Source organism: Columba livia, chromosome 4, assembly GCF_036013475.1.
Source record: "Columba livia isolate bColLiv1 breed racing homer chromosome 4, bColLiv1.pat.W.v2, whole genome shotgun sequence".
Taxonomy (NCBI): domain Eukaryota; kingdom Metazoa; phylum Chordata; class Aves; order Columbiformes; family Columbidae; genus Columba; species Columba livia.
The window spans coordinates 41,124,446-41,412,803 of record NC_088605.1 but is presented as its reverse complement, the minus strand read 5'-3'; the positions used below and the strand labels follow the sequence as shown (position 1 = coordinate 41,412,803).

At 36.1% G+C, this 288,358-nt stretch overlaps 1 protein-coding gene across 3 annotated transcripts; it reads right to left on the bottom strand.

The window, feature by feature from the left end:
• Window positions 1-60,079: 60,079 nt before the first annotated feature.
• On the bottom strand, window positions 60,080-254,125 carry SPOCK3 (SPARC (osteonectin), cwcv and kazal like domains proteoglycan 3). Of its 3 annotated transcripts, none has more exons than XM_065061384.1 (11): window positions 254,009-254,125; window positions 253,126-253,299; window positions 183,256-183,301; window positions 165,171-165,285; window positions 137,613-137,739; window positions 116,730-116,844; window positions 82,234-82,353; window positions 70,943-71,164; window positions 64,183-64,245; window positions 62,790-62,927; window positions 60,080-61,785 (listed from the first exon to the last, which is right to left on the bottom strand). In XM_065061384.1, exons 2-11 carry the CDS (start codon window positions 253,297-253,299, stop codon window positions 61,613-61,615), a joined length of 1,293 nt encoding a protein of 430 aa, XP_064917456.1. In that variant the 5' UTR covers window positions 254,009-254,125; the 3' UTR covers window positions 60,080-61,612. The 3 variants fall into 3 exon arrangements, with proteins under 3 accessions (XP_064917456.1, XP_064917454.1, XP_064917455.1); XM_065061382.1 differs by lacking the exon at window positions 254,009-254,125 and adding an exon at window positions 253,521-253,632; XM_065061383.1 differs by lacking the exon at window positions 254,009-254,125 and adding an exon at window positions 253,466-253,604.
• Between the last annotated feature and the right edge of the window lie 34,233 nt (window positions 254,126-288,358).

The following is a 288,358-nucleotide window of genomic DNA, read 5'->3' as shown; positions in this document are numbered from 1 at the left end:
AAAGTGGTGGTTGTAACAGAAAGATCAGACTAAAATTGCTGTTTGCTGGCGTATTTCTGAACAGCTAACCAGATGCAGGAGTCAGGGTGGGGGTGGCTATACCCCGTATCTTCTGCATCAACAGCAGGTTTGAAACACCTAGACAGCCAAAGCTGGTGGGACAGTTAAACCCCTCACTGACCCTGAGATGCTCATGCGTTCTTAGGCACTTGGCTGCTGTGCCTTGATCAAAATGAATGCCACATTTGGGATCAGGGAGTTTATTTCACCTTTTCCCCACCTTGGACAGGTAGGAACTGTGGGACCTGCAGCAGGATGGGAGAGATCTGCCCTCTGGCCTGTCTTTCCAGGGCTCTGGCACTGAAAGTGCTGCAGTGCCCTGTTCTGGGCCTGCAGCACCCCACAGCTTTGTCTTCTGCAGACTGAAATGTTTTAGATCAGCTCAAGATATTCAGTTCTGTACAGGGATGGCACATCACAGGTCACACAGGTTGAGACTGAACAGTGTGATGCATACGAAAACGGTCTGTCGTGCCTGCCACCCAGCCTTTAGGATATCCTGCAGTGCTAGCAGTACTAGTGTGGACAGGTAAAGCAAAGGAGAGAGGGACACACATACAATCTACCACAAACTTAAGAAATACTGCTCAGAGGGTTGAAACTCTTACTTCTGGGTACTTTATATACATTTTCATTTCCAGTTATTAATGTCAAGTAATTATTAACACCTATGAGAAACTTTTGCAAAACAAAACTCTTGAAAAATACTTCTTCAATCCCTTATCTTCATAGTGGAAAACATTTTAAACGTTGCTATCATGACCACATGGCCTGTAAACAGTAAATCCAGTTAACAGGAACATAGAACAGGTCAGAACACTGAAAAAAATGTTTACATATTTATCTCCAAACTCAGACCTAGCAGTAACTTCAGGTTCATCGCCTTATGAGGGCTACCAAGGGAAAAAGATCAAAAGACATCATAATTCAAACCCATATTAAGATACAGATGTAGTGGATTGACACAGTAAATTGTTTTTCTGTTATTCTCAGCCTATGGCCTCATAGTTCTCAATAATGATGGCTAGTGGGTAACTTCCAAGACTTTGTCCCAACAGCTTAAAATGCATGTATGTATGGCACTGAAGGACTCCACTTTCACCACAGTCTCCATAGTCTGCAAATCCTCTTCTTTATTCTTCCATTCTAGTCTGTCTCTGGTCACACTACGGTCACACCAACTCTGTCACATAGCTGGACCATTTCAGGTAAATCATACCAGAGCATGTACTTTTTCTTTTGATCAGATTTGTAATCTAGATTATTTTTTATTTTTTTTTTTAGTTTAAGTATAGAAGTATGAATTCCCTATTCAGCAGCTTCAGTCTTTTGCAGCCAGCTGATTTGCTTGTGGATTATACCAAGCCATTCAAACAAACATGCCTTTATGGTTTAAATGACTTTATGTGAATACTGCCAAGCAGATAAATGTGACACGTTTTTTCTGTGTTTGGACCTGTCCCTGTCACCTGTTTTATAAGTTTTTTTTTTAAACAATGAAGTTCACCTATTTATTTGTAATGTTGGGTGTTATTATTTGTATTTGGTTATCCAGAGTGACAAATACTGTTCTATCTTTACTACATGAGGCTATCTATGGGTATTTTGTAACAAAAAAAAAAGGTCCAGAGACAAATTATTTAGTCCCTACAGCTCTTGGAAGCTGGTCAGCCTTTGTCTGCAGAAAAATTAAAGGAAATGTATCTTGCTCTGAGTAATGAGCGAAAAGGGAAAGAATCTCTCTCTTTGAAGTAAAATGTTATCTAAACTATGGATCAGCCTCAGACAAGAGCGTGAATAGGAGTTTCAAGATGCAGCTTAGTAGAAATTTGATAGATTTCATGTCACTGGCTGAAAAATTTATTTTCTGCCAGCCAAAACAGTGTTTGTAAACTGTACTGTCTGGTGACTGATGATGCCAAGGGCACGCAATGAACACAGAGTAAGAGAAGAGATGAAAAGAAGCTTTGCTGGTATAATGAGGAAAAAAGGTCTTTCATCAACCTATCAGGGCTACTGCCCTGCAAGTTATAAATCACTGCCATCTGCCTCACAGCCTGGGATAAGCACAGCACAACAAATTCATTAAAATAAAGCATGTATAGTATTGTATGTATTTTTACATAGTGGCAGGTTTCCTGACATCTTTACAGAAATGCCTGTTTTGTTGGAGTTTATCCATGCAGATACAAACTAAGCAGTGTTCATGATATACATTAATATCTAAGCAACAATACATGAGAAGCACGCTTTATTTGATAGTGTAAATCAGTTTCAATACCATTTTGAACTAAGCGGTGGTTTTTCATTGCCTTTATGCCAGACGCAGAAGACAGGAGCACTCCACTGGGTCTCATTTCCTTTTGAATAATTTAAAATAAATGAAGACTGGTTTATGATTTGCTGCAGATTGAACCTATCAAACCAAGTTTAATAAGAAAGTTAGTGACTTCGATTGTCTGCTTTCCAATCAGGATATTATTAAAACAAGACTGTAAAAAGGGGTATGGACCTTCAACTTTTGACATTAAAGAAGAACTGGTCTTTGATGGGATTCATATCACAATTACTTTATAAGTATGTATTTGTATTTACATCCATTGATAAACGGGATTCCTTAATCACTGATGAAAATCAATGGCTTTTCATCCAAGACAACTAGATATCACTTTGTCTTTATGTAAGGCCACAGATATCTTGGGCCAGATCTTGTAGTCTAGTACAAGTAAAATTTGTATGGATTTCAGTACTACGTGTGATTTGCAGATTTGAACTATGTTACTATCAAGAAAAACACTTCACTGGATGTAAAAGTTTAGAGCACTAAAGAAAACTGAACTTAAGACTTCCAATTTTAGCAACAACCATTTAACCAAACCTACCTTTGTGGTAACCTGAACTTTTCAAAGATGTTCAGTTAGACCATTGTCACCAGAGGAATTTCCTTTAATCAAAAAAAATGCACATCATGAAGATTTGGTGGATTCTTCATCCACTTCTTTTAAAAATTACTGTTTGACCATATATTTATTAGTTTATCTAAATCTTTCTTAAAAGTAAATACAGTAGAAGATTGTCACGGAGGCACCCCGTAGGTTAATTTAAGGGACAACAAGGTCCAAAAACAACTTTTATTAAACCGGTGAGAAACAGGGTTTTAGCACTCCAAAAGTGACTTAAATAAAGGTTCGGATATCAGTTGAGGAAAATTATTGAGGCAGCAACTAATACAACAGGCGGTCCACAGTGTGCATGCACGTGGCTTCACCCAAAACAATACCGGAGCCGTCCCTGAGTCCCGGAGGAATACACACTTGCCTAAACATGGTGCAGGATTATTTTTAAAGAGACACACGCACTCGTAGTGAGTACGGGAAGCGTACACTCGCGATTGTGCGAGGGTAAATTTATAATACACCCGCAATCCTGCGAGAGTTATTTTACTTACATGTGCAAATGTGCACGGAATCCTACACTTGCGAAAATACACTCGCGATTGTGCGAGGGAGATGTGCCCACTCCTTCCATACTGAAGGAGGGAGGGGGAGAGAGGGGGCGTTGCATTCTGCCACAAAGATAAAGAATGTAAAATGTGGATTAAGTTTAAACATTTATTTCATCCTCTTTCTGCAATAAGATCCTTTAGATGGTACTTGTCAACTTTCCCTCCTATAAGTTCACACAACTCACAAAGTCACATTTTTCCATTATTATTCTGTTATTCTTCTATTTGTACCATCTGCATGTTCCATATCTATTACTTCAAAGCTACTGTAGATTTTCACCTCACTAGAGAGCTACATGAGGGTGTTAGAACCAACTATTCTTTTATCATTTTTGTTTTGCAACTCTTTCTTTAGAGAATACACAAACTTTTGCATATGTTTATTCATTCAGCACTGTAACACCTGCAAATGGGGTCACCATTTGTTAACCATTGCAGAAGCCTCATCAGCATCCAACATACATTATGCCAATGTTATCACTACATGAAGGAAAACCAAGTGATTGATCTCTTCATACCTATACTGAATGGAATTGCTGAGGGCTTTCTTGAACTGAAAAGTAAATCTGGTCTGTTAAAGCAATATCAAAACACCTACCCACTCTCATGAACAGATCACTTTTTATACTGTGAGTGAAATTTCAGAGGCAGCACTCAATTTTTTCTCGTAGTTTATTTCATGCATTCAGGACCCCATCTGTAGTTGAGATGAAATTTCAGGGGAAACTGTCTTGCCACTAATTTTTTTTTAGTTACAATAAAATTAGTATATATCCACCAAGTAAAATTAACTCATTTGGCAAAATTTCTCAAGCAACTATTCCTACCATGGTTTAATGCATGTATTATATTTACCATTTCTTATTTCATTTCAGGAAAGCTTTAAATACTGTTGTAACAACGTTTAGTTTCTCATGCAGCAGCTTTCTTGTGTGTATTTGTTTTAATCTGAAACAGAAAACACAAGAAACTCAGTGTGCAGTGTCATAAATCACTGACACTGATTAATAAAACTCAGCATTTTCTTCTGCCATAAGGCACTCATAGTAATATTTCAATTCAAATATAAATGTTTGACAATTTAATTATTGCTTTCATGAGAAAATGCATAACTAAATTGTTTATAATTGAGGAATTGAGAGAAAGTAGAAATTAGATTGTAAAAAATCTCCAACTGTAACCATAAAGCAATTGGCATACATATTATTACCTGTTGGTTTGGAATATATTGTGTCAATATTACCACATCTTATATCCTATACCACAGACATTCCTATAAAGTTTTAAAAAGCTCTGCTGACCCGCACTGAAACTTGCAATAATGTAGGCTTCAAGAACACACAAGACAGATACTAACTTACTAAATACTCTTCCCCCTTCCAGTGAACCCACCTCTGAATAAATGGCAGCAATAAACTGCAGCTTTAGTCCAGAAGTGCAATTATGTCATAACCAACTAAAATCCTAATGTGTCTAGTTGAAGTTTGTTGTACATAGAGCATAGAAGGATGCTCTATAGCTGAGCACAATAGAGAAGCATCAACTCATCCTTTTTCATACAAAAATGAAGTAATTTCAGATAGAAAGTTGCTTGTATGACTTTGTGATGACTACATAGAGCAGAGCTCAAAAATTCTTTTTGGTATAATGACACTAAATGGAAGTCCATAAGCCATGTCCTGTGATGGCTAAACTCACTGTTTGGATGGGGAGTGGGCAAAAGCAATGAACATATACATGGTGCAAGGGGAAGAGAGGAGAGAGAAGAGCATCCATTATCTGCAGGTTCTGAGAAAACTTAATTGCTTAATCACAGTCTCCAACATGCACAGTCAGTGTGCTAACTAGTAATAAGGTGGAGGAGAGGTGGCAATGGCTGAGTCTCTTTGAATTAACCAGATTCAACCTGGAGAGAAAGAGTTAATCTCAAAGGTAGTCAAAATACATGGTAAATTGCGAATGTGAGGAGACTTACATTGGCAGGCATCTCAATAGGCTGAAGTAAAATATTCTTAGAGCTTCTATGAGTTATAGATAATATCCAATGAAAAGATACTGTATGCAGCATAGGATATTTCTATATCACTCTCCTTCTACAAGGTAAAGATAACCATTGGTTAATACAAGGATAAGCATCTGCCAAGAGATGAGCAATCACAAATCGGTTGTAATCATTGCAGAGGAATAGACAATGCTTTCACACAGTTATGTAAAAAAACATTTGCTTCCTCAAGACTAGGGAAGGTTGGGAGCAAAATCAACTGGAAGGGAAAAAGTAAATAGAAAAATGTGAGTGAAGCTGAATACAAGCTATGTACCTGGGGATATCTAGATGGCTGATCTCATCAGCTGTAGTGCCACAACCAAGAATGGATAAGTGTAGCTGGAGCTCTTATGATTCAGTAACAAAGAACCAACTGCAGCAGTTAGAAATACAATAGGCATACATTATGAATTGAAAAGAATAAAAAGATGAAAATTAAAAGTACTTAAATATTCTAAAGCACAGTAAAATTGAAAAGGCATGGAAAAAAGTGATGAAAGGAACCTTTATAAAAGTACTGAGAACCAAAGAAACTTCAGTGGTGGCTTAGGATTTTTAGCAGGAGACAGTAATATCCTAATAATGACAGAGGGCACGATAAGCAGTACCAAGTGCTTGAAGTCAAAGTTATGGGATGATACCTGAAAACTATATAAACCTTCCCGACCATACACATTTTCTACTGTGAAATACTCATCCATGGCCCACAGCCAGGAGTGCCACACCTCCTTTTTTCTGAGCCTGAGGACAGCAGAGAGTTTGGGGTGAACTTTGCGGGTGAGCAGCAGCCCAAGGGAAGCCAGAGCCACCAGTAGCCCTGCACCTTGCTTCTGCCTGCATGGGCCACATGGCTCATCCCAGTGGTGAGATGGACCTTCCCTGCAACACAAGAGGTGCAATCCCGTGCCCAGGCAGAGGGCTCCCACCATCACACACAACCAATGGTGCATGAAAGGGTTTTGAGAATGGTCAGCTGTAGCTTGCTCCCTCCACAATCCTCTTTCCATGGCTGGAAAATAAGGAAGTGGCTGTCTGATAGAAAGAACATGAGGGATTGCTTTGCAGTAAATGGTTTTGAGGTTCACTGCATTTCTGGTGTACTTTTATAACAGGGAAAAAAAAAAAAAAAACACCTTAGACAGCATTCTCATTTTACATAGATACTGAAATATCTCACTAAAACCAATGGGTCTGTATTGGAGTATAGCTGCTGTGGGCAGAAAATCATATTAATAGCATGGAGATGTCTGCTCATAGAGGTGGCATTAGAAAAATCATATATTAATATAATAAATACATGAGACTGGAGAGCATATTTGAAATTCCTTGAAACTGGATAGACTGTTTTCTGCCTACATGAGTGGAATCTAAAGAGAGAAAGAGAGAGAGAGGAAGAGAGAAAGAGAGAGAGAGGAAGAGAAGGAAGAGAGGAAGAGAGGAAGAGAGGAAGAGAGGAAGAGAGGAAGGAAGGAAGGGAGGAAGGAAGGAAGGGAGGGAAGGAGGGAGGGAGGAAGATAATTTAAGTGAAAGTTAAGTACCTAACAACTAATATTAGACCAATGATATGATATAGATTGGAAGGTAAGTTTTTATGCAGTAGGGAAGAAAGAAAATTACTTTTCAAAAGTACTTCAAATATATTTTAAAATAAATTAATACAATTTTAAATCCTATCGAACTGTAGAGATTATTTTAAATTAATCTCTTAAAATCCACTTTTTAAAATCCTTCCAGATGTAATCCTTGGTTGAGATAAAAACCCAATTCCATTTTATTTTTTTTGGTTGTTTATTTTTCTGGTAAAACAGGCTATTCTATTTTAGATCACATGAGCTGCTGTTAGAGTCAATGAATAATGATATTTCTTATGCAGAAAGGGCTTAGTCAGTCCCCATCATCTATGGTTTATCCATGGGGATTAATCATTTATAATCAAATCCAGGTGGATTAATCATGCCCTGGATTGGAAGACTTGGCGCTGGCTCAGTGCAGAGCCAGTTCAGGTCAGCTCAGCTTCTTAGGGCAGGTGCAGTGCAATAAATGTGCTCCACTGTGTCCAGGCCACCTCGTGTACAAAAAAAGTTAATCACTTCTGTACTGTGTAGAACCTTAGCAAATCAAACCCAAAAACCCAAATAAGTGAAAGAAAATGCCTTAATCATTTTATTTATGAAAGTCTGAGAAAATGTTGCTTTGTAAAGAAAAATCATAAGCTAACATAAAGTATTTTGTAACCTGGATTGTCCAGTTCTTTGTAATAACCAAATTTATATAAAGTACATAAATTTTAAGGCATTCTTGATTGTGAGAAAAACAAACACACAAATGGAGATTTTGGAAACAAATGCTCCCTTATGAAGTTTCACAAACAAACTTGAAATCATTTATGTATTCAGACATGAAAGTGCACTTAGTACCTGTAATTGCAAATTTTACAATGATCTAATTAAAGAGCACATCCGTTATATATACCGTCTTGTTTGCAGTGAACAGACATAAATCAGCATAAGGAAAAGCAAGCAATCTGTTTCCTCTCCCCACCTGCTGACTCTTCAGTCAACAACTTGAGGAGAGGGCAGTCTCACAAGGCAGGGGAATGATAAATGATTTTACTTTCTATTTCTGCATGTTTGGACTAGCCTGACATTCTCATAGGTCCCTGTAGTTCTCCAAATAATACTGGAATCCATACTAATAAGGGTGGCACTGATACAATACATGGATAGATGTGCCCAATCACTGTTATCATCTAAACTGTATCTGGCATAATCTATTGTAATGGATGATTTGCTTTAGAGAAAAGGTCAAGATATATTTGGTTACAGAGATCTTAATCTCGCCTCTGGAAGAAAGACATCCTTACCTCTTCTGGGGGAGCAGCACGTTGCCTGTGCTTCAACATTCCAGGTATCTGCGTGTTGAGGGTGATGTGGTGATGTGGCTGCTCACAGACAGACACAGATGCTTTGTTCACCAGTGGAGCTGGTTAGATGCACATCAGCACTGGTCCTGAGGCTGTGAGAAAGCATTAGAGTGACCTGTGCCCATGTTAATGAGCCCTGTGCAAAAGCGGGGTATATGAAGTGGGGCACTTACTTCCAGAGTGGGGCAGTGCTGGGTCCAGACATCAAAGAGGCCAGGCAAAGACAACTATTCTGTCTGTTTACACCATCTGGAAAAAATGCATTCATCTCTACCTACTTTGCACCCAATTACTTTCAGAGTGAAATAGTTCTACAGACCACATCACACAGAATGAAATAATTATTTCTGATTGAACAAAGGGGCACTAGTTCTCATCCATTCAAAGTAATAGTAAAATAAACCAACCTAGACCAGAGGTGAAAAATTAATAAAGTGTCTTAGGGGTTTTTTTTACGTCCTCTGAAGCAAAGCTGCAAGTGAAAACAAACAGGTAAATGGGAGTGGAGGCGTGATGTATTGTAATAAAGATAAATGCCTTCTGAGAAATAAGAACCTGATGTATGAAGCATGGACCACTGGATGCTCTCAATTAAGACTACAGGTGACTACAGATCTTTCCCCTGTTCATCAGAATTTGTGCTTGTCTCTGCATGAAAAACAAGCAGAAAAAATTAAAGCTTTCCCACCATTGTAACTTCATTCTGATATAGCACAGTAGAGCTGTCATTTTACATGGAAAAAAGAAACTACGAGGAATACCACACACCACTTCTATAAACAAGTCAAGAGCAGGAAATCTAAGTGGTGATTTCAAACTCAAAGTGCTCAGTACACAAATACTATGTCAAAGCATTTTATAAAAAGTAAAACTAAATAAATAAATTTTGAAGTTAGAACCAATGAAATGTCATTCTCTTTCCTTCCATTTAAAAGGAAGATTATTCTTGACCTTTTGAGATACTTGAAGCATATTGCAAAGAAACGCTTAGTAGCTACAGCTTGTACAAAGCTAAGCAAGAATACAGCCACTCCAGTAGAATAAGTCCAATTTAATATATGTTCCTCAAGGACTTTCAGGGCCACTTGTCGCATATTCATTGGTGTCTTGCATTTAAAAAGTTATAAACAAAGTATTATTTTCTTAATAAAAAAAAAAGAAGTCTTCTACAGTGCAAGCAAAGAAACCAAGTTACTTGGTTGCAGATGAATTTCACAGTTCAAGAATAAGCTAAAAAATTGGCTTTGGCTGGTGTTTTCAGTAGTATTATAAGTGAGAAGTAATTGAGTAACATAAACAAGGGTGAATATTATACTGCATTATTTTTTAAAGCACATGTTTACTTAACCAAAGAAATGAGAAATTAGCTTATAGCCTTATTTGCTCTGGATTCTAGCTACATTAATTTTGAAAGGTGAGTTATCATACAAGAGCTCTGCAGTCACTAACATTCAGTTATAAAATTATCAGCAGTTATGCAGATAGGAAATAAATTTGCTCAGGTCAGACAGAAATGGAACACTGCTTTTTGTGAAGTTTGAGGGGTGGAGGGTGTGTCTGGTGTTTTGCTGTCCTTTTGTAGTTGAGCAAATAAAAATATAGGAGCAGGAAAAATTGTGAAAAGCAAAGTAAAAAGGTAAAGAGTAAACAGTATGAAGAGCAAAATGCAATAAGTAATAAGGGGAGATATATAATGAAATGTGCTGTAAAGAGAAATAAGAGAAAAAGGAGGGTATAAATTGGAAACAGATTGAGAGCTTAATTTTGTAAAATTTATGTGTTTACAAGAAAAACAGTAATTTATGCTTCATGTTAAGAAGAGATTTGACAATAACTTCAGTTAAAATTTAACATCAGAATCTTCATTTTTTAAGCAAAAGACTCTGTAAACTAAACTAAACTAAATGAATAAGATAGTGCTCTAAGGTGGTCCAAAATCATTACCTGTGCTCTTGCAGTACTTAAGCAGTAAGGTTCTTAACTTTGGGGTTCATCAAACTCAGTCAAGAACATTAACCAGTAGATTAGGGAAATGAAGCAAAATATATTGAAGCCACTGCTGTTAATTTTTCACCAGGCCTATCACACAGTCCTAGACTTTCATGATGTATAATACGTTTTACAATGTGGAAGATACTGTAAAAAATAAGAGAAAATTGAGTTGTTAATATCAAGGGCATAGATTAAGAAAATTCAGTTTTCCAGCTGATAAATTTGAGATTAACAGAAAAAGACTCAGTCCATGTGGCTCTAAAAAGCACTGAAGTCCTGAGAAATGTTGTTGCCAATGTGTTATTCAGTGAGATGATGCAGGATCTACAGCAGGAATGCATAAGGGGAAGTTGAGAAGAGTCCAGGCATGAAAGGCATTTAAGAAACATCATCTTTGCACAGACAGTGATTAATACGTCAACTGGACCCCCAAAGACAACAGCAACAGCTGTAGCCATAAACTTACTCCAAAACAGCTATACAAGCACTTAGAAGAAAAAGACTATTACAGGGTACAAATTCCAGACAGGTATTATTTGGTTGTTGTCAGAATATGTGATGTGTCACCAAACATGCATTTAACGTTCTCTGGGAATGAGTTTTCACCCCACTGCATGCAGCTCATAGCCATTATTCTGCTGTCTCACAGACATTTTGCACGTGCATATTCAGTGAAGTGGTGTGAAAGTTAGTTATTCCTCAGAGAATGAGATATACCGAAACCTTTATGGAAAAGGACATCTTACAGTGAAATTCATAGTGCATGAGGGAGGCTCAGAAAAAAACCCACAGCTTCCTAGTCTGGCTAAAACACTTGGGTCTCACCCACATCCCCCCCAACCTATAACAATATATTAATCTACAGAATTGAGATATTCCTTCCTTACCCTTATATTAGTACAATACATTGATTATATAGGTTGAACAGCTCTTTTTTTTTTTTTAATTAATCATATAGGTACCATTTTTATTAAATGAAAAGTGTGTCTGTATGTGTATGTACAGAAGTCTGCAGCAAAATTTTTGGTGGGTGCACATATAAGGGTGCACAGACATGTATTTTCACTTTTAAAATTAATTATATACATTAATTCAGGTATACATAATCTAAACCTGAGATTTAGCTTTGCAGTTCCCTATTGCCCTCTAAAGTCAGTTGTTAGACAAAAAGTTAAGCTGTTGCTACTTATGTCGCCCAGGGATAAGAAAATCAAGCTGCTGTATCCAAAAGGATGTACATCATCTAGCCCCAGCACACAGACTAAAGGGCTGAACACTGAAGTCTGCTGCAAGGAGAGCAAATGAAAAGCCCTGGAAAAAGACAGAGAATTGTCAGGCACAAAGAAGCCCAGAGAGGAAAGGGAATCTGGTGAACTGGCTAACTCAGTGTCCTTAGAAACATCCTGAAAACTGACCTGTATGATTATTTTTTCTTAAACAATGTTTTTGGAACACTTGTCTGATCTCATTTATTATCATAATTGTTTGCTTTGCAATAGCAGCAAACAAGAATCAAGAGTGTTTATTATTATACACTTCATGAATAATGAGAAGAAAGGTTCTTTTCCTGTGAAATAAGAGTTAAAATAATCTATGCAAGCAGAAGTCACCAGGGAGAAGTAAATGCATGGCATTAAAGTAACCAACCTGAAGTCCTCACACATTAGGACAGAAGGGCAGCTAGAAAGAGTGCCAAATTATTTAATCCTAGTGTTAAGAGTTTTTTCATGTAATAAAGATCATGTCATTATTATTTATCCATCAATACTGTTAATTATTTTTAATTCCTCTTGTTAAAATGGTTTCTGTAGTCTAAATAGAAACAGTAGTTCTTTTCATAGCGTGTATGTAACCAGTGTGCTATGTGTCAGGCAAGCTGGCAGGCTAGTGAGGAAAGAATAACAAGGAGGAACAAAGGTCATAGCAAAATCTCATTTGTGAAGAATATCCTGAAATACCATTGCAGCCACTACAGGTATATTGACGTTTGAAACAAAGAAACTGTTATGGAAATTTTTTCTTGTATGCCAGCCCATCTATACCGAATTTAACATCTATATTGTATGGAGACAAATCGCCTCACTGTGCATTAATCTCTTTTTACCACTATCCATTTCTCATAACCTCTGCCTATTTATCCTTGGATTCTGAATGTCCAGATCTTTTCCTGAATTTTTTACTGATTTTTTTGCAAGTGTCTGGGACATTGCAGATAATGACAAAGGAATAACAATTACTATTGAAACTAAATAATTTCCTGCCTTTCACTCTACTTTTGCAGGAACTGTAAGTTGAAGATGCTCCTGTTTTCATGGCAGAAATTCTCATGAAGTCAAGATCGAAAATAAAGAAGTAGGAGGACAATATATTTGTCATGCTTAAACACGTGTTTCCGTGGAACTACTCATACTGATGACTGTGACCTTTCCTGGTTAGTAACAGCTAAAAGCTTTTGCTTCCAATGTGTATCTAATGTCCATGGATTTTATTTACCTCTATCAAGTGGACTGGGTTTGTTAAGCACTTTCAAAGTCCCTAAAAATAATCTCACATTTAAACTAATTTAAATAATTGGGTGCCATCTGAAAAATTTTTATCATTTCCCTTTTTGTCCAGTGCTTCAAGGTTTTTACTAAATACATTAAGCCATGGCCTAATGTGAGTCTTGGAGGACTCTAACTATTATACAGCTTTGAAGATGACAGCTTGGTTTTCTGCAAAATGAGAAAAACTTATTTTTTACAATAACAGTATCTTAATTTCTGATCATTGTGAAACAGCCCTTACTGAAATCAAGTAAATGTCCTTATTGCACACAACTGATTGTACATAATCAATAGAAATGAAATCCCAAGTAACAATATTTATTGTTTTATTGATAATGTAGCCATTTTTATCAGTTACTAGATCAGTTTATATTTTACAGTCTATATTTCTGAAAATCTAATGCATCAATAATTCATAGCATGTGTGAATAAAGTTTTGCTTGGCTTAACATAACTGAGTTGCACGTTTTCTGTCTTCTGCTCAGGCATAGCTCTGTTTTTCAGTGAAAAAAAGAAAAAATGATGCAGAAATGCAATTATTACACTGCATTCTGTGCAGTCATTGTAGCCCTTGAAGTGTTAAGAAATAGAGTTTTCAGGACTACGGAACAAATGAAAAAATAGAAAATCAGAGATAGACTGCCCAAAGGTACAGTCCTGTTGAACAAGTGTAGACAGAAGCATTCTTCGTGCACTGTTCTCAGACGTTAAGATTTCTTACAATTTCTCTGTTGTCCTGCACTGATGAGCAAACTCTTTTTGCTCAATATAAAATTGCCCAAAATAATGGAGTGAAACTTCAGTTTAAGGGATATTTGATCCACATCTGTTTATACTGTGAAAGGGAACAATGCGGGAAGGAAGAGAGCAATAATTGACTCACAACACAGAGAAATGCAGGAAACAGTGAAAAACAAGAGAGAATGACTCTAAATGAAACCAAAGAACACAGAAAAGGAGAAAAACTAAATGGTAATGCCATTCTGAGGCAGCAAATCCATCCAGTTCATCCATGTCAGAAGAAGAAATGTTTCTCTAAGTCCAAATTCAAATTTCAGGACCATGTCCCAAAATATCCCAGCCTGTACAAGATTTAGGCTATTTACTAGCTTAACATATTTAAAAGTCAAAAGGCAACAACAAATACTAATGTCCGTTGTGCTGGTTTGACCCTAGACAGCAGCTATGCTGCCACCCAGTCTGACTTGTTCCCCTCACATGAGAAGAATCAGAAGAGCAAATCTCAAAACTGATGGGTTGAGGTAAAGACAGATTAATAGGTGAAGTAAAGCTGTGTATACAGGCAAAGTAAATGAGAGAACTCAATCACTGTTTCCCATTGGCAGGTAGATATCCAGCCACCTCCATGGCCTCAGAATACATCGTGGTTACTTGGGAAACAAACCTCATAACCATGAACCTCCTCCCTTCCTCCTCCTTTCCCTCAGCTATCACTGTTGAGCACAACACCATGTACTATGAAATATCACTTAATTGGGAAAAAGAGAAGAAAAAAAAAAAAGCAAAAACCAACTTTGACACTACACAGACACTGTTCAGCAATAGCTAAAACATGGATGTGTTATCAACACTGTTTTAATCACAAAACCAAAGCATGGGTTCGTTAGGGCTGCTGAAAGGGAAATTAACTCCATTCCAGGAGACTCAGAACATCCATAGATGAAGTACAGGCCAGATGCCAGTATTCTTGTGCCTAACAAACCACCAGTTCCATGAAGTCACCAGAGTCAATGAAAGAAATGCAAGTCATTTATGTATTCACTTTTGCATTGATTCAGACAGCAGATGCTGCAACTGTTTATCCAGTTAGTGGGCTGCTTAAGTACCTGAGTTTAGAAAACAGCAGCATTATGCTGGTTCAGAATAGTTGGCAGCTGTTCAATAGCCATGATCTTCTAATAATATAAGACCCTTGTAAAGGCTCAGAAGATGGGTATGATCTGAACCTATAAGCTTGAGCTGCAAGTGCAATATACCACTTCAATACAGTTTATGAAAATATTATATAAAAAAAAATGAAGAAGGTGACTTAAAAAAAAACAAACCACACAACACAAAGTAGTGTCCTATTTAATACAAAGCAGTGTCTCTGTGAACTATTGCCATCTGTAGTTTCATTATATCTACTGATGCAGTGTCAGAGCTAAAACTATAAAAACAGAAACAGTCCTCTGCTATTTATTAGTTTGGTCTCCTTTTCTAAGATGATATGTAGAAAAGATGTATAGTTTAACTGTGACTCATAGTCAGAGAGGTCATGGTTGGAATTACAGGTAATTATAATTTCTGAGAAACTCAACTCTGAGTTTGGACAAAGTGTCAAGGATTCTTGATTAGCGATCTACCACCTTTATAATGCTGTGGAAGGCAGAAGAAGTTAAGAGGACAGTCAAATCAACCTCCATTAATCTTGTGTGCTTAAGCTTACAGCTCCTATACAAATAGAATATTAAGATAAATGACTAAGAGTCAGTGTTCCGCCAGAAAAACAGTCTCAACCTCTTTTGTTGGCTTACAGCTTAGACAGTATTTTAAGGCATCTTAACTGTCTGTGCTATATTGTAAGTTTATGTCCCTCAAGCAGACAGCACTCTAATTATTCATACTTGTAGTGGACTTTTCTCCTCCTTAAGAGAAAGCTACTGCGAGATAAATTTTAAGCACAAAATCAGTAGTTTAAAATTGCCTTCAACTGCTGAGCTAACTGTGGAGGACTTCTTAGCCCCTCTACCTACATCCATGTGGAAACTCCAAGAAACTCTTTAGGTCAGTTTTCATGGCATATTATTTCCTCATTGTATTATCAGCTATGTTTCCATTAAGCTTGAGACAGGTACATCCACCTGCAGGAATCACAGTCTACCTCAGATATAATCAGATTTAAACCAAAAAGGAAGATATTGTCCATAATGTCTTTCTTAATTGGGGTCTCTTAGAAAACATCCAGATATTGGACCCGAAACTTGCTTTAAACTTAAGTCTTTAGCATCCTAAGTGCTTACAGGTCTTAGGGAACAGTACAAGGAAATATTTTAGATCCAGAAACACTGAATTCAAATCTGAATTTAAAGATAATTTGCATCTGCAAATACTCTCAAGAAAGGGAAGTGTGATTCACTTCTGAGGGCAAGGTTTTTGTGTACATCCTGTAATATTCTACGTGTTGGTTTCTTATGGACATCCCAATTCAGTTTTTGAACGCTCTCATGGTTATATATTTAGCCTTGCAAAATTAGTTTCTGAGATGTGATGGTATATGTAAATCTTTCACTGCTAAAGTAAATGATGCAGAAAACTGAAATGTGGGATCTGGGTTGAAACAGAGCAGCCAAACCAAGGAAAATAGTGCCTGGTCCCAGTGACATTTTCTGCTAGGGCATAAAAGTGATAATGAATAAAGACTTTTGCGTTAGAAATGTGAAAACCCTATCGTCTTTATTGATGAAGGGTACTATGAGATATAGAGGACTGAGGAGTCTGTGCCCTACTACTTGAACAACATGTAGGTATAGGTCATTCTCATACAGAATCTTCTTGTTCCAGGTGGAACTGATTTATAAGGAGCAGGAGATACCCTTTTCTTTAGGCATAGGGAATATTCATAAAAGTTTTCTTTTGGAATGTTAAAACTAACACATTAAAAGTGAAGCCTAAAAAATGGATTCAAAAATGTGTGTAATTGAGAAGCAAATTACCCAGCCTAATGCATCAGTTTGTGGAATTCACCAAGGGACAGCCGAAAGAGGAGGTAAAGAGGTCTCTGAGTTGCTCTGAACCTCTGTCATAATCTGTTCACAAAGCAAAACTGTGCTCACGCAAACAGGGTTGTCAGTGTGCAAATTTTGGTAAAAAAATCCACAAAACTGACTATGTGTAATAATTCTTAGCATTAGCCCACTGGTCACACTAGATGCCATTAATTCCTGTCACCTAATAACAAAGAAAAGAAGGATGTGTATGCAACATTGATCTTCCATATGCTAACTTTTGCCACTTTTGTGCTAAACCATGAAGAACATGTATAACCCTTTCTGATTTATTACACAGAAAGCTCTTATGCACATTTACATTCTAGAAAACAGAGAACAGGCTAATTAACCTCCTCGTAGCCTCTGAAGCACAAACCTATTTTTTAGCAAAAAAAAAAAAAAAATACTTCTGCATCTAATATTGATTATTGTTTACACAATGTAACTCACACTCTGGACGGAAGTGCATACAATTCATAATTCAGGATGAAAAAAGTCTGAGTTGTTTTGTCTGAAAAAGTAACTAGTCCCCAATTTAAGTGGTATTTGATCAAATTTGAAATTAAATCATTACATTTAAAGGCCAGATTCTCAGCAAGCACAAATGGAGGTAAGAAAAATTACACATTAGAAATGACTGATATTTTTTCTGTTTTGAAGGATGTTTTTGATATTTTTTTTCTTTACTACAATGTAATTATTTTAAGCAGTGTATATCACTGCAGTCATTGTCACAGCGTTATACTTATTACAAACATCAAGAACAATAATTCATCTTATTAATCATCTTTCTTGCTAACATAGTAAGGAGCTACAGTGCAACATGTTTAAGTACACAAAATATCATTTAATCAACTATATGAACTATATACACTGAATGGTACTGGATCCATCAGTATTACCATGTGGGGTTTTTTATTGTCTTTGTCACGGTTGTTTTAAGATACATGTTCTTCTAGTGTGCGTACTAGATAAATACCAAATTCACCTGGTATTCTTAACACTAGAAGTCATGCCACACACCATTTGGAAGGTAATTTTTCTCCTGACTCTTGCAGAAATCTTCAGGTTTCCTTAAGCAGCAAAAATTTCAGCCTATTTAATCATTCTCAGCTTCAGTAACCTCTATGAGCTCATAGTAGTTGCTATTTCTGATCATCAGTACTGTGTGGTACAAGAGGCCTACAAGATGTCAGGGACAGCTCAAGTTCATCATTATCACATTTTTTTGTCTGATGTGAACAAATTCTGAAAGCCATTATTATATTATGTGTGACCACTGTACAGTAACAGGGAAATCTTACATAATGGTTTTCCACAAAGTCATTTACAAGACTTTACAATCTTACATACTGTCAGCAGGTTAACATTTACCTTTTTATTTTGAAGGCCACTTCATGGCAGGTCGTAGTGTAGTTATTGACTTTGGTTGATCAAACACACCCTGGGGAAGACAGAGCTAAAAATACATAAATAAATAAATAAACATACAAACTTTATACATATATATATATATATATTTAAGAATCGACTGTCCTATTTTTACTGCAACTGTCAAACTTTGTACTTTTCAAAACAGTCACTCAGGACAGACACTTTGAACACTGTTAAAAGTAGGGACAGTTTATTTTCATCAGTTGGGTAGACTTTTCTAAACAGCAGGGGTGCTCTGCTGTTTCTTCTGTTCTAATACTTACATCAAGAAAATAACAGTTGTTTATGTCCTATATGATTCCAGTAGGTTCAAATTTAGTATATGTTTCTGAAGTGTGTGTCATTTTGTCATCACAGTTTCCAAAATCAAATTCTCCAGCTTGACTGATAAATTTTCATTGAATTTTGGGGTTTGGGGGTTTTTTTACAAAATATGTACATATAAGATGGTCAAATGTATGTTACTTGTGGAGATTAAAAATGAAAACATTTTGAAAATGTTTTCTCCAACAAGGACATATTATATATTATTACAGGATATCATATAAAATAAGTAATAAAACTATGTAAAGTTGCATTTTTTCTAACAGTAGAGAATAATTAAGCCATAAATACGTGTTTAGATTATATTAAGTGGCGTATTTTCCAGTTGATGCACAGGAAATTAGCTGTAAAAGTCCTATTAGTGTTAAGTGGAATCTGTATTACTAAATCTGTTTGCATCATTCTAAAGGTTTACCACTTAAGTTAGAAGTAGTCAGGAAATTCAGTGAGATGGAAATTGAACCTATCTCTCCATATAGATGTCAGAGTTAAAAAAAACTCAATATCTGACAATATTCATTGCATTGAAACATAATTTTTAACATCTGTTACATATGTGTTATTCCATCAGATGTAACATAACCTATCAATTTGAGGTAGCAGGTAGACTGCAGATTGAAGCAACATACCACCAGCCACATAATAAAAATCCTAGAACTAGCAGTTTCAGGATCCAAATCTGGTTGTTATCTCCATTTCTTTTCTTAGATAGGTTTATGCAACCAGACAGAGTGAATATATCACTTTCTGTTTGTCTGTTGCCCTGTCAGACATTATCACAAATTTTACAAAAATAGCATCTGTGTAGAAGAGAGATCATGTAACTGCCAAAAGTAGAACCAAATCATAAGCCTGTGCCAGAGGGCTTGCACAAGTCTGCAAGAGCAATTTTACCTTTCATCTACACCATGGAAAAACTCTTCACCTCCAAGCCTGTAGACAAGTCTCGACATTCAATCCAGAAATCAAATTTTAGGAACTCTTGCCATTTTTACTCAGAATTGTCTATCCGTTTCACACTTCATACCAAATTTGAGTACCATATATATGTGTGTAAATATATGTATATACGTACATGTGTAAAGTGTGGCATGCATACACAAAATAACCAGCTGACAGACTGATGCCACTGTAGTCACAGCTACATAGAAGATGCAAATTTACTTTGCCTCAGTGATTATAGTATTGGTTGTTTTTCTGTGGGAATATTTTATAAGAATAATTGTCATATTGTCATTAAAATAAGGAATTTTCTGTTTGAAAATTCTGATTTATCAGTACCAAAAGTCATTACTAAAAAGGCCAGCTTAAGTGCAATTGTTTTAAGAAAGATGTTTCTAGAACTCCTACACACTTGATTATCCAGTTAAACATTTTCAAACTGAAAAAAAACCTGTTTTTTTCATTCCAAATCCATATTTCTTTTAGAACAACTGTTTAACAATAAAGAAGAAAATATGCCAAAATATAAATTATTAATAAATACTTTAAAACACATTACTGATATTTTTTGTAGAATCACTGTTTCTACACTGTGAAATCAAAGGAAGACTCTTTGTTTGTACTTTTTATACATAAGAAATCATAGTTCAGGTGCAAATCACAGGTGCAAAGCTTGTTTATTGACTGTGATGAACTCATAATCATATCTTTCCTCCAATCCCAGTGTCAAGACAAATGAGTTACAGCATTTTGTCTTGACACCTACATGTTTTCCAGGTTTTATGTCCAAGTTTGTTTTTTAAAGGTCTTTTAATTTTTCTCTAATTAAACATTACAGTAAGTCCAGCCTGGTCTTGGATACATACAGGGATGGGGCATCCACAGCTTCTATGGGCAGCCTGTTTCAGTGCCTCACCACCCCCATGGTCAACAGTTTCTTCCTTATATCTAATCTAAATCTACCCTCTTCCAGTTTAAAGCCATTACCCCTTGTCCTATCACTACATGCCCTTGTAAAAAGTCCCTCTTCAGCTTTCTTGTGGAAGGCTCCTACAAATGACATTGTGAGCAACACCTTTCTTCAGCCTCTGAAAGAACTTCATAGAGAATAAGCTTGGATCATCCAGTTATATGGAGGTTTTATAAATACACTCTATGATATAAGCATGAGATTTCACAAGTATAGTTAATGGAGAATGGAAATAAATAAATACATATTAAACCAACGCAAACAAAAATCATGCAAGGTGAAGCACATCTTTTATTATTCATGCTCCTAATTGCTCTGTTATCTTGAAATGGGACATCAAAGAGATACAGGTCCCAAACATGACAAACCCAGTGTAATTATATGTTTCTACATACAACAGTCATGCAAATGAAGCTGAAAAGTTATTGTGCTTGTAAATAAAAGCTATTTTAAAAACAAGTTTTATCCCAATCCATCTTTCACAAAGTGCTATTTAAAACATATCAATCAAAGCAGTCACAGACATACAACAGTATATACAACACTAACAGCAGGAATAAACAGCCACAGCTCCCTTTAAGGGTTGCAAACCTAGTGAAAACACAAGTCTTATACAAAGGATTGTGTTCAAAATTCAGATTTTTGTTGTTAAAAAGACTTAACAGGCAGATCTATAATAAATTCCTAGTACAGAAACCTGCATTTAGTTCACTTAGGGGCTGTTAATTCTAAGCATAGAAGTCAACAGAAGCACAAGTAGATAAGCATTTACCATTATTATAATAATCATTGTTATTATTATTATTATTATTATTACTGTCTTCAAAAAATTTTGTAGGTTTGTGGGATGTACAACATATATTTTGAATAATATTTATATCTCTCTCTGGTTATTCAAGATTCTATCTATAAAAACTGAAGTTGAAGTAGCTAGCATTCCACAATGTTATGGAGTCTGCACAAGTCATTAATTCTGAACATCACGTTGCTATAGCTTCCTGTTGTGTTGAGGAGTAATGATCAGATGCTTCCTAGCACTACATAATTTGCTATTCAAATACCTTGATGTGTTTTTCCGCAGTCTAGAAATTGCAGTAATGAAGACACCTGGACCTGATTCCCATTTACTGGCACAGACGATCAAATTAAAAATAAATCTCAATGCCCCAAAAGACAGCTAGTGCAGGTCTCATGTTCTTCCTCCCTGGATGTACCCAGTCAGCTCTAAATGCTAACTATAAGCACCTCCCATGCCTCCCATGGCACAGCTACTCTAAGCTTCGTACCACGACCGTAATCGAGTCCTTTCTGATACACATTGATTAGTGCTGCTTGTCAGCATCTTTGATGGACATATCCTTAGAGAGAAATGCAAACATATGGCAAAAGCAGAGCTGGGGACTGGAATCGCCTGCAACTCAGCACTGCTTGGTTGCAAACTGCTGAACACCAGACCATTGAAAAACCTGCCCTGACACACTGACTCATAACACAGTGTGCCTGGGGATGCTGCTCTGCATTTCTTTCAAAATAAACAATCTTCATGTTATATTTAATTAGCAATTAAAAGGTGTATAATTTTGGTTTTTTTTTTTTTTACATACTGTGGGTTAAATTTGTCAGATGGGACTATCTTTTGGGAAAACAAGCAATGGTAATTTTAGCCCTTTATAGACAAGCATATATTTTGTCGCATGTAAATAGAGAAGACTTGAATCTGCTGATTAATATTGATGTTTACTTGTGAAAAGTCATAGCTTACATGGAGCATACATAAAATAGGCACACATTTCTGAGTTTGTTATCTTGCCATAAAATTCATTCTTTCTGGGTTCTGCAATATAGAGGAATTTCAAGCTTCAGGATTTGATGTACAACAACCTCTTAGAAGGTCTCCTGAGACATCTCCTATTGGAAAAATGTATCCTGTGATAAACTGCACACGACAATATTTCTCATTTCTTATGACAGTCTCTATTAATGTACAGTTTGTCTCCCTTTCAAGTAAAAAGTTTGTTAACCTATGAAAAAGTATTTTGCCATTTCTATTGTAGCATTTCAAGGGTTTTTAACAATACAAGCTTTTAAAAATATGATTTAGCTTCATGTTTCCATTATAAAATTGCTTAACAGACTGAAGAAAATATTTATTCTTGAATAACTATTCTACTTACAAACTTGCCATACAGTCTTCTTTATGAAGAATTATTCAAACAAGCCAGGTATACAAACTGCTGCAATAAATGTCACATATTTTTTTAAGAACAAGTTGAATAGTAAACACACTTCACTCTTTTTTAAAGCTAAGGGGAAGTTTACATTTAACAAGTAAATATGAAGCCTATAAAACTTTAGTTTTGAAAACTGATGGAGGATACGTTCCTGGACTTTACTTTGGGAGTTTAAAATTATGTATACTTTTAAAAATACAGTATACAATAAAACTAACACTAATATTTTTCTGCCCATAGCACATGTAGTGTGTGTCCAATCCCATAAATAGTGCCACATTGCTGGTGCTTTCTCATTCAAGAAAGCCTCGCCTGTGTGAGGCTGACTGGGAAAGATAGACTTTAAAATTGATGGCACGCTGTGAAAATGTTAGTTTGTATGTCATACATAGTGTTGTGCCAGTTGTGAATCCATTTTATTTTTGTGTGATTTTGGCAGCTGGGAAATGTTCTGTCTCAACAACACTAAAGACACAAGGCGCATGCTTTTATGTACATCATGGGGAGACAAGCACAAACCTTTCCATCCTGTCTTCTTTCATGTGTGCTTTATGCCACCTTCAATGAAGTAAATCTCAGTTGTAGCACAACCCTCTGTGATGTGGTAGAGGATAACCCCACTTCCAAACTCTGTTAAAAACGACAGAAATGAAAAAAAAAAAAAACCCAAATATTATTTTTCATTTTGAAAGCAAGCATGCACAAGCATTGTGGCTTGAAGGAAATCTTTCCACTCATAGTAAAGGACCATTTAGCTGAAGAAGATATTGGTCAGATTTCAGGTGGAAGCAACTTTATAACATGATCAATGGTATACTCAGTTTGAGAGTTCTAAGGATTCTGATTTTCAGAAACTTTAAAGTACCTGCTATTTCGGTGTCCTCAATACGTTTTAAAAACTATACCCACTTTAAAAAAATCAGTTTCATAATTGCTTCCAGCAAAAGAAAATTTTAAAAAATATAATCACCTTTAAAGTAAATTATTTACATTATTAAGTAAAATAGACATAAACAAGTGATTTTTCATTCAAGCAACTAATCTTTTTAAATTTATATTTTTAATGACGGTTTACGTCTGGCATTTTCCCTGTGAGGTTGTTCGGATCTATGAGAGCATTGTTTTCTTAAGGATCTCTCTCAGCCTTTACGTTTTCTGAGTTGCCTATATCAAAGTTCTTTTAAAGTTCTTTTAAATTTCTTTGCATGAAGTCTTTATCTTTCTTTTTTTTTTTTTTTTCCCCAACTTCCACGCCTTCAGAGTTGTCCAAATAGTTCTTTATTCCATATGTATCAATTTTATGACAAATTAAGAGAGGAGCATAAAAAGCCATATCTAGCCTATGTCTAGTCCCTGTCACCAACAGTACATCTCATTTCCATACCCATTGTGTATATCCTAGCTGTTTCTATGCTCAATATTAGAGTGGGAACCAGCCATACAACCTTCCTTCCTGCACACTTATTCCCATGCAGAAAACGTCCAGTCATGTCTCCCTGATGAAAGATATGATGTGCTCCAACAAGTGCTTCATATGCATTCTTCATATGTAGGATCCATATGTGGGATTCCTATGTTAGTTAAGCTGTAGCAAGCAGCAGAACATCAAAATACAAGTTAACTCAGGGATCTCCGTAATTCAGTTTTCTATTATCACATGTAACTGTATTATGTAGTCTTGCCATGATAATTTTGTCTTAGTTCTAAATATTATAAAATAATAAAGTATCTAAATACATACCCACAGAGGCCTAGCTGTTGGGAAACTTGGTGGGCAAGAAAAATGAAAAAAACCAAAAACAAAACAACAACAACAACCAAAACTAAAAAACAACAACAACTAAAAAAAACAAACAAAAAAACCCCACAAACAAACAAAAACCCCACATCAGAACAATTTTACTTTAAAACACAGGAAGATATTTGGTTTGTTAATGTGGTATAACATATTCATTTCTTGGACTAGAAGTACTTTAAGGGTCACGAGGATGTTTTGATATTATTTGAGAATTACTATTTAAGTGGTTTGTCACACTGAGAAATTTTGTAAAATACTTGTAAGATAACTAGGATCATAACAACATTGCAAGTATAAGTGTAACAGATATTTATTTGGGGACATAAAACATATTGTATTGGGAAATAGTCATTAATTAGATTATTTGACTTATACAAGGGCACTTTTAAGGAAGAGTTTTGAGCAGCTTTTTTTTTTTGCCCAAGATGTCACATTCTACATCTGTTAGTTGTCTTTTTTCTCCATATCAAAAGGATTGTGAGTATTCCAGAAAAAACAGATAGCTACCAAAAGTTTTCTTCTTTGATCCTAATGGGCAATGATGACATTTCCCTCATGGTTTTTGTTTGTCAGCCTTAGGTATTCAGTAATAGCTCATGGCTGAATTTAGTGAAGATATTACACTCCACCTAATATCAGTCTAATTTGATGGTCAACACCATTATATGTGAAATCATTGTTTGACTATGCACTGGTTTAAAGGAAAGGATGACAGTTTTAATTTTTGCTGCATACTAGTGGGCAGCAGAATGTAAGGACTGGGAAGAATAGGCACATGAGCATAATGGGGTTAGTTTTTCAAACACATTCAGCTCTGATGTGGAATAAACACATCTATTTGCATTAAATATTCACTGCTTTTGACACGTATCAGGAAGGAAAAACTGTCATATTATTTTACTGCTTGCCAAAAGAAAAAAAACAAACAACCTGTCACCTGACACATGGTGACTGAGAAGTTTCCTTTGGTGTAGTTATAGATGTTTCTATCGAACCACAATTATACTCTCTGACAGAGAAAACTATACCACTCCTCCCTGTACATGGGCTTTGAATCCTGTTTCTACAATGTATTCAGTCTTTCCAGTAACTAATTCTCGACAGAAAAAGTCAAACTGTAAAAATCAAACCAAGCTATTTTCTAGATTAGCTAACCATTTTATTTTCCAAAATTTTCAGAAAAATCACTTTTAATTAAAAAGATGCAAGTATTTTAACTAGCTTTGTAAATGAAAAGGACATGTCAGAGCCTTTTTAGACATCCTCTCTTTCCTCCTTTTTCACCCCTCCAACAGTGAGGGAGACTCACCCTGATATCAAAGACATAGGTTAATTCAGATCAGCAGATCAAAACAACATTACTACGGTTACCAGGGTAATAGGTCTGAGATCCCCAAGCTATGGCTCGGAGGCAGTAACTACCGTGCCCACAAGACCATGTCAGGTTGCTCGTACCTTCTGCTTTCCTTAACTATGTCATCTCTTAGGGTGACACGTAATGGCACAGCATCCTATTAGTGCAGAAAAGCTGGAGATCGCTGCTTGGGGCACCAGGTTTCATCTAAGTTACTGAAGCAGCAAAACCAGCAAAATGTTAATTCATCATTTTTCTATCACTCAGTAAATCTTGCAGCAGCAAGTTAAGGGCTGTGAAGTATTTGTTTTAATGTGTCTTGGAGAACATATTGATGTCTGGCCTTGTTACTATCACAGCTGAAAACTTTGTTGCTGCCAAAATAGAAACAAAAATATTAAGTCTCACTTGATTCCTGTACACATGCATTTCCAGCAGTTAGTATTGCATTAGTAATGCATTAAAAATTCTCCACAAGTATTACCAATTGCTGAAGTTGGTTAAATACTAAGCTTATCCTCATTAGAATGCCATTAAGGATGGAAGTGTCCCTTGATATGATTAGTGGAGTCACGTAGAAATTTGTGCTAAGCACATTTGATGGTGTTTACCTTTTCCTCCCTTTCTGAGGTGCTCATCTATTGAGTCAAAATAGCTTCACCTGGTCTCAGAAAGACGTAACCTCTGCAGTAGGGAGAATTGGGTACTGAACTGTCTGGTGCTTTACTGAAAGCACTTGTTAGCTTTTATTAAGCAAAGTTATCCTACTAATATGTCTGCAGATTTACTGTCTTATGTGGTGCCCATGGGAGGAAACAGTTCAATTAGTGAAAAGAAAGTGCTTCTCTGCCTTGATTTAACTCAGATCAAAGTGATTGTGCTGCTGCCAAAACCTAACCAATGGCCATGGTGACATGACCCTATGAACTATACAGTGAAGGTCATTGTGACATTGTTTCTTTTTCAATAATCAACTTTCATTTTAGATCACCTCTGCATTACTTCTTTCCTCATTATGATTTTCCAGGGTTTTCCAGGCTGGGTTTTAGCTTGCCATTATTTCAAGACTGCTTTTTTTTGTAGGTTGTCTTTTCTTATGCGTACTATTTTCTTCCTGCACTCTCAAGAGGTCTATTATGGCAAGAAAAATAGACTCCAAAATGTGTATTTCACATTGACAGCAAGGTACAGGTGGGGTTTCCAAAAATACTTCTCTGGTGAAGTCTTGCTGACTGTAGTAGCAGAAGGATTGACACTTTGCCCTTTAGAAAATTCTGCATCATTTTGACTGCCATTGCAAATCTGACTCCTTACTGTCACAACTGTAGAGGTGGGTCAGCCATGTTTGGGATGCTGCCCAGAGTCTATGGGTACACAAGTATGATTGCTAAAAGGGGACACCATCAGAAACAATCCTCTAATTACTGATAAACTCTTTCTTTAGCCAGCAGAGTTTATGCATTCACAGGCTGGTGTCTCCCACTCAGATGTGGCCACTTTCAACTGTTTTGTTTATGTTTACTCAGGACATGAGGAATCCTGAGTGTTTAGATTTTTAGTAGGATTTTAAAATGGATTTGTGAAAGGAAGAGCAAAGAAAGTATTGCAGCAATGGAATTACAAGCCAATATTCACATGCTGGTTATGGTTTTCAGAAAGGATTTTCTTTTGTCACTACACTGAAGATCATCATGGTTGATTCTCATTCTCCTTCAGAATAGCCTTAAAATTTTCCCAGTATTAGCAATAAGAAATGTTCAATATCAGTTAGCAAAGTTAAGAACCCAAAGATAATGATGGTAATCATAGCAGCTTAATCAATACTGAGGTTATTAACATTTTGCCTGTGTGTCAAACCTCCAAAACAATGTGAAATAATACAGAATTTAGGGATACTTTTTCCTTCATCTTGTGTGATAAAGCTTGCTGATATGTGGCCTCATTTTAGCAGGCAGACCTGATATTTCCTAAAGGCAAAATTAAATGGGTCAGAGAAAAATAATCTTGAAATAATTTGATGCCATGAGGACTTGGAATTATTGTTGAAGTTCAGGTCCTATCAATGACTAGAACAAGAAGCTGAAAGTTGGTCATTTTGGCAATATTCATGGCCTCCACTTGCCAGGATCTTGTCTGAATGTCAAAGAAAAGTTGTAGAAAAATAATAGAAAATCCAAAAACCTTCCATTTTTTTTCCCCATGTACCTCTTCCACCCCAAGAAATCCAGTAAAGAAAACTGCTGCTTTTCCTCTGTCTCAACTACATTTCAGGCACATTTTTACTGTGCATCCTCCTTTAAGAGTTCTTATAGTGCAGTGCTATCACCCATGTTGTTTGATACAGCTTTGAATTTACTAAGACAGCAACTTTCTAAGAAAGAAAAAAAAAAAATCTATTGAATGATTAAGACCAGATGGAATTTTTTCAGGTTTTTCAAACTTATCTTTTCTTTTGAACCATTCTGAGAAATGATTCTGCAAAACACTTTCACCTGCCTTCCCTTTGAGGTGTCCTACTTAATCGGTTTGTACTTCAGGATCTCTGTATCTCCAAGCCTCTTCTGGGCTTGGTATACATGCCAGTAGTGAAGTAAATGTCACCTATTCTGGGACTTCAAAAGTGTACAAATAAAATCTTTTCTCAACTGTCTGGTAAGAAAAGCTCGAGTTTAACAGTTTTAATCATTCAGTAAGTACATGCTTGAATGAAGATTAATGATTCTGTATAGAGCTGAAATAATAAGCTCAAACGCTAACACTTTATTTTTTGTTACACTAAGGATTTAATAGAACTATACAAAGTTTCAAATTAATGTATTTTCAGAATTAATGTTTAAAACACGCTGTATTTTACCCCTTATCCAAGGAGTTGTACACAGTGACAAGCAAGCTGACGCTGGCAGTGTGCCCTGCCAGAGACAGGTCACAGATACCTGGCTGTCCATCAGTCCTACCTTTTTAGGCTCCCGCAGTGCATCCCAGCCCAAGGGACCACATCTGTCTGCAGTTTGGACCACAGAGTGAAAAGAATCCTCTTGCTTAAGCTGGGTTTTCACAAAATCCCAAAATAGCTCTGAATCCCTGCCACAAACTCACTAGCAATCTTTTTACATTTCTCCTCCATAGAGTAAGCAGGATGGGTGATGGCAGTATGGGGCAGGGCACAATCACTGTGGATCCAGTGGTATCTCCATGAGGAGGAAGAATTTGTACTCAAAGTCAGAAAATTTAACTTTTGGAATTGAGCTACACACTAGGCTGCTGCCACAATATAACCATTAAAAAAAAAAAAAAAAAAAAAAAACCACAAAAAACCAAAGCAAACAAAAAAAACCCACACCCCCCAAAAATACACGAAACAAACCAAAAGGAACATAGGCTGCCCTGATTACTCCTGCTGACCACTGAGAGGGAAAGAGAGGAATAGGGTGAGAAAGAGGTGGGGAAGGGAAGAATCACAAAAAATGTAATCAAGCTTAGAATTGCAGTTGGATTAAAGTTGATTTTCCACCATATTCTCCAAGAAAACAGGAAGCTCTAAAAATATGGAACACTTCAGAACGAAGGAACTTGTCTGTCCACTGGATAGTACCAATAGCTTTGGGACCAACAGCACCAATAACACCAAGAGCTTTGTGGTATATGGTAGTCTTCAATAACGTGGCTTGTACACATGTTGTGGTCCATTCAGAAACCTGGTGCAGGCCCTTGAAGATATATTAAGCATCATCTCTTGCTTTATTATAACAGAGTGAAATATACTATTATATCTTTATCATAAAAAATGCCCTTTAGAAAACAGTGAAGAATTTTCTCAATCTACATACTTTTGGCTTACCTGATTGATTTAGTAAAAAAATCCTTTGCAGAAAATAAATCCGAACTTCTTCCCATTTCAAGTTGTGCTTGGATTTGACATTTATTTCACTTTCAAATATTTTAAATAAAAACATTTAATTTCTTTTAATCTCTTTTTTTTTTTTTTTTAATTTTTGTTGTGCCAAGCACATGTAGTGTTTTATGTTTGGTTTTTGGTTGGTTTTTTTTTTGGTTGGTTGGTTGTTTGGTTTGGTTTTGAGAAAAGAGACTAGAATTTTCTGTCAGTCACTCTGCTGTTATTGCTGCCATTTACAAAGGATAATGCATGTCTCAGCAGAAAATTGAGGATCAAAGTACTTTTAATTTATTAATTATTTTAAAAATTAGTTCAGCCAACTTATTTGTGTTTAAGCATGTTATAATCAAAGTGGCTGTGAACATACACAATGGAATAATTTATCATTATGAAAAAAAATCCCTGGTGTTTCCCTGCTTACATTATTAATGGTGAAATATTATTTCTCCTTCCCAACAATGAAGCCCCATCAGGAGGTAATCTTTTCCTCATGTAGCAGAGGCAATAAAAGGTGATCAGGTAAAGAATCTAGTAACAAAACAGGAAAAAGCGGCTTATACTATTATATATAAAATTGTTAGTGGGTTTTGTAGCCACAATAATGGGACTGAGAAAAAAATCTACAAATTAATTTAAATTAATGAGAATTAACCTTAGCATATTTACAAAGCTCTCCTGTTTTCGTGTACCGTCTACAGTATCTTAGAGTCAAAGGACATATCATGTAGAAACTGTTAACATTTCAGGGCCAGAGGAAAGAAACACAACGTGCTCACCACATCTGGAGAGAAACAGGGAGAACAGAGAAACAGAAGCAGCTACCAGTTGTGGCAGGATGCAAACCCTCCTTTTCTCCCCCTCCCTCCTTCATCATGGAAGGAGTAGACACATCTCCCTCTCTCTCTGCTACTTGAGGCTAACAGCTTCTTTTGTTTGGCCTCAGAGCACCCTGGCCAGGACCATTGGGAGAAGGGAGTGCCGAGGAGCCTGGACATCTGCAGCCAGTGTGGGGGATGTTTGGAAGCTTCAGGGGCACCCCACAGCCAGGGTGGGGGTGCAGAGAAGCTTCTGGAATGCCCACAGTCAGATCTGATCAGCGTATAAAAATCGGGACTCTCGTTGAGACTCCGCCCATTGTCATGGGTCTCTCAGAGCACCAGTGAGATGCTGCTGCCGAGAGCCCCCCCCGGGATGGAGACTCCGCTTGCCTTGCCGCCACGGGTGTGAGTAAAATTTCTCCTCACAGGATTGTGAGTGTATCTATACTTTGTGTGCACATTTGCATGTGTAACTTTCTATGCTCAATATGAGCACGTGTAAAATTAACCCTCCCATATTCGCAGGTGTATTTTCCTCCCGTGTATTAACCCTCGCGGGATTGCGAGTGTATTATAAATTTACCCTCACAGAATCGCAAGTGTGCACTTTCCGTACTCACTACGAGTACGTGTATCTCTTTAAAATAATCCCACTCCGTGGTCAGGCAAGTGTGTACTCCTCCTGGACTCAGGGCCGGCTCTGTCATTGTTTTGGGTGCATGCACTCTGTGGACCGCCTGTTGTATTAGTTGCTGCCCCTTAATAATTTTCCTCAACTGATACTCAAACCTGTATTTTTAAGTCACTTTTGGAGTGCTAAAACCCTGTTTCTCACCAGTTTAATAAAAGTTGTCCCTTAAACTAACCTCGGGGTGCCTCCGTGACACCAGTGTAATCGGTATTAAGCATTATTACTATTAGAGCGAGAATTTGAGGCTATCAGGTTTTAATTGGCTTGATCCTATATTCACTGAAGTCAGCAAAAGTATTTCCACCTATTTCAGATTGGATTTTAAGTGGTTTTCAGGATCTTACAGCCAAGATGCAGTTGCCAAAACAGTTATTTCTTCATTTCTCCTAGAAAGAGTTTTCTGTACAACCTTTAGGGTCACTTAATGCTTCTTAAGTTTGAAAGTTTCTGTTGAAGAAACAAATACTTGCTGAATGTACCACCTCAGAATACAGTCACTGAACATCAAACAAGAACTGAAGAATTTGTAAAAAAGAAGCAGGAAAATATCAAGGGCATCTTTCCACTCTTAATTACTGAAATAATTGTCATTGCAATATTTATACTGACTTACGTATATTAACTGTGTGCAAGGATGTATTATCTAAAAAGACATTCTACACAGTACTATCACTAGTTATAACCAGAAAATTTGCTTATTAGTATTAAACTCCTGCTCATTAATAAAGACCTTTTATTATACGCTCTGTATAGATATAGCAGAGAGAAGCTGTAAAGAGACATAGCAAGCATCTTTTTACCCTCCAAACAATCTCCATATTTCAAAGTATTTGTATCTGAGAATCAGTTCTCCTTTCAGTGAGATTTGCTCCATCACTATTTTGAAGGCATGTGTTACTTAAATGTAACAAAAGGGTGACATATGGAAAAGAGCTAGGGAAGTACTTAGAAAAATTTCTGTAGTAGAGAAAATAATAGCAAAATCTTAGCAGTAATACTGTTGTTCTTGTTTTAGTAAGGTATTTGTTCAATGTGTATATACATGTAATATTTCGTCTTTACCATTTGTCATCTTGCACATGTAAAGTCATGCTCAATTATTGAAACAACAGCAGCACATAAACCTGTAGGGTTTTTTTTGGGGGGAAAAAAACAAAACAAACAAAAAAAAAAGCCAGCACCAATATCTGTTCAAAATAATATTTGAGTGAAGAAAGGTGAATCCTCAGCAATAAATGAAGCAAGTTAATTTCTCAAAGCTCTGCAGAGCACCTGGCAGCAGTGTCCCAAATTCAAGGTCTTCTCACTAACACTTACTGACTTTTACCTCACATTAGAACATGAGGAATCTTTTGCTCTCACTCAGCTATAACCTCCCTTTAAATCTCTCCTCTCAGCAAAAGGTTTTCCTGACATTTATTTGTAAAGCTCTTTATCATGCAAGAGAAAGCACAGAAACTTCGGTAGAGGCCAATGTCATTTCAGCTGATGAATCCATTATTTCAGAGCTCCAGAGCTTCGAAGTGGTGACAAAACCATGCTGCAGAGAATAATTTAAAACTGAAAAATGTTCACATGCAAAAATGAATGAGCTCTGCACTTGAAACCTAATAAATCTGTTGGACAAAAAGTCCAACTATTTAAAGTCATAGGGTAGAAGTACTGAGGACATAAAGCAAATACAGAGTGTGTACAGATACACATAATTACATGTCTGGCATAAAATCTAATAAAAGTCACTTCTCTTGTATAGACTTGCCTTTTCTCTTATCTGCTGAGATGCTCAAAGGAACATCTGCAGAGAAGTTCTGAATGAAGCATCTATATTGTTTGTGTTAAGTGAGAAAAAGGATGGTCCGAACAACATGATGTTGTACAGATTGCTTCTAAAGATTACCTCTGGTATTTCCTAACTCAAATCAGCATGGCAAAGACCTTTTCCTTAACTTTTTAAAGAAGACATTCACCAATGTGAAATCTTAATGTTTATATTTATATATTATTCACTGGAAATTTTTGCTACTGACTACCAACATACATATGAATCCTGAGACCTTTCTTGAGCCTAAGTGATTTCAAAATTATTTAATTCAGTTGTCTGGTGAACAGTTATTGTGAAAAAAAAAAACCACAAACAAAAAACCCAAAAAACAAACATGCAACACAAAACAAAATTAAAACAAACAAACAAACAAACCCCAACAACAGCAACAAAAAAAAAGTATGTTCAAATATGAACCACAGAGAAGAAATAATTCTGGTAACATTTTGTTATGTAAAGAAAAGTTTAGGCCTGAGGTTTAGTTTGGCTAGTTGTCAAAACTAGGAGGTACTTTTCCTATGTAAGAAAACTCTCTTCTTTTATCTTTCTCTCTTAAACTTTTAATAGTAAAAACATATATTAAAAAAACACACACACACCAAACAAAAACAAAAACAAAAACCACAAACAAACCAAAAAAACCCACCAAAAAACTAACAAACAAATAAAAAAACCCACATTTTTTGCTCTCACAGCCATACCAGCAGTTAAATTTGGTCAGTAAAATTAAGCACTCACAAGCACAGATGAAGCTCTTCCTGATCAGAGATGTTCTGTCTGGTGTTGATTTCCATGGCTTACAATGGAAATAATCCTACATATCAGAAGACTGCTTTTTCGTTAGCTACTTGCCACTTCCTTAAGAGTTTAACTGTTCTGCTGGTAGTCAGATGCAAGTACTAACTGCAGGCTCCTTTTGGTCTGAAGAAGGCCATTCCTCAAATCGTCTACCCTGTCACGTATATTTCAGTCACAAAGGGAACAGTGCAGTTCATTTAGCTGCCAAATGTGTCAGCAGAGCGGTTCAAATATGGTGCAATATTGAATTATTGAAGATGTCAACAAGGACAGACTACTGGCTCATCAGGAAAACTCCCATCTCTGCTCTTGATCTAGTTCTTTCAATTACCACAAGCACCTTTTTGCAGTGAGATTGTCTCAAGAACTCTCGCAGTCACAAAGTCATTCTGAACACTCTGGTCATTCAGCTACTTTAAATGAAGCATATGCTCCAAAAGGAATATGATACTGATTTTTAGATATTTTCTTAGCATCAAAAAGTTGGAGATATGTAAGGTAGGGAATCCACAAGGTATTATGTAATGCTTTTGAAGGACCACACTATTATTCATTCTTATCACTGATTTGTCACTGTTGGGGGAGATTACTGAATGCTCTACCCACTGTCCATGGATATCTTTGATTACTTTCTAAAACATAGGAAATGGGCAGTAGCCTGCTCAGAGCCCTGGAACAGCTTTACAGAGAGAAATTTTTCTTCAATAAAGGCACGAGCTATCCAGGATTGGCCACAGCAGCTGTTGTATCAGATACTGTCATTCAGTATTTTCAGCTCCAGAGATTTGAACCTACTTGATCTGAAATTCTGACAATGATGGGGCAGACAATAACATCCTTTGAGAAAGATCTTACTTTCCTATCTGAAACATCTTGAAATGCTTTTAACTTAGCAAACATTTCTATGGGCAGGACCAACCAATTAATACTTTTTTAAATTTTGTGTTTGAACCCTGTTATATGATACTTAAAGATATCAAATAAAGACGCTGTCCCAAGGGCATTTTTGTTGGCTTTATCACACTGAGTAATCAGGTCTTGTTGATTTTTGGATGCTCTGTGTTGTCTCAGGAAACAAATCCTCAGGTTTATCTTACAGTGACAGATGGCTTGGTTAATAAATGTGGCAACAACTCTAATGGTGTCACAGTCCTGGCAGCTGGTACTCTAGGGCAAACTGTATGCAGCAGTGTTAACTGAGTCAATGCAGTGTTATACATCTATGTGTCTGTAATCACCTTCTCTTCATTCCTTCTGAGTTGTTACCAGAACAGCTTGCCACAGCCCATTCCAAAGGTTCATGGTTTCTGAACCCTCCCTGGTCACAGGGAAGTTTCCTTCTCTTCAGTGACACCATGGAACAGAAGGACCAGTGAGTTATTGAAAAAGCTTCTTTTATAAACTTGAAGGAAGAGTATAGTGCACAAGCACCTAGCGCTCTCTCCCCTAAAACAATTATGAGGACTCTTCAGGGTCTCTTCTCCCACTCTTTGCAAGTGTCTTTGTCCATCTCCATACCATGCCATTTCCTCAGCCTCTTCCTTGGACATGTCTGCAGAAGTCACAGGAAGTGGATAAAGAGAGGAAAATGGCAATAAATAATTCTCACGCACCCTAGGTTTAGCAGAAAAAGCCAGGAGAAAACTTTATGAAGTAAATCATAAAAGGCTAAAGGAGACTGAATGTGTCAAAAGATGAGTTTGGGGATAAACAGATGGGCAATTACAGTGAATTAATTACCAAACATGGAGTTGGAAGACATCACGTAACAGATTAGACTGGTCCTTAGCCATTTTCAAAAGCTTCATTTTAAATAGACTTCGCTTAGTAGAAGGAAAAAGGTGCCTTAATGCAGAGAAGAAATCTTTCCAGCCTAGATTAAGTCTTAAAGTCAGCTTTGAAAGGATTGCTTTTAGAAAAGCTTTGTTTCTTCCTCAATCTTTTTAAAGCAGTAAGTGCATGATAGTGTTTAGCATAATTTCACCTTTTGAGACTCATTGCTTTACAACTTTATTTTTTTTGCATATAAAATGGGACACACTGTGCACATGGTTTGACAGCATGAGCCAGCTGTCAAGACAGCATATCCATGAACAAATGTAGGCAATAATTCCAAAGCAAGCCTTATAAGTACTTTTCCTAATATACTGTGGATGTGGTCTCCTGTCCTTGTCCAGTTGAAAGAAGAGAAGCTGAGCAGGAAAGGAATTTGGTAGAATAGGAGCTGAGCTGCACAACAGTGAAGAAAAGTCCTCCCCTCTCCCTCTCCCTCTCCCTCTCCCTCTCCCTCTCCCTCTCCCTCTCCCTCTCCCTCTCCCTCTCCCTCTCCCTCTCCCTCTCCCTCTCCCTCTCCCTCTCCCTCTCCCTCTCCCTCTCCCTCTCCCTCTCCCTCTCCCTCTCCCTCTCCTCTCCTCTCCTCCCCTCCCCTCCCCTCTCCTCTCCTCTCCCCTCCTCTCCCTCTTCTCTTCATCACATCTTTAATTTTTATTTTTAAGCCATAACCTCAGTGACCAATAGGGAAAAGACTGCAAAAGCCCGTCTATAAAATAGAAACTGAGTCAACCCTACATTTTTCTTCATCTTTCCAAAAACTGCCCCCTGAGTCTAGATTCATTAATTGATACTGAGACAGAATCAGTAACTTGGATGATGAAAAAAAAAAATCCTACAATAACAAACTAAAAAACTAAAAAACCCAAACAGATTAAATAATACTGTCTAAAATAAGCAGTTTCTCTTCTACCCACTACCACCTCTCACATTTAATTCCCATTTGTAATCCTGCGCATTGATAAATTGATTGAGGTCAGGTTCTTTATGCCAGCCTGCTTTACTTTTGGTTCTGGAATATGAAAAAAACTACTCTGAGCAATACAATATGTTTCTTTAGGTATCTTCCACCTACTTTTCTCATTACAGCTTTCTGCAAAATGTCCACTTTTAGGAGATGGATTGGGTTATTTCATAGGTGTTTTCTATCTCTTCTAAACCAGGTTTTTCATTGCATCTAGAAAACATTGCCACTTTCATTTAATCACACATATCCTAGTCTTGGTCAAACTTTATCTAAGTTACATACCAGCACTAACAAAGTAATGAAAAGAACAATTGCAGTCATTCACACTTCAGGTTCTCTCTATATTCATCAACTCCACACCAAGAAACTGTAGCCGTGAAGGATAAAAAGAAAATATAATCAGATATGGAACTGGCTGCTGTTTTCTGAACTGTCGCTATCCTCACACTGTGTGTCTAAGGGAGCAACGGTTACCTGATAATCATTCCTGCAGCTGAAAGTGGTTAAAGTTCAAAATACACATATTACACCACCACAGGGAGAAACAGTTATCTCTGTTTATTGCTTTTCATCTTTCCACCCAAAAGTGAAAATCTACATTTGATACACCAAGATTTACTTGAGCAACTTGCTAAGGTGGAACTGGAATCTAAGTCTACCATTGTTCATAGGAAAATACAGAAAAATAGAAACTGAGTCCATACATAATTTATTCGAATGATTCAGACTTTATTTTATATATATATATTTAATGTGTCTATATCAGCATAGGTTTGTCTCATTTTGGCCCAGAAGAAATCAGTTTCTAAATCCACTCTAACTCAAAGCTACATCTCATACACTTCATACTTCTCATTCAACAGGCTCACAGGGACTAAACATGTAACACATGGGTGACTGGTCCACCTCAAACAGGTCCTCTCACCTCCTTTCCCATTTTCCAAGCCCTGCTGCATGACTCCCCACCTCCTCTTCCCCCTCCAAACAGGTTTATCTTCTCCTTTACTCTTCAGGGTACATAAACCACTGAGCTGAAGCCTGAAACACCATTTTAAATTATAGAAAAGCATTTACAACAGATGAAATGAAGAGAGATAAAAGTTCTATCTGAAATGAGACTCTGGTTAATCTAATTTATTTCTCACCTCACAGGAACTGTGTATCTTGGTTAAAGAAATGCCAGATTCTGCTGCAATTTCTTTCTTTCAATCATACCCAAGAAACAGGAAATATCTTAGCGTATTTACAACTCATTTCTTCATGCAGGAGATAATAGGGTAAAATACGCAAGGAGATGGCCCACATTACTTGTTAGTAAACTGCAACTCAAAAAGTATTTGCTAGCTTTATTCCCAAAGCTAATCTAATCTACCAAACACTAACTGCCTGATAGGATTTCGATTGTCGTCTTTGTTTTCAGCTGTTAAATGACATTAAAAGATGCTAAACGGTGCACTGAGTGCTTTCATGATAGTATGCTTCGAATTGCTGCTATTGTTATAGGAATACACCTGGTGGTAAACGACAGAGGGGCTGGCTCAGGAGGTTGCCATTGCGGTCTGTCTCGATGAAAAGAAGTGTTGTTCCTCATCCCTCCTACTCTCTCAATAGCACTGACTTGTAAATACTGTGTTGAAGCACCGAGTTGTAATCACTGAATTTACAATTGCACCCTCCAAAACATTCAGATTTTAATAGATTAGATTTTGCTGGAAGCAATTTAAAGAAAGGATCATAATATCCCCAAATCAGTCTATTTCAATGTTATTATTTAATTTAGGATTTTTTTTTTTTTTAAAAAAAAAGAGATATTAGCTTTAATAAATAATTCATGTTGGAGAAAATGTCATTTTGTTCTCTCAAAAGTAAAATAAACAAGGAAAGGAGGGCTGGAGGACGACATTTTTGCCATTGATTTGTGAGTTCATGAAGCAGGGGTCATGAAAGGGCTTCGAAAATTCTCGACCCTTTCTTCCCTCAAAAATAAGTGTTTTATCCTCACAGAGCTATGAAATATTCTTTCATGCACTCAGAAAAGCAAGGAAAATTCTGCTGCAGAGAAAAGCCACAGCTTAAATCCAAATATTAGCAGGTGAAAAGGTGTGGGCTTATTCTTTCCTGTTCATTAGTCTTGGCAAAGAAATTAAATTACTGTCTGAGAAAGATCGCAGCAGTGTATCACACCTTTCACACTTAGTAGATCCATGAAAACAGTGACTGAAGAGAGTCACTTTTTTCTTCATAAAATATCTGACTTACTCTGACAAAGATCATGACAGATTAGTGGCTGGAACAAGACTGAAAAAAACCCTGCTATACGTGCTTTTTATATTTTTGTTTTGTAACATTCAACTCTAAGGAATGTCTTCCTTTTGTTCTACACAGTTGGCAGATGGTTTCTCAGACGAGTTTTTTTCTGACTAAATACCTGAAATAAATAGTAAATAATGTCATACCATTATACAAAGTCATGCAAGGCATTCAGGTACATGAAAATACAACAACATTGCACTTTAAAAACCTTTTAGAGAGCTCACTTTCATCTATGCAACACACAAACAAAATCAATTCTGCTTAAAAATAACATAAGTGATCTGGTAATTGAAGCAATCTTTACAATACAGCTTGTGCAGTGACAGGAGAAAATGCAAGATATTTTTTATTTTCTAGAAAATGGCTCAAAGGCAAAGTGAGCATAGCCCTTTGAGACCTGCAATAACCTACAACGAGGGCAACAGTCATCATACAGAAAATATAACAGATGGCAGCATGGTTGCCTTACTCTCAAATACAGGTTACTGAACAGATGCCTTTAGGGCTTAATATTGTATTTTTTTTCCCTTCTTCTAGACCATGACATAGCGTTGTGCATATGCCATTTATAAAACAAATGTAAAACACCATAGAGAAATGAATAAAGTTTCAAATGGCAAGATGTCAACAGAAATACGTATTTACAGAGAATAATGTGATCATCAATGTTGCTAGTATAGACTGAAACATAACCTTACCCTTTGCAGTACACTGTATCTATCATGCATTATTTTGAGCTATAGTACCATAGTTCAAAAAGCAGACATGTAAAATCTGTTATAAACCCTCCATTTGCTTTGCCAGAAAGGTCAGCCACCCAATAGGCTAAAAGTCAGTTCTTACCAGCTTTAAACACTTGAGAGCAGCAAGAGTAGAAACGGGAGAAAAACTGTCATACACAGCTAGCATGAGGATTTCTACAAATAAGTGAAAAGCTAGATCATACAGAGAAATAGATCACCCATTGGTAAAACAGATAACAACAAAAAAAGATTATTTCTGACTCCTCGGGCACCACAGAATTCACAATCTAACCAAGTGAAAAATACATCACCAAATGCAGATCAGCCTCTTAACAGGCGTTCAGTGTTGACCAATTGTTGTGATACATTAAAACACCCCTAAGGACATACTAGCTTTTTCAGGTCCTCAGTCTTTAGGTGACAAGACAAAACTCATTTGTCTTCAGTAAGACCAGAATGTAATCTTCCATATGCATACAAAAATACACTTGAGTGCAGACACACATTTTTTTCTAAAATCCTTTTGGGATAAATTGTGTCCAAAAAATAACAGAATCATCTAGAGATTACTCCAGTCTTCCTTTCACAATGGGATGTTCCAGTATTCAGAATGATGCATTCTTCAGGGCATTTTAGCAAATGTTTCATAGCTAGACCTGTATTTATTCTATTAAGACTGCATTCCTTAGCCAAGAAAGAGCAGTGCTTAACAAGGAAACTGGCTTACTTGTTCTAAAACAAAGGCACATCATTTGCAGTGAAGAAGCATTCAGGTGGAAAGCACAGTGACAACTGGGCATCACTGTCACTTCCATCATTTTTCCTATAGGAAAGGAAACTGTGTTTTTATTGCTCTAACTAGTAAAACTGGGGGATAGCGAAACACCTGAAAGCAGATATTGTGTGTCAGAATACTTGCTGTAGCTTACACTGCTTAGCCAGAAATGTGGTGTCAGGAACACCACAGGGAACCTTTCTTAAGTTTCACAGAAATTTTGACATGATACATTTTCCTAGGGAAAGTAAGATAACCTTCAGCTGAGGATGAACAGAGATGGTTTGCTTTCATTTTAGTATGAACATGTTACGACCTTATATAATCTATTCTCTCTGCTTCAATTCTCCTTCAGCGTTGTGGTTACTTTCCAACACTTTATGAAGTAGTCAGACAACGTAGCATTAAAAGTCAGTGGAAATCCACAAGAAAATAAAATTTCAAAGCCTCTCTGAACAAACTTTAAGTGCTTCTGGGGAAATAAAGTAATCTAGAGTTAGGAAAATAGTTTTAGCTATAGACCATAATAATTTAGTACATGAATTGGTGAAAACAGAAGAACTTTCTACTTCTGTAGCCCTCTAGTGAGTTTTTCATTATACTTGAAACACCAAAACATTATCTGCTAATCAGAAGCCAATTTCTTTCTCCAGAAGCCAATTATGGACTCATCATAATCCTTGTCATCTTATTAGACTTAATAAAACAAAATATGGAAATAAACTGTAAGAGAAAACCCATCCAATCTACCCTACAGGAAGTGTTTTAAGTAGCTATGGAGTATGTTTCCTTCTTCCTTTTCTCTTTCACCATCTCAAAGTATTCAATTTCCATAGTAAACAGACTGACTTTATCAGACTGACTTGGTAATAAAAAGCTTTCACTTAAATGAAAGTCTTCCACCTGGCAGATTCACAAGCAGAAAGGCTGTATCATGACCTGATTAATCTAGGTAGGATAGAAGGATATTTCATGGAAATCAATATAAGGCATTGTGTTGGTCCCCAATTTAAATTAATCATTACAATAAGTTAATAAACAGCACAGAATGATGTATAAAGATTAAGGCAAAATGAATAGCATACAAAATGTTAAAAAAGAGAAACAATACAAGATAACCGAACTACAGAAAATTATTCAAACCACAGTAAATTAGATTTTGAAAAACACTGGCTATTTAATCTTTAGATAAATCAAGAAAATTTATTCCATGGAAGTGACATGGGTACAAAATGTAAATGTTGAAAAATAACTGCTAGTTGAAAGAATTTTAGAATGAAGTTGCAAAAGTCCCACTCATGTTAGCCAAAAGAAACAAGTGTGTGCACCTCAGCTGTAAGGGTAGCTGGAACACCATGCTTCATTTCCAGGCATGCAAATACAAAAGTGGGTTAGAAGAGTAACCTGCATTATTATTAAGAAAGAGGGAAAAGGACAAAAGTGGAGAGAAGCTGTCACTCAAGTAGCCAAGGTAGGACTTGGCAATGCTTGAAATCTCTAAAACCCAAGGGGGTGCAGCAGTAGTGGTGTGAACAAACCCTTGTGTAATGAGTTGAGTTTGTCGTGCATTTGGATTTACTTTAAATGTGTAGATCCTTAACAAGATTGTTCACAATCCAGACACAGAAAAAACAGCTTCTTCTTACCTCCTTTTGAGTCAGAGATATTTTTGAGTGCTAAGTATTCCAAGAGACCTTAACCTTCCTGAGAGTCCTCTTTATGACTGTTTACAAAGGGTTAAAAATGTGCAAACTAGCATAGGAAACTCCTTGATTTGACATTCAGACACCATCCTGCCTTTAGCCAGCATACTAGGGAATATTTGGGGTCTATTCTCAAATGAGTAAATTCCATAGCTGGTGATAAAAGTCATCACCAATTATGTGCCTCATCTAATTGATGAAAGGTAGGCAGTGACTTTGCTAGAGAAGTGTAGCAGCTGACTTCAGCCTAAAGGAGGCATAGTATAAACTGCAACACAAATTTAAGATGTTTACAAATTATTTACTTCTTTCTCTCCACACCTTTTCTTACCAAAAGCATGTACAACACTGCAGATTGCAAATTATTTTAGGGGATGGGGAAACATCTAGCTAAAAATGATTGTTCCTCTTCCATTTATGTTTACATTCATAGACCTGTATGTTACCAGACTGTTTTAGTGCTTTGTTTCTGAAGAAAATGGTCTAGATGTCTTCTGAATCCATTTCAGCTTTTCAGTGTTGTCTTTTTCCAATATATTCATTATTCTGTTCAGGACTACAGTCCTGAGGGGGGAAAAAAACTTAGATAGTTTACATTTTCTTGATACCATTTTGTTACTCCCAGGTGCATCAAGTCCTTTTGCAATGCTCCTCAAGTTACAGACTGAGTAAATCAGTATCTCTGTCATGGTTTAGGCTGGAGCTGAATCCAGAAATCTGGAACTTCTTTAGTCCCTTCTCTAAAGACTTTAAATATAAAACTCTTCAGTGTCTCCAGAAACACTCATATTTTTCCCTCAAAATTCTGTTTCATGGATCAGATATGTAGAAATATGAATATTCTCACACTAAAAATTACTCTAATTGGTAGGTCCCATGACAGAGCAGGGAACTGAGAAGGAACTACTTGTTTCCAGGACAGCCTTTGTCACTGGACCACCCTGTTCTGCAGTATAATCCATGTAGTTTGTGGATTGTTTGTCCAGTCTTCCAGTTATGGGCTATGGGCTTTCATTCCACGCTACTGTTTTTGTTCAAAGATCCTTCCTACTAGCGGCAGTTTCCTATGTACTTTTTTTTTTCTTTTCCGATTTTAGTTTTGTAAATGCAGGTCCTCCAAAACAGTTTTTACCTGTGTTTATATCTGTTTCCGTGTGAATTAGATGCTGCTTTGGATTTTTTTTACACTTACTACATAAAAAAAAAAAAAAAGGTACAGTGAGAAGGTGAGTTGTCTGAAGGTTAGCTCAAATGTGTAATGGCAACTTCAGAGACAAAATCATCTGCTGACTTTACACCCTGTATAACTCCAGGGACCATCTTCAATGATTTTCCTGAAGTTGCATCCACGCTGCTGAGAGAAAAAAAAAATGCAAACCAGTAACATACTCATTGTTTTACAAGTTCCATCATAGAAACACACTTTAGGGCACCAGGTGTACTAATGTGACAGAGAAGAGTTTTGCTCATTAACTTCAGTGGTTTAAGTTATGATAAGATTTGGCCCTAGAGCATTATCTTCTAATCTTTAGATGAAAGCAGGAGAAGCTACTTATGATACACCAGTACACAGAAACAGATGTCAGCTGCTGACCACAAAACAAGTCTTTGATATGCCAGAAAAGGGAGTGCTTTCCAGAAATTCCTAATAACTCTCACTTTCAAGCACATCTTTGACTTTCAAAGTGTTCACCTACTGGCATGAGCCCAAATATGTAATAATCTTTTTTCATTCTGGGTTATATGTAAACTCTAACCTGTTTCACTTCAGACTGCACACAGATAAATCATTTTCTGCAGTGAAGGATTTTTCAGACTGATCTTATTTAAGAAGTGTTATTGAACTTCAGAAGATTAATACATCTTCAGTATCAATAACTTCAACAAATACCCTATTCTGCAATCACTACTGTCGATTCTTTACAGATTGTGTGCTTGTGCTACCAAATATTGAAAAAAAATAACCAAAGAAAAGGTATGTTCCTTGTTCAGACACACACATACAAGTCCTTCTATTGTGTTTTTCCTTCAGCTGAGATCTCACTTTGAGCAGATAGATGGGGAATGAATTGTATAATCCAGTAACCAGTATAAATATTTCATCTCTATTTAGTGAAAAAAAAATCCACTTCCTGTGCACACACAAACTCCAGAAGCTACTTTGAGGCAATATATTAATTGGAACAAAGGAAAAATGACATGAACCTACATGAGCAGTTTAGTTCAGACCTGGATTGCTCCTTGAGGATGTGCTGATCATCTTTGGTTACTGATCTGTGTCCAAAGGCAAGGGTTGCCCTTGGGCACATGAGCAGAACTTATTTTTGTTGCATGGCTGTAACCACATGCATTTTAATGTTAGGAAATCTGCAGTTGCCATAGATTGTGAAATTCACCTACCAAATTCAGAAAAACAGTCATTTAGCCCAGTACAGTTCTTATTTCCTGACTACACTCAAAATTACATGTGCAAAATCAGTGATGCACCATGCTTTTTGGTCTTAAATACAAAAAATTTGAATGATGTGCTTGGGCTTTGGTAAGATTTTTTTTTTTTTTTCTTATTATATAAACCCAGAAGCCTTTAACATATTAAAAAACTGCCAAGCTAGAAGCAGAAGATTAAACCCTCTGCTGTGTAGAGACTCAGCACAAGTGGGACTGTTCTGACTTGGCACAATAGTGAGAGTCACTATTTTTCGTTTTTGCCATTAGTGTTGGAGGAGTGAGTTTGCCATCATGCTTGCTGGCTTGGTGTATTTACAAGGAGGCTCATCAAGACCTTTCAGCCAAAGTTTGTTGAGAACAGCACCAAGTAACTCAATCACCGGCCACACAGTGTCACAAACCATGCTTGAAGTGTTCATGCATCTTTTATGTTATGAATAGACATTTTAATCATATGTTTATTCTGCTTTCCTTGAGTATGTCTAGGCAAGAAAATAAATAGAAAAGTAATATGATAGTGACTAAACAGGCAGACGCTGTCTAAATGCTTTCCTTTTCTTTTTCACTAAGGCACTAAAGCTGTCAAGAAAACGTTTGCTAGAGGTTCTCTTTTCCTAATTCACCCCTCAGTTGGCAACTGCAACATCTTAAAATGTTAATGGCAGCCTGGCAATTATTATACTTTGATATGCTTAATTTCTCTATGGCAGAGTTTTAAAGAATTTGCATCAGTAATACAGTAACCTGAAATGGCAGGTACACAATAACACTAAGGTTCAGTTTGACATACCCATGTATTCCTCGGTGTTTTCCTCTATGTCTCCCAGGTAAGTATTGTTCAGGTATGCACCAGGAAAAAATATAATTTGAGCCAAGGAAAAGTTCTTGAGGATCAAGGCCATCAATAGTAAGCAATTCTTACCTGTAACAAATCAATGACTTAAAATATGGATCCAGAGGAAAAGCTTGTGAATACTAGGACAGAACTCACTTGGCAAAATTCATTTTTATCCCCGTCAGCCCCATTCAGATTGATGCCATCTTTCCTGTTACTAAAAGGATCTATACATTCTTCCGACCACCAGCTCTGACAATTCTGCTGAGAACTATTTTTCCCAGTACATCACTGTAAGTTTGCCTTTAAAATGAGTTATAAGTATCTAAGCCTGAAATATGCCAGAACGGCAGTTAAGGAATTTCAGAGGAAGAGAAAAAGGTGCTAAGCCTGTCAGGCTGAGACAGCGGAGTGTTATGAATGCAGCTACCTAGAAAATCAGTCACAAGAAAAAGTTAAGCAAAAAGCAGCACTCCTCTTGAACTCCATAGTAAATCTGAGTGTGCAGTATTGGCTGTCCACTAGAAAAAAGTTTAGAAACTTTTTATTGAGACCATCAAATAAATTATTATGCAGTAAGCCCAAAACTGCCAAGGTCAGGTAATGATTTTGAAAAAAAATCCAGTAAAATTGTCCCTACACATTTATAAATTTGCCAGAATAGCACAAAATTTAAAGCTACACAATGACTCCACATTGAAAACTAACTGAGAAACAAGTGATTCAGGTTCATGCAAACACTCAGTACTGAAGTTTGAGCCTGAATAACTGAATAAAAAATGCATAAAGCATCCAGGATTTTTCTTTCTTCAGAACATGTATATCTGAACACATAATTTCTGTCAGATAATGCATTACCTCTGATTGGAAATGGAAGAGGTCAGAGTAACTAATGATTGCTTTTTATTGTGGGTTTATTACCTGTATAAAATCAGTTGAAGGCTTCACATTAAACTAATGTAAATTGATGACCATAGAAAACTCTCTTCAAGCAACCTCTTTGCTGATGACTGCAGTAAGCCTTTCCAAATCCTTGTAACTATAGAGAATACAAAATCCTTTTACCCTGATGGTGTTTTTTTCCAGATAAACACATTTGTACATGATAACACATTTTGGGATACAAGCCTCACCCTATAGATAAATCCCTTAGTCTCCCTGGGCTTCACACTTCATTCACTACAAAACTGTTGAAGGAAAGGCCAGTACACACTAAAGGGAAAAGGTTCAGCTCTCCCCCAGCAAGTATCTGGTAGATGTTCAGAGATAATAAATTTCAGATCTCCCAGAGTCATTAGAGAAGGTCAGTTAACCAGTCTCAAGAGTTCAGCTATGCACCGTTTGACTTACTGAGGCTTTCTTTGTTTGTTTTAAAAATAGAAAACCAAACCTGCTTTGGGTTGGAGGAAGAAAAGAAGTACAGATCTACACATTTTAGAAAGTGGGCTGCTAAGGAGATTTTGCTTTCCTAGTGGTTTTAATGTAGTGCTAGAAATGCACAAGCAGGAAAGCATGTCTAACTTATTACTATAACAGCAAGATGCTGGCAGTTCTTTGTGGTGAAGTTCTCACTTTATACACCCAGATTGTAAAATCCTGAGTGTGAAATCCATTGTTCTCCCACTTTTCTACAGAACTAGATGTGATAAAATTGGACATTAGACCCTTTCAGAATTTTCAAATCAAAGTGCTTTAAATGAGAGATGAATTAGACCATCTGGCTTAGGGAATTTAAATGACTTCCCACTCACATTTGGTGTTTAACTATAATTAGGCCAATATATCTGAAGCTTTTCACTAGACCAACAAAAATGCCATTACCCCCTTTGTCCTGCATTTCTGTCCTTGTCCATCACTGTGCAGTCTCAAAAGTACATCTCTGCCATTCGCCTGCTGTCCATAGCATATTTTCACAAGAAGTTGTAAGTCTGAAAAGAAAAATATTTTCTAAACCTACAACTGGCTCCAAAGAGGACTAGGATCAAGCTTCCCAAGCAATCCAACTCCATCACCCTGCAGCAGAGCAGCATAGGGGATAAAAAGACCTTGAGTCCTGTCAGGTGTGGACAGGTGAGAACAAGTATAGTGTTGATCTATAGCTGAAGGGATACACACTGCCCATGGACTCCAGAAATGACACGTGATAACACATGTGGATCACACATGTTAATGTCAATTTTTTATTTGGTTTTACACCACAGCCACCTTGTCACAGCAGGAATGAATATAAAAACTCCTGTAATGGATATTCATTGCTTTTCTGTATATATATCCTTAACACTGCATAGACTCATTTGCCAGAAAGTTCATTACAGGGTGTTTCCAAATTAACATAGAAAAGAGTGTTTTATTTCAAGCTCTTTTAGGCCACTTTCTGCATTTTTTACAGGAATTCAGGTGTAAAAATGTGAGAACTTGCTAATTATTATGTGTTTAGGGGATTCATTAGACTTCTTTTTCTTACATTTGACAGGCAAATCAGTTTCTCCAGGCTGTGAAGTCTTCAGCGATAAAATGTTCCTCTGTGTGTTGTCATTAATTTGTCATTTTTTTGATTGCAAAGCAAATGAAAGTTCCTTAGACCAATTATGGGCTTTTTTTCAGGATGATAAAAGGATTAAGAAATTTGGTCTCCTGCCAGTCCGATGGCAACTCATCAGGCTACCATGGCAGAGACTGAGGTTCAAGACTGGCATTAAAAATAATCCTGTGGTGAAGAAATCAGACCTTAGAGCAAAGACGGCCTGCAGCACTTGCCTTACAAGGAACTTTATTTCGTATATCCTGCAATAGTAATAAGTAATAGTAATAAGGCAAGATCAACTTTTACTCAGGACAGATTCTTCGCTTCTTTCTCAGACAAAAATACCATTTACCAGATGATGAAAAATTACTTGCAAATTGTGTAAAGGCTTCTGCATTTTCCTTTTGAACCACAAAAAAATTGTAGAGAATAGACAAAAAAAAAAAAAAAAGTAAGTCTGGCATCCAATAAATCATTCTTTTCAATGGAAATAATACGCTGCCACATCACGTTGTAACTACAGACTTCATCAGAGATCTCACAGCATGCTGCTCCAGTCTATCCCAGTCCCTGCTGTCACTAACAAACATGTCTGCTTCTGTCAGGAGTGTGGAGCTACCCAGACGCTGATTCTCTGTATTGCTTAGCCACAATAACCTTTTATTTCCTGACAGTTAACATACAATAAATATTTAAAAAAAAAATAAAAAAAAAAATAAAGGATTTCTCTGTTGCTTTTAGTGCTTTCTTTCATACTGGCTTAGAACCTGCTAAGGAGAATGCCAATGTCAAAGAAATGGGGAGAGGATTGCTCACTCCCATCACTGGGCTTCCTGGAGACATTTGCTTCAGTATTGCCAGGTGAAATCCAAATTTCTTTTGTGACTAACCCAACAAATCTACAGTTGTCTGCTCCTGAATGGTGAAATAAAATGAAGCTTTTAATCCCACATTTATTTTAAGGTCAGATCTGTAGTGATATAAATCAAGTAGCAGGGGAAAGAAGCTGATTAATAAAACCACTAGCAGGCAGGATGCATAGACACAAAGCAGAGTGACATGGAAAACTTGGCAGTCAGTTTCACAAATATGGAAATGGTAAAAAAACCCAACTGTTTTCTGAAAGAAGAAAAAGACAGATCAACAAGAAGTATCAATATAGTAACAATTATGATTTAGAGAAAAGTGTTGTCGGACAGCAGTGTGTCCTGATTTTGTTAAAAACAAGACCAGTTTCTTTTTTAGTGAATTTTCCTTTCAGATAAGTTCTTCTGCGTAACTGCACTTTTCTGAATTTGGCTGCTGGTTTTTGCAGACAGCAGCTGTTAACATAGCAATGGTATGCAAAATATTGATAAAAATGCACATCCCATAAGTGAGAGAGGCATATTAGCAAGGAGGGGCAGACAGAAATTGACTAAAATTGACCAACTAAGTATTCCATCCCATCCACGTCATACACCCTATAAAAGTGGGAGATCACGAGGGTCTCACTCTCTTTGACCATGGCAAGCATCTGAAGAGGACTCTGCCTGTTGTCCCTGTGATCTGAGGCCGTGTTCCATACCCTGCATCCCTGAATCCAGTTCCAGTTTGCTGCGGAGTCCAGCCCAGGAATTCCAGGTGCCTGCCCTGCAGCTGCTAGAGCAGTGCAGAGCCAGGAAATTCAAGATTGGTTTTGTATATTTGGTATTATTTTCTCTATTTTATTAGTAGCATTAGTAAAGCATTTTTAACTTTTTTTTTTTTTTTTCCAACTTGCAAGTCTCTTTCTCTCTCTTTTCCTCCTATTGCCTTTCCCTCAATGGGGAGGGTTAGGGGGTGGGGGGAGGGGGTCAACAGAGAGCATCTGCCATGGTTTACTGTCACCCTGCATTAAACGGTAACAGAGTGATACATGGACGGTAGTAACCCTTGACAAATGCAGCAGTTTGTATGTTTGAGTTAAAAATCATAAATGGCGTGTGCTATGCAGAACAGTTCTCTTTTGGGGGGAGGGAAGTCTTGTGAGTTTATTTAGACCAACTTTTGGCCTATCAGTTCTCTCCTTTCTGGAACTCTCACCTCTGACCCCTACATCCCTTATCTCCACCAAAAAAAAAAAAAAAAAGAAAAAAGAAAAAAAAGAAGAAAAAATAATTCCCCAAACATAATTAAAACAATGAAACCCCTCATCCGGGTCTCACACTTTCTGAGCACAGTCACTATATTCTCATAGTATTTAAAACATCTGTCTTTTCTTTCGGTAAGGTTGTGTAAAAGCCACAGCACAGTCCTGAGCTGACAATCCCATCCAAATGAACTGGTTTGTAGGTTACTTGGCCATCTTTCATTTTTCCTGGGACACCACCCTTCTTTTTAAAAATATAAAAACATTGAATTGTAATTCATATCTCAGTCTTCAAAAATTTGAGTCTATCTAGCTGTTGGCATTTTGTAACTGAGAAGAATCTGTTTATTAATTCCTAACAGACACTATTCTCTGGAATTCACCAAAGACAGCACACACGTTCACATCAAATAGCAACACGTGTCTGCTTTACATATAAAGCAGCTGGTTATTCTGATTTGTGTCACAGCAACACATGGATGCCCCATTAAGATCTTGGCTCCATTCCAGTAACTGGTATTTAAATAATGTGGGTCCTGAATAATGCATACTGTTTTCTAGTACTGTCTAACCGAACATAGATGAGGCATGTGCTAAAACCCATCTAAGATCAATGACAAACAGTGAATAGAAAATGGTCTTCTGATTTCCCTTTCACTTGTAGAATCACAGAATGGCTGAGGTTTGAAGTGACCTCTGGAGGCCATCTTGTCCAACCCATCGCTCAAGCAAGCTCACCTAGAACAGGTTTCCCAGGACCATCTCCAGATGGCTTTTGAATGCCTCCAAGAATGCAGACTCTACTGCTGCTCTGGGTTCATTTCACAGGTCTGTTCTCCAGACACATTATGAAGCTCAATTAAAAAAAAAAAAAGTAAAAAGGAAAAGAAATTGTGATATTTTTAGTTTCTAATAAAAACTAAAAATATTCACAGATTTCTTTTAAATTGTTTTTAGGGCATTTGCTGATGGTCAAGATTTTAACAAGATCAGTGGTCTACATGATCAGGAACAGAACTCAAATACAAACAGAATATTAATAGGTTTTTCCAATCTATTGCACGGTACACATTTGCTGTTTAATACACTAACACGTAGTATTTTGCACATGTTAAAAGCAAAATGGGCAATTATGCAACTATTCAATTTTACCAAAATCTGGAACCTATGCTACATAATAATAACCTTAATTACCACAGTTATTACTTTTTGTTTATTTCTTTGTGTAGAAACAAGACCTTCCTGTTTGCATATTGCAAAGGAGAATTTATTATCAGTTTTTTCTAAGGAAAAGAACCTAAAACTTATCTTTTGGGCAGCAAACACATGCATGTAATATTATTTGTTCTGTCATCTAGTGTTCACCCAAGAGCAGTCACTACCAGAGCCCTTTTTGGAATCATCTCTTCATAGAATAAATCCTTTTCTGAAGTTAGTAACTGTGGCATTATCCTCATCTACAGAAAACTTTCATTAGACACTGTCATCACAGTGTTAGTCATAAACCTGATCCTAATTCTGCAAACTCAAATAAAATTAAAAGAATAACAGAATTACCTTTTCATTACATTGAAAAGAAGTTTCATACTTTTCCCTCGAAGATGATAAATTTTGGTGTCCCAGAGCTACTACAAACTAAATCTGCAGAGTATGGGAAGATACTTACTGACACTTTTGTGGAATGACAGCTCAGAAGGCTTCTATATCTGCATGCCAAATCAGTATTTTTCCAGTGGACTAGAGACCAGGAACTGAGAGAGCAAAAATCCTAAGAGCAAACTATTGTAAAACATCACTGTCACCATGTGAAACACCTTTGATTGCTCCACTTCAAGCAAGCAAGCAAATGGGAAAGGAAAGGGGCATGATGAGGGGGAAAAAAAAGCCTTTAGAGGAAATTTGACAATTATTTGATAGGTAGAGTACTATCTGAAGAAATATTTCCTTAAAAATGCATAGAAAAAAGCAAATATGAAGGCAGAACTAATTTTCTTCTCTTCCGCGCCTTGACACTCACATTTAATCTTATAAATGACTCCTCACATAAAATAAGAAGCCCAAAAGGGATAAATAAAAACAATTCACTCTTAACAGTTCTAGGGACAGATCTGTTTCCTTTCTCCACAAGGTCCCTGTGGGGATATAAACAGGATTTGACCCTAGATGAACTTGGCCTTGACCCTAGATACACGCCATACACATTGAAGAAATGGATACAATCTGAAATGAGCAAGTGCCAAATGAGAAAATTTTGAGGTTTGACTCTAGGATGTAAAGATATTTGGCAGCTATTGAACATTTTTAGTTGTAAGAAGTTTCCAGATGAGATCTGCAGTGTTTCCTAGTGTTAGCAAAGCTACAGTAAATTCCAGTTAGTTTTAAGATTGCCCGTGCAGTCACTCTGGCATCATACTACCTCCATTATGGGATCTGGCAGATGGTGGCAAGTGCAGTTACCTACAGACTTTTTATTTTTTGAATGAAACTAAAGTCAGAATGAGATATAAATTTTTGTATGTATTTATTTTGCCCTCTAGGAGAATTAAAAAAAAAAAAAAAAAGGAGAAAGAAAAAGTAATAAAATCTCTTAAAATTGCTTTAGTTTAAAAGGCAGTAATTATTTTTTTTTCCCAGTAACAAAAAAGTCCAATAGATGAGTTTTGAAGAAACTTTTAGCATTTGACCAAGACTGAAATAAATATCCAGGTTTTAACAGGAGTGAGGTATTAAATGATTCCTCATGAAAAAAAATAATACTACATTTGAGCTGCTATAAAGGTCTTTTTCTGCACAAGCATGTTAGAGGAAATTATCAGTGACTCCTTTATGCCAGTCAAATGTTACTAATGTCAAAAAGCTTGGTGAAAGGAAAGCTTACTATTTTTACATCAACTTTTTAATATTACTGGATGAGTTGACTTGTGCAGCACATAGATATGAGCTGTGCTGATTTTCAACAGAGAATAGTCTAAGAGAGCAGAATGAGAGTGAACAGGCTCTTCGCAGTGAAAGATAAGTCTCATCACTAAATTAACATTTGAAAAAAGGAACCACGTATTACAGTTTGGCATAGTTAAAGGAGGTGTAATTGAAAGTCATACCTGCTCCCTCTGTAGTCAAGATGGTTTCATCAGAGGACATGCTGATTGCTTCATGAGCCAGCAGAGAAGATGCCACTTGAAGGGTGACTTGTGGGGCAAGAAGGACGTGTAGAAGCTCTGGTTTGGTTTACTCCAACAGCTTCAAGGAGGAAAGTCAGGATCTCCTATATGCTTTCGTAGCTCAAAGAAGACTGGAAGCCATTTTCTGGAGCAAGACATCCGAGTAATGGCTAGAAGCGTAGCTACATGGATTCATTTTCTACAAAAAGAGGCAGTCTTATTAATGTCATTAATGGCTGTTATTTTTTTTTTTTTTTTTTTATTTTCTGCATGTGTAGTCCATATGTTGACCTTCTGAATTTACTTTAGCGAAGAAATGACAGCACCTTGTCTAAAAACAGTATCTGGTCTGGTAAGGTTAAGAGGAAAGGGTTCAGATTACGGCTACAATTAGATCATACACTGAAGAACATGTTGTTGCACTGGACAAACAGAAAAAGTGAGTATTCTCATAACCATCATTTTAATTTGTTTCCTTATTATTTATTCTATGATCATTTCAAAAGTCAATGTTTTTGGTTCCTGGATTCAACTTAGGGAAATTATTGGAAGCCATTGCTTTCTAAGCAAAGTACCTGGCATGCTCTACTGTCAGCATTGTTAATGTGAAAAAAAAAAACAGTGTTAATTAGTTTTAAGGCAGTGATTACAATACGTAACTCCCAACGCGATTTTTTTTTCCAAGTGTTTTTATCACAAAAATGTGCTACACTGAAGGAAAACGGTAACTTTTCACTTTTTGTGTGTGTAAATATGTTGCAATATCATTTCTTCTATTCCAAGGGAGAGTGACTGGAACCTTTCCCTGGATGAAAATTGTAGCTTGGACAATTTACGGATGTTTGCTCCATGAGCAGGTGTAATCCCAGAAGTAAGGGATAAAGCGTTGGCTACAGACTGATACAAAGATCACAAGACTAACAGAGCCTTTAGAAAAAGCAGTGGGGAGCAAGGGCAGTGTGGGGCTTTTTCACCCTCACTAGGTTACTGTTTTTCAGAACTCTGCCTTGGCAGTTTACTTTTTAGACTTCTGTCTTGGTTTTTCTCCCCATTATTATAATTTTTCATTTTTCTAACAATATCTGGACCGAGAACACTTTAAAAGTGAAGAAGAAAAATTAGAAACAAACCTCATGAGCACAACATTGATTTCTTTTTGAGATAGATAAAGTGGTAGGGAAAACTAGCTAGCTATTCTGTGCCTAGAGTCCAGTCAGCAGAAATGGAAAGCTGACACACCCAACAGAGCAAATGTCTTTTATGAAAGTAAAATACAGAACCCAGAGAGGCCACTGTTGTGGGACTATCCGGTTTGCATAACCTCACTATGCAAAAAGAGAAAAATATTTCCCTTTCTTCCATCATGCTCGAGCAAGCGGTGGCAGCAGCGCTACCATAAAGCCCTCAGGCTTACGCAATTCCCCTTCAGCAAACCTTTACTCTGTGGCAGAGCTGATCCCTCTGTGGTCAGGTCTCAACATAACTGCATCAGTTGCATGGGAATAAGGAGAAGGATAACACAGAGATGAGATGTACCAGGCAGTAGAGGTCTCAAGGTAGCAAAATTCACTCTGTTGTGTCAAAGGAGATGGGGGCCCCATGGCAAGGTTCCTGTCTGCATGTAGAAAGAAAAAGACCCATCCCTGTACAGCAGCAAATAATAGGAATTTTATGCAATTTTATTCCTGCTGTTGAAGATTAATAGGCCTTTTTTTTCCCCATTGTTATGTAGTGGTATTCAGGAGCAGTAGAGTGCGAGAGAATTTAAGATAAATTGACCTCTAATTAACAGTAAAAGACATGTATTACAGATTTGAAAGGGGAAAAAAAGGACCTTCTTCCACTCATTTTCTCATAATAATTGAAATCTAAATATGGCCAGAGAAAAGTTAGCCAGGCAGCTAGTGTTTTGGTGCAAGTCAGATCTATGAATCATAGAAGTGAACTGTATATTACTCATTACCTGTTCAGCCTTAAGATGAATGTTGTGCCAGCACTGAAATTTCTCTTATATTTACAAAACAGAAACAGGAAATTTACTTAGATGGCAGTGTGCTGTTTTTTTTTGGTGGTTTTTTTTTTTTTTTTTTTTTTCATCTGCTGGTATTGCTGATTCAAATGACAGTTACTATGCAGAAACATAGTAATGCAGTTTCTACTACATAAAGATCAAGTTATCTTTCAATCGCATTATTGCACTTTTACGTCAGAATCTAAGAAAATTACCATTTGTATAAACAACAGCTCTGGACAATTCCCTGCACTGAGTCAGGCAAGCATTTTTAATGGCTGTACTAGATTACATCTGGGCAAACACCTGCTAGGAATTACTTCTGAGGAACTCTTTAATGTGGCAGTAACACACCCTCAGGTTCTAGGCTGGTCAATGGTGCGATTCCTACAGATGCTTTGTGCCATGATGTCACTATAGGAGCTGAACTCATTGCAGCACTCACATGTCATTTCCGACGTGGTGTGCTATAAAGCTGCATAGTTTAATAAAAAGAAGTGTTTGGGGAAATAATGAGGGGCAAGAGCAGAAGAGCAAAGAACTTAGAATAATCACACTTTTTTTTTTCGGTGATAGGATCAGTCGGCAACTGAAATACATAGATGCTGCCCCAACACTGTCTCATTCCAATTTTTCTCCCGTTTTCCTTTGAGCTTGCCTTACAGCATTGCCACTTTGTCTGTTTGTTTTTACACTAATAAAATTGTCTTCCTATGAGCAAAGATTATATTTAGGTACATTTTTAGGTCATAAATTAAAACTGTTGGTAGGTTTACTTTATAAAATTGTTAAGAGTAATTACGCTTACTTAAACCCATTTTAAGCTGCTGTGCCTTCAAAGGAACCTTCCTACATGCTGTCAAGATTTCTAGGGAAAGATCCTAGAGCTTTTACTGCTGAAGGAAGCAGCTCTACTGAACATTTGATTTCCTTCCTTGGAAACTTCTGAGCATACGGGGGAATTGAAGGAAAGCAAGTTTAGTTGCATGTGAAGAAATATGGACTGGTTATCATCTTATGTTGTTACAGTGTCATTTCACATTCTATATCCTCTCATTTGATTACACTAACATACAAACTTGTGATATCCATTAATTATGATGAAGACACAGCCCACTGACAATAGTTTTGCACTAATCTTTTCATCACACTGAACAAACATTAAAACTTCACAGCACAAAATAAAAACATATACTTCAATATTGATACAACTGCACTTTTCAGGTAGCTGCCACAGATGTTAGAGCAAAAAAATTCTTAAGACAGTTTTTAACTATTTCAGCCTCAATTTTAAAATGTGTGCCTTATATCAACCAAACACGTTTTTGTAGTATTTTTTTTACTTTGGGAGATTTTGCTTGGATTTATACTGGTGGCATATTTTAAATCATCTCTCTATTTTGTTTTCTTCAATAATTGTTTACACTAGAAAAGAGATAACTTCACACAACAGGTTTTGAATTAAAGCATGTTTCAGTTCCTAATACTAATGCAACACAATGGAGTACACAGCAGTGCAGAAAAACTGAGCAAGGCCCCAACTTTTGCATAACGCTCAAAACCAATCAATTTTGAATCACAGTATGCTTTCAAATAACTGCATTATTATTGAAAAATAAGGAAAAAGAATAATAGCATTACAGCTGCAAAATTGTACTCTTACTATAGATTGCTTTTTTTTAAGAGAAAACCTCTTCTTTGCTAGCTTTAAAACAAAAGCAACAAAATATTTTGTTAATCACTACGCTAACACCCTTAACTCAGTAAAACTTGCTCTGGCCCTTCAGTCCTCTAAGGCACATGGAAATCAAAGAGTTACAGTAGAAGAGATCCAGTCTCCTCTTCCTCACAGGGATTAAAGTCCAGTGGACAATCTCACCAAAATATGTTGGTCTGTAGGCCTGTGAGGTAAACTATGAAAATAGAAAGAAATTGAGAGTCTTCCTAAAAATGGGTAGCTGATGTTAACAGCAAGACCTATAGAGCATCCCCTCAGTGCCTCGTGCTGGGTATAGCCAGACCTTTTAAAGTTGCACTTGCCTGATGAGCAGTATAACAACCCAAGTTGGAGGGATGTGTATTCAATATATTTATTTGTTTAAATTCAGCAGACTGCAGAATCTTCTGTGAGTTTACAAAGCAGCTGTGAATGCTGTGGTCAGACAGGGACAACAGGCCACTGCTCTGTCCACCTTGATTTGAACTGATAAATTTCAACCACCTTGGCAAAAATGGTTACAGGCATGAGCATAAGTTTCGTAGATACCCTCGTCTGAAGTTTTAATCAATTTTTTCTGTGGGGTCATGTGGAATGCTGGTGAAGAGATGTAAAATGCTTTGTGTTAATCTCCATGACCTTACAGCATGGAGATTATTTTTTAAAATATGCATGCACATTTCACTTGTAAAACTCACCTTCAAGAGGACAGACAGATATTGTGCAGGACTCTCTTTTTGAGGATTTGCTTCAATAAGCACCCAAAACACAACCAAAATTTCAAGCAGAGGTGTCATTTTTTAGGCTAGGCGACTCTGTTTCCCATTCCTGCTCTGGTTCCTTAATGTCAAAGACTCATTTCTACTGCTGTTTCATTGGATGAATTAGCAAGTTAGCAAACTGCACCTATGCTGTACAATGGGTACGACAACAGTCCGTTAGCAGAGATTTGCTCATGAGCAAGGGTTACCCTATGGCTTCAGCATGTCCACTATGGCACTTCCCTTCAAGAGTGGGTTGTGTTTTTTTAAAACTTCTGATATTTTAATTACTTACAAAGCAATAACTGGTTAGGCTGGAGATTCTTCCAATCCATTACACTGTTCTTCATGTTTATCCCAATCTATTTCTTCAAACAGAAACTTGCTGACAAACTACTTAGTGTCCACTGAAGTACCTTACATAAAGTTGTGGAAGATTTGCTGTTAATGTATTTAGATGACTGGAAAAACAGTAAAACGGATTACTGTATTTCAAATACGTTTGTGCTGCCACAGCTCTACTTATATCCCATTTTGAAAGGCTTTTAGTAATTACAAACACATACGCCATTCTAATGAAGAAACCCTGTAAATACAGATATTATTAAATTTCCTATGAAACATAAAATTAATCCAGTTCTTGTCCATGTGCATAGAGCAAGTAAAAATTTTCCCACTATCATTATGGTCCATCTTACTCAGTCTTGTACAAAAATCCAGTTTTTGTAAGAGCAAACTAATGATGCCAATTCATTTGCATTTAAACTAAGCATATTTAAGTAGCTTTACCTGAAATATTCCCTCTAAAGACTATATAATAATTTATTTCACTGGTCCTGTTCTTCCTTACTTTCCAAAGAATCTGAGAATTATAATTCCACCCATTCTCAGAAGACAAAAAGGATTAACCACTGTGTTGGAAAATCTCCACAGTTTTATCGGTATCTTTCCATATTTTTAAGTAATACATATATGTGCACAATTATCAAGCAAATTACAGTGACACTGTTAAAATAATAAAGTTTTGAAATAAAGGCCTCCCTACTGCTTTCTGCCTGACTGTACTCATGAGGACACATCCCTGTGCAAATTTGTGAAAATGATGGAAAAAATGATGGTTCAGTTATTTAGTGATTTTATACTAAGTCTTTGCCTTTATTTGTTCTACTTACATGCATTTCTTTAATGCGGCAGTGAAGTAGTGTCCAGTTCATTTGGTATCATGAAAGCAAATCGACTCAATAATATTAATCCATTGACAAATTTACCTACTTTTTTTTTTTTTTTTTTTAAAAAAAAGGAAGGATGTTTTCCAAGGAAATCTCACACTATCAATCTCTTCTCCGACTTTCCCTCATGAATGAGAAACAATTTGAGTGTTTGTTGTTGCTGCTTGAGTCTTGGACCACAAAAATTTTCTCAACTTACCCTGAATATCCATTGTCATGGTTCTTTAGTAAATTTAGCTATCTCGACTTATTTTTGACTTTATGACACATAGCTTTGATACTAAGGAACTAAAATCCATGCACATTCCCGCCTCTTCCAGTTCAGTGGAGAATTTCCAGGGAAGAAAGACTATAAACTTATTTTGTGCTCTTCTGCATGACAGCTCATTTTAGAATGGTCTTCATACTGTAATCCCATTAGGCTAAACACATTATGAATTCTCTTTCCACACTTTAATACTTCTAAGATCACAAGTTTTAATGAAATCCATTTTTAGGTTGTAATCTAATGACCATTTGTCACATCAGAAAAAAACCAAACCAAACCAAACAACAACAGTACTTGCTACACCAGCCAATAATGACAACATTTTTTTCTTTAGGTTCTTTATTTAAAATCAATTTATATATCAGTTAATTTCAGCCATATGAAACTGTTCTCTGATAAAACCCCACTATATTGGAACGGTACACTCTTAAGCTACTTTTATTTAAGAAAATAATACAACTATGCCCCACAAATTATGACAGAGTTTAAAAGGAAGTCTCTCTTTCTTTACTATGTAATGAAGACAAGTTCATAAGAGTACATGACAAAGCTATAGAAATTCAGGAAAAAATACAGAAAAATAAAAGTTCCCTATGGATTTTGCCTTAAGTCAAAAATTCTTTACTGGAAATAAAACATTAATAAATGGCTTTATACAAATAAATACATATTTTAATAGGTGATATGTATCTGATACATGAATTCTTCCTGTTTCAAAATTTCAAACTATGCAAAAAGTCAAAATGACGGGCTATAGTGGCCAAAGGTTGGTTACAAGAGTCTTTATTTTGCAAACTATACAGAAACAGTAAAAAAGAAAATGCATTATACTTTTTAATATTACATAGGATAAACATTAAATTTAGTATTTAATTTGTAGAAACTAATACAAATAGGAAACTGATTTTCCTTTCAATTAACGATGGGAAACCAGTGATCCAATTTTGAAATTACACAACCTGTAGTATTACATTATACAGGTCACATCAATTTTATTGTGGGCAGAAAGTAATAGATATGATATGAACAAAGATGGTGGAGTGCCAAAATGTCTGCACAATTAACATGCTAACATAAATACAGTGATTAAAGTAATTTTCTCTACAATCAAATCTGATGTGCTACCCTACACAATGATTATAATCTATTCCACATGGTAATTACAGAACAATAGGAAAAAAATTAAAATAACCCACTTTCCTCATTCCAGCAGCAGTACCTATACTGGCATTAATTTGGTAACTGGGTGTGTTTAGCTATTGCCTAACATCCTATATTGGTATGCATGCTAAAACCTCTCTATTTCTATTTTGCAAGGCACCTTTACAATACGTTCTCTAAGTTTCTGCACTAGTAACAGAAAACAACAGGAATTAAGATAAAGATGCAAAACTATTTCCTGAATTAAGAAAATAAAAAGTATCATTGTACATTTATTAAAAACTACCTGTGAGCAAGTGCCAATACTCTGAAATACAGTCATGTATAAAGATAACATAATTTTAAGCAAATTTTTTACCCCATGTAAAATATTTTACGCTAATCTGATTAGACAGAAACACATAGAAACAACAAAGGATGAAGCAATGTTTGAGTAAATAATGATAAAGCCTATACAACCTTGACATGAAGGAAAAAACAAATAAGGAAGGACAAGTAAACTTTAGAATTACAGAATTGGTGCTTGTCCATGCTACTGCTTTTGAAAAGTCCTTTTAATAATCTAGCCATTTACTAATAAAAAACATAACTGCAAACGCGAAGGAGGACTTTGCTTTATATCTTCCTCCTAATATTTTTTTTTTCTCCACACCTTTGGTTAATTAAAGGCTGGTGAGATGCTACTTGTGCACCAATGGTTTTCTACTGTAACACATTTTTGATTTATTAAATGGACAATTTGCAAAGCCCGCAAGGCCTAAAACAACGACAGAATTAAATTTACAGTATGTGTTCTGAAGAGGACATGCACAGTTCCAAGTAAGGGCAAATATCTTTTTACCAGACTTTTAAAGAGACTGGTTGTCTTTAGAGTGTATTTTGCACATTTTAATTTTCAGTAGGACATAACATTTGTTTCCTCAGGCTAGACTTCCAATGTATTTTCTTCAGCGCAAAGGAGTTTAAAAACTCAAAACCACATAATATAATTATTCTTATTTAAACAAAAAATGTCTATGACTCCAGCTGCAATGTTTGAAATAATAATACAAAATATACATTTTTGTTAGAATCCTTTTGATTTTGGAGAGCAAAGAGTGAATTTTAGAAAGGTACAATTCATGGACCACCTAATATCATCAAATATATCCACCATGATCATCATCATCATCAACATCATCATCTCCTTCATCTTCATCATCATCTTCAATTTCATCTTCATCATTCATTATTTCGTCTTCGTCATCTTCATCATCTCTCCATTCATGGAAATCACCAGAAGCAAAATCACCTGAAGTCTCTAAATCGATAGCTAGAAAGGTATGATAGATATAGAAAAGATACAGAAGATACACTACATATATATAGTATAATATACCTAAGTACACCAGAACATTTAGTTTCAGGACAACTACTTATTTTAATCTACACAGTGTGGTGTAGAAATAAAACATAAATAACAGGAAAATTCTTTTGTCTTAAAAGAAAACCACTTCAATAGGGATTAATTTCTCAGTGTGAACAAAAGGAGACAAATATTACAGATTTGTAGAACTATAATGAGTGCCAGGAACAACTGAAAAAGATTTAAGTACAATTTACAGATGATAATAAGGACTGCTGATCATCTATGCTGCCTATTGTTCAGTTCTTACACAGTATCTTTAACTACCTAGAACTGTCCCTTTGTCTAGGAAGAATGCTGGATTAGATGGACAATATGCTTGAACTTGCATGTCAGATATTGTGCTAAATTTACACTTTGTTTCAGGCTATGCAAAAGAAGTGGAAAGGAGTAATGCAAGAATTTTGTTTAAAAAAAAGGAAAAAAAAAACTATTGCCATTTTTTATATCTGGACATCAAACAAAGGTGGCATGGGAGTTATTGGAAGAAGTGGCATAGTGCTGCAGGGAAGGGAAAAATAAGGGAAGATTTTGTGTGTTGGGAACTTTCAGCAATTCCCTACAACATAAGCTGAAATAAAAGTCAAATTGAATTCACAAGCATGCTGATTACCCAAAGGGATTTCATCAAGCATTTTCAGGCTTGTCTAATGCTGCTCTAGATAATTAATTTTTCCAAGGTTTATATACACTATGCCAAACACATATATGAGGTCTGTTATTAGCTGACATAGTGATAGTTGCAAAAAATAATGAAGTAATAACAATTATAAATTATAATTTATTATTTTTTGTTTCAAAATCCGTGTAGTTGGGTCTCACATCTGTTCTTATTGAAGAAATGTAATCTGGCTGGTAACCAAAGGGAATAACACCTCTAAACCAAACACCACAAAAGGTTCTTAACTTACCACATTCTGCTGCACCGTTTGTTCTGGATCCCGTTACCTCATTACCGTATCTGTCAACACACCAGCACTGCCCAACGCTTCCATGGCACTGATTTGGTTTGTAATACCCATCTTCATCACATAAGGGGATGTACTGCCCTGTGATATATAGATATTGAGTAAGAATATTAAAACCCGCCACTTGGCCAATGTAGCACTTACAGCAGAAAGTAACTGCCCTTTGCTGTTTCCTCATTCCAGACTCAACACTGAGTGGTTTACTATTACTAAATTCAGTTAAGCTGAATTTGACTGAATATATAAAACGTGGGAGGGCAAAAACCACATATCCCTCTTGGACTGATTTCAAGAAATAAAGTGGCTGATCTTCCTTTTAAATTTTTCATTTATCCTGAGATACATATTCCTTACTGCCTGAACATCTCAATCAAGATATTCGCTGTATTCTTGGGAAAAGGCTCAAATGTAGCAACCAACCCTGAACAGAATGTTCTATAATCTGCGGAGTACAAACAAGTCTGAATAATAAGGGCCAGGCTTCCTGGACTAAATAACTATCTGCTACAAGGCTTAGGAGGTATTTTTATTTAATATATATTTTACAATCCTTTGAGTTACCTACTAATATTTAATTACCCCACCACTAAAGACAAATGCAGTGTAACACACCGATTTTATCGACGGCACATGTAAAAAAAGAATGCTAAATTTGCATTTATATGCAAAATACCAAGGCAAATTAGGCTCTAAGCTGAAAGGGTTCACCACCAAGAGTATAAGAGACACAACACAGGCTTATTTTGTGAGGCAGTGACTTGCCTAAGGCTGAATAATTCACTGTTTTTCATTTGGAACAAACTGAGACTTTTTCAAAGAAACCTATAATGCAGACAAACAACAATGAACACAACATTCATATAAAAGCATTTTGAAGCATACAGTTGTTAGAAACCACCCTTAGCATAAATACAGTTCTGACTACTTTCAGCCAAGCCTTTTATTGCACCTTTTATAGAGTGGCTAACAGTATAACAAAGACTTTACATTTCAGTAATATTGACACAGTAGAAACTGATTCACAACAGAGATTTCAATTACTTAAAGAGTATCACAGGTAAAGGATGAGCAGAGATACTAATTTAGGTGTGCCTTAGAGACTGACCTCTCTATAACTGTAAAACGTACCTTCTATTAGGGTAATAAAACAAATGCAATATCTTTTGGTGGGTACGGTAATAAAACTAAGTTTAGTAGCTTTCAAAAATTTCATAAATTTTGTTTCTAGAATTTACTTCAGTCTATCTTTGTTGGATTAATATTGATTTTATGTTGCTTTTTCACTAGGGTTATTTATGTAAGCAATAAAACCCTCAAAAAATGATCTATGGCTCACCTAGCAGCTTCTTTCCTCCTTGCTGCTTCTGAATGTTGCTGAGTTCTGTCTGGCAGGGTGGGTCTGAAATGACATAAAAAATGTTAAACAGATTACATTGTATCTAGGAAAGAAAGCATATGGCTAAGTTTTCACAGTTTGCTATGTTCTAAGGTAACTCTTAACTACTGATCTTAACAAACACACACATCCTGCACTAACCTCACTACAGCTACAGAATTATGAATTAGAGCAGCACCATGGATTTGTGCAGAAGGCCACCCTCAGCAAACCCAACTGTAAGTGAGCATCTAGTCACCAGTCTGGAGGGTTGAGCAATGTTAGACTAAAATAGTAACTTTATCACATCCTATTTTATCAGTCTACAGAAATCAGAGTGTAACTGTGAAGTTTGCCTCAAGTATTGGTCAGAAACAGTATGGCTCTTCTAAGTCTTTCCCTTTTGTCCTTGTTAGAAGTCATGTTCAAGTTTTGTATTTCACATACTACACTAAGAAAACAAGAACTTTCTCCACTGAAGTCTCCAAGATTGTGATTCTGTTGCAAAAATTTAAGACTGATTCCCATGGGTGCAAAGCCCCATATTCAGCAAACTAAGTGAAACTCAGTGACCAAACTTTGATGGCTGTAAGAGGCAGAACAGGTATTAAAATTAAGTTTGACATTCTTCAGAGTTGTGGCTTACTGCTCTTCTGAATAATTTAATTTTCTGCCGTCTATAAAAGCAAGTCACAGTATGCCCCGTGAATGGGAAGGTAATAAGACGTGAATGTGTATACTTTGCTGTGTTTGATTCTTTCACTTATTCAACAGTAAAGTACTAATCTCTGAATACTGATAATTCATATGTTAGACTTTTAGCACAAAGGCATTTCTCATTCTGAATCAGTAGTAGTATTACTGAGTTTACTCACATGTCTTGAGCTTATCCCATTCCCAGACAACATTCTGATAAATCTCACTAACATCTTGCATTCAGTGAATATTAAACGCATTTTCCATTTTAGTATACTTACTATTTAGAACACATTTGCCACGCAATTAACTCAAGGCTCCCTTCTGAAATATAATGAAACTATTTTTTTCCATGCAAACATTAAAAAAAAAAAAAAAAAAAAAAAAAAAAAAAAAAAAAATCTTCTGGGCTAATTTAAAGATAAGACTGGCCTAGTGTATTGCTGAAGCACATACCTAGACCTGAACCTGCTCACTGCACAGGGCAATGGGTAGGCAAAAATCACCTGAGTGGTGATAGTCCAAAGCAGCCTTTCCTGAATTCCTTCTGAAGGAAGACAAGAGTGCCCACTCTTTAGCCAGCTGAGAGCAGCATAAGATGTACAAAGGAGTGCAGGAATGGCAAGAATACATTATGACACGTGGAGGTGCTTTTCTTGTGAAAATGTTCAAACTCTGGTGACAAATGTCTATGTGAAAATCAAAAATACCTTTCTGGCGAACACAGAGCCTTTTGGCTGACATAGCCTAGATATACTAGTAGCTCTTACCTAACAGAGTAAAGAGAAACTGGAAGATTATAATAACCCCTTAATGATTACCAGGCTCTTTAAAATTTCTCTTGACTCTACATTTTAAATGCTATTTACATATTCCATACATGTAAGCATTATAAACATTTAGAGTGGCCTTGACTCTGGTGGGCCAGGTTCTCCCACTAAATCTATCATGATTCTTTTTAGAGTGAAGGCCTTAAAAGTAGGCTCTACTTTTAAAATAGGAGTTTTAGTACCAGAAATAATTTTCAAGAGGTATATTTCCAAGCAGCCAAACAATTTTCTGTGTGTGCCCTTGCAGACTTGACTTCATAACATGGGCGTTGGGTTTTAAATATTTAGTCTTTGAGTGTTTGCTGAGAATATATAAAATGTTATATCTCTTCTGGTAAGAAGTGCTCTGATGATGATCATGCTCACTATTATGCCAGAGATGCTCATTACATTTCAAAACTAAGGCTTCTGTCTTCCTTATATTTAAAGAGATAAGCTCTTAATTGTACAACATTCTGAGGATCAATTATTATTTCCAACTAATCAGTAATCTAAAAATAATAGTAATTTATGCACACAAGTACCACAGGCTAGAAGGATCTAAGATTGTGATGGACTTGTCAGTATTAGGTTCAGCTGGTTGACTCAATGATCTTGAAGGTGCTTTCCAACTTAAATGATTATTTTCTATTCTGTCTTCCAAAACAGATGGGAAATATGCTGAAGAACTAGTCAAATAGGAAAAACAGATGTATTTTGTTCTATGGAAAAACCCCCTAAACTAGAAACACAGTGTTGTATATATGTGGAAATGTAAAAATGATGGATTAAGCCTAACCAAAAAAAAAAAAAAAAATTCCTTTCTAGCTATAAACCTTTGGTGGTATAATTACAAAAAAAGGAATACCAGTAATCAAAAGGTAACAAGGCAATATGAGAAAATTACTTACCCAAAACTCTCTTCTTCGCAGAAGCTAGGTCTTCAAGATTCACACTTAAACTTTGCTTCTCAGGATAAAAGCAGCAAAAACTCTTAAAAATACTAAATCACTCTGGTGCTTAAAACTGTCAAAGAGAATGGCAGGCTAGAAGTTCTACCAATTCCTTTCGGTCCACAGCATATCCTTTTTCCTCTCTCCTCAAACCATAATTCTTCCCTCTTTATTTTCCAGTTAGTTCCTGAGTTTGGAAAAGCCTTCTTTTAGATTTCTGAACTTTTTTCAATTAAAAAGAGGTGGTTCTGGACAACTTTTGGGAGTCTTGAGCCAAGAAGAAAAAAATCCTTTACAAAAATCAGTGTGGTGGCTTCCTTTGAAATAGAAATTAACTTGACATCAGTCTGTCTGATAATCTGAATACAAATAAGAGACCTAATAATCTTCATCCTTAATCTACTTCCACAGATGTAGCAGGAATAGTCTTTCTGACAATGTTACTGGATAGCTGTGAGTGATTCATGAACCACTTAACAGCAGCCATCACAGTTCTTCAGTGCTCAAAATACTGAGTACCCCATGTTACTAATACTGGCCCTTAAGACATCAATATTCAGGTGTGTCAAGAGATGCTGCAAGGTGAGTATGATTAAGCTTTGACTTCCCCCCCAAAAAAAAAAAAAGGACATTAGCAGAACAATGGGAACAAAACTGGTATATTTGACAAAGAATGGCTAGGATTTTTAACAGCCATATATGAAGAAGCTACTACCCAGAAAGTGAGCCTCCAGCTTTCACAGATTCTCCATCTTATTCAATTACAGAACAGCGATTTTCCATCTATGAAGTAGACAGTATTTGGCAGAGCCCTTAATATTCTCATTGACTGAAGATTAGGCTGCCATATTGTGCCCTGCCTGTGCTTGTGGTCAAGTATTATAACTGTTCTTGGACAACCAAGGCTTGAATTGTAGGGATTTGAGGCACCAATACTGCACTTCGAGAAATCTTCCCTGGGACCTCTGTTATGTGTTAACGCACATTACACATTCCTTCAGAACCAGCTATAAACGTATTTGAAGTCCTGCAATCTTAAGACTGATGTAACAAATAAAAATCACAATAATTATTCTTCCGTAAGATGGACTAGTTTTAAAGTCATAAAGATGTCCTCTACCCTGACAGAGAGAAGAGCCTGTAAGAAAAAGGCATCTAGAGAAGTGCTGGACTAATAGATCCATGCAGAGGACTGCAACAAAGAAATACTTAGGTGCTAAGCATTCATATTCCCAGCAAAATTGGGTACTCTCCTACTCTGAAGCAGTGATGCAACAAAACCAACGCTGTAATAATGATGAAGCACCAGCAGAAAGAAATTCAATCTATAAAGGCCAACATGGCAAGTGCCTCAGCATTTAGATAAGCACTAAAGTGTTAGGCCAGCATCAATCAACCAAAAAAATAAGTTCTAAAGATGGGCACTGAAGCACTTGCATGAACTCGAGTTGAAATTAGAGGGCAATAGCAACCAAAGCAAGGATGAAGACTTGCAAAGAGCACTGGTAACGTGCAGATTTTGAAGTACTGCAGAAATGTATTATAACACCTTGGATGTATCTCAGAAATAGTAAACTACACTTCAAGCAGAATAAGACCAAGAAAAAATGCAAGAAGCACCACTGAGCCATACATAATTGTTTAAGCATTATTCAAGGTGGGACAGCTACTACAGGAAGATCTTTTTCTGAGCAAGAAAGATCTGACTTAAGTATTCAAAAGAAGGTGCTTATATTGACTAAAAGCTGTGAGTAATGTGCAGTAATAGGTCTAGTGTACTGTAATGCATCACGACAGACCTCAAGCAGAAAGAAAGAATACAGAAGAGTTCCAAGTACTTGTCTGATTCTGACAGTCTGAACTGTGAAGCTAAGAACAAAGAGCAAGAGGCCTTCTCTGACAATGACTCAAGCAAATACCATGTATTTTAAAAAAAATCACAGTGGAATTTCTATCCCAGTATGATACATACTGTTGACTAAATTTTGTATTCACTTTGAACATTGTTAATCAGCAGCAGTGCTGTAAAACTGTAGATCTGCCCAGAAAGCACCTACTAAGCTCAATTAATACAAAGTGCTGTCTACATGGTTTGAGGCATTCTGTTAATATCAACTCATTTTAGTAAACATCAGATGCAAGATACAAATGTCTCTACCTAGCCATCTCTCTGCTCTTAATTGCAAAGGTCTAGTTAAAGGTTTTATTTAAATTGTTCAATCAAGTAAAACATAACTAATCATGAACATATTACAAGGTTTAGAATAAAACTGCAAATTATGAATAGAGAACTCAGTGGGTCACTAATACACTAGGGACTGAGAACTCAATTGTGCAAGAGCTAACGATGAGATGTAACATAAGAAGACTATAATTTTTTTTTTCTTCTTACACTTTCTGAAAAGGAGAATACAGATTTTGTTGTGCTAATTTGGAAGGATGGAGTGCATGTTTAATGTGCAAGGATTGTCAAAACTGAGAATTTTACCTCATTTACAGTGTTGAGGATACATTTTTTTTACTATTATGTTCAAGCACACTGTGCTATCGCAAGCTCTCTAATCTGCTTTAAAACAGCATTTTATCACAACACCATGGTCAAGACCGTGAGGAAACTGGTAAAAAAGGAAGAAAAGCATGATAATGTTGGATTCTGTAATGGGGAGAATCAGTGTCACTGAAAGCTGGATCCCAGATTCTTAGCTTTCAGGGTTCCATAAATATAATTCAGCAGTATTTAGATCACTCTTTACAATACCATCCTTGGGTTCAAACAGTACAATGATCAAGTATTTTACACAAACAGTATTTATAGGCTATAGAATGCTAAACTACTTGAAACTAATCTGTGGAAGGGCTTTCTTAATTCCCTGATTATGTTGTACATACATGATATGAAACTGTTAGAAGAGCCAATTGGTAGAAGAACCCTTGACCATACAGACCACATGTTATTTGCTCTACTTTCTCTGACAATTGAGAAGAATTATGTTGCCCTCCAAAGAATAAGGGTTTATATATTAAGCTTAAATGGTTGTGGTTCGTTTTTGTTTCTGGGTTTTGTTTGTTTGTTTTTATTTTAAAGACAACCAAACAAAACATGTTATGTTCTTTACTTTAAGAACTACTTCTGGGATGGGTTATTTTTCATTAATGAAATTTTTTAACAGTACACAGGTCCTTATAAAAATACAAGCCAAAATATTGTTCTACTATAAAACAAACAAGGTGTTTTGAATGTTAACTTTTAAACTATAAATTACCAAAGAAAAGAAGCCTGCTGTTTAGTATGTAACCACAGAAGTACAGATTTATTTTTGTTCAGATTTACAACTGGCAGATGTAGCATGATAAAAGTCTCTATTTCCGCAGAAATCAAGAGTCAGCCCATAGATGCTGAGTGCTAACAGGAATTTATCACAAGAGTTTTAAGGAAACAAGTGAGATTTAAAAACTGATATTAAAATTTTTGAAAAGGCTGAACTGACTTTGCAAACTTTCCACCAATCTAGTCGTATTCTCTCTACTGGTAGTAGAAATTTGGACCCCCCGCTGTTGTTTATCCCTTTGAAAAATCTCCCTCATGTTAGTAAGTTTCAGCCAACAGTTTGAGTAAATGATTTGATTCATTATAACTAGTCTGATTGTATAATTTATGTGATGTCTCTCCTAGATCTAAAACTGTTATATGATCTCCATGAAAATAATGCTTACAGGTTGTGTTTATTTGTTTAACCAAATCACATCAGGGCATTAACAAGATATTCTTATAGGCAGTAAGAATCAATTGATTTTAGGTCCAAATGACTAGAAACAACTTTATCCATAATGTTAATTCAGTTATTTTAATAGGTTCATGAAATAGAACACTATGACGCCCTAGTATAGCAATAAAAATGTTTATTTTCTAATGCAGGTGAAGTAGATTGGGAAATAAATAATTTAAGTAATTTTGTTCTTTATTTTGACCTTTTTCCACTGTATACTTACTGAAAGCTGGCATGAAAAACAATATTGCTTTAAAAGCATTAGCCGCTGTTTTGCACTTTAGTTAGAATCCTTGGATTTCTAGCAAGCCTTTCCATTTAGCTTTTGAATTACTTCATTTTAGGTATTCACAATAGGTCAAAAACCTCAACACAAATTCATGGCACAGCATTTAAGAGCTTGTAGTTCACTATAGTCTTCTTAATATGTTAAAAAAAGATAAAGCGTTACAAAAAGGTCAGTCATATATATATGCAGGTTGTTCTCATCTTTTACCTTGCTGTCTTTGGAAGCAGTAGCACCACTCATTGTTAGATATCAAACTGTCCTTGTATGTGTCACAAGAATTGAAGAACGCTCTGGTGCATGGCTCGTTCTTGTCAAGGTAAATGCTTCCAAGTTCTGACTGGTCCAACAACAGGTCATAGTTCGTATCAAGCCTGTTAAACATCCATCCAAGCGAATCTTTACAAATTGGCAAAATACTGGTATCAAATCCTAAGAAGAAAAAAAAAAATATCATATAGCAGGAAAGATACAGCAGGTGCTGAGCTCAGCCACCATAAAAGAATGGGGCATCGTGGAAATTGCTACTGGGTTACACAGATACAGTATATAAATGGTGTATGCTATTGAAATACTAGGCATAAATTCTGTCTCAGCTTCATTCTAAAATATCATTAAATTAACCTGCTAAAAAAATTAATCCCACCATCAGTTTCAAAGCATTTAGAAATATGAAGTTTCTTGTCAAACATTATACCTATAGCACATACATTATGTACAGTAATAAATGATCTACAGTGATTTCCTGGAAAATAGTTCTGTTGAGGAATTTTAATGATATTATAAATCAGGAGAGTGACACGTAAGTGGTTTGCAAAGTTTACAAAACCAAGAAGATAATAAATTCCAGGTAACCTGTTGAAGTGAATTTTTTAATTCCTATAACGTATATTCAATTCTATGAAAAAGGAACATGACACTCAGCCTCAGCAATGCCTTGAAAGTTATGATCTTTTACTGTTACTTGATGTACTTCACATCTTGGAAGAGGCCATGGAAACGATGATTGCTAAGAGCAGCCAGCATCAGATCTACTAATACAGCCTGCACCGGCCCAAATTGATTGGAAAAAGGACATTCAGGAACAGGCTGATCTAGTTATACCTGTAGCCAGAGCTCAGAGCTCATGTTTGTTTTTCCTGCATCAGTTGTAAAGTACAAGCAGACTTGCATATGAACATGGATGGGAAATTCAGAAACTGCCAGGCTTCTTGCCTGTGTAGAAGATGTGAGCTTCATTTGATATACACACCCATTTTTTCCTGTTCATGTGCTGTGGGTTGTACCACAGGCTTACGGTGCATGTGGCCAGATGGTTGCATATATATCTTAACACAGAGTGAGATTTAGTAGCACTAAATGCTATTCTTCTCAAAGCTTTTATGCTAAAACTGATCTCTGAAAAAAACAGATTGGTGAATACAGCTATAGAAAAGTTGATGTGAGAGCACACAGGAATTCCCAGTTTCTAATGCTGTTAAAATCAAGCCTACCTGCTTTTGTTGTTGTTTGTTGTTGTTCTAGAAACAATAAAGAAATCTGAAAAGTAATTCTATTCTGCTAAAACAGATCAACTTGAATAACTGAGTAATTACATTTAGAAATCAGTAGATTTTCCTTTAGATATGGATGTATGGCAGAATCACTCATTTCGGAAAGGAAAAGAAGAAAGCTGATAGCATCAAAAACTCTCTGTGGAAGTGAGACGACCACATAAAATCCCCTTCCTCAGAAATCCTAAACTAACTGTGATTTTTTTATCAGGGCAGTCTCACTTTTTCTTGCTCCTTGTTGATCTATCACATTATTTCTGCTTGACAGAAAGAAAAAAAAATAAAGCAAGCCATTTCATACTTTTGAGATTTTTTGTGTGTTTACAACAATTTAAAACCATAGCCAAGCATTCAACCAACGGACTCTTCCTTCCTCTCCAGCCCCTATTAAAACATCAAGACAAAACAACTTATTTTTTGGTGGATGAGGAAGAGAGAGATAGGACCCAACTGAATGTTTAAGGATATGGAGTAGACATGTTACTCAGCTTAATCTGTAACAAATACCAAACCCATTTAACAGGTGTTTCTAATTTGAAAAATTCTGGAAGGTTCTTCCACCTTAAAACACTTTGTCTACAAATTAATGTTCAGAAGGTCTCTTAGAACTTCCCAGATATTTCTTTTTCTCTGTTATTCCTGCTTTTAGCTAGAGATTCTCTTCAAAAACTTGGATTCAGAAAGGGGTCAATGTGAAACATGTTGTTTCCTATCCTGTCTTTTGTGTACCTCCATGAAGGGAGGAATTATGCTTGTGCTCTCAACATTGTTCTGAATTTGGCATTCTGGTCAGCTCACCTAACTGTAAGACAAGTTGCAGAAAAAGAGAAACCATGAAGAGACTGATTTTAGTGAATAAGATGCCAGCTGCAAGGGAATGTAAGACAAAAGCCACTCTTCTAAAGGTGTATTCAGGGACGGATCTTGTGGGCCAAAGTAGATAATTGTAGACAATACATCTGCATGGGGAATTTTAAGCCTAAGTTTATTGAGAGAGGCACCACTTTCAAGCTTGGAACGAAGTATTTTTCAATTAGCATTTGTTGTCCATGCTGGAAAAGCTCACATCATTAAATACTCTGTATTTCAAGACACTAGAAGGTAGTGTTTATCTATTTAATAAACCCTACTAAGGAAAAGGGTAAAAAACTCTAACGCCTGCTTATTTCATTTCTCTCAGTCAATTTCAAATTCTACTCTTAAAATAAATCTAAGAATACCAAAAGACCCCTTAACATTTAAAAGGTTTTATGCATCACTAAAGGAAGATTGGAACGATGTTATATATCTGCAGAAGACTTTTATTCCTATTTTTTCTTGATTCCTTTGACTAGCATTAGCCTGTGAACTGAGTTCATCCTCTGTTCCCATTCCTCATTTTTTCTCACTTCTATATAGCTTTTAGATTTTTTTTTAAAGTGTGTCTAATAGTGATGTCCCACTGGATTTCTATCTATTACATTTGTGACTGTTGAGAACAGAGCCTGAAACTAAAACATTTGCATTGGAGTCAGCAATGTCAGTAAAAACCAAATTATTTTTATTACAAATCACTGACATAAACAGAAAAGCACCATAAAAATGTCACTAGGTTCTAATATATTCTATAAATGCATGTAAAGTTCCATAAAACTATAGTTTAATAATTAAATGTAGTGTTTGAAGTCTGATATTCATGCTATACACTTCCTAGTAAACAGGAATATATTATAACTGGCATATGAGAATTAATAAAACTACTTCAAACAATAACATTTCATATAAGAAACTTATTTTGTTATTTCCAAACCTGAAAAATAATGTTTACATATATTAAAGCTGTCATAGACTATCTATTAAACAGCATCATATATTGGAGAAAAAGCACTGTGGCTCATGGGATCTAGCTTTCTACTAAACAACTGGTTGATATAATAATTTCAAAAACTAATTATGTTTTACCTTGACAGTAGTTTATTTTTCTTTTTTTTTTTTTTTTTTTTTTTTTTTTTTCAGAATTTGTTTCTGATGTAGTTTGTATTTTTATTTACAGCCTGGATATATTTGTTGTTGTTTCTACTATTTTTCGAGTTCTTTATCTTCTCTAGTGTTTACAATGTTAGTATTTGGAAAATCACATCTCTTCTTAGTTTTCATTTGGCTTATTTCTACCAAACCAAACTCTTTCATGACTATCAATCACTGTAGTATAGTGTAGAGAAGTCTGAAATCTAGGTCAAATATTAGTTTAGGTGAAATAAATAAAAATGGCTAAAGTGGTTCAGAAGTAAGCCAGACACACATTGACAGTGACAGAATCAGCTTGCTTTGATCTAAGATGTAGCAGTCCACATCCCCCAGAACCGCTACACTACATAAAGATCACCATTGCAGTTCCATGTTCACATTATGAACCCTTAAGAGATTATGTTGGTAAAGTAAAACTCTTGGTTCGATTTTAAAGAATCTTTAAGGAACTGTCAAAACTTTATGAGAAGTGCCTTCTCTCTGCGATGACTTTCTTCCTCTACTATAATACTGATAAAATAATGGAGCTGTCACTCTAGGATATGATATACTTGACAAAAAGAGTCAGGAAAGCACTTAAGTACATAGCTAGAGTTTAAATTGCTAATGTGGTTTGACACATGAAGGGGGCAGGTGATACAGAACTAAGAACCACACAACCACCAGGTGACCTGGAATTAGGAACTTAATTGCCTAAATCACAGACTACATATATTGTCACTTTGAGTGCCAACAAGAATGCTGTTGTTACACATTTTTTACAATTGTGACACAAAGCAAAAAAGCAGAAACTAAAGGACAAAAATTAGTATAGTGGAAGGATAGTAATTTATTATTGACAATTAACTGCCAGGATGTTATACTGAGGAGACCAAAATTGCTGCTCAGATGTATAAATTATGAGGAAAGAATTTATCTTTCTATTATTTTACCCACTTATTTGAAATCTGTTTCCATATACCATAATGAAATGAGCTTTTATGCAGCTATTTCTGAACATTGTCTAAAACTAGTGAAAGTGAACAAAAGACCTATTTAATGTTTACCTGAATTTCACCTAATGCATATACAGCAAGGTAACTTTATCTAGAAGAATGTGAAGTACCAGCTTAAGCTCTTTTCCTCAGCCAAAACAATCCCAAGGGACATATCACTGAGAATTACACCCCTCCTCCATGGCTTACACACCAGCATTCAAACCATTTCCTCAAAAGGAACCAACAGAAATGCTCCTGTGTTTCTGGCTATTTCTCAGGGGAGAATTTCAACTCTTCATAAATATAATCTTCTTTTCAAGGCAAAACTATTGTTTGTCTGCTTATTAAGCTCATAAGTAATAAATCCTTGTGCACATTGAGGAAGATAGCTTTAGACATTATGTGGAAATCAAAACAGCATACATAGATATGGCTCACATATTGCATTATATAAAAATTGTTTATTTAAATGCCAAGAGAAGTAAACTGCATGATTTGTTCCCATACCAGTACACTTGCCAGTACAATACATTGAGAAATCATACAAGTGAATAAACAGAGATGTACTCTGCTAGTCCTGACTACCACCATCTAGACCATGGCTTTTGCTTGTTCAGCATGCAGGCTGCATAGCAAGAAGGTTTTCACTTGTGATGGATTTGTCTAATATTTTGGCTATCAGAAAATCTTCAGTTAACAGCACCTCACTGCTGAGGCCTTCCATGCACAAGCTGGGAACAACTTTTCCTTCTTAATATACTTTCATCAGGATAGAGCTGAGCAGGAAGGGCTAAAGAGAGGACTAAGTAAACACAAATGCTTTCTGTCGTATTTGCTGTTCACAAAAGTGTTGATCTAGGTGAGACTCATCTGGCTCCACGCTAGCCCAAGGAGGAGACAGCATTAGGCATAACATCCTCTGTCACCTGTCTAAAGTTGTAATATATTACTGCTCACCCTGTTTTCACAGATAGGAGTAGAGCCTGGGTTAGGGCAAGATTTGGGGAAAGTACCAAAGGTCTTATGACAAGCCTAGGATAAATGACTCGTTTTACAACAGAAGGTACAAGGGGAAAAATAAAAAAGCACATCTGAAATGCCTATTAAACACCTGTGAAAGTTTGCATCCAGAAGTCTCTCCCTTTCCACAGTTTTTTTTAGAGAATTTTATAGGGAGGTGGGGAAGGAAAAAAAAAATCAAGATGAATCCTATTGCTGAAGGCTACCAGTTTGCTAATAGATTGATAAGTTCAGATGAAATGCATTCTGTGGGACAGCAGACTGACCATTTTATTGATAGGAGTGACTGTTAGGGAAAAGTAGAAGATACCTGAGGAGAGAGAAATAAAAGAAAATACTACACTGAACATATATATATGTTTCATAGTGTATAAGGATAATTCTGTACCAAAGATAGAGTCAAAACAAACTTAACTCAGCAATACTGATTTAGTTAATTCAAGGTCTCAATTTTAGGTAAAGATGGATTTAAAATTCTTGCTCAGAATTACTTCTAGGCTGGATTTCTTCTTCCACACTCTTGCCTTAAGGATGCCTGGGTTACGTTAACCTGACACATGCAGAAAGTCATTAGAAGAATCTCTTCTTTTTTTTTTTTTTTGCAAACTAGAACTTTGGTTCAGGTTGCCAGCTTGTACAACTTTGCAGTATAGCTTGTGGGACATTTTTTGAGATAATCTCAGGAAGTAGCCAAATTCTCAGGCATGCAGAATTTTCAAGAAATCAAACCTGACGGTTAAAACTGCAACTATATTTATCACTTATAACTATACAAAATCTGTACAGGAGAGCACTGATAAGAGTAATCAAAAACTTAGTGTTCTGCTTACGAGTTCTGCCATCAGGGTTTTCAAATATGCTTCAGCAACGAAGATGAGGGAAAATTAATTTATCTCTGCATAATGTCAGCTGCATCTCTTCATTGACAAGGAACTTAAGATAGTCAGAATTAAGTAAAAACCTCCAAGCAAAGATCTGAAATTGTTAATTTTATTTACAGTTCCCTATATGAAATTGGTCTTTTTCCGTTGTGAGTCTGTAAGGGTATTCGTCAATTTCAGTGTAATAATATCTCACCATGCTAGTTCTAGACAAGCCAATTATAAGTAATTTTCTTTCAGACTTGTATTTTTCTGTTATTTTCAAATTATTAGTGTATTAGATGCCAAATAATCATATTATTGCCAAGCCATGAGAAGATTCTCTATTACCTTTGGCCTCTGGTCTTCCAACATGACGAGACACACAAGTATTCTTCAGAAATAGACTGTCTGTTAGCAGAAATATTTGTGGGACTATGGTATTTTTGTGCTTTGCATTTGATGCATTACTTCCCTAGAGTTTTATCATACAAAATTAATACAGAAATAAAATAAATATTTTAAAAGAAGATATGTAAAATCTCACTCAGTTTTTCAACTCCTTACTTCCCTATCCACAAGGGAATAATAATGGGGGTGTTATTGTCATATGGGGGCAAAGTACCCTTTTCCTCTTAGTGTCATCTATTTAGACCATAAATGGCCTGAGGACAAGTTTTAAGTGTTTATAGAGCATTTTTAGTAATGACACTTCTAGATACACACACTATGTGAATGTATCTGGACACAAAAAGGATTTTGGAAATAAAACCCTACTAATTACTTGAAATAGTTTAGTCTGCGTTACTAATAAAATTCAGCTTTGGGAAAAAGAAGTTTCAGTTAGACAACATTACATAACTCTTGTAAAAGCACAACAATGTAGGCACCTTAAATTTTTAACTTGGTATCAACGTAACGATGGCTTTAGCAGAACAACTTGAACATTATTGTTTGTTTAGAAATAATATTAATGATTGCAAGGAGCAATGTGGACTAATTAATAGCCAGAACAATTCTGAAATGCACCAGTAAGGCACCATAAACTTGAACCACATCTACCTTGGTCAGAAGGACTGTGTCCAAGCCTTTTAATAAATCCTGTCCCAAGTGCCACCAGAGACAGAAATATGAAAAATCCTAAATGCAAACAGACAACCAGAAAGGATGTCACAAATTGCTTTTTTAAATGCAGAATGGTTTTTGAGTGAGGAAGGAACTCTGTGACAAGAATAAAGGACAGCCTGGGGGAAAGGGTGCCAAAACAGATCTTTAACTCCCCAAGAGTAATGAACAACTCCAAGGATCTACTAGAATAATTAGGACTCTGAAAAGAGAGGTTGCATTCAGGTGGCTTTTTGTCAAAGCTGTTGTTCTGTACAGATCACTAAGTCTCATGTGCTAAGTATAAGGTCACTATACATGATTAAAAAGTTCTTTGCAAGATTTATTTCTAGATGTAGCTGTCATACATCCCAAAATAGGGGCTGGACTCCCAGTATACTTAAAAATTACTATGCCTGATGCCTTGGACCTATTATGACTTTGGAAACCACCTTTGAGGGATGGAATTTATTAGGGATACTACTCAAAAGCTTAGCTCTCAGTTTTAAGAATTTCTTAATGGTATTATAAAGGACATTAGCATGTTGAATGGTTATAATTATTTTTGTTTCTTTGTGTGTTTACAGGGACATAGTGACCTAATATTTTCTTCTAAACCACAGACATATTAATTTCTCATAAGATGCAGTACCTTGTTGCCTCAAAATGAGAAATTTTGAAGTTCAAAAAATCATATAGCTGCATTAAACTGTTTTTAAATAAGTTTTGCATCCCCTAATCCACAAATGAAAGAAAACTACTACTGATCATATACTCATTGAATCACTTTCTACCTATAGATGGACTGCCTTTCTGCAGTAGGCTGTCAAATTAATTCAATCAAGTAAATATTGGCTATTTATAAATTCAAGTAAGTACTGTGCAAATAGGATCTTTTATATTTGAAAGTGATTTTTTTTTTTTTTTTTAGAATTAGATATATGCAATTTGAATAAATGACCACAGTACTAAACCTCTAGACTCTAAACAGTTACTCTTATGTTTTTGTGAAACACTGTTTTGTCGAAAAGCTCTTTTTTAAAGAGAAAAAGAAAAAAAGGTAGGACAAACGATGCCTCACATGCAACCTCCTTCTCCCATTTGATTTGCTTTGTTTGAGTTAGAGGAAAATAAACATGCCAAAGCCTATAATCAAACTTCCATGTATAGAACCTAGCATTCCTATAACAAACAGCAAAATTCGCAACATTCTTCTGATGAAAGTAGCTCTATTTCAAGGTTGATGAGATGTATCTCTTTGAAAGAGAAAATCTAATCAATTAACATTTTGTACAACATTCTAGCTGTTTAGGATTAATTTCTGGTACCATTTTACAATTTTAAGTCAAACATTTCTATCAGCACCATGTTCACAGGGAATTTAAAGTCAGTAGTAGAATGAAAACAAATTTTTCCACACAGTTTATATTTCCTTACCTTTTGATAAAAAGAGCCTTGGAAAGACTATTCTTAGCCACCCAAATCAACTCTTTATTCTATCTCTCAAAAAAAAGGTAGGGTAGGATTCAGTCTAACTTGTGCCTAAAATTTCAGATGCCTCCTAAAGTACGCAAATTCTTTATACCATCAAAGGAGAGAACTTCATGACTTTGAAGGCTTCCAAAAGGAAATTCTGAAAACTGGGCCAGAAACACATTTTTTTTCCCTTCAGTTGGAACAATTACATTTGTAAAGATCTTCATCTGAAGGCATTTAAAGACAAATACGTCTCTCTACCTGCCTTAGAAAGATTCCTTTACTGGCTCAGGTTGGGTGGGAAAGATCCCACAGACCCCAAGTCTTTGGAGAAAGCTAATCAGAATGGGAAAACAATGTTTTCTTCAAGAGAGCTCCTCATGGTCACAGGCCTCACAGATCAAAATGCTTCATGCAATTGAACAGCATGTTCTAAAAATACGTATCTCACAACTGCTTTGGTCTACATAATCTAAACAGATGGTTATTGTCTTCTGCACTGTAGATAAAGCGCCAAAACATGAACATTTAGGAGGTACTAGATGTAAAATCAGCATTAGGTAGATACCACTCAATCTGTCAGGTGTTGTTAATGTTATAGTAAGCAACTATTGAAGTCTGAAAACAAACAAACCAGTTTGGATCACATAACATATTTCCAGGTGCAAAAATTGACAAGGTCCAAAAATCCGCAAGAGACTTGCATTTTACTCACACATATTAAAAGCATAGATCTTAAGTCCAAATGCAGTTTTTGACAGCTATTCTAAAATAAAAACTTGCAAACAAGCAAGCGATAAAGTGAATGTGAATATAATATATCCATGTACCCATCATGATGCAAATATCTGTTTCAACTATAGACACTAGGACTTACGAATACTACCTGTGTGCCTATGGAAAAAGAGTCAAGGAAAATGTCTAAGAGAAAATAATCTTGCACTCTTAAGAAATTTGTGCTTGCACTACATTTCAATGTATTAAAAGTACTAATTATGAACTTTACATTCCTGTATTACAAAGAACTCAATTACTTGAGACACTTTTTATTTTTGTATGCTATAGTACCTAATAGCCATACAATTACTGCTTTTATTGCTGCTCAGTTTTCTTTTTGAACTTCTACTGAGTTCTCAGGCTTCTAAACAGCTGTGCTGCATTTTAGACCTCACCTATTTGTTAACCTCAATGAAGTGAGTATTCAGGAAAAAAGAGGACCCTGTGCAAAGTTCCGCTGACCTTTAACTGACCGATGTACTAACACTAGCTGTATTATTAGGTATGTTTTATTTATTACTATACAATAAAAGCTTAATTATGAGCTTCAAACTTTGCATTTCTCTTGTTTTCATCACTAGATGAGAAGTAGGTCACTTGCCAGATATGGGCACTAATGTGAATGTAAATTGCACATATATGTTTTTAATATTTTTTTTCCAATAGCAATAAAAAGTGACATAACTGTATTACCACCTTACCTCAGAAACATTCTTCTCAGTATTCCCAGACAACACAGAGTTATTTATATTTCCTTAGCATGTGACATTTCTAATTAAATGAAATTCACAGATTTCTTGAAAAAAGAACAAGTAATGCTACAAATAGTGATCAAACAAAAGCTTAACAAAAATACCAAATACTTAAAGTTAATAACTAAAGAATTAAGGTAAGCAGCCAGTGGTAGCCAAGCTCTGTAAAACACTCTAGAGGAATTCATAGTTTGCTCTTCATATTAATGAAAGGTAGAGTTTTATGGCTTATGAAATCTAATTTGACTCTCCTTCACAGTAGAACATCACTCTTGAAACTATTATTGCACGCTTCAATTGCTATTTTAAATAAGCCCTTTGATAATTACATCTAAAAACTTTACTACTTTCCACAACAAAAAGCCTATTTAAATATTTGAGAGGGTTAAATAAAATTATGCCCCCTACTGTTTCCACTTCCTTAGTACTCCCAAGTCTTTTTCAATTTGAAGTACATCCTTGAAGATTACTTTTTACTTACAAGCATCTTTCCCATGTGTTTTTCTGTGCCAGTACCTATAGTGGCATCAACTAGCAATGATGGGTCACACATAATTATAGCTCCTGTTTATTATTTGTTAGAGCTAGTCATTCAGCAACTTACTTTTCTCTTTAGAAAAGTTGCTCAAAATCCCTATTTGTTTCTTCTGTTTCACCTCCTTAAACAGCAGCTAATTACCAAGCGGTATCAAATAAACAATTTGATAGCATTCAGAAATGAAAGCATTGTGAATGGTAGTGCCATACATTCTTATAAGAAAGAGTCCAGCCAAATAATGTTGAAAGATTAAAGTTAACATCTTCTGTCAGTACAAAGCCACAAATAAGAAATTAACTTCAGAAAGGCACTAAGTTGTGGTTTTTGTACACGTCTATTTAAAGTACATGAGAATAAGGCAAGTCTTAGCAATGGAAATACTAAAGCACAGAAAAGTTTAAAGAGAACATCAAATAGGACAAGTAGAAATCTCTTACTGGTTCTTTCAGGCCTTTGAACAATCCTGGTCTTCTTATTCTGAATTCCACTTTCATGAAGTGCCTTAAACCAGTCTCTCAATCTGTTTGCAACCTCCCTGAATTCCAGGTCACTGCACACTGGAAAAACAAAATGTAGAACCATTTAATGCTTTTCTCCTGGGTGCTAAATGGAACTTTTCAAACTTTACCAAAAAAAGGTAAAACACATAAAATAATACAAACATATATGTTCCAAAGCTTTCTTTAATCCATAAAGTTGTTTCATTACTTAGATATGCCTTTGAAACCCAATTAAATTCCTCAGAAATAAATACCTGATGTATAAAGCAATTATAAAATGATACATATATAGAAATTAAAAACATGCTTTGCAAACTACTGCAAATGACTGTAAGCAGTTCTAGCACATATAATATTTTCCCATCTTACTGTAGATGAAGCTGTATGGCAGAAACGTGTATGACAGTCTTCCGGAGTTTCATTTCTATGTTTGTTAAGGTAATAGCAATGAAAGCCCTACCAGAACAGGTCAGAGATGTGATTTAGGCAGATAATGCAGGAACACCTAACTTGCTTTCCTATGCTGAAGCATGAAAAGAGGAAATAGGGTTGACAGAGAAAGTGCTTCAAGAGAGTCCTGAAAGCTTTTTTTATTTAATGTAGTTTTATAAGCCAACATTCATGATGACCTAACTGCAAAGAGGCAACCATACAGCCACTTGGTGATGGAAAGGATGGGTCCTCTGACCAGCAACAGCAAAGGCAGAAAAAGCACGCAAGCCCAAAGAGAGCACCCGTAGCACCAAGAGCAGCAGATTAGTAACACACTGGCTGAAGTGTTGTACAGTAGTTAGTACTGAAGTAGATAACAAAGGTGTGCAGTGAGGAGCCTATTCACCTTCATTATTAGGCTGCTAGGGAAGACAAAGAAAAGGTGTGCTTGGAGCAAGCAGATATCCCTTTCAGAGTTCTGTTTTCCTATTTCATGTGTTTGAGAGAAGCTGGGAGGAAAAATAATAGGGTCTGGAAGAAGACAAAAGCAGGTAAGGCACTGGATGTATGCTTCCACACATAACAAAATACCTTCTACTGCTCTTGTCAACAGTTATCACTTCCAAATCAGGATTGTTTTCCAGATCTACCAGTAACCGACAGTCTGAAGAGCTCATACCTAAGTTAGTAGAGCTTCACAGTGATGCTCTTGAAAATAAATCTCTAGTTCAGCTTACTCTTCTTTTATTATATAGCAATCCATAGTATTTGGTGACACAGCTTTCAGCATACTTTATAAAATTGAACAACACTCTGAAACACCTATTTGTATTTTAGATTAAGACTGAAACATGTCATTAGGTCAACAGTTGTCAATGCATGTACAATAGCAGGCATCTAAGTACCTGTTTATTCATTCTTTTCTGAAGTCTCTCTTAAGAATTTGATTCTCTCCATGAAAGACTTAGGTGCAATCTAGACATACTTTTGCATATACTATGAACTGACATTTTTATAAAACTTGTATTGTTCTTTATGATATATGGGCATGTATGCTCAAAAATGTCATATTATAACAACTAGACGAAAATGGTCTCCTGAGCCAAGATAACAGATCATAATCCAAACTTGTAGGATTTCTACATTTGCTACAATGATACCTTCCTTTACCAATCCTTGGACTAGCTAAAAGGTCTTCATAAAGAATCAGATATTAACTTGGGACACCATGCTTCTCTTTAACTTACCCTCTTGTTACAGGTGAAACAGAATAATATTGTTTCCTTCTCTAACTACCCTTCCTTGGTTTAAGAGAAAGACTTTTAGAATTAAATCAAAGGGTATGTAGCACAGCACAATCATTAGGGGTACATGAACTGACACATAACCACTTCGATTTATCTAGCCTGTACAATACAGTGTAATACCACCACAGGTCCCAGAAATAACATAGCTATATAAATGCGGTGTACTGACTGGGCTATTTTCATCTACTTCTAACTTGTCTATACGCAGTGCTACTCTGATTAATCTCTGATGCTGAGGTGACCTACTCAGAGCCAGCATATAAGCTCATTCACAGGCACAACACATACATATATCCATACAGTAACATATTTGTGTGTATACATATATATAAAAGGAAGAATATGAGGAAGTCCCATCTACAAGTGAAAGCTTAGCTTGAATAACATTAACAGAAAGATGCACATGGTAGCTGCATGATGGAGAGAATGTATTAATTCCTCCTTTCTGTAGAAGCAGACAAACAGTCACACTGAAGCTAATAATCTCCTAAGCTCATTGAGGTATAAAAACAAGCATTAAGAAAAAAAGATAGCGTCTCTTTGGCTATTAGGTATAAGAATAAAATGTTTCAGCATCTGGTACTAGCTACTGTCACACAAAATACAACCTAAAATGACATTTTCTGTGCTCCTGTGAACTGTATCCCTTTCAAAATGGAAAGTACATGTGGCACATTTTGGGCATTAAAAACATTTTATACCAGATCTTGCAAAAAATATAATACAAATTTTTTAAAAAAATCTCTTTTCAGGAAGAATATATTTTTCATGATGAAAGACAAAAATTGGGGGAAAGTAAATCTAGAGGAAGTAGCACAAGGACTTTTGGGAGGTGGTGATGGGCCTGTCAGCTTTAATGTTAAGCAAGGTGAAATGACATGATAAACTCTAATTTCCTTTTCTCTCCCTCCCTAAAATCTGTGCTTTCTGCTTATCATGCTGATTTCCTGTGCTTCCTGCCCTGGAAAAGCAAGATGCCAGTGGCTGGATAACATGCTGCCACTGTAAGAGTAGGTGGGGGTCAGGATGCATTATAGCTGCTTTCTGTTCTCACTCCCATCCCTGCCTCAGGTACACATCGATTAGTGTTTCAGGAAAGTAGCTGTCACTGGCACTACTTCTGGCTGTCACTGGCACTACTTCTGGTTCAGTTCCTTATCCTTTCCATGGGAGTAGCAGAGACATCTCCAGACAAACTGTAAGATGGGCGACTGGGGCTGGGATCCTGTTCCCACTGCAGCCTGCCACCCCAACCTCTTCTTTCACCAGTGGCTGGAACTGGGCTTGCACAGTAGAAGCCTGATCACAGCCCAGTGGTATTACAATGTGCATCAACCTGGGAAAGGATTATTTACTCTATAAAACATCTTTGAATTTTGGTGAACTAGACAGCAGGTCTGAAATAATTTGAAAATTATTTGGAAATTAAAATATTCTCTGCTTAAACATTAAAAAGTAGGAAGCATCCAACTTTCAAAGTACAAAAGAAAGAAAAGACAATAAAATAAAATATATAAAGTTCAGATTACTTAACAGTCGATTCAACATCAAAAGAATACATGGGTAAATATGTTACTGTTTTCTTTAAGAAATATCAAGCAGAGTTGATCAAAAGTTAGAGAATCCTACCTCCATTTTTTAATAGTTTTTTTAGTTAATAAATTCATTTATGAAAAAATACATACTTAGAAGATAGGCAGAAACGACTTCATTGAGTATAAGTCACTACAGACTGGCAATTTTTTAGTAACAAGAGATACTTCTACCCATACAAAATATGAGTAGAGACTAATTGCTCACACATTCAGTGCAGCAAAAAAAGAATGCTGCATATATACAAGTAATGCTAAAAAGTACCTTGATTTTTGCCACATATATAAGTGCCCATTAACATATATGATTAAAATTGCAGGAAAATAGTAGAATTTGTAGGTCATTCAAGGAATAAAAAATGGTGGTGCTTAAATATTAGCTTTATTTGTTATCAGCTTTTTGAGCATTTCTATATCAAATCTGTATACAGATTCCATATTACTTCTTGTTATAATATTATATTACTATTGGACTTTCCTTTTTATTTCATAAGAAAGTCATATTTCTATAATGTAGCCAAATGACTACGGCAATATTTGTACATTCTGAGTAAACTAAGGGCCTTACACTAGAGAAAAAATCCCATCTAATGTTCCATGAGTCAGCCATGCATACACAAACTGAAGATTCTTATCACACAGGTAATTAAAAAAAGTATAAAATACTGTAACATCTTCCAAATTAAAGTTGTGATTTTGAATGTCAAAGAACTTCACCTATATAAAAGTTTTTTCTAAAAGCACTTATCACACTTCAGATTTTTGTTCCTGTTTTGATATGTAAAAACGAAAGAAGTAGAAAATAACCTTTAAAATAGTAAAATAATTTAATTCCCACTCACACAGAAACTTATCCATAACTTGTGTTCAATTTTCCACAACATTCAGATGAACACAGAACAGATGTAAAAGACTTCAGTCTAAGTAGTAGCTTTCAGAAAGTCATAAGCAGCAGAGAACAACATTCAGACATTACCACAGTTACAAACACAATATTTTCAGAGGAGCTGGGCTGTACAATGCAACCCTGAGTTATGCTTAAGTAAAATCTTTAAGGTACAAAACAACAACAACAAATCAGCTATATTTACTGTAAACATCCACATTTGGCTTTGTTTCTCATCTGTACCTGCCTCAGCACTCCATATTAATTCACATGGATTTACGTGAGTAAACCTTGTATTCTGCAACAGAGAGGAAGAGCCTAACACTCTGTTCACTAGAACACTATTTGCTAATGAAATGTGCTTGCTCAGGGCTACGCTACATGGTGAAAAATTATATTAATTAATGGGCTGATGAATACAAGAACATGTATAGGGACTTTTTTGTCTCTGTGATCAACTTCTAAAGACATATGCTGCTGAAATTATTGTACACGCTGGTCTGTACTGATCTGAACTAGGTCAAGATGAGGTAATTCAGATCTACTCAGACTATTATTTCACCTGATAGACTGGGAGATGAATCTTTAATGGTGAAAGTCAGACAGTAAAGGTTGTAGAAGGTTAGACAGTAATCAAAAAATGCATATTAAATCACATGAATCCACTCAGGAACCTGCCAAGAAGTACTTCTGTTTTTGTCTAATGCCAATGCAAGGCACTCCTGCTATTACAATCAATTATAGTAGCCATTAAGAGAATTAGTGTGGGGTAAAATGAAGTCACTAGCTCAAAGGTTACTGGAGTCTCCTGTCATTTCAAGTAATAAAAACTGTCTCTTAAAACCAACACATACAGCTATGCAAAAAAGTGAAGGGATCCGAACACTTACAGGCACCCTATCCAGAAATATCTTTATAATAAATATTATTTAAATGTTAGGTGGAACCAACTGTTCAATTTGTTTTCACATAGAGTAAATGTTACAATTTGTGTTGGCATTTGAATATAATTTACTGATTGGAAGTAGAATATTTGAAAATGCTAATCAGTATGTGTTCTTTCAGTGCCCTTCAATTCAAGCTAATTGGTGAAGACGTAAAAATAGTTCTCCTGAAAGCTATAAAGACATGCACAACATATTTTGGGACTAGCATAGCAGATTGAATTCCATAACATATTTAAAACAGCCTCAGCTTTCTGACATAACAGAAAACAGGTTATTTTAAGAGTGTATACTTTCTATACAAACACACAGAAACATATATATATATATATATATATATATATATATATGTGTATAATTATCTGTAGTACAACAAGTGTAAATCATCACCATATTGACACGATACCCCAACTGAAACACTGAAGCATTAAGGAGAAGCTTTTGTTAAGTGAAGGGTCAAGAAGCAATTCTGGAAAAAAAGGCAATACACACACCCTGTACTACGTAGTAGAGTCATTCACAATAATTTATGGGACTACAAGGCTGTAGATAGAACCTGTGTCTGTCTACTTCGGGAAGAGGTATTTTCACCTACTTTTTCAGCAGCAGACCTCAGGTCAGTATTCAATTCTAAGAGCAGAAGACCTGACAGTTGCGAAGGAAGCGATATAAACCAAAGAAATTATTAGCACACTGTGTAACAGTAACTTAAGTGTAGAACTCATCCATTGATCTCTGTTATTTTGTGTCCCACAGCCAGAATATTCCTAAAGTCTTTATATAACATAACATGACAGTTCCATTCCCGAATGCACCAATGGCCAATTATCCTGAAAACTAGGATTTACTGATGATATGGGCAGTGGGATTAAATTGTAGAATATTAAGGCTTTGTTTCAGAGAGACATATGAAGTACCTTGCCCCACCAAAAGGCACACTTCCAAGACTCCACTATCGCATCATGTGGATGTGCTGGCCACATGACTCTATTGTGTTTCAAGATACACATCCCCTATAACCATAACTGCAGAAGATCATCCCCAGCACACACAGTCTCATGCAATTGGGCAGAACTATACTCATAAATTCATGTATATAATAAAATAACCAAGAAGTAAATTTACAGAGAGCGTATAGTCAATTTGAAGAACAGGGTACACAGCCACCACCTCCTACAGCAAACTAGGAATTACTCCACGTGAGATGGGTAACTTAACGATCAGTGTGTGCTAAAGCAAGACTTCTGATCATCTCGGCATTTTCTATGTGCTGGAATCAGTGCATATGAACACAGAATAACAGAATAATTTTTGTTGGAAAGGAACTCCAGAAGGCATTCGGTCTTACCCTCTGCTAAAAGCAGGTCTAGTTACATCAGGTTGCTCAGGGCAGTGTCTAGTCATTCATGTCCTGTGATCACTGTTCCATTCCCATGAAGGTTCCCCACTACACAAAAGACTACCTCTCTTCAAAAGGAACAATATACTACTATCTCGTAACTCTATGCTGTTTTCCCTAAAAAGTACAAGAGTCTTTTCTCATTCTGTATATTGAGGATTGCACCCATCTGTCCAGGACTGCTAGATTTCCAGAAACCCAGTTACAGCAGCAATTTGGACTCAAGTGTGAGATGAATTATGTACTAATTATGCTTATGTACTCCAATGCCCTTTCTATGCATCACCTATTGTTCATGTATTACTGTATGGCTGTGCAGTAAATCTTATGTATCTGAGATGCACTGATTGACGGCCCATCCAGTATGTGCATTTAAATATACTTTTTTTTCCCAGAAAGTGCTATGTGAAAATACGTAACCCTAATACTACCATTAGAATTCAGTGCTGTCTTTAAAGACAGCATCTACTAAAGTAAACTGGAACGTTATATAAAGTGTACCTACTCAGTGTCAATACTCTGAAAGGCTGCCACTCTGTATAAGTTTATGAATTTAGCCCTGAGGAACTGATTGCTCGAATCAAGAATTCCTGACTCCAGAGTAAGGGCTAGTCCCCAGTTGGCTAACTCTACATGTCTAAGAACACCAGAACTGAAATTGTATGCAAATGGCCATGAAATGCCTGCAATATGCAGCAATACTTCTAGCTCTGTATCATCTCTGTCACAAATGGGAAGAATAATATACAGCCAAAAGAAGTGTGGTCACGAAAAAACAATAAATTTGGCAGAAGAACAAAAAGCCCTTCAAAATTGTAACTAAAAGATGGGACAGTCATTTAAGTCATCTTTTTACAGTCCCATATGTATAACTGGATTTTTTTTTTTTTTTTAAAGCCTGTAAATTGAAGAACTTCATATGTATATTTCTATTTTTATAAACTCAAGAAGTTTATTAGCCATCTGGTACCTCTAGGGTGAATGATTTTAGGACGATACCTTGAAATTAACAAATAAAAGCATTCTGATTTCCTTACTATTTAACTAAACATAATGAATTTTCTACTTCAGTTAGTCCATGTTACGAGTTAATTAATATAAATGCTGCAGATACCATATCGGGGAACTGCAGCTGCTTATTATTACTGCCTCAAATTAATGTTCCATATAAGCATTCTGCTCATGATTAATGTTTCATAAAATTTAAAATTATTTCAATTACATTACATTTTCATAGAATAAATATGAGTTTTTTATGTCCTCAGAGTTTTAAAGACTTCACATTTAAATATAATGGCCATTTCTGAGTGCAGGAAAAATAATAGTAACCACAACATATAGAATTTATGTGCTAAGATTCTATTTTCAACTTAAAATATGTAAACTTACTAAAACATTGCAATTAAATAAGACAACAGTAATTCTTTAACCTGTTATAAGTATCACAGCGTATTGTGGAATCTGTTAACTTATTTTCTGGAGGACAGTCAGTACATACAGCTTCCTTTGCTAGCTGCTGCTAACACTTAGAGTTGCTTATAATTTTTCATCATGCTCTGTTATTCCAAACTATTAATTTCTGAGGGTGAAAACTGTATTATTAATCTATAAATTGCATACTTGTGAAGCTAGATAAAAAAAAAGTTAGATAGCAAGGAGTCATTTCCCTGAGACGTGTTATATTTCAAGATGTTTTCGGTCCCGAATATTTCATATATTCAGTTGAATCCAGTATTACACATAACAGAAAGTATGGGAAGTAACAGTTTTCTTAGTGGTGAAAGCTTTTCAGTTAAGCATACCCCAAAGGTGAGGTAGTTTTCCAAATTCAGTTTCGAGGACTCCTGAAAGCACTACTCAGCTCTGGTACAGAGTCAGGACATTTTGTGCCCCTCAAGGACAACACTGACAGGATCCTGAATAAGACTTTTTTGCATTTCACATAAAACCCCTTGAAACCCAGTAGACAAGGATAAAAAGATCACTGAACAATGCTCTTTATAAAGAAAACTTAAAAATACATACATATTATTTCAATATTTCAAATTAGACATTTTCTGAAATCAGAAGTGCTCTGTGCTGATAAGAAGATTTAAAGGTCTCCCACGTCATGTAACTCTGCACAGAACCTGGGAGGGATGGAGGGACCTTTGCTATTGTGAGAGAAAATTACCATTGTGCCCTGGTAGGACTGTCTACTGGTTTGCACCTTTTCAGGGAAGAAGAGCAGAATTGAACACTAGGTTGAACAGTCACAGACTAATCAAAATTAACTAAACTCTGTTCTGCAAGTGTCCGGCATAAAGGAATTTTACATCGCATTCAATCCCACTAATGTCTGACAGATTTAAGGCTGGCACTGCAGCAGTTTTGTTCTTTTCATATTTAGATTGTGATCTGATACTTTAAACCACTTTGTACTTACCCTAACCATTTGCTTGTGTGTCCTTCTTGAATGTTTTATTACTAACATTGCTCATAATCACTTAAAATTGTGCATTAAAGAGCATAGGTGCCTGTAGACCTCCCAGTGAGAACTGAGAGGGTAGAATGACTCCAACTTAGCTAATTATTTGTGTCTTTCCTTAAGCAAGGCTGTCATAGAATCATAGAATGCTAGGGATTGGAAGGGACCTAGAAAGATCATCTAGTCCAATCCCCCTGCCGGAGCAGGAACACCTAGATGAGGCTACACAGGAACGTGTCCAGGCGGGTTTTGAATGTCTCCAGGGAAGGAGACTCCACAACCTCCCTGGGCAGCCTGTTCCAGTGTTCTGTCACCCTCACTGAGAAGAAGTTTCTTCTCAAGTTTAAGTGGAACCTCTTACGTTCCAGCTTAAACCCATTACCCCTTGTCCTACCATTGTTTGTCACTGAGAAGAGCCCGGCTCCACCCTCATGACACTCACCCTTTGTATATTTGTAAACATTAATAAGGTTACCCCTCAGTCTCTTCTCCAAACTAAAGAGACCCAGCTCCCTCAGCCTTTCCTCATAAGGGAGGTGCTCCACTCCCTTAATAATTTTTGTTGCCCCGTGCTGGACTCTCTCCAGCAGTTCCCTGTCCTTCTTGAACGGAGGAGCCCAGAACTGGACACAATATTCCAGGTGTGGTCTCATCAGGGCAGAGTAGAGGAGAAGGAGGACCTCTCTGAACCTACTAACCACCCCCCTTCTAATACACCCCAGGATGCCATTAGCCCTCTTGGCCGCAAGGGCACAGTGCTGGCTCATGGTCATCCTGTTGTCCACCAGGATCCCCAGGTCCCTCTCACCTACACTGCTCTCTAATGGATCATTCCCCAACTTATACTGGAACCTGGGGTTGTTCCTGCCCAGATGCAATACTCTACATTTGCCCTTGTTATATTTCATTAAATTTTTCCCCACCCAACTCTCCAGCCTGTCCAGGTCTCGCTATATGGCAGAACAGCCTTCGGGTGTGTCAGCCACTCCTCCCAGCTTGGTGTCATCAGCAAACTTGCTGATAGTACACTCTAGTCTTTCATCCAAGTCATTGATGAATATCTTGAACAGTACTGGCCCCAGCACCGACCCCTGAAGCACTCCACTAGATACAGGCCTCCAACTGGACTCTGCCCCATTGACCACGACTCTCTGGCTTCTTCACTTCAGCCAGTTCACAGTCCACCTCACTACCCGATCGTCCAGACCACACTTCCTCAGTTTAGCTATGAGAATGCCGTGGGAGACTGTGTCAAATGCTTTACTGAAGTCAAGTTAGACCACATCCACCGCTCTGCCATCATCTATTGACCTTGTTACATCTTCATAAAAGGCTATGAGGTTGGTCAAGCATGACTTCCCCTTGGTGAAGCCATGTTGACTGCCCCTAACGACCCTCTTATCCTTCATAGGCCTTGAGATGGCACTAAGGATAAGTCGTTCCATCACTTTCCCAGAGATGGAGGTGAGGCTGACGGGTCTATAATTACCCGGGTCTTCCTTCTTGCCCTTTTTGAAGACTGGAGTGACATTTGCTTTCCTCCAGTCCTCAGGCACCTCTCCCGTTTCCCAAGACTTGGCAAAGATGATGGAGAGTGGTCCAGCAATGACCTCAGCCAGTTCCCTCAGCACCCGCGGGTGCATCCCATCTGGGTCCACGGATTTGCGGATGTCCAGATTGTCTAACTGTTCCTTAACCCAGTCCTCATTAACCAAGGCAAATTCTTGCACCATCCTGACTTCCTCTGGGGCCTCAGAGGTACAGGTCACCTCAGGACAGCCTCTGGCAGAGTAGACAGAGACAAAGGCGGCATTCAGTAACTCTGCCTTCTCTGTATCTTCTGTCACCAGGGCACCCACCTCATTCATCAGTGGGCCTACATTGTCTCTGGTGTTAGTTTTATCTGCCACGTATTTGAAAAAGCTCTTTCTGTTGTCCTTGACCCCTCGTGCCAGCTTTAACTCTAATGATGCCTTAGCTCTCCTAGTTGCCTCGCTGACAACAGCCTTATATTCTTCCCAAGTGGCCAGCCCCTCCTTCCATGATCTGTAAACTCTCCTCTTCCACCTGAGCTTACCCAGCAGTTCCCTGTTTAGCCATGCAGGTCTCCTGGCTCCCTTCCGTGACTTCCTACATGTCGGGATGCTCTGATCCTGAGCTTGGTAGAAGAAATCCCTGAATATTAACCAACAATCTTGGGCCCCTTTATCTTCAAGCAGCCTTGCCCATGAGGTTTTCTCTAGCAATTGCTTGAAAGGGCCAAAGTTTGCCCTGCTGAAGTCCAAGGTTGCAATTCTGCTTGCTATTCTGTTCCTGCCACAGGAGATCCTGAACTCCACCATTTCATGGTTGCTGCAACCAAGGCAGCCTTCAACCTTTATCGCTTCAACCAGACCCTCCTTGTTAGTGAGGACCAGCAGTGCACCTCTCCTGGTCAGCTCCTCCACCATTTGCATAAGAAAGTTATCTTCAAGGCACTGGAGGAACCTCCTGGACTGTGGCTGGCTGGCTGAGTAGTCCTTCCAGCAGACATCAGGGAAGTTAAAATCCCCCACCACAACCAGGGCCTGTGATTGTGAGGCTGCGCTCAGCTGCCTGCAGAAGGCCTCATCAGCTTCCTGACATTGATCTGGTGGTCTGTAATAGACACCCACAACAGTGTCTCCCCTGCCAGCCTGCCCATTAGTTCTCACCCATACACTCTCAACTTGCTCCTCATGTGTGCCTGGACAGTACTCAATACATTGTAGTTGCTCTCTCATGTAAAGAGCAACTCCACCACCTCGCCTGGCTGTCCTGTCTTTCCTGAAGAGGACATAGCCATCCATGACCACGTTCCAGTCATGTGAGCTGTCCCACCATGTCTCTGTAATTGCCACCAGATCATCATCTCCTGCCCGAACACAGGTTTCTAGCTCCTCCTGCTTATTCCCCATGCTGCGTGCATTGGTGTACAGGCATTTCAGGGAGCAAGCTGAGCGCGCTGATTCCACCCTAGGGGGATGAGAGGCCTCCCAGTCCCCATCAACTCCAGAATGCTGCCCCACTGACGCAAGCCCACCTAGAACCCCATCCCCCTTCAAGTCTAGTTTAAAGCTCTCCAAATGAGCCCAGCTAATTCCTTACAAGCTCTTCCTCTACTGCTGAAAAAATATGGCAGTCAATCCACTAAATCAGTAATGTAACAGCAGGATCCACTCCCACTGCCACAGGAATCACATGCACTGAGCTGCAAACTCTACTACACTGTACCACCACCACAAGGCAATCAGAACTCTACTTAAGTAAATGTAGTCTGCAGCTGTGTCTCCATACAAATTCACTAATCAAAAGTTGAAGGAGAAAGGAAGAAAGTAATGATTTTAAAAAGACATGATTAGGGTACAAATATCTGCAATGTTTACATGTGCATACATGAAATAGCAAAGTGCAATTATGTTTTGCTAGTCTATGCACTGAACACCAAACGGACCGTTCATGAATCTCTGATGTAGATCAGAGAATTTTTATGAGATGTATATGAATATTCATAGAAATAACAATGTATTTAGCCTTGGTAATTTCAAATTTCCTATACATCTTTTAAATCGAGAAATCCTGCATTGCCAGCAGTGAACCTACTGAATTACAACTATTATTTTTTGGAGAGGAAGGGGAAACTTGTTCAAAGTGCTGCTTTATAAATAAGTAAGGATAGGAGAAGCACTGGTGTGGCATGTTGATGTCTGATAGGATACCATTGGGAGACTTTATGAGTTAAAGGACTGTAAATCCGCTGTTTTTTTATTCATATAGTCTGTAGGAAGAAGTCCACAGAGAAAACTACTCCCAGAGGTACACCTGAAAGGGTAACAAGCTACTTCACCTCAGTAGAGAGTCTGGCAGTGGAACGTTATATAAAGTGTGGAACTAATAGTGTGGATAACCGAGGACAAGAGCCAAGGAGCAAACCAATGAGCTATATTATTTGACAGTGCAAATATACCCTTATGTGCTTTCCAGTATTCTTTCACCCCAAGCTTGCAGCCCAAAAATGGAGACCACATCATATTCACTATAAGAAGAAATGGCTCCAGAACAAGTTAACAGTCACTGAACTATTCCACAAGGCATGACAACAAAAACAAATACGTTTTGGGTGCTCTCTTAGTTTAAGGGACAGATTTAACTTCTTTTTTTAAGGGAAGATATTTAACTGCAATGCTGAAGATGAACTGAGTATACTAATAAACTGTTTCACCATTAAGCAATTATTAAATAAATATAGTTTACCCTTAGTAGAGCTTTAAACTTTCTACTTTCTTATTTCTAGAAAATAGGACTTCCAGAGGTTGGCACTCTTCTTTCAAAATAAAATTGTTAAGATAGAATTAATGAAAAAAAAAAGGAAAAACTTTAATGAAGAAAGCTTTCATTTTTTTCATTAAAACGTTCATTTTTTTCAACTTATTCTACTGACTGCTGTACTGAGATTATACAGGCTTTGTCTGAGCTGACTGGATTCCAACCCCAGGGTTGCTTTATTCCCACTACAGATCAGGATCCATGCATGTAGACACAATACAGATATCCAGTTGAACTTAGCAATACCACATGACTTTTGTAAAGCTTAAACTACGCTTTTTCTGCTCTAACATATCCTGTCAGTGAGCAACAAAATAGAAAGTTCTTCATCTATATAGCCTTTCCATTTAAATTGAACAAAGACTACAACGGAGGAAATAGAAGACATTTGCCATTTGACAAGGTGCATTGAATAACTCTCCTAAACTCTTATTGTCAGCTGAGACACCAAAAATAGAAACTAAGCTGAATGAATTGGCAACAGAAGACCCCATATAAGTTTAACAAAATCAAAGCACTCAGTGGAGTTAATGTGCAAGGCCATCAGAGACTTTGTAGCTTTTGTCACTTGCAATAACACCAAATACAGTGTTGAGAAAATCCAGTTATAACACTGCCACTTAAGATTTCAGAAATCTATAAACTTTCTCCAGAATTGGCAGCATTTCTTTTGTTAAGATGAATGCTTGGTCTCCAAATGGCTCAGTGCATTCTTCTGATATCTATACATCTATGACATTCATTCTAGGAAATGCACGGTGCCCCTCTGGAACACAGTGGTAGCTGAACAAGAACTACAGTATGTATTAAGTTTTGAGCTTCTCAGAGAAGAAAATCAGGCGTCAGTTGGAAAAATCTGCAAAAGGAAGAAAAACTAAAGAAAGGGTTGTAAAACCGCAAGTGAATGTCCTCACTTAACCTCCTTTGTAGGGAGAAGAAGCTTACTAGCCAGGAAAAGGAAAAGAAATTTTGACTACAGCAAATGCAGGAAAACACTAACAACCCAACAATTAAGAATGACAATTCAGTGGCTGCAGAGCAACGTGTAAAGGTGGATGCTTATGGTCAGACCAAGCTCTATCAAGCCTTACGTCTTGTCTCCAAGAGCAGCTCTTCACAGATGCTGTGGAAAGACTGATATTTACATGGTATTTCTCCTCCTGCTTGACCCATAGCACAGAGATGTCTTGAGGCAGTGTCTCCAGTAATTTTGTAAAACTGATATGACCTATAAATACCGGAACAAACTTTCAAAAATTGGCCCCTGACAAGAAATGGGCTGTGTGGGCTGTGGGAGAATGCAAGAGCGACAGTGGTACATCAGACCGAAGGCTCATCTAGTTCAGTACTCAGTCTCCAAGAATGGAAAAAGTGGATGCGTAGTGAAGCCCATAAAAACAGAGCAAGCATTTGCCTGATCTCAAATCACTTGTGGACAAGGAATTTCTAAAGCCAGATACGAATCTATATAGTTAGTAACACTAATCTAGTTTCTCTCTTGGTGGCCTCAACACAAGGCATGTGTAATAAAAAAACAAAAACAAAACCAAAAAAACAAAAACAACAACAACAAAAAAAACAAACCACAAACAAAAAACACAACAAAACCCCACAAATTTTAAAATAAAATTTCAGGTCATGCTTTTACATATAAAACCAAAAGGGCACAAATAAACTGAATATAAAATATGATGCTAGTTTAACATTAAATAGCTGTTCTTAAGTCCCTAAAATATGTCCAAGTCTTCACTAAGACACCCAACTTTCTGACTGTTTCTCTCAGCTCTGACAGATATCAGTGTAATCTGTACAGCCATCTACTCATCTGGTTCAAACGACAGATAAGAAATGGTCATTCTCAGAGGGACCCAGCTCCAAAGAAAGTCATCAAATCATCTTTATATGTTTGCATTCCTCATATAAAAGGGAATCTTTACAGGGAATCTTTAATACACAGATTAAACCGAGGTGGTCTGTGACATTAAACACCATCAGATCCAAATCAAGCACCATAAGGGATCAGCCTAAAATTCTTGCTCATTTCTGTGCAGCCAGAATTACATCCCCACTTTGGTGCTGTCCAAACCAGCTACTTGGTCCTTTGAAGAAAAGAATGCTAACACTGATTAATGGACATCTTGGTGGTCATTTAAACAATTTTGTTGACATTTTTTGCAACAAAAAATGGCATTTCATAAGTTACAGTCCACTGAAAGAAAACAAAAGAAAATAACCTCTTTGCTTAAAGAAACAGAACATTATTTTTTGAAAAAAAAAAAAAACACACAAACATAAAATATAATGTATTGTACCATAGACAAAAATCTATACAATAAGAATGTACATTCCTTTTCCATAGGGTGATTAAGGACCTTTCAAGACAAAAAGAGTATGGACAATTAGAGATGCCAGGCAGTAACCTATTTAGTTATAGTTTTGCTTGTTAATCATAAAGCATGTGAGGTATTTGAAATAACTGGATGTGCTGATTATCAGCACCATTGCCTACAGCTGAAAAGAACTGCCAAATGTCATCAACTGTGAACTTCCTCACCACTGCATCTGAGACTTCGAATAAACTATTACCCCTAATAATGGCATCACTGTTCTGTATTATTTGCAAAATTCACGAAACTATTTAAACTGTCAGTGACATCAGCACTTGGTCAGAAAGAGTCTGAAAAGAATGCATCAGTAGCTGAGGTTTTAAAAGTAAAAACCAAACCAAACCAGTATTTAATTATTTTAAGAAATAATCAAATGTCTACTGATAATGGTTTTGAAGATATCCTAGTAAGAGCAGTGAGAAATATTTACAGTGTAAAGTTATGTCAAGTTTTTTGCATAGACTCTTTTGTTCTTTGTCAAAAGATTTTTAACATAATTTTCTTGTTATTATTCAGACAGCACTATATTTTATGTTATTGAACTTCAATTTCATGCATGTTTCTCTTCTGTTTTTTGTGGGCTATGTTCTTAAAAGTATTTTGTATTTCTGAAAACACATCAATAACTACAGAGAAATGTGAAGAAATATATTACAGTGATATCTGAATTTCAGTGGTCACACAAAAAGCAGCAAAAAATGATACTCTCAGGTCTTCTTTCAACCACGATCACCACTAAGATCAACATGGCACTACAGAGTCCTGAGAAACAATTATATTCTAAAGGGCCAGCTGGCTCACTAGGCTATTCAGGCAGTTTTTAAAGACACAGGAACTGACAGTCACATGTGAACCAACTGTGGTCAAAAACCCAAGCGGTTTCGTCATCACCGCGCTGAGGTCAGTATGATGTTGCTTCCCTGCCTGCATGGCTCATTGCCTCAGTTTCAAGGTGCTGATTTGCACCTCCCTGACTTTCAGACTACAGCAGATTTCTGTTTAGCAAGGGGAAGCTGAGGCACAGCAAATGTGTGGAGGCAGAGATTACTGGATTCAATAGCAGGTACCACCAACAAGAAAATTTACGTGCAGAGCAGTGGGTTCAAGTTTAAGAGTTTCTCCCTAGCTCTTATTTCATTAAAGAGGTATCCTGGGTCCATTTAGTGGGAGTTATATCACCAATTTCAGTAAGGGCAGTTTCTCCTTATTGCAGCGTAAAGCCTACCTTTTCACCTGATTCGACAGCTGTAATTTGAAGGCTATAGCACGTCTATAGCCTGAATACCTGAGGGGACTTGGCGTTTTATTCAGTTGTTGCTGTCCATATGTATTACAAATGGACACTGTCAACATATGTTCCATCTTTAAGAGCCAAGGTTGCTATTATGTCTTAATAGGCAGGATACTTATATAAGAAAACAGTGGTTTAGTCTCATTTTATATTGAATTCCTGTTTTAGCAACAAAAAAATTCTGTGGTTCCTCACAGCTTAATAAGAGGTGGTAAGTATGAGGGAGAACAAATGTAACATAATCCTATAACATACCGTACACAACACAGAGCACCTTTGTTATAATTTGTAGTAACTCCTGGAAGACTAATTTATGGTTTTGTTGTTTTAAGTAGGACTGGACGTAGTAAGTACTTTGAAAAGGTCATTAAGTATAGAGAATAATTTTATTTAAAATAATACTATTCAGTAATTACTGAATTACCGTATTAGATCAGCAGGAAATTGCTTTAAGTAATATTTGACAAGTGAAATGTGACCACTGTGGAGCTTTTTTCTTTTAACTTGATTTAACATCTGTGCAAACTTGACTTATAAGCTCAGTTGTTTTTTCTAATGTTAAGACACTTGTAGGTTTGGTTTTCGGGTGTTGTAGTGGCTTTTTTTTAACCATTCCTACTGTATCCCCTGGAATACAAATCCAAACTGGATTAAGGATTTAATCACAGACAGGGACAGAGAAAAGCAAGCCCTATGTGTGCTTCTTTGCCACGGTGTCACAGACCAGCACCTCAACACATGGGCAGAACAGGCTATGAGTGCTCCTGGTCCTCTTCAATGGAAAACCTAATTAGTTTACATTGATTGATATTTTACGTTTAAATCTTATTAAAGTAAAGGTAACTGACTTTGTGCAGAACCAGCTGAAGACCACAGCATTCATTCTGTTGGCTCAACTCTGACAGCAGCAGCAGAGAGCAGACACACTCAAAGCATCACCGCTAATTCTGCAGCGTATGCAAAAAGGTTATAGCCACTTTAAAGCTTTTGCCACAGCTGACTAAAGACCTGATGAAAAGTCAAAGACACTTGAAAGTGTTGTCTACTGATAATCATAGATAAGTAAGTGAAAAATAAGAATCTAAGAAGACTAAATAGACTTGATGCAGGACATGTCTAGTCAGTGCTGTAAGTCCAAATATGCCAGAGTTAGTATCTCAGTAGGAATTATTAAACAAGGAAACAGAAACCATGACATTTTCAACAGACATTGACATCAATCACCTGGGAAGAAGATGTAAGCAACAGCTCCTCTGATTATTCAGTCACTCGACAGTGATGATAATCAGAAGAAATCTCCTGATGATACAGGCACTGATAACAGTCTGCGGGGGAGCAAGTCATACAGACTCCAAAATCTCACTGAAAGGTGGTCAACTAGGTACATTGGGTATTTTGATTTTATCTGTTTCTAATTTACCATTCATAAAATGACACAGGCAAGCTTTTCAGTAGAAGTTAGGAAAGTAAATATATGGCTGAATCTAGACATAAAAAACAGGGGGTTGCTCTCCTCTCTTCTCTATACATGAGGCAGCAAAGGACCTGGAGGCTGTGCTTCCAAGCCAAAGGCATAATTAAAGAATTATCATCTCCTTGCTAGTCACGTTTTCTTTTTTTTATCTTTCTCCCTCTTCTAAGCTGTTCCTTGCTTCTTTAGTTGCTCACATTTTGAAGTGTCAAGAGCTAATAAGACACATTTTTTACATTTTCATGTACAATACAAAGTACAGGTGATGCATTTAATCACTTTGGTCTTGAAAAGTTTTCTTTGAAATTAAATATTTGTCACTCTGCACGTATTTCTATATCAAAATAACTTTTATAGTTATGATACTGTTACTGAGCGAATATAAAGTTTAAAACTTTTTTTTTTATAGAAAGGTAAGATGCTGAGCATTTTAATCTCAATGCATGGATTGACACTTATGTAATCACTACAAAGAAAGCAAATATAGAAATGCATAATTTCTGAGTCCATGTCTAACCATTTTCCCTTATGGCCTTTTTAAAAAGGGAGAAAAAAAAGGAGCAACTTTACTTTATGACATTGGGCATCACTTATTAAAAATCTTTACATGAAACACTGAAGTAACTTAAAAGAAGATCAAGAAACCAAGTTACTGAAAAAAAACCAAACCAAAACAAAAAAATCCCAAACACCTGTTTAAGATAACCAAGTAACTTAATGTTTGTCATTCACCCTAACTCTCTTATCTTAACTTACAGGGACTAATATTTTACACTTCTCACATGCAGAGCACAGTGTTACACAGTATAGTAGGAAGCGGCCTACAAAAATGAAAAATATAAGAAAAGTAGTAACGTATAGTTCTTCAAAATTAGGATGTTCTCAGGAAACTTCTGCTAGAAAGTATCCTTTACTATATTTACTCAATATTGACTGCTGAATTCCTCACAATGTTCAGAACCTTTTTCAAGAAGAAATCAGTCCCACAGCATTACTCACATCAATGAACTTCTAAAAAGCCCTCCTGCTATACATTGAGAACATGGACATGATACACCGATGCTTGCATTGCAAAATCTACCCTTAAACCTAGAGAACAAAATTCTAGAGATTGAAGAAATAAACACAGGTATACAATAACGTTGTGAACAACAGAATTGGTTTCTGGTTTTCTTTTTCAAAATAGCAAACTGTGACAGATGCTGGTCTCTGACAACTGCCAGCATCCTTTAACCTTGACACACTTTATACTGTTGGCTACTTCCAGCTTTTGACTTGGAAAAAATATTTCTATACTATTTCTCAGTAGACTTTAGAGCTGGTGGACAAATCTTCCTGAATTCAAGGAAGCCAAATTATTCCAATCTGTAGTCATTTTATTTTTAACTTGCTTTCCTAATGTTATGTATCCTTTTTTCTACAAAATCTAGTTTGGATCCAATGACCAATTAAACGGCCAGAAATAGCCTGACTAACTTGGATATGCTTGTCCCAACTCTTGTTTTTTTCTCTTGGACAGATTCAAATAGAGTGCAACACAATAACTAAGAACCTGATTTTGTTACTATCCTTTTTCCTATTACTTCATTTGACAGGTGACAAGAGCAAGGTCTGTTGGTCTTTCTTGAATTTCCAAGGGACAAAAATATTAGCAACAAGTTGTGCCTGTTTCATATTATTGAAACTTTACTGTCACTTTGTTAAAAATTTTATGCTCTTTTTTGTACTTCTGCTTCTGAAGTTAAACCTCTAGAAAGAAGTTAATTAAATAATACAGCATTTCTGTATTATTAGTGGCCTCTGAGGTATCTTTTAATCCCCTTAAACTGTGCATACAGAAATACTACAGAGGTGTTCAACTTCAAATACTGACCTTAAAAAAAAATAATAATAAAAAAAAATCAGATTCCTGTGAGACATAGTAAACCATGTTATAACCTGCTTAAAATTTTCATCTACACTTAAATTCTGATAAGAAGACAATCCTGCTGAAAAGACAGAGCAGAATAAAACCATCTTTATTAATTCATTTCCCCTAAAGCTGGGTTTACAACTCTCTATTTAAATGGTTCATGCTCCTTCTGCTAAGCATCTCAGGAATTTATAACAGACCTCTGTTATAAACAAGATAATTAGTGCAAACAGCTTTGACAATATTATTCAATATATACCAATCCATGATTTTTTGCCTTGTACTCTTATCAATGGCAAATATAAGATTCCACGCCCCCCCCCCCCAAACCACATTTCAATACTAGTAAATCACAATACAAACCTGTTTTTCAACGCCATTTAATTTTAGGGGGCAGTTATGTTTTAAAGCTGAATGCTTTTCATTTAGCATTCAGACTATTATAAAGGTGCCACCATGCTAATGAGCCAAATCTTACGAATTTGATACAACTGAACAACTTCTGATGCTTTCATGCAAGGTGGCTATAGCACTTGATCTTGTAGCATCAGCAGGAACAACAGTTAAAACAGATGCCACAGTTAATTTCATGGATCTTGGTGCCTTCAGGGAAGAAGTTGGATTTTTCCTTTTCCATGAAGACTTAAATGTTTATTTAGAGGATTTCTGACATGTCAAGTAGCTTGCATCTGGGATACAAAATCATCAAGGAAAAACAACAACAATAACAAAAACCAAACCAAACAACAAACAAACAAAACCAAACTAATATTGTATCTTGTGAAGCAGATAAAAAGCAACACACTTGGGTAATAATGATAATTGGAGCCACAGACTATCTAATAATTGTATTAATATGTTTTCATAATGCTGATTCATCGAGAGTAAACAAACATCTATTTTTTTGTTTACAAACAGAAAATCTGCTTCTTCATAATGAAAGTAATGGAGATATAAAAATATATCACCTAAAACAGTTCATGCTGATACTAGCACATATTTGTTTAACTTTTCTTACTGTGACTCTGAGTAAAGCTAAAGTAACGTACATGAAGACTCAAAGCTAGCAGGACATGGACAAAATTGTAAAATGCCAATTAGATATAAACAATAAGGATGGGGTTTTGCTTTAAGCAAGAGGAAGATGTATTTTCAATGACAAACACTCAGAAGCCTGTAAGCATTGCCCTGGAGAGCAGGCACACTGTTAAAACTTTTTAGCATTGTATTATCTTTTCAAACTTTTAGAAATTATCACAGCTTGAAATTAGTAGGATAATCAGATGATGTGAACATGGCCTAAGTGTCATCACACTTCCACATTTCACAGATTAAATGTTTTCAGCCACATAAACTGTTCCACTAGTGCCTCAAAACAGTACACCAACCAAAAGAACAATGGTTCTCAAGTGTGGAAGAGAGTTCAAATATTTATGAAAGCATGAATATTGTTCTGGCTGTATGCTCAGGAGACATGAGCAAGCTGTTTTAGTGATAATTTGTACTTCTGTGTGTAAAAACCGATTGCAGTTTAATTATTGGAAGAAAAAAGAAATTGTGTAACCAAGTAAGAGCATGCTGATACCAAGTGAAATTACTTTTTTGCATAATAAGTTATTCTCATATTTGCTTAAAGTTATCTTAAGTAGAAATTAATTTTCAATGCAGAGGTCAGCTTCAAAAATACATTTTTAAATTTTTGACTGAGATCCAGCATACATCTTAGAAAAAATAACAAAAAACAATTCAGAAAGTGAAATAATATCACTCTTTAATTATTATGTTTTATTTCTGTCAGTTTCAGTGTAGCAACTAAAGAAACATTAACAACAGCTGCCAAAGACAGACTTTTTCATCCCTGGCTTTTAAAGGACTTTGAAATTTTAAAGAAAATATCAAACTTTTACCAGCTATTACAACAGGCACTTCAGAAAAGTGATACTGAAACTATTTAACAGGGAGCACAGACAGTAAAGATTCAATTACTGTTATTGAGAACTGGTCACAAAAAGGATATCACGTGTTCTTTAAACACCATTTGGTTTATACCCTATTTGAAGACAACTCAGTGAAACCCACTGATCCAATGCTCCTTCAGAGAACCACTGATCCATCACCAGTCCATTTGTGAGCTTCCCAAGGAGCTCAAGTATTTTCCAATAAACTCTCACACAATTGCAGGACAAAGTAACAGTAGGTTATGCAATTGGCACCACGTTTTACCTCCCAAAAATAAGCAGGAGAGCAAATTAAGTAGTTTAAAAAAATTACCTGATAAATAAAGCATTTTTCTAGCAGTTATCTCCCACGGATAAGCAATGAAACACTTTTAAATATAACTGCATATTGATGGTATAAAAATAGTATCAGTAAAAAAATATTACCATCACATCAGTAATTGAGACACAAAGACAGCTACATCCTGTTAGCTTATTCGTACATTGCTTGAACAGAAAGATAATGCTGATCCAGATACTTAGCATATGATCTCTATCTCTTTGGTTATTTATGCTCAACAGAAGTACTGTGACACACTTCTAAAGCCTTTAATGTATCATAAAACTGGCAAGGCCCCTTCATTTACATAATTAAGGCAATTATAGCCACTAGAATTGAATGCAACACCATTTTAATGGTGTGGACTATATTTAAGCTTCCAGCTCTATAATCCATAAAAGTTGGTTGGCAGAGAGCAAAAGAAGATAATTAACATATCTTAATAAAGCATGCTCTCCTGACTATCTAAAATAGTTTAATAGAGTTTGTTGTGGTATACAGACTAAACTTTCCTAACAATTTGCATGTTTCAGTGACTCTAGGACTGAAATTGTTAGTGAATTATTTAATAACCTAGGTTAAAATTAATTATTATCAACCATAAAATTAAATAGCTTTTATTATCTTCTTTCATCATAATGGTTTGTGAAACACTCTTAAAATTGCAGCACCACACATAAAGCCACAGGATGATACACTGATGGTAACATTTTTGCCTCTAAATAAATATTTGCCATGAGGTATTGTGGGTTTTTTTTTGTTTGTTTTTTTCCCCACTACTCAAAAACAAGGGGAAAGGAAATAAAGAAATCAACCAGGCTAATCAAAACGTTAATAATAAACTAAGCTGGGAGGAGTGGCTGACATGCCAGAAGGCTGTGCTGCCATCCAGCAGGATCTGGACAGGCTAGAGTGTTGGGTGGGGAATAACCTGATAAAATTTAACAAGGGAAAGTGTAGAGTCCCGCATCTCTGTGACTCTGAGGCAGGAACAACCCCATGTTCCAGTATAGGCTGGAGAATGACCTATTAGAAAGCAGTGTAGGGGAAAGCGACCTGGGGGTCCTGGTGGACAACAGGATGACCATGAGCCAGCACTATGCCCTTGTGGCCAGGAAGGCCAATGGCATCCCAGGGTATATTACAAGGGGGGTGGTTAGTAGGTCAAGAGAGGTTCTCCTTCCCCTCTACTCCGCCCTGGTGAGACCCCATCTGGAGTATTGTGCCCAGTTCTGGGCCCCTCAGTTCAAGAAGGACAGGGAACTGCTGGAGAGAGTCCAGCATAGGGCAACAAAGATGATTAAGGCAGTGAAGCACCTCCCTTATGAGGAAAGGCTGATGGAGCTGGGTCTCTTTAGTTTGGAGAAGAGGAGGCTAAGGGGGGACCTTATTAATATCTAGAAGTATTTAAAAGGTGAGTGCCATGAGGATGGAGCCAGGCTCTTCTCGGTGGCAAACAACGATAGGACAAGGGGTAATGGGATCAAGCTGGAACACAAGAGGTTCCACTTAAATTTGAGAAGAAACTTCTTCTCAGTGAGGGTGACGGAGCACTGGAACAGGCTGCCCAGAGGGGTTGTGGAGTCTCCTTCCCTGGAGACATTCAAAACCCACCTGGACATGTTCCTGTGTGACCTGATCTAGGTGTTCCTGCTCCAGCAGGGGGATTGGACTAGATGATCTTCTGAGGTCCCTTCCAATCCCAAACATACTGTGATCCTCCTATAGAGAAGTCTTTTCCTTTGTAAAAGTATGTGAATACTTCATAGTAGTAAGAAAACAACTCTGGATGATTAATTACTCATCTTGTGCATATTGAGTATTTACCTAAAAAGAACCAGTGTGTCTAAATAGCCCTTGGTGTCTGAATAGTCCCAAAGAAATCAAGAATTATAAAAAGGTAATGCATCCTAAGTCTTATGTGCCCATTCCTTGTGGGTGAGCTGACTCTCACATGCTGATTTGTAGTGAACCAGTGAGTTGTGCTTGAGATGAAGTTTGGGAAGTTCACCCTGAACTTGCTCACTGTGCACAGGAGGGACAAGGCCATCAAGGAATCCCAGCTGTGCTCCTGTCCTCAAACACACGCACCCATTTTCAAAGCCGCAACTGGCACAGGACATACATGTCCTTGGTGTCTTGTGATAAAAACATACAGTGAGCACAGGTACAGCATTGACATTATTTTAGACACTCAGAAATTTAAAAATGTATTATTCAAGTACTTTCAAGACAGGGTCAGACCCACCAGTTAAATGCCCATTTGCTGACAAAAGAAACATGAGAAAGCATTTCTTGAAGTGCAGCCCACCACAGCAGGCTAGAACTGCTTTCCACAGCCATGACACCCAAGGAATTTTCCATTTAAATGTAAATTTAGGGACGAGATATACCTGGATTTGACAAAGCTGTGTAGATGGCAGTATCCAAGGCAGGCAAAAACAGCCATGAAAAGTGAAAGGACTTGGAAATAAAACAGCTCAAAGGAAAAACAAAGAGGAAGAGGTTCTGGAGAAGACTGCTGTTTGTAAAGATGCTTGGAACTGTGAACAAAGAGCTGTTTCCAGTGATAGGTATGTAATGTCCCACCTTTCCTGTTAGTGTTATAACTATTTGTAATATTGACAACAAGCACTTAGCTAACAATCCTTCCTAAGGATTTCACTTAATCCTAGCAACAATAAAGGGGTTTTTTTTGTAGCATTCTTGAATACATTCTGCAGTGCTATTTGGGTTATTTTTCATAAACACAGCATGAAGTTTCTCCTGTTCTACCTTTTAAACAATAAACTATATTATTATGGAATGGACAGTCTACCCTTAATCATTCATTTCTTCCTTCTAACAGTCACGTTCAAGGGAATTTTAATTTGTTCTGCAATTATGACTTAATTGCAGAGAATTAAAACATTTAAATATAAATAATTGCTCAAACACATGCCCTGTTTCGGTTTGTTTCTTTGTGGGTTTTTTGTTTCGGTTTGTTGTTTTTATTTTTGTTTTTTTTCATGCTATCAGCTCCACTCTGATTCCAGTTCACAATACACATTTTTACTAGAATGTCTCTGTCTCATTGCTACACTGGTATTTGTGGTATCACTTCTTTTCTGCAAGACATATATTTTTACCCCTTGTTCCAAAATATTTTAATGCCTGTTAAAACAGAAATCAAAAGCAAAACTTTCTTTTTCACCAAAAGATCATCTATTACTAATCAATCCTAGTTATCTTTTTTGAACTATAAAGGTGTTTAAAACCAAATTGAACACACCCTTTTCCATGCAGGAGAAGTTTGAAATTACAAGAGAAACTAATGCATTTGAGGCAAAACTGAGGAATGGAGTCACCTCTACAGCCTGACAATAGTTTACACGGCTTCACCTCTATTTTCCCTGTCCTTCAAACAGAGTCACAGGCCGTTCATGTTTCTCACACATTTTACTGTTTAGTTTCAGCCATCTGACTAAACTGTGGGGTCTTCAAAGCTTCCCATCTGCCAGGTTCAGGTGTGCTTTTCCACCTCACACATGGCCAAGACGTGGGAGGCAGTAGCCCAGACCCCTCACTCCCAAGGGGATGGAAGCCTGGGCACAGGGTGGGCTCTGGCAAAGCCCCAGGCTCAATGACAGGGGGACCAGGGGACTGTGGGCATGTAGGTTGGATACACCTTCTCATTCCAAACACATTCTCTGTCATTCTACACCACGTTAGATTGTTACTAATCACACTACATTAAATTGCTACTGATTATGATGGAGAAGTCTCTTTTTAGAAAGTCTTAACATGGAGTTTGATTAATGAAAGATACTGCTGATAATTTTACTTGTCTCAGTGTCACTCATGAAAAAAAAATTGTTTAAGAATCCAAGAAAATTTATCTTAACATTGAGGGAATAAACAATAAAATAGGCTCGATTGAGTTTCTGTTATTACAAAAGCACGTTAATGAATATTAAATGAATGTCATTTACAAATACAATAATACAGTATTTTTGTGCTAGCGAATTCCCTTTCATATCATAGCTATGGAAACAATTTGAAGATACAAATGAATTCTGGCTAACAGAATTTAAAAAAAAAATTATAAAATATAAAGATACTAAAGCAATAATGTCTAATTAAACAATAGTATTTCCTAGTAAATATCAAGTAAAAAGATGGTCTGTAATTCACCTTATGTAAACTGGAGAGGAAAAAAAAGGCATTTTTAATGAATTAACCCCACTGAATTTAAGTCACAAAAATCTAGTATGCAACAATTTTCACTTTACCTTCAAAGAGCTTCTATTTATATATAATGTATACTTACAGCTCAACATTACTGTAAATGTATATAATGAATTAAATAAAGTTAAAAGCAATATTTTAGCTTGTATACCTGGACAAATATAGGTCTAAGATTAATAGTTTTAAGATTTAAAAATGGATACTATGTATTACAGTATAAAAAGCAACAAAAGCAAAATGGACATATATTGCTAAGTCAATACCCTCTCAACTAAAATGGATTTACAACGATAAGTTTTAGTTTTGTAGCATCTTTAAAATCACAAAAGGTTTCAGAAACATTAGCAGAGTGGGAAAGCTTTCCTTTAATGTCTTTTCCTCTAACACTAACACAATTCACAGTTTTAGAGCCTATTTACATTTAAATCAATGGCAGGATTAACACTGATGCCAGTAGTGAAGGCAAGAGCAGAAACAGTTGCCCAGATCAGATTTTTGTGGTCAGCCTACAGAGACATCAATCTCAAAAAGTACATGCCAAAACAGATAAGACAAATTCCTGGTTTTGAGTGCTTCCACTGGTACCTGTGCACTTGCATTTCAGACTATTATGAGAAAAAACAGCAAAAGTTTCTGATTAAGATTAAGCAAAAAAAGCACAGATGCTTTCATGCAAATTTAACTCATGTATAAAATGTTGCTACCATCTACTCTCCTAAACTACTGAGACTGCCTCCTTCCATTCACTGTGCATATTCCTTCAGAGGAAGTTAACAACTGGGAGTAGTTTCTCCATGATGAAAACCAGTATGCTTCTCTTTGTACTTCTTTTTAGAGGCAAGTCTCTTTCTGTCACAAACATGGCAGAGTAAAATTAGATAGTATAATTAGATCTTTTGGGAAATATTTTAAAACTCCTAACTTAGTTGAAAATAAACCCCAAACAGCACTGTAACATAACAGCCATTTTCTTTGGTGGGTTATTTTTGTCTTATTTGAGGTTTGAAAGTCAATTTTTATACTTGACCACACATCGTGAACTTCATCTTATAGATGGGAATCTTGCTCATTGTCTCATGTAAATGCCTTCTCCTGGCTAACATGAGTGATCAGGCCTAATTGGTCTAGTATATGTTGTTTTGGATACAGATTTTACTCTACTGGTGCCCTGGAGTTAATCTTGCAAAAGAGAAAAAGGGAATTACAAAACAGTACTATCTGTCCTTGAAAGGTAATAATACAAAGAAGAGATTAAGGAATTAAAACAAATGTTATTTTTGGCCCTAAATATCTTTTTTTCTGAAGTCTGGAAACCATCCAGTGTTCTCTTTGAATGCAAACAAAACAAAAGTTCTTTTTTTGGCATCTGTACCTGTACTGTATGAAGAGTGGCTGAGGTCATGTGTTGAGAAGCTGCTGCTATGTAAATAAGAGGATTTGGGAGAGTGCTGCTTTCCTATTTGTTTAAAAAGAGTCCCTATATTTGTTTTTCAAGCACTGATGCACACAGAACAAAACAGAATCCACAGTGTCTTTAATCCTACTGCTACTTATCCTCATCGCTCCATATTAACAATTAACAATTCAGCAGTTTTCAGTATAAAATAGGATGGAGCTGAGAAAGCAGCTATGTTCTGTGATTAAAGTCTTTCAGGGACACTAACTGAAAATACTTGCAGCATGCAATGTTGCCTTTTCACTTCCTTCTGGCAATAGCTCAGACTCAAAGAGTATGGCATTTATAGCAGCTTCCTATGCTACTCATATAGTCCTCCTCAGATGACCAGATAAAGTTTTTCATCCTAAATTTTTAATTTAATCCACATATAATGCAAGGAATGAAGCAACAACTGCTGTCTTCTGAATGAGGACCATTTCAACATATACTTAAAAAATATAACTTGTAACAGGTTTCAAGTCAGTATGTCATGTTCAGTAAATGGACTGTAAACACTTATTTGAGAATATGAGTATGCTGCTAAAGAGAGAGAGATTTTGCATTTTGTTAAAAATTCAAGATAACAAAAACACCACCACAAAAACAAAAAGCAAATACAATGCTTCTGGGATCATGCCAAGGTATCACCAGGTTTGTTACGCAATTGCAAGGGTCATTAATGATGTTCAATAACATCAAAAGAAGGCCATGTACCTGAGAAAAGTATTTTGAATATATTAACCTGCAAAATAAAAACATTATTGTGAGGCAGAAAGTTCAGTCACGACTACAGTTAGTTGAGCTTTTTGTTTTTGTTCTCCACCCATTATTAACTATTGAAATTACAAAAGAACTCTTCCACGACTCCACTCTTTCAATCAGATTTAAAAACTTACTTTTTCATTTTCTTTGAGGAATGTTGATAATATGTACTTATGTTACACAGATTTGTCCATTTGAGCATCTATTCACAGGCTGCAAATCAATTCAGTACAAATCAAACACAAATCAGTACTGGACTAGAAAACCGGAAATTAAATTGTAATAAAATTTACTTTTACTTATTGATTGGGATAGACGCAGCTGAAAACAAGAATAAGTTAAAATTAGCAAAAAGTGCCAAATGACAGAAGAGCACTCAATAAAATTGTTTTTGTTCTAAACCCCACACTTTCTTAAGGAAACACATTTGGTAAAATGAAAATCTGTTAATGAGACAAGAAAACATTCAGATAGAAAAGTCTTATCACCTTCACCTCTACTGCTCTATTATTAAGTCACCTAATTTTTCCTGAAGAAATTTTGCTGTTAATATTTTAATCTCAAGTTGGCTGAAAGGAAAAACTATTTAAATAAAGTCAAAAGTCAACTGCCAAAAGCTTTGTAATACACTTTAAATTACTGAAAGAGCAGATGTAGGTTGATGAATCATACATTACTAAATAAATGCAACAAAAGTTCAAATAAATGTGCTATTGCAGTAGGTGAAAAAGATTGTTTAAAATGTGAGCCCTAGCTGGTAGCAGGTAAGTCTGTGAGAGTCTAAAATTGAACTTATGAACCCTCAAGCATAAGGCTGCTACTTGCTAGTTGCAGTTGCTATGGAGTGGTGTAAATTTTGATAAAACAGAAGTGGCATTTTCTGAATTCTCCATTAAATAAATAAACATGTGACAGAACTAACAATTAGGGGGCTGATCACACATTGTGCCTCTGCACATCAACTATTTAGACTGGGAAAACGGGGGCAGGGGTGTTGGGGGTGGTAGGGACTGAAAGGATGGATCCTGGAGGACGAATGGCTTCCCAGAAAGAAGAAGGGGTCCTGAAAGAAGACAGTTAAGATCCTGGCTGGTACAAAAATGCTGGCAGTGAGGAAAGATCCTAGAGACCGGTGAGACGCACTGAGAATAATGCTGGGGGACTCCCAGGGACCAGAGCCAGTACCACCTGGTAGGTAACTGCATGGAGCTGCAGAGCAGAAACCAACATGATTTTCCTCCTGACTGTATCAGGTCAGCAGTCACCTCCCTGCTTGGAAGGTAAGCTGAGATCTAGTGAAGGTAGTGCTGGGTGAGAGGGTGAGAGATTGAGTTTGAGAGATGAAATTAAGTTGAGTAAAAGCTGTAATCTCACCAGTTCTTAAATCCCAGTATCCAGATGCACTACAGGTTCTTGTTTACTCTGTCTTGCCTGTGATAGGTACAGAATAGGCTAAATTTCATTGCAGAAGGTGAGTCTACAAGTTCTTATTGTTTTAGATATCTGAATACGGAAGCCAAGCATGCTTCACACCCAAAAGGCAGAAAAGGGATTGATCTGGTGCTTGTTTTTTGGGCAGTTGGGGATGGGTGGATGGGTGATCTGAATTGCCAGAAGGTAAAGCAGACAAGGTGTATAGAGGTAAGTGTTAAAGATTAACAGGACTTCGTACATTCTTAAAAAAGGGTGCAACTTCTGCATTTGCTCCACTGACTGGTCTTATGTCCTTATCCCAGTGACACAGTTGGTAAACCTATACTTTGCATCATGCATATTTGCTCTTATCCATCAGACTAGAAGAACAGGACTATCAAAAACATGGTCCTTTACAGCAAGCAAAGGACAAGGCTCAGCATGTCTCAGAGCAAAAGGATCGTAACTACTACTACTACTATGTTTGGAGCAAAAAATTGTACCCAGACGCTGCCAAGGAGACAGAGGTCTTCCTAGTCTTCTAACGTATGCATTGCACAGAAGCCTTCATAGTTTTTGGTTCCACATAACCACTGGAGAAAAGACTCAGAACAGCTTAAGAAAATAAAGACCTGCAGATTCCAGCTCTGTGAAATCCCTGCATCGACAACTGTGCAAGCCAGTATGAACAGTATGCCCCAAATCCTGGCACATATTTGAAAAGAAGTTTAGATTGAAAATAGGACATGGGACAACGACTACACCTGGAAAATAAGATATGGTCCTGTAAGTGTTTACTCACTTGTCCTTTAATTAACATCTCCGTAGTATTGGTGCCTCCCATTCACTCTTGTTTACCTTTTTTTCTCATTCTGCTTGTACACTACTCCCTAAGCCCTCCCTCTCTTCCATACTGCCCCTCTTCATTTATTTTTGTGTGATCCTTCCGTCTAGCACTGCCTCAAGTGCTCTTCAGATTTTCCCTCTCTTTTATGGCAGTACACTAAGTTTGTTTTTATTTTATTTCTCTTTTTAAAAAGTACTGGAGCACCTGCTCTAGTTTATAGTTTATGATACCCATAGTTTTCTCTAAACTAAAAACAAAACAAAAAAAAAATGACAAAGAGAGACCTTTATTTTATTGTTTTCTTTTTTGCTTCTTTGTTCTGTTACTAACTTATACACCTAGTTCTAGACCAAGTTCTTAGCTCTTTCATTTTTGCATTCAAGCTAACAGCCCCTGCACATTGCTTAGGTTCAATGTTACTGAATGTATCACTAAAATGAGCCAGCTTTCAAAAAAACAGAACGCTTGCACCTGCCTCACACATTCAGAGAGATGGATTAGGTAAACTTCAGAGTCACTTCCAACTAAGTCTCCTATGACTTTATGATTAGGTCCACATACATTTTAAGAGGCAAATCTGTTTTTCTGAGTAGTGGTTTAATTTTGCTTCCTAAAGGAGTATCAAGTTCCACACCAAGACTACTTAGGGAAAGTTCGTAGGCATACTTTGCTCACTAGATGCATCAGAAATTCAGTAAATTTGTCAATATGAAAAAATGAAAAACAATTTTAGGGGATGCATTTTAGGAAACCCTCACTTCAATTATTGCTGAAACTGGAGCACTGATCTTACTTTGCCTCTTTGGCTTTGCCAAATTTCTAAGCAACTGACACATGTATACAGCTCAGAACACTTACTGGAGTTCCATTTAAAGAGAAAAAAAATGTATTCTTACAACAGAATTTCTTATAATGAAAGTTATAGCAAATTTTGTATTCTATTACAATAATGGCTAAAAGTAATGATACTCAGCTTTCATATTTCTCATGTCTCCTATCCTTTGGCATTGTAAAGAAACGATACTCAAATTTCAGTGTTGCAGTAAAACATAGCAGCTGGAAAAACCCTGTATTTTGCTTGCCCTGACAATCTGTCAGGACAGGATTAGTGTTAATTCCCATACTCATATAAGATCTTTTTTTCCTTCTCTTTTACATAACTAAGCACAAGTAATCTCAATCCCTAGGCAGTATAAATCCTCAAGAAGAATTAATTCCTAATTAAAAACAATTCTATTTTGTTGAAGCCAATAAAATTTATCTATAGATTGTTTTCAGTATTTAAGTGCAAGAGCACCAAAAATAGAATGTGCTTGAAAGAACAAACTCATAGACAAAAACAACTGCACCAGGTGAAACACCTTCCAGCAGAGAAAATGTTAATTTTATTTTGTTAAAAACTGAAGCAATGATGATACCATATTCAAAAACTAACACTGGAGAATGGCAAGCCTGCTACTCAAGAAGAGATATTTCTGGCTCATTATCTTAATTTCATTTCATGCCCACTGTTAAGCAAATAACCACACATCTATGCTGGCGATGCAGAAGTTGTTGCTAGCGAAAACTGCAACTGCATTAATGCTACACTATGTCCCTCATCAAAGACATATTAACCATATAAGTCTGGGTCTTCCCATGCTTTTCTTTCAGGCTGGCACTATGAGCAGATAACAGATGTATCTATTTATTTACAGTTATTACATGAAATTGTAAATTAATGCTTTAAAAAAAACTTTAAGGCTGTATCATTTTGCAGACCAGTTATAGCACAGGGAATATTTAATTACACAGATTAAATTAATATTTAATTACACAATCAATGATATTGCCAGAGACCAAAAAAGTGACCTAAAGGATTGTTTCAGAGCAGTTTTTTAATTGACTTGTATGCCTGCACACAGCTCGATGTTTGCAGTGGTCATCTATTAATTGTTAAAAGAACATTAATTCATTTTTTTCAAGCTAGGAAAAAAAAAATTGCAGTAGCTACAGATTATCATGGAAATGATTAGATTCTCTTGCACAAAAAATCGGGAATAGTGCAACAAACCATAATGAAATACCAACATTAACATAATCCAGGAATATAGTGATGGTTTCTTTTGTCTTTGAGGTTGCTACATGAAAAACCAAACAAACAAACAAAAAAACCCCCAAACAAACAAACAAAAAAATCAAAGCTAATTTTGGTGTATTTCCAAAGAGGATACAGGATATCTGTGCATAAAGATTTTAGCTTGTTCACCAAAAATGTAACCATACGGAAAGAAAAAAAAAAATACACCTAATGAAACACAGAAATGCAGACCTCCAGAGTCAAGCTGTTTCTGGCACATTCAGGTCCATGGTGGGCTTAAACCTCATGCTACGATGGCTTTCTGTTCAGAAGCAAAGATGATATCCTGTTTTGTTTGTTAAACAACAAAAGTCACCTGGGATTCACTGAAATACAAATAAGCTTAGCCACATTTATTTTTTTTCTCCAGTCACATCAATGGCTAAGCAGCGGTGCTAAGCAATTGCATTTTCCAGCAGCCTAATTTCATACATGTCCAAAAGAAAACTGATTTATTCCTAGCAAACATTTTTCAAACAAAGAACACATGTTTATATGACAGCCTTTACTAATAGCTCTGTAGCTTAAGTGCAACTGCTTGCAGTAACAAGGACTTTTAAGTTTCCTTATTTTCTATCACACTTCATTTTCTTGAATATTCAATTGAAAGCACTGAGGAGTAAAGAATAAACTTTTCTTTGTCTTCAGTACAGCCATAAGCATCTCAAGGAGTAATAAAGGGTAAAAAAAGAACAACAATAACTCATGCTACAACAGCTGAATTTAAAAAATAGAGTCGTATTTTACTGTAGGCACAATCTCAAAACCCACAGCAAAGAAAACAACTTTGAATAAAATAAAGCTGCTTTCATTCAACAATAATCAGTGTTTGTGACTACTGTACTCTTCTGTGAGCAAAATCTTATTTCCTTCTAGAAATGAGCTGTTAAAAGTATCATACAAATTACCATCACTCACCTCTCCTATCATTTCTGCCTGCATTTGTGGATTTGTCAGAAGGGCAAGGGCAACGTCCTTCGCATTTCACTGAGATTTGTTTTCCTGAGACACAGGCTTGATAGTCTAATTTGCACTGTAAGGAGAGAGAATTACTCTCATTAATATAAACACCTTTTATAACAAAAATTATAGCTCTTCAAGTAATTCAAAGCAATTTTTCATGAAGTGCTTAAATCTTTGCAGACATAGGTGCTAGGAAAAACATTTTTGCAGCATAAGCTACCTTTGTACTAAGAATTAGATTAGATAACGGTATAAAGTTTTTGTTTCCTAATGTGGCTACAGTTGCAGGCTCAATTCAAGCATGAATGCATTTGTGGTGTTAGACTGATTTGAATATGAATACTAAATGGAAGTAGACTACGTTGGTTTTATTTGTAATATTTGAGCAAATAAACAAGGCAACAATATTCATTATTGATAGGAAGCAATTAACATCAAATTATTATAGAATTTATCACTTAATTTATGTGTTTAAGATGACAGCATCCTAGTAAAAAGCAATAACAAATTCTGTCTGATGCAACTCTGCACCATGATAGTCTTTCTCAATATAGAAACACGATTAATTTGTGTGGTTCTGATCTGCATGCTTACAGCTCCTATTCCAATTCAGAAACCGCACAAAAATTAACTACATCTAACCAAGAAATGGAATTATTGTTTCAAGCATATAAACATATAACATATTTAAAGACAACATAGATAGAAAATAACATCATTGTAAATGGCGTCACTCTTACTGAAAAGCTGAAGATTTTTTTTCAGAAACAGAAAGAAATAGAGGAAGATGGCTATTGACAATACTTCATCCTCAAAAAAAGGACAGAAGATGTCTCATTAGTCGGGTAAGGGATACAGAAGTGTAGGAGTCATAAAATCAGTTCAAGTAACAAATAAAAATATGAAGTGTTTTCTATGCATCACAACACCTCAGAAGAACAATCTCACCAGAATTTGGGACTTATATTCCCTGACTCATCTTTTGTTTGGGTATCTAACTTCAGTTTAATATACAATTATAAGGATTTCTGGTAAACCCTATAGTTGAAGTTTGTCCTAAAAATTAGTAAGGGGTGGGAGCACTGTAGCTATGTAAGAATAAAGGAGCTTCCTGGAAGACTGCACTTGAGGTTTCCACTAGTATGCAGATATAAACACTGTGAATTCACAGAACTTTATCAACCTTTCATTCAGACTTCTAATCCTGTCACACTATCACGCAGTTCTTTTGCCCAGCACAAGATTAACTGCATCACTTTCTTGAAATAATACCATTTTGCACCACTGCCAACAGCAAAAAGGAGAGATATTAGAAGAGACAGAAAAGAATACCTCAAAAACACCATTATAATTCAGTTCTGAATGTGCTACCTTTTGCCAAATAGGCATGGTTAACAGACAATGATGCTAAAAGAATCTTTCAATTTTAACAAAAAAAAAAAAAAGAGCAGATCTGTTCCAATTGAAAGCTACACGAATAGCACTGATGTCTCATAAAGGACCATAAAATTGAAGCCAAGCAATCAGCTGTGCCTATGTTGACTATGAAACAAGTGAATACCTTTTGTTTCCCTGCACTATCATCCTGGCTGTACAGGGGAGTGCTTGCATTAGCTGTGAGGCCCACCAGACCTCTTTCCAGACAGTACACGACCTAATCAATATTTTAATACTTGAAACACTCTTCAGAGTTAGTAGAATTGATCATAACCAAATTTAATATGAGGTTCTGTTGAAAAGAGATAGCTTCCCTTTTTTAAGATCTGAGAATTGTTATTGTTCAATCTTAGTAGCTTAAGGAGTCAAACCTACAAATCCCTATGCTTTAGGCCTTGATTATTCCTGCTGTTGACTGACCTTACTGAGACCACCATTTAAAACTGGACATATAAAACTTTCTTCAGGTTTGGTTTACTGAGAACCAGAACACAAAGAGTGCAAAACAAAGTAGTTGGTGGTTTTTTTTTGTTTGTTTGTTTGTTTGTTTTTTAAGATTTCTTTAATATTTTCCTTGAGAGATTATATTTTACAGACTCCAGTGGTTCTAATTTGTTTACTTGGATGTTGCTGAAGAAACCAGTAAACACTTCAAAGCTGCTCCAGCTAACAATGAATTGTGAATTTAGTCTTTTTATTTTTCTTTAAAGTTGTCTACTCAGTCCTTGCAAATAACACTGCCTTTTTAAATGTTAAGAAAAACTTAATGTCTGACACCTGCCACAGGCACTAATACCTGAGTGAGTGCAAGATCAGCGCATAATACTTCCAAATGCAAATTCCCATTCTCAGGTATGTTGGAATTTTACACTCACTTGACTAATTTTATGGACAGGCAAGCAACAGAGACAGATTCCTTGTCTCCAGAAGCAAAGCAAAATTATGGTGCTTGCTTAAGTCAGAAAGGAACCAATGGGCCGTTCTGACTATTTCGTATCAGTAGCTAATGACACCAGGAACATAACTACAGTTGAAACCCACCCTTGTTCCCCAAATAAAACAATACACCAGGCTATTGCAAAGCCAGCTCAGCTAAAAAAATCTGGATCAGACTTCCCTCAACATTACTCTCAAACTGGTAAAAAAGCAAGCAACGTACCTGAAAATCTCCACGGAAAAATAAAACTGTGGCATACAGAATATGAGGACACAATGAGAAGTAGTGGAACAAAGGAGACTTAGTGATGAAATAACTCGTTTTGTGGTGAAAATATCTGAATAAACGCCAGAAAAATACATGAGCTATTATGTTATGAATAGCAATAAAATAATTCAAATTTGTTTGGCTTTATTAGTGACTATTCTATGTGGTGGAAATGTAACATGAAATTTTCAAGAAACTAATCTGTTGGATTTCACAATATTCCTTCTTCATATTGGTTTTATAAACTGTTAGGTGCTTGTGCTACTTTCATCACAATCCCTTATACACATTAAAAAGATACTATTCTGAATATATCTAGCTTATTATCTTCTGATCTTGATTCCCCTTTCCTCTTAGCCTATCAGGTTTCTACATGTTTCTACAGTTTCACTATGTCCCATTTGTATGTTTGATTTTAAGGATACTTGAACTGTTTGAATTTTCACACGTTTTGTTTCAAGACAGAAGAACTGGTATTTCTGACTTCAGAGAAATATGCTGCACAATGCTTAAATAAAAATAACTTCAATACAAAGAATATGCACCATGTCAGAGGGGTCTCTTGGCAATATATTTCAGGATGAAAAATTTCTCATTTCTGTACTGTCAAGTGTTTCATAGAAAAATGCCATGTTTTTGTTCATATTATGCCTGTTTGAAAAACCTGTTAAGTCTTAAATGGACTCAACATTCTTCAACATTTGCCCAAAGTGTTTGTTTACTGAAGTAGACACAAGCAATTAAAATCTGTGGGAAAAAGATCAAAGAATATGCCATCTTTAGACATGATTCACACAGCTCTACTGCTATTACAGTAAAGATGAGAATAGTTATATTTCTGGAACAACTACTACAGCGTATGTTATTTTGATATACACAAGCTCTGCTCTTAGAACTCTTATTACAGAATTGGAAAGATTAAATGTCAGTAATATGTTTCACTAAGCTCTGCCACCTTCCATTCCAAAGCAGCTATCTCTGTCAAAGGCTGCCAACTGGATCTCTGTAAACTGTATATTTAAAGAGCCTAGTTTTGCCCCTAAATAGAAAAAAAACTAACCTAGTTTTCCATGGCAAAAAAAGGTGAAAATACAAGGAAAAAAAACCCCACTACTATTTTTGTGTGCATTTGATTGGCATAAATACAAGGACAAGACACTTCATTATATGAACAAGTCTTATGAGGAGTGGTTCAGGCAACTGGGGCTGTTTAGCCTGGAGAAAAGGAGGCTGAGGGGAGACCTTATCACTGTCTACAACTACCTGAAAGGAGGCTGTAGCATGGAGGGTGTTGGTCTCTTCTCTCATGTAGCAAGTGATAGAACAAGAGGAAATGGCCTCAGGTTGCGCCAGGGAAGATTCAGATTGGGTATGAGGAAAAATTTCTATATGGAAAGGGTTGTCAGGCACTGGAACAGGTTGCCCAGGGAAGTGGTGGAGTCACCATCCCTGAAGGTGTTTAAAATAGATGAGGTTCTTTAGGGCTGGAGTTGGGTTAATGGTTGGACTTGATTATCTTGAGGGTCTTTTCCAACCAAAATGATTCCATGATTTACTACATGACGTCCCAAACAATCCCAACTTCCCTTGTATTTGTAAAAAAAGTTCCAGGTAAATATCATACCTTTCAATATATACGTTTTTACTTTTAGAAACTCCACAAATCATCTTCCTGTGACCAACTAACCTAATTTATCAAGTGTGAATAACAGTATGCATATATGGGGAGGACACTGATAAAACCTGTGACTTGGGAAAACTTCCTGAGGATTTCAAATACACAGGAAACCTCTACAGAAAGAAGTAATATGCCAGAATGAGTGTCACATATACAGAAGTAAAAATCTCTGTGTTGAGTGAAACAACATTTGGAGAATATTTATACAGTCTAGAAGTTTTAAAATTAGTTGAATTTGATATTTACATTCATGAACACTTAAACTAAGGAAATTTACAGCCATTAAGAAATTGTGAAGGACAGAAAATGTACTATTAAAGTGGAAACAAATGAAAATATGAAGAAAATGGAAGGAAAATATGATCTCACCAATTATAGAAAAAACAGCCTTTAAGTTTGATTTCTGGACACCTAGAAGAATAAAGGAGATGGACCATGCTATAGGGTTTTATCAGGCAAATCATTATAGATCTAATTTCAATCTATGAAAGAAATTCTAGAAAACAGAGGTACATTAGATTGCAAGTACCTTGATTTTACCAAGACTTGACACACTTTTGAATTGCAATGTAGTAAGTCGTACTGGAAAGTCTGCTATTTCTGTGATTATATTATAGGATCAGTACAAAACTAGTTGAAAGTGATCACAGAGTGCAGTAATCAACAGCTCACCATTAAAATGGAAGACTGCACTGAGTGTACCTTTGCAAGGGTAAGTCATGACCCTCGAACTATTTTGTCTTTTCATTAATGGCTTGCAAGATGAAATAAAAGATATCCAGTTAAATATGGAAGAGACTAAAATAACTTTAGAAGATAGGAATATAATAAAGATATTCATATTATTGGAATAGGCTAAAAATATAATGTACTACACTACAGAAAACTGCTATGTTCTACTCTCAGATAGACATAATAATCACTTTTAAAGTACAAGCTATGGAACAACTTGCTAGATATCCATTCCAAAGGAAAAATAAAAATCTAGGGATCATTATGAACAATTCAGTGGTGTTTAAAAACATTACCATACCAGGATATATAAACAGGACTTCAACCTACCAAACACATAAAATAATTCCACGCAGCTCTGACAGCACTTAAAATAGAGCATCCTGACCAGCTTTGTGACAAGTTTTCAAACAAGACAGGTATTAATTGGGAAAGGTCTAAAAAAAGAGTAAAAGGAATGATCAGAGGCCTAGAAAATAGTGTGATTGAGAAAGAGGCTCAAGGAGTGAGCATATTCAGTCTTGATTTGCGCAACCTCTGTCAAATAGGTAAAAGGTACCTGAAAGATACCTGAAAAGAATACCATGACAAATGTTACAAGAAATAACTTGTTTTAATTGCTGCAGAAAAGTTTCAGCTTAGATACTAGGAATACTTTCTAATAATAAGGGCAGTGAAGTATTAAAAAAAAAAAAAATAATTTGGAGAAGTTTATTGAATCTTAATCATTTTCTTTACAATGAGGATTTGATAAATCTGTCAGGAATGACACCTGTGTAGTTCATCTTGCTTTGAGAAAATGGTTGAACCAGATGGCATCACACTCATTCAGTGAGAAAGTACATACTAGGCCTGCTCTGGGAATAAACCAGTGTCAAGAGACTATTGCTTGCATAAATCTTGTTTGTTTGCTGGATAAATTGAAATAGGTGTAACGAATGAACTAGGGAGACTGCATGAAAGAAAAGGAAAATAATGCTTATGCTGGTTCATGGATCTGAAATAACTTACTTCGGCAAAATTCTGTTTGGTACTGAGTGTATCTGTGCTCTTCTGAGCTCTGAAAACTGAGATATGATTTGGGAACATGCTGAATATTTTTAGACAAACTAAAACAAAAAATGAATTGAACATGTAAATGCTTTGCAACGTGAAACATGAAAAAAAAATCCTCTAATTGGACATTTACATCTCAAAAATATTTTTTTTTTTGTTTCCATATATCTGCAGAACCATCTTCTATTTGTAAAACAACACTCATAATCACACAGAGAGACTATGTGTGAGACTGTAAATTAGTTGTTATTTGCAGATGTCTCAAAATTTACAAGGAATAAAGATATACTAAAGCATACAAAGAACTTAGTTTAACTGTGTGGCTACTGTATTACAGAAGACATAAAACTGTGGTGATCAGTGCATAGAAAAAAAATCACTGAGTAGATACAAGAGAGCTATGTCAATTCTGCATGCTGAGTACAGAGCCTCGTGGAAGAAGCAGCAACAGAATTAAGATTGCATTATATGCCTACCAGAAAAGACAAGCAGGGCTTACGCAGCATTAACTTTGGCATTTCCCAGCATTTCCTCAATTTGCTTTTTCTCACAGACTTAATTCAGTTCCTCTTTGAGCATGCTACTACTTCAATGGCAAGATAACATATTTTTCCACAGTAGTAGTGTCTTGCCAGGAATATTTAGCAGCTTTTAAACAAACCAACTAAAGCTAAGTAATGAGGACACATGTAATTTCTCTGGAAAGTAAAGAACAGGAGCTAATGCACTAGGTGCCTCCAGGTGCCATCTGCAGATACTCTCTCCAATTCCTCCTTTCCTTCCCCTTATACACACTGGACAGCAGGAAGCAGAGCTGGTCCACCCCCACAGTGCAGAAGTCAGCAGAGGTTAGCTGCTAGGGCATTCGCCTACGTCTCCAACACATACTGCGTCCATTATGTGCTTCAAGCCCTGATGCTGAAAAACTGAAGATACGTCAACACACATTTTCTACCACATACACACAACTTCGCAGCACCTGATGAAGTGTTAATTCAATGTGAAAGTCTTCCAGAAATGTTCATGTGCTGAGGTATATGACACTTACAGAAATGCTTTCTACAACACCATCACATTAAATGCTGAGCACTTAGCAAATTACTTTTTTAGCTAAGCAATAACTAATACACAACTGTAAAAAGTGTTTCATCTTTGAAAGGTAAAAGTCACCTTTAATTGTACCTTTTCTCAATAACGAGAGCTCTGTAGAAGCCCGTGACTTTTTTCTGCATTTAGAATTGAATAGGGCATGTGGGTTCAATTAGTGTCAGGGGAGGTTTAGATTGGATATTAGGAAAAGTTCCTCACGGAAACGGTTGTCAGGCACTGGAACAGACTGCACAGGGAAGTGCTGGAGTCACCATCCCTGGAGGTGTTTAAAAGGCGTTTAGATGAGGTTCTTAGGGACATGGTTTAGTGCTAGATTTAGGTTAGGTTAAGGTTGAACTCTATGATCCTGAGGCTCACTTCCAACCAAAATGATTCTATGATTCTATCTAATTCTAACAAAAAATACACTGATGAACAATTAAATTCAGTTTCACGTGATAATGATTAGTTCATACTCTACAAATACTGAAGTCGAACATATACTTCCATACAGGGAAAAAGTTCATGGATTTTTGTTTGTAGTGTTTTGGTGGGCGTTGTATTTGGTGTGGTTTTATTTGTTTGGGTTTTGTGGTTTTGTTTTGTTTTGTTTTTTTGGGGGGTGTGTTTTTGTTTGTTTGTGGGTTTTATGTTTTATTTGTTTGTGCTTTTTTTGGTTGTTTTTTAAATATTAGCATCAACTGCAGTCATGGATAATGATTCTCATACTAACCAGTGAGAAGCAGGAGAATAGGAGGCCCTGCTTCTGACTCCTCAACTCTTCCACACCCTTGTTCACTCAGCTTTAACCAAACTTCCAGTTATAGTATAAAAGAACAGAATGGCTGAAAGAATTTGGACTATATTCTCAAATTTACATATTCCTACGAAAAAAAGCTCACAGTTCTTCCTTCCCTGTCTATTTTCTCAATGATCAACAATGGGTGGTTAGGAGATATTGATACAATCAATGGGATCTGATCAAAGAGCTCTTTGCTTGAGTACCACGACGACAGATGCTGAAGAAGAGAATGAAGTGTTAAATATTTCTTCCAGTATCATCATGTGTCTTATTGGTAGAAATCTCTTCCATAGAGCTCCGCATTCATTAATACAGATCTCTGCTTTCTCTCCATATTTAGAACTTGCTATCTCTTGACAGTTGAACAGATAATCTCAGTACGCAGTACTGTGTGCTTTCAAATTCATTTCATACTATTTTCCTTATCCACATTCCCATTTTCTCACTTAATCCCTATTTCACAAAGCTTACATACATTCCCCTCCTCAAAATATGCTTTTACTCTATTATGTGGAAATTGATATGTGAAATTACTGCCTCAGATTTGAGAGTGCTAAAGCAAAATATGCAAGAAACTGCAATATTCTTTAATTGGGATGGTGATTCCTGTTACCAATCATGGGAGAGGTGGACAATGTGAGAGCTGATCAAGTTATGTTCCACGTCCAGTTCAACATGGAGCATTACTTGATACAGAACATGAAGAGAGGTAAAGGACTGCTTGACACAAGGGGCTGACTCCAGGCAATGGCTGGTACTGCTTCTTTGTGCAGTGATGTCACTTTACATTGGCTTAAAATAGAGGTGAAAATATGGCCATAGGTAGAGACGTTAACGTGGTAAACCTAATACTGAAATTATTATATTTTATAATTGTTTCCAAAAAGCAGCCAAGAAGGCACAAGCAGTTGTGATATAGAATTTCAAACTAAAACCAGCCAGACATAATGCAAGATACCACGTTTTCGACTAATTCAAGCTTTAGAAATCAAAAATTAATGCAGATTTAGCTAGGAAGTGTCATCCAGAGGTATAGAAGTACTTTTGTCCTGTCAGTAAACTGTTAATCATGTGTCTTATTTACTTAAACCATAGGAGTCTGGGTAAAAAGCTTTTCAGCAAACAGGTACTACTATTTAAAATGAAAACAACATTTAGACAATATTAACCGCAGAGACATGCAATTAGCATTTTGACCAGAGAACAAAAGGAAACGTGCCTATTGAACTGAGACCCTGAGCAAAGAAAATCTTCTGTGGTTGAAAGAGAAGTGATGATACACTGTTTATAAAGCTATGAACTAGAGAAAGCAATTTACATGACAAAATGAAAATCTGTATGCAGTTTTCTTCCTGTTCACCTCTACAGTTCTTGCCTGTTTTCTTCAGCACTCTGCAGTGCAATGGCATAAAAAAGAAAAGCCAGAAAATAGGTTAACTAGCTATTCAGTCTTTTTCAGACACCCTACAAAATATCAGGTCACAGGAACATGCAGATAGATGCCCAGAGGGATTGTTTAAAATTGGCACCTACCTGTCTTTGCTTTCATACTCAGTCTTTTAGAGAGACTTGATGCATAGAAGGTTCTGAAATTCTTCTAAGTCCCGATCTGCTTTTTGAATCAGCCATCTGAATTTTTAGGTACCTACTCAGTTTAGTAAATATATACCTCATCATCGCATTCTACACATTTTGCAAACAGGTAAACTAATATTTTATACCACCAAGCGAGAACGTAAAGCTTAATTAATGTTAAATGACAAAACTCTTTGACATCCCTACTTGAAATATACTATTTCCAGTAAATTAAAACGTTTTAATAATAATGCTTCTAGTGATTCTTATGTAAAAAACTTAATATATTACCTCATATCCAAATTCATATTTCAATATTCCTTGAAGACAATAAATTCTGTAAAAATCAAGATATTTCAAATGTAAAAAATAATTAAAAATATTTAGAGAGTCTTGATTAACAAAAGGGGCAAAAATATATAACCATATTATTCCTACAGATTTTGGCTTATTCCAAAACTATAAACACTAATGCAGTTTGAAAATACACTAAAAGCTTCTTGTAAACACGATTAATTTAAAAAATTTCTCCTTCTGACATATACACGCATATAATTGAGTCTATAAATTCAAGCTCTTATTCAGAGCTCTTGCCCACGTAGTTGAAATTTCAGCACTCCATCAGGCTCCCTGTTTCAAACTTCTTCATTGCTCAGCAGATCCAAGCTACCAATGCACAGAATGTCACCCAACACTGTATGCACATGAGATCCTTTGTCTACCTTGTTGCTGGCATTCATAGTTTTGTAATTTGGAGAAAACATCTTGAGAAATCAAAAAAGGAATATGAGAAAATGAGGAATATGAGAAATGTGAAAAAAAACTATTTAATTCTCCTAAATCATCATCTTAAAAACAGCTGACCATTTTGGTTCAATATCAGACAAGAAAGATCTTCACTGATTTTCATCTGACAGGCAAACTTCTGAGTAATGGCAATGGTAAAAAGAAAAAAGCTATGAAGCCCTATAATAAGGCACAAATGGCTTGTAAAAGCAGGGAATTTTTTCTTAACAGAATCTGCTTATTGCTTATTAACATGCATTATCACTATATTTTTAATGTGAAATGGCATCCTAAGCCATGCTGGCTGATTGCATTACTAATTAAACAAGTTCAATTTATCTAATTATATCTAAGTTGAAATATTTATAAAGTTAAATGTGAGCTAAAATAGCATCTAAAGGGCATGCACATTAGTCTTCAATTACAGGAAAAATAATGAAAGTAATAAAAGTAATGTGCATGGACCTCGCTAGTCCATGCTGGGTTATCCTGTCCAAGTTTCTAAGACGTTGAAACCATACTATTTCAACTGAGGAGGAAACAAAACAAAACAAAAAAACAAAAATCTCTATAGTTACTTACATTTAGGTGAAACCTTCATCAGCGCATTACAGCACCACTGTTTGGATCAGAAGTCAAACACACCCAGGCACCCTCAGTTTTCTTACCGTCACATTGACTCTACAGCTCTCTAGCCTGTTTTTTCATGCCCCTAAAAGCGTATGCTAAAATTCATTTTAAGTTGAAGTACTAGATTTTATTTATTAAATAAACAGTCCAAATTAGAAGGCTACGATGTTTATGAAATTCCACGTTCATCACAGTTTTCATCCTGTCAGGGAAGAAACATGCTGTTGTGCAGGTGGGAGTAAATATTCGGAAGCATGGCTGGTTTTCCCTAGATTACACATATCTCTTCTCGAACTCAGAGAAATTTCTTGTGTAGAGACACACAGAACTGTGTCTAAATCTTTCTACTTTTTGCTGTTACTACTTGATTTCTAAAATATATAAAAGGTTTCCCCATTCTGTGCCCAACATATATGGATTAAAACCAGGAAAACACAAAGCCAAGTCTTCATATATCATGTTCTGAATGAAGATCTAGAGTGGCAAATTTTGCTACACAAACTCTTTCTTTTCTATTCCAGTAAGTCCATGGCCTACAATGTTCTGCTTTCTTTTTCTGAAACTTCGCTATGATGCAGAGGTCCTACCTCTGACACTCAATCACAATTTTCAGATCCCTGTCTCTCAGTTCAGATCAATGTCCAGATCTGTTCTTTTGGTACTTAAGTTATTTTACTTCATAATTTTTTTTCTCATTTACTCAAGATCTCATCCCAAAGTACATCTGTTTGTTAAGAAATACTTGGTTTCACTTTGATCTCAAGATTAGTGTGGAAAAGCAAACAAGCAGAACAAGTGGCAACATCTTAACTTGTGGAAGAAATATGTCTATTATTATTTGCTGCTTCTAAATTTAGCAGACAGCTTAACAGTCATTGGACACATAAATAAACAGGTTGGGCAGTTCTCTTTGCTAGAAATGACTGAAGTTGGAACAGATCACAACCACACCACTAAAGAAAACTGAAAGGTAGAAAGAAGGCAGGTTTATGGAAGGAACCTTAAGGATTTTGTTTGAGAGCTGGCTAAAACATTTTGAACATTTCTGAATATCAACTACTCGTTTCTTCTTTCTCTCTCTTTTTTTTTTTTTTTTTAAATTGTAAAGTGATATGATTTTGAGAGGGAAGTGATTGTGGTTACCAGGGATCGCATTAGAAAACCTGAATCCCAGACAGTTTCCTGTTGTTCGATTGAAGAACTAAATTATTTACAGCCATAAATTTAATATGCCTGAGCTGTGATAACATGTATTTGTTTGGCAGCGCACTGTTGAATGTTAAATGTGGCTTATTAAAGCCCGTTAAATAAGACTAGTCTGCATATAACAGAAAACTACACAAACATCACCCCTCCCTTTCAATAAAAATTTTAAAATTCAAAATTACAGATGTATTCTAAGCAGAGAATCTTAAGTATATAAAAACATACTATACTGGCATTAGAGCATCAGAAATATTGAAAACTTCAAAGAATATTTGAACAATCCTTATATGTCTGAATGTGTTTTCAGTGACATATCTAAATACTAATTGGTTCATGTTTACATCATTTCATTGTGAGCTTTACAAAATTACAAATTAAAAAAAAAAGATTGAGACTTGGAAGAGGATTCTTTGATGTTACAGATATTTTACCTCATTGACATCTGCTAAATTACCAGGACTGAAGCTTTTCTTTTTCCCTGGGACAGCATAATTAGTTTATAGAACTGCTGGTCTGAATTTCTGTTATGCTGTCTGATGTTACTATTTGAAACTTGACAGTATTTCAGTTTCTTGCTAAGTGCAAGTATGACCTACATCAATAGTGTGTAAGAACATGTTTTTAGAAGCTAGACACTTCTGTTTGATTACTAAATTTAATTGCAAGTTCTAAAAAAATCCAAAAAACTACAAAATAAAAAACCTACATTTTTTCCTAGTAATTTTAACTTCATTTGCAGTTTTGTAGCTTTTCAACGCTTACTGTTCTGTTAATTGCTAAAGAAAACCAAAACAGTTAAGAAATGTTAAGTACACCTTTTATGCCTGCTACAACTATGTTGTTCCAAACCCCTTCTTAAAAGGAAAAAGAATTAAAGGATACTGAAAAAGGGAAAGAAATTAGAACCAATATACATTTATTATAACTCTCCATAACACATAGTATATAGAATAGACTTTGTTTCAACACAACAAAACTATCCATGGTTTCACTACTAATTGATAAGCATATATTTAAAGTTCCACTATGACTAAGACGAGACAAGGAGACACATAAAATGAAAAACAAACAAACATGGTCCCATGGTTCACCGCACTGGGAGGTGATGCCTGGTTTAAATACGCATGTAAAAACATATGATGCATCAGAGCTAAGATAAAAATAACAGAGAGAAAAAAAAAGCAGGCATTTAAGTTAGTTTTTGTAGGTTTTTTTTTTTTTTTTTTTTAAGATACCATTGTGTAGCCACATATTTTATTCTACAGCATAAATTTCAGAAAATGACCTAAAGGACCTAAAATTACTGACTTCCAGGGCACACTGGTGATACAGAGAAAGAGAGAGACTGCTCTCTGGGAAATAAAAAATAAAAATAATAATAATAATAATTAAAAAAAGTTTAATCATCCCATTCACATGTCTATAGCAAAACAAGAAATGTCTTTGTTGTTATATTTTCTTCTGTTTGCTCATACAGCTGGAGTACTGTGGAGTACTGCCTTGTGTACAATGACAATTTAGGCAGCCATGGCTCTCCCTCAACCCTGGGACACAGGAAAGAATCTTCCAAGGAGAACAGATTCACATGCCCAGGATGGGATATAGGGCTGTCAGAGATAAGAGAACAGAAATACACCATGCACCACTAAACTTTTTCCTTTCTAATAAGTGCCTACATGCATTTTCCATATCATCTCCTACACTGGAACTGTCTTCAGGGTCTTCTTTCAGAGAACTATTATTGTAATATTTTAATGTTTTCACTGGGCCAAGACCTGAGCCAGTTTTCTTGTTTGCCATTTGCCACTTTCAATCTCATCTTCGTCAATACCATTCTTATCGTGGATTGTTTGCTACTAACTCTCAAAATCTCTTCCCTAGGTTGATATAACCTTGTTTCATGCCCACTGTCTTTTTAACTGTTCTCTCTCTCCCTTTATAAAAAGGTTCTTATCCATCTGTTTCAAAAAGACCCACCCAAACAAAAGCCCTCTTATCCCACCTAACTACCTCTTCAATTACTGCTCTCTTTATTCTCCACTCCACCGACACCACGCTCAATAATGAGCTTCTGCTTGGTATATCTGTAACTATTTTCTTTTTTCACCCCCTTCTTGCAAGGGGACACAGATCATCACTATATTCTCCACTGTCTTCTCAGGTACCTTAATGTTTCAAACAGCTACACAAAATTAAGAACAATATTGATTGTCTCTCAATGCTTCAGACCCATCTTTCCATTGGTTTCTTTTCAGAACCATATTCTGCTCTCCACTATCACTCCACAAGCATAGCCACACCAGCGGCAGATCCTCTGTTCAGCTCCTATGCATTTCTGCCTGTATATAATGTGCATATATTCTCCTGGAAAAAAAATTCTTGTGCCAAAATGATTCTGACTATTCTAGCTGTAACTCTACTTACAAGATTTTGAATACTATTTTCAAAAGCTTAATTTCTGCTGATTAAAGCTACCATTCAGAGAAAGACTGTTTTCCAGATAAGTATGGATGTCTCTAATGCAACCTAACAGCTTAAGAAGTCTGAATCTTTAACTTCTCCACTTTAAGTAATTTTATTTTGTTGTTTTACTGGCTGTCCTGTTTGACAGTTAACATACAAATTTAGATTTTCATGAATAGTTTCTGATTCTGAGTTCTTTCTGCATGCATTATTTTGTATCTGTATACTGCTCCTGTGACACGGGAGTTATTTAATAAACACTGACACTTGTTCCACTTTCCCCTATTTATCCCATTCTTGTATTGGTTTGTCCTTCCAGCCTAGATTGTTTCTATTCTAGACAAAACTTTATACTGTTTTAAAAAACAATGCAGAGACATTACATAGATGAAGGCTTAAGAAAGTATTTTCCAGTTCACAAAGCAGCATTTTTTAAATTTTTATTGAAGTATTAAACTTTATGTATATTTTAATGTAAATCCAATATAAAATTTTGTATTAAACAAACATAGTATTCTGGAAACTAAATGCAATTCTTGCTAGTATAAAAATCTCACCTTAGTCTAATAAACACTGAGATGCTCAAAATTTCAAAATATTGAAGGTTCTATGAAGTAATATGTCACCTAATTTATCATGTCCATTCTCTACAGCTTTAGCAACTATTTATTTTAAATGCAGTTGACAAAAAGAGATCAGTTATATACAATTTGGAATTTTTAGTATACCAGCCTGTTTGGAAAACTGGATAAAGTGAGTTACCCTGCTGACACTTCTGGTTTTTTTTGAATACCACATCCTACCAATTTCAAGGTTCCAGATAAAATTTCAAGCATTACTGGCAAAACCCATTGAAGACAGAAGCAGGAAAACCAGTCTGATTTCCTGATTTTTTTAATTATTTATTATTATTAGGGTGGTTTTTTTTAAGCATTTAAACAACAAACAAGGAGTTTCCAGTATTTCTGTAAAGATCAGTTTATCCTCACGAAGTAGGATACATGGATCAATCAAACAGAATATAATCTCACTGACTACTAGTCAGTCTCATTTAAGAGAGGTTTGTTATGTTGTGGGTTGGTTGGTTGGTTTCTGTGAGTTTGGTGGGTTTGCTTGTGTTTTTTGTTGGATTTTAGTTTGTATTTTTAAGGGGATGAGAGGGTGAGGCAGAAGGAGGGCTAGACATCGTTTGTTGCTGTGTTTTCTTGGTTTGGATTTTTTGTTTGTTTCTCATTTGCCAACAATATTATCTGCCAATAACTTCATTTTATTTGCCAATGTACCTCAGTCACAAGCCTTTAATTGTAACAGTTCAACACAGATTTTGTTTGTAGAAGCCTTTAAAGTTATCCACTTGAATAGGGTGATTTTGGCTGGGTCTTGCTTGGGAACTGGACAGAGACATGAATTTTAATTTTGAGAGGAGAAAACATACTTTTATCAGAAAAAAAAAAAATTGTGCTGCTGAGCATCTCAAAGAAGCTGCTTCTTCCAACTGCAAAAATATGGACCAGAATGCTGCAAAATAATTTACATGAGAGACATTACATTATTTTATTACCAAAGATGGCAGGTAATGATTTAACCTTACTATTTTTTGCTATGTTTCTACTGACAGCTAAGTCTACAGCAGATTGCTTAGTAACAATGCAGATAAAAAAGAAAAGGCAGCATGGATTAGCCCAAGTTAAAAAGTAAGAATGATATAGATTGAATCATGTTTATGGAAACTGCTTCATTTACTATTGCAATGTAGGTATCTATTTCTAACAATCTTTTCTGAAGTAGAAAGGAACTGCCAACAGCTCATGTGACCTAAAAATTCACCACAAGCTAATAAATATATTTAAATCAATTTACTTTTTACAATAGGATGATGTTTAAAATAACATTGAAGCTTCAAAATGTTGATATTTATTTTTTATGCTTCCTGCAAACAAGCTCTCTTATACCAAATGCATTGCTAAAAAACACAGATTATTAAATTGAAGTCCTGAAATCAATAAAGGCAACAATGATATAAAAAGAAAAATGTTAAATATGGGATACTATGAGTAAAAATGTACGAATTTAGGTTCATGTAAATTTATAAATAAAATTTGGACAGAGTAAGCAACCAGTACCAAACTCCTCCCTCCACACGCAGTGTGATCTTATCCACTGGCTTTCGCCCTCCTAGTGAGAAACGAATCATCATCTGGGAGACTGAAGAAAGTATTTAAATCTTTAAAAAAAAAAAAAAAAAAATATCAAAATCCACATACCTAGCTATCTGTAAAGTATATCAAAAATTCATATCCTTTTTTCTAACTGTCGTTTTTCTACACCTTTTCCATCTTAGTCTGAGAAACTAGTTTAGACCCATTATTTTTGCAAAACCTGATTTTTATTGCTATTTATACCTATAGGGATGTCATCAATGACATGAAGTTTTCATAGATAGCAGAAAAATGTTTCATTAAAAATTCACTATCAATATGAAACCATCTTGAGCAAATTGTTGCTAACAATAAAACTGATCTAGGACTTACTGCCAAGATTATTCTGGAATAAAATCATGGAGCAATGTACATATTCTAAAGATTAATTTATTTCTGTGGTGTTTTCCTTTCAAAATACTCAAAGCATTGCTCATTGATCTTAAGTAAGTTAGACTTGTGGATCACATTCAACCAAAGAGAAAAATTCAGCCTGTTGTACCAAACATCAGAGCTGTAATTAAAATACACAAAAAACCACCCAAAAGGCAACTCATCTGATATGTGAGCATATTTTCTTTTCCTTGTGGCCATTTTTCAGAAGGCCCAGTTATAATATAGCACAATATGGAGAATTGTTGCAACAGAAGCATCCAAGCCTGAGCATCATCGTCCCATCCGCAGCTACATGAGCTTTATTGTATATGTGATGGACAGCAGTGAGTTGCATCCCTGGGTAAAATAACAGCAAGAGGTGGGATGCTGCCCAAAAACACCACATCTGAGGTGCACTCCATGTCCTTTGTATTTCCCTATCAATCCCAGGAAAGATGAGGCCATACACAATCTGCAAAAGCTGTCCTGGTAGCAGTAGCCATGTTTTTCCTGGAGAATGGATAAGACACTAAATATATAGGGGTACCAAAGCCCTATGTTACAGCAGTGCTTGAGAATTCCTAGTATTAAAATGAATAAAAAGTGTCAAAGTTCAGAGAAACACAGAAGGTGAAGCTAGACTAATGAAATGTAAAACACATGCAAAGGCTGTTAACTAAAATTTGTTTGTAACACCAGCCTGGTAAGGAAACAGCAAAATCTCTTTATACTGAATTTCTTCTCACATAATAATTAATGTTCACTTTGATTACCCAACACTTTAGCACGTAATATTTTTATTTCAACATTCTTGTAACACTAATAATAAGCATCTTACACCTCTTACTTTTCCTTTACAGTGACAGCATGCAACTAATTGTGGCCTGTTAAAGTGAAGGGAAAACAAAACATCCTTACCTGACTCTGGATAAGCTCTATTTAGAAGTTAGCCTTCCTTTCTATATTGTCTACCCACTCTATCATATTATTATTTTTTTTTCCTTCTCAAAGCAAGAATTATATATGAAATATCTAGTTATATAATTTAATTCAAATATTTGCATGGGCTTGGCCTGAGAAGAAAGGACATAGTCCCAAAGTAGTGTCCATCCAGTAACTGCCAGCTGCCTGGCTGTGCTCTACTAAACTATTACTATTTACTGACTTATTTTCAAATAATGTATTCTACAGTTTGCCAGAATCATTGACGAATGCATTCTACACACAATAAAGTTGTTATATAAACTCCTACTGGAGCTTGATGACACAACAAAACTAAACTTTGCCTGGAGTAAAGGAACACAAACATTTGACTATATGTCAAGTTTTAAAACAACTACTCCTGAAATAACCTTGCAAGGAACTCTATTTGATGCAATGGCACCATAGAAGAAGAAATCATAGAATCGTTGAAAAGAAAAAAAAAATATCTATAGACTAATGCAGATCTTCTGTGGTCATTAACTTTTTCTTTAGCACTTTGCTGCTATCAACCTAGATTTGAAATCTACCATTACAAGGTAGTGGAAGACAAAAAGAAGACCCTGCAAAAGCTCTCTGATGCTGTATTATTTCTGCCTTATATGCATGTGAGGGACATAGAGGTTGGATATGTAATACTGCACTGACTGTAGCTCTGATAATGGACTGGAATGGAAGCAATTTATCTATTTAATCCACTCATTTCTCATCATCCTGTTTGAGAAGCACACCCTCACATTTAACACATGAACTGATGAGGTTAAAGCTAGACATGATGTTTATATTGGATTAGGAAGAATGTAGGCAGAGAATATAATGGATAAAGTATAGAGTATTTAAAAAAAAAAAAAAAAAGTCACTCAGAATTACCTGTATCAAATTATCTACCTTGTCTCTTAAACTGCAAAATCATAGAAACCACTGCCTGTTTTATATCTATGTGCAGACCAGGCTTGGGACTTAAAGACTGACTAAACCTTCATGTTGCACAGTAAAATAAATGCTAAGTGACAGTATCATCTAACATCAGGTAAGATGGAAACACGTTTCAGGCTCTTGATAAAACATAGACAGGAGATTACTGTGAATGAAAATAAGAATATTTTCAAATTTCTGAATTAAAACTTTAAGCTACATCATCAATGGAAAAGAAATATTTTTCTGCTAAGCCAAAGAGTCCAAAATTCATGTGTAGGGCCTCAGATAGCCTGGTATAAGAGCTAGATATTTTTTTTTCTTTTTAAGAAAAATTTAAATTTTTGACCAGTTCCCTATAGCTAAATATTCAGTTTGTAAGAAAAACATTTTCTTATGTAAGATTTAGGATAAAAGCATAAGAATTGGCATGGCTGCAGAAGTACTAGTTATATCCTAATGTTTTTATTTTATCAAGAAGAAAACATCATTGGACAGGATACTTAGTGTTCAATCTAATAGCCAGTCACTCCTCTTAAGTCTAATATTTTTTGGAAAATTTAGTTTGTGTTTGCAGTAAAAAACAACAAAAAAATCAATACAGTAAATACTTAACTCTAAAATCTTTAAGTATTTGGAAATATCCTAAAAATATTTTGCTTAAAATTCTATATGAAATGTTTTCTTTATAAGTAAGAACCACAGAGCTTCTCCATCTCCATCAATTTAATCTAGAACAATCAGCATAATCATCATTATTACTATATTTCTCTCAAAGCACAGGATAATGTCTATTGTTAGAAGCATCTTGTTAGTAGTGTCAGAATGGCAGAATACAGTGGGTCCTCTTGCACTACTGAATTGCACATCATTTTTGACAAACCTTAGTTCAACTAGAGCACACATTTGTTTCTCCTAGAAAAGACTCAGTTATTAACATTGGCCCAACACTCTTCTACTCAAAATTTTAAGAGAGGATGCTGAACGAATTGGTTTGTTTTCAGCACTATGAAGTCTCTCCATCTCAAAAGTTTCACCTGAGCACTGTACTAATGCAGTCCCATGGTTTCTGGACTTCAATATGACCAGCACAAAATCTCTTCTCCAAAAAAGACTGGGAAAACTGACATTAACATTTTTTTAATTACTATTCTGTCCCCAAATAAGTACCTAGAAAAGACAGGAGGGTTCAGGAATACAAAAGGAAGGTCTTAAAATACATAAAATGCTGTTGGCAAGAAGGAAAGATATGCAACAATTATTTACATTATTACATTTTTTTAATCTCAGCATGCAACATCTATGCCTAGGTTCTTGGAACGTGAAGTATTTCCTGAATGGTGAACTGGAAAATGTGACTTAACATGTTTATCCTACTCCAAATTTGGGACATGCACCACTTTTTTCCTTACTCAAAACCCTGCCTTAGTGTTTGTCACAGACAGACTTAACCTGGAGCTCCATTACATTGTGGAGCACTCTTACAACATGTTTCTTTGGGTACTACTGTTTCATGATGCTTAGGATTTGCTACCATTTTGCCTTTTTGTCTTATGATACACTAGAATTGCTGTATGTTGCAGTCTGTTAAATATATTTCAGTCAAAACAAATGAATGTAGATTTGTCTTACAATACAGTGTTTTATTCTGCAAGAGCTGGAGTTGACTGGAACAATGAAAGAATAATTCAGTTCTTTATTTAATTCTTACCTGAGAGGAATATGTGTGACCATCTGATCCACAAACAGGATTGGTATAAACTACTGGACACTGCTTGCAGTTTGATGAAATGGGACCACCCCTCCACTGTTTATGGCCTAAACCAGCCTCTTTCATACTGTAAGTAAACAAAAAGTATGCAATTCTGATAAGCAGTAGTAAAAACAGAACATATTCAGGGTATTTTCACGATCCTTTACAAACAGTAAGCCATACATACTTTCAGCCATAAAGTTTTCTTCTAAGTAAAGAGCTGCACAGTCTTTGGTACACACTCGCTCACCTTTTACGTTACTAGATGTAGCAACACCTGCATATTATCTCACTTTCTAAGACATCTTAGTAGAAAATAATGATTAAGATGATGTTTTGGTGACTGTTACACTTACTCACCAGTGAAAGATGTCTGACTTGTGTGGTATTTACTTTTTTGTTATTGCTGTTATTAAACAGTATGAATGGAGCTGTTGTATTTTACTGGTGTTTAAGGACATAACATTTAAGTATTAGAAAATTATATCATAAATACTTCCACAGAGACAGATGGGTGGTCCTTCAGCATACTGTTTGCCCCACTTTCACCTCTGCCTTTCACAGCTTACATTTCATCAAATTCTGACTCCTACACCTAATGTAAGGTTCAAGGGGGGGGGGAAAAAAAATGGTAATCCACTGGAACAAAGAATCAATCTGCATAAGTATATATGTGTATGCGTATACAAACAGACATAGCTAGACAGATCATTTTAGCCCAGAAAAGAAGATCCACTGGGTCAGACGAAAAGCCTAAAATAAGTTACTGATGTTTTCTCAGAATACTCTCCAAGCCTTCAGTAATTTGAGACATATGGCCATCCGCAGACAAACATGTTTTCTCTCTGTAGCTTTGAATTAATTTCTATTCTTGAATTTTTCCAATTGCTTTTCGCAGCTATGAAAGCATTTAGCAGTCATTGTATCCCGAACCAGCTGTTTTATGAGAGTTGCCCAATTCATAGACTGACCTTTAGTATGCTTTATATATTAATGGCTTCCATATAAATAAGAAAATAGAATAATGCATGGTTTTTATATTATGTTTTCCGCTTGGAAACAATGAGGAATCTAAAAATGATTATGCTTTGAATACAACTATGACTTATCAGGACACACTCAAGTAGTAAATGTTCAAACTTATAAAAAACTTAAATAATTCAAAGCAGAACTCTTTCAGCTTGGTTCACCTACAGATAATAATCAACTATTTTGCTAATTAGTCATGAATCACTGCTCAAGAAGAACTTGTCTGGAGTATTAAAAAGGAACTGAAACTGGAGAAAATAAACTCCTCATCGTCTGGTTTTATAACGTGCAGAGTAAAAGGCTAAAAGAATACACCTTACAGTAAACTGGTGATAATAATAACAAAAATACTGTTTCTCAGCTATGTGTATGTTTTTATGCTGTTCATAATTTTGGCTGTAAATGTGTTCTTTAAGAACAACAACAAAAAAAATAACATAATTTATAAAAGTTTACATTTATATTATATTGTGTGGTGGAATTTTGAACTGCACAGATTTTTTTGACAATGTAAAGAGGAACCTGAAATACTGTACACAGAAATTACCAGTTACTGCTGAAAAAAACAGTAATAACTTCAATTACATGTAGCATAATGAGTGGTAAAATATCCATACAGGAAGTTTTTATGTCCATCAGGAAGCATAAAAAAGGAAACAATTCAAACATACTACCCTAATTAATAATAAATGACAATCTTTTCTGCTAAGCTGCATCATTTGAAGACTAAGTACAAACTACTTCATTCTCATTACAGTAAAGCAAAGCTGAACTGTATGTTTCTTTATGTATAATATATAGTAATAATCTGACTATTGTTGCTCCTCTCACTTGACTGAGAGTTTTGCAATCATCCACATGAACTCCAGTGCAATTAGATTATTCAGATGGCTGCATCTTTCTCTTACTTCTTGTTACTTTTATAGCTCATAATTTTCCAGAAGTGCCCCAGTAGCCTGAGGTTACTTACAGGACCAGAGTCCCAACTATCAACCTGATGACATTTGTTTATCTGACATACAGTAACTTTAAAATGCTGCCTAAACCAATTCCAAAACTTCCAGACATCAACAGGGAGAACCCCACTGATATCAGAAACAAAACAAACTGGAAGCAGGGTTTGTGAGACACACAGGGGCTGTTGCGTATAGATGCTTAAAATATATCAAAGAAAGGACTAGTGGTCATTATAGGGTTTTAGCATATCTGCACCCTTGTACATGCCCTCAATTAAGTCTACAGACAAGAAAAAGATGAAAAGAAAGGGGGGGAAGAAAAAAGCCCTTTTAAATGGAGGAAAATGGATAAGTAAAATCACCTAAAGGAAAGAGAATCATGTATCTCAGGAAAGACCACAAGGAACGCAGACACTAGAACAAGCTCAGCATAGAGAAATCACAGGTTTGTGAATACCAGTGGGGAGATATCAGGAAAATAGAAAATATTTAATGAAGTCAGATAGATTAACTTCTCTCAAATAACTTCTGCTTTGTTAATGATTTAAAATACAGGCTGTACCACGGTACTAATTTAGGGTGAAGTGAGCCAAGTTTCCTGTTATACAGAGAACTCACCTGAGACTTTCAGGAGATCTTGGTTTCTGTATGACTAATAATATTTTTTTACCAAACAGAACCATCTGTATATTTTCCGAACTTGAAATGGAAAGTATAGGAATAAATAAATTATAAATAATTATACTTTTAAGGTATCAATCCAGAGACACCTGGTCATGGAAACACTTTACTACAATAATGTAGAAACTAGATTCTGTTTGATCAGAGCTGCCAGACAGCTATTTTTTGATTGTCAGACACTGCGATGACAGGCCAATATTAAATTAATTAATAACCCTTTTAATACTAGTTATGGTAGATATGTGCATTTCATAAAATATATTAATAATGCCTTTTCCTTATATATTCAAACATTCTCTTTCACCATTCCTTAATTACATCAGATTTGTTCCTGTTGACTGTTTCTTTGTTACCAGGTATTGTGTTTTGTTTTTTTTAACAGCTAGGTAATGAGCACACATACAAACATGGAAATAACTGAGAAACTACTGTGCTGATATCTATCATCTTGAATTATGATTATTAGTGTATGTCCACAAACATCATGAAGATACAAAAAGACTGCTTAGCTACAACATAAAAAAATGTGTTATAATTTACTTAAGATATGCAGATAAAGCAATGTATTTCTACATTTTAAAATGCTCAAGAGTAAGACAAATAGTAAATAACCAGTTACTTCACTATGAGAAATCACTTTTATTTTTCTCTTCCTTGTATTTATTATTTTTTTATTCAATAGGCAAGAAACCCCAGATCACCGCAACTTGCAGTTACTAAAATTCTGCCATTTAATTTTGTGATTCCACAGCAATCACTACAAATGTTGTGTTTGTTAGTGTTTTGCCACAAAAAAGTGTATGATGCCACGTAAAAGTCAACCTTTTCCACTGACAAATTTTATACTTCTAAATTTCCTGAAAGGGACTTTGGGATCTGTCTAGTAATAAAATGATTATCACCAAATACACAAGCCCAGCCTTATCTGACATCATTGACACCAAAAGGGTAAAATTAAATATATGAGTTTAACTTACCGGCAATGCTTGTGATTGCATTAATTTGCATACACCAAATTGTGCATATGCTTTTAGGCTGCATATGCAACCTCATGCCTAGAAACATAATTAGCCAATCTTCCCAATTACTCTAGCCTATGTACCTGTTTGCATACATAAACTTACCTTCTTGTACACACAGTGATTGTGCCTGCAAATACTTTGAGAATGCTTAATGTAACCCATTGAAAATTCAGCTGCAAGCAACAATTTGGCAACATGAACTTATTTAATGTTATCTATAAAATGCGCGAGTGCCCAATTCACTTGAAAAAATGGTATTCCATATCTAGATTTGAGAATCCTCAAACATAGGTCTTTCAAATACCGACTGACAAAAACAAATCTGAGTTAATAAAAACCTAATCTTTCAAAGAACTTTTGTAACTCACCTCTGATAACTACATTTGCATTTTTTAGAGATTTTGGAATTATTCCAATTTGATGATGTTTTTTTGCCATGGCCTTTGGGAACACAATCAGGCTATGTCAAATTAACAAAATCAGGAAAAAACACTTGTATAGCAAATTCTCATTTGCTTTCATCAGAGGTGACTGGATTTCCTTCAAAGTTCCCTTTTCATGTGGAAGCATCCTGGAAGAAAACTGTGGCTGTCAATATATTGTTGAGATGTTTTTTTCAAATGCCAGAAGAAACCAATACATCATTGCTGGTCTTTGTGTGTGTGTGTCTATGTTATTCTGACTTGTTTCATTATTTTGCACCATTCCTAACAAATACAAGAAAAATCTGTTTTAAGAAACTAATACTACTTGAGTAAATATATTAATAACGTTAATATGGGAATCAAAATACAATACATTTAAGCAATTTTAAATTAAGTGTTGGCAAGGTGTTTGTATTTATTGATGGATCATCAAAATGTTTAGCAGGTGCGTGTGAGATTATATAATAAATTCAGCTATTATTATTCCCCAGTATCTGCATCCAAGATAGTAGATTAGAAAATTATGTATGATCTATCATTTTTGTCAGGATCACTAAGCATACTTACTCACTATTATTTCAGAATTTAGAAGAATATTTCTTTTTGTGCATGTAAAAAGAAAATGCTATTTACTCATTTGCACCGGAGAAGGAAAACAAATAGACATCTTAAAGACAGAAATTCTTACTACCACCTTCCACCTACACATATTATTACAAAGGCAAGTTTACACTTTAAGGTAGTTTCTTGACTTCTTGTCACACAGCCCCACTATTTTCAGTACCATTCTGTTTACTTTTAACATGCAACCCCCCCAGTATTTTATCCTAATGTCTATATAATAAACTAAACAGCCTTATAAAACAGCCTTCTATATATTAAAACAAACAAACAAACACACACTCAAACCAACAAACAAAAAACCCCACCAAAAACAAACAGCGACAAAAACCCACTAGTTTGACGCAAGGCTGCTGAAATTTCCTGGAGTATTACTATCTAAATCACTGGAGAGGGGGATGGTGAGGATTTGAGATGTTAAAGTAGAAAAAGTCTCTATTAGAGATACCAATACTGTGTGATTTTTTTTAAAAAAAAAAGGTTACCAGCAGGCAGTAGACTGAAGGTTTTTCTTAGGACCTCTCATATTGCTACACTTGTAATTTACATAGTTAGGCACCGACTAGTACACATTTTTCTAACACGCTTAGAACAGAACTCACAAGGAAGGAATAACATTAAAAGAAACTTGAGACAAAATCATTAATTGTTGTCTTAGTTTTCTGATCAGAACTGCTATATGGTCATTCACATATTTAGGAGTCAAAAAAATATAAAGAAACTCCTAAATAAAGGGAAAGAAAATCTGGCTTGTTAGAAAAGGTTCCAAATATTCTTTCAAAATTGTAAGAGACAGTAGCTCTTTTGAGCTCAACATCTCGGAGTCCCCAGCTCTACCTATTCCTTAAAAAGTTCTGATTAAAAACTTTTATTCTAGTTAAAGATCAAAACAGAAAGTTTTGTTCAAACACTGCCTGGAGACAATAACAGAATATAGACTTGTAAAGCATTAAGAAAATGGTTGTACCAGAAGAGTGGTCAAGTAACTGCATCAGAATCTTCTCTCTGCCCTCCATAAACATACATTCCCTTCCTTCCCAGCTGACATTATTCCTAAAACACTCTAGGAAATTAGTAAAGTCCAGATGGCAAGAATGAGCACATTCTTCACACTCCTCCTGTCTTTCACTTCTTCCAGCACAGACCCCAGACAACAGAGACAGTGCTCTCTGGAGTCCCACTTCCAGAGAAGCATGATTTGCCCATTATTATCTAATACATTATCTAACACATAAACATTTATATACATTGCAAAGTCAGAAATATAAGACATTTCCACTAAATCCAGCATTATTTAGGGATATGTTTACTGCATTCTTACAAAATCATCTGACATGGCTCCATACATTTCCTATATATTTAACTAGAAAAAATGGTCACATGTGTATGTGAAGAGGATTTTGCTTGGCAAATAGTGGAGATGTGGAAAGCATTCATGGATATAACAGACTTTATTTTCTGTCACAGAAACCACTGCACTCAAACTGTTCTGAAGATAGAGATGTAAGTTGACCCTTAATAAGAATATCTGTAATAGCTCTATTACATTCTCTGTTTAAACTAGCAGATACATAACATTATGTCAATAAAAAAAAAAGTGAGGCACATGAGCAAATACAATACCTGCAGTATTAGACTATTTAAAAAATAAGTTATTTACAATTTTGAACACTTTGCACTTTAAACACAATGAACAAATTTATTTTTTTGTTTGTATGTACTGGTATAAAGTATTGTTGAAGATAAGGAACAAAAAGTGCATCTTCCCATAGGTTATCAGTGTTACAGATGTTATAATATTTCAACACCAGAAATGTTGAATTTCTTGAAATCTGCACCAAATAAAAACTGTATTCTCACCTAGTGATACTGGAGACAGCCTTCATCCTTATTTTCATCGCTTCAGAATACATACTGAACTACTTAGTGGATAATCCAGTCAGAGGACAGCAGAATCCAGGCTCTGCGATACCCATACAGTTTGAGGCAAATTGTTTTTCTCTTTCAGATATCTTACACAACAATGCAGAAGGCAATCTCTCTAACAGTTACTTGCTTATTGTGAATCATTAGTTCTGTGCAGAACAAAACTAAAACCAACACTATGATGTGGGCTGACACCTCGTTTAGCAATTATGATAAATATCTGCTGGGTTTAAAAGAGATAAACTACCACAACAAATAATAATTTCTCACAAAATATATCATAAAATGATATAGCAAAGCTAAGGTCAAAAGAAAGAGTTACTAATGATTCACATGACAGTAGGAACAACTACTATTTCAAGTTTTCACAGATTACTGTTGTCAGAAACTGAACAAAACATAAAAAGACCCTTGCACATGAAAAGTTTACTGTCAAAGCTCTGTGTAGATTCAATACACAAAGCAAAATGTCACTCAAGGGTTGAAGTTTTTTTCCTCTCTAATGGAACATCTTGAAGGATATATTTTGTAGGGTTACAAAGGTAAAGGAAATAAAATCAGGTGAGGAAAGTACAGCAAAGTTACAGAAAAAGGTATTTCAATTATTTTGAAATTATACAAAAACGTATTGTCATTTAAATGATAAAGATGCTGCTTTTGCTAGATATTATTTTCACATATTGTAGATGGTGTGAAATTAACTTGGCAATATTGACTTCGTAATTTTTAAGCTTTTCATAATTCATATTTAGATGACAACTTCTTCTTCATAGAAATATTCACCTAAGCATGACTTCTTTCTTTTCAGCGAATATATGTATTTTTACTCACTCAAAGAGACAGTGAGAAACTCAGGATGTCCTAATTTACAGTTATTTAGGTGCTATTTTTAAAAAATGGCTTCAATATTATTTTAACTTCCAAAATCTCAAAAATTCAATTATGTCTCTCACTAATAATCAATGGTTAAATTTTTCACAAGCACTGCAGAAATTAACAGTAATAAAGTGGAGCGGGTTTGAATAGCTCCAGTGACTACATGGGATGCTCACAATTTTAACTGATTCCAGAATCGAGGCCTCAAATAATTTTATACATATTTTAGTTGATATAATGTATAGACATTATTAAAATAACAACATTGAGATTCCTAAACACACACACACACATTCCACTCTGGTAAAGCAATAATGTATTATTTTTAGAAGATTTTTAATAGTGTATGCTAACTTATGAACTTATACTTCACCTTTTGATCACTCGCCAAGATATTCAAATGTCTTTCATCAGTGCTTTCTATGCTAATCTAAGTGTTTGACCTTGTCATAATGCAATTTTTAATTATTTCTCTTAGTGTTATCACCTTTTTGCAAAACTGTTTTCATCTTATAAAGCTCAAAGAATTATTGACAACTCTCAAAGTCATAATTTTCTATTTGCAAAGACAGAAAATTACACAGATTTTGTGTCAGCCTTGCAGAGTTTACTTCTTTGAACTCCCTATTTATTAGTGCTAGTGGAAAAAACTTAATGAACACATCAATTTACATCCAAAAGCAATGAAAGCAATTCTTCAACGTGTTTTCCAATACAGATAACACAAAAGCAAAAATAATTTCCTTTCTTTTTTACACATCATTCAATGAAGCAGAAACCCATTGTCTTCTGTCAAAATAATCTGAAGAACTAGATATAATAATCAGAAGACTGTGTCAAGTCTTACATTTTCATAGTTTGTTAAACAGGAATCTAAAAAGTCCCTAATAATAAGCAAAGTTCAATATTAAGATTTGGTCAGTGTCACTTACACGTAGGTTCTATGTATCAGCATGCTTCATAATTGCAAAACTGCAGGGCTGGATATTGGTTTAATTTTTTATGATTAGGCATCTATTATTGAGAGAAGTCAAAGTTATTAATTCAGAGCCTGTTTTGCACCATATGACGCTTTTGTTACTTGCATTTGATAATCCAATTACAGATCTAGTTCTCATCCGAAAGCATCTTAATGCCTATGATTCATAAAAAAAATGAGTGAAGAGAAATAACAGAAACATAAAAAACAAATTAAAATGAATGAAATATAATCAAATAACTAATAATCATTTCTACAGCCCAAAGAAGAAAAATAGTGGCAATATTTTGATTAATATTACAATTAGAATGGCCACTTATACAAGATGTACTATTATATGTTGAGTGTAATTACAGAACAGTTTTCACCAGAAAATAGCTAGTATTCCTATTGGTTCAAAACACTGGCTGCCACAAAAATGTTCTTTTGCCATTATAAAAGTAGATTGATATTCCACTCATCACATTCAGAACCCTGCAGTCAGAGTGATTCTCACGCAATCTATCTTTCTCATTGCCTTTCAAGTGCAAGTTGCACTCTTGCTGCCCATGCTTCCAGCTCTTTCTTCCCTCATGGAGGATCAGGCACAGTGTATGCTTGAAAATGAAGACAGAAAAGAAGGAAGAAAAGTCCATTTACAAGCATCACAGTAATCAATATCTGAAAGAAAGATTTTCATTTTCTGCCTTTTGTATTACCATCATAAATGTCTGCTGTGTCAATCACTTGATTTGAGACCCAGAAGGCAGTCTAAAACTTTTCTTCAAAACTTCATATTCAACTCTTTAGGTAGCCTAATAGGTAGAAAATATCAGTCAATGATAACTTTCAAAAAACCTTGCCTTTATTCCTTCTGAATAGTAAGTACAGAAGATAACTAAATAAACATTATTTCTGCTAGGTGACTGATGTGGTGTAGGAGTTAAAATAATGTACAGCTTGACCATTTAAGCTGTTCATTCTTCCTGTACTTGCTCATTGTTTTCCAAAAACTCATCTGTTCGTTTACTTTCTTAAAATCATCCATCTCATGTAGTAAACTAATCTCTTACCTACTGGAAGGAATTCTTGCATCCATATACCAATGCTAAAATTACTTAAAGATGACAGTACTTTCAAACAGCATTTGTAACATTCTGGAAAACACATCAATACCTAACTCCATTCATCAGAGCGTTCATCTGTGTGACTGATGATGCTTCCACCACCTACAAGCTCAACTTCTTAAACCTGCCAGTTTTAATTTATTGTCTTCCCCATCTCCAGAAGTACCTCACCTGTTTGTCTTAAACAGTTTTTTTGGTTGTTTTGGTTTGGTTTTGTTGTTGTTGTTGGTTTGGTGGGGTTTTTTTGTCTGTTTGTTTTGGAGGTTTTTGGGGGGTTTTTTTGTGGTGGGTTTTTTTTTTGGTTGTTGTTGGGTTTTTTTGTTGCTTTTTTTGTTTGTTTGTTTTTTGGTGGGGGGCGGTGTTTTAATATTAATCTGCTATATTACCAGTACTGTGTAATGTAATTCCACCTACCCTGGAAATCTGTTTTAATTAAACAACTTTGAACTGGACTCATCCTAGCCTAATTCAATGCTAAACAAGAAAAACACATAATAGACACAACAAAGCCTCTTTATATACTATCTATATATTTTATAGATTATACTACCTATATCTTTATATACTAGCTATTTGCCAGGAGAACTAGGGAAGTGATTGTCCCACTGTACTCAGCACTGATGAGGCTGCACCTCAAATACTGTGTTCAGTTTTGGGTCCGTCATCATAAGAACGACACTGAGATACTAAAGAGAGTGCAGAGGAAGGGATGAAGCTGGTGAGGTGTCTGGAGCACAGGTTTGATGAGAAGCAGTTGAGGGAGCTGGGGCTGTTTAGCCTGGAGAAAAGGAGGCTGAGGGGAGACCTTATTGCTGTCTACAACTACCTGAAAGGAGGCTGTAGCATGGAGGGTGTTGGTCTCTTCTCCCATGTAGCAAGTGATAGGATGAAAGGAAATGGCCTCAAGTTGAGCCAGGGAAGGTTTATATTGGATATTAGGAAAAAATTCTTCACAGAAAGGGTGGTCAGGCATTGGAACAGGCTGCCCAGGGAAGTGGTGGAGTCACTATCCCTGGAGGTGTTTAAAAAGTGCTTAGACAAGGTTCTTAGGGACATGGTTTAGTGCTAGAGTTAAGTTAGGTTATGGTTGGACTTGATGATTCTGAGGGTCTCTTCCAACTGAAATGATTCTATGATCTACTGCCTGGTGCTGAGGATCAATAAAGCCTTAAAATGGGCCAGCTGACTTCATAAATTTAGTGCTAGTATTAGCTGCCCTTCACTTTACAGCCAGAATGCATTATCTTCCTGAAATAATTTCAGAAGTATCATGCCTGTAGTTACAGATTCTAAGGCACAGCACACATTCGGCCAGAAAATTGTCTTATATGATGGTGCTCGGGATTACAAGTAATCTCTATACAGTATTTAAATTAAAGATGAAGCCGTATTAACTTGAACTACTTTTGCTGTTGTGATTATATTAACTTACTTGTGACAAAGGCTGTGATGTTTTTAGATGACATTGTTTATTGGGTGTTAGAAAAGTACTTGAAAGCTGCAAACACTGCTTTAGAGCTCATGAGCTTTTAATAGAATGATGTGTGTCTGTATATCAGTGTCTTACAAAACTAAACTTCTGCATTCTGGAACGAGTTAACAGCTCAGACATTTCTACGAAATACAGAATCCCTCTAGATCAGGGGTGTCAAACTCATTTTCACCGGGGGTGACATCAGCCTCACGGTTGCCTTCAAAGGGCCAAAAGTAATTTTAGGACTGTCTAAATGTAACTACTTCAGTCGCCACTGGTGAAAATGAGTTTGACACACCTACGTTAGATCACCTAGCCAAATGTCAACTTATTGTACTGTAATCTTCCAAGAGCTCTTCAGATAGATGGAAGAGTGTATATCACCACCACTTTTCTCAAACCCCTAGAGGGAGGGAAAGAAAAGAAAACAACAAGCAAGAGACAGAAAGGCTTCCAACTTGTTATCTTTTCTGTCAGTATATCTTCCGAATCTATGAGTGGTATTTGACAATATCAGAAAGCAGGAAGATAAAGCTGGCAAGCTGACTAGAGGTCTGCTCAGAAAAAAAATACTTAGCAATATGTGTATTTTAAGATGATAGCAGAGCAAAAAGGAGTGGTCAAACCATTCATGGAGGATGATCTGCTGGATTCTACCCAATTACCCTGTTGATATTAACATGCAAATGCATTACATGCATACACATGGCAAGCTCAAAGTATCAGAGTACCACTTCTGTTACACATTCAGTGTGCAACAGGTCTGTACACTGTAGTCAACCATAGGGACAAACATGCAGAAATCTCCTGAATAAATATGAAAATCAATTTTGACAAACTTAATGAGGGGAGAGGATAAAACTCTGATAAATATAAAACCTACTTGCACAGGCTCCATTTTGGCCCCTTATTGCCTGTATTTATCCTTATTCTTTGAAACTCAATCCTATCTTCCAACAATACCAATCTCTCCAAAAAACTAGTTTTAATTTATAACACTCTTTTTCCTCTCTGATCAAATCCAAGGATCATCAACAATGAGTTTCATACTGAGGAGAAAAATGTTCTCTAAATAGTTAAAAAATAATTTCACATTTTTTATAGACGATAAGTGTGGAATTTCACAGCTTGAAAAAGTTCCAATTTAATTTAATTCATCGTTGGTTTTACTTATTAGCCTGCTTTTGTCATAGATATATTAAACCCACAGACGTAGATAAGGATATTGCTGTACTGGAAAAAACAAAGAGCAGTTTAAAACAAAACTTTATTATTTTTATTGGCATCTATAAAGGAAGCTAATTTTAAAATAAAGTATTATTTGTGCTGTTGCTTGAGGCAAGAAAATCAAATAGATTAAAGGTCTGCAGTTTTCTTGGCTGCTATTTTCCACATATAAATAAAATAGATAATTTTAAATATTAAAATTTAATATAAACAGAGATACCCATGACAAAATATGTGTGTCAGGATATGAAAAGAGAAACAAATTGTCAATAAGACTGTCAAAAGTAGTTTTACTAACTACTGTAATGTTGTCTCACATTATTTAGTTTAGCATGACATACGTTCTCTTTTATGTATGTCAGCATTATATTCCCCACTATGCCTCAAAAAAACATGGACTTGATTCCACAAAATAACTTGGTAGCCAAAAAGCTAGATGTAACTTGTTCTTCTGTCATTAAGAAAGCTTGTAATGTTCCCATGTTAATTTGAATTTTTTTTCCTATGAATGTACATAAGCATCCTCAACTTAGCCTCTTCCTGCCTTTCTTAATTACTCCAATGTGGGTTCCATGAAATGGTACCTACGGGATAATACAGTACCTATCGTTTCTCCATTCAAGCCCCGATTAAGCATCTCTTACCGGGGCTTATTTCAGGTTTGCGAGCATGACTGCAAGAACATCAAGCCACACTGAGTGATAACATCAAGTACTGTGAAAAAGCAAAGTAGTACATAAAAATGGAGAAGTTATTTGAAGAGAGAGAAGAACAGTAAAGAAAACTGCAAGAAAAATATCAAGGGACCAAATCCTAATGAAACAAAAACACGCTATAAAAGGTACCAATAATAAATATTTATATAATATGATGGTAACACCAAGAGAATTGTTGTTCAGCTTTTAGGGTTTTGTTTAAACTCTGAGTTCTTCATTCTGCATCACACAGAGTGTGGAAAATTCCCCAAATGTTTTTACAATTATTTCAAACTGCTCAGGAAACCTGAAAACTAGGATACTTCAAGGCCTCAGCTTTCACTCTGCCCGATTTCTCCTAGAGGGACTCCATCTTCATACAACTGGGCCCTTGCTGGTGCTCCAGCTGGGTACCCCTGGTATTCTGCATACAAAACACAACATTTATCCTAACTTAGCTGTCTGGTTTCATCTTCAAAGTCATGACTCTGCAAAACAACGAATTCACCACTCTCAGCCTCAGAGCTGAACATGTTTCCAAATACTTTCCTTTAAAAGAGCAACCACAAATCCAGCTTTAAAGTCTGAAAGTTGTAACGTAGTTAAGAGCGTCAAAAAGGCTGTGGGTACACAGGGGAAGGAAAGAAGTGATCTCTTGAGAGATTTCATGAATGGAAATGTATTTTCTGCCCTCCCTGTTGTGCACAGGAAACATTTCATAATTTCCTTGGGAAAGCATCTCTTTGCACAGTCGTGATCTTTTCGCTCTAAAAAATCCTGAGAGCAGACTCTCTTACTTTTTGCAGTGGTATTTTTCCCTCTGTATTCATAGCTTAGCTCAATTTTGACTTTTATTGCAGTATTTATAGGTTTAAACATACATAAATAGCTGTATCTTTTGGTATCTGAGTAGCTTTGGTAAGAAAGTAAATTGTGGTATCTAACTGGACAAGTGGCCAGTCTGATCAAATAAAGCACCTCCTTTTCGATAGTAGCTGTACTGAAAACTTAAGAGAAAAGTGATCAGAGGGAAAGTTTACACCTCTGTTGCCAAGAACAGGTTTGTCACATGTCAGAAAAATTAGTTGTCTTACCTATATTCTAGCTTAGAGGACTATTCTAGCTCTGCACACATATTTCTAAACCTTCCTTCTAACCACAATGCTGACAAAGAGTTTTGTGGCAGTAGTGTCAAAATTAAATAGGTTCTTACAATTTGGTTTGAATCTGCTGCCTCATGTGTTGTCCCTGTTCCTTCATTATGAGAGGGTAAATGAAACTGAGCAACGATTCCAGAAATAAAATCCTGTCATAGTCTTTCTTACAAATTTAGCTTTATTACAACTGCCCATTTTCCAGCGCCTCTTTATCCAGAAGTCTCTCTAGGCCTTTGATCATATTTTTAAAAGCTCTGCAGTGTTTCTGTCTCTGCTATGTGTCATTTATCAAGGTGGCCAGAAATAACAGGGCTATTAACACAAATAAATTGTGAAACTAACTCATAAAATTACTGCTTAACATTTAGAGACTATTCTATCATTCTTTATAAATCTCTATGTTTTGTTTGCTTTTATAACTACTGCACCTGCACACCTTTTCCCCCTGAGTTCTTCAAAAAGGTACTTTGTGCTTGCTTCTCAGTAGAACGTGAGACAACATTCATTCTAACATAAATCACCTTGGTTTACAATTTGAAGAAAGCAGTGAATTAGAGCATAACAAAAATCTTCCAGTGCAGGTAAAAAACCTCCAGAATTTTGTACTCTAAAGTAAATGGTTACATGATGTCAATATACCTCTAGAATGCAAAAGGAAATCAAGTTTTCCAGAAGCCCCAAATCTGGTACAGGGCTGAAATCACCCTAGAACTGTTGCTATTGTTGGTTCCCTGTGAAAGATTATTTTATGGGAAGAAGGGTCAAAAGTACAGGAGTTCGCAGCTTTGGCTATAATAATGAATAGGGGACAACAAGCTCTCATAAGCTACTTTGTAACGTGCAAGTTTGTTTTATGATCTCTAAGAGCAAGTGATTTAATTCCGATCTTGCTGTGCATTCATACTTTTTATACTGCAAACAGTAGCATATCCAAAAGATGAAAAATCAATCATTCATAACCCCAGGATATCTGTTTCTTGTAAGCATATGTTTATTGCTCTACTCCCTAGATCAACTCTCCTCTCAGATAATCTTCTTATTTGCCTTTTCTTTGCACCAATGATTTGGGGGGTTTTCTTTAAAAAACAAAAACCAAAAAACCAAAAAAAATTAAAAAAACCACACACAAACAAAAAAAAACCCAAACAAAACAAATGATGACAACAACAATAGAAAAACAAAAAACCAACCAAACAAAAAAAAGCAGCCCACCAGCAAAAGCTTAGAATATGACTAGTGTTGAATTTAGGGATGAAAACTTCAAATTATCTTTCGCAAGTATGCAAATCTTGGTACTATGAACATTCATTGGAAATGAATGTGCAAGTGGTGAAGGCAAAGTCAGGGGGAATTCATTCTTCAAGATGTGCAAATATATTCAGAAATATCTATGTGCCCGGATCTTCATCTGATCAAGAAGTGAAGTAATCGCTGAATTACAGTTAGATAACTATTTTAAATTTTCACATATATGAAACTCTGACAAGAAAAAGACCACCTAGGTATATTCCTCTGTGAAACATGTTTCCCAGAAGCATTATTTCCAAGATTCAAATGGTTGTATTTTACAACAGCTTTTACTTAGTCTTTGCACTAAAATAACCTATAGTTAAGATAGAAAGAATAATAATTATAAAGCAGAGTAGATAAATGATGTCACCACGTACAGTCATGCTTTAAAACATGAAGAATTAAATCACCTTAAACTACAGTGAAAAAATTAAGTGTTGGTTACTGTATATGCTCCAAGATTATAATTTTGGACAGTTTGATTCTACTGGTGATCCCTTTTTTGTTTGTTTTGTTTTTATTGTTTTATGGAACAGGCTAGGAATTGCAAATCTGTACATATTGGTTAAGTGTTTATATTATAAGTATTAGCCTATTGCTATTATAACTGCAACTTCATGTAACAGGCAATCTATAAAATTATTATATATCCTGAATTTTGTGCACTTTTGCAATCCTGACACCACTTTACTACTTACATAAATTTTACCCCCACAAAGTTTTCCTTCCCTTGAATGTTCAAATCTATCATTGAAGGTCTGTATTTGAAAGAATTCTCCCTCAAATGAATCGAACCAGAGTACACTGGCGTCACACTTACTTTTAAGTGCCGGTTTCCTCAGATATAGTATCTTCTCTTCCTCACCCAGAAGTTTAGTCTAGACAGAATTTGATCATTTGTCTGAGATTTCTAGACACAGAATGGTGCCATGCATCATGTGGATAGTCCATACATGTGCAACGAACCCAAAGCATCCCTGAAACACCTTTACAGATATTGCTAGAATTAAGCTAGTGGACCCCATAGATTCAGGAAGCTTTAAATCCAGCCTTAAGAGTATTGTGATTCTAAGAATTTATTATCAGTAGAATTACTATTAATACTAATACAGAAGTTGCATAAGGGTTTCAGGAAAAGTATTTGTATGCTGTAAGTGTTCTAATATTTATGCTAAGCCATAAAATGACAAAAAAAAAAAAATTTGAGGCCATCAGAAACTGGTACATAAAACCTAGTCTGTGGAAGAAGCCATACTGGTAAGTATAATATTACTGTTCTCTTGTAGCAGACTACAGCATTTTATAAAGTGAACTTACTTTTAACAATCTGGACACATGAAAAGGGTTTTGGTGTTTGATTTCAAATGAAAGAGAAATATAAAAATACTACCAAACAGACACAAAAACCCCTTATATAATTGATCATGTAATGTAGATGAACATTTAGTGACTCCTGATGTCTTTACTGTTATTAAGTACGCTATTCAATTTCCAAAAGCAGTAGTACATTTTACTGTAAAGTACCAATATATGCATATATTTAACTCCCTGATGACAAACATCTCCAGCTGCTATTTCTCATTATTAGAAACCTTCTAAGTATTGTTTTGCACCAATGGATATTAGTAGAATGACTTCTGTTCCCTGAACACCACTCCTACTCTATTTCACACACTTAACGGTTTTCTCACCACTGGTACGTAACGAAATCAACAGATGTATTCTGAGTCTATCAACACAACTTTTGAAGCAAGACCTTCACATAAAATGCACTGCATTAGAAATGATGCTAGCTAGTAATAAAAGCACCTAATTATAACCAGATCCAGAGGGAAATTTAAAGCCTGTAAAAGAAAACCTCACATACAAACATCCTCAAGTTCTATTCTGTTCCATTACCCAGTGTTAGGATAGAATTGAACATTAAAAAAACCAAACCAAACCAAAACAAACAAACACACACAAAATGAAAACAAAACAAACAAACAAAAACCCAAGCAAAACAAAACAAAAGAAAAATTCCAAATTAAGCACTGATTACAAATGTTTGCATCTGATATTTTACAAATGATAATGTATTCTAATAAAGTACACTGAAAAGTGATATTGAGAGCTAATTCTTAAAGCACCACAAAAACAAGTCACAAGCTTTGCTTCAGACAGGTATTTGTAAGAAGGGGTATTGAACTGTTAATGAATTCATTTTGCATAATTTTTCTGATAATGGAATATTCAAATATTTTACTCTTATTATTTTGTACTATTTCAATGTCAGGGTGAATCACAGAATCATTTTGGTTGGAAAAATATCTTGATGATCATGGAGTCCAACTCTTAACCTAGCACTGCCAAGTCCACCACCAAACCATGTCCCCAAGAACCTCATCTATACCTCTTTTAAACGCCTCCAGGGATGGTGACTCCACCACTTCCCTGGGCAGCCTGTTCCAATGCCTGACAACCCTTTCTGTGAAAAGTTTTTTTCCTAATATCCAATCTGAACCTCCCCTGGTGCAATTTGAGGCCATTTCCTCTCATCCTATCACTTGCTACTTGGGACCAACAGTCTCCATGCTACAACCTCCTGAATTCTATTGCTATAGACTACAATCACAACTTCATAGTTAAGGACAGGCAAATCATTTATAAATACCATCTTCATTATTCTTCCTAACGCTGTAGGCAAAAAAGCAATCCCTTTAAGTAGTAGATTCTCAATAATATTGTGAGGGGGGAAAAAAAGGTTTTAAAACAACAACAACAAAAAAGCTCACAAACCACTTTTTATTAATGGGACAGCACATTAACAGCTTCTAGGGTTAGTCAAAGTTTATACATTCTAACAACAATGCTTTCCTACATCAGACACCACATTTCCTAATTCTTTCCTGTGTCCTGGTTTTTGAACAGAAGTGTTCTAACTTTCTGCCTTTTAGGAGGTGGTACAACTGAGTGTGCCTCTAACCACTGACAGCAAAACAAAAAGAAATACAGAAAACTGGGATCCCTTTTCTTGCAAAAAAAAATCCCAATCTTAATTTACAACTTCATTGCAGAAGTGGAAAGTCGGACACTCACAACCATTGAAAAACTCATCATCCCGATTGATTATCCAGTGCAGCTTCTTGCTTCCACCACCACTGAGAATCGGCACAGGATTACCGGAGCAGGTAAAGCATAAGTAGGCATAGGACTTACTAAATTAGTTCATCAGCACTGGTTGAGAGTAGGACCCTGTATTTTCCTTAAAAATAGGTATATCAAGGATTTTGAATGGGAAAAGCATACTGGAAAAGATCTGCTTTGTTTAGGTCTCCTTTTATGTCACAGAAAACAAATATTACATACACCAAAAAAACATACATTAAAAACTACAAAACATTCTGGTTTAGATTTGCACAGACACAAGTGGGGGGGGGATCTTTTTTCTTAAGGACAGCAATTTTTGAATTTTGAAATTTGGCTGAAAAATGTCTAAATATTATATGGCTAAGTCACAACCCTAATAAACAGTAAGGCTGATATGGACAATGCTGGTACTGCAATACACATTCTTGTAATGTTCATATGTATCATCTGATAGTGTCAGCAGAAGTCACTTATAGAAAGAATTCCATTGGATGATCCTGTTTTCTTCTAGCTGTGTATCCATAACTCCCACTAAAATGAATGAAAGAAACACATGCAAACCAAGGAAAGAAGGCTCTCATGACATATGCAAAATGTATGATGTGTTAGTAGTGTTAGTAACCATTTTGCCTTCCCAATGCAATGAAACACCCAGTAAGAAGCAGCTTCACTTTTGTCCTTTAATAAATTAAATTGCATAGCATACAAGAATCTCAAAAATATTCACATTTTGACTTCTCCTTTGAGCACATAAAAGTCAAAATTATTTTCTCAACAAGTTCAATTAACCTATGGCTAAGCAAATTTCCTTTTCAGTACATTGCAGAGTGTAAGTATGATCACAATGGCATAGTTACACAATAATTGGACTAATCAAAGATATATAATGTTAGTATTGTGAATGAAGTAGTGTTGCTCATTAGCCTGTTACAAAGGAATTACTGTAAATTCAGCCTACATGCAGCATCACTTCCTGTGCAAACAAACACAGATAATGCAACAAGCTTGAAACACTGCCAAGTTGGCAGACTGGCAGTACAAATTATGCAAAGAACCAGAAGGCCTTCAGTAGATTCAATAGAGCTTGGAGCATAAGAATGATTAAGTGCTTCTGTGTACAACTACAAATCACAGTAATGAATCAGACTAAAATTTCCAATAAGGGACTTAAATGCACCAGCTGGCCTTCTTCAGCAGCATTATAATGTGAAATGATGACATCCTAAATAGTGGTGTTTGCAACTTTCACACAATCTACCCAAAGCAAATCCTTTGGTTTGCTTCAGTTTTTTTGAAAGCCCTTTTTGCTGAAAACATAATAAAATGCTGCAGCACCTAGAGATACAGAAAAGCTACAAACCTATTTTGTTCCTTCTTCTTTGGTTCTTTTTCTTTTTTTCCAATCAAATGACAGCAAGGCTCTAATTCTAATCAAATAGAGCGTTTTCCATATCAGTTCTAAGAGTGTCTCTTTCAAAACTGCTTGGACTACTTAATACAACTACAGATTTGCAATTACAGATTTTCTCCCCCCACACCTCTTTCTTTTTTTTGTTCATCAAAAACTTACTGGTAGCAAGACTAAATTGAAAACCCTCCTTCTTTCATTGTAAAATGAGAGTGAAAGCAAAATACCTCAAGTGCCAAGGCATGATGTTTTTGAAATATGAGACGTGTCCATACAATATGAAAAGAAAAAAAACAAAGACGTATATATTTATGTACATGCACATATGTACACATGTGTGCACATATGTACGTGTGTGAATTTTTCTTATTGAATGGGCCTCTCACGTAATTGGACTTGGTCCCTTTTTATGCCTACGGACATAATCTCAGCCATGCAATAGTATGGCATGGAAACGGAAGAGGTTTCAGTTTGCTTTCACAGTGGAATCAGTTTTAGAGTTCTGCAGCACTTGACATTTACTCCAGGCTTCTGTCACATCATCCATAATGGGGAAAGGTTAACCCATCTCCTGCTTCAAGGCCCAACTCATCACTTCAAAGCTGAGATAGAACATTTTCCTCATGCTACAATACTAAGGTGAACACAACCAGGGAAGAGCTTCTGAAAATCCAGCTCATAAGGGGAAAACAAAAATAAAATATATATATATATATTTAGACTGGCTTTTCCACATTCATCGAAAACACTCTAAGAGGGCAGGAGTCCAGGGTAAGATAGTGGACTAGATGAGCAATAATTTGAACCGAATCAGCACATGGAAATGTCATTTAACTCAAAAGCCTAAAGGAAGTTGTAATAAGATTGAGTGCTCGCACAAAAATCTATCAAACTATTGTGAGTCTATAATAAAGTGATGTTCTTTAACATGCTTTAATAGTGAAATCATGGTAATCTGAAGACTACACCCACAGGAAGAAACACTAGAAATTTCTTTTCATCCCTAAATTCAGGTGCGACTCCATGCAATCTTATGGGCGGGAAGCAATTTGCACTAAACTGAACTTCATTTCATACAACACTTAAGAAACAGCAGAAGAAACATTTTACCCTGACAACACCCACCACCTTAATTCTTAAAATAATGAATTCTGTATCATTAGACCTTTATACTGCTCACCTTGTATCCTGCTTCACATTTTATAGAGGTCCAGTCTGCATATGTCTTTGGAACCTGTCTTGTGGAGCTCTAATTCAAAAAAGCTATTATAATTTTCTGTTTCTTTGTTTCAACTTAGTTAACAGCTTACTTGTTATCACTATCCATGATGGTCACAAATTATGCTCCCCAGGGCTCAGTATTGGGGTCAGTTCTGTTTAATCTCTATCAATGATCTGGATGAGGGGATCAGGTGCACCCTCAGTAAGTTTGCAGATGACACCAAGTTGGGTGAGAGTGTTGATCTGCTGGAGGATAGGAAGGCCATACAGAGGGATCTAGACCAATGGGCTGAGGCCAACTGTATGAGGTTTAACAAGACCAAGTGCAGAGTCCTGCACTTGGGTCATAATAAGCCCGGGCAGTGCTACAGGACTGGGGAAGAGTGGCTGGAAAGCTGCCTGGTGGAAAAGGACATGAGAGCCACAAATGTGCCCAGGTGGCCAAAATGGCCAATAGCATCCTGGCGTGCATCAAGAATAGTGTGGCCAGCAGGACTAGAGAAGCGATTGTCCCACTGTACTCAGCACTGGTGAGGCTGCACTTCAAATACTGTGTTCAGTTTTGGGACCCTCATTACAAGAAAGACACTGAGGTGCTGGAGAGAGTGTAGAGAAGGGCAAAAAAGTTGGTGAAGGGTCTGAAGCACAGGTCTTATGAGGAGCAGCTGATGGAACTGGGGCTGTTTAGCCTGGAGAAAAGGAGGCTGAGGGGAGACCTTATCGCTGTCTACAACTACCTGAAAGGAGGCTGTAGTGTGGAGGGTGCTGGTCTCTTCTCCCAGGTAACAAGTGATAGGACAAGAGGAAATGGCCTCAAGTTGCACCAGGGAAGGTTCAGATTGGATATTAGGAAAAAAACTTTTCACAGAAAGGGTTGTCAGGCATTGGAACAGGCTGCCCAGGGAAGTGGTGGAGTCACCATCCCTGGAGGTGTTTAAAAGATGTGTAGATGAGGCTCTTAGAGACATGGTTTAGTGCCAGAACTGGGTTAATGGTTGGACTCAATTATCTTGATGGTCTCTTCCAACCAAAACAATTCTGTGATTCTATGACTAGTGAATTCTTGTCACTCTCCAGGTAAAACATGATCTGTAACTGAAATGCTTTTATCATGATTAAGTCACCTCTCCTGTCTGAATCTTTATTTTAACAAAACGAGTTAATTTTTTTTAGAACTGCTAGTATAACCAGAATCTACTGCTTAGTTAATACTTATTGGGAATCAGTTACTTGTAAAGAAGCTCCAAAAATCTGTGCACCTCTATGACAAGGTAACTTTATCCCTCTTACAAACACCTTCCCTACTTTATTAAAATGACATAGGTATAGGCTGCTACCATAAAGAAGATTAAAAACCAGTACCAAAACAAGACAAAGAAGGGACTGTAAATGACTGTAAGGCATAATCCGCAAAGTGAGTGAAAATGAATCATTAAAAAAATATATATGCTACAAAATTAATCATCCCTTATTTCTAAATATTTCCCTAGAACTTCCTCTACTTAATAGATGAAACAAAAACTGGATTTGGAATAACTGAACTGTGTTACAATTGCATCCTACTCCAAAACCTAAGAATACATGATTGGAAAGGGTAAGAAATCCAATAGAAAGAACACAAAAGTTTGAGATCCTTACAAAAGTATCAGCTGTCAGTCTTTAAACATTTATTTCAATTCCAGCTTAACATGCCATGGATATAACATAGCAAAGATAAGTACAATTTCTTCCTCCCATAGCAGAGAACTGTTATGCTGATCTGCACATTTTACATAAATAAACCCATAAAAAGCATAGCAGGACCTTCACAATGGGGGCAGGGAACATAATGTATGGTGGGGAATTCATAAGAGACAGATCTACATTTACCTAGAAAAATTGCATGTGTGTTTAATGTATTGATTAATTTAATGCATCCAGGCATTGATTGATTTAATGTATCAAATCAATTTTAAGCAGTATAATTCTTTTACTTATGTAAGAAAAAGAGACTGTTTTATCAAATTCCACTAGGATCAATCAGTAAGCACAAGGTTAGTCACTAGGTTCTAATATATCAAAGACACTCAGATTTACTTGGAACATAATTTTTGGCCAGAAACTGTCTTGCAAATTCATCATTTTTAGAGCTTAAGCACAAAACAGATTTCTAGATGTTACTGAGTTAGTCATCACTTCACCAGTTCCTTGCAATAAGCAGCTGAAGCTTGGTACAGACTGCATAAGGACCAGGTCTCAATTAAACTAACCTCTCTTGTAAATTGTCTCCTGCAGCTAGTTTGAGATGAAAGCAAAGAGAAACATTTGAAGCAGATTGATGCTTTTTGCCAGCTTCCCCTCTCCTTTCTTTCACCTTTAAGCATTAGGCTTAAATATTTTTGTTTTGACAAACATGCAGTTCCAAAAACAGAACTTCAGCAAACGTAGTCAAACTGAAACCACAGGCACTATCCCATATTTAGTGTTATGGTTACACTGAAATTCTCTGCTGGGGGACAACCCTGCCTCATTTTTTCAGGTTTTCTAGAGTCTTGCTCTTTACCTGCAGCTAATCTACTTGCTTAGCATTTTGCCTATACACTGCTTAGGTTAGTACAGTAGTGTATGATTCACGGAATATTATTCTAAGAGGAAATTACATTATCTGTCACTTCATATTAAAATTGTCTGTTTCAGATCTAAGACAGTTAACTGACAATTTATCAGGCCCTGCAAACCTCTGATAGCTTGTTGCTAGACTAACTTCTCAACTTTTCTGAGCCTGGTTAAGCTACCAGCTTTCCATGGCCTAAATAGGTTCCTACATGTTGTGATGTCACCACAAATTCTTGCTTTCTTTGCTCAAAGTGGCAACCATAAGTGTGTAAATATTTAAGGATTTATCTTTACCACCTGCTGCTCTGCTTATACAAAGACCACCCATTCCACTGTGGGTGCTCTGAAATATCCATTACCAGCCACAACCCTCCTCTTTTGACTCATCCCTTTCTATTTCCTGTCCAGTTCTCTTCCAGCTGAATATGCAAGCTCTTTCCGAAGCTCACAGCGGTGAACTCATAATTCCCATAACTGCACATTCAAATAATTAAATCTCCTGAAAGGAAGTGATTGAAAACTAGAACGGGTAAACAAATTTCTATTGGTATGATGAATACCCTGCTGAATACACATCACTGTACCACAATACTGGCAATTCTGTATTTCAATATTCTACAAGTTGTATTTGTAACTGAATGAGGTATACTCCAGAGCATTTCATTATTGCATGTACAAACACTTTACAGGGTTCTTTTCCCCATAAAGCCTATCACTTAGCCAATAAAGATACATTGGAAAGCACAAAGGGATGGTAAAACACCATTTAGGAAAAAGGAAAAGTTAATGTCAATCTCCAGAGTTTCAAAGAATTGATCAGAAGTTCTATTTTACATAAGACTTTGAATTGTTTATCATGCACTCTAGTGTAGACGGTTACTCCCTTCCCACAGCAAGGCACATGGAAGTACTTGGATAAATAACATTAATATATATCCTGCATGTTTTCCTCTCTTAAAGTACTTCCTCCTTCTTTCATAGGACACAACTAAGAGAACGGCACAGAGGGCACAGCTTCCAACACAGTTATAGCCAGCAGAGGTGCAAATGCAATTACCTGCTACCAATAAAAATGTGGCACCTCTAACCATGCTCCCATACTTTCTAACGCTCTAGTGCTCCAAACAACACTCATGACCAATGCTCTACAACACTTATTTCAGCTTTTTGTCAAATACTGTTCAGTCTTTCCAGGAGAGCACATAAAGGAAACTCTTGCATCAGGATGCTATGGCACTATAACGCATGCTAGAAGAGGACTTGCCATCTTGGCAGTCTCCCTGGGGTAGCCCAAAGGTGTCTATAAACCTTTGATTTATCTTGCAGGTATGCAGAGTTTTCCTCTTCCCTGAGTGTCTCGTAAGCAGTCTTTGCCACTGTATCAGTTGATATGCTTAAAACTACTTTTCCTGTGCAGGAGTCTTGAGAATAATCTCTGGAAAATCTATGGATCTATACAACAAATACATCCAAACAGAAATCTATGGGCAAAGGCTTTATGAAAAGTTCCCAGTAGTCCATGAAGAAGGTTTCCCAGAAGACACTCTTGACTGCCTTTTTTTTGGTAATAAAGATAAATTACTCCAATTATCAGATCTTTGAAGAACAGCACATGCTCACGCACACACACACACACACACAAAGTAAAAGGAAAACTTTTGCAACGAAATGTTGTAAATATTTATTCCCAACAGATTGAATGCACACAGCTGATATATTAGAAATGGATCCAGGTAGATAATATAACCTGGCAGTTGATAATACAACCTTTCTCATCTAATTTTTACCAAGGCTGATAAATCAGCATATTAGTCCTCTGGGAACTTGGAAAAACAGATGGCACTGTTGAAAATCAATATGCAAATTGTAGATATCAGTGAAGGAAATAAACCTTGGGCTAAAGAAGTTAATAGAGAGATCAGCACACATGACTCTCTGTGAAAACGCTATTCATACTCTTATCCAACAATACGATAGAAAAGTCAGAGACTGCATGAAGAAAACCCCTTTAGAAAATAAGCACAAAGCAACTAATTTCTCCTTGAACCCGGCAATCTGGGGAAACAGGGAGATCTAAGCTTGGGAAATCCCTGCCCTGGTTCAGATAGGTAGAGAATTGCTTCATCTAGCTTACAGAAGACTTGCAGTGTTTTTTACAGTCAGCTGCTGCCGTTTTGAAGTTTCCCATAATGAGATTGTATTATATTCAGACAAGATTTTTCTTGTAAAATACTACCTTTCTAAAAGAATTCCAGGGACTGTGGGAGGAATAATACATGTTAGAAGGCCAATGTCAATATGCTCAGTATGCAACATCACCTAATCTAAAAAACTTTTCAGTCCTTACCTGCTGCATATATACTTAACTTGGAGACATCATTTTTTCACTGTTTTCAATAATATGGGTAATATCAGAAATTTCAAATGTTTGTGTTGTCTCTCCACAGCTGACATTGATATATTCCTCTGACAGTTCACCTCTGGTTGAAATTAGTCTGCCTAGCTTTGCCTGATAATACTTTATCAAACAAAAATGTTTTGCTTTACACCAAGATTGTTTGATATAAACAGTATAGCATTAAAAATAATGTAGAACTTTTTTGTAAATTAATTAACTCAAACTGCAGATTGAGGATAGTTTAAACTTTTCCTTTCACTATGTACTATCTTGCTTGGTTTAAAATCTACAGATGTGTATATTTAAACATACTAAGACACTTGGAAAAACATTCCTTATATCATTCATAAAACTGTAGCAGCTCCTTAAGAAGATTGAAATGATCCTCTTACATGAGACAAGAAAGTCTGTATTTTCCTTAGCTCTTTTCAGCACCTACTGAGCAAAGTACTTTAACACACACTTGTTACAATCATATTATTGAAATTTAGCCCTTCTATTATGCACTGTTTTGCACAATGAAGTGCAAGAAAAAAGAACAAGTCCAAGTCAAAAACGCAACTTGACTCCATTTTGTCAGCAAACAATCTCATGACTCAAATAAGTGTATGGTTCAACCCCCTACATTCTCACTTTCTGCTCCAGATAAAGCCACAGAAGTACATTAATATTTTGCTACTTTAAGATCTACATAAACAGAGCATCTGGAACTGTTCTTCCCCCCAAAAAAGAGGTAAAAATAAAAATAATCTACATTTAGATTCTGGAATAACTTTATCATATATTTGTTCTTTATATTTAACCAGTCCAGAACGCAAAGAAAATTGGAATGCATAGAAGAGAAAATCCGAGGGAATGAGGGCAAAAAAGAAAAAAAAAAAAAAAAAAAAAAAAGAAAAAAAAAGTGCCTTCCAGTATATCAGGCCACTATCTGCACTAAAACAGGCAGGTTTGAGTTCCCTAGCTTCATATAAGAAGTGATGAAATGAATGTACAGCAGCAGAACATTACCACAATCATTCTATTAATTTGTTGCTAAGACAGTTGTTTTTTCCTTAAATCTATTTGTATTAACAGTTTGTGATATTCAAATATGTACACCCTCTAGTTTACCAGTCTATCAAAAAGATCAAATCTTAAACATTGTAATCAAGTTATACATACACAATTACTGCTCAAATCCGCTCCTACTCCGCTCACATGTTGTTAAATAACTAAATTTATTATAGCGTATTTATGGTTTAGAGCCAGTCACAAACACTATAAAAAGAGTTGATAGAATTAACTTTTAAAGTATTTACCTGTGTGTAAGCCTTCGGTGACTAATGCAAACAGCAGTTTGTTGATCGTGTGCAACACAGACCTTATGGCGACTACATTTCATCTTTAAACATGGGTCTTTAGCCGGATCTAAAGCTAAAAATAATTTTAGAAAATGGTTAACAATTATCTAGAATCATGCAGTTGAGAAAAGAAACACATCACACAGAAAACCCACCAAGTCTGCAGAAGGGGCTTGGCCTGCTGCTTGTACAACACGTCAAATTGACAAGCACTGATTTTCATCAGGATAAATTGGAGCACGCTCAGTGATAATGCAAGATGAAGCTGTGCAAAATTCCTTAACAAGAAAAATGGATCTTCATGAAACATGTATACTACTGTATATTCTCCTAAAATATTACTCTTAGTTATTTATAAAAATACTAAGTACCCTATCCAGCTCTCTCCTGGTTCACATTTCTAACAAAGGCAAGGAAAGGCTGCTGGTTTTTCGTGTAGCTGAAAAACTTTTTTAATATTGGAATTTGCTTGGGACTTTTAGAAAGTTTGCATACCCATTATGTCATTCAGAGCACCAAATTCCTAAAGAAAAATAAAACCATAAGCCAAAAAGTAATGAAAAAGAAGTAAGAAAGGCAAATGACATTTGATCAGGAGTTTGGAACATTTTTTCACTCAGATGATGGCTGTCACACACACAAGACCTTCTTAAAAGCTGTAAGCCAGGATGCTAATAAAAAAACATACTTCCACTCAATCTATTTCTTGTCATTCTTACTATGAAATAATATTATCTACTAAGCTACATTGCACAATAATAATTCAATAAGACATAAATGGTGATGTGTTGGTTCATTAGCAAATTAACCCACAGAAGAGGAAAAGCATCCATTCGCTAAATTCTGTTGTTGTGTAGCTAAGAAAGTACTCACCACCACATTTTTTAAACAACTGCCAATTTCTCACTGTAATCCCCAAATCCTGGTATTTCTACCTTGAAAGTAGTTTCCCTTTCCTGCTTCCTAAGATGTAGCTTGGTTCTTCTGACTCAACATTGAGTGGTGAACAATTACTCCATCTGAATTAACTGAGAAATTATAACTCAGATAAGATTTTAGTAAAAGAAGTAGTATACTAAAATATGCAGGTGAGTGATTTGTCTGACTCCATCCTTAAATAAAAATTCTACCTGTAATATGCTAGGTCTCTTATTTCTGCGTTGTGGCTGGTCCTTTAGTCATTAATCCATACTCATCTTTGAACCACACTTCAAACTACAAGTACTAATTTCTGGCTATAATACTAGAATCACAGAATAATTTTGGCTGGAGAAATACTCTTGAGATCCTCAAGTCCAACTATTAGAAGAGCCAAACAATCCTTTTTCCTACTTGATGTTAAAATGGTATAGCATATTTCTTGAGTAACTATGACTACCTGACAATACAGAAAAGTTTCTGCCATTTTCTGCTCTCACAAGAATCAATTTCTCCCTTCACTGATCTCCATGGTGTCCTTCAGGTAGATCTAAACATTCCAAAACTTTTTTTTTTTTTCTTTAACACCCCTCAAAAAAAGACAAATAACTCACCCTAATAAGTTAAGCACCAAAGACTAGCTTAAAGAGATACTACTGAAAATCCTAAATCACAAAATCAAGTAAGAAATCTTTGAACAACTAGAATTCAGTTTTCCTATGTTCATCTTCACCTCAGCATATTACTGTCCAGTCTTCAGTTCTATTTCAGAAATGCTCTTTCCCCTTTTTCATATTTGCTTATAAAATATCTATTTGTATACACATTTCCTGAAAGGAAAATTAAGCTTCTTCTGTTCTTCATGATCAAAAGTAACTTTTAACCACACCTGTATTTGAACTAGATGTTAACATAAGGATGACTAACACTGTGCCCAGGAAACAAGAACCAGGCTGATCATTAGTTGCATTTTTGACAGACAACTTTGTGGTGCTAGATATGATTAAATATAGCCTAAATCAGTGATTTTTTGAGTTTTATTTCCTTCTTAACAATATTTTTAGTATATTCTTAATAACATATTGACAAAGCAGAGAAGTGATAGACTCAATATAATAATTCAACACAGAAAGAAAAGAAATATTTTGTTAATTACAGCATAGGACATATGCAAATATGCATTCTTCTTCCAGGTATTTTTATTTCTACAGCAAACCAGCCATAAAACCACAATGAGACTTCTGTAATAAGTCTGATTACAACAACTCTAAAGAAGTGGGAAGCAAGTGCAGCAAAAAGTGACTGAACTAGAATAACCGAGTTTGAGTAAAAATTAATGACAGCTTATTCAGTATCCTTCTCCAATATACTTCAGATTTTTAGAACCCATATCTAATACATGTACAGCTTAAAGTCAGACAGAATGTAATGCCAGTTCCTAGTAAGCATGGACAGATTACTACTCAATGTACTGGTCAGAGTACCTCTTTCTGGAGTGTTCCCTGATAGAGACACTAAGGTAGCAATACTGGAATATGATATTGGCATATCTTCAGATAACTGGTTTGCAAAACTGAATAGGTTAATGGAATAAAAATACACGAACAAGACATAAGGATGCTGAGTTCAGTATCAAGTAGAAAATGTGTTTCGGGAAAAGGTATGAATGGAGGACATCATGTAACTTCCCATTCCCATTGAAATGGTTATTTCTTTTCCCAAGTTCTTGGGACTCTGAACGTGTGTTTTGACAATTCTATCAAAATTTAGCAAGCCATAACATATCTTTTTGGCAATGTTACGGGCAGAATCCAACTTACAACTAAGAGATGGTACTATCACACTTTGCCTTTACGACAACATAAAGATGGGTATCAAAGTAGGGAAGACATCTAGTTTGACAGATTCCACTATTTAAAAAAAAAAAAACAAAAAAAAACCAAAAACAAGGAGCTGCACGCACACACCATGCATCTCTCCAAAAAAATCACACATGCAAGTAAATGAGCACATTTTAAGGTGTAATATCTATATATCTATATATATATACATAAAAATTGAATTCAAAGACATGTAACTCAGAGGTCAGATTAGAAAATGGCTTTGAACACATAAGTGTTGACAGAAAGAAGTGCTGGATTTTGAGAGCACCATCTTAAAGAAAACTGGTGGGAAGAAAAAGAGACTATACCGTGCATACACACATTGTTTGTTTCATTTGCTATGGAACAGAGAAGTCAGGGTTGATGTGCTGTTTCTTTGACGGTCAGGGTTTGTTTTATAAACCAAGTACTGAACAAAACTTGTGTGTGTGCACAAACTTGTGTATTTAAGACTTAAGATTTTGTCTTGGCAGCTTTGTCCAGCTGCAGAGATTTGAAGAATAGTAAGGGATTTTTTTACACCGTGTCTACCAATTAGACATTGATGAATATACCAGTGAGTTCATTAACTTCTCAAGAGATATTTCTTTATAAATAACAGCTGACAAGAGAGCCTGAGCAAGAGAAGTGTTTTGGACATTCCTAAAGTGAATAATTTCCCCTCCTACAAAAGGTTTACATACACCACTTGGACTGGAAGAGAGGACGCTATCAGTTCCAGAGCATAACCAGACCTTACAGTATCAGTATTTGCTGACTAGTGGTTATCAAGCCCCTCGTGAAACTCTGGATAACCTCAGGTGCAGTACACTTTCAATATACAGCAAGAATGACTGCGGGGTTGTGCGAGCAGCTACTGTGCAAGCAGAGTAAGCCAGCAGAGTCACAAGACCACATTTAGATTCAAAGGCAAGTTCAACCCTCATGGTCTCCCCATTTGCATTAACTCACATTATCTCTCAGTAACCTGTTGAACGTCTTGTTCTCTTAAGCTATGAGCACCACCCCCCCCCACCCCGCCCCGAAGTCTTTTATCCTCATCTTATGTTTGATACATAGTCTCATATTTTCCAATACGTTTTTGAGAAAATGCCCTAGTTACTGAACCAGTCCTAGTGATGCAGAAGCCACAGAAGAATCTATGTCCTTGGACACATTTTCTGAAAAGTTGTAGTATCTTACAACAGCAAGAGAAACCAAATAAATCACTAACATAAAAATACAGATTTTTGGAATGTGAAAAAGTAAACTACCTGAAAGGTCAATGTCTGCTTAGAAAGCCATATGATAAAATGCAGAAAGAAATGTTGCTAGAAACTATGAAAAGTGGTGCAAATCTTTCTCTTTTTTCTTTCAATGTCACATGCTGTAGTCAACCCTATACTATGAAGTACAAAGGAACTAAATTTTATTAATCTATTTTGCACGATCTCACATTTTTGTATTTAACTTGCTTTTTTGAAATGGCAAACTTATGGATTGCATTAGTGATTTTCCCAGATTTGAAAGAACTACCAAAAAAAAAATATATATGAAAGCATGGAAGTGGCTTGCTTTTTTAAAAAACCTGTTTTGCTTCATACCCAGAACAGGCAAACAGAATATTTTCGTGGAAAATGAAGGCTAAATCACAAGAAAAACATTTTACAAAACCACAGTCTGCAGTTTTTCATGTTGGGGAAGAACTAGGCTCCCCTTACAATGCAGGGGCATAGGTGACTATGTCCAGTCTACATGAAGTCATCTTAAATGTCTTAAACTACTACACAAATGTATACATTTGTTCCAGGAAAAGTACCATTGATTTCATCTAAACGTATAACTCAGTTAACTCAGGAAATACGAGTCTTTAATATTCTTCACTGTTTCTTCTAGCAATCTCTGAAAAAACATGCTTGCTTTACTCCAGCTCACTCAGAGTATATAGACTTGCACTGATAACACCACATTATTCCTTTCCATTTCTGCTAAAATAAGCAGCTATGGAACAGAACAATGGTCACACCAGAAATATCACAAGTGCCAAAATCCCACTGTGGAGCCATTTATGTATCCCTCAGAGCTATTTTCTTCAGCATGAAACAGACAATAATCAAGGAGTTTTTATTCAATTCACGTTTACTGAAATATCTTCATAATTATGAAGGCTAGGGGTCTTTTTTCTCATAGCTGAAGTGAAAATGTAGATTGTACAGAACAATTACACTGTCATTAAAAACAGACTATGGTTTCCACTATGGTGAGGAGACTCTAGACGTAAGCAATATGTTTATTTAAAGAAATTATTTCTGGCAAGCCTTATTAGTGACTATAATTTATCAGCTGGCTTCCCAGAAAGTCAGATATAACCAACTTCTAAAGACACATGTCTGATCTTAGCTTTATTAACTTGATAATATTCAGACTTATTTAGCTCCAAATAGTCAGAAAAGTGAACTTGCCACAGGTTATTTGCCTATATCTCTACATTTCTCCATGTATAATATTTGTCTAACATAACATCAAATGTTATGTTAACTACATTTCAAAAAACAGAAAAATATCATTTTCACAAAAAGTATTACAAAAGCATAAAATACTATTTCTCTAAAAACTTACATTGTAAATTAAAAATAATGTGCTCTCTGCTGAAAAATTACGAAATAGAATTAGATCACTTGGTGAATTTTACAGATGGATATGGATTTGTTATTCTCACATGTTAAGGAAGCAATTAATATTCAAAAATTGATTCAGTTATTACTAATGGATCTATTTATTTACAATTCAAATTTGGTAGAGCAATTCAGCAAAGCTTTCCATCATCTCTTCTGTAAGTTAATTTACAGCTAGCACTAGCAGAACTGACAGTAGCCAGAACATCATCTTTATTGGAAATATAATAGGAAACCAAGATTATCCAGATATAACATAGCAATCTTCTTAACAGGAGCTCTGTGGCAGAAACCACAGTAAATTACCATTATTTCACAATCTGCTGGGTGCATTCTGACATGTTCCTCATTTTCTATACCCAGCAAAACAAAAGGGGAAAAAAGGTTAAGGACAAAGTTTTCACACTGAAATTCTATTTCCCTTTTCTAAAGTTTGTGATTCATTTCTGATGGGCAAAATAAGAACCAGCTAGACAATTTGCTTTACTACACTTCCCGTAACTTGAGCTACATTTTGAGTATCCCATGAGTGGTTTAGTTCCTCTAGTTTAAAAGGCAGGTCTGACTTCTTTGCTTTCAAAGTTTTGACATTTGACAAGGGGGGGAGAAAAATATAAATTATCTAAAAGTTTTAACTAAAATATTAATAATTAGGTCAAATGCCTAGGCTACAACCCTAGGCAGATAGACACCTACACAGGAATGACTCATATTGCCTGATTCAATAAGCCACACAGTTCCTGAAGATATAATACCTACAAGTCATCAGTGTCTTCTCCATTTAGAAAGATGGTGATTTCTTACCTCATCAAGAAATGTGTTGGGTTTAGAGAGATGAGCAGAATCCCAGCATCACAATTTCCAGAAGCAATAGCGAGGAGTGCAAAGCAGAGCACTTAAACACTCAGTTGATACTGTCAGCTAACAGGGAATCCAGATAAATGTTAAACAACAGTAAACAGTGATGGTGGTTATTTTTTGCCTAAATCATACAGTGATTGGCACCCAAAATTTGAATCCATGCATATAGGTTCTCCTCAGCCACAGATGGTTTGAATCCACACTACTGTGGATTCATAGCAAGACATTCCTATTTTCCTATACAACATATTTACTGAGAATAAACATGTTTCAACTTCAACAGAAAAATGAATTGTTGTGCAGGTAACAATCTGAGTTTCATAAATAAAAATGAGAGAATAAACAAGAAATAGCCTACCTCAGTAACCTGATGGGAATGTTCTGAAAAACAAGAATCTCAAATTTTTGTTTCTTCTCCCAGGGACTGTATTTGCCATTTAAGGTTCCATATTGTAACATGAAAAGCAGAATGGGCAGCTACAGTTGGGCATTCACAAGAGGAATCTTCTCGTATATTTGTTCTGTCTGGCCACATTAATCTATAACTTCAGTAAGAAGGATGGAGAGGTTTTTCTGTAGCTGGGCAAGCAAGTAATTAGGAGTTTAGATTCAACCACCTGAATGTTACAGACAGTCTACAAGTCTGATTTCTAACTTGAGAGCAAATGTTTCAGTCACCAAGGTGGCTTGCATGCTGGTTGCTTCTACCCAAGAAACACCTACTCTCATTACTGGTCAGGAGTCTCCATACTGACGCATCAGGGTCAATTGTGTAAAGCCACTTATTAGGCTTCTGTTCAGATGTGTCGCTGTTCTTAGCATTTTATATTACTAAGCTCTGGTACATTAGCACTGAGCGTGAAGTTGCCCTGTAATGGTTGCAGTTATGCAAGATAAGAGTTCTTGTAAGCAAAAAAACATCTAATACCGAGCTAGTATTACGTGACACAAAGTACTACCATATTTCCCTTTTCCTCACTTTGCCATTCAAGTTTCAAAAATATGTATATAAAAATGCATTTATACTGACCCATAATATGCAACCTGCTATTCTGTATACTGTTAATGTAAGTTAAAATAAATGCTCAAAAAATAAAATAAAAGCTGGCAGTCTCTGTTCTTCCCCTGGAAGCCTAATCTCTTTTTCACAGTTTCAAAAATCCTTCACTCATTCTTTCTCCACTCCCTTTAAAACAATCATCTTCATTGAGCCACACATTTTTCAGTCATTCACACAGAGGTGTAACCTTTATATGTCCTAATCTACCCTTGCATTCTAGCTCACAGAAGAGTAGGTATTTGTGTCCTGGAGAAGCTGTACAGAACATGTTCCACCAAGAGTTCCTTCGTTACTGTACTCTCTGACTGAGAAACATTACTCTCAGTAACCCAAACAATATAATATTAGGGATGAGAAAGTTTTCCAAGTAGGAAGATTCCAGGATGAACAATTATGACATCATTTATATAATAAAAATATGTCTATGTGAGTGCATGTTACTGCATGACTACATGTGTGTAAAACAGCTGGGAGACATCTGTGTATCACTTTTTTTTCTTAAATATAAGTGTTTAAAAAATCTTACTTAGAAGACTCTTGTACTGCTGAACGTCAAATAACTGGTATATCATTTAATGATCTCCTAGTTTTTTTCTACATACCTTTTCATTCATTAAATCTCTAAAATCACCAAAAAATACCACCTACTGGGACAACTTTTGGCCAAGTTTGGCATTTCTGGCCTGCTTACTTCATCTGAAATGCATACTGTGTGCTTAGCAACATGCACTGATGCACTCCACTGTCTTTCAGTACTGCTGAAACCAATGTGCATTAGATTTCTCATCTATGAAACACAGATGTTGCAACTCTACATATACTGATTCTTACTAAAAGTTTTGGTATCTTTACTATTAAACTTTCACTTGAAATCTGCAGAAATTAACAGACATTACACTACTATAGGCTATAATTTTCCTAGCAGAGTTTACACCTGAACAAAGGTTATATTTAGTCCTACTTATGTCATCATGTTTTGGGCAAGGGTATGAGTGGATGAAATACAAAATCTAAAACCTTCCTTTCAAGATTTTAAGAACAGTTACTGACTCCATATTTCTCAGATGTTCAGTGCTTACCTTCAGACTTTCCAAAGGTATTTCAGCAATACTACCACTAAAAAAAAAAAAAAGACTCCACCAAAAATAAAACCTAATCAAACACCACACACTCTTTTTGCCCTCGAGAGGTAAGGTACCCCAAAAACTCTAGTTACCTTTGACAACCTTTATCCAGGCCCACAGCCTGAAGCGACCACATTTTTCTTTCTTCAATGATTAGCAGTAACAGTTTCGTAATTTCTAAATTACAATAAATAAATACTCAAATACTCCAAAAATATCCAAAATCAGCTACGGCTTATAGAAATACATGTGCATAGTTGGCTACCAACCTTCAAGATTTCAGCAGCTTTAGGGAAGGACTTTTTTTTTTTTTTTTTTTTTTTTTTTTTAAACACAATGTCCAACTTCCTTGATTTGGCAGAAAGAAATAACAGCTTAAGGTTACCTGAAAGTTCACTACTAAACACTCAAACATTATATTATCTTTTCTGAAATACACTGAATCATAATTTAGAGACACGGTGCCTCATCAGAACTGACCTCTGGGTTCTCCAACTGACAATCAGGGGAAAGAAACATCTGCATACTTATCACAGCAAAAAGGCATCATCTTGAAACTTCTTCCACCTATTATCTCACATGCCAAGATGATTACCCTTGCAAAACAGCATGCTATAAGATGTATTATAATATAATTCCAGTATCTTAGAGAACTGCTCTATTTCTGTATTTAATTATGCATTTTTATGGTAAAATAAAGAGGGCATTTTAATCAGATTTTTTTACTGCAATCCACTTCATCTTTTAACTTTTTTAAACCAACTAAGCCAGAATCCAGCAGACTATTCATATAAAATATCTAATACATCAGCAATATGCATATATATGTATTTTGAAGAAGCCTGATGTAACAAAAGTAATCAGAAAATGTACTTGTGATAAAACTGAATGAAAATTTCTACATAAAATATATTCTGTGAAGAATTCACAAAAGTTGAAATCATATCTTGCATCACAATATACAGAGCACATTAATTTTTGAGTCAGTTAAGCTTTTGTATACATCCTGGCTAAGATAAACAATCTAGGAGATGTTCTTTGAGCTTAAAATACTGAAATTAATGGTCATTCTCATATGCTTCAGTTTTGCAGTATTTATAAAGATATTTCACTGTTACAGGATGACAACCACAAATATACCAAACCTGTAAAAGTTTGAAGTAGATTTAAGTGGCTATTAGGAAAAAAATAATAATAAATAAATAAATTTTAAAAAATATTATATATATGAACTTATCTTCTTTAAAATGATAAATGCAAAGCAATTGGACCTACTGCATTAAAAATTCAGTTCATAACATTCTTTCCAGGGTTTATCTTGTATGCCTAGATTCATGTTTGCATGAAACATTTCTGGTCTCCAGATGCAGAGAACACTATAGTTTGAAAATACAGACAGCACTCCAGGTCTTCTGCAGTTACTAGCCTGCAATAAAGCAATCTACAATTTCCGTCCCTTTTCAGTCTGTAGCTGTGTGTCCTGACTCACAGTTCTCAACATCTGGCATAGCACAGAAAAGGAGGGACTTGCATATTCCCAGTACATGGACAGGCTGGAGAGGAGAGTAGGAACACTGGAGATAAGAAGTCAAATGACCTCAGAGCGTGCAATGCTTCAGACAGAGCATTCCACAGCCAAGCCTGGCCTTCCTCTCCAAAAGGCACCTTGACTCAAGATAACACTTCGAAAGCTTAGACTTACTTTTTCTATTAGCAGATAAATACAAAAAAGTGTCTAGCAAATACCAGTGAGCATTTTACAACCTGGTTTTATTAATATCACAAATAGTTTTATAGTACCAATATTAATATTTTATCTGACCTACAGATACTTTTTGCAATTTTTGCCTAAGTCCTGTTTTGAAATTATTAAGGGTGTATGTAGGCTGTACCTATGGTTGGACTCTGATCGTGAGGTTCTCTTCCAAACAAAATGATTCTGTTCTATGATTCTGTCAGTTTCACAGTAAATGTTTCAATATGTGAGGCAATCCATTTGTTTCCATCCATAAGTATATTTTTATAAACGAAATGTTAGTTTAAAACCTGTGACTTAGAGGTGACTTACAGAGAGAAAGTCTCATTTTAAGTGAGACATAGCTAAATAAAAAACAAAGCCTGAATATATTTAATTACATATTATGTAGTATACAAGAGCAGAGTGAATATTCCAGAATTATACCCAACCTCCCTCCCTTCCTTCCTCCTCTTTAAAGAACTTAAAGTAGCCTCTCTGGAAAAAAAAACTAAATTCACAAACGTAACTGCTGGATCTGCCCTTTAGCCTGTCTCACTGATTCTCAAATCTAATATATTCAAGGTTCAAATAATAAAATGTTTTTTATTTACTGCTGGACATGCAGATTCTGACATGAGAGGTTTCTTAGAGTGTCACAGATGCTAATAAAACAATTTATGTTAATTAAATAAGAACTTGAGGCACAATCCTGAAATCCTATTATTCTCTCACAATCCTGTCCATCAAAATGCAAGGACAATGCAGAGGTTACTAACAAGAATTTTACATGCCAATGACATACTGCAACTTATTTGTTCTGGGATGTATGTTCTTTACACAGTGTACATAAAAAATTAGTAAAGAGTTACGTATATGTGAACAAGAGATAAACAGGATTACAGAAACAGACAAGAAAAATCTTAGTTAAGAAAACAAATAAGGAAACAGGTTATAAATCCGAGACAATTAAATAAAAAGGGGTCGAAAGGCAACTTTCAACATTTAAAATGTGCTTTAAGAACGGTCATTCTTCTATTCAAGTTCAAGAAAACTATGTACATGCTTTTTTCTTCTTTACATTCTTTGTTAGGTGTTTGTTTTTTAAAGGTATTCATTAAGCTATTTCTTTTTCCCTCACCACTAGACAGTAACATGTGATTTCAGATTACATATTCTTAATTACTTCCTCTATTAGCTATTTTACAAGCTTTTGTATTAAATTCCTGTGGCAAACATAAAGTTCATTAGGCCATTAAATGAGCCTGCAAAGAAGCAGTCCTAGTACACACCAAAAACATTTTCAAGCACAGAGTCCTCTGGGAGTGATGGCACCTGTGACTCAAGGCAGTTAACTGGGACATCCCAGCACAGCAGGCAAAAGTAGGACTTCAAAAATGAAGAGATTTGCAGAACTAAAGTTTAGCAGGTTTGAGAATGCAAAGAAATGGTTCCATGTACCCTTTGCTGCCAGCTAAAGAAGGTCTGGCGCTCCAGCTCTAGCCAGTCACAGTAGCCCTGTGCCACGTTTCTGGTTTTCTATGCTTGGGTATGAATGATTTAGCCAGATTAAAAACAAACAAGCAAAGAAACAAACAAACAAGATCCCAGCACTTTTTAATTGATCTTAGGACAACTAAAGAATCGGTGACGCTACAGACCTAACATCAGGGCACAAAGAAATGGTGTCAGGGGAGCAGGAATGAGGGGTGAAACTGCTACTGAAGGCAAGCAAAATCTCTTATTATGGGCTGGTTCAGCCTCACGAAAAGCCCTTTATACAGCCTTTCTTAAAACAGCTGTAAGAATTTAGAATCCATGCAATGATTCTACACAGATAAATACTGAAACAATTTGAGATCCACAACTAGAGAAACAGCTGCATACTACTCAGTGAACCTGAGTTAGGAGCCACGACTGTGAACAGTATAGGACAAGTCACGTTTGTGGTGTAAGCACAGTAGAGAAATTTATAAAAGAGAAATAAAGAAGAATCACTGAAAAGCTGTTAAAAACATTTCATGCTTATTTACTAAGACTGGACTATATTTAAAATCATATGTAACACATTTTAATTGCAAAGGACTCTAATTTGTCTTAAAAGTCATGAATATATATTCCTAGTTTTAAAACATCAATTTATTTCCTATAAAAACTAGATCATAAATACATATATCAAATGTAGCCAAGTTAAGTCTGCGTGACTGTTTTAACAGTCTTCAACTAATGGATCTTCATTAACTCCCATGTAGCTTCCCAGGGCTTGCAACTGAGTGAATTAAATGATTTTATTCAATATGACTCTGAGTGATTTCAGTTCACAGTACATAAAAATATTCACAAATTATAGATATGTGTTTGCATGAACTTCCATATCCTTAGCAGCCCAAATTATTACAGAACTAGGTAGATGAAACATAAAGAGCTAAAAGGCAAAGGCTCAACTAAAATGTGTTTGTAATTATTTCAAAATCTATTTCTGCTGTAAAATGGTATCTACAATATTTCTGCTGTAAACAGACATCTAATATAACCTGATATTATAAAGGCAAAAACCAGTTCAGTGGAATGCTCTACAAGAAACGTTATAAATATATCTACAAACCACTATATCTTCAGGGTGTTCATCCTCCATGGAAATGTCATTTCATATTTTTTCCATTACATGAAAATACTCCACTGTTCCTCCAAGGTATTTCTATTGAGCAAAGGAAAACATCCTTTGCACTTTAAAAAATTACGCCAGTGTCTCTGTGTACGCAATTTTATTCAATAGCTACACCCTCCAAGCTTTGCTACCATCTGTAGTCTAAAAATAATATGTGCCAAAAATATCCTGCATATTTTTATCTGATGTAAAAGTGGTATATGAAGAAAACGTGTTAGCAACTATGGTTTTTAATTTGAGAAAACATTGATAAAACATACATCAAAGCTACTAAAATATCCAACTTGGCATAGCCCAAAACACGAAACATCTGCTTGTTTCTAAAACCACTGAAAGGATAAAACTTGCCTTTTAGAAGCAACTGAAATACAATTAATACAACATTCAGATTAATTCCAATAATAATACCTGCCCCACATGACTGTTTATTAAGAATTTACATTGTGATACTTATAGAAATACATAAATATGTATATGTGTGTGTGTGTATATATATATATATATAGTCAAAACACATATATACATATAACATAGAAAAATGTGTTTAAATAAGAAAAAGAGAGTTCAACGGGAACAAGTATTTGGAAAATGTCAGATGTTGCTTTAAGGAACGGTATTGATGGATTGCAATGCAACTTGTAATATTTTTCCCTCTTTTAAAATAACCTAGATTTTGCAGACCAGGAGTAAATATCACTATGCATTTCACAGTAAGGGCTAACCTCCTGGAATGCTTAGACATATCTTCATGTAACCCCTCTTATTTATGCTAATGGAATTATACAGATCTGTCCACCTGAGCAATTTTGACACACTTAATCATATTCACTTAAGAATGTCTTTCAAAACACACCAAATATAGAAGAGTTAAGTGAATTAAGACACTATTTAGACACTTATTATCATATGCACGACTATTGATTCTTTGAACAAGACTTTTCATATATTACAAGAAAATATTAGCATTAAGATTTGGTTTCATATTAAGTATGGATTTTGAAAAAATATGAAGATATATTATCAATACACAGTAAATCTATAAAAAAAAAAAACTTAAAAAAGACTTTAATAGTCATATAAGTCTTAGAAAAATAATAGTTGTGTGTAGACCACAAAGACATGTCTATATTGTAAGCATCGGTTCCTCAAAAATACTCTGTGCAAATTAATATAGGTGTTGTCTAAGAATAATTTGAAAAAGGTCCCCATATATTGCTGAATTTGAGCAGAATATACAAAATAATAAACGTAAATAATGAGAACTCACTAGTCTGACTACTAGTGATACTGATAAGGAGTTTACCTGTACCTATACTACAGCCTAAAATACAAAGGGGTAGAATAGAGATTTTAAATGACAATTAACAATTTGAAAACACAGACAAAGCTAAATATTCCCCCACTACCCCTATCACATGTAGTCAGCTGAGGTTTATATACTTTAAAAGTCTTCATATTTTGTTCATATACAGATTTTAAAACTTCCAAATAACTATTTGTAATTTCATCACATAAATTTGCCATCATTTAAAGCAAAGAAAAAAAAAAGCATTTCTGCAAAAGCATGAGTAATTCCTATAACCTATTGTTTTCACAGAAAATAGGAAATAAAAAAAAACCCATCTAGTAGACCTGGAGTTCAGATCTTTTAATGCCAAAAAGTTTCCTTGCTTATTCCATACTTTCACAGATTTATAGGTAAGTTTCTGAAAAGGCACACAGCGATAAAACAAATTTAAAAAAAAATAAATTAAACAGTGATACAGGTAAATTAAGGATATTCTTTATTTCTGTCCTCAATGAACTTATCTGCCTGTATCTTCAGAAGTATTCTTAGAAACTTAAACACAACAGACATGGGAAGTTTTTACTGTTCCTGTTTAAACATCAGGTATAGTGAGTAATTTTAGCCTTCACTGCAAGTATATTTCTACATATTAAAAAGCTGTTGTTGGAGTGTCATGTTTTTATTTGGGACAATGTTTGTTAAGGAATACTCTCACTTGAGAGAGTAGCTGCTGCACAAACCGGAATGGCAATAACAGGAGGTTGAATGGGAAACCATCATAAAGATTCTCTAACACAGACTGCTTGGATTGCAACAAACCCCAACAGGTCACAGGACTTCACAGTCAGTCATTTGTCATGTCTCCATTTATTGTTTTGAATAGTTCACTTTGGTAAAAGAAAAAAAAAAAAAAAAAAACAAAACAAAACCTGTAAGTCTACATATACGGCCACTGAGGTAAAAAAGCTAATTAATAGTTAAACTCTATTTAACTTTAAACTTAGCAGTGAAGTGGTGCACAACTGAGGTGGAAGGGTGCTGGTGCAGTGCTTATGGCACTGCCCTGCAATGACACGTACAGACTACCAGAATTTACACCTAAAACTTGGAAAAAAGTGAGAGTTGGTAGACTATAAAAACTATTTCAATTAAATACGTGCTGATTTTGTCAGTGCTGTCTCTTTTATTGGCGAACGTAAGGAATCATAAAGGACCAGATTTCTTCAGTAAATCATGGACATTACATTCAGTCCTAAGGAACTGACATTTGCAAGGTTGCCACACTTACAAAGTACGATTGGCTCTTCCCACAAAATATCACCCAAGATCACTTTTCCCATTTGATGAGAGAGTCTTGAATGTATCAACAAGCACATGGTACTTCCATAGTTCTATTTATTCTCAGGAATATTTTCCTATGTTTAAAAAAAATGCTTTCCGATGGCAACCAGAAATAAGAGGAAGTCAGTTCTTACAACATGGAGACCAAGATATCGACTAGGAAACCTTTGTCTGTCTCTTGTTGTATCTTCCAGATCTAGTCAGTGATGTTATTTACAGACTTTCAACCAAACAACAGCATGCAAGCCTCTGCTTAATAAATAATACATGTATGTCAATCAGAGTCTAGAAAATATCTAATTCTTAAGAAACAGTAAATCTTTTGACATGCAGCACAATTCAATATCATTGCTAAATTCAATACAAAGACTGTAGCAGTTATTGCAAAAAAAGTGAAAAGCAATGCACTGGCGGGTAACAATACCTGATACTCTTTAAATGATAGATCGACAAATTAAGACACTGGGACCAATTTTTAAATAACAAAACTCCAGTGTACCTTTTATTATTGAAAAGTGGTCCCAGCTAGCATTATTTGGTTTTCAGTTATAAATTACACAGTAAAATGTAGATAGAAGAACTACTCAGAAAATGCATTTCACTCTTCAATGTTAATTTTCAGTTAACAAGGACATGAAAATACAAAGTTGAACTCTGTAGGCATGCTGTTAAAATATTCACACTACCCAATACACAATGCATTTTGCAAACAAGGCAGGACAGATAACCTTAACATGTTTTCTTAGTTGGGTTGTTTGCAAATTCAGAAAAGTATTCTACAAACATTAGCATTAGGATCTCCAAAGAATTCAGAGTAATAGAACAAGCCAGGGTGTGTAAGAGTGTAAATCTGGTGGGAAAAAATAATACTTCAGCATAACTTCTGAAACACTAATAGCAAACTGGGAGAAACAAAAAACAAACAAACAAAACAAACCAAAAACAAACACCACACACCAACACATCTCAAGTATGTGATAACAAAAAATTTAAAAAATCACAAGCAAAATTTACAGTGTATCAAATTCAGTGTCTTCTGATGAAAGATTTTACCACCAGTAAGTCACTAAAGTATAATCTATTTCTCAAACTAAAAATGTATTTGCAGACCATGTCCCTCTATTAAAAAAAAAAAAACCCAAAAAAAAAACAAACAAAACAAACAAAGAGATACAAAAAAACAAACCAAACCAAACAAGAAAATGAATAGACTAAAGGTACTTTGTAGTGAAGTGTTAATTCTGCTTCTTAGATGAGGTACTTCACTAAAATAAAGGAACATTTTTATCTGAGGAGCCTAAAGTCAAGTACTTTTTCCTAACATATTAATATATAATGAGGAGAGACGCATGATCTGTGAAATTGGCAGGTTCTAAAATGTTCAGGCTGCCATGGATCAATATTAACACTTACAGATTTTCACCAAACCAGAAGAAAATCACCACAATTCACAGAGTAGTGATAGCATAAATGTGACTTTTTTTCCCCGTCCATCTACTCCTCTCTTCCACAAACTGGCAAAACAAGCCAGGTGCATTCATTTAAGAAACTAAAGGATTTCCTTTCACAGGTTTACCACAGTAATCCTGAATTAAAGCGACAAAGGCATAGAACACGGTGGAAAGTCCATCTCCAAGAGATGTAGTTGTAGTAAAATACAATTTGTTATAGATCTCCGTTAAAAGTCAGTATCCGCTATGCAGAACATTCTTTAAATTAAGTAAACATTATTTTTTCAATACATTTTTATCTCAGTCTCTAGTGTACAAGCCCCTACACTGTTTCTTCATTGCATTTGTGCCATTGGAATTATCAGAAAAGTCTCTGAAGTGCTCCTGGTAACAATTAAAAAAAATAAAAGGATCAAGTAGTCATATATTTGAAACAACATACATGAGGTGGATTATATTGATGGGCCTGCAGAGGTAATGTTTAATATGAAAATTTGCTGTGTTTGCTCAAATTATTTTAAGGCTGAAATTGTTGTACTGTAGCATTCTCAAAGCTCCATCTGTGTTTTGCCTCAAGACAGATCACATGAACATGACAGAGACTTCCAAAACTGTTTTTCTAGATCTTCCTTTATCAGTGGATATAAAGTGATTTTCAACACTTTAATCATTTGTTGTTTTTTTTTTTGTTAACAGCAAAAGACAAAAATCAGACTGCATGTCTGTTCTTCAGATGTCCTACTGAAAATGCAACAGTGCTTAAATATATAAATAAAACAAAACAGAACCACCCAAACCCCATGAACTTGTTTATATGAGGGGAGCTTCAGGCTACTTTGGAGCTTCCTAATGCACCCATCTCTGTCTCTAATCAATAAAAGTTTGCAAAAATCACAGATATAAAATGATGATTAGGGTCAATTTCTGGTCCTCTTTAAACTGATCACTTAAAGAGGGAGAAAATGACAAATTCACAGAATTCTGCAGGTATTCTAGAACAGGAGCACAATCATAAATACTTAAATTTTAACCTGTAAAAAAAATAGTAGCAAAATCTTACCTTGATCAAATGGTTTACCCGGACTCCACGTGCGAAAATAATCATCCTGGAAGGAGAAACAACCTACATTTAGTAAAACATAAGGAATCAATGTATATATGAAAAACTCACAGAATCATGAAAGACAGAAGATGTATACCAACCTCAACTTCCTAGAAAAGGCAAGCAGTAAAAGACAAACGAGAAAAATATTACAGTCATCATAATGGGACAAATTACCCACAAAAAATAAAACAATGTAATTCAGAGGGCATTTGCATTAGTTAAGTAAAAAAGCTATTCAAACAATGTTATTTACTAGCATTTAGAACAGAAAAAGTATTTCTCACAGTACTTATATAGGTAACACTTCTAACATTGCTTTTTAAGTGTTACAGTAGTTTTCCCATACTTTAAGTTCTAAGATACTGAAAAACTTATTTATGTTTTCTATTACTGATTTTTCAAAACTCAAGCTCCAAAGTCATAATCAATAAACATATTTTAAAGAATGATACATAGATTTTTTAAAAACATATACTCTTATGTAGCTTTCAACTGCATCAGTGAGACCTGTCATTAAGTCTAATTAGCTCTATTTTCTACAAATCATCTTCCTAAACATAAAATATCCTACTGATTATATCATCAGCTGTATTAAACTACAATTTCAAGAAGGAAAAGCTTGAATTAAATAAGTTGCTTTCAAGATTAAGAAGTTTGACAATAAATTACAAATTCATAGCTGAGATGTACATAAACTGATCTGCACAGCTCAGATAATAGGCGGAACAAGAAAATTACTAGGATTATTTATTATCATGTCTTAATTTGCTATTCTCTAGAACAAAGCATTGAAAAGATTGTACAAACATTTTAATGTCTGTATAAATTAAAGTTCACAAACTGCAGTGGGCCTATTGTCACAGTCCAGCAGTTCCATCCCACTTGCTAGAAGATCACAAATACCACCATAAAGAAACTTCATTTTATAAAAAATTTAAATATTGGAAAAAAGTGAGTCTCATACATGAAAGTGGTAAAATCTCCTTCCATTACTATTAAGTCAGTAGTGTTCTCCCACAATGAGCCTATTCAGAAAATATTATTAAAATGCTGAAAAGTTAGAATAACTAGAACATAAGACTTTGAGAACAAAAGAGCAGTCATCCTGAGTGAGATCAAAATCCCTTCTCCTGTATCATGCTTAAGGAAGAACATAGGAGTGGGGCTTGTATTACACATTCTCAAGTTGGCCTCAAACCAACCAGACAATAAATCGATTCTTGCTCATTTCTATATTGCAGACAACTTCACAGATTCCAAATATAACGTCCCTTAGGCATTTCTAGAAGTAAGAGTCTTAGCCGATTTCTGTCTACAAAGCCACTCCTGCTACTCTTTTCTGAATCTTTTCAAAGTCTATTTTTTTTTATACAGTATGTCCAGAGTTGTGCAAAGCATTCAAGATGAAGCAGCACAATGCATCTATACACAACAAAATAACACTGTTTTGTACGGAATTCTTCTCCCCATTATGCCTACCCCTCCATTTTCCTTTTAGGCTAAAGGGGGTGGTTTTTGGTTGTGTTTTGTTGTTGTTGGTTTTGTTTGCTTGCTTTGTTTTGGGTGGTTTTTTGTTTGCTTGGTTTGGTTTGTTTTAATTGTATGATGGTTTGAATGGATTATGGTTTGCAAGGAATTTTCTGTCTTACATCCAAACATATATACCCACATACCATACATACCTGTACTGATATTCCTAAAGAGTTACTTAAAGTCCATTATTAGATAAGTTAAACATAATCTTTATGTGCCTCTATAACCAAAATAAAATAGTTAGTTGATGCTCAGATTAAGTAAGGAAACTGTTTCAATAAATTACAGATCCATCATTTTACAAATATTCCTAAAGCTATTTCACCTATCACGTGTAGAAGAACCTGGCTTCCTGTTATATTCAGACCTTTCCTGATCTTCAGTCATTAAGAGTTTCATTATTCTAGTGTTCAATATCCTCTTCAGAATATCATCAAGATGATAACATAACTTACAAAGCCTCATTTCATATAAATGCAAAAGGCAATGGCTCAGGACAAAGTCTATGACTTCTGATTTTCTTCAGGGGCTTCCTTGCCTTTGCTCTAGGCATGTTAAAGAGCAAGTTGTAGAATTATACAAAATAAAGTCACAAATTTTTCACTGCAACCATAAGGCTTTTTCAACGTTTTCTAGCTAAAGGTATCCATGCATTGTAAAAGGAAAATTCATCCTTGCTGCTCTACTTGAAACTATGTGAAATTTCAATAGTTGAAGTATCTCTCTGTCTGAGACACATAAAGCACTTCTAATAACTGTGTATGATGGATTTCAATCAGTTTAATATCCATACCTTAAAATTATGCATGTTTAAGCATCATGCTCAGTCAGGGTCATAGAGATGGAGTGTTTCTAAGAGTTGAAATTCATGCTACAATTACATATGCACTTTGAGACTAAAAAATATTTTTTTCCTGAAAATGGCTTACCTTAAAAGAAATACCATGTATGCAGCCTGAAAATCTGACAGTCTAAAGAAAAGGATTCACAATGACCAAAGCACCATAATCAGAAAAGTTTCAATAAATGAAGAAAAAAACCCCACTTTTACTACTTCTTTTTGGACTTCTATATGCTTCTATACGAATACTTCACATTCTTAAAAAAACAGTTGCTACATGAGTTTTAAGAAATACACATTTAAGTACAGTAAAAGAAAAAAAGCTCACTGGAAAAAAACTTATCTGACAATATAGAGAAGAAGATTTCAGCTTTTGAAAGGGAGACAAACTATGAGTCTATTAATTTTCTGGTGTAAAGCATTTGTTGCATCATTTTATTGATCTCTCTAACATTTTCTGTAGATGCTGCCATATATTGCTGACATCACATGAATTATTATCCAACAAATCTATAACAATACACGGTAGATATGCTGAGTCTGACTCAGAGAACAGCAGGCGTCCTACAGCAAAGAGGGCAGTTTCTTCACAAATATTTCCAGATCAAGGTTGACCTGAAAAAATGAACAAAGCAAATCCAGCCCTTGTTTTGTGTTCACATTTTATCTCTAGTATGGCCTATGTATCAAAAGCCTATATATTAAAATTGAAACTGATATACGTTAGAGAATTCACTGACATTGAAGAAGTTTTCTCAATTTATAATTATCTTTGTATTTTATCCAAGTATAAATTCACTGCTACAGTACAGTTTGTACAGTAGGGAGATTATTAATTGTGACACTTACTAAAAATAGTTTAGGGGAAAGTCTAACAGGGAACTGTTCAATGAGAGGTACTGGGTATATAATGCCTTTTCAAGAAACAATACTTCTAACAGTTACCAAAGCAAGAAAGATACAAGATTTCCTGAACTTTATTCAACACCAAACTAAATTCTGCCCATACAAAATTCCACTCAAATTTTACACAGCTTATCATAATGCAAAAAATACATTTTACTGCTGGCCTCCTTATTCCTACATAGGGGTTCGTTTTTTTATCAAAGAGCAGCTCTCCAATTTGTAGATGAACATGAAATCATATTTTGACAACTTCAGAAACACAAGTCTTTCAGGCTGCACATACTCCCTAACATAGCTTAAAACCTACAGTACCAGATTTAGATTTTTTTCGTGCTGCCATTAGCTATGAGAGTATTTTGTTGGTCTTAATTTCAAGGAGTTCTTAATGGGTTTTCTATTCCATTTCTTATATCTGCATCTCAAGTACATACATCTGCTTCTCATCTGATCTGAAAGCTCTTTACCTCTTTTGGGCTAAGTCTTTGCTATTTGGTAGCTATGCTATTTTCAGACTCCATTTCTACAAGCCAGCTGAACTGAGCCAACAGTCCCATATTGCAGCCCTTCACTTGCCTCAAACTCACTTCTGCAGCAGACTTGAGCTCACCAACTATCTCCCCTTCACATATTTGCACCTCTTCAATGGCAGAGGGTTGGATTCATCTGCATCGAACCTGCCCAGTGACTCCATAACACATATTTATATTCTATTAATAAGTCTCACTGGAAGACCTGTGGTAGGGTTGTAACCCAATACCTCTGTCTCATCCTCTCTCTTTCCAGTACTGGAAAAAGAAAGTTAGCACCAACAGTGTGCAGATTTTTTTTTCTGCTTATATCTTGCTCCAGGACCTTCAGCCCAGTGTCAGCAAGACTGCCATTACCCTGTAGATCCTTAAATTGCTAGTCATAAGGAGAAGTATTGCAGCAATAAAAGGATGAGACATCGTCAGCGCTTCCATCATATGGGAAATCTACCACTCCTAAAGACTCTGTTTTCCTCAAATAAATGAGGGCCACAGGCAGCGTATACAGAACAACAAAGATATACCAACCACAATTAAGGAGACGACTACCCCCAAACACAAACCAGAACTGGGGAAGTACAAGTTGCACCATGAAAATGCATGATGCTTATATACTGGGAAATTCTTCGGCATGAAATCTGAACCAGTCTGGAATCCTCATCCAGGACACAGACATGCTCTTCAGCAGCATGTGGATACCCACCCGCCTATCAGATGCTGCTTCTCAGCTCTGCTGACTTGCATAGACATCTGATCGATCATAAGCCATGTGAGCACATTTTTGTATAAATGTGGAGTGTTAGTTTAGTCAGTTAAGTGCAGGATAGTACACTCAAGGGAATAAGGTATCTACCACACTCTCCAACACCTTATTTAATATCATAGTATCTTATGTATCTCAGAACATCTGTGAGGACAAGAAGCCTGGATGGACCATGTGCTCCTGAGCACGTTTTTTACTAATTGTCCCAGAGGCTCTCAATAGGACAATATATACCTGCCTAATGTGACACCACATAGCTAAGGACCTGCAGCAGAAATAGGATCAGAACTGTTTGTCTAGTGAATTTTTTGGCTCTATACTTCCTCTCAACAGGATCTACCTCTGCTCACCATCTCAGATACCTCTTATGCTTCCTATGAAGCCATCACTGAGGATTTCTTTCCAACACTCCAAAGAAGCACAGAGCAGGAAGCCTTCTTTAGTGAATCAAGGTTTAAAGAGAAAAACTATCTATTATCTGGACTAAAGGAATAACAAAAAAAAAGTCTAGAAGATTTTTACAGGCTAGCATGGAAAGGTGTCTACTACCAGATTTGATTCCTTTTCCCGAGATGAAGTCTCCCATAAGAAATATACTTAGTTTAACCAAAACCATCAGAAGCAGCTCAGTGCATAAAGCACCTCAGACACAGATAAAGGCAGTGGCACTTCACATCCAGTACTTCTGGGAATCAGGTAATCTTAAAGATCAGTTTAGTAAATCAAAGAATCAATATGAGAAAACAAATTTCAAGATAATGAACCACCACAGAGGTAATATCAGTATTGCTCCTCTGGTAATGAAGTACCTAAACACCTGCAGGCAGGACTGAGCCTTGCTACAAAATTCCTTTCCTATTTGTCTGGCACTGAGCCTCCTCAAGTGGGGTGCTGGAGTGACAGGTGGAAGGACACGGGTTTGTTGTTCAATGCCAGTCTCCAGGAAGGCTGATGTCAGCTTCCTCGGCTGCTCTAGACTCTTGGGCCATGCCACCCGTGAGGCTTGTATTCACAGAGCTGGCAAAGCACTATTAGAATCTGTAGCTGCTTCCAGCAATGCTCGCACTCAGCTCTCCAGGCTCACTGTTTATCCCGCTCCCTTTTATTTGCCTCGTGCTTCTGGTACTGCTGATGAGGCTGGGCTAAGAGCCACCACTTTTCAGCCCTTTCTCCCCATTTCACAGATCTCATTCAGTGAGATTTCTGTGGAGGCTATTTCGTACTAGTAGCACTACTAACAGGAAGTTTGAATAGCATAGTATTGCCAAGACATACCAAATGCTCAACAAAGCTTACATTCAGAAATAACAAGAAAATACTGAATAACATTTTGAAAATGAATTAATTAATATATCAAAGCATGAACACTACAAGCTTCTAAATCCCAATAGAATTTAAAACATTGCTTCTTTGAAAATGCATCTCATATTTCTCATCATGAATAAAAATATAATGAACCATATTTTCACTGCAAACACATACAAAAAGCTTTGGCCATGCTCCTCCTATCATGCTGTCAATATGCAACATGTGAGGAGAGCTTTAAAACAGATTTGTTAGACTGCAGGAGATGTTGTCTAACAGAGCTGAGAGAAGAGTTGAAAACATGCCATGTGTGAGGTAGAAGACCATCTGTGGGCCTCGAATACACCTGTTTAGAAGGGTCAATGTCCAATTTCCTCAGGTGCCTCTTCACTAATGCACAACCCCTTGGTAACAAGGGTGAAACTTAAGCCCTGGCCCCTGCATACAATGCCACAGTCTAAAGAAGAGAAGGACAATCTCATTGTGAGGCTATGGTTTGTATCTATGAAAAATGGTGGACTGTATCAGACTGATCTCTGGGAATTAGAAAACAAGCTAGCATCTTAAAAAAAAATAAAATGCAAGCAGGGGGATGCAGGAAACTAAACACCAGGCAGCCTCACCTGAGTCCTGTAAAGGGGGGCGTTTCTCACCCTGCTTTTTTAAAAATTGGGAAATTTTATAGGCAAATCTATTACGAAATAACATCATCAAAATAAAGCCCAGAATCCAATTAGATCAAGTGCTAAATTCAGTACTCCAGTACTTCAGAGCTGATGGAAGCCATCCTTTGATTATATCAAATTTTATAAAAATGCTAGATAGGCTGCTAAATGCTCAGGTTAAAGGTTATGACTCTAAACACCATACACTCACGACCTTTATCTCATCCTTCCTACTACTAATGTGAATGGCACCACATTTTCTTTACCTTTCTTCTTATTCTGAACATGAGGAATTTTTAAAGCATTTTGTGTTCTGAGGAACGTTTTAAAAATCCAAGAGGAATTGTCATTATCTTCAGCACGGTTTGAGCAAGAAGATCAAAGACAAGGGTCACAAACAGAAAAGGCTCGACAGAACGAAATGACAAACAGCACTTCATTCTATTATATGCAGTGAATGGTACAGGTGTCTTATAAATAAACAAAATATTAACATTTGCTAAAGACCATGCCACTAACAATTGTAGAATACACATCACAGAAACTAAAACTAAGCAGTTTTATTTCTGGCATTTCCAAACTTTTAAAAGCAAGACCATACAATATATATGTTCTTTCATCAAGGTTTTTGCAGATTATGTGACCTAAAATTCATAGTTTCTAATTGAGAAATATGTACATTTACTGATCATCTCATACACTAAATCCAAAACTGAAGACACTATTTGAAACAAGGATAAGAAATACATTGAAAACAGTTTTCTACTTCTGAAGTAGGGAAAGTTTACAGTTTTATGAACAAAAGTGATTCAAATAATGTATAAGGGAAACAACACATTGATCAAGAAAATACTGTTTACTGGGTTTTAGCATATTCCAGAACGTATTTAGGAACAAAGCCAAACCAGAAATTTTTTGTTGTACTGTATCAGGTAATGACACTTCTGCCTTGCAGCAGAAAAACTGGGGTGCCACTTTCAGGGGAGGCAGACTGGATCTTTTATCTGAGACACTTCATTAGAAGACCCCTCTAGAACAGTATCTGATACAGAAAAATACCACCTTCAGTTTATTCACCTTACTCTATCAATTAAATCTACTGCTGCAACACCATACAACTTAGTAGAGAGTCTTTTTTTTCAAACTACTAGCAAGTCAGCAATAACCAGAAGGCAGGGCAGGGAGGGGAACACCACACCACCCTAAATATAAAGGGACTCCACAGAAATAGCGTCAGTTTGATTGACATGGAGAACCACTGAAAGAAAATTCAGAGAAGACAGAACTTGTCATTTCTAAGTCTCTTTCATGTCAAACAATCTTCACAGTGGAACACAGCAAGTGATGTATCTTTCAGCAGAAGGAAGGAAGAACCTTCCCACAGCACTAAAAACATGGCTGATGTACATTGCCATTGTACTTTAATACAGATGCTTTCAGAAAAGATCCGTCATACCTTCATTTATTCATTTAAGACTGAGAAAGCCTTATTCTTTTCTTCCAACATCCTGAAGACACCTATCCTATCATCCTTTAGAAACATTAGTCTCATAATTCCTGCTGCTGAGCTCTTGTTGAGCCAAGAATAAACCAAAACAACTTGAGTTTAATCACCAGGAAGCATCACAACAGTGACCAGAAAAAAAAAAATCAATTTTGATGGTATCTGAGGCCCCACAGGATAAAAAATATGGATGGTAGACTGGCTCAGCAGTCTACTTGGACCAAATGTGATTAATAAAAATTTGAAGGAGAAAAACATCCTTCTGCTTGAAATGTTGCACTATTCCATAAATGACAGGAGCTCACCTAACTTGTCTACCTTTTTTTTCTCCTCCCCTCCCTCCCCCTTTGTTTTTTTGTGGTATAATGCAGCTATGAAAATTGTTGCATGGTGTTCAGAACAGAAGACCTGAAAGATACAAAGGACAGCTGGAGGGCACAAAGGTCTTGGCCCTTACTCAATTTCTAGAAAACATTTTTTGAATCATATCTGCAGACAGCAAGAGGCAAGCAACGTCTCATTCATCAGCTTGCTTTCAGGAAGTTGAAAGGTTTTGTAGTTTTATCATATCAAGGAGAAAATTCTAGAACCAGTTACAAAATAGATACTACAGCTTTGCTGCTGTTGCTTTTGTTTTTTTTTATTTTTCAGTCTGGAGAAAATTCATTAAAAAGATAATCACAAGGTCTACCATATCATGCCACACACAGCGACAGGATTTTGGTCTGTTCCTCCCAACAGGTAGTCTCTTATGCCAAGGCTCAGAACAAAGTTCTGGTCTACCTCTCATTGCCATGGAAATAGAGAACACCCTTGTGTAAAAACAGTCCAAAATGGAAGAAATTAAGGAATATGAAAGATTGTGAGAGAGGCATTACAGCATAATTATCATTACAAATCAAATAAGAACAGATGTGGCAATAGAAAATGGGATGGAAGCAAAACCACAGGTCTACTAAGGACAATATATTTCAACATAATAGAAGGAAGCTGTTAGAATTATCGGTTTCAGTTTAAGAATAGTGCTGAATGGGTTTTAAGAAGTAAAATAATGCCATGCTGAAAGAATTAGGGCCTATTTTTATATGATTAGAACGATTCCCTCTGTGAGAAAAATATCCCTTTTAAACAAGTTGAGGACTTCTAAAAATCAACAAATACCTCAACTTGGAATCTGTGAAGATATAAACTGCACTTCAGAATCTGTAATTACACCAGTGACAGAGATATTCATTCAACACTCTCTGTGAATATTAACACTGGATGGTTATTTTTATGTATCTTTATTATAGTCAAGCCGATGTAGCTTGTACCGGATGGGTGGAGGGAAGAGGGGAACAAACTGCAAATTACGTAGATCCACATACAATAAAGACCAGGAAAATAGAAAACTACCTATTGGTAAAATAATACAAAGCAAATCTATATGCATATATATCAATTTGTTTAGAAATTCAGTCATTATACCACTACACCTATTCATAATGTAAGCAAACTACTATTTGATTCAAAATGAGATTCAAGATTTCTCAAGAGTTATGTCCTAAATTTATGAATAAAAAGCATCCAGTTCAATGCATTTTTATGTTCTCTTGCTCCTAGTGGCCCCATTACAATTGCAGAACTTACAGATATGGTCAGTAACACAGAAGCTTAAAAATACTGTATGAATCAGCAAACTTCATGAATATATAATGCTGAGTTAAACAAAAATAAAAAACTGTAGAAAAAGCAGTCACTACAATTGCCTATGAAAAACAGTATGGATACTTTTAACACATGCTGTCTTTTAATTGCCATTGTATTTAATCATTTTCACACAATCAATTAATAATACACAAAGAAATGCTGTATCTTCTGCCTCACGCTATTAACATGTTTTACTGATGCTGTTGAGCAAGAATAGCAATATGTGCAAGTGTACGGTGAATTTTATCGAGATAAGTAAACTCAGTTCAACAAGATCATCAAATATCTGACAATAAATTTTGGTCACTTATGTACATAGCTAAATTTTAGTGGTTAACATACCTCTCTAATATTTAAATTATCTAATTATAGCTATTGAGAAATGTTACCTTAGATACAGGCCCTGACTCTGATATATCTTGTTTAAGTGACAAATACCTTCTCCAGGTTTTTAGGGAAACCACTTTGTCTTCCAGCAAATAACTAGTAAGAAATTAACCAATCACTCTAGCAGATAATGAGATAACTGATAAATCTCATTATCATTTTTAACTTTTGCCACTATACTTGCTGAGGTCCTGGTGCTTCCACTGTGTGTAAGAAATTAACAACAATAAGCATTGTTTGAAAATTTCTCATTTGTAATGATTTACACCTTTTCACAGACCTTACAAGGCAAAGGCTACTGTTTCCCTGTGTTGGTTTGACTGAAAAAGAGTTAAATTTACTTCATACAGTTAGAAACCTTTCTTTTTCATAGCCAGCACGCTCATTATTTGGACTTAGTTTGAGAATAAGCAGATAGCACCACAGCACAGAGTTACTGTTTTTAATTGGTCTGGTCTGAGAGCCAAGGACATTCTGAGCACTCTGCCCACAGGTGGGAGGCATCAAGGAAGTGGGGGCAGAGATGGCGCAGAGCTTGACTGACATCCAGACTGATCAATAAGAGTTTTCCATCTCATTAGTGCCATGATTCATATTTAAGGAGAGTTGGGACCTTCCACTTGGCTCTTCCATGCTCTCTCTCTCTCTGGGTGTGGCTGGGGAAGTTTTGGTCAGGACCTCTAGCCCTGTCTTTTGCCATTTTGCAGAGGCCTCTGGACTTTTCAGCCCTTTTCCTCTCTTTTCTTTCTCTGGGATTTGCTTTAGGATCAGGTGTGGCTTGCTTGGACTGGCTGCTCAGTTGTGGACAGAGTTTGTGAGGAATTGCCTTGAAGTATCTTTTATTTCTACTTAATATATACATATTTACTAGTAGTCTATTAGTATTTTGTTATTTTATTAAACTGTGTTTATCTTAATCCAAGTTTCTCCCTTCCCTTTTGATTCTCTCTCCTATTTGGGTGGGCTGGGGGAGGGGGTGAGTGAGCAGCTATCATGTTTGTCTTGCTAGCTCAGGTTAAACCACAACATTCCCCCATCCTGCTTTCCATCCTGTGAAATCTGAGGTGAAACCATGCAGCCCTGTTTGCAGACCACTGCATATCCTTAGATGCTAGGGCAGAGGTGACATCCTTACTCAAGTACCACAATGAGTGAATTCCATTTCAACATCCCAGAAGTTGACATATTGTCCTGGTTTTGTTAAAAACAAGTTTCTCTTTCAGTGAATTTTGCCTGTCAGCTAAAGCCTTCATATTAACTGCATTTTCCTGGAGAACCAGACACATGTTTTGGTAAACCTAGCAATGGAATGCAAACTTATTGATAAGCACAAATGGACATCTCGCAAGAGGGGCAACGAGAAACAGGTGACCAAGAAACTGACCAACGTTGTATAACATTCCATTCACGTGAATACTTCATATAAAAGTGGGAGATCACGAGGATCTCATCCCTTTTGCCTTTGCTTTTTTCCCTTCTGCTTATGGCCGACATTAGGGGAGGACCTTGCTAGTTGTCCCTGCGAACTGAGGCCTAGTGACTGACTGAATCCAGCTCTGGTTGGCTGCAGAGTCCAATCCAGGACTTCAGGTGCCGGCTCTGCAGTTGCTGAGACTTTCAAGATTGGTTTTGTATATTTTGTATTATTTTCTCTATTCTTATTAGTAGCATTAGTAAAACATTGTTAATTTTTCCAACTCTCTTCTCTCTGTCCTTCTTTCCCTCCCGATCGCCTGTCCTGAGTGGGAAGGGGGGAGAGGGAGGGGCAAAAAAGAGGGAAGTGGGGGGGGGAAGAGGGGCTTAACAATACATCTGCCAGGGTTTTATTGTCACCCCGCAATCTTAACCCTCGACACATATGCAAAAGGTACCTGAACAGTATTTGTCTCTCCAGAGAAGTGCATACTTCAAGGGAGATGGTAAGCTGTGCTCAAGTCCTATATGAAATAAGGTCCCATACTTATGGACAAACTAAGTTATATCATCATATTTTTACATTGTTTCTTCTCCCTTTAATAGAGTTTAGAAATAACAAGTCACAAATGTGAATACATAACATGAAACCCATGCTGAGTCATGTATGTGCTGTTTTACAGATTTCCAGAACATACACACTTCTTTCATTGTCTGCAAATGCTTTTTCTTAAAGAGAGAAAAGTATGAACAGTGAGAGGACTAACTAAATAGCTGTGATTCAAAATGCAGAGGAAACCATTTTAATTACTTTCATTTGGAATATTATTGCTATCTTTGCCCTCTAAGGGAAAAGCTCATTTAATTGTAATGTGGCAGTTTGTAGCTCATGAATTTAAGTAGCCTGCCACTAAGTTGTGAGGAATTTACAAATCTGGTCGTAAAGTGCACAAAAAACTTTAAATGTCTGGATGAATGACTTGAGTAGATTAGTACATCTGGCTTTGGTCAGTCTTTCATAGGAAAATTTGCATGTCTGCCTCTGTTTTTAACAACTGGCTACAGAAAAAATAACAAAGCATTTGACTGAACGCTGTCAGCATGCAAAGCATTTTTCAGCATAAGCAGTTATTTAGCTACAAAATCTGTAACTGGAAAAAGATCCTGCAAGTTTTCTTGGGATGTGCTGGAAAGGCTTAAACCAGTTTCCTGTATCTTCCAGAACTCCCTTCTACAGCCACACCAAGTCTTACTACAATCCTTTGATCCATCAGTTTAGCACAAACCCAGAAGTCAGTAGCAGTTAACACATGAAATAATGGGATGAGAAATGTACTTTTCTTTCTTCATCTCCAAATTGGTTTTCTGTATATATATGTTTATATAGGTGAGAGATATGTACTTTAGTATTTTTCTATATTAACCACAGGCATCTAAATATACTAAACTATAGCACATGGAAGTTTCACTGTATATTTTAGAAGAGATATCTCAATTTACAGCTAAACTACTACAGTGTAGTATTTAACAACTGAGCAAAAATGATGGTAAGACAATCTCTGTACTGAATTTTTAGCTTGTATTTCACATTTAGACAAAATGCTGAACTGGAACATTTTTCAATTTAATTGCTTTAGCTGTTTTACAAGATCAAACATGTTGCTATTCCTACCTTTTCAAAAATATTAATGAAATTTTAAAAGTTCCCTCAAAATTGTTTTGCCAGTATCTATTCACAAGGAACAACCTGTTTTCTTTGGAGGAATGTATTCTGTGTTTCCTGTTGGTCTCATGTATGGATTTAATTATATGAAATAAAGCATGCCCCGTGACAAGAAACAAGTGGGTTTCGGTCTCATCCCGTAAATGAAAAAAAGACACACTAGTCTCCAATACTAAAAAAAAAAGTCATCAGTTAAATATACTGAACATACTGATAACCACAGAACAGAGTGAAAAAGGTCATCTCCTCAGATCTAATCAATTATTAGGGCCCAGACTGAAGGGAAATCAAAAGAAAGAGGCAATTTTGCTGCGACTCAATATCTGCAATTGCTAGTCAACTGCATCTTGTCAGCAGTTCACAAGGTTGATAGCTACAGTCCAGAGGGAAACAGCTTCACAGAGAAACATTTAAAAGATGGACTGACATGTTTCAGTGTTGAGAAATTAAAATCTATTTTACAGCTGCAGCACGCAAATCAAGGCCATATACGATTATATTAGATATTTCTCAAAGATCAGAAGGCCTTGGCTCTGTGTGTCTGAAAGTACTGCCTCAAAGGCTGCTGTTTGGGGTTATTATCTGCCTTAGCTTGACTGAGGCACATTGATAGACAAAAGAAAATATGCAGCAGCTGAACAAAGAAATTACCAAAAAAATACTACTTGGCAATAACTGAATTCTTCTTTAAGGAAAAAAAAAAAAAAAAAAAGAGCTTTTCATTCCTTAAAGTCTCACCTTTGCTGTTTTAACCCTCAAAAACGTCTTATAGGGAAAAACTGGTCATTCATTTTAAGGTCCCTCTCTCAGCAGTGAGTGGGACAAAAATTATTAGAAATTAATACAACTTATTTTGGGCTGTAAGGCTCAAGTAGAAAATTGTACATACACACATTTATTCTTCCAAATCTGAGCCACTCATATAGACCCATACTTATTTCATTAGCACAGGACTAAATTCTGAGTGGTCCCTGAACAACTATTTTACTGGGGATGAAAAGTATTTTTTCTGTGAAAGGCAGAATGGTTTTACCAAAAAAAGACCATGTGCTGGTTTGACTGAAAATGAGTTAATTTTCTTCATGCAGTTAGAAACCTTTCTTTTTCACAGCCAGCATGCTCATTATTTGGACTTAGTTTGAGAACAGGAGATGACACGCCAGCAAAAAGTTACTGGTTTTAATTGCTCTGGCCTGAGAGGCAAGGACATTCTGAGCACTCTGCCCACAGGTGTGAGGCAGCGAGGAAGGGGGGCATGGATGGGGCAGAGCTTGACTGACATCCAGACTGATCAATGAGAGTATTCCATCCCATTAGCATCAGCCTTCACATTTAAGGAGAGTCAGGATTTTCCTGTCTCTCTCTCGGGCACACTCACTCTCTCTTGCTCTCTTGCATTTTTCTTTGCTCTTTTTGTCAAAGGAGTTTAGTTCAGCATTTTGCAAAGGTCTTTGGGCCTTTCTGCCTTTTTTTCCTTTTTTCTCTCTTTGAGATAAGCTGTTTGGGACCAGGTGCTGCTTCCTGGGACTGGCTGCTCAGTGTGGATGGAGTTCATGAGGAATTGCCTTGACTATTTTTTATTTTATATTCTATTTCTATTTTATATATTTTTTTTTTTCTGTTATTTTATTAAGCTATGCTTATCTCAATCCAAGTTACTCCCTTCCCCTTCAATTCTCTCCCCTCTTTAGGGGAGCGGGGAGGGGGGTGAGTGAGCAGCTATCATGGTTGTATTGCTAGCTTGGGTTAAACCACGACAGACTGGTACAGGTTGCAATTAGATCCATGTAGTGAGTCACAAAACAAGGTTTAACATGGTGAGCAACAACCATACTGATCCAATATGAGCTGCTGTTCCCAGATGATCCAGAAGGGAAGGAATGCCCTAAACAGGATGAAAAATGGTCTAAAGCCTGCATCTATGCGAATAATCAGAGTCAATGTTAAGATCTCCCTAAAGCCTATTCCCTCCAATAATTTATACTGTCAAGTCCACCAGCTCAAATCCTGAGTTCTTTTGAATTCTCAGTAGGAGGGCAAGGCTGCCTCTATGGCACGCAGCTCTCGGTAATGTACCTAGGAACTGATCTCCACACCTAGATCTCAAGCATAAGGCTCCTGGGTGGTTTTGTTTGTTTTTTCTCTAAACTGCAAAACAGTAAACAGAAAGAGGGAGCAAGGAAAATAAAACAAAACTCTTTTGCTTCCTTCTCTCTATAAACATTTTTCCATGCTCCTCTGAAAACCAACTCAATGGAGGGCTTTTCCGATACTCACAGCAGCCAGTTCTGGAACATAAGTAGTGGAAGCCGAAGCCAACTTTACATCTTCAACATTCTGGTTCAGACATACTATAGAAAACTGCAGGACTGTATCACAGGACAATATTTCACACTGAAGGAAATTGATTATCTCTGATTAGGTAATTCTGAAAAACTAAGTCCATTTTTATGCTTATGACAAAGTGAAAAATCATCATACAGCTAATGAATAGTGGAAAAGACTGAAATAATTTTAAAAACAAAAGTCCATAAAAGCTAAAAAACAACAGATCCTATTTGTTAAGCAATTTTAATAATGTATCAGTTATATTGCCATGATTTACCAAACAAAGTGACTAAAGCATTTCATGTGTAACATCTCTATGTATCTATAAATCAACCTACAAATATGTCTTCTAATAGGGTATTACATTTGTAGAGTGAAATAATCACTGATCCTAGAGCAAGGCTACACACACGACTAGGCTGTGCTAATGAACACTAGTTCTGTTATCAGAAAACCACAACTTGAAGGCTGTTGAAGAAAAACAGGAGATGGCAACATGCCCCCCAAAAGAACAAGATGATAATGCAAAAGGTCTTCAAAGTACAAGCACATTATGATATCAAAGAATATAAAATCAAATCAAATATGACCGCCTACTGATCACCAAAAAAAAAAAAAAAAAAAAAAAAAAAAAAAAAAAAAAAATCAAAGCAAGAGAGCTGTGTAGAACTGGTTTTAGAAAGAAAGATAGAATTACCCATGACTGACACAGGCTGAGATGTCTTTTGATAGCAAGTAACAACTAGTTGCACTGGTACCAGGCTTCAGAATTGGGAATGCAAAATTGATCATGGATGTGTAGCAGTACACTGTAAAATACTATCATTAAAGTGAAATATATGCCTCAGCTGGTTAGAACTGTATCCCATCCTTGAGGCTTGAGTGCAATTTGGATGCAATACAGTAACATATTATTCAGTTTCTCCTATATTTTGAGTTATAGCCTTTACATGACAGCAGCATTGTGCATCCTAACTATTGAGACAGTTATATGTTCTTATCATAATTTCCAAAGTATTAATAGCAAACTACAAACTAACACAATAAAGTATTTAAAATAATGTATAACTGTAACACACAAAACTATATACTTTATCAAGAACAGTAAGTCATTAAAACCTTTGATATGTTTCCATTCCTTTATAGCCATAAGTTATTAACCTGCAGAAAAGAGATGCTATCTTGATTTAAACCCTACTTAACTGTACCACTGAAACAATAGCAGCTACCACTACACCAAAAGAAAAAAGAAGAAAAAAAAAAAAAAAAAAGTCCAATTCCTAACCAGCAAAGAAACTGTGATACAAAACTGCAGGAATTAAATAACAGTATTTGATGTTGATTACACTTTTGCATATACTAGTAACTTAAAGAAAATCAAAAAGAAGTCTTACAAAGCTTATATAAAGTGTCATTCATCTCCAAGAAACATGATAATTACGAAAGGAAAAAAATCAAAAATGGTAATGACGGTTTTGAGATAGTGCATGCATTTATGATGGTACTATGGTATTATGATAGTTGATTTGTTTTAATTTCTAAAAACAGTAGCAGTTTCATTAGTAGATTTCAGAGTACTCTGAAATACAATCATAATCGTGCATCTACAATTAAGGAACGTAAATAAGGTGTCATACATTTTAAACTCAATAATATAACAAGTATACAGGCAAGAGAAAATAATGTCGGTAAGAAGAACTATGTTCTAAATAAGTCAGTCACCCTTTAGATTTGTGGGATACAAAACATTCCCATACTTCTTGTGAACATTAGAGAAGTACACATTTAGCAAATTGGAGAACACAATAGATAAAGCACATACAGATTTCTGAGTGATATGTTATTTGGTGGAGTAATAGTAATGTATTATGTGGCTTAAGAAAATTTTTAATATATAAATTTCAGCTAGTAATACATATTTGAATTATGTTCAATTATTAGATATATTTGGAAAAAGATCATCTGCCTCACAGAAAAGAAACAGTTACTCTAGAGCTGGAAGAGGAATTTCACAGGTATGTCTTAGTCTGTTCATTTAAAGAAAACCAAGAGAGGGTTCATTCCTCAGAAAAATACTTGCAAGCCTATGTCTCCTGTGCTTAAAATGAAAGATAGGCTTGTGTTGATCTCCTTAGGACATGTACTGTACAACAAACTTATTTTCAAAAACATGTCAGCCTTTACAACAAGAACCAGTGAGGTCTAGACTCATTCAAGGTATATTTAAAGTGAAAATTAAGTCTAAAATCCATAATACCACTAATACCTTCAGCTACTCTGAACTTAGCCTAATCAGAAGTGGTTTTCTTTAAAAATAAAGATTCTGTGTTCATTAAGAGAGATATAGCACTACAATACTTTTGAGATAAATCAGCAGTTTTACATGTCAAAAAGTTTTCTGGTGTTCTAATAGCACAAGCACTAGTTCCAGCATGACCTTAATTTAAGTGTTTTTTACTTGTCTTGTTGACATTTTTCTATATCCTACCTGCAAATATTAAATAAAAAAGAAAGTTGACAACATTGTACATTCTAACTACCTTTTCTCTTGACACAAGCTATGCTAAAATGGAGTCAAAACACCATACCTATTGTCCATCAGCAGAAACCATAAAATTGCTGAGACACAGTGGTATTCCTGTATTTTGAATGGCAAGTGTAGGTTTACCAACAGCAGAGGTGGCAGCAGAAAAGAGGGCTCGGACAAGGTCAGCTTCCTCTATTAATATTTCCAGATGTAGCATGTTGTTACATGACACTTTCCCTTTCCCCTCCTGTCCGTTAATTTCCAGAGCAGCTGATGTAGTCCCAATTCCCATCCAAATGCTTGGGAATACCCCTAAAGATGTTTCTGTATATCAGCCCCTACAGTGCTCTTAGGTATGTAAATGTGCTAGATATCTTTTCTGCACCTCCATTCTTCTGCTTATTTATACACATCTTACCTTCATTTTCTTCTAGCTTGCTCAGCTGTCTTTGTCTTATATGTGTATATATAGATCTTACCCTTGATTTCATCCTTAACCTCTCTATTGATCAGAAGTGATAATATGTACAAAAACACACTTAGCACCATATACTTTTGGTGACTGGTTTTAATCACTAAATGTTATCTGTCAAATCTGTTGCATAAGAATAGTCGTCTTCAGGGAAATTCATGAAGAATTGCTCTCCTCCAAAATGGCTATTTTCCATTGTTTCTGAAGAAAATAGAGCCATTAGTCATTTTTGTTAAGAGCAAAGACTGGCTTCAGTCTCATTGCAAATAACAGCAGCTACTCAGGAGTAATTCAACATGCAGTCTTTGTAAGAGAACATTATTTGTCAGCCCCTAAAGGAGTAACTTTTATTGATGAAGCTTAAAGAAAAAAAAAGTGTTCAAAGGCACCTCAGTAAAGGAATCTAGTGAATTCTAAGCACAAAAGAAACTCTGAAATATCTTCATTATTCTTTTATTAGACCCATCTAGGATAATGAACCAATATGTCACCAAGTGCTGAATTTCTTAAAGGAATTATTCTTACATGTAATTTCACTTTAACTCAAACTAATTGACCCATTTCTTGTAGATCATTAGTGACTGCATTATTCTGAAATAATAGATGACATCTTCATATGCGGTATAACATGAAGTTCCCGCTGTATATAGAAAACTCAAAGCAACTTTAGCCAGTGGTGCCTTAAGAAGCTTCACAATTCCTTGTAGAACAGCAAAATGAGGCGCAAGAAGCAACCCATTCCTGCATGGTTCCCTGGACATTGGTATAGATCTTCTCTGAGCACAGAGACACTGAAAATACAACAGGACAAAGATCTACAGCGAGAAATGTCAGCAAAGGCTGAGCATGAGTAAATAAACTCTCCTTCCCTATGTTGGGATAAGACTGATGGTAGAAAAACTACCATAAACTTGAGACTAGAATTCAACCTTTCGAGAAAAAGAAAGTCTATTAGCTAGTATCCCTGCTTCAGCAGCATCTTGCCATCTGCACTAATGGACACTATCATATTCTCAAATATTCATCATTCAAAATTTAATTTATTAATCATGCACTCTCGATCCTAATTTATTCTTTATCTTTTGAATTTTTCCTTGAAATGTTTCACCTTTTTTTTCTTTAAAAAGTACATTATGCTTATTTCAGTCTTTAAGCACATTATGCCATTCTTTGTTGTTCATAATCTTTTCTTATGTTTCTTCTCCGTATTTTTTGCTTTCCTGCCAAATTTTTATATAAGAGTTGCAACCTTATGCTGATTATCTAAAACCAGATGTCTGGAAACTGTGGTGTCCCTCCAGACAGCTCACCAAGGAGGACTACCACTGATTCAAAGAACCCAGAGCTTACTGGGATCAGGAAATTTTTTGAAATACCAATTTTTCAGTCAGTTTAACACTGCACTACAATCTAGCAAATTTTATTACTAGAAAATGTGATGGTTTCTACTTGGAACTTTTGACACCATAGTAACTACACTTGCCTAAATTATTGTCTCTTAGTCCCAATTACTAAAACCTGATCTAGTTAGTGTTTATAATTAATTCCATAGGTCCTATATGAGCACAAAACTACAGACATCCCATAATCAAAACAAAGCTGATTCAGGTAGAGTTGAAGAAGATAAACATGTGACTATCTTGTTCTCTTCATATGAAGAGGTACATAGTGAAAGAAGAAATATAAGATGGGGGCTAGAGAGGGGAAGAATACAGTGAGACCCTGGCCTGATCAATAAAACTCCCCGGAGTATTACTATGCCAAAATCATTATCGAGTAAATCTGTAAAAAACTATTGGCCTAACCCTAGAGCCTCTAGGGTGTCTTCATACATCACAGACACCAGCAGGAATTTTCACTGACTTCAATAAGACATGGTAAGTTTTTAAATGCCTAACTCCCATTCATTGATTCTACTAAAGGAATAGCTTGTTCACATGAAAATCTAGGTCTAGAACAAAGCTTGGTTCTTACCTGCAAACTGGTAACACCTCACAACTATTACATTTAAACACCAGAATCAAACGAATGGTTATTCAACAGTTTAAAAAATTACGTTCCCTACTTTCACAGCTTTATTGCACCCCTAACATCATCCTCCTTTACCATCAACAATAGCATTCTGTCATCTCAGTCCCTAAGGTCCCATGTCAGGTTATTATTGCCTTTAATCTCAAACAGAGCAGATTGGCACCTTGCCAGGATGACTGACAAAGGATAATCCCAGCTCCCGCAGGAAAATTTGCTGATGCTTCAGCATGTGACACACAAAGTCAGAGTTGAACTCATAGAGAAGCAGTGCATTAGAAAAGACTGTGCTGCTAGAAGCATTTTTTTCTTCTACAGGACTTAATACTGAAGACCTGGCTATTTTAGTTGAGCAAAATTCTTGGAAGATGTAATTACAACTGGCATGACTCCTTCCACACACAGAAGAGGGAGGGGGGAAGATAAAAAAAAAAAAAAAAAAAAAAAAAGAAAGAACACCACCACAATTAGTCTTTATAGTGTCCAGTTAAAAAATTACATTCTGAATTCTTGAGATTTCCCTATGCTTCATTTTGCCTTGAAGTAGAATTATATTGCTGAGCACTAAAATCTGCTATAATCTGCCACAGAATTAGATTAATTTCAGCGTTACCAAATGTTAATTCTTTGGACAGCATTCAGTGCAGTGTATTTTGGGATCTTTCCAAATAGGAGGCAACTTGTAAACTTCAGCCTCTCTCTACTCTATGTTTCACTCTCTTATTTTCTAAATTAAGCCCTGATGCAGTGCTCTATACTGAGAATGAAAAAACCTACAACTGTCTACTCTTCCTCAGTGCTGTCTTTTCTGTTCAGAAATTTTCTGTAGTACTTTACTGAATCTTTGTTAAAAGCCTGAATTAAAAGAACACAAAACCAAATTAAATGTACTTCTTATAGTATCTATAACCCCCAGTCTATGTACTCACCTCTATTCTATTCTATTCTTGTAAGAACCTCTACAGCATTATGCTGAAAAATACTACCAAAAATCACCTCACCCAATTTTTTTTCCTTTTACTATACAGGTAGCCTAGCTTTCAGGAACATTTCCCCATAGACCTGACCCAAAATCCACAAATACCAATAAAAGCTTTTCCAAAGATTTTCCTCACCTTGGGACCAGACATCACCACTAGTTTAATCACTATTAGGGAAAAAAAAAAAAATAAATGAATATGAATGAAGTCGCACTTAATCTATGCAGGGAATGAGACTTTGAAACTAATTATAAGTTTGCTGAAACAGTGGTTTTCACACATCCAGCATATTTCCAGTTGCATTTTTCATACTGTCCCAAATTGTAACACAAAAGATAATTATTGATCTTTTAATAGCAGAAATAGGGTGGGTACTATTTACCACCACCTTTTTTTAACATGAACCAGTTGTATTCAGAGTTTACTTCATTAGGATATATCAAGTAGCCCTATCTGTCTTATTAAAAGAAGAATGTCATTAAATAGTGCTTATATCACTCACAAAATGCATTTTTTCTTTCTATTTTACAATGCTGTCACTATGGAAATGAAGTATTTTTCTAACCAAGGTTTATTAAAGCTGGCATACCAAATTCAACATGCTATTGTTTGTGTCTGCCAGTACAAGCCTAAATTCCATGTCCAAGTAAATCTTCGCAAAGGACTGCTCTAGTAAAAAACAGCTGTGACCTCCCATTTCCAAACAGGGCAACTGGAGATAGCAAAGAAAACATCATGGATAACTCATCATATCAGTTTAATTCTAAAAGATGTACGTTATATAAGTAGAAGGAGAATCAGACTTTCCCAGTCTGTGTGTCCTCTTTACCTGACCTTTCCTTGAAAGGTTGGCATTAATATCTGATTCTGATTTATCCTGTGAGGACCACAGGTTTTGCAGCTATCAAAGAGACTGAAAGAACATAACAAATAAAAATGGAAAGACTCTAGTACTAAAACCAGCTATACTTGTGAGGAATGACAGCTCAATGCAGCAGATGCAATACTAGTGGCATTTTAGAAAATCTTAATCTACCATAAAACTAACCTCTAAAATACTGCACATGTCACTTCCTTTCTCTGTCACTGAAGTTCTGCAATAAGAACCAATTACATATCCGGACTGGGGATTGAATCCTTAGTGACTTTACTGTGCATCTACCAACAAGCACTGTATGACAGGTTGTCTTAGTCATGGTGACAAGCAGTAGCAGAAAGTCATGGCTGTCAATGTGCTAGTTACAAAATGAAAACAAAACAACATACCAAATCTTCGTAGTGAACTCAATGCTAACAAGAACAACAGTTAACATTTAAGACTAGATTCCAACCTCCCTTCTTCAGTCTACTGGAAATGTTCAGTACTAATAATGCACTCTATCCAGAAATAGCAATCATAGCTGAAGACTGTCATTTATTATCTCCAAAGTCCTTTATGTGCCACCTTCCTTCTATTGAGAAGAAAAACAACAGCCTGAAAGGGCACTTGAGTACATTAACATTTGAGTTCATTTCTTCTCAGTGATATTTTTAAGATAGATTGAGTACCTATTTTCGACTACTCTTAATTTTGCTAGGATCAGTTGTAGTTTGCTACAGTGATAAAAGCAAAAAAGAAAATGTCTTCCAGGTCAACAGCTAAAACCTACTGCACTGGAACAACAATCTTCTCCATTAAATACTTCAGAGAACCTGCCTGGTTTGGACTAGGGGATCAGCTGGGATCTGAAGCCTTACTCCAAGCCTCTGCATGCAGACTTGTTTTTTCTATATATACCTTAAAGTACAGCAGGAAAATCATGGTGCTTGTGAACACATTACATTTTCCCAAATCTTATGCCATAGCATGTCTCTCAGGTTTTAGGATAGATGCTTCAACACCATTAGATCCAAAAGCAGATGACACTCCACCAGCAGCACCCACCCCAAAAATCCTAGCCCTGAAATTGTGTTTTCCTCCCCCAGCATGTCATTATGAAGTAAAATTTAAAATAATAATAATCAGCTGCCTCAGCAGCAGCAGAGATAAAACAGTTAAAAGGCTCAGAGGAAAAGTATATCTCTAAACTGCCATACTGGACAAGTCCTAACAAAAACATACTTACATAAGAAAAGAGGCAGAGGTAGTCTGCTCCTTGCTATTATGATCAAAACACACAAACAGGTATCTTTACTTTCATGAGATAGGGAAATTACTAAACCAAAACCACAGTGCATACAGACAAAGGGAGACAGTAAGACAGGCCATAACAAATAAGGAAACTTGAGCCAAAATGCCCTAAAGAAGAATTAAAACAGAAATGCAGCAGTGACAAAAAAAGTCTTTTTTTTTTAGTAATTGTAGTTAAAAATCAACATGAAATTGTGATGTAATAAAATTACAGGTTTTCCACAAAAATCATAAGTAATACTTACTGCTGTCAAATGACATGAAGAGATTACCTTCGTAAGATACCATTTGTCTATCCTACGCTCTATACTTTTTTTTAACTAGAGACTAAAAGCAAGTTTTCTATTTTGATAGTAATACTTGGCAACATTTTCTGAATTTGTAAACCAGTGCATATATCTATGCATGTGTGTAATGTACACATGAAGACATATCATTTTTCTAAGAAAAGTTATCTGCAATTCAACTTCTATAATTATTTACCATTTGTGTTGTAGCTAAAAAGAAATTAAGTTATCTATTGTATCGCTCTCCCTCAAATATTTCCTACAGTCTGCTGGGCAAGCAAGCTGGATAAGTATAATACACATTTTGAATTAGAGAAGGATGGAACATTCTGTAAATTTCCTCAGCAGAATAGTAACAGATCTGACACTTAAAGCTTCCAATTTACATTGACAAACTACACAAAACATTTTCAAAAACTGTTTAGTGAATCAAGCTTTAATAGTTTCCTTATAAGTTATACTTCATAAGTATAACAAAGTCTCTCATTTCATACTATTTTTCCTTATAATCACAAAACAATCTAGGTTGGAAATGACCTCTGGAGGTCCTTCTTAAAATATGTCCAGTTAGAACAGGCTGCTCAGAGTCATGCCCATCTGAGTTTTGAGTATCTCTAGGAATGGAGACTCCAATTCCTGGTCTGGGTAACCCATTCCAGTGTTTGTCCAATCTCATAAGAAATTTTTCTGCTTACTTAATTAGGATTTCCCATCTCCTAACACATCCTTTACCTCTAATCCTGTCCCTGTGCATCAGTGAGAACTGTCTGGCTCCATCTTCTCTATACTACCACAAAAGTTAGTTGAAAACAGCTGCAAGATCTGACTTACTCTTCACTTTTCAAGGGTGAATCAATCCATTTCCCATGCTCTTCTCATGCAAACACTTTTCAAGTACATTATAAACATTTCTTAAGAGACAATAAACAAAAATAAGTAAATCCATTCTTTTTTATTCTGTTAGAGTGGACATTTGGTATTACAACAGATCTCCAAGTTTGGGATTAAAAATTAAACGTATCGAATAAATACTGATCACCATCTAAAAAAAAAAAAAGCTTGTTATCCTTTGACTATAATTTACAGACTACCAAACAAAAGAGATATTTTCTGTTTGTCAGGCCTTAGAATATATTCAATTCAGCTGTTCTTTTACAGCACAGATTGAATACTGAAGCAGAGCCCATGAATATCCTACCAGTTTGAGTTGTTACAGTGTATCAGCACTGACAAGCCTAATTTACAGCCAAACATAACATTTTCAAGATCATTGCCCAAGATTTTTTTTTTCATAAAATACTTTCATGTGTGATGTTTTGGCATGACAGCTACTGACTGTTCCTGCTTAACTAATAATAAAATAACCTATAAAAGAAGCACAACAAATATCACAGAATTATACGGTTTGGAAGGGACCTCAAGAGATCATCTAGTCCAATCCCCCTGCCAGAGCAGGAACACTTAGATGAGGCTACACAGGAATGTGTCCAGGTGGGATTTGCATGTCTCCAGAGTAGGAGACTCCACAACCCCCCTGGGCAGCCTGTTCCAGTGTTCTGTCACCCTCACTGAGAAGTTTCTTCTCAAATTTAAGTGGAACCTCTTGTGTTCCAGTTTGAACACATTACCCCTTGTCCTATCATTGTTTGCCACCGAGAAGAGCCTGGTTCCATCCTCTTGACACTCACCCTCTATATATTTGTAAACATTAATGAGGTCACCCCTCAGTCTCCTCCAAGCTAAAGAGACACAGCTCCCTCAGCCTTTCCTCATAAGGGAGATGCTTTATTCCCTCAGTCATCTTTGTTGCCCTGCGCTGGACTCTCTCCAGCAGTTCCCTGTCCTTCTTGAACTGAGGGGCCCAGAATTGGACACAATATTCCAGGTGTGGTCTCACCTGGGCAGAGTAGAGGGGAAGGAGAACCTCTCTCGACCTACTAACCACCCCCTTTCTAATACACCCCAAGATGTCATTGGCCTTCCTGGCCACAAGGGCACAGTGCTGGCTCATGGTCATCCTGCTGTCCACCAGGACCCTCAGGTACCTTTCCCCTACTCTGTTCTCTAATAGGTCATTCCCCAACTTATACTGGAACCTGGGGTTGTTCCTACCCAGATGCAAGACTCTACATTTGCCCTTGTTATATTTCATTAAATTTTTCCCCACCCAACTCTCCAGCCTGTCCAGGTCTCGCTGGATTGCAGCACAGCCTTGTGGCATGTCAGCCACTCCTCCCAGTTTCAAGTCATCAGCAAACTTGCTGATAGTACACTCTAGCCCCTCATCCAAATCATTGATGAATATATTGAGTAACACAGGCCCCAGTACTGACCCCTGAGGCACTCCACTAGATACAGGCCCCCAACTAGACTCTGCCCCATTGACCACAACTCTCTGGCTTCTTCTCTTCAGCCAGTTCACAGACCACCTCACTACTCGATCCTCCAGAACACACTCCCTCAGTTTAGCTGTAAGGATGCTGTGGGAGACTGTGTCAAATGCCTTACTGAAGTCAAAGTAGGCCACATCCACTGCCCTGCTATCATCCATCCACCTCGTTACGTCCTCATAAAAGTCAATGAGGTTGGTGAAGCATGCCTTCCCCTTGGTGAAGCCATGTTAACTGCCCCTAAATGACCCTCTTATCCTTGATATGCCTTGAGATGGCACTAAGGATAAGTTGTTCCATCACTTTCCCAGGGATGGAGGTGAGGCTGACTGGTCTAAAGTTACCTGGGTCCTCCTTCCTGCCCTTTTTGAAGGCTGGAGTGACATTTGCTTTCCTCCAGTCCTCAGGCACCTCTCCCGTTTCCCAAGACTTGGCAAAGATGATGGAGAGTGGTCCAGCAACAACCTCAGCCAGCTCCTTCAGCACCCGCGGGTGCATCCCATCCAGATCAATGGATTTATGGATGTCTAGATTGCCTAATTGCTCCCTAACCCAGTCCTCATCACCTGAGGCAAACTCCTCCATTGTTCTGCCTTCTTCTGAGGCCTCAGCAGTACAGGGCTCCTCAGGACAGCCTCTGGCAGAGTAGACAAAGAAGGCATTCAGTAACTCTGCCTTCTCTGCGTCTTCTGTCACCAGGGTACTCACCTCAGTCATCAGTGGGCCTACATTGCCTCTGGTGTTAGTTTTATCTGCCACGTATTTGAAAAAGCTCTTTCTGTTGTCCTTGACCCCTCCCCGCCATGTTTACTTCTAAGGAGGCCTTAGCTTTCCTAGTTGCCTCCCTACACCCTCTGACAACAGCCTTATATTCTTCCCAGTGTCTGTAGCGATAGCACAAGGGGTAATGGTATTAAATCAAAGGCAGATACAGGCCAGATATAAGGAAGACAATGATGGTAGAACACTAGAACAGGTTGACCAGAGAGGTAGTAGATGTCCCAATGCTGGAAACACTCTAGGCCAGGCTGGACAGGGCTCTGAGCAACCTGATCTAGTTGCAGATGTCTCTGCTCATTCCAGGGGGGCTGGACTAGGTTCCCTTTGAAGGTCCCTTCTAACCCAAACTATTCTATGATTTTATGAAATACATTCAAATGTATTAATGCCTCTTCTTATTTTCTAAAATACACTGGGCAACACTGACCATCTATATTGCTCAAATATATTACTCCAGTGATAATAATTGAAAGAGCAAGAGAAGAACTGTTCTATTATGCTAACTACATCATTATTAGAGATTTCTAGTCAATACATGGAAAAGTCTTGATTGCCGTTTACGATGCTATCTACTAAATTATGAAAAGCTTGTGTTTCTGAACTGTCACACTGTGGATTTTTTTCCAGACTTTTATGAATATTAATTCCTCTTTGATAGTATATAGGTGGACATCTTGTTTTTACATTAAATCAGTGTTCAAGAGATATGACTCAACATGAAATGTTAGAATTCTATCAACAAAGAATCTCCAATAATGATTCATACTTCTCTGTGTGGGAAAACAGCTCATCGGGTCTCAAACTTCTCTCAATGCTGTAAATATTCTGTTTCTATCAAAGTAGTTAAAAACACAAAGTCCAACTCGTCTTCCACTTCAGCCCCTGCTGACACAACAGTTAAGAGTCAAAAGCCAATCCGAAAAGACAGAAATGTTTCAAGAAATGGAGACTCTCTTTCCCAAATGACTCTCTAAAAATAGGCAGGAAATGTGGAAGTGCCTCCAAATACAGCACTGAATATTAATTTGCAGCTTTAAGAAAATGCAAAGAATATTACCAGGCACAGGATTCACACAGCAGAGGGACATGATGTTAACAAAGCCTCACAACCACTCAATAGGGTGTACAGACCTATAAGCTGAGTGTTACTTTGTGAGATAAGTTCAAAAGTTTTCAGCACCTAAATCTCTAGATAAGATACAGTTTTAAACTCATTGTTGGCAATTTGAAATCTCTGATGACCTGGAAACTTGGTACCTTTTGAATTAGAAGCTCGTGTCCTGACCCATTTTATGTCTCCATCTGTGTAAGCTTTTTAAAACTAGTTTTATAGCTGTCATTAAAGCCAAGGACTCACTGGATGACATGAATGAAACACACACGGGTGATGGATCATAAACAACAATATGGGATAAATCTCCATTTTCCTGTTTATATGCATAACTGCTAAATGAAAGCTAAAATCTTATCTCTTGGAAACACCAATTATTAGTCTTTAAATACATTTATTTAAGAGCTTCTTCTCACAAGTCTCTTGACTTAAAGGAACTAGATGAATTACTGTTCCAGATCAAATGGCAAATCATGTATTGCTGTTCCTGTCAACAAAGTTAGTTTAGTTTCATAGAAATTAGCCACCATGAAGCCTATATGTGGCATGTTTCTGGTTAGGATCAGACTACAACTGGATTCTGAAATAAACAGTATAAACTCATTATACCTTTGTGGCTGTTCCTCTCTCTGCTCCCTAGGCTAGAGTTTTTTCAATGTAATACCATTCCTTAGATCTGATGCTGCCTCAGCCATCAGCTACTGCCTCCAGTCCCCAAGCAAGTGAATCTGTTATACCACCCACCTTCAGAGCAGGAAGCTGTGCCACATCATTGGTCTTCTCCTTGGAATTATTAAAACAGATCCCAGAGGTAATAAATCCTTTTGTCTAAATTTATAGGTCATCAAGTGGGGCAGTGGTCTAAAACATCTAATACCATGAACTGCAAGAACTAAGAAAGCCCCATTCTGGGCCCCTGGCCTTGAATTGGTTTACAGACCTTTTAGAAATGCATGATTTTTGTATCAATGTATTTCAGTGACTACTAACTAAAAATGATTCTGCATGTCTGCTACATTAGGTTAAAAAATTATGTATATTTAAGCTATATTAGAGTCTAAATAAACCAGATGCTCAGCAGATCACTTTTCACATGTCCTATATATGCCATCTATTTGGACACTGCCTGCTCAAACTGGACTCAAAAAGCTGGTAATCATGACAATATGCACAGACACTTGCAACTATCAGAACCAACTCAAACTCAGACAATGTAAAACACTTGTAACTCAATAATTATGAGGTATAAGCCATAATTGTTAATAACATGAATTACAAAACTTGAACTTTGTAAAATAGCTGGCTATCAGGATGAGATTTAAAATAAAACTGGTTTTAAAAATTAAAAAAAAAAAAACAACAACTTTGATCTTCCTAAACAAAACTTCATGTAAAAATGAAACATACAACATCAAGAGGAAGTAAGTATTCAAAAATTCTTTTAACAAGAATTCTGAAAAATAGAAATCAAGGCATTCAAAAGGAAAATTAAATGAATCTGTTGAGCTATGTTTAGTGGTATGCTCTGATACAGAATGACATCTGACAGCCCCAGCAGCGATTCATATTGAATCTTTCCAGAGGCTTCTGAAAACCTTTCAATACTACATGAAAGACATTCAGGTACCATGTTGATGGGCAGTAATACAAAACTAAGTTACAGTGCTTATCTTCAAATCTGTCTCTTCACTGATTTTCACAGGGATTACTCATTCTATCAAGTAGACTAAAGGTGGCAGGCAGATTCCTAATGTGATTTGCATGTTCCAAATCACCTTGTCCTTTCCGGCTTGACAGCACTCCACGCAGCCATGTCAGGACCAATGGCTGCATCCATTTGCAAACTTGAGTTCTCTTGTCACCCTTCAGATCCCATTTCTATGCTTCCTCTGAAAGTCAAGAGCAACATATTTGTTTTTAACCATGATGCCCTGTTGAGAAGACTCCCTTACTACTAACACTCCTTTCACTTTTTACCCCAAGCCCCTTTATACTAAGTCATCTTTCAGTTTTCAGTTAACAACACAGAGTAAGAGACTGGACCTGATTTGTTTTGGCTTACAATGAAGAAGAAACAATACCACTCACTCAATTTGTATGCTGATATTAAGAAATTTATTATCTCAGAGCTAGAGTGTTCAGTTCAATAATCTGAAGGAGAACGCGCAAAGAAGAAGTGCTTTCAGTTCCTATCCTCCCACTATCTATGTCATTAGACTCATTGCAGCTTTCCTACTTATACTGAAATATTAAGACTGCTCCTAGAATATTTACAGATATCTGAACTGGACAAGCACTTTTCACTGAGTTCTCCAAATTCACCCAAAAAAGTCAAACATTGAGGAATTCCTCTTTTGTAGTATCACCAACAGGAAGAAACAAATCTTCACGGAAGCACTGCAATAGTTACAGTACAAATAAGTAACATATTTTGGAATAATATTTCATACCAATTTTTTTAACGGCAAGTTTTGTTAAGTTTTCACTAGGAAGTAGAGACTGTGTCTAAAATGGCCAATGAAAACTACCGCATTTGCTAAACAGTTTGATAGTTTTAACATGTACATGCATGCACACACACACACAAATTAAAGAAATTGCTTTCTTATCTAACTGTTTACAATCTGTTAAGCCAGTTACTTTCCAGAAGTATACTGAAACCACTGAAGTCCTGTTTAAGAATTGTGTACTGAAATCCATACACATCTTCATTACACTTAAACAAAGAAGCTATTCTTTCAATCTGTTTACTTAATTCCACAGCAAAATATGCTAGACAGTTGAGTTACACGGTACACAGATATACACACACATAGCAACATCATTAACAGGAATTCAAGAAAAATATTTTTCTATGTCCCTCTACACAGACCATGGTATGTTTTATTTGTTTTAAACAAGCTGCATTTTAGTTTGTAAGCATTATATTTAACTAGAAAATATTTTTCTAGAAAAATTGAGGAATATGAAAATGAAGCAGAATAAACAAATTAAGGCTTACACTAAATCATAAGCAACTGTAATCATCTAAAGGAAAGCAATTTTAAGCATAAAACGCAAATGTTGCATTGTAGGTAAGGTTAATCAGCTATTTTATAGCCCCTCTTCAGAAGAAAACACCACATTTGTAAATCAAGATGCCAATATATTACAAGATGTGCAGCCTATTCTTTCCACAAAATCCTCCAAGAGCATGTGAGAAGGAAAAGAGAAATTATGGCCACATATGGCATAAGCTTATTCAAATTAAAAGGAACAAAACAAGAGGAACAAAACTACTTAAAAAAAAAAAAAAAATAAAAACAACACGCCCACCTCATTGCAGAATTGTTACAGCCACAAATAGAGTTAGGATGCATTTGGTATCACTGAAATGACTGCCAAACAAAGCAGTTGTACACTCCATGTGTTGAGACCCTCTCTACCAGCCAACTTCTCTTTCACGAATTCAGCTTACTGTCACATCTGAAAGTTTCAAGCATTTTAGGTCTTGGGTCAAATTCCCTCTGAATCTGGCTGTGTAATTCCTACCAGGACAAAATGTGCTTTGGCTGGCAAAGCCAACTACTCATTCTATTTCAAACAAGAGTACCAGGAAGAAATTAATTCTTTAGGCAACTTCCATAATTTATGCCTAGTAGTAGTCTTTCCATCCCTCTGCAATGAGCTTCAATGCTCATTGTTCAGATCCAGTTTTTTACAGTGCACTCAAATTTAGCTCTGTCATGAATTATCTGCCAGGCACAATGTCTTCTGGCAGACTTCTTCTCCAGGATATTTCTGATTTTCTTTTTGTTGGTTATCTTGTACAATCAATAACAGCTACAGGATTTAAAGGACCGCATTTCAAAGGCATCACTGCTTGCCTCATCAAAATGCAATGTCCACTCCTCTAGTCATACCTTCCCAGAAAAAAAGAAAATCATTATCAGAAGCTAACAAATACAGTAAAACCAAAGTTAAAAACTTGCTCAGTGAAAGAAAAAAGGTCACAAATCAAAACCTGCTCATGCCATATTGTGAGAGTCCCGAAAGATACTGAGATCTCAATGACAAATCAATGTGGAATCACAGGAGCCCTCCTTACCCCTATCAGCCACCAGCTGGTGGCTTTTTCAGCACTTCTGCAGAGAAAAGCGAGCTCAATGTTACAGCAGAGATATTCAATACTTAAGATTCCCCTCTTTCTCATTTACTAAAACCTATAATAACTGTTCTGTTCATGATAAATATAGGAGCTTGGAACTTCTCACAACAGGGCTAATGAATCCAATTTTAATTAATAGAGATTACGATTGTGCTTACTTATCTGCAGATTTTTTTTTTTTTTAACTTTAACAAAAACAGGAAAACCAGAATGCAAGGAACTAAAGGCAATAAAAGCTGAAGGAAAAAATTACAAGTGTTCATCATTGGTTTTGTTTGCTGCATTTTCGTTGGGATGTTTGTTTCATTTTTTAATTGCCATCTTGATTTCAGCAAGTAGCAAGGAAAATTATGTTGTGAACTACACATAAATTTTGTTTTTAATGCACTGGAAACAGATCATGTTGCCACAGAGGGTGATTGTTATTATAAGATCATTAATTTAGCAATACACTTCAAAAACACATTATGATATCACCACCTGTTTTTCAGAACTTTTTTTGAGAGGTAGTATTGGCACCAGAATTGGATTAAATAAAAAATTCACACAGCTTATGTGTTTCCCAGAGCAGGCATAAGCCATGGAAAATAAATTTTTCAATGCCCCTATGACCCCAAGGGTTTCTCCTGTGAAACCAAGCAGAGATTCCATGAAAAGTACCTCTTTTCTGCTCTCAGAACACATGGTCCCTGTCAAGACTGAGAACCCACTAATGTTTCCCATACTTACGCCACATAGAGCTTTTCTGTTTTCTTTGTCAAAACTATTCTACTATCTTCGCTTTGAAATCTCAAACGAATCCATCTTGTATTCATTCCATTAGATTCCCTGCACATTTAAATACTTCAATTTACATACATGTTTCTGTTTTTAAAATATATGCTATTGTCTCAAGGCAACTAACCCCTGCCTATGGAGCCATCTATCCAAAGTTCCATCTCCAACTAAAGCCAAGGACAGCTACAATCTGTTATTGAACAGATACAGACTAATAGACAGACAAACAGACAGACAAAGGTCTTTAGAGGAAAAAAGCAAAGCAATATCCCTTAGTCACCATTCTTCTCCACATTGGAAAGTCCTAAAATAATAAAGTGGCTTCCTGACAGAATCTGTTCTTTTTTACACTGCTTAGCACCCCTTTTGCCCTTTTAAGTATTTCTTTAAATTCTACTATATCTTGGGGGCGAGGGGGGAGAAGCGAATGACAATATACAAAATGTGACCCATAGAATTATAAAGGAACTTAACCATATCTTCTAATCAGTTTTATATTGTTTTCTAATAGTTGCTTACATATAATTTGAAATTTTTAGTAATGTTTTTAATAGTAATAGTGTTCTGTAACTCATCAACTGAATTTTGGATGTATACTAACTGGACTACTTGCAGAAAAAAAAACAAACACTACTCAACAAAATGAAGTAGAAACTTTGTTCATAGGAATAAGCGGTTCCACTGTTTTGTGCTCTCTCCTTTATTCCATGGAATTATCCTACAAGGTTACGACCAAGAGAAAGGAGAGAGTAAATGAAAGAGAATCCTTAAATGTAACTTCAACAGCATCATGTTATAATAACTGTTATAAACAAAAGTCTTTTGTCTCCAGTGTTTTCAGTTCAGTGACAAACAGCAAGTAAAAAAAAAAATTAATCAATACAGTGACATGGTGACACAAGAATCACAGTTAATGAGAAAGGATAAAGTCTTCCATACCACAATCTTAAAAAGGATCCTTAGCAAAGAACCCGGGTACATAGTACCCTAAATACATAAATACATTGTAAGAATGAATTTCTGAAGCTGGCCAGTCACACAATTCTGTGACAAGTTATCCATTATAGTGAAAGTTTCATAGTACAATTTCTGTAACATCAAGGTTTATTTAAAGCAAGAATCTGTCAAGTATGCAAAAAAAAGAAGTCTCCTCCTATACCCTGATGCACCATAACGAGTGTGAACATCTGATAGTACACATACTATACATGGATACATGTTACTTTACAAAAAAAAAAAAAAACCACAAAACACACACACCCTAAACTTACTAAAATCTTCATACATTCCTTATCCAACAGCATAGTTTCTAAACCCTGCTAAGAGTTAAGCCAACCATTCCCAATACAACAATTTTCTATAAAGAAATAACATATTTCAGAGTGTTTCTTAAATTGTTTGGCTAATTAGGACCCTAAAATACCTGAGTCACGCTTTGTTTGGTCTGTTTGCTAAATCAAAGTGCTTACTTTGCATTAAGAAAAGGACAATAACAGTTCTAAAATACGAAACTAATTAATTAATCAAAAAAAAGTTTTACACATTTAATTACATACAAAATGAAATAAGCTATTTGCCTTGACTCCAGTTAGTTTGGTCAAAAAGACAGAGAATACATAGTGAAAGAAGAAAAAACAAACAAACAAAAAACATCACCACCCCACAAACCACAGTAATGCAAGCTGAGTGGGACAGGGGACTGAAAGTACTCAACTCAGTCAACACTGATGAAGTTGGTAATTGTCTTTTTAAGAGAGGAATACACATAGAAGAGTAATTCAGCACTAATTCATCATGTAGCGCTTCTATATTAGAAGCTAAATGGGAGTCTGGGAGAAGCAGCTACCTCCGACTTCAACCATTCATAAGCAATGTCTGATTACAGCAGCAAATAGAAGTCTGAATTCTGCTCTTACAGACACAGTAAAGGCAAATTATTTGAGGGTCTTGTCTCTCACAGCAGGCTTCATAACAGCATAGCAGTGAAGCAAACATGGAAGAAGCAAGGAAGAGGCAGAACTCTGGCAAAACAGAAAGAAGTACTCAAAGCTTCAGATATTTTATTTAGCTTTGATGGAGCCATGCAAGATATGAATTGCCGACATGGAGCTCTAAGTCTGGCTGGGATTGAGAAACATCACAGCAGCATGGTGTTTGCATTTGTGACCAAAACAGTGTAACACACCGACACTTTAGTGCACAGCATCAGTTAGTCCTAGAACTCACCCAAAACTAAAGCCTTCTCTGTTTTTCAGTCCCTCCCAGCAAGCTATCTACAGGCAGGCAAGAGGCTGAGGGGACACAGCTGGCACAGCAAAACCAAATTGACCAAAGCAATATTCTATGCCATCATGTTCAGCAGTAAAAATAGAGTCTTTCCAAGGTGGCTGCTGGTCAGAGATTGGTTGCACATCAATCTGCTTTTTGTGATGTGCTGAGTGATTGTCTTTGCATCACTTCATTGTGGTTTTTTTGTTGTTGTTGTTATTGTTTCACTTATTGAACTGTCTTTATCTTGACCCACTTTCACTCTTTTTCTTGTCTCTCAAATCCTGCTGATGAAGAAAGGAGGGCCCACACAGGAGTGAGCAAACAGCTGGCAGAGGGTTAGTTGCCAGCTGAAGCCAACCCACTACACAAGTAAAGCAGCTACAGCTGTTAAATATTTGCTTCCAGACTTAAAAATACTATTTGCTTCTTTTTTGGCATTATCTAACGTGATAATATAGGAAAAGTTAATGTTATTAGCATGTACTGTTTCATTCTCCAAGTCCATGTTCAAAAGGTGCATGTCTAATTATCTGTGTAGTGCTATCAGTGCACATTATCAGCCTGTCCATTTCAAACATAGCTAATTATTGGATGGGTAGGTACAATCTACACTTCCTTCCTAATGATATTTACAAAGATGATTTATTTTGTTCAAATCTTAATTATATGTTTCTTTAGATCACAGAATGCACCCCAATTAAAAAAAATCCAAAATGCAAAATCCAGCATACATCTTAAAGGAAGAGAGGAAATCTTCCTGTTTTAAATCTTTCTTTGATGTTACAGTGCTATCATACACAGATTACTATACCACAACCTAATAATCTACACAGTCTCTATGGTCCCTTACACAAATTCAGGGAGTCGGGATGAGAAAAAAGACAATTCACACATGAAGACACCTTTTTCCTAGAATCATTTCCCTCCTGCATACTGTTAAGTGAAGGAAGTAGGGAGAGGAAAGGTGGGGGGGAAGAAGACATAACACCATAACCACATAGGTCTGTTGGAGGTAAAGAATCTGAATCTTTACACTTACAGTCTATGATCTTCAGTCTATGACCACACAGAAACCTTGAAACTGGAAAATGCAGAAGCTAGTTTCACATAAATAACTTATTACTATGTATGTATGAGATTTATTTCTTGTAGGATGTTATGAGAATCAGGTTCCTGACCTTTTCAGTATTTCTATACTTCAAAAAAAGTCAGATTAATGCAGCCAAAACAAGAGCAATAAAGAAATAACGTAGAAGGCAAGCCAACAGGTAGCTTAACATCTCTAGAGCTGTGCATCATTGACTTGCCTTCTGCAAGCAAAGAGTGTATGTTTCAAACGAGTTTCATACAAAGCATAAATCTATGAACAAGAAGTACAGCTCAATTCAGACTTTGAATGGGAAGTTAGGGGTCACAATACAAATTTGTTTATCTGTGATATGGGCACCAAAACTATGTACACTATTAAAACAGCAATCTCAACAAGCAAGAGTTGATTGATACAACAGGATAATTTTCAAAAGACAAGACCAAACAATAACCTGAGATTTATAATTTGCTTCATACCATGGAAACCATCTTGGTGTATGAGGGAAACTTTTGATTGCTGGCTGTTAAGTGATTACGCAAACTTATTAATTGGCCAAAGAAGGTTACAAGCTGGTCCAAATACTTAAAAATACTATCTACTACTCAACAGTGTCCTCAAATCATTCAGAAAGTTTTAAAAATAGGTACTAAAGACTGTGTAGGGCTAACTCAATCTCTCTATTTGATATTGCTTTCAGAAGCACAAATTATACTCAGATTTCACGCTGCATATTACAACATTTAAGTGAAATCTGTACTCCCGGACTGGCAGGTGGAGAGCAGACAATTTACTGTGTCTACACTGAAACTACATGTCTGTGTTTAGGTAACTCAGTTGTACTCTGTATGTCAAGTTTTGTCTGCCCAAAAAAATATACATAGGTAAAAAGCTTAACATCATGACTATGTCACCCCAAAGGCATTTTCCAACCTCAATTGTTTTGTACTGCTATTGTTTCAGGGCCCTGCAATGCCACATACGCATGTCAAACTTGACTTTTTACAGCTTCTTATTTGAGAGCAATACTGAAGGAGAAAACTGAAATACAGAAGTTTGCATGCAATCTTACCAGAATCTAAATGTTACATATATCTCCAATGCTTGATATATGGATTGAACATCTTCATTACAAACAACCTAATTCTTTCATATAATAAGAAAAAATTGATCTTATTTATTCTCTCAACACTGCTGCATTTGTAGAAAATATTCCAGAGACATTAATGTATTACTTCAGATACTATTCTGCAGAAGAATCAGGTCCAATCACGTTTCATTAAAAGCTGATACGGTTGCTAAGCAACTCCTGAAAAACTCTAGATTCAACTCAAATGTGGAAGAATTACAAAACAGACTGCTAATAGCCAGTACCATACAAAGCAACAGGCAACCTTGCACATACGTAAATTTGTCTATCAATGAAGGAATTGGTCTTTTTCTCCAGAAGACCTTAAACTTTTAACCCCACGGTATTTACAAGATCAAATACACCAACTAGTTTATTTATAGAACAATCCACTTAAAAGACCCTAGAAAAGAGACACAAAAAGCTGAATGGGTGTAACTACAAATTTGATTGCATTAACCTGCAAAAGACAATTATAAAGTGGATGCAGGCTCTTCTTCCCACAATAATTACTTCATTAAGGTGCAGTCTATAATTCACTAACTGTGCATTACTAAAACAATAACAATCCTTGAAGGTAAGACAGTTTGTTAAACAAACAAAATCACCTTCAAAAAAAGCTATATCACATGGTTATATATACAATACATGCTCATAATGATAGAATAATAATTGGTTGGGATTATCTGAAAGTATCAGGTGTTTTTAAAGGAACTCTACCACAGAGAAAAAACATGTATCCTAAGTCATTAAGGTTCAAGTTGTCAACACAATATTTGGGGCAGTTTTGACTTAATACAAACTCAAGTAGTCATAAAGAATACAATTACTGAAAAGCCAATTTTTCTTTCCAGTGTTCCACCCTTGAACCATCACTTATCTCATGGTAAGGCAGCAAGAATTTCTGTTTGGAACAGAAAAGGCAGAGAAAGGGAAGCCATCTATGTCAGTTTTTCTGATGCATCTGGAAATCTCTCTGTTGATATGTGAACAGAACATTTTTGGGGAATTCATTTGTCTCAATAATTCAGTTGATACACTATGCACCACCCCCCTTCAAGCTGTTCACTATACTCTGTTCATGAAACACAAGTGATACACTAAGAAATACATCAAGTTCCCATTTTTACAGTTACCTTCCAAAATACTTTTTCTCTCTACGAGTCATGTGGAGTAGATATTCATACATCTGTTCAAAAACAACATGAACAGGTAGACCAAGTCTGTTCAAGGGAAAAGAAGGGACAGGGAAAATAAATGTGTATTACTAATATAGACGGGAGTTCAAACAGGAGAGGAGTTGGTAGTAATGCCATGAAACCAACAGTTAATAAATTAATTTTAAATTATTTTTCAATATTCATTCAGGAATCAATCTTGTGTAATACCATAGGTATATTGCCCACTCAAGTTTTCAAAAGAAAAGCTTATAAAGTATAATAGATGTGGTTGAGATGATGTGGAAAATATATCAAACTGCCACTAAAGAAGAAGGTCCTTTACTGTAACTCATTTTAGTAGGTATGTGTATATATGTAAAGTCTCTCTCTACCAGACAGAACAAAAACATAATTATGTTACAACATACTGTCTACAAAACACATCCCCTTGAAATTTGTCAAAGACTCAACTACTCTTGTCAGGATCATTTTCCAACTCTTAAGTGGTCTCATTATGAAATGGGCAATTCTAAATTAACCCAATCTAAAATTTCAACAAGGTCATAATAATCCCAAGAAACAAATACAGGACATATATTTTAAAATGTTGACAAAGAATGACAGATAAATTTTATGATAAACATATTAGCCATGTTATTCATTGTCTTGCAAAGAGCTAAATATCTCATGAGGATTAATAAATCCAAAATTTCTGCAAATCAAAGTTAATCAATGTAAAACATGTCAAAGCATTTCTTTCCATCCCACAATATCTCCCCTACTTTCACAGTGGTTTGATAGTGTAGGCCATACTGAAGTTTTGAGGAAATAAAATTAACCATGGCCAAGAAGCCTGATTTCAAACAGGAACATAACAAATCATAGCTTGGTATTGATAAACACTGGGAAGTGAGTGCACTCATCTATATTCTAAAATTAGTGTGTAAACTGACATGAAATTAAGTCACTGTGACATTCCATTCCAACAAGAAAGGCATTTGATGACATATATTATTTGATCTGACAGCCATAAGATATGTCAAATAGAAAAGATATTCTTAAAGGAAAGCCACATCAAAATATCTATCAGTACACAATGATGGAAGATAATATCAATTTAAGACACTAAATTTAGTGACTATAATCTATTCCCTTCTCGTTAAACAGTTAAAAGGATATTTCAGAGTGGATTTTTAATTTTTTCTTAAACCATTCTAGTTTTGTACATAATTCTTTAAAGAGATACATTCTATTTCTATTGACCCCAAAATATATAAACATTGAGATGTGTCACCTTTCATAAGTAAATTGAGAACTAATTCAGTATACATTCCAGCCAAAACTTTCCTAAAATTTTTTTCATGCAAACCGGTTTGATCTAAAAGGAATGCAAATAAAGTTCTATTCAAGTGTCAAATAAAACTCCTGGAACTATTTTGAATTACAGAACACAAGATTTTATAATGTTTCAAACATACAGGCACTTCTCTTTGAATGCCAGTGTTTACAGTATTTAGAAGAATGACGTCAGAATAGTTTATTCAAATCTTGTATGACGAAAAAGTTCCTATTGTATACAGAATAGCCTTTTTGATAGCCTCATGCTGATTAATGCTCTTTCAAATAATGAGAAGAAGCAAAGACTCACAGACTATCTTCTGCTTACAGATGCCACCAAAACCCATCCAGCAGTAAGACGTGTAACTAGTTTGTTCATGTTTCATATTATTCCTACTGAACAGCTACTTGCTGTTTCACAGTTGGTCTTTAATGTTATTGTTGTCACACAATGATCCGAGACAATACAGCCTCTTCAGTGAAAAAGAACATTTTTTTGAAAAAATATTTACAATTACTGTAGAGAAAAAGCAAATTATACTTAAACAACATAAAAGAGAAGCATGCACATTCAGTTTGCCCTCTGGTGGCCACTTCCAACTTTGGCTACATTTAGAAGCAAGAAGAACGCACATTGAGATCACTATAATTAAAAGGCAATCTGTTTGTAACAAATACTCTTTCAGTTCTTCATCTAACCCCTCATATAGGTTTTAGCACACAACTGTACCTGTTAACTTCATGTTTGTCCTACAGCTTCTGACTATGTACCTTTGAGTGTCTACCAAACCACTGGTATAGATGCAGACTTGGGCCAAGTTTAAGATATATTAAAAACTAAAATAATGTAACTTCCTTAACCTGTGCTAAAGCAGGAAAGGCAGTTTTGGGGGACAGGCAGTTTTGGGGGACAGGCAGACTTATGCCACTAGACTTCAGCAAATCAGAGGATAAAAACAGAGAACTCCAGAGAAAATTACTCGAATCTCTCAAAAACACTTGTGAAATTATCTGTATAGGTAAGTGACAGCTACCACTCAAAAGCATATTGTTGCCACTATATATCTTTAAGCATAGAGAATTTGATTCAGTAGAGTATTTGGGAACATTTATTGGTAGAGTTTGATGAAGAAATGTGTAGCAGGACAGAACAAATCTGAAATAAACAGTGGCTACTGAATTGTCAAGTGAGAAGATAAGCTGTTTCATATCTCCACAGGGGATCAGGTCTGACTGTGCTGCACAGAAATACCACACTAAAAATTTCACAATTTTCAATTCTAGATAGACACTTAGTCAGATAAGCATTATTTGAGAATCTGACGCTGAACAGCAACACGTCAAGTTGACCAGCATGCAAGAGGGTAGATTGATTAAAAAAAAAAAAATCTTAAATTCTTTTCCATATTCTTCTCCCTATATTGCAATGGTCTGAAACAAATATACACATCAGTTGTATACTTCTAATTAAATCCAGAACTACTGTCACCTTTTTTTTTTTGAAACCAATTAGCTTGATAGATTCTCAAAGGGGATTTTATTTTTTTTTTTTTTTTTTTTGCACAAAGAGTTTCAAGAAGACTTCAAGAGTTGGCAAATAAAGCCTGTATTTTCAGCAAACAATATTGACATTAACAGTTTATCTCGAGGAAGATTCTAGGCAATCCTGAAGCCCAGTTACTGCCACACCAAACAAAAGTATTCTGATTGCAAACACAAACACTCAATTGCAAACACTCAATTAGGCTGCCAGTTCTGCCTCACACACTAAATAAATGCACAGAGGCAGCTCTCTGAGACTTTGGAAATACCAAAAGCAATATGACAATGTCTGTTACCCTCTGATAAGTACCTACTTGATAAAGCAACAATTCTAAATATTTGCTTGTTGTATTCTGTATTATATAGCCAAGGAAAGGGATTTCTATGTGAAACTAAGGAAAAAAAAATAAGATTTCCAGTGACTTATGCATAATAAGACATACTATTACACTTGAGCCAATTATTTAGTTCAAAACAGCCTGCAATGAGCATAGTGCCAAAATTACAGTGTCTTTCTGAATAAGTTGTATAGCTGAATTGAGGAATTGTGGATGGAGCGATGAAATAATTGTCTTCCTTAGTTGCAGATATTTTAACTCTACTGGAGATGAGCCACATCTTTTGCCTTATATCTCTTGTCAAATAACCAATTGTTTTCATTTGTATAGTAAAGGAGTTTATGGAGGAAACAGCTGACAATGCAGATAAAGTCTGTAATATTATTTGCTGCTCTGAAGTCCCTTTGTATCATCTTGAAGTGACAGCATTATGCCTTCGTGGCTTTTGCATTTCTATCTTAAGTAGTTTTGCTATTTGGCTCTATGGTGGAATAAATGGACAGCCTTTTGTCATAGAGGAACAGATTTTTGGATACACAAGTTACACAAAGCCTTCTTTTTCAGGTACACCCTTATTACATGCAAATGCGATTGTAAGCCAGGAACTTTCCAGCAATATAAGCTACTGAAAAGAAAAAGAGGGACAAAAAAACACCTAAAAATATCTGTCTGGTTCCTCTTTACACAATGCAGTAATATAAAGATCTGTCTGGTTATCAGTGGAAAGCTGTTTTTTTTACCAGCGATATTAATTCTGACATCAGAATAACTTGCTTGTCTGGCTCTTAAACTAACCTCTGAAATTGTTCATGTATTTCTCTCCTTTTAGGAGAAATTCAGCATTGTTTTCCTTCCTTTCTATAGGACTTTGTGAAGTTCTTAGAAAAAAAAAAAAAAAAAAAATCACATTTTCTTCTTGAACAGATACACGCTTTTATAGAAAAACATACCCACCCACATAGTCAAATGCAATCTTTTATTTAGAATTCAGATTCATCTACAGTAATCTAGAATAAGAAATGGGCCACTGACATGAGACGCAAAAGTAGTCCTGTAGTTCATCTTAGCAATACTGATTATAATTTAAAGACAAGTGCAATTTCCTATAGATTTGCTAAAAATAGACAAAAAGCTGATAAGCATGCCATGTATTTAGTTCACCCATCTCAGAAGTTTTTTTTTTGTTTTTCGAAAATTTCTCTGCAGTGTCATAGAACAGTATAAATAGAAATAATACACTCATTGTCAGAGCACTCTTAATTGTGTTATCTAAAAGCAAATACTCCCACTCAGCAATAAACAAAGCCATTAATGCCAGCAAGCTCTTTCTTCAAATGGTAAGCCACTGTGTGTACATCAGGATTATTTTCACAGCATAAATATCAATACAATAAAACAACTGCAAATAAGAAAGATACATGTTACCTCCTTAATCTTTAAACCTATAATCTGGGTCAGTAAAATTGGAGATATTTCTTGCTTCTAGATTTTAGAATGCCTTCATCCTTTACAAGAAACAACAATTAAAACACTGCTGAAAAGATAAATAATTTAATTCTGTACTTACAAAAGAGTAATTATATTTAAAATAATTATTTAGAAATTTAAGGCTGTCCTATATTAGTTTCATAAAACCCAGTAATTAGCATACTTCTTGTATAATTATATTTCCCTAAGTTAACAAGAGGAAGGCTCTCTAGAAAGGCAAAAAGAAAGAAGAACAGTATTAAGTGGTTTAATTTCAACAAAACTCTCAAGACCAGTGAAATAACCATACCAGACTCTTGGCTATAAGGATGTTCTGAGTTCTGATGAGGATACAAGTTACGCCTTTTTCCTCCAAACCAGTGAGGACACAAAACAGGAAAAGCAGCATTCTAGATTATAAGAACTGCCAGCACTCTTCAGCGCAAGAGTTAATTACTTTCAAAGGGATTAGAGAATATTTAGGTTCAGCAGACAAAGTACACTTCCATAAGGGAAAATAAAACATCTACCACCAGATGGTTACAGCTCCATGTGACAAAAACTCTGCAAAAAGTGCTCAGGGCTTGCCAAAAACTGGAGTACTCATCTTCAGGCTACTCCAGTACAGGTGAAGTCACAAGTCTAAGGCCTGAGGATACATTCAATTTGACTAAAAAGGAGTCAGACTTAAAACTACTTTGCCATATGACATTAAAACAATGTATACACACATAAGAATTGTTCTCCTGTTAGGATGGATTAATTATTCTCCATAAGGATAACTGTAATTTTAATTATTTAAAATGACTACTATGAAACTATACTGGAGGTTTCAAACAAAACAGAATTTCTGAAAGAAATACCCCATACAAATACTACACTTCTTTCCAGTTTCTCTACAGAATATGGGAAGATAAAATTAAACCTATTTATATCCCCTCCATTTAACCACAACACGTGATGGCAAGAGTATCAACTTTGACTGAACCTCACATAGACTGAAAGATCAGGGTTTGGAATTAACACTTCCTGTGCCTTTTATGAAAAGGTTGCTGTAACACTCAAAAATATCTAGCTTATCTGAAGGGACACTAAAGAAAAAAAAAAAAAAGTACAGTCTAAGATTTTCTTCTATTGTACAGTACTAGTTATCCTTTGCTTTTAAATGCAAAAGCAATTAAGATAATGTCATCACTGTCTTAATTCCTCTGCACGACACAGACCAGCATTTTTAACTCTCAAGAACTTTTAAAGGCATTACTCTGTATTCAAAACCAGCACTTATTCCCAGCTGCTCAAACTTTCTTTGCTCACTTTACTCCATTAAAATTCCATTTAATGCACTCAAATGGCATTTGAAAAGTATTGTACATAGCCCAATCATATAAAACAGTCTACTTTAGATTCTTATTTCCAGAGTTTTTTCCTGAGGCCCAAAATCACTTTATAAGCTAATGATGAGTTCTTAGAGTGCATAATAAAATACCTTTTGACTAGCTAGAAAAACAAATTCAATCAGTGAACGTTTTTATAGAAACTACTTGCAAACACTTATTGACGGAGAACTGCCTCTTTTAGCAGAAGAAAAAAATGCCTTTAGTCAGGATGTTTCAGGTGTTAATGAGCCACCAAAATCCTTTCACAGCCTGATGCCCCGGCCCCCACCTCCCCCTTCTAAAACAAAATCCCTTGGGTAAGACCCTGCATTCAGAATATTTTCACTTTGAACTCTCCTTGCCTCTCAGGCCAAGGCTATGTAGGGAAAAAAAAAAGTTTAAAATTAAAGCAGTTTCATTTCAGAAAACATGCTGAAAATAGTAATCACAGCTATTGTTTCAATGTTTTGGACATTTTCTTGTGAAGTCCCAAGCTTTTAATTCTGCATAGGTAATGTAACACATTGTGCAATTCTCTTTTTTGTTTTTCCTTCAGGCTCGAAAACAAACAGTTGCAGTGTAAAGTTTCCAGGTTTCACAATTTTTCGTTGTATGTACAGTAGCAACCTACTACAAAATGCCTCCCTAAACAACCAGAGTATAACACCTAGCAAACACAAAGCTGGTTTGCTTGCTTAAATTCTTGTTTTCAGATTCTTCCCCTTCTTTGCTGAACATTTTTTCATATACATGGATAGATCTGCATACTATACGACGTATCTGCATCATTTTCGCTTCATTTATGTATGAAGTTGCATTTTTTTAAACATTGACCTCCTTTGCTTGTTTTTGTTGTTTTGGTTTGGTTTGTTTGGGTTTGTTTGTTTGTTTGTTTGTTTTTGGTTGTTTTTGTTTTTTTTACTACAACTGATCCTTCAAATTGTTATTCTGATCAGCAGCTTTTGAAGGTTCTCCCTGAAACTACTGAAAATAAGTGGATATGGTTAGTTGGGTGACAGAAGAGCAATTCACAGCCATACAACTACACTTCTTTAATGAACTATACCATTTGTAAGAATGCTCTTTTTGCGGGTGGACACTCACCTCGCTACAACCTCCTTTCAGGTAGCTGTAGGCAGCTATGAGGTCTCCCCTCAGCCTCCTTTTCTCCAGGCTAAGCAGCCCCAGTTCCCTCAGCCACTCCTTTCTTGCAGAGAGAGGCCCAAAAAACTGAACACAGTATTCAAGATGCAGCCTCACCAGTGTTAAGTACAGGAGGACAATCACCTCTCTAGTTCTGCTGTCATCAAGGTCCAACTCACAGCACACTGAAGTACACTAAAGATTTCCAAGAATTTTAGGTCATGCTTTTTATCAGTCCTGTACCAAATAGAAAATAGACTGCAATATTTCACATTTAAACAAACTAATCTGAAAATAACTCAATTCTGAGGAAAAAAAATGGTAAATAATTAATTAGAATGATATAGTGTATCTTCTCTAACACAGGTGTAGTCATAAAAGTGTATCTACTTTTCATAAAAGGATATCTATTCATCAACAATGTCATTGAAATTAAAGGACAGCAAAGAAATAATCCTGAAATGTCCCTGTAAGGGATAACTCTGATAGTCTACCTTATTCTTAAGGAACAGTCTTAAGCCTAGTTGGAAGCGGAGGAACGTTTATACAAAATAATTTTTATGCTTCAGTAGATGTTTGGAATAACAAGTTTTAGAGAAAGGTCAGCTAACTACATAATAACTATACATAACAAGGCTATTTTTTTTTCACTGAAAAAAACTAAAATAGTCTACAGAAAAAGCAACTCCTTAGCATGCAGTTTCTATACTTCATTACAGACTGAATTTACAGAAGAAAAAAGAATTGCTTTTCCACCCATTTGTACAAAACTCCTATAATTTGGGTCTTGGTCTAATACAGACTATCTGTATCTAAGGTTAGTCATTTAAAAACTAGTTGGTTCACCAGTACAGGGCATCTAGGGCAACTACTGTTCCTGACAGAAAAAGGCAACCACTTTGAAAGAGTGATACATCATACATAAAATTAAAACAAAAAAACGTTTAAAGCAGACATCTGTCTCCAGTTAGTATAGATGAAGCATGTAGAACATAAGCATGCACTAAGCTTCTAAACTATAACTGTTAAGCAAGATGAGTCTCAGCTTTACCTTCTGAACACCTCAGTTTCACTTCCAAATAGTTACTTCGGCAAGGAAACCCTGACTACCACAAGATACGCAGACCTGGTAGTGCTTTACCTAGGGTAATGAACAAGTTCTCTTTGTTTTGCAAAGTTTACCCAAAGATAAATGAACTTTTCCAAATGTGGCTATTTCTGGGAAGAAAAACATATTTTCCTGGACACTTTTTTTCTCCTCCACTAGCACCATTGTGGCATTTTAAATCTACATTGTAGTTTTAGGCTCTAACATTAAGCAACTCCAAACAAAAAGAAGCAATTCATTGCTATCACAGTTAAGTCAACCTCCATCAGAATTAGCTTTCTGCAAGCTAGTAAAAATAGTTTACATTTGTTCTTTTTTCCCTGAAAGAAAAATGTTGAAGTATTTTTAATGTTAACATATTTTTTTCTAGGCAAAATGAATCCATATCTCCACTTACAACGTGGCAATACCTAATTTACATTCTCCACTACTTCTAAGAAAAGACAATTTACATGTCTAGCCTCAAGTGTTGGTGAAAACAACATTCATAAATTGAAAGAGCAGGAGGAGAGAAAAATAGCATAAAGGTAATGGCAGAAATTAAGTAAGGGAAATAAAGGGAAGGAAATTTCTTATTGTTTAAGGAACATGCTAAGTGTCCTGGCATTGAACAGCCCTCCTCATCCAATACAAGCCATGGAAGCCATAGCCTGATTTTATTTTTTGCTCACTAATAATTTTAACAGAAAAATGAGTACATAAAGATATATGAACTGTACAAACCAGGTCTCTCCTTAAAGGTTTTCCACTACTAGCTACCTAATTTTCAAGGTGACGGATGTACCTGGCCATAAGCAACTACATGATATCCTGACATCCTTGAGAAACAGCATTTTTGTTATCAAAACTTTTCATGACCTCATTCTTTTAGTTTTCTCAGGTTCTAAGAATTTGTATCCCAATGGCAAAGATACAAATTATGACAAAAGTAGAATTTGCAGAGCTTAGGAGGGATGACGTGTTGCAGTAAATATTAATATCAGCTCTTTTTCTTCCACTTCTATTTCTACTATCAAAGCTGTTAGAAATAAAAACGAACATCTCCTCTTGCCCTACCACAAGACACTTTGTTCCCTCCTAGCACAGAAAAAGGCAATGAAGTATTGAGGTACTTGACATTTGGATTAAAGTAAAATTCCCCCATGAAGACTATATTCATAGCTACAAAGAAAGGCAACAAACACTAGCAGTACAGTAACTACCTCCAGTGCAACTGATCCTGAGCAATCCTACATAGAATGATTCAGTGCTGGAAAATTTCACATGACATATTTTTGCTGACTGTTGCCATGTGTGATCAACTAAGTGACAAGGAAAAACTCAGCATGCAAGACACAGGGAGGGAAAGAAAAGAAATACAAAAACAAGACAGCCAGCAATATTGGTCAAATCATTCCCTAGCACATTTTGTATCTGGGAATAGCAGAAGTATGTCAAGTATTTACTATTGGTACCTGCAATAACGTACACAGTTATCAGACCAGGATACGGGGGTTAGTGATGCACCAGTACAGAGCACAGACCTTTCATACACCACACCTGATTTAAGGCAGAGATGGTAACAGCCAGTCAGCAAAACCAGCACAGTCATCTACAGCATTTGAAGGCTCTTCATTCCTCTGACGATAATGCTAGCAATTTATTCCTGCCTGGACTGTATTCTTAATGATTAGGATGGAGGGTAAAAAAGAAACTTACATGAAGTTTTAAAAGGCTCATACAGGGAGTAAAAAGAAAAAGATCTCTTGAGAAGCAAACCCGGGCACTTGGGAAGCACAATTTGTACTGAGAGCAGATTTGCCCTTTTAATCAAGTGTAGCATCCATTACGTTCACTCCCCTTCTAAACAACTCGTACTTTTAATTACAACTCGAATGATGTGGAACAGGGATGACCTTTCAGGAGATGGAAACTTTTGCAAAATTTCTCCCTCTCCAACTGTCACACTAATCAAAGCTGAATGGCTTAAAAGATAAATGTCTTACTAATTCCTTCATTTCCAGATAGTTTCACAATGAAAAACAGAAAATATAGTCTAAGGTACAGGAACATAGTTAGCAAAATAGAAAGGTTACTGTAATAGTAACTAGGAACTCCTAATATCAATTCTGTCAAGACTATTATAAACACATTTAAAGAGTTTTAAGCTTGTCTTAAATACCCTCAATCATAAAGCTGTCATGGAACAGTGATAACAATATCCAATAACCATCACATGCTTTCCCACACAAGTATGATCTTTCATTTTGATGCTTTGGGGTCAAGCTCCTAATCTGCCCTTACAGGAAAAAAGAAAATGCAATAGTCTAAAGTAAATGAAATTGCACCTTTAAAAGGTATTTGAACACATATCTTTATTTCCCAGAGGCTGGTTTATCTTTGAGAACCTTGAAGCAACACATCAGTAGAAAGAGGCTTCTCTCATTTTGCTGCTAAACAGGTCAATTACTTAAATATTATGCACATGCACAGCAAAGTACATGAACATCTCCGACAATGCTTTCACTCAGTTTGTTTGAAATTTTCTGCTCTCTCCAGTCACTGTCAGAAACAGAAAAGGGAAAACCCATCTCTCCTTTCTATTCTGTAATTTTCAGTGCATATGGTCTTTTTATTTTTCTATTTAATTCTTCCCTCTGCTCTTACTCCTTCAGTTAAGAGCTGAGGTTAACCACAGCTGAAAACTGCTTTAGGAATATCCTCCACAGATTAAGGACTCCCTCCTCCTCTCATACCTACTGCAGTTGCTACAACAAAAGGAATCAGAGACGACATGCACTCTGAAAATCAAAAAAGATGTTTCTAAACCTTGGGGGTCCTGAATTGAGGTTCAGCTGAAATATCAGAAATGCTATAGCAGTATAGTTGATTTATAAATAGCATTTATAAACAGAGCCACTGATCTCCATGGGGTCTCTCCTCTGGTACTCATAAGCATTTGGACAACTCTGAAGTATTATTGAAAGGAAAAGTAAAATTTCTGAAATGTGCTAAATATGTGGGGTTTGGTGGGTTTTTTTTTTTGTTGTTGGTGGTTTTGGTTTTTTGTTTGTTTGTTTTTTTTAATAATATTTTGTCTTCCTTGTTTGAATCAAAATTTAGTTACCAAGTCAGGAAATTGGACACACCAACAACTGAAATATTTTTTTCAAGTTTCAGGTTTAACAATTCATAAGCTAGATATATTTGGAACCTTTTTGATACAAGCAGTGATTTTCTGTTTCCTCCAGATCAGAAATCTATTTTTACAATATAACCACTGAACTTTTTTTTGTTTCAGAAAGAAACAGCAATACATATCCTGGTAGGCACAACGTGCAGTATTTTTCAGTGGCTGTTGATAAAAATAAGCTCAATGAACTAAGTCCTGTGTACAAGCAAGACAACTAACTGTTCTGCAATAACTTTTCAACTGGAGTCAGTAAAAATAACTTTCATGTTAAGTTACTCCATTCAATGGCACTTAAGCGCATTGTTGTATAACCATGTCTTTTGTTCAAAATACCATATAGATATATCCAAATCATCTCTACACGCCAAATTCAAAAACTGTGAGCATATGTCACTTTTTGTAGGCTTTGCTCAGAAACAGGATAAGTTTGCTTGCTTAACACCCTGTATTACTAGAGCTATACCATTTCTATATTATTATTATTACTTCTATATCCTTGCTCATTACACCTGTCTCTTGAGAACATTTTGCTGTACAGATGCACCTTAAGTCTCTCCACAGGGAGATATCAGAAGGAATAGCTGAAGCATTGTAGTTTGCTCTCCATCTTTTCTTATTCTACACTAACATTCACGTATACATACCGGTTGTTGATAGCAATTTTCTAATCAGGACTCAACTCAGCAGATTTTGAGTTCAGCAAAATACTACCTGAATCAGTAGTTATCATTTTTTCAAGATAAAACTCAAATAAGGTATTTCTATCACTGACAGAAAAAGTGCTCAGTATAAATTAATACCCACAGGAGCAACTGATGCCCTGATGACAAATACTTTTCTGAGTAAATGACAAAGAATTGTAGTAATAACTTCCATTATAATTTGGGGATGAAAGTAATTCCAAGCTTCTCACTGTGCTCACTAAAATTGAGATGGCAAGGATGACACACTGTCCATTCATCACAAACTGATTTAAGTCCTCCTAACCTTCCCAACTTAAATGAAAATCTTCTCTGTGAGACCAAAGGTTTAATTGTACACATGACAAATTTCAAAAGTCTATATTTTTGCAAGAGTCCTTTTAAAGTAAAATTATAACAGCTTATAATGGAAATTTTACCCGCAAAAAGTTTTAAATTTTCCCACAAACTTAATCTATGCCACACATATACATCAAGGCACCCAATAAAGAGAACCTTGAACATTCTTTTATCAAGCTTAGCTCTGTAATTATAATTAAAGTAAAATGAACATCTGGTCTCATCTGTGTTTTCTTCTTGCACTCTAAAAAAAAAAGTTAATATTTGAATCCTATAGTTAATAGTCACATGACTTCTACGCCAGGAAAAAAAAAAATAAAAAAATCACCAAGTATATGTATATGCACACACACAAAAAAACCTGATTCCGCTGCAAACAGCCATATTTGTCCTGTTGTTTTGCTCCTAAATAAATTTAAAACACATAATACTGACTTTAAGGACACAGTTATGCAGAAATTACTATACTGTTGCTATAATTTTTGACATCAGTGAGAATATACTTTTAGTACTTATGTTGCATATTTATCAACATTTTACTTTGCTGTTTCCCCTAGAGAACCTCTCAGCTTCCTTTGTTGCATTAGTTATCTAATACAGCAACAGGAAAATAAATCACAAGACATGACAATATGAAAAACGTGGTAGTAGAGCAATAAAAACAAAGGAAAAGGATATGAAAATGTAAAGCACATTAAATTACTTCTTAAAACCAGAAAGCAAATACCAAGCATACCTTTTTCCTATAAATAGGCTATGTATACCAAAGATAAAGAATTATTCACCAAACAATGAAATCCATTAATACTGACTTAATAACCAGAAAAATTAATTACATGCAGCTGGTTGTATCTTTTTTGCTTGTTCTGTTGTTTGTTTTTGTTTTGAATACAAGTGTAAGAACTACATATAACTCTGCATTTAGTCAATCACCAAAGAAATACAATGCCTATTGTGAAACTACACTGTAGTATCACGCTGTATGCTTTCATACTAAATCAGTGATATGGGAACAGCGAGGGAAGAATACTTATTGACAGAAATGCATAGACTACAAATAAATCTTAGCATTGCTAAACAAATGTAAGAATTGAGAGTGCATAATACCACTAGATTGTAAATAGCAACATATCACAGTCCTCATTTTCATTCGGCAGTTTTCATCATGTATTTTACAATGATTTTTCATTAGTCAGAGTACAAAATTTTCTTTCCTAGGTCAGAGTTCTACTGTGAATTCACCACAACCCATGAGAACTTTTCACATAAAACAGTACATCTGGTGACTTTTTGTTTCCAGATGGTGTTGTGTAACAACATGCAACTTTCCATACCAAGTTTCTCAAATAAATGTCACTTCATTTCCTACAATAGAGTCTTAATGAAAACAAATTGACTGTTTACTGTTTCAAATATTTCAGTGCAAATCATCAGATCTGAGGAAAATAATTTTTTCACATAAATAATAAGTCCAAATTGCCTGTGTTTTTTAATAATAAAAAAGCTATAGAGAAATCCCACTGAATAAGGTTATTTTCCATCTAGACTCCAACTGCTTTCTATGTGTCTTCAACTGAGAGTTACTTTCATCTTCTGCTAAATTCATCAGTAGTCCCATAGAACCTGAAACAATTTTTTACCAACACAAAACTTTCCCAAGGAAAACAAAAAACATATAAATTGGTTCAGAACAGTGTCCTCAAGAGTAGCAGGTCTAGCTGCAATGAAAGCACAAAAGCTATGGCATTCAAATAATAAAGGAAACTTGATCTGTAGCTCATGATATTCATATTACACTTCATATAGTAAATGCTATGCTAGGATAAAAAAAAAAAAAAAAAAATGAGGACATGCCCTTGATTTCTGCTGTATTTGATTAGTTATTGCTTACTCTTCAGAAGGTTATTGTAAAAGATCTACAACACACACACATTTTCAGAAGAACAAGGAGGTTTATAAATAAGGCAAGTTTCTAAAAAAGCGATGTCCTGTAATCCAGGGTACAAACTAAACTAACTGTCAATTTATGTATTACAGAAATGTTTAACTTCAAAAGAGGTAAGTCTGGGGCAGGGGTGGATGGGATGTGTCCAGAAAAAAAGGAAATATCACAAAATTTTCAGGCACAGAAAAATACACTAAAAAGATGGGGTACCTAGCTCAAGTTGCAGAAACTGAGTGACATATTAAATTCAAACACAATCTTCCTTTCAGCTTTATTGTTAAACAAAAATGTCAAACATGTCCTAAATAAGATAAATAAGATAAACTAGACTTTGGACTTTTTGATGTATATTCCTCTTGAATAAAGTATAAAATACTGAAGAGTGTTTACTCAGGATAGTTATGCCTGCAAATAACTATCTAAAAGTTAATCTACAGGTTTCGATGCACCTGATCTGATATTAACTGGCACTAATATTATTTACTCCTGCACAACAGATCCCTCCACAAAATCTGGTTTCGGTACTTACATTGCATAGTAATAAGAAATTTCATTTCAAAGGAGTTTGTAAATTTCATTGGTCCACAGTAGTGACATCAACGTTGAAAACAAACAAACAAAAAAAAAACCCACGACCAAAGAGTTGCTACATTTCAAGTAGTTTGACAGTTTACAGTATTTCCTTTTTTGGGTCTAAAATGTGAACTGGACTGTCAAGAAACAGGTGCTACAATTAATCTTTCCAAAGTAGTTTTACTTTCTGAAGTGTCAAAGTAAACTTGTATCAAGATTGTTTTACACATCAAAAAATACTACACAAATACACCATGAACTGCAGAAAAATAAAAGTCATTGAAAAAAATCAGGATAAAAACTTAATTCTGAATATTGGTGTTGGTTGAATTTAATTTAATATCCCATGCAATTAATATTTATAGATAAAAATTGTTGGGTTTCAATAGAGAAATATATGTGAGAAGTCAAAAGAAGAAATGCAAACATTTCAATGCTAGTAAAAATAAGCTGATCTCAGAAAAGTGGACTCAGAAATCATGTATTAATAAATCATGTCATAGCAGTAACGTAATCGGATAGGTAGAGCAATGGATCAACCCTTTCTCCCACCAAAATTTAATGGTGCGACTTGTCTGACCACCTTAGAATTAATATCTGCAACTAGTGTTTTCTTTTTGCACTAAAATTAACAGAAAATCACATTTGTGTTTGGCTATTTAAGAAATTTATCAAACATAAAATATTAATAACCCAACCAAATTGCTCAACTTTATTTAAAGGAATGTAAGGGATAGAATAATTCACTCCCCACATTACTTCTTTCTGAATATAATTCATTAAGTATCATATTTATCACGTATTTCAGAGAGGTCTACTGATCATTAGTCAAAGCAAGGTATACACTTCTAACCTAAATTTAAAAAATGGGATTTTAGTCAACATAGAAAAACAGAGTTTCAAAATTTTACATATCTTACTTTAAACAGTAGTGGCACCAAAACCCATTTTTGGTAGTTGGTAAAATACATAATAAAAGAACCTACAGCTGTAAAGAAAAAATACCTTCTAAACTCAGGGGAAAACAACAAAAACCTAAAATTACCAACAGGAAAATTTAAAGTTTCATCCCTGGTATGAATATGATTTTTTTTTCCCCCCCTCTAAATTATTCTTAAGCTAGAGCACCAATTTAATTGTTGTAAGAAACAAAATAGAGAAGAAATAGCATAAATCGAACACGGACATTAAACTAAGAGAAGAACACTAAATCAAAGAACCATATGGAATAATTTTTTCATATTTGTACTAACTATTTATAACTTTCAAGCAAAGGGTGGGGAAATACTATTTTATATTAACAAATAAAACGCTTAGATTATTCTGTTGTTCAGTAACACTTCAGAGGTTTTGTCAAACTTTTCTTAGAAAGCTAACACATAGTGTTTGAAGATTATTTCAGGATTCTCCCATCTCCTAGAAATCAACTGGCCAGTATCTCTGCTGCCAAGTAATTACAACTACCTGTTCCAAAGAGTTCAAGCCAAGAAAAAAAAAAAAAAAAAAATCACTCAGCAACGGACAGCTAAATTATAGTATCAGGTCCTTAACTAATTTTATGCCACTGGAGTGAAGCCCTTAACCTCCTCTTAATCATATATAACTGGTTTGTTTCTTAAACCCTTTTCCCAATGAACAACCTACACTATCTTCAGGATGTTTTCCCTACCAAATTGTCCTGCTTTGTAATATAAATTAGGCACACCATAACTCCTAAAGGAAAACCACAAAAATACAAGAGTAACTATATTTTGAAAAGCCCAAAGTGTTATCTAGGAGTCACTGTCAAATTTCACAGAATACAAACAAAAATAAAATAGTTTTTTTGTCATGGATATTTAACTTAAGCAAGCACACCATTCAGTCAAATCCTCTTTAAGAAAATTAAACTTGCAAGAGGCAAGAAGAAAGACTTGTAGATTTATACAGTCTGCTGTCAGGACAAAAATATTCCAACTTTGAAGTCTCACTTAAGGTTGAATCTCAAACAGAATGATTAAAAATTCTTCCAAATTCATTGTGCCAGTGATGATAAGATCTGGAATTCTGATCTGAATTGACACTCACACTTTGTGGTAAGTCCTATTTCTGATACAATGTAACTACATTGCACAACTTTCTATTAATCTACAGGGCAGAGAGTTACATGGTTACTAACACTATCCCTCCAAGTGTTCAATGGTTGGTGGTTTTGACCTTCAATTTCAGAGTTTATAGTCTCATGCATTTAACTGATTGAAATAGAACAGATGTTGAATATCTGGATCCACACAGCAAGAGAAAGGGCTTCTTTCTTCACCTCTGTTTTTCCAGTTCCTTTATACTAGATGATAAAAATAATTTCAACCGCTGTAAAGAAGCCATAAAATCACTGCTTCTTCTCTGGAGCCTCTGAGCAAGGACACTGCCACTGAAACACTTACAGGAATGATGAGTGACCTGAACCTGGTGCAAAGGCTATACACACAGAGACATTTATCAGGGTGACCAGTACCAAATAAATCTCCATACAAGAATATACATGCTGCAAATCCCAACAGCTGACATAATGGCAATACACTTTTGATTTTCATTTCATCCCCTCATTTCTGATTTTCTGGCAAATGTCATGAAAGGAAAGTGACATAAAATGTTTTAGTTTTAGTGAGAATATTTCATCCTATACAACACATAATCTCTGTGTTGCCTAGGCAAAGGAGGGAAATAAATATTTTAATAGATTTCCGAATAAAGATGAGGAAAATACAAATGTTGGAAACATCAAGTGACCCAGTAACCATGTAAGAAAATAAAGCTGAGACACGTGTAACAGAATTTCAGTACTCTTAAGACAAGCGAAGTAAACAGGAGATACTATAATAAGATCAGAGAATAAGCTACAGACTTTCAAAAAGCCTGAATTATACTGCGGTACATCTTTCTTAAACTAGAATTTGATTTGCTCTAGAACTCTGGTTTCTTGGTACATCACTGGTTGCTCATGTGAGATTCCTGATACAAAAGAAACACCATATACGTGTCAAATCAATATAAAGCACTGCCCACAGATCTGTGCCTTACTTCAGACATCTAAGAATTACTATACTAGATGATCAATCTAGTCCAGCATCAGATCCCAGGGAAAGTGGGAGAGGAATAAATAAAATCGAGTTTCAGGTAAATGAAACAAATACTAGGTAAATCCATCCCAGTGTTTAGCTTTGCCATAAACTCCTGTAATTTCCCACAGAATTAAGCCATGTAGCAGATGCTTTAATACCTCTCACAAAAGAGGTTGTTCAGCTTATTTTTTAATAGCATTATTATCTATATAAATGGCCTTTCTGATAGAGGATGAAAATCTTTGCTCAGTAATAGTCTTGCTATGCACTGCACAGCTTTTTTATGCTTGCCTGATTTTCTTTTTTTCTACTTAATAATTGCCACCCTCCCATTCAATTGAATCTCTGCCCTGCTTTGCACAGTGCAACATGGGATTCAGCTAGAGGGGAAAGCAGAGTGCATCATACAATATGCAATTCATTGTAGAAGTCCAGCATGTAAGGCAGCACAGAGGCACCTACCTACAACTCCATGGAGCAATACAGCATATGAATCAGACTATAAATACACAAACAAAAACCCTCTCAGATGAATTAGCCAAAATGAAACATTTTGATTCAGGTCAGTGAAATTGAAAGATTGTTTTCTACCCTCACCTCACAAATGGTGGGGAGCCGTTAGAAAACAAAACAAAATAGTAACAACTTATTCAAGAAAGTAACGCATTTAAAAAGAATAAAATCCCCAATCAATTCCAGTAGCTTAAGGAAATGAAGAAACAATGTTTACATTGTGTGTCAAGAAGCAGCAACTAATTGAGAATTCACTTATAGACAATAAAGCAAAAAGGGGGAAAGAAAAAAAAAAAACACAACACAAAACCAAAAAAATACCACCACACAACATCTTTATATGTATTCTACATTATTCTACTCTAGACCACTAGATAGGATTCTCTAATGAAAAGAAGTTGTCATTGCATGGGTGACTTAGTTTGTTCTCCAGTTCAAGTTTGCTTGCTTTCCATTTTTCAAAGACGCAAAACATATTCTGAAGTCTGCTTTGTAGACTTAAAGTTCAGATAATGATTTTAATTAAGTAGGCTGCCATAATTAAAGACCTTTCACAAACATCAGCAAACATATTCTCAGTGACCTTGATTAAACAAGGAAAGACTCCACACAAACTGGATTGAGGTCCAGCCTAATATGACACTATCCCAGTGAAAACCACAATGCAGGTTTGATAAATATGAAGAGGGAAAAACAAACAAACAAATAAATAAACAAACCACACACAAACCACAAACAAACACACCACACTTCAGCACAATCACTTCACTTCCTGCAAAACTTCTTAAAAATACAGTATCTGAAAGAATTCGTATGACAATTCAGGCATTCAGGTTGATGACACATCAGAGTTTTCAAATTTTCTTATAGTAATTAATTCAATATTATGAAGATTTTTCCTTTTTTTTTTTTTTTTTTTTTTTCCCTTCAGTCAAGCACTTCTCTTGATAAACCCCAAACATAAAACGGTAAATCACATCTTTTGTTTCATCCCTATGCTTGATTACTCTTGGCAGGTTTTTTGTTCTAATGAGCAAGCTGTTTGGCTAAAGCTACCTAAAATTTCAGTTGTTGAATCTGAAAATACATCTCATCTACTTGACTTTCAAACTTAATTTTGTTTTAGCCCACTATAAGTAAATTATGAAGACTGACATATTTTAATTTAGCTATATAAATAATGTGTATAACTTCATAACTATAGAAATTTTAGCTTCAACTAGTATATTTATTCAGTTAAAAAAAAAAGTCTTTCTGATAAAATCAAGCAAGAGTAGGATCTGTGTGTTTTGGAATGAAGCATGTGCAAATTACTAACCTTTATCTGCATTAGAATAAAGATTAAAAAGCAGAAATATCTGTGGAAAAACAATATTATACAAATATTATTAATAAGATGAACTTGTTGTTATTCTTGATATTTGACAGTTACTTGTAACATTTTAAGAAAAACTTTTCCTAACATTCATGTTTTCAAGTCGTCCAACTACACTCAAACTCGGCTGGGAAGCCACAGTCCAACTCTTGGTAAAAAAATTCTAAATATTCCGTTAGTTTTGAACTAAAGGAGTATATAAGATATTATCATATTTTACAGCCACATAAACACTATTAGATTATAAATTCAGTTTTGCTTCACAGAATAATTTCACAAATTTTACTAAAATATTTCTGATACTTTCTATTACCTTTCTTGGAGAAACTGGAGTTCAATACAAATATTTTCTTGAAAACATGTAGATGTTTGTAGTAATATTCCTCATGTGATACTTTAAGGCATGTAAAAAAATAAGGTATTTCTTCTAGCTGACGAACTGAAATTATTGTAGACATCTCTCTTGCACATTTGAGATAAGAAATGATCTGTAATCAATAGGATATCGAAATCTGATGGTAAGATAAGATCTGAAGAAACAATGAGATTGGACCTATATTAAATACTTTTAATATTCTTTGAGGTATTTTGCTCCCCAGCATAAGAGATGGACAGAGTGAAATCTCTTTAAATTGTTATTGATCTGAGATACCAGTTAGCCTGTGTGAGTGCATACATACGCACGTGGCGTGCATTCATATTTATTATAACAAAATGCAAGAGCTCAACTTCTCAGTGTGCTGAACATCAAATACTCCCTAACATTAGTATTTTAAAATCTTCTAGCGAAAACATTACTCATGTGTCCAACTTACAGAAGCTATGCTATAATCCAAATCTAGAAAACTCGCAGGAAAAAAGGTGCGAGTTTCATATGCTTTAAGAAACTATAATTTCTATGTAGGAAAGGAAGAGGAATAGTAAACATTCAGCATACCAAAAAAGTAATCAAAGACAGAAACATGTGGTAGCTTTTGTCCAAACCAGGCATAGAGGACCCTTAAGATTAAAGCTGTGTAGAATCCAGTTTATAAATATACATTCAGTCCTAGTGAAGAACATTGAAATGTTTTGAGGTTTAATACATCTATAGTAGTTTAACTATGTGGTTTTGTACTGTGGATTAAGTCTACCTCTGTATATCCCTCCTCCTCCCTTTTCAGAGTACACAAACGGACCTCAAAGCGAAATCTCATTATTCATCACATTATTTTTAACTTCTTTAAGGTGTTACAATAACTCCAATGAAGTTTTGGCCATACAACCCCACATTCTTTGAGAGGATAATTTCTTTTGAGAAGCCCATGAGTATCACAGCACAGGTAGAACCCTTCGCCTGTTTTCTAACATACTTGAGTCTTTTTCTTACTAGTGTGAAGAAATGCTGTCCATTCATGCACCAAGCACCAGAGTTCACCAAAACAGGACCTTGTAACTACCTGCCAAGAACTCCTGACTAAAGTTAGACACATTCAACATTAAGAATAAGTATATGGATGAAAAATAAAACAGCTTAGCAGTTTAGGAGGGAAATGCTACATGTATTAATATTTAGCAAAATAGATATATACATAGTGTGCAATATTTATTACATGAACTGGATTAAAGCAAAACTTCTGCAGTACACTGCACTATCTGATAGCCCTTTACTGGCTTTGGAATGTATGCACCTACCAAGCTCTTTATGTTCATGCTCTTCATTCCTACCTAATCCTCTGTTTCTTTAAACATACCCTAGGTTAAGACAACTGATATATATCTTGGTGAATACCTTAATAGAAATTCAGAAGCCATTTCTCCCTCTTCCTCAGAATTTGAACTGGCTCATATTCCAACATTATTTGTGATTTTTTGTGTTAAAGTAACCAGCCACAATTACTGAAAATACAAGAAAATGTCATGAAGGTGGCAGAATAGAATTCCTTTAAAATGGCAAAATAGTATAAGAAAGATTAATCAGCCACCAGTTCTAGTCATTGTCATATTTCGGCCAAAGATCAGATTAGTATGAACTTAAAGAGGAATATTCTTCTGCAAAACAGCATGAATTTGCTGCCTAGATTATCTGGGAATATCACAGCTAATTAATTCCCCCACATTGCAGGCCTAAAGATATCAAAATCTTAATCTGTGCCAGCAGCACACAGTACAGCCTCCTGAAACAGTTTTGCCCCCAACTAGAATTTTTGGGTTTAATACAATCTGTCAGGATAAAAGTTAATGAGCCACTATATACAGGCAAGCATATTATCAAATCAAATGGTCTGATTTGGCCCTAAACTTTATGAAAACAAAGACTTTCCAGAGTTTCACATGGGCTTCCTAAATATGATCAAACTTATTATTCTGCAAAAGGCTGAAAAAGCACATTATACAATGGATTCCTGGCATTACTGCTTTGTGTGTCAGCCAATTGATTCTGCTCACAAGAATCATTGCTTGGGTTTTCTGCTGGTGATGTTTCAGTCACCAATACAACCACCACCAAATCCTTAAAATATCTACATCATTAAATATATATCCCATAGTCTTCATATTAATGACTTCCCTCTATTTTAATAGATATCTGTTAAAACACAGACCATTTTCCATACTTGGAAGCATATACTGAGCAGTACGTTCTGCACTTCTTATTGCTACACAGATTTAATATCTGGAATGAAAATCATCATCGATGCATGCTCAAAAATGTCAAAGGAGTTTGTTTTCAGCTCTGTGCCAGCCCCAGTGTAAGTGCACTACACAAAATTATCTAATCATTTGCAGACTTTTTCAGAGATGCTGAAAAAGCTAGGAACTGGCAGTCTTCTTTGAGTCAATGACTACACAACACTTGAGAAAATAAAAAAGCTAGTTCCTAAGAATCTTCTGCAGAAAAATGTCAATCACTGGATAGCATTTAATAACAACATATTAAGATAACGCTCTCTGGAAGTGGGAAAATATCAAAATGTTTGGACGATTTACATTTTTTAAATCCATTCTCTTATGTTCTCTTAAAGTGGTCACTTGTGAAGATAATAACAGAGCAGTGAAATTGCATCCTTGTTGTAATGTGAAAGCTTTGTCATGAGTTAGAATTTCATATCATTTTCCCTTGTGTCCTGTCTGATATTGCAACCTTACGCTGTACTACCTTTTTTAGGTAAATCATTAATTCCTACAGTACTTTTAATTACTGTAATCTACCAGTGTGAAACAAGGTGAGATAGGAAAGCAAAAGTGAGAAATCATTAAAAAAAAATTCTAACAAGTAACTAACAATCACTCACTTTGGGTAAGAACGCCCAGTGCAGCTTTGAGCACTGATACTACTAGCCACAAAGGTATCTCAGAAAATAAACTTCAAGAAATACTTCACTCTTCAAAGTCTTTATAAATGATTTAGACTCAGGACTTGAGGGAATACTTCTAAGCTCATCGATAATACAAAATTGGGAGGAGTTGTTGACACACTTCAGGGCAGAGAGGCCCTGCAGAGAGATCTGGACAAATTGGAGGACTGGGCAATCACCAACCACATAAAGTTCAACAAGAGCAAGTGCTGGATTTTGCACCTGGAGACAGCAACCCTGGCTGTACATACAGACTGGGGGACAACATGCTGGAGAGCTGCTTCACTGGGGGTTCTGGTCAACAGCAAGTTGAACGTAAGCCAGCAGTGTCCCTGGCAGCCAAGAGGGGCAACTGTGTCTTGAGGTGCATCAAGTAAAGCATTGCCAGCCAGGCAAGGGATATGATTGTCCCATTCTGCTCTGCAATGGTACGGTCTCACCTAGAGCACTGTGTGCAGTTCTGGGTGCCATAGCATAATGAGCATATAAAGCTACTGGAGAGTGTCCAGAAGAGGGCTTCAAAGTTGGTGAAGGGTTTGGAGAGGAAGCCGTATGAGGAGCAGCTAAAGTCACTTGGTTTGATCAGCCTGGAGAAGAGGAAACTGATAAGAGACCTCACGGCAGTCTACAGCTTCCTCACAAGGGGAGGAGGAAGAGTAGGTGTCAAACTCTTCTCTTTAGTGACCAATGACAGAACCTGAGGGAATGGCAGGAAGATGTGCCAGGGGATGTTTAGGTTGGACATTAGGAAAAGATTCTTTACCCAGAGGCTCCCCAGGGAGGTGTCAGGGCCCCAGGTCTGACAGTGTTCAAGAAGACACTGGACAACGTCCTCAGACACATGGTGTGAACTGTGGGGTTGTCATATGCAGGGACAGGAATTGGACTTGGTGATCCTTGTGGGTCTCTTCCAACTCAGGACATTATATGACACTATGAGTCTAAGAATTACAAAAATTACAGGAACTTTTAATACAATATGGTATGTTAGCATTTACTATCATTGCCTCTATAATATTTGTTTATAAGATAAACAAGGCAGGTTTTTTTAGCATTAAGCCTAGTCAAAGCGAGACTTAACACCAGATGCAGAAAAAGAAGCTCTTCATCTGTGGTAACTAATCATTCAAACACATCTGATTAAGACAAATACAGAATAGTAAAAACACCACTGCAAATTCAATGTCACAACTTTTTAAAAGGTCCACATCAGAAAAATATCCACAAAACAAAACTGACACTATTTTACTGACAACTACCTCTCATGTTATAATAGAAAAATTATAGAAATCCTTTGCTAGAGTACAAATTTCCCCCTCCTTGAAAACTTTGGAATTGCTCTAAAGCTAGGTACCAAAAAATAACCAACTGTTCAAAGATTTTGTTATTTCATTCGCACATCTTGAGAAAGTGATGTAGGTGGAGAAACAGGATGACACGGACACAACACACTACTATTTAAACTTAAATGCCTATTTGAAGGAAAAAGCTACAGTTGAAAACAGGCCAAGACTTACAAACATATTAAGTCAACTAAGCTATTATTTCACCTTTCTGCAGCTAGTTACTTTAAATGCTTCAATGATTATTAAGTAACAGAGATGGAGGAGACATAAAAAAAAATAATTGATGCTGTTAATCTAAAACCATAGATATTCTAATTCCACTCATATTCCCTTGTTTTCTACATTCAGCTTCACCTTATAATGTACCTTTTGCTCCAGACATCTTTCCTTTCTGATTGTAAAATCAAGACAGCCTATGCTGTTTCTGTCACTGTTACCATCTATTAGTGCATTACAAAGCTATTTATACTACACTATAATAAGCACAGATGGCTAGAGTCAATCCCAATAAGATTTAATGGTAAGACAAGAGAAGACTGGGTATCCATACCCACTAAACAACCTACAGCAAATGAAATAAAGATTATTCTTCAGAGAAAGGAGATAAAGATAAGATGAAACAATGTTATCAGCTTTACTTCAGATTATGAGGGCAATTTAAGGAAAAGCACATTACAGTTTACTTAACTGCTAAACATTAGCTATATAAAGAGCTTCCAGGTTAATGCCTTTCGCAAGAGAGAATTAAGAGTTCAATGTTAACAATAGTTTGAGATTAGTAGACCCTGACTTTGAAGACAAAAAAATGCTTGTCACTAGAAACAAGCAGCAAAAACAGACCAGAGGAAAATTATAAAAATACATACAAAAGTCAGAAGCCCTCTTCTACAATACAGAAGAAATAAAAATTTAAGACTTCAGTACTCCTTCCCATTTTAACTTGCCATGTCCAGTTTAGAAGCACTGAACAATTAAACAGCTTACTTTTAATGCAAACTCCTAACATTTTGCTGTATTTCGGAGTTTAAAAAACAGTGCTCAAGTCTTACTTCATTAGTTTCATTTGGAAAAAAGTAATTATAGGTGTAGGTACAATACTCATTCTTTCTGTCAGATCTCTTAGGTTTCAAACTTTTTTCTCCTTTAATAAAACTAGGATCATATAAAATAAGTAACGAAAAAAACAGGAAGATTGATTCTACTTTAGAGTAGCCAATAACCAGTATCAAGTAACAAACTGGTATGTGGAAAATAGATACAATGCCCAAATCCAAAAAGCATTTTAACTTTAACTTACATTAACAAGTTCTTGCTTTAACTTAGGCCTATGACAACATAATGAAGTTCACGTTACCTGTTCTGCAATTCCATTTTTAACATATGTATGTAGTAAAAGAGCTACCTTACCCACTAATATTTACCCTGAACAATAAAAAGTACAGGACAAATAAGCCTACTGGACCTATTTTCACAGCTAATGAGTTAACATTAGTAAGCAAAGACAGGTGAGTGCTGCACTATCCAACAGTGACTTCCTCTAAAGTACATTCACAATCCTTCATAAACATGGAGGGATTCTAGCCCAATGCACAAAACTTGTTGAACAGAAGACCTTCTCTTCAAATAAGGTTATCAGAACTCTACTCTGGAAACAAAATAACCTTCTTAAATATTTATATGGTGATCCACAATAAAGTGCAAAGAACTTTTGATGAATCCTTTCTAGTCTTCAGTTTTCTTAGTTGTACAGAGATGCAGTTGTACAGATATACAGTTTGGCAGAGATGTCTTGCTTACAATAGTAAAGAAACACCAGGTATGTAGTCAGTGGGAAGCTCAGTTGGGGTATGGAGGGCTTGTTTTTGAGAAGCCTTTACCCTTCAAACAGACAAAAGAGTAATTAATTGATATGAAGACACAGTATTTGATTCAACTCCTTTCCAAACACAGAGTGTTTAGATTTCACTACTGTTAAAAAAAAAAAAAAAAAAAAAAAATTATTTCAGTATCTTCAAAAGACTTATTTGAGAGGCAAACATGAGCTGCCCAAACTTGACAAATGTTTTAGAACCACAATATATTTGGTGGTCAGTGCAAGAACACCCTGCAGCGAAGCACAATAAAAGGTAGTATTACCAGTGCAAACTTCCCTCTCACAGATGATAGGTTTTAAGGTCTGCCACTTGAATTTTGGTTTACCTTCTTTACATTTGATAACTGTATTAATATGGTAGGATGACAGTAACACTGTGGTATGATGCAATCAATCACACTGATCAACTGATCATATTATTTCAGAACAATATTATGCCATAGTTGAGTTGTGTAGAGTTTATTTCTATACTAGAAGTATTTTCACTACAAAGTTCCTAATGCATCATAAATTCACAAATAGACAAATTGTTCAAATTATCATCTCTTCAAAAAAAGTAAAAATCACTAACACTGTCCTTAAGCAGCAAGTAAAATTTACCACACAAAGTACATTAATTATAAAGTCCTTCTAATGAACACAAACAGATAGAGCATTGGTTGCAAATATCAATTTCTCTAAAGAATGTTGCTTCATGGATTTTTACAGGAATAATTATTAAAGTTTCTAAAAGGCTTTCAGATAGTGATTACGACAGACAATTACAGTTGTGTGAAACTTTGTCCAACCGGCTGTACAGACCACATAAAAAGACAAAGTTATTATAAATTACTAAGCCACTACATTTTGTTCAAGGATTAAAAATAATAATACCACTATTTAGAATCAAGTCACAAAGAAAATAAAGAATGATTCCTATATTTTGTTTTCCTCCACAAATTTCCAGCATTATGAGTAATGAAGTTTTGATACATAAGATTTAGGATGTACTGAGTAGCAGAGTATAAATGTAATGCCATCACCCAATTACATTTTTTAAAAAGAATAATCTTCATTTTAGACAAACTGGTTTATATGTACATTTTTATCAATGTCTGGTACAACCATCATAGACAAGACCATTAGCACAAAGCACTGTAAATATAACAAACTATGAATGAAGATTTCCCTAATAACGCATCTACCAAAGAACCTCAATTCCTGAGCATGAAATAAACAAGGGATACATATACGGGGGCTAGGACACCCCAGCATTGTGACACCGCTGGCTGCTGAAACAGCCTAAACAGGCAGCTTGAAAAACCTTAATAAACACACCAACCCTGAGATCTGTCTTAGTGACAGACAAAAGAGCTGTAGCTACTCAGCAACTGGACTACTGCAGCAGCACTAAGAATGGGTTAAGACCCCTTCCTCTCCAGCTGCTACAGATAAAATGTAAACATATCCTTGCATATAACACAAAACGTTTGACTCACACATGTAAGTTGGGAGAGTTGATACTTGACATATGAAGAATACACTTCCCCTCACCTCAAAGACCTCATTCTCAATTTTGCCTAAGATAGGCTCTAGCATGCACCCCGTTCCACATTAAGACACAGTTCTTGCCTAGATCTATTTCATTATTTTCAACAGATCTCTCAGAGTGATCAAGATCTTTCAAGAAAATTGATGAGTCAGTTACAGTTTTGCCTGTGCAAAGTTCTGAAGAGATCTTAGCTAATATTATGTTAATAATAACCTTTATTGATAAAGCTGACATTTTAGAGAACATCAAGAGAGTTAGGTTTAGGATTTTGTTTTTTGGATCACATCCTCGTTTATTCAGAAAGGGAACCCTTATAAAACCTAATATGTTTGTTCTCACTGTGATCTAAAACTCTAAGAAACTGAGCCAATGAGCCAGAAGTCAGGGTCATTATCTTCCACATTAATCAGTCCTGTCAGTTAAGTCTTAAGTTAAGCCTTTAAATACTTCTTTTCACACTAGAATTCCATCTCACCCTTACATCTGTAGGATATTTAAAGCCCTCAAATAATATGCTACACACTGACTAGAGAATTAAACTACAAACACAGGCCTGACATACCTTCCTTTTAACTCTGCAAGACAGTTACTCCTACATATGATTAAAATGCATTTGTGCTGATCCTTAACAGGAGGCAACATTTACATGACTAATTAAATTACTAATCACAATTTCAAAACCAACAAATTACTGCCATACAAGTAAATTTACAAATTATATGAAACTACAGGATGTTAGTAAAACTTCTCCACGATGTTATATTTGAGGATGACAATCGATCAGTGCTTCTTACAAGAAAGATATTTTTCTTGTGCGGGTAGATTAACTCTTTTTTTTTTTTTTTTTTTTTTTTTTAATTATATCATATGAATTACTAGAAACCATCCATGCTTTAAAAGAAAAGCCTTGTTAAGTATTAGGAACATCCATAAACATTCCAGATTGAGTACCAATCAATAGGATACAAACATTCTGCACACGAAATAAAAGCATACTCCTCACTGAAGTACCAGACTCATGAAATGTAAACCGTGTAAAAACAAATAAGCCAGCATATTTGTAAATTTCCTCAGAAGAATCAGCATGCAGAACTTCCTCAAAGCAGTCACTCTTAAAACGCTTGGGGACACCTACTTGTCACAGAATAAATTATCTGGCTAATATCCAATATTACAGTATATGTCAGTGGGCACCCAGGAGACAGGCATTAGAGAGCACTTAGCTTCTTCCGCCTTGCAGAGAAGTCCTTACATAAATGACTTTGCCCAATTATAAAACAAAACTGATGTACTGATTTTGGACTTTCCTAGCAGCAGCCTTTAATCTTAAAACATACATATAGCACTGCATATATATATATTTTTTTTTCCAAAATCACAGGTGCCAAAGTACAGTACACTGAAGTTTTTTTTTTTTCTTTTCATATGAACATAAGTTTAAGATATTCAAGGCAAACAAAAATTTATGAATGCTAATTTGAGTGTTCTTAAGCACTAAAATTATGCTGTTTAATAGAAACCATTGGGGAAATAACTTCTCCCACAACGCTAACAGTAGCTCTCCTTCCATATTTACTTAACATAAACAGCCAAGTTTGCATCCCACATGCAACATTATATATATATAAAGCTAGAAAACGCATGCATCACAAGTACACTTACAGCTCTCAGAAAAATAAAAGAGACTTCTCGGAGACATTTACTTCAGTCCACTACAGCAAACTACTGTCACTAGCAAGCTGTAGCACGAGAAACCTGTTGACTCTGAAGTTGCAAACCCAATCAATGCTTTACACCAAATCAAAGAAATCTAGCAAGCAATACCAGTAAAGTTAAACAGAAAATTATTTTGCATGGTTGGAATTCAGATTTTTAAAAGCAACATTGAAAAATGCAAGATATCGGTAAATAAAGAAAAATATTTGTCACTGAAATAAATATGAAGGACTTTTGAAAATTGATTGGGTTTTACTCAACTAGCAAGAAACAGAGAAGAAACTAAGCGCAAAAGCGAAGCACTCTGGAGGGCGAAAGCCAGGTTTCGTAATGATGAGAATCGGGTCACACTGGTTCTGGTGTTCACGTACTCCATGCAAGGCACTCCAGGCGCACCATTTATACAACTTATCACCTTATTTACCGGACTTCCCTGCCACAATTCGCACTCCAACACCTCCCACAAAGCTCCCCCCTTCCCATCCCGCCCTCCCGGCACTTCTGACACCGCAAGGTGAGACCGGGCAGTCCCGCCCGGCGCACGCTGCCAGGTGCCGGGCGAGCCCTTTCCCCAGCCCGCACTCGCAGAGCGGCCACGGGGCGAATCCCCTGCCCCCCTCGCCCCGGCTTCGGCGGGGAGCGGGGCCCAACGGCAGCAGCGCGCGCCCCCACCGCAGCCGTTCCCGCAGCCCCCGCCGCGGGCGGGAAACAGGGAGGAGGAGGAAGGGGAAACGCAACTCCCCCTCCGCCGCCACCTTTTAACGGCTGGAGACCCGCAGGGCGGGAACCAGATCCCGTGGCCCGACCCGCTGGGCCCCGGAGGTGCCGTGCAGGGCGACCGGCGCGCCCCGAGGGCACACCGGGTTGTCCTCGCCGCTCAGCGGCGGCAGCGCACCGGGAGCTACCCGGTGGGACCAACCTCCTCCTGCCGAGGCGCCGCCGGGAAATAAAATAAAAATTAAAATTCGGGGATAAGTTGAGACTGCACCCCAGCCCTAGCTGCTCAAGTGATGCCCGCAGCGAACGGAACCCGCCGCGGGGCCGGCGGGGGAGCGGGCCGGGCGCGGCTGCCGGCTGGAAGGGTAGAACTTACGTCTCGGAATTTGTTCCACTGCCCGACCTCCTTGTCGTACTGGGAGATGGTCGTGAGCCATTGTTTATCGTCCAGAAAATTGCCGCTGTCCGGTCTGCCCCCGGCCGCCGCCGCCAGCGCCGGGCTGCACCAGGCTGCTGCACACACGCACACGAAGGCTGCTGCCTTGAGCATCTGGGCGAGAGGAGACACGGGGAGGGGGGGGTGTTACCCACACCAGAGACGAACCCCAAACCGGGGGCAGCCGGCGGGGGACCGAGACAACCGCCCGCAGCGGGCCCCCCTCGCCCACCCGAGAGGGGCAAGGAGCGCGGGAGGGGCAGCGGGAAAGGGAGCCCACCGCGGAGCGCTCGGCAGAAAGGGAGAAGACGCGGAGAGGCTGCCCAGCCCGTCACCTTGCTGCAAGCCCCGCAACCGCGCTCGCCGCCGCGGCCGGAAAGCCGGCCCGCTCCTCCCGCACGCGCCGCCGTCTGCAGCCCTCCGCCCCGCGCGCCCCGCCCGCCCCGCGCCCCGCTCCGCCCCGCTCCGCCCACGTGGCGGTCCGCGCGCCGCCGCCAGGGACGCCGCGGCGGGGCCAACGGTCTGCGGGAGGGGAGCAGCGCGGCGGCCCGGGGAGCGGTCGCTGCCCCTGCCCCTGCTCCTGCCCCTGCTCCTGCCCCCCCGGCCTCCCCCGCCGCCGGGAACACCCGCCAGACCCGCCGCGGCCCTGATGGCGCCGCAGGAGCCGCGCTGTGCCGCCGGCACCTCCAGGTGGGGGTGGAAGCCGCTGGAAGTTTTCTACAGCTCTGTTGGCACCTCGTAGCCCACGTTAGATCCGCGAAAGTCCTTAGGCGGGTACAACCTTTAAAAGCTCCCAGTAATTTCAAGATAAACCTTTCTGTACCTTCGGGGAAAGGAGGCACAGGAACTCTCAAATCGCCACTGAATGCCGAGCGGGGCACTTGCTGGCACTGTAATCCCACCCTTCTGTAAGAATCATGCGCTCTTCCCCCTATTTCTGGCGTTTGTTTTTTAAAGTACGGGTACATGCTGACTCAAAGCTTTCAGTGACATCCGGTTTCTTTCCCGAATTATTTTAATTTAGAAATTAGAAAGGTGCATAAATTGCTCAATCACCTTTCTGGCATAGCTGACTCCATATTTAATTTTGAATTCCATCTGCCATCCTCTTGACCTAATTAATCTAACTTTGCAATGTTAACTTTATTCCCTGGACTTGAGTAACACTCTAATTTTTAGGTTTGTATTAGCTGTATGTTGTGAGGTTTTGGGAGTGGGACAGGGATTGCAGGGTTGGCCTCTGAGGAGAGGTACGGGGCTGCTACATGTTGGGGACAGCTGGTTCCTGTCGTAGCTTCACATCAACAAAGCTAGTGGTGCCTCTCGAAAAGCATAGCTAGGAGAATGCCATGTGGAGAGAGGAGGTGGGAACAAAAAGTAAGAAAAAGGAGGGAACACCAAAGTCAGAGAGAGAGGAAGAGGAACTGGAGATGCTCCATGCCAGGGCAAACAGGTATAAGCACAAGAACGGTGACCATCCCACACCGGAAAACATTTTCCTGAAGGACTGCAGCCCATGGAGAAGTCATGCCAGAGCAGAGCAAACACATCAGAACGAAGGAGCGGTGAAGAGAAACCATTTAGCACAGACTGTACCCCCTCACCACCACCTCAATTTCCCCTGTGCTGGTCAGGGAGAAGAGTCTGGAATGAAGTTGAGCCTACAAAGAGGGGAGAAAAGATGGGTTTTTAAGGTGGTGTCTTCTAGTTTCCCATTACCCAAACTAGCAAGTATATTTTTATTTTATTTGGCAATAAATGAATCTTCCTCCAGTCTGTTTTGCCTGCAACAGTAATTTGTAAACAATGTCCTTGCTTTTATCTTAATCCATGAGCTTTCCCAGTCCTGTTCAATTTTCTCCTCTTGTCCTACTGGTGGAGGGGCTGCAAGCAGTCATAGTCATAAACCAACCAGTCTGGTAACTACAGACAGATAGTAAAGTATGAATTAAATCTGCTAACCTGCTTCTTACATGACATAATACATTTTGTTCCTAAACCTGGATCACTAATATCAATGAGAATCTTGTCACCAGTCTGACAGGTATGGACAATGATTGCCAGATTAGGATTTATGTGCCTGACTCTGAAAATGCTACCTATCCAGAATTATATTATATTCTGTAATAAATGAATCATAAAATTCAACGCAAAGGGATAGAGGAACTGCACAGAGGCTAAATAAGAATCAATAAAACAGTCATGTTGTTCTCAGGGCAGGTTATGGAGTCAGCCCCTTATACAATCATTCTCTGACAATCCAGTTTGTTTTTGTCAATCTTAATGTGAATTTTCTACAAATTGCTTTGTCCTTTGGCAAAGAAGAAATTTCTCTATAAGTTCATGTTGGTTTTTTTGGGGTTTTAAAGTGATTTTAAAGAATCGCCTATGTAAACATTTTGTAAAAGCATCCAAATCATTAGCAATCAAGGTAACCTATGTTGGTTTTGCTTCATCTGCATTTCACATTTTCGTCCAGATAATATTATTCAGTACTTACGGTGCATCTTTCCATACTTAAGAGGAGTAAAAATCCTTAGAAATGGGAGTTCTGGTATAGTTTGAGTTTTACAAAAGTTTCACTGTGATTTGTCTAGAAAGTGCTCTTCCACACCTATGACTGCAGTTTCTACTGACAACACATACTAAATGATCAATTATATGTAATTTTGCCTGAACCAAGCTATTTGAAGCCTTTAATAATCTTAAATGTATTCCTCATAATTTTAAGCACTCTGATCTCCACATAATTGGTTTAAGAGCCTCATTCTGATCAAGGACTTTATACAAGTTGGTAATTCCATTTATTCAAGCACACAAAAAATGATACTTGATTGAAATGGCATTTTGAAGATACAAAACTAAGAAGTTTTCTCTTTTTCCCCAATAGTTTCACTGCTCTTCAAAGATTAGATTTATGTATCTTGAGAATTATTCTTTCCTTTATTTTAAATGTACGTACGTTTCTCACAGAAAATATATCTGTATTGTTGCATACTGATGTGCCTAACAACAGCATCTTTAAGATGCAACAGGGAATCCAGTACTGCGGTAGTGATAAGAGAATAATACTAACAGTAACAGGTACATCATTTTGAACTGAAAGTTAAGAAACTCTGACTAATTGTTGTTTTGATCATTGTTTGGTTAAGAAATATTGCTGTTATTAACAAATATTTGTCTGTCTTCCCAGTTTCAAAATTTATTTTCCAAGTTTTCCATAATTTAGATTTTTCAAATATTAAGAGTTACTAGTTTAAAATCACAACTATTCAGGTTGCTTCACCTCTGACTTGCTGATGGAGCAGTATGGATGTTGCATAAGGAAAAGGATGGAGAAATGAAAAAAGAGGGAGTGTACATGTAAATATTAATATGTATTTTGTATACACGTCCGTATGTTGTATGAAAGTGTTGGAATTATGTAACAGATATGCCAAGAGATATATTGGAAGAATAGTCTGTGTGTATAGGTTAATGATGAGACAGAGAGGACATGCTGAGAAATTACTAGGAAATACAAAAAAAATTATGCCTTGAACAATGTGTCTCAAAAGTGCTTGACCTGCTTCCTGCAAATGAAGAATGTGTTCAGTTAAGGCACTAAAGCATGGAGTTAAAGTTTATACAAACATAATAACACAGCCCTTGCAGTTAAAATCCTTTTTTAAAAAATTATCCTGAAGAAAATCACCAGAGAACATCTAGCTATCCCATTGCCCACAAGCAAAGCCAGCTATACCTTGTCACTCCTGGCAGATGCTGATCTAAATCTATTTTTAGACCACAGTCACCATCAGCAGAGTCTCTGTCAGTGATGGAAATTCCACACATATCTATGTCAGTGACTTTTACTTGTTTCAGGTATTGGAAAACTCTTCTGAAGTTAGACAGGTTTTTCTTGTTGCAATTTAAGCTTACAGCTTCTTATGGTGAATCCTATTCATCAAAAACATGAAGAACAAATCACTATCTTCCTCTGTTCAGCACTGTCTTATATACTGTAAAGTACTGTATCCCCATTTTGTATTTCTTCCCTGTGATATGTTTATTACCATATTTTTACTCTATATTTTTTAATCTCACACCATGTTTTTGAGACCTCTGATCACTTTCTCTATCATCGTGTTGAATGTTTAAAACCAAGATACCTGTTTTTTCACTGTCAGTGCCTAGAGCAATAAAATTCTTTGTGCCTTCCCACTGTTGAACAGAGCAGAAGGATTAGTTAATAAACAGAATTTTTTTTTGCTTGATATGACTTGTGTAAAATATATACTGACTGTGATGCATCTTTCTGGTATCTTCCAAATGCTTAGAAATAGTGTACTGAATTACCTGTCCCTGTATTTTCTAGAAATTGAGACTAGGGCAGCAGGAGTTTCATTTTCTCACCCTTTTTCAACCCACTCTTTTGAAGGCCCTTTTTTAAAACAAACAAACAAACAAACAAAACCTTCGCTTTTTACAGTCATCTGGTACTCGTTCTCTACAGTTTCTCAGAAGCAACTACTGCAATTCTGAGATCCTTTCAAACAATTTTGTAAATATTCAGGAGCAGAGTTCATAAGATGCCTAAACCAATCACATTTTTACAAAAAAATACAAAATGAAGTTGTTAGAGTTGTTACAAACAAAGTCTTATCTAAGCCTTTTATTTTTTCTTGTCATTGTTGGGATAGCTGAGCTAACCACCTAGATGCCATTGACATTTGATACCTAGATTTTTAAATTATTGTTTCTTCAATTTCTCTGCTTACTACATTCTTCTTCCATGATGGGGCACTTTCATTTCTTCTACCCTTTTTATACTAATACATACTATATTCTTAATGATTTCTCATTAACCTTGATGTCTTTTGCTGACTACATCTTAGCTTCACCTTGGCTTTTGGTACTTGTGCCTCAAACTGCTTTGAAACATTAATCTCTCATCATCTTCCTTGACTTTGATCTTCTACTTCAGGCCACTGCAGACCTCCAGATTTAATATATTTGGCCTTCTATGACTTTCCCTATTCTTCTCCTATTATTGCAATTTAACCCTTAATATTTTTGCTGTGAGGTAAATGCTCCAAGTTGCATTCTTCATGATTATGATTAGATTGTTAAAAATCTGTGGATCTCTGCTGACACAACTACTGTCAAAAAGCCAAAAGCTACAAAGATACAGAGAGCACAGGAGCTCAGGTGATCAGCATTAACCACACATCCATGCTTATTGACAGCTCATATACACTTCAGAACAAGTCACTGATGAATGGGCCTGTACAAGATGAGGAGCAGAAGACCACTTCAAGACAGGCCTGAGCAAAGTCCTCACAGGCTTAGAACTGAAAAAGAGAACATCTCTGGTGTGACATCTCTGCCTGACATCTTACCTAATCTTTCTACCATCCTGTAAAGCCCCAACTATCACAACAGATGTAACTAGAGTTCACACAGATAAATCCTGGAACTCAAACCTTCAAAAAATAAGAGAACTTCATGGGGTTTGAGTTCTTCATCCGAAGTTTTTAAATACAGAAGGATTGAGCTTTTCATATAACACAAGCTGCAGAACTTTAACTTCCACACCAGCCTCAGCAGCTCCTGTTTGACCTAGCCTATCCAAGAAAAATACCTTGTCTAGATATTAAATCCTCATTTTTCACTTTGACAATGATAGCAACTGAAAATATTCAGTAGTCAAAGTTACAGTTGTATCTCTAGGAAAATTCCTCATGTTCAAAATGTCAAAACTTTTCATATCCAGTGAACAATTTAAACTGTATGCTAAAATGTAGAACACAATAATATGCAGCATCTTGATGCCAAGAACAATCTAATGTCTGCATCTCAAATCTTTTAGATGCAGTTCATTATTAACTCAAAATTCTTCTTATCTGAGTGTTCTCAGTAGTTCTGTAAAAAAAAAATCAGATTTTTTTTCCTACCCAGGAATTTCTCCTGGCACACAGCACAGCTTCCAGAAAGAGAAAAGCATCTCCCTATGCCCTAGTCCCAGACACACCCCTTCAAATCAAACACTTGATACAGTAGATATTCTGTGAAGAAAACAGTCATAACATCATAAGATGGATGGACTCTTTAACTGAAGTCATGTTAAAGCAATGCCTGTTGAAACCTTCATGTGTTATTCACAATCTCCTTGAAAAAACACCTTCCTAATTTAGGCATCTCTATTTTGTTTATCCAGATGTGCCTTATACAGAAGTACTCAGCTTCCATAGCTGAGGTTGGATTTTCAGAACTGACTCCATTTAAGCAGCAAAAAACATTGGGTAGCCAGTAGAGCTTTGTGTGTTGGATAAAGACTTGTTTTAACCATTTTACACCATAAAATCTCAGTAGAAACAATTCAGAGGTTGGGTAGGACATAGGTACCCTTTGTAAGCTTTGACTTCTCTAGATTTCTTTCTTGTTAGTAAGAACATTTGTGAATTCAGAGTCCCTTATCAGCAAAGTGGGCTCAACTGCCACAATATTCCCAATTCCATTGTGTTACTTATAATTCAATACATTCAAAAAATCATATTTTTGGCTTTTGTGAACTTTGTCATTAAGAGCATGCATATTAGGAGCTACATGATGTTTTGGTTGAGTTGTATGATTTTGTCAAATCAGGTCCTAAGAGGAGAAAAACTGTTTACTTCACAATTTTCTATAATTATCTTAGAAGTTTAAGGAGTAGGTCAGCAGTTCTCTAATTCATATCTCCTATAGTTTCTTTTTTCCAAAGTATATGACTGGAGAAGATCTTCCACACATGTTTTTCATCCTCAGGCAAAAATAAAAAATAAGGATAAGAGAAACAGCTACTTCTGCTACTTCTACCCACTGAAATTTTCCTGTTAGCTCAGATTTATTGGTCAGAAATACTGAGGTACACTTGAGTTATGCTCTACAAAAGGTACTGTGGATGGAACTATGATGTGAAAAGTATATTGTTGCTAGGTGACCTTATTTAGTTATGGATTTTGTAGTCTGAAATAAGTTTAAAAATCCACTTGTATAGCTTATCTGAGTACCTATTTCTACTGCAGACAAAGCTAGAGGACGAAGTATGCACTGAAACAGTTTTTTTACAAATCCCAACCTAGATAGTTAATTATGCAGGTTAGGTCTTCATTCTTTTGAATAAGAATGAAAATGGCATGAAAAAAAATCCATGCCACATATCTGCAGATTTTTTTTGGTCTCTGTGAAACGAGCTCTGTTTTTTCCTTTTTATGGAGATCATCAGCATCTCTTAAGAAATGTCTCTTCATCATACAGTTTGAAAAATCTATTAATTATTCTAATCATCGTGGTTGATTAAACAGGTAGGGGTCCTTTTTGATTCTTCATTTACCACTTTTTCCTCCTTCTGATAGTTCTGCACAGCTGGAGATATTCAGCCCCATTGTAGCCTCTTCATCTTAGCAAAGTTCTTTTGGCATGCTAATTAATCTCCTTTCTAATGTTTACTCTCCCTGACCACAAGCCATTGTCTGCTTTTACATCTTATTTTGAGGAGGCAGGGTTCTTAAAATTCTTGAATGTCTCTCTTAACAATAGCTCTAGCCTATACATAGTGTGGCAAGCAAGAAAATGATTTAATGACTAATAAAATTCTAATACTAAGATATTTTTTTCTTTTTTTCAACATTCTGCATAAAACCACTTTCTCTCTTTTTTTTTTTTTTGGTGCAAAACTGAGGTTTTTTTCCTCTTTTACCCAAATACAAATCAAAATGACAAAGTTTACTCAAATATGCATCAAATGTATTTATCAAATACAGAAATATTCTGCTTATTATTAGTTTATATTTTAGGGGTTTTTTTGAAATCTTATTCATTGCTAAATGTATGCTTTTCTGTATCCAAAGCACTGGACACAATACAACAAATTTGGTTATTGTCTGTTGGACACAGCTATAACTTCTGAATATGACACACTTATAATGTAGTCACTGATATATTATCAAGACTGTTACAGAGGATTTCACAAAATCTAAAGAATTCTAATAATGTCTAAAAATGTTCATAATAAAGTGTCATTAAGGAAAAAGTTTTTCTTTATGAAAATGTTTTATGTGAGAAATAAAATGAACTAAGCATATGCTTTTGGAGAGCAAAGAAAGCAAAAAACCTTGGGTAGCTACAAAGTACTATTAGCTGCTAATTTGGCCTAATCTTATGTTTCTGAAAGATCGAAATTTTCTGAAACTCCAATAGCATAACTATTTAAGGGAACTAAAGTCTTCACAAAAGCAAAAGCTAAGCCGATCAAACATAAAAACCATCTTGCCCCTTTCTTCCATCAGCAGCTGGACAAAGTTGTTCCCATGACAAGTATCCTATATCTTACAGTGATGACAGGTTGACCTGCAATATTTTATTGACTAACTGTAGGTCGATGAATTAAGGTATAGAATTAGCTAGCCACAGTGATGCAAGTTTTAGAGTTTGGTCAAACCTACCATGCATTATTCACCTAAAGTAACTCTTTATCTTGATGTAAATCTGGAGGACTGAACATATGTAAGAGAGTTCTGCTATGAAATTCCACAATTCTTCAGCTCTGTTTCTATACCTACGTAAGACATTTCAGAATTACATGGTTTTACTTTACTGGAATATTTTTCTTCTTCAGAACCACATCTTCTGTTGGAGCCAAGTCCCTTTCTAATCAAATACATAATTTGACAAGATTACACATTTGTTCCCATTACATTAATTTGTTTTGGGCCTGCAGGCACTATTACACATGCCATGTGTCTTACCTTGTTACCAAATCATTTAGAGGCAAGAGAAAGCTACACATTTATGTACAATTTCTATACAAATAACCTGCAGTGTAGGTCTTTGAAACAATCTTGTTTTTTTAATAAACTCATGCTGTAATCATTAAACTTTCTGTATAATTTAAAAGTAAATGAAATTCATCATAAGTCTTGCAAAAAATAAGGTGGGACTTTTAGGATGTAACTCAGAAGAGGCTTTGCACATTGCTATCCAATTTTGAAACACAGCATATGAAATTTGCTGCCAGACAAAGCCTTTCAGTGACACATTGCTTCACAGGCTCTGTTTACAGACATTTCATTTGTTAAAACTACCTATACCTTTCTCATCTTTCTGTCACTTGTCTTCCAAAAAAATCACTTCTTTTCAATTAATTTCCTTTCCTATGATATTCAGAATATGAATACCTAGTTTGTCTTTTACTTATTCCTTTCCATCCTTTTCTTATTTCCCTTGTCCTCTCACTTTCTTCAGTTGACTGTTTTGTTTGTATTTTTAACTTAATAAATAACCATATATGCAGTCTATTTCAGTAATGGAAAATTTATGTGGAACAAGAACAACACCACAAACGGCACTGCCGTAGAGTACAGTTGTCCTTCCAGATTACAAGGGTTGATGAAGCTATTAGAAGTGGATAGGTATAAATGTATAAATTGTTGCAATGTCCAGCCAAATCTCTGATAGTGGTCATTTGCTCATTTTGAATTGGCAGCAGTGTTTCACCAGTAACAGCTTGGCTTAATTGGGACATCTAGGAGCTAAATATTTTGCTATATGATCATTCTTGTTACTATTTCAATTTTTTCAGCACCTTTGATACATCAAAAACCAGAAACAAGTTTCCAAAGGAAAACAAAACAAACAAAAAACCCCACACCACACTTAAGGAACTGAGGAAAGGAACTCCAGTTCCGTGGTACTCCAGTTAACAGATAATCCAGTTAAACAGAATGTGTTTCCGCAGAATATTTTTCTGTGAGATGCTAATTCTGCATACACAGTGGGGATTTTCACATAGCAAAATAGTAATTATTCACTTTATTCAACCAAATTGAAAGATTTAGTTTTGTCAAAAACTAACAGAATATTAAGATTCCAGGTTGGTCAGAATTAATTGGCTGTAATTTGTAGTTGCTGTATTTCAAAGACTAAGTTCCTCAGAGTCCTAGTCTCTGTGGGCCAGATGTGTGTCTAAACCTCAAAGCAGACCATGATGAGTTGTAGAAGAAGTAGTTTCCCCACAGAGCCTGGTCAATGACCTGGAAATTTCTAACCATCTGGCTTCTTAGGCAGAACATGGAGTATAGAAACACAAAGTGTTTCGACAATAAAGAAGCAGTTTAGAAATACCAGTAGATGCAAATTGACTGACTGAAATTCTGAATATTCAGATTAAATTAACATTTTAATTCAGGGCAATCAAAACACTGAAATTAAAATAAAAGGCCTTTTTTTAAAGTTTGGAATCTACAGAAAGTTTTAGGACATCAACTTTCCATCTAGATTTGACATGAAAGAAAATGTGAAAGGAACAAAAGGGTTTTACACATAGTGAGGAGTCTGGAAAGCAGTTCGTAAATCTGTTGGAAACGTGCCCTTTACATAATGGTGATTTTTCTTTAGGATGATCTGGCTCAAAGGCCACAAGATACCACTGGGAGAATTACCATAAATCCAATCTTAAACCTAGATGCCCCCAAAATAGCAGTTTTTCCACAATCTTAGCAACTAATTTCTTCTTTAGATAGACCCACGCTACACCAAATAGATGTGTGTATACAGGTTGGGAATAAATGTTTCTTATATGTATATTTTTAAAATGTGGTTTAAAGATGTTAGTGTGTAAATGAGTGACTATAGTTTTAAAGTGTTTACCAGTCCATCTGCAAAAAATAACTTCATTAATAAATTTTATTACTTCAGTCCTGCTTCAGTGTTTAAAGTCCCTAAAAACAAATGCTGCCTTAAAAAAATCCATAGCCATGGATGGAAAATTGGAGGCACAGAAAAAAGACAACATTACTCAACCTGTTGTTTGCCCCTCCACACAAGCTGATGAGCATAGACCTTTAAAAGTTTATAGTTTATCCAGACTTTAATCCAGCTAGATTTGACCAGACTGGTGAGGTCACAGGTTTATAGTTTCTACTGGTCTAGAACGGGCAGGGCACGGTTTTCTACACCATATTTTGGTATGGTGCCTTTACGAACAGAGGTGAAGATGTTCACATCAAGATTGATGGTAACCTGAGCTTCAGTCTAGATTCAGCAGAACCCCACCAGTAGACCTCAGTTCCTCCAGAGACTCCTATAGAACTCAACAGAAATGCAGAAATTTCTTAAGCCAGTTGATGAAACTTCCTTCTTCCCTTTCTCTCTTTTCACATGCAGCTAGGCTGTATATTAGACCGTAAACTGACCTTCAGTTAATAGCTCCTTAAAGAGTCCTTTTTTGGATATTTTACTAAAACAGTAGGTGCCCAGTAGTTTCCTAATTTATTAGAGTAAAATAATAGTATGTTATAATATAACATAGCACTCAATTTTTTAAAAAGATTTTAAAGGTCACGATTTTTCTATATGTCACCATAATCAATTATTATAATTTTTCATTTTAGTATATTAGCCTACATCACACCCAGCATAACTATACCAATCCATGACAATATAACAGCAAGTAATGCTGATCACTCACAACTATGCATTTTGTTTGGTTTGGTTTCGGTTTTTTGTTTGTTTGGGGTTTTGGCTGGTTAGTTTTTTGTTTGTTTTTGTTTTGGTTTTGGTTTGTGGTTGGATTTTTGTTTGTTTGTTTGTTTGTGTGTTTGCTTTCCCCTCTACTTCACATCCTTTTACCTTCAAACATTGTGCAGAACACGTAGTATCCCTGTATCACAGATTAAAACCAAAAACCTCTGGAGTACCTCTTCCAAGCTCCAACATGCATCTTAAGGTGGCTGCTTGTGTTTCGGGGAAAGCTCTTATACCCAGCATAGTCTTCCTAAATACCAAAAGAAACTACTGCTGAACTACGAATGACAAAGGCGGCTCATCATTCTAGGATTTTTTACTTGTTTTTGCAAGCACAGCTCTGGACTCTCTACAAGAATTTAATTTTCACATGCCACTCTGATTCATACACTTGATAGCAAAAGAGAAAGTTAAGAACATGGGAGTTGATAATTACTAGCATCTTTGAGAATCCAAACCCAAAACTATCAACAGATTTCAAGAAGGGATTGCTTTGCATTCATCATAATCCAGACAAATTCTAAGAAATTACTGTCCCAGTTTTTCCAAAATACAACATAGCATCCAGCCTTGTGTTTATCAGGACTCTACCTGTTCCTAATAACAGAGTCTGTCCCAGAGATTCAGAATTGCAGAATAGGAGCAGTTTTAACCACATGATGGAACACTTCCTTTTAATCAAAGATGAAGAACAGCCCTGAAGAACAGAATTTGCTGACCATATCTCAGAGTCACAACGCTGGGATGACTCAATCCTTTCTTTTTGAGAGAGACTCGCAATAAAAAATTACATTTTCACTTAAAGTGCTCCTGGAAGATGATGGGATGGCCATACAGAAGGATCTGGACTGGCTGAATGGTTGGGCTGAGGTCAGTTGTATGAGGTTTAACAAGACCAAGTGCCAGGTCCTGCACTTGGGTCACAACAACCCCAGGCAATGCTACAGGCTGGGGGAAGAGTGCCTGGAAAGCTGCCCGTCAGAGATGCATCTGGGAGTACTGATTGACAGCCTGCTGAATATGAGCCAGCAGTGTGCCCAGGTGTCCAAAAAGGCCAACAGCATCCTGGCTTGTATCTGGAATAGAGTGGCCAGCAGGATTAGGGAAGTGATTGTGCCACTCTACTTGGTACTGGTGAGTCTCCACCTTGAATACTGTTCCCAGTTTTGAGCCCCTCATCATAAGGAAATTGAGGTACTAGAGAGAGTGCAGAGGAGGGCAAGGAAGCTGGTGAGGGGCCTGGAGCACAAGTTTGATGAGGAGCGGTTGAGGGAACTGGGGCTGTTTAGCCTGGAGAAAAGGAGGCTGAAGGGAGACTTTATCACTGTCTACAACTGCGTGAAAGGAGGTTGTAACACAAAGAATGTTGGTCTCTTCTCCCAAGTAGCAAGTGACAGGATGAGAGGAAATGGCCTCAAGTTGCACCAGGGGAGGTTTAGATTGGATATTAGGAAAAGATTCTTCACAGAAAGGGTTGTCAGGCATTGGAACAGGCTGCCCAGGGAAGTGGTGGAGTCACCATCCCTGGAGGTGTTTAAAAATGTTCTTAGGGACATGGTTTAGTGCTAGAGTTAGGTTAGGTTATGTTTGGACTCGATGATCCTGAGGGTGTCTTCCAACTGAAATGATTCTACAATTCTACCGAGAGAAGTTGAAAACTAGCAGTGAGTGAATGACATGGAGCTTTTCGATTTTAGACATCAACCTGTAACTATATCACTAGTATGAAAATTAGCTCCACAATTTTTGAACAGACATTAGTTCTCTGACCAAAACAGGAGCTATGGTGATAGGTAATATTTTGATGGACGTGACACAGACATTTTTAGACAGTGTCATTGAACTTGTGCTTATGAAATTTTCATCTTGAAGCCTCCTTTCAGAGATTGTTCCAAAAATGGTCCATAGAATTAGAATGACAGAAGCAAATTATGTCTTCCACATAGAACATTAAATGAATAGACTGCATTGATTGATATATACCTGGTCACATTATGTATGCCAGAAGTCTGCACTAATCACTGAAGACCTGAAATTATGTTTGAATCTGATTATCCCTGAACCTAGACCATGTACACAGAGAATATAGAAAGACAGGCAATAAATGCTTTTCTCTTAGTTATATACTTGGTATCTAAAATATAACTGTTCTTTCCATAACTTGTTCACTATGTTTTTCCCAACCTGAAAAAGCATGCAGACATGCTGATTAAAATGCCTGCTGTTCTAATCCTTTATTATATATTTTGGATTGAGGTTTTATAAGAGCTTATAGCAAACAAAACTGAAAAGTAAATACTGAAATCTATGGGGTTTGATTTATAACATTGTTCCATGTGTTATAGTGCCACTACTCTCTTTTATTTTTCCTTTTGTTTCTCCATTTCTCTGATTCTATTCAGATCTACTCCCTTTCAAGCTGCTTATACAGCTGGAAATTAAGTTATTTTGTCCTACATACAGTGCCAGTGTGCTCACAGGGAATCAAATACACACTTGGATAAAGGTCTGAAGAATGTTAACAGTTAACAATTTACATATGCTGAATATTTGGAAAGCTTTTATCTTTTGTTACTTTAAGTCAAAGACTATTAAATTATAAATTTCTTCATAAGCATATGGATAATGAATAAGGAAGTATCAGCTAATGTTAATGATTACAAACTGAAAACGAAGTTTAAGAGCATGATGGTCTTATGAGAGTATCTTTGAGTTCTAAGCAGTAGTAAGCTGTTCGGTAATAATCTTCATGAACTTACACAGATCAAGGAGAATACATTAAACAGACCAGTTCCTCAATACACAGTCATTTTTTAAAATAGAAAATAATGTTTCTAAACTAATTTTTAAATAGGATTTAGTCAAAGATCCCCAAATTCAAGGAACATTATAGAACATTAATTACCAACATATTCTTACCTTTTAAGCATTTACTTCTAGAAATAGAGAAAACTCTTTAAATAGACCCATATACATCTTCTTAACATCTCACAGAGAAAACCTATTTATAGGAATGTACTATTCGTGCCTTTCTCCTAATGTATTTAGGAGAGGAGTGCCCCCTAGTGAAAACTGAAAATCACTTTTTTTTTTTTTAACATCAGTCAAGATGTGTTTTAGAGGTGCAAGCCAAGTTATTACAATTCCTGTACTTGCACATTGTCTTAGCAATAATTTTTCCATTCCTTTTTTATTTTTAAATGAAAATATTTTATTTAATTTTTAGTAATTTGTTTAGATAAAACAAATATTACTTGACAATGGGAGTGGTTTTCTTTGTTCCTTGCACTATGAGTAGTGATACCTATAAAAATTCCTGATCCTGGAAACTTTGCTTGCAGATACTAGAACTCGTGCCTTTACAGTTATCCTCAGCTTTTCTGACATACCAGTGTGATTGCACATGTGTTTTAAGACTGCAGGTTTTTGAGAAGCTAATGCAAGAACATGAATAAGAGCCATGCACCCTTAAGCAACTTCTAACAACTGGTGTTTTAAAGTCAGTAGAAATTATTTGTGTAGATCTGTCTTTAGAATAATTTGTATTTCCGCTCAGCACATCATTTCCCTGCTCCAGCACTGCAGTGAAGATGCAAGTAGTGTGCTATATCGCACTGCACTAACACTCTGCTAGTCTCACATAGTCCCATAGCCTCCCTTGTAAATGCGAGCTTCCTGAGGGGACACCAGAAGCTGGAAATGAAGTACCGTGACATTAGCAGCTCATCTTCTTCTTAGGGTGCTTGAAAAAAGTCTGCAATTTTTCCACAGATACCAAGGAAATCTGACAATTTTTGAAAGTGTAAGCCTATCACAGATTAATAGATCTATGTATGTGTGCATAGTAAAACAGAATATTTGGCAAGGGGAAGGCTGCCTCTTGTTAAAGGAGAAAATATGTGGGTCACATAATCAGACACTGCTGTTGTTGGCGATTTCATGGAGTATGGTTGAACATATTTTACTATTGTTTCCTACAGATAATATTTTCTGCAAAAGATTTAAGGAAAACCAAATGCGTTGATCATAATAAATCCACTTTTAGGAAAGCAAAAGAAAAATTCATGTACAGGTAGTAATTCTGACATAGCAAGAGACCAAAAGAAATGCTTCCTGGAGAAAATAGCCCAACACAGAGATGTAATGAGAAGTGCAACTGTATAGCACGTCAGTTTCAGGCAGCAAACACAAATGTTGCAAAAATACCCAGGAAACCTCCACATCTGTGGAAATGCTTGTACTTCAAGGGCAGCTCGGTGTAGTTGGAAGCAGCGAAGCCACCATCCACCCAAGCCAAGACAACAGCCATATCACTATCTTGCCACTTAGAAAATAGCACTAAAGTTCAGATATGGCAAAAGGTTAAGCAGAAAGCTCACACTCAACTTTTTTAAAATACAAAATTTAGTTATAACTACCTTTTATAAGCTTTGAACATTAGTGTGTTTGGTTTTTGTTAATGTTGGTTTTGTTAAAGTGTTCTTACATAGTTCTAATAACACACTGCATCAGAGCTCTAATTTAAAATGAACTTCTGCAGATCATTTACTATGTGTACTTGAGCCAGCTACAGCAAACAATTGCAGTAATTACCCTTTTTGACTCTACTAGCATTCCATCACAATATATGATGGATGCCTGGCACTCCAAAGCATTCTTTTAAGTCTCCCTCAGCCAAGCACACCAAATGAAAGACTTTGTAACTTCTTCCATCTAGCAGTTGAAGGAACAGCTTGATTTCAACTTTTTCTTCCCACTTGCCTTTTTTATTAAAACAGTGTCATACTCCAGAGTTGGGGCACAGCAGAAATTTTCCGTAAAAACATATTGGTATCAGATATATCTCCCAGTGATTCACTACTACTCCCGAAGATACTTCGTACATACAAACAGCATTAAGGAATGACATGTTGAGTCTATCCCTCAACACAGTTCTGGTATCTTGGGATGTGTTGTCTCTTGTGTTGTGCTTTGTTTAGAATCACCTTTCTGTAAGATCCAGTATCCCCATCCGTATAACTATCATCCCCATTGTAAACCACTTGCACACTGGCAAGATAGCAGTAGGGAGCTGGATGTTGCCTTTATACTTTCAAAGCAGCTCTTATATTTTAGTGTTTCCATGCCGGAAGCCTCAGATGAGGCAAGCTCGCTACCTGGAAATTTTGGGCACACACAGTTAATTGTCGTGTCTGTATCATAATACAGCCAAGCTGTTTTTCAGAAACAGAGAAGCACCACTTCACAGGGTGCAGAGCCAGTTGGCAAGTGCCTGATACATCCTGAAAAAATTATGTATTTTCATTACCTTCAAGTTCCTCATTTTCAAGGTAACACATAGTGTTGTAGCAGATAAAATGCTACAGAAACCATGCATGTTGTTTCTAAAACAGAATTGGGAACACTGTTGACTGTACAGGTTCTACCTTTGAGAGAAGAGAGCCTTGGAGTACCACAGGTTTGGGGGAAAGGCCCAGATGATATGGGATAAGATCATAATGAGAAAAGGAACTACAGCTCCTTTGATTTGAGCACATTGAATTCTCCAAGTGAAGTGTTTCTCCTCTACAACAAGCTAGGTGAAGGCATGGGCGGCACAGGAGTATCCTCCCATCTGATGACAAAATTTCTCTTGAGGAGGACACTTTTAACAAGAAGTGAAATCAAATATAGCATCTACATCAGCACATGCTGTCGTTACCTGTTTAGTGGCAGAATTCCCCAAAGTAGACATGGATGCAAAAAGAGAGTTCTTAGAACCTGGGAGATCTTTCTGGATTCCTTTTTGGTTTTGACACAGAAGCAGTTATTATAACATACATTTTGCTTATATGTGAAATGGCAGTCTGAAGCAATTTCTATTCATTCTCCTTGTATTAGCACTTCACTCTGTCCCCCAGGTGCCAGAAGGGTACAAGACTTTTAAAAGTGTATCTTAATGGCAGAAAGAATCCTACCTGCTCATCAGTTTCCTTACACTGGATCAAGTCATACTTCTTCCAACTATTTAGTGACCTTGGCCCTTGGACAGTAGTACAGTGCCAAAAGAGGCAATGTGTCCTTCTGCCTCTGCCCCACTTCCTTCTTTCCCTCAAGAATGACGTGCTGCAGGGTCTCTAAGATTGTAATAAAACACAAAAAAAGGTCAAATGGTCCTCAAGAAACAACTCTTTCTTCAAAGCATTCACAAAATGCAAAGTATTTACTACAAACATACAATTTATTTTTGCTACATAAAGTATGCTAAACTTCGCCATTGGAGATATAACATTTTCAAGAAGCTCCACTAATTTGTAACATAAACATAAAATATTTTTAACCCTATACATTTTTCTTTCTTACTAGAAAAAACAAAACAAAACAGAACAACACAGACCCTGGAGTTCAAATGAACAACACTAAATTTAGCTTCTGCATATTCTGCGTAGTTAACCATGTTTTCCTAGTTTGTCTTCTTTCAGTGTCAGTATTTCAAAATAAGTTGTGAATTTGTGACATCCATATTAACAATACCTAAACTTCAGCCATAGTCAAAATATGCATTTAGACATTTCAAACATCAAGGTCAAAAATGTACATACAAAATGTGCTTATTATTAAAAAGATGCTCAGGTTTTCCAGTTAACAACAATGTTACTAAAATTTGGGCTGCCTGCTTTTTCCCATCAAAACAGACTTTAAGAAAAAAAGGTTTGAGCTTAAAAATCAGTGGGATCTCGCAATAAACAAATTAATATTTTTATTTTTTTTTCATAACACTTAATCTTTTTTAATCTAGTGTATCTGTTTCACAGAGAATTCTATCGCATCAGGGAGAACTAAAAAAAGTCTAACTTGTGGCTGAGAACTAGGTATATGGGTTTTTATTGGCACACTGGTAAACACAACATACAATAAAAGCAAGAAAATGTAATTACATTATTTGGCCATTCATCCAACCTGTTGTATGATTAAAGAACACTTTGTGAACATTGGTAGGTCAGTTACACTCTTTGGAGTTATTTTTGTTGTTCCACCTTTAGTGGGATGTTTGTGTGAGCAGTTACTTTTACGTACAGCTGCCAGAAAACTCAGTTCATTTCTATGGTAACAACCACCTCATCACTGGAAATATTAGTTAGTTTAAAAAGTCATATATGTCTGTTTTCTCCTCCAGCAATTTTCCACATACATGTAATTAAGATGAAGGTATGAAAGCACACAATGTTATTTTATTAGAATATAGGGCGATATTAAAGTGGCATGAAATTACTATACAATTATATTTGAATGACAATTGGCAGGTGAGGGTAGCAGTAATTTAAATCTAAATCCTATTACTAAGGCTAATTTCTGACTAAATAAGATAATTATTACTAAAGGATGATTTCATTGCAATAGTCTTTTCATGATTGTTATTTCTTCTGGGAAGACTAGTTCATTCCCCTTCTTAGTACCGGAAAAATGAATCAAATTAGTGGGTATCTATTGATAGATAATTCATGCAGAAACTATCAGAATGGTTTATGTTATTTTCTCTTTAGTTTCTTTAGAATCTAGATTTTAAAATTAAAATCCATTATAAAATACTTCTAAAGACTATACTTATCTCTGAACGTCTACTAACCCAGGAGCAAGGCTCCTGTTTTTAACAGAACATTCTATTATTTTTCCTTTTATGCCATATTTTCTTATTTGCCACAGTATTTCACTTCATTGTCTATCCTTTTATTTCAAGATTTACACAGGCAGCAGCTGGCAGTGGGCAACATAACATCTCGTCCTGGACAGGCAGAACAAGTGAAACTAAGTTGTGAGTTTCAGTTCTCTATCTACTGCATACACATCATTGCTCCTGTTCAAATTACAACTTCTCATTGTGACAGTAGTGGGCACCATTTGGAATCTGATTAACTGCCAGTTAAAGGATGTTCATTCAAGGCAGTTTTTTCAGCTGAATCTTTTGATTACATTCAATACATTTATTTTGTATGCCGCTAAGTCTTGCAATTTTTCAGTAATCTGAAAAAAATCAGAAAAATTCTAACTCAGATTAAAGTTGTCAAGCAACATCCTGTATTTAATGTACTTTGTTAGTCCCATGATTTTCTAAAAGTACATTTGTGGAAAGCAAAACAGTTTTAATTTTCAATATGTCTGTAAGACATTAAGACTTTTTTTTTTTTTTTTATAAAAACAGTTTAATGTTAACAAATTTTAATTTTTCCTTTAAAAAAATGTAGAAAAAATATCAGTCTCTAAACAACTGTCTTTTCTACTGACTTCAATAATCTCTGGCTATGACCTTGCATTCCTATAAAAGATATTTGCAAAACTACTAGAGTGAGTTCCAAAGTGAAAAGTTTACTTAGAATTAATTTAATCTGTAGTTTTTCATGAGATATGTGTCTTCTGGTGCTCCATATATACATATACTCCATACATGTACATAACAAAAGTAACTTAGAAAATCTTGTGAAATCCAAAAAAACCAATTGTTCTAGGATTCTGTATCAACTCCAAAAAGATGATGAAGGAGAAAAGCAGGACATAATCAGAATTAAAACTTATTTCAGTCATTAAAATTATAGAAACCCAATTAGAATGAGAAAAAAATCCCAGCCACGACTAGAACAACTGAGAGGACCCCAAGCAGTCACAAGAACTACTATGGGGAAGTGAGTACTTTGTTAGTCTTAAAATATGGATTGTTCACAAAAGTGAATCAATAAAATATGAGTGCAAGAGAATCACCAAAGTAAGCAGGAAATGCATTATTCTGAATTTAAAAAGAAATAAACACAAGTTTAATCAATATTTTTCTTCTGCAGTAGGCTCCTTGAAAAACTTTATTGCATATTAGGTATTTGAAGTACTTAATGAAATGTTCAGAATGTGCACAACATCAAAGGAGGTAGTCTGCCCTACAACAAAGCAAAATCAGAGAGCTGAAAACATTTCTGTGTAAATGAACTCTTCAGATGAAAAAATGGGACAGCGGCATAAAGAAATAGCACTGGTTTTGAGAGAATCAGAATATTTTGAGAAAGTTTGAAAAAAAAAAAAAGCTTCAGAATATTGTCTCATACCAAAAGCGTATGCTCGCAGATTTTCCCCCCAAGTTGTGGTCAATACAGGCAAGATTTTAACTTATGCTACTAGTTAAACACTTTGTTTTATTGTTATACAAGTTGTAATGATATTGCACAGTCCAATCGATTCTAGCATTGCTCTATGCCATATTTATTTCTGCAACTGGATGGCCATTAGCTCAACCTAAAATGTGTTTTTGAGGGCACAGTTGGTGTATGGCAGACAACTAATACTGTTATCTGATGCACAACTGGAAAACTCATTTTGAAACAGTTCTTGGAATACCTGATGAGAAGGTTGTAGTCCCTGAAAATCTGAATGAGAAAGCATGTGGAAATTTTCACCAAGGCAAACAAACATTAAGTTTAGCCAAACAGAACAAACTAGCAGTCAGATCAGTAAATCACTCTGAATTGGTCCCAAAATATGGAGACAGGCTGGGTCCAAAGCAATTTACTTTCCTTCCAGGAACTAGAATGCAGCTAGGGAAATAACTAGGGTCTGCAGAGCAAATAGTCCCATCTTTCTCTATTCATAATATAATTTAAGATCACAATTTGATCCTAATGTTTTTTTGATAAATAGTCATGGAATTATGTTCTATACAAGAATGTTTGTCACAAATTTTCGAAATGCAGTACTGAAAAAAGTTATTGTGTAGCACTTTCCATTACGGACGGTTACCTCACTGAGTGTGCCAACTCTTTATAAGTGATGATATGCTGACTTTACTTACTTTCTTTTTTACAGCTTATTTTTCTTTGCTTTAGTTGCTTTCTCACAATACAACAATAAGTGCATGGAGTGTCTAATATGATTTTATCTTTTACTTACTATGTCTCTTTTTAACTTTGTCTTGCTCAGCTTGTGAATTCATTTCCTTCAGGTGAAAAATAATAAACCCTCCCAAGAGTGTAAAAGGCAACATTTCACTCACTAATCTAATTCTCATACACTACTGTATATCTAAACAGAAGTAACTCCAACTGTACCTGTGAACCTGTGCAGTTTAGACTGATCTATTTGAAAGATGAATCATATCTACTGTTCCATCTCATTCTGGTCCTCTCTTTCCGCTTTAAGTGCCTGAACTTAGCAAATCCCTTTATTCGCCCACGAACTAACAGCACTGATAACAAAGGTCTACAATAATATGTTTACCCACACACAATTAATCTATGTTTCAAGCCAGTAAAACATCTTTTTCTTATAAATCTTCAATAGAAGGCTATACTGATGGGGGAAGGGAGGGAAGGTTGATTTCAGGAGGAAAAAAAAAATGTATCTCTATTTAATATGGTGAAATTAAACTTCTAAATGACTATTCATAAGCTCAAGAACGGCCAATTAGATACAGCTGAACATTTAATGTTCCTCCCTGACATAACAATTATCTATAAAAATGTTATAGCAGTGACCTCGCTTGTGAAAGCTAAGAACTTTTAAAAGTACAGAATACATTAAGACACTCATATTTCTGAAATTAAATTCATATCGATTTTATATTAAGTCTAACAGGCTAACTTTATTATGTAACTGTATACAAATGAAATTGCCCTGAATTTCGGGTTACACACACACCAATGAATCAGGAATGAAAATAAAAATCCAAAATTCAAAGTGAAAAGTGAAAAGAATCACAGCATTCATTAGGCTTATGCAGCTTATTTTACCCTTTTGACTGGGACATTAGTTTCACAGGTTTTGTCATTCAGTATGATTTTTATAATTTTGTCCCTTGTTTTACGGTCTTTCCCTATTTGGGGAAAAAAATCATATTCCTCATTTATTTAACAATTAAAACACTTTTTAAACGATGAGCACACCTGTAAGCAAGCATGACTATAGGAACCACAGGCAGAGCTGACATATCAGCAGGAACTCTTCCTGTCATGGGCTGATATTTCCTTGTTCTGGTGTCTGATCAGATTCTTTGGTTGGTTGATTTTTTCCTCTCTCCATGGCAAAACTGGCTTTTTCTCCGCTGGCTTCTGTGATTAACTGGTGTTAACTGAGTCTTTGCATGGAAGAGGATATGCATAAGATACTGACAATCCTATTTAGTCTTCTACTCCAAATAAGTCAGATAATTTCTTGCTATTGTGTGTGTTAGGAGGAGATAAGGGACTCTTGGATGATTTGGAGAAAAGACACAGAAGTTTTTATTGTTGTTAGATGCTTCTGGAGGTGGCAAAAGAATCAAAGAAAAGAGGAAGACCTTTGAAGTCATCATGTATAACTGAACAATTCCTGAGTAAATTTAATTAAAAGATAATGTAAAGGGAAAAAATATGAGTGTTTTACTCATTGGACTATGCCATGATTAGGAAAAACATCCAATTTGAAACCTGAACCTGTGGCTTACTAGCCTCACTGGCAACACAGAAGAAAGCCTTTTCCTTTCTTCTGTGCATCTAGAAGAACCTGAAAAGAACAAGAAGGAGGCATATGGACCTACACAAAATACCTGCTAGCTCACAGATGTTACAATGATGTTGTCACCTGGGGTACTGGCCATTAGCACTGATCACGGTCAGAATGCCAAAATGAAACTAGTCCTGACTGTTCTGATCCCCTTTGTTGGAAAGAAATTTGTGTGCAGCCAATAATAATTGGTGGCTTTTAAAATAAAAGGGTTTAGGTATTCCCAACCGGATATCAGTCTGTGTGCGGGCATGTATATGCACGTGCTCAGTGCTAAAGGCAGAAGTCCACTGGTGCCGGTTCAGAGGAGCATCTGGTTCCCAATAAATGCCAATCACCAAAAGAAAAAAAAGATGAACAGGTAGTCCATTCTGAAAATCTAAGTCTAAATTTTAACTTACACCTTTCTCAGACAGTCATCATGCTATGCAAGAGTAATGCTGAAAAAAAAAATTTACTTGCCCACAAGTTTGAAATATGCTTTATAGAATGGAACATACTGTATTAGAATGATTTGAGAAGTTTCAGAGATATTAAATCCAGATGAAATGATCATCTGAAAGGTATCTTCTGGGTGGAAATTGTTCACAATGCTTCCTTCTATTTTGTGCATTTGCTTTAGGAAGACTCATGGAACAAAGTGATTCCAGATGAGGGAGAGAATGGCACACAATTGTACTGGTTTTGGACTGCATAAAGGCAAAGGAAATAAATCCATAAACCTTTGAATTTTCCATCAATTTTAGAGAATTTCTTAAAAATGACACTATGGCTGTGGTAGTGAATGGAAACTGGAAAAACTGGCACTTTTAAGAATGAGTTCAGAATGAAGAGGTAACACATTCCTGATAGAGTTCTTTGAAGATGTAACTGTTAGTAGAGATAAGGGGAATTAAGGAAAAGAGTCTGAAATATTCAGGTGGCCTTTCATAACCTCCGTTAAACATCACAAGGAAAAATAGTTGAAGCAGAGTCACTGTGAGTAGTATGTACAGTTCTTGGGAAGAAAGACAAGCCAAAATAGTAAAGGTGAATTTCTGGTAGTTCCACACTTACAGTTGAACCCCAGAATATTTCTATATTTATCCAAGCACCAAACAAGGTGGTGTGTTGTTTTTTTTTTTTTTTTTTGTTGGATTGGTTTGGTTTATTTTTAAATCATACACATAAGTTAGGATTAAATCACAGGAAGCTTGTTAACCAGTTATTTCCCTTGAAATAGTTAAAATGGTAGATGGTGATCTTGTTGTTCTGTGTCCTGAAGAGGTATGTCACTAGGTTATATCCCATCAGCAAACGGCCTATGAGAATGGGGCAAGTCACCATATTTGTCACCAGGACATTGGCCTTGCTTCTCCTGGGTCAGTGCAAACCTAAGAGCTCTGCTTTTCTGTTCAAATACAAGTAATGTTTCACATGGTTCCAATATCAACATTTCCACAACTCTACTCAAAAGATCATGTTCAGAGTCAGTATCGGATATTGCCTGCCATTTATCATCATAGCAGATGATAGTGTTGTAATATTGTGCACTGCTTCTGTCACTCTGTTGAGGCAGGTGGTTCATCCCACCATCTAATACTTAGAAGGCACTGATAAATTTGTTTAATTAAAATTTCACATGGCTCTCCTTCATCTAGATTTTTATTATCTACAAGGAATTTATCCCAAAAGGTGCAATAAAATTGTCTTTATCTTGGGTGGCAGTTTTCCATCACTAAAAGGAGAAGTTCTGAACCATAATCCTGAAATAAAAGTTCTCCATAATTTCTCCAGGGGTTTTGTTGTTATTTAATTCTCCAATCTTTTTTTTTTTTTTTTCTTTAATCATTTATCCAGTAAGTGACTATTTTACCCATATTATTTTTACTTCTGTGATTTATTTCTACATAGTTAGAGAGTGAATTTGTGTTTACTACAAGAATTAATTACCTAGATTAAGAGATTCTTCTCTTTTATCAGTGATGATCATACATTCAAGGACTGGTGAAAGTCTTGATACTAGATTGGTTTACATTAGATTAGATTCAGTTCTGAATTTCTAAAATGTACAAGGATATTTGGACCTCTGGTTTTATTCTAAAAATTTGTAATTCAAAGACATTAAAGATTATCTATTAGATATGTAGACTACAAATATTCTTTAACTAATATCCACCAACTCCAAAATGCTGGAGGAAAAATGAGTGCCTACCTTGTCTCTCCCATATTCACGCATACACACACTCCAACATTATTTGCATAACTCTTACATGCTTAAAATGTTCATATTGCTTTTTTTCCCCCCTTTCTGTGAAGAAAGAGCTTAATACCTTTATTCTGTGGAGGGAGTAAGAAATATTTTCTACTTTTCTTTGTCAAATAAGTTAAAGAAACTCCATTGACCCTCATATGCAAAACCAACTAGTTTCAAGACTCCTCAGTTTCCCAGCTTCCATGTGCTAACAATTCATTTAAAGCATTGCACTCCCCTTACCTACTTCAGTTCCTTGGGGAGCAGCTCATACATCATTCATTCCCATTTCCCTATATGTTATTCTCCAGAGAAACACCCCTTCTCATTTAATCCAGTCCACCTACTAAAGAGGCTGGAAAACACTGCATAACCCTTGTGAAGGTTATACAGTGGGAAGACCTGCTGTTTAATGCAACACAACATCCCGAAGTACTAAAGCCACTAAAAGTTAATAGGAGGAAGGAATGTAAATGGATAGAGAAGACATGAAACTCTCCCTTATCTACTTCCTGCAGACATTAGGAATGGAAAAAGATGGTCTTTTGCTTTTCATTGCTGAATTTGGAAGATGTGGTTCTAAATGAGCTGTTCTTGCTCCCTGTTGCTTTATGAAATAGAGGGGGAAATTTTAATGGACTTACTGATGATGTCCCATTTTCATTTAGTCTGCCAGTATTTCCAAACTGTTGAGATAGCTTAAAAAAAAAAAAAATAAATCGATATCTCCCTAAGCTCTAGCAGTGTTTGATGAGTTCCAATTTGTGCTCCCAAACCAGCTAGGAAACAGGTAGGGTGGCAACTTTTCTTCCATCTAGATAGGGAAGGAGAAATTTCTAATCAAAATGCTTTCACTTGTGGATTTCTTCTTATTTCCTGCAGCATTTGACTAGAATTAAGTGCCACCATTTAAAAAGTATAGGAAACCATTCAGGGAACACATGATGCATTCAGAAATCGCATACATACTCTTCTCAACTTCTTTTCTCTCAGAAACTGTTATTACACCCTTGGTAACTACACTCAACTCAGTGGCAGATGAAGACTGCCAACAGTGTGGCAGCATCAAATGCATCACTTGCAGCTATTTCATCAGTCACCAATGCTAATAAAATGATGAAGGAAAAAGTAGTGTTACCTATCAAACTTAAAGCAAAAGTTACTGTACCTCAAATGTGAATATAATGATGAAAAAAATATCACAGAGCAATATGGACATCTCTTTGCAAAATAAAATCTTAAAGGTAAAACAAGAATAGATTCTGAAGAACCCAAAGAGTAACAAAATGGCAAAAGCTTAATCTTTTTACCCTCTTTCTATGCACTTTTGCAGGGCTTAAGGTTTCACTTTGTCTGCACTTAAGACTACATTGTAATACAAAATCTGTAATATTGAAAAATGTATTGGTGATAAATCAGTATTGTGTACAGGGGATACTGTTCCCTAGGTGTATGCTCCTCAAACCCAATAGCAAATCTGACTCCATATAAATATAAAAAATTATTAAAAGATATTTTCTGTTAGTACAGATTTTTCTAATCCTAAATCTGTAGCTGATTTGTTTTATGAATCACCTCATAATACACCACAGGAACCCACAGAGAGCAAAATTACAGAGCTGTCAAACTCTTCTTATGATCAGTACTTTTACAGAGCTCTAAACTCTTAGATTACATCTCCAGAGGTCTTGCTACATGAAATAGCTGGTTTCTTCAAAATTATTTGCTGGATTCTGTAGGGATATATTATCATATCAGCTTTAAGTCACTGTATACTGCTTTAGACCTTCTATTTGAAGGAGGAAACTTACTCTGTTCTTAGAAAAGTACCCTTGAAATATAAAACAGGGTGTGTTATTATAGTCATACTAACATTTAAATACACCAGCCAGCAGAACAGTTTTCTTGTATAACTGCTCACATTTCATAGCTGGCAATAAAAATGAAAGTATAAAAAATATCCCATTCTGCATCTTTTGTGTTTTCATAGCATTGAACAAAAGCAATAGTTTATAGCAGATTTTGGTAAGACTTAACTCACAAGCCATTTTTTCCTTTACACATTAAATGGTGTTGAGTACAAAGAATCTCCTCCCATGACTGTTACATGGCACCGCTGATAAGTTTCCTTGCTGAGCAAAGAAATTTCTATCAGGCTTGATGAAAAGTACATAGTCATTATTCAGAACTGCATTTATCATCATCTTCATTTCAAACTTCCTGTTTTTCTTTGCCGTGACCTGTTTTCTTTAAAGCCTCCTGTTGCTGCTCATTTCCTCATTCACTGCAAAACTTCATTTCTAGGTAGGGAACATTGCAGTTATAAAAACCTCGAGAGACTGTTGAATTACTAAGCTTCCTCTTTTGCAGGGCAAAATCCCAAAATCAGTGTGTACAAAGCAAAGTCTGCAGAGTCTCTTCTCTGTCTCAGGCCACAGGTACTACCCCTATTATTCATTGACCTAATTCAAAGATCCTTCCAGGGCAAAACAATGTATTAGTTTTCTTTGTATTTCCAAGAAGAACACTATGATAAACAATGTTTTGACTCTTTTATGTTTAATTTGGATCATACAATGAGAGTATTGCTTTGCAGAACACTGCAGAAACCAAATCAAACAAAACAACCCAAAACGGAGGGCAAACCCTTAACCGTACTGTATTCTTGCAAAGGCTGGATACCACCCTGGGTAATGAGTTTACATTCACACAGTCTTCCTGTACTACATGCTTTTTATACATATGTCAGGTGATCGTTGTCACTAACCAAGATGCCACCACTGAGTGGGGATACCACGAGATATCAGGATACCACCAGAGGAGGACAGAACACAAGGATGTTCACAGGGAGGAGCTGGCATGCAAGTTAGGGCTCATAGCTAAGCTGCCGTGCCAGACCCAGCCCAGGCTCCAGCCAGGCCTGCTGTACAGTGACCAAGTGTTGGAGCATTCTGTGCTCCCCTCCAACCAGGCTCAAACATCTGGAGTCTGTCTCTGATAGGTCTAGATTCATACAGTTTGTCAGTTTCTTCAAGCAATGCAACAGGAACACGTTGTCGTTAGTATGAAAATGCCAACTAAAAAAGAGAAAATGAAAAAAATCTTGTGTTAGTAACTTTAATTGCTTAGCTGATTTTTATTGGTTGATATTGAGTTTTTTTGGTTTGTTATTTACAGGGTTTTTTGTTTACTTTTAGAGCACTGGGCTGATACTGTTAAAAAGTAGTTTGATTGTTGTTACTGTAAATCAGAATTTAAAACTGTGGTGGGTTTTAGTATACAAGATCTGGCCCCGATTCAGACTTCACTAGTAGGGCTATCAATATGGAACAAATCCAATTTAACAAATTAGCTCAGAGTTAGACTCATGACATAACAATTGAATCTCACCCTCCACAGCTGAAAGTTTTTCATATGCTACATTATACTTGCTTTCAGCAGCATTGCCAGAAAAATCTTTAAATAGATCCTAACTAAATCAAATTAAGTATATGCAACAGTTAACTATAATAATTTTTTTTTTTCAGCTTCTCATGTGGTCTCTTTATTGTTGAAATCTCAGGTACATTTCCGTCAGCAGGAAACACCAATATATTTTAAAAGCTTTAATGTAATTGCCTTTCTATACCATTCTGCATGCTTTGCTTAAACAGTGTAATTTTTTTTCTCTGATCCCCACAAAATGAAAGAAATCATAAAACACAATTTCCCATATGAATTATCACATTTCTTGTGATTAAATTTTGGGTAGTTATAATGTTATCTGTTTCTTTTGACAAGTACAATTATCGTTGGCATGTGCACCCAAATCGTATTTCATTTTCTGAAGAAGCAGCTCATTATGATCAGTGAAGTCTCTAGTAAAAGGAAGGCATAGAAGAAGTACTTTATAAATATTGGCCTACTCTTAGTACCTGTCAGCAAAAATGCAAATGGCCACAAATCACAGCTGCACAAGAAATGCAATAAAACCCAGAAACATATACTATATACACTGGCAAGGGTAAGGTGATTTCCAGACTCCCATATGTCTAAACTAGAAACACACTAAACAAAAAAACCATCCTCCAGATGTGCATTTTGGTCCATGATTAACATATGCATTCTGTATCATTATAGGATATAATATTTTATATTAATGTTAGTTTTACAATATAGCTAAAAACCGACATATGGTTTATAATTATCCTATTCTGTTCCTTGCCTGGACTATGGTGTATTTGACTTAACACATTCAAACACGGTAACATGTCTACATTGTTTTGTGTGGTCCAGGCTTTGATCGTGGTCAAATGATAAGGTCTAACCCACATCCATATCATTCAAGTCACATTAACTCTGTCCATACTGCATATGGTCTGGAATACACAATGACACCATAATTGCTCTGTAGTGTTTATTCCTTCAATACATACATAGCTGTGGCATGCAGTGTGCACTATGCTACTGTCAGGGATTGGCTCAAGGAGCACAGACATGAGTCCACCAAGCAACTGTACGAGCAGAGCCCATTTTAGTTGACATAAGTAGGCCTTAGTTAGCTTGTCTATTAGGCCGTGGGAAAGGGGGGAACGGAAAAGTACTGACTAAAGCAGGGTCAGGATATTTTTGAAGAGATAAGAGTCAGAAGAATGTGGGATGCGCATAGCTAGCTAAACCCAAGTAGGTGGAGTAAGTAAATGTGCTTAGCCTATTAGATAGAGACAAGTATGCATAATTATGGTATTTGGTATAAATGCACGCCATCTCGGGCAATAAAGTTGAAGTATGCTTTATCACTCATATTGGGTCGGCCGCATTTCTTCCTCCGTCCGCTCGGGTCTGGAACTCTGATGGGATTTCTCTCGGCATGCTACCATCCCTCCTAGCCTGGGCAGCCAATACATGTTTTATTTATGTGACTACACCATATAAGTCAGCCTTTTTAAATCACTCATGATCTAAGGATGCAGCTTGATTTCTGATCTGAACCCTCTTGCTGTTGCTGCTTCTCAAGAAGCGAAAAAGTTGCAGGGATGACACTGAGCAGTTAGCAAGTGGATCCTGCCCTCTTGGAGAAACAGTGTTCCTGGACCTTCAGAGGACCTCCAAACTAAATCTCTTGTTTCCCTGATGCCTTAGAAATGAACTTACTGTTCCAGCAGTAAGACTGGTAATGAAAGCAACATTTATTTAAGGCCACTATGGAAACAAGTTCTTTTTAAATGCAGAATTTGAGTTTAGGATACCTATGGTATCCTAACAAAAGAGAGTTTTTCTACATATATATATGATATCCATTCAATACTGCATTCCTTTCCCACAAAGCAAACCCATTTCTTCAATGGTTGTTGTGATCACTATGTGTCATTAGTTGCAGTATCTTAGTACAGTCTATATCAATTTCCTCACTCCCAGCTCCTGGCTCCTCAGGTGAAAACCTGGTCTGTTGAAGTCATTGGAAGTTTAATGCTTTCCTAGGATCTAGCTGGAGATGTCCCTGCTCATTGCAGGGGGGTTGGACTAGGTGACCTGTAAAGGTCCCTTATAACCCAAACTATTCTGTAATTGCATGTTCACAACTTTCCTTTTCCTGTTGAGCCTCTACTTTATACATTTCACACTTGTGTAGCTGATCAGTCAAAGCAAGCTAGAGGAAGATACTTTCTGCACAGCAGTGTACTCAAATACATACAATGGTAATTTCCATAGAAATCCCTAAATTGATTTATGATTTAGGTCTCAAGTTGGTTCATTGCTTTGCCTCTGCTGTGTGGTGTTTCGTTTTAAAGAAACCCACACCAATATAGAATTAAGTGGTTCATAGACATGGGGAAAAAAAAAAAAAAATCAAAGTACTGTTTGATTTCTTTGCCTTCTGCCTTTAGATTTTTTTCCCTTCCTGAACACAGAAGCCAACTTCATACAAATTATTTTGTGTCAGCAATGTAAGTCTTGTCTTCCTAGAAATGGCTTTTTGTTACACGGCAGAAAATAAAATGGTTGAATTTTAAGTTTGTTTTATTCATGGCAGTTTCCAGGCTTTTACTGTGGCCATCATTGTAGAAGCATAGCCATTAAAAACAGACCTCAGAGATTTTATTTAGTGAAGTAATTTGTGTTTTATGTACAGGTATAAGCCTTGATATGCATCTGTTACAGGCATAGCAAAGACTGGCTTGCCTTATTTACCTTCATTAAGACATTTAGAAAACACTGAGTACTTAGAAAAAACCCCATACATACACTTCTCCACATATCCTAATCCCTCAGATATATCAAAGGTTGACTGGAGGACAAACATGTGGAACTAAAAATACCAGAATGCACATTTTACAAAATGGATAGCAAAAAGCAGTGCAGGAAGAGGATCAATGGTAATGGTAAGAAATGATAGGTGCTAACAAATACAGGGAAGATATCCAAGTGTTCATTTTGCCTGTTAGATGAATCATGTATGCTGCTGTTCATCTGTAAAACTGCAGGAGAGGTTTCATGAGACCTGTGAAAAATGCAGAGATGTTGTTTGGGAGAACTGCAGCTCTGGAACACAGAGATATTTCTAGGGACACCTGCAAGAAGCCTTGATCCTCCTTCTAGGTAAATCAGAAGGATTTCTACCATTGGCTTTAAAGGGGTGTGGGATTGATCCTTTTGGTTTGCTGAGGAGGCAATGTGGAAAAAAGCTAACCATGAATGTGTGTGCCCAATCAGAAAAAGTAAAGCAGGTGAGTTTGATGTTAGGGAACACTTAGCTAAAGCACTGTCATTCAAGGTAAACAACCAGGCGTATAAGTACTATCACAAGAAACAAAGCTATTTTATTTTAAGTAGCTTTGAAATAATGTTAAATACTCCAAGGAAATGTGCTCAAAATTTGACAGTGTAAAAGAAACCTAGCAAAGGAGAGTGCAAAGAATAGGAGATAAGTGAAATTCATCAAGACTGAAGCTAAAAGGAAACAGGGCAGCAGAGACACACTTTATCAAGTAAGACTGAATAATCAAAACCAACATAAGCAATGAGAATATTTGTTAAAATGGAATAGTCTGAAAAATGGAAAGGAATTTGAGGTCCCTAGATGACTCAGAATCAAACTAAAAAGTACCAAAGATGCTGTTTCTCTGTTACAGGAGAGCAGTAAAGGGAGATATACAAACAGAGCAATCTCACGACACTCAGATCCTTGATCATAGTTTGCTTACCTAGTTCTCTAAAAGACAGCAAATTAACTGGATGTGGCTATCCCGTCTTTCAAGCATCAATTCTGTCATGAGTCTGGATTAAGTGTTCTTGTAACTACTTTTTAATATCTACAGTCATAGAAACTGTCTTTGCTCTGTACAGAATACATTGCTGTCTCTTGCTGTGCTTGTTTGCCAACACTAAGACTTTTCTTTAACGATCCAAGGTAGCCTTCACACTTTAATTCAGCCTGTCTCGGACCACACACCACAGGAAGCCTGGTTGCTATATAGTCCATCTTACGTCTGAAAAAGATTATGCTATGAGATCACATGAAAAAATATTTGTTTGGCTAGAGTAGGAAAGCTTTTTTCTTTTTATTTTTTCCCATTATTTTGAAAATGTAAAATATGAAGTAGTAATTCTTCCACTGTATATTCCCTTATGTAGCTCTACTCCCCTAGGAATAAAATCTTCTCCTAGATTCCCTGAAGCATAAGTGTTCTATCATTGTGCTTGCTTTGTCAAAATTGCTTATTCCTCTTTCTTTGGCACTCAATTCAAAATAAATAAGGGACTTTATATCACTCCTGGATTTTGATGTAGATTGCAATAGTAGCAAGCAGCAGTAAATTTTTACCGTTCTATAAAAGTCTTCCACAGGTTTCTTTTAATGCTTTCTGGGTATTTATTTAAGAAAGATAAGTAAATATCAGCAATGTGTTTTCATTTATTAACAGTCCTTCAGGACCACATGCAATCAATGTCTCAAATGTCTTCATTTGGTGCTTTTCTAGTTTGCTTTTTAGAGTTTTTGTGGTGTTTAGTTGTTGTTGTTGTTTTTCTGGCTATTGTTATGTATTTATTCTATCTAAGGATTCTATTTATTCTACCTATGTATTCTATCTATCTAAGGAGAGGAGAAGCTTGCAAGATTTGTGATTGTCCAAAGGCCCGGTTAAGTCTGTGTTCTCAAGCACAGTCTTAAAGAGTTTTACCATCATCAGAAATGAGATTTAGTCCTACACAGGAAGATGTATCATGCCAGTTTTCCAAAACAGGCTTTACACTGCAATTTCTTAAGATCTTTTGAGATATCTGAGGACTCTAGCTATGGATCTCTCTCAAGATGAAGACAGGCATCCATCTTGAACTCACTTTGACATTCTCACCTAAGCCTGAAGGGGTAGGATGGGAGGGGTAGGATGGGTCAAGTGTGTTCACAAAAGCCTGTTTTGCAGATTATTTGCTTTAGGATTCTGCGTCATTTCATGCTTCCTAAATGCCGAACATTTTCATTATCAAATCTGAAGATCTGCTCAACAGAATCTCCAGTTCTGCTTTCTTCTAAATCCTCCCTATCACGCAACTCATACAGAAAGTTCAGAAGGCAAATAACGCATAGAAAATTAACCTTCATTTAGATAATAGAATAGTCTTAAGCTTCTTTGATGCAGCACAGAATAAGGTGTAAAGCAAAAGTATGACTAATATACAAGCTGAAAGCCTTTCTGTTTTTCCTTGTTTTTCTTAGCTAGAAGTTTTAGATATCTTAAAACCAAACACTTCTTGACAATAACTGGAATCAGTAATAGTTTTAGCTGTTTTCAGATACCCTGATAACTCGATATGTCTGCTGCTACAGCAGAAAAGTAAGAGCATACCTGGTGAACCCATCACTGCTTAGCAGGAGATTAAAAAAAAAACAAAAACAAAACCAAAAAATGTACTAATAATATGCTACTAATGTATCATTAAAATATGCTAATCCTTTTGACAGAGAAGAGTTGCTTAAGAATGTAGGAAAAGCTGATCTTGCTGGAATTCTGTCCTGAATATGTTGTTGAATTCTTTGTGTTGAGGTGCAGGAAACTTCTGTGGGTTGCAACCCTAGAAAGGAAAGAACATTGTCCATCCCAGCTGCCCAAGACAAGTTCTGTGGGAGTGGGAGCTATGCATGACGTTAACAATTCCATCAAGATTTAGTACCTATTATTAATAAAAAAATATTAATTCACCATAAAATCCTATTGCTTTCTGTACTATAAAAGTTAGTTATCATCCTGTCTTGGTTAGATGACCAGTCAGCCCTAAAGATAAAACTACTAAAAATGCAAATGGGGAATTGGAGACTGAGATAAAGAAAAGGCAGATTTATTAAGCAATTACTATATATTTTCTGCCTTTAGATGAAGAAAGAGGATTGATGGACTGCTGCATACCATATCCCATGATATAATACAGTTAGCAATTGTAGTGCACAGATAGCAATGGAAATGGTCGGAAAAGATTAGTCATATATTAAAATAGGTAAAGTACTACTTCTAGCAATACATTGCTAAGAGGCTGAAAGGAAATGAAGACGGAAATGGAGAAAGTTTTTTGTCACACTAGTCAAAAGTTTGAAAAATATTAGAGCACTACAACTATTCAGAAAATAATCATAGAAGAGACTCCAGTCAGTTTACTCATTCTGACACAAAACTATTATGACAACCCCTCAAATCATGATCTACAGCCTATGGCAACAAAATCCTGGTTTGTGAAAGTCCTGTGAGTGCAGAGCAGATACGTTCAAACCATAGTTTGGCTTAAAGCAAAAGCAGAACAAGGAAAGCTCTGTACCTATATTTTCTTTTGCTTTGAATCTTCAGTATTGATTTCTCAATACTGTTGCTCTGACTGTGAAGTAAATGGGGTTTTGGGGTATTTATTAATACAAGCTCATGTCATGTG

What these genes read in the sequence shown, in the direction of transcription:
- SPOCK3 (XM_065061384.1), bottom strand. Translation starts at nt 253,299, where the DNA reads ATGCTCAAGGCAGCAGCCTTCGTGTGCGTGTGTGCAGCAGCCTGGTGC. An exon ending in GTCACACATATTCCTCTCAG is followed by an intron (nt 116,845 to 137,612) that starts GTAAGAATTAAA and finishes CTCTCCTTACAG; the next exon opens with TGCAAATTAGACTATCAAGC. An exon ending in AGGAGGAAAGAAGCTGCTAG is followed by an intron (nt 62,928 to 64,182) that starts GTGAGCCATAGA and finishes TATATATCACAG; the next exon opens with GGCAGTACATCCCCTTATGT.